The sequence below is a fragment of the Helicoverpa zea genome, chromosome 9 (genome assembly GCF_022581195.2).
Source record: "Helicoverpa zea isolate HzStark_Cry1AcR chromosome 9, ilHelZeax1.1, whole genome shotgun sequence".
NCBI classification, from domain to species: Eukaryota; Metazoa; Arthropoda; class Insecta; order Lepidoptera; family Noctuidae; genus Helicoverpa; species Helicoverpa zea.
Genome location: NC_061460.1, coordinates 4,446,891 through 4,700,808, shown reverse-complemented (window position 1 = coordinate 4,700,808; position 253,918 = coordinate 4,446,891). Strand labels below are relative to the sequence as shown.

The following is a 253,918-nucleotide window of genomic DNA, read 5'->3' as shown; positions in this document are numbered from 1 at the left end:
CAATTCATTTTACTATATAACTATTAGTAAGTGCAATTGCCGAGTGATTGACATCAGTAGGTACTAAAACTTCTCTAACTATTGCCATAGGTAACGTTCATGAATAATAATCGAAATATTTTTCAGTTTTTAAAGGCATCATAAAAAAAACTGTTTACATAGAGATACTTTCACATTTACTAGGATAATCTTTAAGCACGAGGTTTCGGCAGTCATTACTCGAAACAGATTAGCTTCCCACGCGGTGAAACAAAGAACCGTAAAAATTCACGTTGCGCCTTGAACAGGATAGACTGAAAGCAAAGAATGTGTGGGCGAGAGAATAGAAGGGGTAAGTAGCTTACTGAAAAGCTCTTGTTTACATAATATGCAGTGAAAGACTGTTTAGAGTGTAAACATGTTTTTTAAGACCAAACCGCACTCCTATAATGAACATGATACCTATGGGGCCATTTCAATTATCACCAGAGACAACTTTTAAAATCTACTATTCTGTTCCGCTAAAGTAATAAAAAATACGTGGGTGAATAAAAATCTTAACCGAAATAAAGTATACAATATTCAAGATTTTCAACCTCAGATATTAAAAATAATCCCAAATACGTCAGCAGAATTCCATTGAACAAGAGCAAATAACATAGAATTACATAAACATTTGTGTACTTTTGAGAATACTACTTTTATTTTTCGTTTCAAACTTTTATTGTTTTACAAATACCAAGGGACGATTGCTTCTTTGTTTGCATCGCTATAAAGTTAATGAAATCGAAATAAAAGCAATTCTTACTACCGCAGACTCCTTGAACTTTCGATAGTCACGGAATGGGATATCTCTGTACAAATTAGTATTTAATATCCACAAAATGCGATTCAATACCTTACTTCGACATTTTGTGTTTTTGATGTCGATGTTTGTTTGTACGGTTTTTTATGCTGGCTTGATGCCAAGTTTTAGCATGCATTCATCAGCATGCTAGACTTGCTTGTTAATTAATTTGATATACCTATTGAACTTGTAGGCACGCTCTGATGTTATACTAATGGTTGACTGGTACGGTAACGGCTCTCCATATAATAATGAAAAAAAAAAGTTTACGTTTGTTTTTTAAATGGTCATGAACAACAGACTTGAGTTATCAGACCTCCTTGCATTGTTGCCTGATGTTTGCAGATCATAATAATGTCACAGTTAGTGAGCTGTCAAGTTTGGGTGTCATGTAATTTAAATAATCGTGTAATTGGTATTATAGAAATTTTTCTTACAAGTTTACATTTTCATATAAAAGTATATTAAAATGTTAATACCGACGTGTTTGATAAAACTCTGTGAGTTGGTAAGTGCTTCGCGCTCAAGTCAATTTCAGCACAAATGTGATTTTTCCATACGTATGTCCTCAATATGGACAAACTCTTGAATATAAATGTATTGAACTTGAACTACGGTTACAAAATAATTAGAAACAGAGAGTTGGAGCAGGTATTAGCATATTCAATGTGTCATCAAAGGAAAGCTTCGGCGGTCTACCTCAGGGAGTTTATAAATGCAGTCTCTCGGGCATCCATTCTAGTACTAGCATTTTAATTTTAGTCAGACTACAAATTACCCACTGTCGATTTTGTTCTCCATGTATTTTCCAAAACACATACCGTATTTTGTCGGTGGCCTACTAGATGATATTAGGAAGGAAGAAAACACATTTTTCTACAAGCTAGAATATCTATTTTTTTTCTTCGCTAAATAAGAACTGGTTTCTTGTACTAACATGTTTTTTTTGAGTTTAATCAAATAGATTTTTTATTTAATCTCATTTTCAGATGTTAACAGTGGCATGTCTAACACTGCACCACTACAGTTATGACCTGACAGACGTGCCAACACTCATGCTATGCTCAGGCACATACGTCGGCTATGTAGTCGTGCTCTCCGGGGAGATTGTCGGTGAGAATATCATTCCTTATCCGTTGTCCCGGTTGAGTGACATGTAGTGATGCGATGCTATGCGACCAATATGTAACGTGACATAACGTTTGTTCATGTACTCTGCAATGTATATCCATACAGTGGCTTCTTTATACCATCGTATCGCATCGCGTTTGTCGGTCACCTAGGACAGCGCCTTGGATAGCGCCTTACATTGTTCATGTAGCTATGCTTTGGCTTAAGATGCATTGCATATTTCGGATGATCCGTGTATGCTGTTCTAAATATTTAATAGAGATTGTCGCAAGTTTGGTGCTGAACTTATTTGGTTTTGTGCTGAAAGGGTCACAATATCATGGCTCATTTAGATGTTTTGTAGAATTTGTTCGAGTGCCGCATTTATACTGGATTAAATGTTATTTTACTTGTAATGTTACAATGCTTGATCTTTTACTATGTAAGTAACTAAAATTAAAACACTGCACTATCGCTTTTTCTCAAAGGAGGAAGCGTGGGTTACTAGAATTTCTTTGTGTATCTTTAATTAGCCATGTTTATGAAATGTTGACCAAAAAACAAGAACGCAGTTCCGTCAGCAACATCAAAAGCTTGGACGGAAGTTCAACGGCGCATTAGTTAAATTCACAAACAGTTTGCTAAAGCGACGGAGATAGCGAAAGAAGTTTAGTTTGTTTATTGACGCGTCGGTCCGCCGCTCGTGTATCCCGCGGCTAATGTATCCCAGACTCAGCAACTTGAACGTTCTAGGGGAGATGTTATTCGCGCCGCTCGACCTCGTACAAGACATGTACTTTGGCATGCTGGGGGTCGCCTTGTTCTCCGTGAGCGGAGGCCTCGTGTTATCCGCCAGAGTCAAAGGCTCCGTGTTCCCGAGGACCGGCGACTCCAACGCAGCACTGTTGGCCGCCTCCCTGGCCATCCTCAACGCGGTTTTCATGCTGTTTGACCTGAGCCTGGCGTATTTGGACTCTGAGGAGTACGATGAAGAGGCCAGCGTGTAACGAGGTGAATATCTCGTCGATTGCTTGTAGAATGTGTTCAGTATAAATGCGGCTTTTTGTGTTATCTTAAAGTAGGCGCACCATTAATTGATTAATTTCTCGTTGCAACAGTACATAATATAAAACGACATACGTTTATTTTTTTAGATCTAGATGACCTTGCTTGTTTTTAACTTATTTCCACTCTCTCTCCCACACCTCACTTCAGTAGAATCAAATTGCTTATTAGGCCACCTTTTAGTCCAGTCTTCTTTCAAAAAAGGATTATTTACGTTCGATATCCAACTTACGCCGACAAACCTACTTCTTAAAAGATTGAACTCGTTGATACCAGGAGAGGCGGTTTCAGCGGCGGCGGACGCCTACGTGGACGCGTGGTGGTCGTCAAGCGGCAGTGTGCTCTTCGCAGCCTGCGGGGGCCTCACGCTACACTCCTGGAAAGAGGTGCCAGTCCACAACCGCAAGAGCTATGCCCAAGCCGCCGCCATATGCGCCCTCGCGAACGCCTCGTTGCTTCTCATTGACGCGCTCATCGCGATCTGCTCGGCGCACAAGGAAGAAGGCAGCACGCGCACCAAATGTCCCAAGAGTGCTACTCCGTGTTAATTCGTCCATGAAGTTATGTTTAAGGGTGCTGTTTTGTCTTCATAATGTTAAGTTAGGATGTATTCGCTACCTGTTTCACAATACAGCTGCAGAATATTTAAAGAGACTTTAATTAGATTTTCACACGTCAACACTATCAAAGCTATTATTAGGTAACTTTCCTGAGATGAAACATCTATTTTTGGGGCTTGAATTGTCCTATTTTCGACAATTTGTGACTCCTGACGTGGATCACGGGGCTTTTATTGCAGTAGGTACTGGGCTACTCAATTCACGTGACTTGGATAAAGCGCTATGACGCATTTTGTACAGTATCTACCTACCTACCTATCTACCTAAACGAGATTGCTTGTCACCTGCCACTATTTAATGGGGTCTTATGGAAACGTGATTCTATTCTATCGATTTTGGACGGATTACATAATCTAATGTCGTTAGCGATATTACTAAAATCGAACATCAGAAGTTCATAGAAAACACATGAATAAGACTGAAAGACAGCACAGCTGAACTGACACAGCTTAATTTTTTAATAGCTGAAAACAAACTACGAATGGCCGACACTTCTTCAGTTACAAAAACAATAGATTATTTCATTCTTCATCAGATTTATGAATGGATATTGATTCGAACCCGCTAGTAAACATTATGTACTTCATTCATGACCCCGCAACAGGTGCTTAGTTGACATTTGACACAAGAGACATCTAGCGGATTCATGGTGAACTAATATGAACCTTGATAGGTACTGTTGCTTACTCTAGTTATTGTTCTTTGTAGTTCACATGTTAATCAATAGATGGACTTAGTAGGATAAATGATGGAAAAGTAAAGTTTTCATGGCGTAAGCTGTAACGCTGCGTTCACACAGAAAAATAATTGTTTTTCTGGGTAAGTCTTTTACACCACGGGTTCCAGAAGGAACGAAGGTTTTATTCAGTAAAATTCTGTTAAATTCCAATTAAAAACAAAGTGAAGTAAATAAAAGGTAAATAGGTACCTATGATGTGGTAGCCTAAGATGAAGCCGTAGGTAGTCATCTTACCTCATTAGCCCCAAAGTGTTAATGGGCGAGGACTTCATAAGACCAGAGATGATACTTAGGCATTGTCCCTAGAAAAAGCAAACATTTGTTAGTACAATTATACGGATACATCCCACACTAACAATATACTTAAACAACACATTACAAAGTTGCCGTCATTGCATGCCTTAGCAAGTTAGTTTTAATTAAAAGAGTACTTCGTAGGCACGAAAATAGAGATGTTAAGTCAGACATGAGTTAACTGTAGAATAAACACATATCTAACGTTCAACACAAGGATGTTTTGTTTAGAGCTTGCGTAAGATGAAGTTACTCGTAGTTTTTAATTGGTTGAATTAGAATCGTTTGAATGCATTGACTGATCAATGGCATATTTGTATGCAGGCTTCAAATCTTCTACACTTTTATTATAAAATCTAAAGCTTTTTGTGATTTGCCCTTGGTTTTGAAAATAAGTCTTAAAACACAGAATTTCGGCACAAAGCAGGTGGTTTTATGCACCTGCTCCCGGTTAAAAAAAGGGACCACAAACCTCGAGCTACATGACTGCCTTTCTAATTTCTAAAGGATTTTGGGACAACATTTTTACCCTGTGTCGTACTTTCTTTGTAATCATGATAAAATATGAGCAATTTTATGTTAACTTTTATAGATGCCAATAGATTGTCCACAGTAGATATCGTGAATGCATAGCATACTGAATGAATTAGTCAGCCAATAACAATCGGTTATGATCCCATTCTTAGTCGCTAAACTGTGTCATTGCGGTTAATGCGTAAAGGAAAATAATACAATTATTAATTGAATTAAAAAATATTTAATAAAAACAACAAAACGTCATCAAATATGATTATTTGTTTAAAGTTAAATGGAATCTATATACATATTAAAGAAAATCGTGTTAGGTACACATTTTATAACTCAAGAATGGCTTAGAGATAGCTTACAGCCGGGAGAAGGATATAGGATAGTTTTTGTCACCATCCGACTACGGGAAGCAGTTAAGTATCTCGGGACGCGGGTGAAACCGCGGGCGGAAAGCTAGTTTCAAATAAAAGCATCTTGTGTTTCATTGTAAATACAAAAAGTTTTCTTTAATCAAATATTAATTGAATATTGACTGCGAATGACAGCTGGTACTGTTCTCAGAGACATGCATCAGCCTTTAATAAGCGGAGGAAGGCGACCATCAAATATGACATTGAAAGTTTAATCGACTACTCGTACATTTGTAAGATCGATTGATCGCATATACTTATATATAAAGTAAGTAAATAGATATTTCTTTTAAATGTAAGACTAGTGCCCGGTTGTACCATTTAAATATGAATGGTTATCGTAAAGTTAAATGGTGCAACTCGCCGTAAATACAACTATGTATCAAAATCAGTACTTTCTTATTTTGCCACAACTATAAAACTATAGTAATCATCGGCAACAATGAATGATCTTTGATATTTGAAGAAATCGAACTTTATTATTGTCACAATTTTTAAGTCTTTACACATATCTGAACCTAATATTATGGACTCTTTTATCTTGGATGTGCATACCGCGACACCGACACGCAACGTTTACAGTTTGAAAGAAACCTTATTATTTACAGTTTTCAAGAGGAAACTATAAAGATTAACGAGCATAGTATTAATCATTCTTATTTTAAGAATTTACGTGTTTGTATCGTAAATGATAAAAATAACAACGATTAACACGGAACCTCTGGTCTATTTTTTATGTGTAGGCATAAACATTTTCGTGGAATAATATTACGAAGTTGTGATGTCATATATGTTAATGACCGTCTAATCTAAGCTATAATAGTTTATGCGATCATTTAGGTACATACAAAGTGCCTAAAAGTAGGTGCTGACTGAACGTAGTACGCAATATTTATTAAACTGTTTTTATCGAATTTTCAAGTTAGCAAAAATATGTAAGTAGTATAGTAGTGTTTTATTTTGTAATACGCAGCAGGATGAGATGAGATAGGAGATAATAGGAGAAGTGGCTTCCTACTTATTACATGGTATTATTATAAAATAAGTGCCAAATTAGAAGAGGCGTGGAGGAATAACATTCATCGAATGTTAAGCGACATATGTAGTAACTGATATGAAGTTCAAATCATTTGATTTTCAAAACAACACTGTGTACCCTGGTAAAGCACATGTTGGCAGAGATGTGCCTACAATGTCGACAGACGAAAGATTTTGGTTCCTACTCTTTTTTTCCCCGGACTAAAGTTATAAAGATTTTCTGTCATTTTAACTTAATCATTTGAAAATAAGGACTCAAATAAGTTGTCGTTATTATCTTTTTTAAATATTTACTAAATAGGAGACTTAAATAGAAGCTTATCATGTTTAAAAGCAACATCGTAATTGATTTGAGAAGTGTTTATTAACTGCATTATTTACTCAATACATAAGCACGTTGGTAGTCACACAGTAAGTGACAATCTTATTTACGTCTTTTTTTTATTTAATTACTAGCTTCTGCCGAATCCGTGTTTAAATAGAAATGCTTTATTTATTAAACTTTCTGATATTATAGATACATTGACGAATCCGAACTCTGATTCAAGAATTCATATATAAATTAAAAAGGGCTCGTATAATTCCCGGAGCCGAGAAGTCGCTACTCCCAACACTAGTAGGTAGATGATGTCATTCATGGGGGACGTCGAGTAAGGCCGCATGTACACTGACGACGTCGTGCAAGATTGCGAGAAAGGGATTCTCAGGGAAGAATATAATAAAAAAAGGTATGATGTTCCGGTACAAGTTCTCAAATTATTGCCAAGACAATAAGTATTTATGTGATTTTCCAAACAAAGTTTCCAAAAATATAAAGATGAAGCTTTATACAAGTTACATAGAAAATAATTTAAAAACATGTGTCAAGGTATTTGAAAAAGGTCTATTCATAATTACAATTGAACTAAACAATCCTTCGCAAAATTTAACATCATAAAAATATCCTTCACACAAAATCGGAGTACCCCAAGGTTCGATATTTGGTCACGTATTATGTTTGTACCTTTTTTATAATCGCACGACCAGTATGAAGTCATCGCTACAATCCACGACTCAGTTGCGCAGTCTCAGTGGCAACTTTACGCAGCTCACTCGTGTACCAGTAGATATTGTAAACATACAAACTTCGTAGTATTTTGAATCGTTAAGTGACTCAACATGGCCATCAGCAGATTGTCTATTGTCAAGTTTTTGGAGCTGGTAACTTTTATTTTATTTTATTTAATCTGTAGCGTCTCTTTCAAATTTCGAATCGCTTTCCCCTTGAAAGGTTAGACGGGGACATGTGTTTTTGTTTGTAAACGGGTTTTTTTTGTAGCTGACCTTGACTTCACCAGCGTGATGATAAATAAATATTTTTGGACGACAATAAAATTACCTACTTATTCTATTTCTAAAATAATGCTGTAGTTTATTTATAAAATAATGATAAAGCAGACTTTGAATTGAAATTGTTTATTGTTGTAGATTACAGTGATTGAGAGTCGAGTAGGTATTTATTTGTTTTTATTTCTATATCGAAAGTGCGTCACCTTACCATAAAACAACCAACTTACTGGCCCTGCACGTAATGTTGCTACCTATCTACTATGTAATAGCTTATTTACATACAATGTTAATTCTATTACTATGTACTTATACAAAGATACGTGTTTATAAAAAGAGAGTAGAAGTACCAAATAAAAAGTATAATCGTTTTACAAAGAAGGTTTATCGAGGTACAAAGGGCCGTTGACTCACGTTACACTTTCGTAAACATTACGAGTTGGTGAGAGGGCAGTGAGCTTACTGAGCTTTCATATAAACACAAAACTGTGCCTAATACGGCATAGCTTATTATAACTATCTTAATACAAAATAGTAAAATGGTTTTATTATTCGTTGATGTAAAGTTCCTGTTTGTGGTTGGGACATTGGTACATTTTGTGAAGTTATTTTAGCTTCTATGTATACCTATTTATCCTTAAAATTAACATGAACAATTGTTTTGGTAAATATTTATTCCCCACTCTACATACACAGGATTTTTACCATATATTTTAAACTCATTATGCTGTGGCTCATAAGAAGAATTTCCAACAACTCTTGCCAAATAACTCTTCTACTTGGAATTTGCAAATTAGTAAAAATATAAGATCAAAACATTATTGTGCATGTGCGTGCAAAAGGGCTGCCTCAGTTCGACGAAGTTTGACGACAACTATAATATAATGTTTCTTTCGAATATTTTCTTGAATTCCCCAGAGGCTTGTCTAGGAGTCGCAATATTATTTAACGAGGATTGTAAATCAGCTCATAATGCGACTCCCATATTACAATACAACTATCCACTTCTTGTCCGCTATCTCAAATACCCTTACGCCTTCTGTTTTCTGTCAAACAAATTTTCGTCAGCTAGGCGTACAATTTACTTATCAGAGGATTACATCAGTGTCCATCAGCTATTCTTAGCGGCCTGACCTAAGCGTTCGTTACACATCAACATGATTGTTATACCATTCTCCTCAATCCTTCTACAATTGAGTGACGCGACGACGGTGAATTGAATCGTTCTTGCGCTACGGATCCAAATTATTCGTCTATTTTCTATGTTTTTTTAAAGAGGAAAATAAGACTTTTTGTTGCCTTTCCTAAGTATGTCATTTACAAGTTTCTTTTTTGTAATGTAAATTTACAAATTGGTTTTCAATTCAACAGACCCCAAAACAAAGAAAGAGTGGGCTAAAAGCTCGGTCACTAATTACCAGTCACCCTATGTATCTGTCTATTAGATTTAAACAAAACTATAAAAAAAATGAAGATATCACAGTGAATGTTGTTATCATAAGTTCACCGGATAAAATAGTTACTATAGTTGAGGTCAATACAGTACAAATGCGATAATTTTTGACTCATAAATAATTTTATATTATGAAATAATTCCATAGGTTGTTTACGAATTCATGATGAGTAACACATCGGACCACTCATAGAATACCTAATTACTAAGAGTCTATTATAAATATGACAATTGTTTGTATCTTTTTTACTCATCATACAGAAACTGCTGAACAGAATCGGTGTTTGCTAATGGCTGAAAAGATAGATACATAGTTTTATTTTGATGTACGGATGAAATTCTAAAGTTAAAACGTTGTTCTTACCGTCTATCTTGGAAAATGTTTTAAGTAGGTAGCTAACTACATTAAAAACATATGAAAATTGCTAGAAGATTGTTTGTTACTTCGTCTGTTCTTACTGGTTTGGTCATAATTCAGATTGAATGTTCAGTTTATTTGGAGTAGCGTAAACAAACGACTGACGCCCACGGACCCTTCGAAACGGGTCATGGTTAGAATGAAGTTAATTAAAACTACTCGGTTCCACTTGGTTCACTATATCAAATCTAATATATCATACGCATACACTCTTCATTCGTTAATGGATGCTTGGTTATTGATATACGGTATTTATTTTGTAGAAGAAAATGTAAAACTACATATACCTATTTAGGATTAGAAAATGCTAGTCAGATGATGAGGCAACAACCACAATATACACTCGGAAAGATATTACTAGATAGTAAAACTCTGTTATGTAAACATAGAGCTCCACTCGTTTGTTTATCTGCTATGGAATTTTATATGTAGGAACAGATCTTTATAAGCTGCCAGGAAACTTATTTCATATTTGCCGGTAGTCCATTAAATACATCGCATTCATTGCTTCTAATATGACTGTGCCCCTTATTGTTTTAAAGTTACAATAAATGAATGAACACAAACTGATTTCCGACTGCAAAGATTGGATTGTAATTAAATACCTATACAATGTACTTTTTTTCCTCTTATTCTTGAAGAAATTAGATCAAGCAGAATAAACATGAGCTTTTCTTTAGAATGCCAGGGACAGAAGCAGTACTATGCCATAGAAATGTTATCCATTTTGTCACGGTCCAAACAGACGAGACGCTTCGCAGTAAAAACTTAGCAGACCGACAATATACTTCGAATATCCGCTATAGTATACAAATATATGTATACCAACTACTTAGGGAACAGGGGTGGATTGGTGACGCATTTGATGACGTCACAAATTCTTTTGATCGATCTACGCAGTGCGTTATTATAATAGGTGTTATGTTTACATATTTCTAAGATGTGTTTATATTGCGAATATTCTTCGTAATGTTCCTTCCACGTTAACACTTGCATGCTAGGTGTTTTCCAATTGTAGTTTCGTTAATGCAGTTTTAAAACCACGGTCGCATTCATTAAATCGTAGCGAGTAGGTGATAATGCAAATGAAAATGTTTGTCACGTAAAACACATCATATTTAATTTTGTCACATATCTGCCTAGCGTGTTTGATATTTATTTTTTTCTAGCTAAGTGAGTTGACACTTGTTTAATATTTTTACCTCTATCTATACCTACGAGCATTATTTTCATAAGCGAAATGCGGATCGCTTTCTACCGTACCCTGTAGGACAGGTTCGAATGACGAAAGTACGACCAGCACCCATTAGATGACCAAAGAAGGGCTTCTGTCGGCCATACTGCATTCCCATATGGCTGCCATGCTTCCTAATTTAGAAGTGTTATCGACAACACTCGTTCCTTGACTTACTAGTACTTCATACTAAAGCAACTAGTGGGTAATAACCCCTGTTCTGTTTATGCTATAAAGTCTCGTAAAATATATGAAAAATATTTTCTCCGGCCACCTGTGGCTTGGCAGTTCATTTATTTGCTTTGAACTCGTCTGTATTTACAACTGAAAGTATTTTAAACTGTGTACCTACGGATATTACAAATTCCTTTTGAAATATACCACAAGTTTATGTAGAAGTGAAAAATGTTAAGAGTTTCTTATTGATGAGTGGTTTATCTATCACAAATGTTACTGACGAATTTTTCATCGTAAGTTATTTATTAGGAGGGTTTCCAGTTAAAGTCCTATTTTCATCGAAAAGTGCCCCACCTTTCAGTAAAAACAGGCGTTATGTCACTTCAATGTTATCAGTATCTGAGCTATCTAAAATTTAATTGTTCTGTGAAATCATATCCGCTCCTATCTAAAATTTGGATGTCCTATAGAGTTATCATAAGTGAATAACAGACACTAGGTGATAAAACAGTTTTTCAGTACTATGACTGCAATTGTTTTCTGAATTAGAGCATTCGTCATTTGTCGAGTTAATCCTTAGGGTCATTCATATCACGAGTTATGAATGACGTATAGTCATATGATGCAGCGAGACAGTTTGAGGATTATCCAGATTAAGTGACATACTTACTTCCTAATTACTTATTAAGTGCCTGAAATAATGAAATAAGATAACATCATCTCATAATGTTTTTTGAATTACAATTCTAATCAATCAAATTGATATTGATGACTTTTGACTATTTCAATGTCCTCAGATAATCTTGTTGATGAGGAATTTTTTGATGATATACCCCTAATATTTTTTCAACTTATTGGTTTTATTTCATGATAAAACAACAACAAAGCATGATAGATAAGTTTATGACAGAGAGTGAGATACAAGATAGAAGCTAATGGGGTTGCTCACTTAGGGCGCGGCGAACGAAAGTGTAAGCGGGGTCGATTACTCAAGTCAGTTTTAGCTCTACGCTTATACACGCGCTTTATCGCGCTACAGACTTTCATATCGAAGCATCACACAGAAAAATAGTAGGTCATAATAGTATCGATAAATAAAAAGAAAAGGAACAATCTCCTTCCTCAAATCAATGACTTCATAACCAAGTAAACCGTGTAGTAATTATAGTACTAACAGCTTCCGTCAATAAGTGCGAAACGTACATAATAGTAGCTAATGAACTATGAATGATGACTATTATGCTAGCAATGTGCGTTATATAAAGACTGGTAGGCTATGCATTAGAGTTATTAAGGTTTTTAGCGCTTGGAGCAATATGGAGCTTGTGATCGATTCGATGCGTGATGAAGCGTATCCGAATGATGGATGTATAAATGTATCGAGTATAAGAAGCGGTTGCATATCCGCATCAAAAGATCTGGAGTGCTTAGTTTTTGGTAATAATTGACATTGTTAAGGATTACTTATGATCTTTCCCACTGGCTGACATTAAATTTCTGGCAAGCTAATTTGTTGACTGGTGCTGACAAAATTCACTAATTTGTAAAACTACATCTTATTTACCGTACCTATGTGTTTATATTAACTCAGACGGAATATGATTTCCTGTTAGAATTGTTTAACTGAAAGATATCATATCGGTCTTAATGGATAAAAAAAATAAAACCGACTCCCAAAAACACTGAAAAGCAAAAAAAAACTATTCTTAGGTGCATCGGCCTAGAAGTCGGTGTCTAATGGATGTAACTAAGTTTATAACGCCACCGACTTCTAGGCCGATGCACCTAAGAATAGTTTTTTTTGCTTTTCAGTGTTTTTGGGAGTCGGTTTTATTTTTTTTATCCATTAAGACCGATATGATATCTTTCAGTTAAACAATTCTAACAGGAAATCATATTCCGTCTGAGTGCAATGCCGAACACTATGCAATGGTGAAGGCTTGGAGCTGACCTGATGATGAAGACCAGAGAAGGTCGAGGGAACTTGAACAATGAATGTGTAAAAAACTACCTCGTGTTTGGGCTTATTTTGTTCGTATTGACGAGACCTTTGCAACAGTGAAGGTTTGAAGCTGACCTGATGATGGAGACCAGCGAAGGTCGAGGGAACTCGACAATTGAATATGTAAACTACCTCGTGCTTGGACTTATATTGTTCGTATTGATGAGAACTTTCCACTGCGGATATGACATGCGGATAGTGACAACTATGCTTATCACTGAAAAGCTAAAAATAAAAAACTTTTTACAAAAAAATAAAACCGACTCCCAAAAACACTGAAAAGCAAAAAAAAACTATTCTTAGGTGCATCGGCCTAGAAGTCGGTGGCGTTATAAACTTAGTTACATCCATTAGACACCGACTTCTAGGCCGATGTATAGGAGGTATGGGATTAAAAGAAATAATATACTAATTTGATATTGAAATATTTATTCTATACTTTAAATGGTACTTGGAAGCAATACGTCCGTCTAACAAGATCCCGTGACGCAGTGTGTGTGGAGTTAAATAAACAGTAGATTGTTCAGATAGAACAAAGAACAATGTTATCGAAAGTTAGGGGTATTAGTTTTTGCTTTATATAATCCAACACGCCCCCTCAAAAATTAATCCCTAACTTTTAGTCATTCGTTAGTTTACTATACAGTATCTAGTCTACAATTCAACATTACAAAGTGAATACCAACTTATAAATACGACGTAACATATTATACTTCCAAGTAAGGTCTGGGACAACTGTACAATAATGGTCCAACATTTGCTGCACAGGATCAGGGAAAACCCAGAAAAACCTGATCAGACCATTTCATAATGAAATTGTACTTAAATTAAAACTTATTCTATACCCAATCCTTTTCTCAGTCTTATAAAAGACACGACTGGTAAAGGTTTTGTCAACAAGTCTGCCAACTGGTTACCTGTGGAAATATAATTTAATTTTATTACATTTTTCTCAACTTGTTCTCTAGAGAAATGATATTTTATATCTATGTGTTTGGACCTTTTATGACTTGTTGGATTATTAGCTATGCTAATACATCCGTTATTATCTTCATATAAAATAATGGGCTTATTAATTTTTAAGTTTATGCTTTCTGCCAGAGACTTAAGCCATAATGCTTCTTTAACAGCTTCATATAAAGCCATATATTCGGATTCAGTAGACGAGACCGCTACTGATGTTTGTCTCTTTGTACACCATGTAATTGTATTTTGATCAAATAATTTAAACACATATCCAGTAGTGCTTTTCCTATCATTACAATCGTGGCCACCCCAATCTGAGTCGACATATCCACTTAGGATGTTATTGTAATTATTTCTTGTATATGTTAACTTCAAATCAATTGTGCCTTTGATATATCTTAAAACTCGCTTTAAGCATAACTACAATTCTTTATTGTTCTTATTTGTGTACCGACTTAAAATATTTACGCATGTACTTAAGTCCGGACGCGTACAAAGCATAATGTACATTAAACAACCGATCAGGTGACGGCATGGTGCGTCACACTTCTTATCAGCGTTAAGAGCTTCATAGTTTAATTTAAGCTCCATCGGTGTGTTTATAGGATTGCAATCACTCATATTAAATTTATTCAAAACGGTTTTAATGTAAGCACTTTGGTCTAAAGTAATTTTATCATGGTGTCTCTCTATTTTAATGCCCAAAAATAATTTGATATCGTGTAAGTCGGTCATTTCGAATTTAGTCATTAAATATGCTTTGAAATTATTCATTGTTTGCAAATCTGCACATGCTATAACCAAATCATCGACGTACAAGATTACGTAAATATTTTTAGAAATGTCTCCTTTACCTTTCATATATATACACCTATCTACTGGGGAGTTCTGAAAACCTATTTCTTTGAGACATTGTTCAAATGTTTCGTACCAACATCTAGCTGATTGTTTTAAGCCATAAAGAGCTTTGTTTAATTTGCATACGTAATTATCTTTACATTTTACACCTTCAGGAACTTTCATGTAGATTTCTTCCTTTAGTGTACCATTTAGAAATGCTGTTTTTACATCCATATGATGAATCAGTAAATTATATTGATTTGCGTAGCTAATTAAGAATCTAAAGCTTGCTATTCTAGCAACTGGTGCAAATGTTTCATTATAATCACTAAGATATTCTTGACTGAAACCTCTAGCGACAAGACGTGCCTTATATCTTGAAGGTTGACCTGAAACGTCATTTTTAATAGTGAATATCCATTTACAGTCTACAATATTTTTATTTGATGGTTTTGGTACTAATGTCCATGTATTATTTTTCTTAAGAGAATTGAGTTCTTCTCTGACTGCTTTTTCCCACTGATTCCTATCGTTCAGAGATTTAATTTCATTTAATGATTTTGGTATATTACTTGTGATGGATAACGCACTATAGACATCATAGTCATTTTCATTATATGATTTACGCGAACATGTTTTCAGTCTTTCACTTCTTCGTAAATTTAAAAATTCATCAGGTTTATCCTGATTTTTGTGTTTCAAACTACTCTCAGATTCATTTTCAGGTTCATTCGGTATTTCATGACTACCGATTTTTCGAATTTTACTTGTACTGCATTCATCAGATTGAGAGCTATCTGATTTAGGGCCAGAACTATGAGACTTATAAGACACTGATTTTGTTACGGAGTCATTATCAGTTTCGTCTTGGGAATATGTATTATTACTCCGTTCAGGTCGTAATGAAGGCCTAGATTCGATAAAATTAGTCTCATCAATTACAACGTCCCTTACAGTTTCATATTTTTCGAATTCTGTATTCCAAACTTTATAACCATTGGGTTCATAACCTACCAGTATTCCTTTCCACGACCTATTGTCAAATTTGTTTTTACTGGTTTTATTATGAACATATACAGTTGAACCGAAAACTCTGAGATTTTTAACGCTTGGTTTCCTATCATGCCACATCTCGTATGGTGTCTTTGATTGACTTAAAGCTTTCGTAGGCGTAATATTTATTAAATAAACTGCAGTTAAAACTGCATTTCCCCAAAAAACGTTTTGATGCTTTAGTGCCATTTAACATAGCACGAGCTTTTTCTGTTATTGTGCGAACCATACGTTCTGCAACACCATTTAACTGTGGGGTCCTAGGAACTGTTAAATGATAGCTTATGCCTCTTTCTCTACAGTAGTTTTTCATTTCGGTGGATAAGTATTCACCACCGTTATCACTATAAAGATTTACTACTTTGAAATTGAATTTAGCCTCACTTTTAGCGACATAGTCTTTAAAAGCTGTAAACACTTCTGATTTGTAAGTTAACATATACACCACACAATAATGTGTGTATTCATCAACAAATAAAACAAAATAATTTCTGTTATCTATTGTTGGAGGTGTTATAGGACCACAAACATCTGAATGCACAATAAACAGAGGGCGTTTAATGTAACTTTTGTCTTTAACTTTATTAAAAGGCAGGCGAGTCTGCTTCCCATTTATGCATGCTTCACACAACTTATCATTTGGAGTTACGGTATTTATTTCATCTAAGTCATCAATCATATTATGACATTTTAACTGCAGGAATTTAGTTTTACTTATATGTCCTAGGCGTTGATGCCATAATTCATATTTATTTTCATTAACATAACATGCTTGGGAAGCGGATTCCCCTTTTATTACTGGTATTTTAAACTCTAGAACTATAAGATTATTCAATGTCTTACCTTTCATGATGATTTTACCTTCCTTTGTAATTTGTGTGCCTTTGTCATCAAATATTATGGTGAATCCTGCTTGCTGCATCTTTGATACCGATATTAAATTATATGGTACTTCGGCACAGAACAATACATTTGTAAGTATTCCTTGCACTCCTGTTTGACTGATAAGATTTATGTTTCCCCTTTTAGTTGCTGAAATAAATGTATTGTTTTTAGCTACTGAAATTTTTAAAGGAGGATTTAAACATTCAAACGATGTGAAGAGATCATCTCTATTTGTGATGTGATCAGACGCTCCTGAATCTAATAGGAATTTAATTGTCGAGTGGTCTTTTTCATAATGGTATGCGCTTGTCATGAACGCAAATCCTGAAAAAGAAGAATTCGAGGTCGTTCCCTCTTGCAGGGCAATAGTTTGGACTTGTCTTGTCCTTTCTGGGGCATTGTTTTGTATATTTGTCTGTCTTTTGAAATAGAAACAATCCTGTTTCTTGTGTCCTTTGCGTCCACAGTAATGACATTTCACAAATTTTTGTTTGTTTGTTTTCTTGAATGTTGTATTCTTCAAATAGTTTTGTTTTGTGCGATTGTATCTGTTTTTATTATATTTTTCTTCAACATGGAGTATCTTTAAACTGGTATCACGACTCTCGTTTTTTAATTTTACTTCGTGATCTAATAGTCTAGTTTTTACAAAACCGAGAGTGATATTTTCTTCAGATAGTGTCTCAATTGCAGTGATAACGCCATCATATGTATTCGGGAGAGTAAGTAATAAATGAGCTACTTTGTCCGTTTCCTCTAATTTAGCTCCAGCAGCTGATAATTCTGTCAGCAGATCGTCAAATGTTGAGAAGTGTTTGATCAAGGGTATATCGGCTTTTAATTTTAATCCCAATAATTGTTTTCTCAGCGCTAATTGAGTTGCTACACTTTTCCTTTCATAGATCGCGTCAAAATGTTTAAAAACTGCTTGAGCAGTCCCATTTTCATTAATATAATTAAGATATGAGTCCGCCAAATATTCGACTATAATACTTTTGGCTGCCTTATTATTCTTTTCCCACTCAGCGGATCGCGTTCCAGGAATTTCTTCGTCAATAACACTGAGCAAGTTTAACTCTGAAAGCAGTGTACGAATTCTAAATTTCCATACACTGTACTTTTCTCCATTAAAAGGCTTAATGTTTCTTTTCACTTTTTCCATTGTCACAACTTTATTTTTATTTACAACTATGCACTTTACTGTCACTACGCACTACTGAATGTTCTCACTACTAAATGTCCTTTTTCGCACTGGGCCCATAACCTATAGGAGGTATGGGATTAAAAGAAATAATATACTAATTTGATATTGAAATATTTATTCTATACTTTAAATGGTACTTGGAAGCAATACGTCCGTCTAACAAGATCCCGTGACGCAGTGTGTGTGGAGTTAAATAAACAGTAGATTGTTCAGATAGAACAAAGAACAATGTTATCGAAAGTTAGGGGTATTAGTTTTTGCTTTATATAATCCAACACGATGCACCTAAGAATAGTTTAATTAGAAACTGTTAGAATTGTTTAACTGAAAGATATCATATCGGTCTTAATGGATAAAAGACAACGGGTGCATATCAAATTCTTACACTTTAGTAAACAACAAGTAAGTTTCCTTTCATAAATATATAAGTACCTATGCCGAGTTTAAATGGTTTAGAAGACAATAGTCGTATTATTGTTTCTTTTTCTGTAATGTGCAATAGGCATGATGACAAATTTTTAAATTCCTTTGTATGATGTAGGTATACGTCTATTTTATACGGAAAATCATTAATTTTAAAAAAATGCGAAGTTTTTTTGTCAAATAATTGCATTTTTCTCTGTCCACTTTGAATCCGGCGCGAAAACGCTTGTCAGTGTCATGCCGTCACTTGTGACGTCACGCCTTGGGTTGACAAGATGCAAGTAAACAACGCTCGTTCAATAATTAAGTTTTTTTGTATTATTAAATATGAATTCGAAGGTGTATAAGTGGTGTGGGGTCCCCCAGTGTAAGAACACATCCATAACAACTCATTTTAAGTTATTTGTGTACGTTTCTCTGGTTTCTCACATTAAAAAATACGAAAAAAGTGGCTTAAACTTGCAAGGCGAGATTCAAAACCAATATTGCCCAGTATTTTTTACCCACACCATTATTTTTGTGAAGATCACTTTGATGTAAGTTTTTACATAGTTTTCTAGATTCTAGTATAATATAGGTTTTGTACGAGGTCTAAATGGTAAAAAACCGGCCAAGTGCGACTCGGACTTACCCACGAAGGGTTCCGTACCATAAAAAAAATCACGTTTGTTGTATGGGAGCCACCCAAATTATTTATTTTATTCAAATTTTCAGTATTTGTTGTTATAACGGCAACAGAAATATATCATCTGTGAAAAATCCAAAATGGACGGACGGACGGACGGACGGATGGACGGACGGACAGAGGAGCGAAAACAATAGGGTCCCGTTTTACCTTTTGGGTACGGAACCCTAAAAAGGTGCACAACTGTCTGTTACTTTTAGTTTACACATAGACATAATACATATTTTTTGCATCCTAAAGATATCTTTATTTGATGCCAAAAACTCTCCTAGCATATATCGATTCTAGGCAAATTAGCGTTGTTTGCCTAATCAATCCTTGCTTCATGATTCGTGTTATTTTATATTCGATTTTAATAACATTTACATTCAAATAGTTCTACTCGTTATAAACAATTAATTAATGAAAACACAGACATTCGCAGAGGAAGTTTACAATACGAAATGTGACGTTTGTGCGAGTTTTTAATGCGTCGACCAAAAGGTGACGTCACGCGCTCTGATTGGTGTTCAAGATATCATGGCGGATTGCCTTATTTCGTAGTTTTATTTTATAAAAATAAATATTAATCACATTATTAAAAAAGAAAACAATGCGCGTTTTATATTCCAAGCTTCAACTTTAATTTAATAAGTATAATATTTTAATGATTTTTAATTACTGTCATCATGCCTATTGTGAATTCATCTACCTCGTGGTAAATCGTCAGTCAGTTGTTTTCACTCCCGATTAAAAGCAAGTTATTCGCAGCACGCAGTTTACGCTTACTTGTATAATGAAATCGATAGCTTTCACTATCGATACCGTAACGATTATTGTAACTAGTTTATTATGAGGAATTACCAGTACCTATATCGCCTAGGTATCAGCTCTATGCGTTGGTTCAGTAATCGGTTTTCACGCTGTTATTTTTAGTTTTGTTTGAATGGATGAATATGTGTGTGTAAATCCAGATTTTATAACATCATAAATGTAATTATAGTATTTGTCCCAGTTTCGACAGTTTTTGAGATAATAATAGCTGGATCATACGTAAATCTTGGTTGAAGTAGGTATCTACATATTAGTTCCTTAGAAGTTCGATATTTTACTATATATTTTACCTTTACCGAGTTGATTTTAAAGTATACCTAATGGCGAAAGTTGCTCCTTAATATAGTTCAATAGGTTCGCTTACCTTTAACACTTGGTACTTGCCATTAACCTCATTGTCGTAAAAGTTAACGACCGTATAAATGGTAACTTGTTCAATATACCTACTTGAGTTTACACTTATTACGATAACACAAGAATGGAGGTAAGTACCTATGCTAAACAGTTTTTGAATAATGGCGTAATGAGGGAGTGGTAAACAAACATTTTCATGGCATTTTCATAATTTCAACAAACTTAACTAGGAAGTGTTTTTAACATTACATAGCTATATTTCCTCTGTAAGGTGTGGCAACGCTAATTGAGTTTTGGTGTTAATAACGCTCCTTCATTACTACCGATATTGTCTTTACTTGTTATAGGTATGTATGTATGGTAATGAAAAAGGAATAATTTTTTTGTTTGTTGCCTAAGGCTCAGAAACTACTGAACTGATTTGAAAATGACTTTAATTGTGGGAAAGCTACACTCTTCCCGATTAACATAGGCTATATTTTCTCTCGATACGGGTAGTAGATGCTACTGAAACCGCGGGAAAACGGCTAGTTTCCTAATGTCAGCAGGATTGTTTCTAGAAGAGTCCATATATAGCTTCTCTATTAGGTACATCAAAACACCGAAAAAACAACTTTTGCACGAACACAAGTGAATTGGCGGAAAATGCTTACTGAGTCAAGGTCAAACGATGTAACCTTGTTCTCATATTAATGTGTTTCGTGTTTACAAATCGGATGTATTAAATGTTACATCTAAAGGTTATCTATCTGTCACATGGTTATCATATTATTTAGTTTTAATTTTAATTCAAATTCATGACATATATTAGCGACAAAACAGATGTTTTGACTTATGAGTAAATTGGTGAGAGTCGAATATAATCATCGGCACGAATCTTGAGCGCTGACCTTCACCTGCGCAGAAGTAATTTATTGGGTCCCTTTTATGGTATGATTTGAGGAGCGGGGACGGGCTAAAGCGGTGATTGGCCCGCTGCGCATCGCGTCTTAGCCGTCACTCGGGATTGGTTCTTTGCTAATAAATCATTTCTGCGCAGATGTAGGTCAGCGCTCAAGATTCGTGCCGATAACTACAGATGCTTAATGAAGTAGTTCTCAGGAATAACCATAGGTCAGTTACAATAACAATAACACCTTTTTCCTTATTTGTCTTACCTAATTGGTCGTTTTAATTGGTACCAGTGGTTTTGCTTACGGTACGCATAATTTGACATTGACATTGATGATTAGTACATAAGCTGGTATTATTATAGTTCTCGTTTTAGACTTTTTTACTAAATTTGGTTGTAAGTAAGATGTAAAATTAAAGTTGAATATTCTTCTTAAATGTACTTGTAAATGGCTTATATTTATGTTTATAGTCTTAAGTGCATTTTTCCATATAATTATATCATTATTTTGTCAATGTAATATAACACGGAGTGGCATTCTTATCTTTACTCTTGACATTTCATACACTTCATGAAACAGTCATGTAGGTCCAATGTTTCCATGAGTCATAAGTATTTAATTAAAATTATTTGCGATTCTTTAACACTCATAATGATGACAGTATGACTCAGAGCACATGTACAATGTACATAGAATTTCAAGAACACCGTACATACGCTATACAAATATTAAGATTACTAAATATACATGCATATTTTTTTAAACCACTGCTATTATGCGATAACTCTGACAAAAACAAACTTACATAAAAATTATAACTACTAGTACTTATTTACACAATGAAAAATAGGTAAATAAGTAATTCCTACCCAAACTCAACAAAAATAGTCTAGTAGGTACCTTTTTTAATTCGAATTTTAAAGCGAAAAGTCAAGTCACAGAATCAGTCAACCATTCACTGACTCATTATGATATATCAACAACTACAAGTGCCTAGTACCTGCTGCTAGGCTCTTTTAGCTGGACTGCCTGATTGTTCGAGAGTTATCACGGTCTTAATACACAAAAGGCCTACGACGGAACACGACGGTTTTTAGTCAGTAAGAGTCTGACACTCCCTCACCGCTGCTAACCCAGAGCTGGAGAGGTCATTTGATAATTTCCCACAAAAAGCTTTTGTAGCAAAGCACTTGTCCTGACTACTTCTGAGATATCACGAGATTTGAGTCTTAGGCTACGAGCTGGTATTCCCTGGCCATCCTCACATCGATTTTAGTGTTAAAATAAATTGATTCCGGTTATACACATATTGATCTGAGGATTCCTTGAAGCGAGAAACAATTATTGTAAAATATGCTCAACTAGGAAGATACCTTCTTTAACGTTTTAAATGAACAATGAAGTCATTTGAGAATTATATGATTCAATATAATGGTACGGGTACATACTTCCTATTGTACGGAAATTGATTGCTATAATAAAATTAATGAGCGCTGTATATAGAGGTGACACGTGCCTAAACGTTTCTTAACCGTGACGCGAATACATTGTATCATCGTGTCATAATACGTGAAGATAAAAATAGTTTTTTTCTAGGCTGTAGTAGGATGGCTAAACATAGAAAAAGACGAAAAAAATAAGGGAATTCTACACTAGGATACACTAGAAGTATATTTTTCTAAGAGGCATTTATTCTCCCCCCAACACGTTTATTAGGAGGATTATATTTTTCCGTTTGGATTAGAGGAACTACTAAGTCGTTTGCCTTCATTTTTGACTTGTTAACGGAATGAGTTCATGTTCTAAAAATTAATATTTTCAACGCGCAAAACTAAGAAATTAAGTGCGGTATGACCTTATTTAATGTTCATCCTTAAGACTTGGCCTCAAGGTGGCGAGCAGTTGGCCTCGGTATCATATAGCGTGGCCAGTATGACATCATCCCCTAACCTGTTCGTCACTAGATGAGTTCAGTTCTGACGTCATTCGTGTGTACCACGCCTTTTGAGAATCGCGTAGTGTGACGGTTTAGTCATGAATGAAATGGTCTTATAGTTGTTTGTTTCGATCGCAAAAAAGATACGTTGGTATATTCGGACTAAATGTAAGGTTCACACGGGTGCTAACCTTTTAAAATGGTTGAAAACACAACGAACGTAAATATGAACTCTATAATAAATATTACGACGGATAGAGCTACTGTCGTTGTGAATAGTATTAATAGACATATTTATAAACAGTAGGTAATCAGCATGTCCCACGGATGCGGGTTACAAACCTCAGTTACGGTTGTGGGTTAGAGTCCCGGTGTTAATATGTTTACCATTAAAAACATTTACGATACATATGTTATGGACCAAGTGATAAATTGAGCAGTATACATAATGCCCGGTCATTATGAAAAATGCCCAATATGAGAGTGCAATTTGATAATAATTATTCAAATAATCAAATTGACCGGGCACTATACATATTGCCCATGACCTTTTGGGCAAAGTAATACAAGCAACGTAATAACATATTTATATTCAATTTTTTATTGTTATTGCCATTTAATTTAAAATTAACTAAATATTAAACCACTTAAATAATCAGCCTCATGATTTGGATTAATTATGAAGGACTTCTGCCTTAAAAATCCACTAGTTTTTGCATTTAAAAGTTAAGGAAAGTCATATTTAAAGGGTGCTTATTAAACAGGCTCCTTTTTAATATAATTATTCGCCCCGAATAATGTATGTTGCCTTCTTAATTACTAAGTCAGCCACAATTAACGAGCATCTAAATAATACTATCTCAGCCACTCGTTATCTTCTAAGTAAACCACTCTAAATACAACTCCGCATGATGGTTATTTTTTAGCATCTAAATTTGTAGCATGCATTCTAACAGTAAACTTCTAAAATACTATTAAATGACATCATAAAATTTATTTATTTAGCTTCTAATTTTTTAACTCAGTACGTTTAAAATGTAAGCAAGCAACATGCAGCAAGCATGGCTTCTGTCACGGCTCCGGTGCTGCGGGGCTCCGGCGGTCCCATGCGAGCTTATCGTCGCAGATGGTTTTCACGCTCACCGCCGCAGCTTCGGCTTGCTGGCCGGCTCGGCCGGCCAGCCTCAGCCGCGTCGGCGAGCGTTAAAACTACCTGCGCCTCAGCTCGCAGGCCGCCTCGCCCCTCCACACTTACGCGGTTTTGAATTGCACTCTAGGGGTAGGACAGACAAGACTACGTGGAGTCGGTTTTGCAGCGATACGTTTTCGTCACATCATCCTCCGAGCCTTTTTCCCCAACTATGTTGGGGTCGGCTTCCAGTCTAACCGGATGTAGCTGAGTACCAGTGCTTTACAAGGAGCGACTGCCCTATCTGACCTCCTCAACCCAGTTACCCGGGCAACCGTTACGTGGGATACATTTTCGTCACTAACTTCAATTTTTTGCTTTATTATCAAATTGCCCAACTGTCATGTAGCAATATAATAATGCCCGTGCAATGTGATAAATAATGAAGTTAAGATAGTTATTAATCACTTGGCCCGATAAAGCTAGACATTATTCATAATGCTCGGGCATTATTTATAATGCCCGAATTAATCACATGGTCCATAACACATACATGAAGTATCTATTTTTAAACATTGACATGTTTAGTTCACTCTTTGAATTTTTAGTATTTTTTTTTTTGGAGCAATAAGTACGTCATCTACATAGATGATTTTCCCAATTTCAGGCGCTGACTTGCTCATGCGTGGCACTCCACTACCACAGCTACAATGCTGAAGCTGACACTGGTATGCTGGTGACCGGCACCTTCGTCGGCTACCTCATCATCTTCGCTGGAGCCGCTGCCGGTGGGTCCTTTCATTCAACTTATATTTGACGAAAACCCTCGCTTAGGTCAAGTTTTGTGACATTACGCTTTTGTCATGTATTAAGATCCGAGAGTATGATCATAGACAGTTTGAGAAAATGATCGACTTTAATGCCGATCTAGAAGTCTTTATCACCTATGACCACATCTGCCGTCCATGTATTCATTCAACAATAGTCACTTGACTGTTTTGGCTTGGCTTCACTCAAATATACTCATCAATAGACCGCTTGTTTCTTGTTTGTGGTCTACATACCTAGGCGTTTTAGTAAGTACTTTACAAAATGTCGAGGTCTAACATATTATGATGTCACTTTCCAGGCTACGTCATGCAGACACCTTCGCACAAACGAATTGACATATTCTATTCTCTGGTGGGAGTAGCCTTGTTCGTTGCCAGCGGTGCTATCATCATCGACAGGTAATTATACACTTACTATGAATAAATCTGGTATCTTATAATCTTTATGGTACCAAAGGGTACTCTGTAACTCAAAAAATAACATTAAAACATTGATTCACATCAGCCTAAACACATAAGGAAGGAAAATTGAGAAAAAACCTACCAAGAAACAAAATTTACCCAACCAGGATTCAGAAGTAGTATATATCTAGTATATCTAAGTACCTACTACATTGAGCTGAGTAACTGTATCCTGTAACAGACTTTTATAAGAACATGGGGTATAATCTTTATACTTGAAAAGGGGAAATTTTTATCATTTAGTCCCCAGGCCGGCGAACAATTTTTTTTTTGATACATATACATTTAAGACTTTGTGAGTGCCTTCCTTACGATGAGTCCGACAAACTTTTCGAATGCGCAAATTTTGGTGCCGCTGCGTTTTTTAATGCTTGACTCCTGAAATTGTCGATATTACGTCACTATGGGCCAGGCCACAACAGTGCGTTGCGGCGTCGCATCGCAAAAATCAACGACGCATATCATATTAATCGCATAGCTGTGCAATGTTGTTTTTGCGATGCGACGCCGCAACGCACTGTTGTGGCCTGGCCCTATGGCTCTTCGTACATACACGTTTCATCCTTTGAGATTCGTTTAATAAAGTTAACTAGAGAATGGTGGTCAACTTGTCCGATAAAGATCGTGCTGCGTTTGGAGTGTCCACCATCCTGAAAATGTCGATATGACGTCACTATGACTCTTCGTACATACCTGTTTCATTTTTTGAGATTTGTTTAATAAAGTTAACTAGAAAATTGTGGTAAGCTTGTCCGACAAAGATCATGCTGCATATGGAGTGTCCACCGTCCGGAAAATATAGATATATTTTAAGATTTGGTATAAAGTACTGACAATTGGTGTGAAGTATGTTAATAGTAAATGTTGCATTTAGAAAGTCGTTTCGAATGATATTTGTATCATTACTACAGGAGGGATTTATTAACTTGAAAACACCTATCGATAAAATAATCTTATATAAGCTCTAGCTTCTGAAATACTAACAATTCGCCGAAGAGTTTTAATATGAAATTGCATTTAAAAACGTCTTTTGAATGATGTATAACTCATTACTAGAGATGGGATTTATTTAATTGAAAACATCTATCAATAATTATAATTTTAAATAAGCTCTAGCTTCTAAACTACTAACAATTTGTCGGAAGTATGTTAACACGAAATGTGTCATTTGGAAAGGTTTTTCAAATAATATATAATTTGTTACTAAAGAAGTAATGGATTAGCTTGACAGAACCTACCGATAATATAATCTTAGAAAAGCTCTAGCTTTTAAAGTACAAACAATTTGTCGGAGTTATGCTAATACAACCTTGCGCTTAAAAAGATCTTTTGATTGAAATATGGCTCATAACTTCAAGTGAGATGTTATTCCTTAACACAATGTAAAGTATCAATAATATGCCTTAGGTCAGTTATGTCTTACAAAATACTAAGAATCGGTAAGTGGTATGTTAAGACGGAATATAGCGCTTAAAAAGATCTTTCGATTGACATATGGTTCATACCTAGAGGTGGGACATTATTCCCTAACATAGTAAAACTTATCGATAATACGCCTTATTTGGGCTATATCTTCTAAAATACTAAGAATTGATAAGTGGTATGTTGAGACAAAATGTTATATATATAATACATAGTCCATTAATAGATGTGGGATATTATTCCTTAACATAATATAAACTATCAACAACACGTCTTAGTCAGGCTACTTTTTCTAAAATAGTAATTAAAATTGGTAAGTAGTATGCCAATTTAATATACTTAAATAATGCACGTGAATATTTAAGTCAGAAATTGACAAAAAGAATAAACTTCTTCCAATTTTAATATTTTTTTCTCATTTTCTTGTCGAACTGACTATTTGACTCACTACATTTGTCGGACAAGTCGATATTTCCAATAAGAATAGTATTATCTATCATTGTTGTATTTGTCCAACATGTATGTATGGGGAGACACACTGACGTCATATCGACATGTTTCGGATGGTGGACACTCCAAACGCAGCATGATCTTTATCGGACAAGTTGACCACAATTTTCTAGTTAACTTTATTAAACAAACCTCAAAAAATGAAACGTGTATATACGAAGAGTCGTAGTGACGTCATACCGACATTTTCAGGATGGTGGACACTCCAAACGCAGCACGATCTTTATCGGACAAGTTGACCACCATTTTCTAGTTAACTTTATTAAATGAATCTCAAAAAATGAAACGTGTATGTACGAAGAGCCATAGTGACGTCATATCGACAATTTCAGGAGTCAAGCATTAAAAAACGCAGCGGCACCAAAATTTGCGCATTCGAAAAGTTTGTCGGACTCATCGTAAGGAAGGCACTCACAAAGTCTTAAATGTATATGTATCAAAAAAAAATTTGTTCGCCGGCCTGGGGACTAATTGTTCATGATTCTTTTGATAAATTACTGATGAGCCAAATTCTATCTTCCAGATACCAGCACAGCAGTAAGAGTGACTGGAGGGACAAGAACTTGGCTAAAGCTTCCCTGGCCATCATAAACGGAGCCGTCTTATTGGTAGACGCTGTTCTTACGCAGCGCGGAGGCTAAACGCCTTCCTTAATATTAGGTATGGCCACAGTACCAGTGCCTGGAATCTCAAGTCTGTTGTAATTTTTGAGACATTTAATACCAAAGTAATCGAACGCACAAAAGTGTACTCTCACAAAGATTATTATTTTTTCTAGTGTAGCAGAACTTGATAGTAGACCAGCAAATACATGAAAATTAAGTATTGTCTTACTTTAAGGTTGAATAGACCGTGTTAATAGGTTTTTGTTTCTTATCATCGAATACGTTTTTATTCAGCTGCATTTCTTAAACGCTAGTTCTAAATATAACCAAAGTTTTAACTGATATTCGTCCGTGGCCATGCCGATTATTGTATTTACGTTAACATAATATTGTGGTTCAATATTGAAACTGTTTTAAGTCAGTTTTTTTTTCTAGAATACGCTAGAATTCACTGTAGTTTTGAAACTGTATCTTCATGCTTCAATATTTAGCCACAGTGCTTAATTAAGTAAATTATTTTTAGGCTTTAATTTCACATAATGTGAACTTTGTTGTTGTCACGTGTTTTAGTACATATACCACAGTAAATCGATATTATAGATACATGAATATATTCATCTGCATAGTATTTTTATATGCTTGAAAAATTGGATCCTCTGCGATTCTGTGTAGTAAAAATCATTACGTACATTCTGATGGTACCAACTTTTTTGATTTTGACCATAAAACACGATTATACGCGTGAATTAGTAGTGCCTTTCAAGTTTCACGTATTGTACTCAATCATAAAATCTGAGAAGTACTATTCTGGGTAATGTTTCTATGAGATTATGAACAACTCTTGTAACTCTTTTTATAAACAAAATAATATTATTCCATTGATATTCTATATAGGTATTAATCTTAAGTATAAGTATTTGTATTAAGCTGATGATACGCTGCCTAAGTCAAAATATAATATTATACAAGAATATTAAAAATATACACATCATAACTGACTATATATTTTTCGAGCTCTTAAAACAATTGATATTTTATAACACATATAACATTTGCATTTTATATACACGTTGTACAGTTTTTGTTTCTACAATAAATCACTTGAAAACAAAATCGACTTTGAATTGAAAAAGCTGGATTCAAATCATATGCTCTTAACCTACTAAGCCAGTGTACACTCAGTACTTTTGTTCTAATACACACATCAAAAGTGTCTAGGGATCAACATATATTTTTGCAATAACTTTTCTCCTGATTGATATTAATTAAAATTTTCTTTAAGGATTCATCAAATAAAGTGTTTTCGTTTGTCACAGTAACGATAAACCAAGTCACCTTTGCACTAATAAAGAAATTTGCCATTTTCCTAATAAAGGGATTTTTGACATTTGAAACACTAACACAAAAGTTCGAAAAAAAAGACTGAAATAACAGTTTTCTTTAAAAGTTTATTGGGTAACTTAAACAATTAATAATCCGTGTTTCTACCGCGAACACTAACAACACAAGAACATCGGTTTGGCATACTCAAAATGAGTTCATCCAAATCACGATGTGGAATGGCCGCCCATGTTCGTTGCAACAACAAAAAAAGGTCTTCTTGCGACTGGATACCCTCCATATTCGGCAGAGCTCTTCTCTGTAGCATATCCCATGCATGCTCAATCGGGTTCAAGTCTGGCGACTGAGCAGGCCAGGGCAGGACATTGATGTTAGCTGCCGCGAGAGTCTGTCTTACAACTCTTGCGGTGTGCGGTCGTGCATTATCATGCATTAACTGAAATAAGGGACCGATTTGCACTTGTAGAGGAACGATGACGTCTGATACAATCGTCTCAGCATAAATTTGAGCGTTGAGGTTGCTTCTGATCCAAATCAACTCAGTTCTTCCGCCGATCCAAATACCCGCCCATACCATGATGGTTCCACCACTATAAGGATGGACTTCCTGGCAGGATTTTAATCGCTGTTGGCGTCCAGGGGTTCTCCAGTGTCGTATACGTCTTGTATCCGGTCTCATACCAAAACGAGACTCATCAGAAAAGCACACGAAACGCCATTGTTCTTCTGCCCAATTTCTGTGTTCAAGAGCCCATTGATATCGAATCCTACGATTGTGCATTGCTATAGGTGGTACCCGTAGCGGTCTTCGGGAATGAAGGTTCACTTCATGCAAGCGGTTTCTGACTGTTTGGTCGCTAATTAAGTTCCCTGAAGAGTGATGAAGCCTCACGGCTAACATCATGGCGGTTATTGTTGGAGCTCTTCGAGTTAAGATTTGAATGTATCGGTCTTGTCTCCGTGTGGTGCAGCGATACCGTCCTCCATGGCGCTCAGCTACGGTACCAGTGCTTCGGTAACGTGTCCAAAGTCGACTGATAACACTCTGACTTGTATTCAGAGCTAAAGCCACAGTACGTTGCCGGGAACCAGCTTCTATCATTCCCACGGCTCTGAGCATTTCTTCCCTGCTTAAATGACGTCGCCGCTCCATAATAACGTTGGTTTTAATCAGTAGTAGGGAAACAGTAGCACTAATAATGTCTTCAATGCGTTGTATGTGTTTATAGGGAAAATATTGACAGCTGATTTTCATCTTTTACTCGAATTTGATTCACAGTTCCTGATTCAAATTATGAAATGCACCAAAAAGGATCCATATAAATTTATAAAATCATAAATTTATTACAAAGCCACATCTCAATCTCAAGAAATCCGCATAAAAATGCTTGATCCCTAGACACTTTTGATGTGTGTATATAAGGCGTCAATAAATAATGTTCATTTTTGAGTGTCGTCACCATTAGACTGTTTGCTCCATCCACCATCACACCAAGGTTGAAAGTAATGGCTTCTTTGTATTGATAACTGATATTAAAGAAAGCGTAAATAAAGCTTGAGTAACCCAAAGCAACAGAAATTTATGATACGATGACAAATCAAATTACACCCATCTCCTTCATAATTATATATGAGTAATGTAAGATACATATATAAGTAGGCCAAGATCAATCAAACCTTAGTAGCTTTCTTGCAGCAAGTTAGTGCTGTACAAAATTTTGTGTTACCTATAATGACATGGGTTTTAAGGATTTTAGTCATTCTACAGTTAACGCTAAGAAGTTGTTCTGCATCATCAAACCTGATAGAAACAGCTGTAAATATTTCAACTACGACCTTCAACCCCCATTTCACAACCACAGTCATTTGGAAGCAAAATGAATCTGAATGTGTTACTGGCTACCTACAAAGCTACCCTGGCTCTGTCGTCCTCAGTCCCTGGGCTACCTACAATGACAGTAAGGTTCGCGACATCAATGAAACAATTGGATTCAAACAAACGATATACTTTGCAACTAACTTGCTTGAATATGAAATTATAATGGAGCTCATAAATGAAGTCATAAGATTCCCTATTCGTTTCATACTTGTGTTAGAAAATCCTGTGAAGTCAATTTCTGAGTTATCAGCTTTTATCGAAGTGACTGCAAGGAATGATCAAGCAGATCTGATCCTGATAAGTGAAAACGATGCAGGTGAAGTATCTCTATCAACTTTCTTTCCATACAGTGAGGGACTGTGTGGAAATTACACACCTGTATTTTTAAAATATGGCGATGACCTGTGGCCTAAAAAATTCAGCAACTTCTACCAATGTCCTATCAGAACAGCTTTATTAGAATATTTTCCCTACGTCACAGTGCACTTTGAAAAAGGAAAAATAACTTCTGTTGGTGGTTATGATGGTAAAATACTTATGATTATTCTGAAGAAATTAAACGCATCTCTAGAGGTAACATCTGCTTACAACAATGTATTTGGAACATACGTGAATGGTACAGCAACAGGCTCTATCGGGGACCTAGCGACTGAGAAAGCTGATATACTTATTCCAGCTGATATTCTTACAGAGAAAAGATATACCGTGACTTTACCGTCTCATACTTACCACACTGTGGATATCCGCTGGGTTGGTCCTAAGCAGCGGGAAGTTTATGATTGGCTTAAATTCATAATTCCAGATAAAACCAACTTTACTTATCTTCACTTGTTAGTATACATTTTATTTGTCATTGTAGCCATGTTGGTGAGAAAGTGTAAGCCGCATTTAACTAGTGCTACCAACCGTATCCTGTACCAATCATTTATCATACTTCTGGGGCAGTCAGCAAGATTTGTAACTAAGTCTTGGCTCCTCAATTCTCTGTTCGTTCTCTGGATTTGGTTTTGCTTCTTTTTTCGTATTGACTACCAAGCAGATCTCGTGGATGCCTTACAGACTCTGGATCTAGAACCACCATTTGAATCGATTGAAGAAGCAGTCACAAAAGTAGACGGTTACGGCGGCGTTGAAGTGGTGGTTGATTATTATAAAGATACACCTTTAGAACGTAACTACAAAGTGATACCAATGAATGAACTGAAAAATTACATTCGACGTATCGTTGAAGGTGAGAATTTTATTCTAGCTACAGACATAGCGCTGGTTAAACTTTTGGAGCCTTATGTTCAGATTTTGAAGAAACGTATAAGTGCGACTGGAGCTTGTTTTTACATGCGTCCTGGTTGGCCGGCAGCTAAAGATGTTGATGACGTAATTTTTAGCCTGGTTGAAGCTGGATTCATCGAGAACCTCCTTAGCGATAATAACAATCATAGATGGATTGTAAATAGGATCAATGCTGATGATGTATTGCAACCAAAAAGTTTAAGTGTGGAGAAATTGAGTACTTGCTTCTATGGGTTAGGGATTATGTGGCTCATTTGTTTTATTATATTATTAATTGAAATTGTGCACCACAACAAACACCATAATAAGTAAATCAAAATATACTGATGAAATTAAAATAAGTGATAGGTATATGACTGTATGTAATGTACCTCAAACAATCGTGGTGTTCATTGCACGAGTTTTATTGTTCACTAAATTATTGACATGCATAAAGGAATTTTAACTTAATAAAACTATTATGAATGTTTTATTTATTAGCGTTGCACATAATAATCGGATGTTAATGATGACACTCGATTGGGTACAGAAATAACACCTATTGAGGGACATGGACAATTAGTGCGATGCCTGCTAGCGGTGTGATCCGATTGCACCTGGTTAATTATTCCTCATTACAGAAAATAGAGGGATCGAACTATCACATGCCATTTTGAACTTGAGGTATATTCTATAATTTACTGCCATATTCCCTGAAAAAGTCATAAGAAATAAAAGGAAGACAAGCTGTTGTTAACCCCATAAAATATTTGAATTAGTGCAATGGATGACTTTTGCCATTAAATCGACGAGTTTTCTTTGTTAGAGGATTTAATTTATTGAAACATAATGGTTTGTACTCCATTACCGTCATGACATATATGTATAATTAGGTATTAGATAAGCGTGATTGAAATAAAGATTAACTTAATTAAGTAGCACATCATAGCGACGTTCTTAATTTGATGTTATCCTAGCCTTACCTCGTAGCTAGTGCAGGAAGTGGCATACTTCGATCAAACTCTGTATAGGGCCATCAGGTCATAATTGTTTTCATAAAAAGAGTTGTCTTATTTATCAATAGTCCATACAAACCATTCATTTGTGTAATGATACTAAACATCATAGATTCGTATCATACGTATTGTTTGTATGGCACTGTTTTCACCCATTCTCAAATATTCAGCACCGGCCACAGACGGCTAGCGAGCCTTCACTAAATGAACCTAATTCTATTCCGGCAGTATTCTGACAGCTATAATAATTTATTGGATTTTATTCGACTTCTGCTTTGAAGGGAGGACAAGTTTTCTTGGATTACTTTACGTGATTGGAATCGTGTAAGTATCCTCATTCTCCCAATCTTAAGATTCTATATAAATTCATCCATATTAATTAGACCCGCTTATAGGCCTTAGTTAGGCACACTTGTATGTATGTATTTTCCCACCAGTTACCTTTATCTTTCTTCGGGCCAACAGATTAAAGCTCCGACTAAAAACAAACTCAATCCTTCTGTACAAATACTGCATCCAGAAACCATTACATTTCAGCATAAGGACGAGAATCTATACCCTAAAATAATTATCGATATTATATCAGAAGCTGAGGTGGAAATGGCAAACAGTGCGGCCAAGTACCAATTCCATTTGCCAATGAAATGCAAACATAGGTAGCCCACATTTGATCAAACCAATCCGAACTTGCCCTCAGCACCGTGCATAATTTAATTGCGTCATGAATATCTTCGGTGAGAACTAGTGCCTTCTGCAATGTACTTGCTACTTGTGAATTTGGATTCAATATACCTTTGGTGGGGAGACGGAATATTATTTTTGAGAATTGATTTGCTCGTTGAATTGTAGTGGGGATGGTATTGATATGGATGGTAAAATATAGTGTGGTAGAAGATTTATACTCAGAAAGGAAATTGTTTGAAACTTTGAAAGGCCCTTTTTATTGGTTTGGAATACCTTTGAAGGTAAAAAGAAGCTCTGAAGCTGTAAATAATAATAATAATAAGCCCCGCAGGGCATCTGAGGCGGATGACGGGGAGTAGCGACCCCGCGGGGCTATATATCCGAGTGCTCCAGGGAGAGTATACTGTCCCCCATCTCCGGCCTGCCGGAGTGAAGCATGACGGGGGATAGGTCTCCCGCCTCTTGGCTTGCCTTCATCGGCCGGTCAGAGTGGAGTCGCTAGAGCAAGGTTAGTCCTGCTCGGAGGGTAGGTGCCTCGTGGTAAGTGGCGAGTGGGCCGGTGATGCTGGACCCACAGGGAGCGCGTGATCTGCGTTTAAAGTCCGCCGAGGTATCCTCACCCTTCTCAGCCGCTCATGTCCCTGTTGCCCTCTTGTTGCTTTTCAGTGACTGATTCCCGGGGGCCCAGTAAGTGAGTTGGCGAGTCTCCACCTGCCATTTTAACATGTATTTATTACATTGTCATCGGCAGGTGCCATAGTTCCCGTAGTTTTCCCATTCCTAGTCCATTAGCATCCCATCACAATAGCCCAAGTAGTTTTCATCCATAGTTAGCAATAGTTTAGCACAGAACCGGGGATTGTCCTTGGGTACATTTCTATAGTGTATACAGGGATAATCGTCGGTTTTGTGTCACCATTTCATTAAAGTTGTCTCAAAAGGGCTTCAGCGTGTTGGCTTCGGCCCCACGTTCGCCTCCCAAAAATCCGGGACTCTATAGTCCCGAGGTCTGGTAGAGACATACAATATACATAATAATAATAATAATAAGCCCCGCAGGGCATCTGAGGCGGATGACGGGGAGTAGCGACCCCGCGGGGCTATATATCCGAGTGCTCCAGGGAGAGTATACTGTCCCCCACCTCCGGCTTGCCGGAGTGAAGCATGACGGGGGATAGGTCTCCCGCCTCTTGGCTTGCCTTCATCGGCCGGTCAGAGTGGAGTCGCTAGAGCAAGGTTAGTCCTGCTCGGAGGGTAGGTGCCTCGTGGTAAGTGGCGAGTGGGCCGGTGATGCTGGACCCACAGGGAGCGCGTGATCTGCGTTTAAAGTCCGCCGAGGTATCCTCACCCTTCTCAGCCGCTCATGTCCCTGTTGCCCTCTTGTTGCTTTTCAGTGACTGATTCCCGGGGGCCCAGTAAGTGAGTTGGCGAGTCTCCACCTGCCATTTTAACATGTATTTAATACATTGTCATCGGCAGGTGCCATAGTTCCCGTAGTTTCCCCATTCCTAGTCCACTAGCATCCCATCACAATAGCCCAAGTAGTTTTCATCCATAGTTAGCAATAGTTTAGCACAGAACCGGGGATTGTCCTTGGGTACATTTCTATAGTGTATACAGGGATAATCGTCGGTTTTGTGTCACCATTTCATTAAAGTTGTCTCAAAAGGGCTTCAGCGTGTTGGCTTCGGCCCCACGTTCGCCTCCCAAAAATCCGGGACTCTATAGTCCCGAGGTCTGGTAGAGACATACAAGATAATAATAATAATAATATAATAATAAGCCCCGCAGGGCATCTGAGGCGGATGACGGGGAGTAGCGACCCCGCGGGGCTATATATCCGAGTGCCCCAGGGAGAGTATACTGTCCCCCATCTCCGGCCTGCCGTAGTGAAGCATGACGGGGGATAGGTCTCCCGCCTCTTGGCTTGCCTTCATCGGCCGGTCAGAGTGGAGTCGCTAGAGCAGGGTTAACAGCCCACTCGGAGGGTAGGTGCCTCGTGGTAAGTGGCGAGTGGGCCGGTGATGCTGGACCCACAGGGAGCGCGTGATCTGCGTTTAAAGTCCGCCGAGGTATCCTCACCCTTCAGCCGCTCATGTACCTGTTGCCCCCTTGTTGCGATTTAGCGACTGATTCCCGGGGGCCCAGTAAGTGAGTTGGCGAGTCTCCACCTGCCATTTTTACGTGTATTTATTACATTGTTATCGGCAGGTGCCATAGTTCCCGTAGTTTCCCCATTCCTAGTCCACTAGCATCCCATCACAATAGCCCAAGTAGTTTTCATCCATAGTTAGCAATAGTTTAGCACAGAACCGGGGATTGTCCTTGGGTACATTTCTATAGTGTATACAGGGATAATCGTCGGGTTTTGTGTCACCATTTCATTAAAGTTGTCTCAAAAGGGCTTCAGCGTGTTGGCTTCGGCCCCACGTTCGCCTCCCAAAAATCCGGGACTCTATAGTCCCGAGGTCTGGTAGAGACATACAAGATAATAATAATACGCCCCGCAGGGCATCTGAGGCGGATGACGGGGAGTAGCGACCCCGCGGGGCTATATATCCGAGTGCTCCAGGGAGAGTATACTGTCCCCCATCTCCGGCTTGCCGGAGTGAAGCATGACGGGGGATAGGTCTCCCGCCTCTTGGCTTGCCTTCATCGGCCGGTCAGAGTGGAGTCGCTAGAGCAAGGTTAGTCCTGCTCGGAGGGTAGGTGCCTCGTGGTAAGTGGCGACTGGGCCGGTGATGCGGGACCCACAGGGAGCGCGTGATCTGCGTTTAAAGTCCGCCGAGGTATCCTCACCCTTCTCAGCCGCTCATGCCCCTGTTGCCCTCTTGTTGCTTTTCAGTGACTGATTCCCGGGGGCCCAGTAAGTGAGTTGGCGAGTCTCCACCTGCCATTTTAACATGTATTTAATACATTGTCATCGGCAGGTGCCATAGTTCCCGTAGTTTCCCCATTCCTAGTCCATTAGCATCCCATCACAATAGCCCAAGTAGTTTTCATCCATAGTTAGCAATAGTTTAGCACAGAACCGGGGATTGTCCTTGGGTACATTTCTATAGTGTATACAGAGATAATCGTCGGTTTTGTGTCACCATTTCATTAAAGTTGTCTCAAAAGGGCTTCAACGTGTTGGCTTCGGCCCCACGTTCGCCTCCCAAAAATCCGGGACTCTATAGTCCCGAGGTCTGGAAGAGACATACAGATAATAATAATACTTTTATTTCGGATAAAAAATAATCCATAGAGTGTTAGTAAAACATACCTATAACAGAAAACTTATTAGAAAACTTATTATCTAGTGTTAGTACCCATCACCCTTTGCACAAACTGTCTCATGATTGGAGAGCTATAGCTCTCACCTACTGTTCTCAGGATGCTATTGCAACTGTCTCTCACTCTCCTCAGAAGCGATGCCGTTTTTTTGCGCAAGATAGCGTGGAAGCCATCAGTGCGAGCTCGCACAAACATCTCTGAGGCACTACAGTACCGAGGCAGTCTCAAGAGCATCCTGAAAGCATTATTATACTGGATGCGCAGCACATCCAGCGATCTTTTAGTGTAACTGACCCATAGATTGCCCGTGTACATACTCTGGCAATACGCCTTGAAAAGTGTGATTTTCACTAAGTCAGTACACCGAGCAAATCTACGGGCCAGCATATTACTTCGGACCGCTAGAGCCCTCCGCTCCCTCTCAATATCTGCATCGTCTTTAAGGTCGTCAGCAAGAAAATGACCAAGGTATTTAAAAGTTGATACCCTTTTTATTTTTGATCCGTTAATATATAGATCAGGTCCATCCTCACGGCTCCTGCCACCGACCTTAAAGACCATGCATTCACATTTTTTAACATTATAAATTAAACCATGTGCAGCAGCGTAGGTTTCACACACGTTAAGTAACTCTCTGATTGCCCCTGCTGACGGACCCAGCAGCACCATATCATCTGCATAGCTAATGTTGTTAATTCTAACTCCACCAACGCTGCATCCGACACGCATGCTGCTGAGTTCCGCTATGAGGTCATCTACATATAGGTTGAAGAGCAGGGGGGATGTCAGACCTCCCTGTCTCACCCCACACTCCAACCCATACGGCTCAGAGAGTGTACCGTCCCATTTCACCTGATTGGTTTGGTTACCATACCAATACTGGAAAATTCGACATATATCTACCGGTATACCTCTGTCTCTCATCTTCCCCCAGAGCACATCATACGAGACAAGATCGAATGCCCTGGAGAGATCAAGGAAACAAGCGTATACCGGCGTCTTGCGATCTACGTAATATTGAACCGTATGCTTGAGACTTAAGATTGCACTTTCGGTTGATAGTCCGGGTCGAAACCCGAACTGTGCGTCTTGAAGATGTATATAATCACTTAAATAAGAATCAAGCACACCGTCCAACACCTTTGCTATTATTGTAGCGAGAGAAATAGGACGGTAGTTACATTTGTCCGAGATGTCACCTGTTTTGTTCTTCACAATGGGAACCACAATGGTCTTCATTAGATCAGCAGGCAAGTATGCATGACTAATACACATTGTGAAGAACATAGACAGAACTCTCGGCAGATGGATACCTGCGTGCTTCAGGTGTTCGATGCTGAGCCCGTCATGTCCTGGAGATTTCCCTCGGCTCATACTATTGATAACTTTGCTAACTTGTTTAGCTGAGAAAATTATCGGAGATCTCCCTTCATGACTGCCGGGCCCAGAATCGCTCACCAGGGATGAGGGACCGAGTGGGGATTGAACTTTAAAATGTTCTTTAAACATATTTGCTATATCTCCGGGTTCAGACACCCCTCCCACAGTCACAGGGAGACCCGTCTTCGCATCCAACTTTTTAGTGGACTTCCAAAATTTACCAAAGTTTTTCGTAACTCGCTGTTCAGCTAACCTATCCATAATAAGCTGTTCCTCGTTATTCTGACAATATTTCAGTCTTACTTTAAAAGATTTTCGCTTCTCACACATTTCATCATAGATAGGACCTGAAGAGGGACGATTGTTTTGTGTCCAGGTTTGAAAGCTAAACCTAGCCTCTCTGTGAGCGTCTTTAACATATTTGTTCCACCCACAAACGCGCCTACCCCGCCTCGGTGCCCCCTCCCGTGCCGGTTTGGACTGCCTAGCCGCCGCACATAGTATTCCAACAATTTGATCATACAATCTGTCCAGAACAACTTTATGCTCGGCCAAGCCGCATGAGCCCCTACCGCAACTCTCAAACTCATGGGGAAAATTAACGTCTCGCAGCTTACTATTACAAAAGTTATGGTAATCTTGCGATTCTGACTTTGTTCTTTCTCCCCATAATACAGAGTTCCGACAGTAACCTCGACTCTGAAACTTTGGCCTAACTACTTCTAAATTACATTCAACACAAATGGGTAGATGATCCGAAACATAAAATAATGTGAATGAAAATGATGCTTTCATTATTTGAGGAGACCTGTATTGGTAATTTTGAGAGCTTGACAAAAATCATGTTGAATTCGAAAGCTTGGTAGTTAAGAAACAAATAGGAGGTACTATGAAGAGAGCAAATTATTTTTGATTGACATAAAACGAATTAGGAAGTTAACTTCTGGCTACCAATAAAATACTCGTACTTCAGGGTTTTCCTGAGAATTTTAATGTTGAAAAACAAATAGCATTTTCCAGTAAATCAATGTGGAAGTCAAAATTATCTTGCAAATTCACGTTTTGGCATCAACCTGTAGAATAGCGCCCCTGTCTGCGGAACTAATTGGACTGAAATATATATTAAATGCTTCCCCAACCTCTTAGCTTCACCTTCAGGTCTTACCATGTAACATTTAATGATACGAAATATTTCATTATTAAAGCGAATTTCAAGTCGTATTGGGTAAAGAACCAACCTCTCGAGTATGAGTGTGGGTTCGATTCCAGTTCAGGCAAGTACCAATGCAACTTCTCTAAGTTTGTATGTACTTTCTAAGTATATTTTGGATACCAATGGCTGATTAAAAAAAATGGACCGTACTGTCTGAAATCACCAACCCGCATGGAGCAAGCGTGGTGATTAATGCTCAATCCTTCTCCGTTTGAGAGGAGGCCGTGCCCAGCAGTGGGACGATAAAAAGGCTGTAACAGTATAACAGTAACAGTAAAGCGAATTTTATCAACCATCATCGAAGTACAATTTTTTCCCCTTTTCATTATCAAGTAGAAACAAACATAAAACAAAAATAAGTAATTATAACAAATTTCAATTTGTCAATGCTGAATATAAAAATCTTCATCGCTTTTGTTTTGCAGTTTCTTTGCTGTTTCCATTTATATTACTATTCTTATTTTAGTTTGACTGCAAAGCAGAAAATATCAAGTTTACATTTTGACCAAGAAAATCTATGTAAATGTTTATCCATATTGTTAGCGATTTATATGCGACGGCATATATTATCTCCATCTCGAGAATTCTGTATCTATGTATTTATTTGGTTATAGATATGATATTATACATATATGCATGATTTGGTCATATATTAGATATTTTTATTCAAACGTGTCAACTTTTGAAGAGAAAAATATCAGCAACCTTTAAAAATATTTTATGCATAAAAGTTAAGTTGAAGTAGTCTAGAAAAGTCGTAGGCGTGCTTTGTTGCTTATAGCCTAAGTATTATAAGCTTATCAAATTGAAGGCATTAAGTTATTAAAAGTTAATCACATTAAAAACAATAATACCTATATTTCATACTTATTGTCGAGATTAAAAGCCCTATACAAATTGATAATTTCCAATACGAATCTGATGACAACTAAAATAAGTCATACAAATTACGGACTAATATTCTTTCTGTTCAAAATTTAAAATAGATTCGCAATTTACAGTTCGATATGGAGCATACCTAATTACCTTCATCCGAGGCCATTACTCATAAATGTTTTAATCGTAAAACGCTAGTTTGACAAATACGTAGTCTAATTTGGAATATGCTCAAAGAATAATGCATGCGCCCGTTTGGTCCGACACTCATCCGTTTCCCGGCTATCTGCAACGGGCCCGATAACCGTAAATTGCCGGCCGGCGCTACCGGACCGGGGGAACTTTTGTCTCCGAACGATTTTTGTGCCCAATGAATATACATCATTATCTTTATAGCTCATAATTTTTATGAATAATGGTTTCGAATAAATCGAATTTTTGAATAACGAATGATTTTTATATTTTTAATTTTCTTATTGGTCCAAGTGTAGTTGTGTTTTGTAGGAAAAGGTTTTAATAGATTCGATTAAGGACTGTTGTGACAGGTGTAATTTCAAATCTGAAAAGGTAAGAAGTATATGCATTGAAAGTACTCAGTAATAATGAATGTCAGGAGATTTTACAACTAAAATTCTTCAAAGTCCCAATACATAGCTACAAACATAACTATACAATTTGAGGTTCGCAATTACAATACCCATAATTTCGATGAGGGGTTCACATTTCCATGTAAATGAATTTTGAAACCGTGCGTGTTATCACTGGTACATATCTTTAATAACCATAAATCAACAAATCGAAGCGGCCAATTATTATTTATGGCATAGAAAAAATCCATAGCGTTTCAGTTCCAATTGCGAGTCTAGGCAGACTGAAATGGACTGATAGGTGCTGTACGAAAATACCTCTGTTGTATTTTGCGCTTTTAGGACTTTTATAAAACCTCGAGGTGAAATAAGAATGGGTGTGTGCATTTTGTCGTAGTTATAGTATGTATTAAGAATTTGTATAGGGGAAAGTGAACTGTTCGTGGAAGTGGTATCCAGTCAACAACATATTTAGACATTTTTCGTTTTTCGAAGTTTATATGATGAAGTCAATGTTTCATTCTCGTTTGCACGTTTGATTGATACCAATTAGTTCACGATTCTAACATTCAATTTGCACTTAAATAAAAGATTAAATTCAAACGACAATAAACAGTAAAGTTTTACTTGTATTTTCTATTCAATGCAACGAGAATGCAATAAAATGCTTTAGTCGTTTATAAATAAGGAAGTTAGGTCTCAATGAGTCCTGTTTCTATTTCCTAGTGCGGAATTGGAAGTATGCCTGAGAAATGCTTTCAATATTAGGTACTGTTGCTTTGAACATGTATGTACGTCAAGTATAATTGTTGCTGGGAAGTTTGTTCTTCACCACTTCTTTTTCCCAGCCATAACACTAGGAAGTGGTGAAAGGGGGGCGTTTTGGGGGTGCTGTCCTTTTGTAAATTTGTCGTGAAAAAGTGCTAAAAACTAGCCTTTGAAAAAATCTTTTACTTATCATATTTATTTGGGTTATGTAGTAGCGTCTTAAAATAATGTAACTTTAATTTATTGTTTTAATAGACGGTAAAATAAGGCTGATCAATAATGATTTAAACTACCAGAAATCTCTACCATCCTTATACTCTAATATCTCGGCAGGTATCTGCCGTATCATATTGGTACTTAATGGTGCTCTTTGCAAGCTAATATTTAGTTAGCAACGCAATAGAAATGGGAACTTAATTGATTATGATTTGGGAAAAGAGATAATGAGATTTATTTACACGAGTATGTTGATAATGTTTAGCTGAATACATATTATATTTTGTACGACAGTTTATGTTTTATTCCTTATGCCCTTTACTTGACAAGCGTAACTAAAGTAAGAAGGTATGTCTGTGTCTAGGGTGGCGCCTGAGGGCCCTGGCATTATCGTGCTCTGTTTAAAGGTTACCACTTAAACCGTTAACAAAATATCGAGCAACATACACACTACAGATTTTGTTCCTAATGTTAGAGTCAGAATTATCTTAAAATTAAGTAACACTAGAAGAATTTTACGTAGTTGAAATATAAATGAAAAATTGCCTCGATTGTGTTCAAAATATAACCCTTGTCTCTTTAGTTCTTTGTCACTCCTCTCATTCATATTAGCCTTAACAGTGTTATTAAAACAATACCAAGGATCAAACCAAAATGACAGGCTTCATTAAAAATAACCAATGACGAACAGGCATACATGTCATTCGCAGCTCTGGCTCATTTGTAATAGCTAACAACACGAAGCCAACAATAGGTGGTGGACGTCAATGCACGTTGTTGTCCATGAATTGTTGTCCCGGAGCCTGGAGTGCGGGCACTCGCGATAAATCCCGGAGAAACAATAGCGCAGTAGGTGCAGCGCCTAGTGCCGTCGAACCATCGGACACGCATAAATCAGTCGATTTAGTAACGTAGACCATGTTGTATGGACAAGCCAGCAGCTGTAATAAAAGCGATGTCGCTGCGTGTGATAATACCTATCTGTTGTTGCATAAATCTGGCTGTCGGCTTGCTTGTTTTGTGTAGAGGGAATCATTATATTTTTTTGTTCAAAGATCAGTCTTGTACAACTATAATCCTGAATTTAATCAAACTTTCTAAGAAAAGGATATAAAATAAGCTGTACTTTTAAATGTGCAATTAACACAAACCGCTTAATTCATCACAGTTCAAATAAAGCTTAAAAAGTTGGCCCACAATTTTTTCTTTTCTCATTATAATTAAGGATACACCTACCATTCAGAAATCTATCACATACCGAGAGCAAAACCAATAGCTAATTGATAGGTACTTACTAGGTAACAAGCGTGTGATATGTTCCAACAAGAGCAGACGCAAGCTTTCCTCCAGTTAAACAGTTCGACAGGTTACAGACTAGTAAAACACAGTAACTAGCAGTAGTCTAGTGTCTAGCACCGCCCTGGTGCATGTTACAGATAGCCCGGAGCTCGCCAAACAATCAAACTTTGTGTTCGTTGTTCCATGTTATTGTGAATTAAATGTTCAATGTTCATCGAACTAGTGAGACGCTATTGTAAGACCGGACCGTAGTCCCTATTAATGTCAACACTTCTACCAATTAGTTATATTGATGACGCCGTATCATAAACTTATAGTATAAAGTTTGTTAATAATATGTAGAAATAAAGCTACTTACTGGTTTTATTTATTGAGTTCCTAATTGAGTTATTTAGGCAATTGAAAACGCCTATCTGAAAGCGAATGGTTGTTTCAATTGAAGCAGGATTTTACAGTACAAACATATTTTCCTCAAGTCAAGACACAAAACGTTATTCAATTATTTGCAGCTGCGTCTACGCTTATTTTAATTAAGAAAAAACAAACGCAAACACTTCTAGCCATTAACTTCTTAACAGAGATGTCGGGATTCAAAGAAACGGAACAATTCAAAATTAATTTATATGAAATGTTCACAATGCTTCCAACGCTATTTTAATTCAATGTTCTCAAGTAATTTGAAAGCTCATTATGTAAATGAATATTAATTGTTAAAAATATCGCGGTCCCGGGTGGCTGGTGAGGTCTAATACTTCTGGAAGTCGAGCTAAAATTCTAATTGTAGGTAAAGTGTCGACAACTGTCGTCCAATTTCACGATAATTCCCTTCGACCGTTGATGGCGCCTTTCAATTATGAAAATATTCCTTTAATATACATAGCTGTTTCGCTTAAAGAAATTTCGCGAGACGATAATGTTTGTTCTTAATTAGAAAATCAGATTTATTTCGCACAGAAAGGGTTTATTAGAGTGAGCCGACAAAGAAAAGCCGTAATTAAAATTTCCTTCTACTTACTGAGAAATAGCTGTTTGTTGAGTGTCTAGATAATATAATTATGCGTGTACCGGGAGAAATAATGTCATTACAGATATACCATGTTCATTGATTGAAAACTATTTGTTGTAAAATGTAGCTGCACTATTTGCTATTCAAAGAATAAGGTGTTCATAGCTGTAGCGGGAACGCAAACTTGATGTGAGAATACAATTTCGCAGATTGGTTCGCGAGGCTCACGAATAGTAATAGTCACCAAAGAAGTAAAATCACCCAACTTTTAGTGTACGTATTTATTTTTCTTCCCTATTTATTGGTAAATTCTGGACGTGTTATCTATTATTAAATTCTCTGAAATTAGTAAAACCTCCTTCAACGGTTTTACAATTTATGCGATTTTAATTATTTCATTTCTATGAACAACTTTTTACGTATATGCCACATGTAACTTTATATGTTTGATCTGAATTATTAAAATTTTCCACTCTAAAAAATATTTCATACACTGCGGTTTTTCATAACGGGTCATACATAGCTTTTCATATATCACTTTTTTATTTATTTACGCTGTCAATATTTCAAATCGGATAAACGTAGATTTTTAGATAACTGCGAATACTGTCGGATTTTCGTTCATTCCATAAAAAAATGTGACTTCAAAAATATGCGTATCTGTAACTATAATTTCCAAAAATACAATATCGTTTTAAAATAACCCAAAGGCATATTTATCATATGTATAGTTTTCACAGTAGTCACACAGATTGCGATAAGATTTCGTGAATATTTTCTTAAAACGTGTGAGAGAGCACGAAACATACCTCTATGATATGACGTGATGTATTTAATTATTATTTTTTTATATTTCCGTCAATTAAAGTTCTTCCAAAAACAAAAGACAATCAGAGCTCATCACACATTAAGCTACAATGATGAAGAGCTCCACATTTAAAGACAGTAGACACAGATATTTAATAAACAACAAACTGCCATAAAGTCGTAAACCGTTGTATCAAATATCCGTACTATTCATATTCCAGTTTTTATGGGGGACGGACGTACGTATCTACGTTTCGAGTTTTATGCGATCTTTATGATACGACGACGGGCACGCTGACCCGAGATTTTCTTTTATATTTTACATGTTTATAATTTGGTTTCGTCGGTTCGAGGTTAGGGAGCACGTTTGTTTCGTGACAAAGTAGGCTACTATTGTTTAGCTTGTTGATTTTTTTGTTAACTTCTTCAATGGAAAATGTACCATTCACACATTTTATGTCTAGGCAAGAACAAATATATTAAATCAAACACAGAATTTCGAATCATGTAACCTTTTAATTTATAAACAATCAACAGAAACATTCAAGCATCACAATTTGCTATACAACACGTTTTTACATAAATTTTTAGGTACGTCTTTGGCAAGTCGACTCCTTGTAACCCCCGTATGTAACAGTCACACCCCATATTATATACTAAATTACGCTAAAACCACTATTAAAATAAATATAGGTCTCATCTTAACTGCCAGTATTATCGTAACTATCGGGTTCAAATTAACTAATACACTATCTAAGCAAAGTAAAAGCAACTCGCCAGTAAAAGCTACGTAGGATTTCATATTTTCGCCACTGAAATAGTACGTAGAGTTTATAATTAAACGAAATGATGACCATTCAGTGAAATTATGAAACATGAGATCAGCTACGAGAAATATGTTAGTAGGAAACTTATTAGTACAAAGTAGAAAAGCATGTACGTTTGCATTGATATATAGCCTCAAATAAAAAACTTAACAAATACAATCAGACGACGTCTGTGCTTATCACACGGAGCTTATTTATGATATGTCTCTTCTTGAGCCTTCAGCTATGGTAACGGAGTTCACAACAAAAGTAGTAAAGTAGCAGATGATATTACAACTAAACTTATAAAATATAAACTGCATTTCACTAATATTATGTACAGTAACATTGCACACCCTTTTACATATATCTCGTCTGAGCTCAGAAACACTCATTATAATATTATCCAAAATATACAGAAAGAACAAATAAAATATATTACCTACGTACACTAATTATTCAATACTGTTAAATTTTAAACAACGAAACCGTTCACCGCCGATATAATGGTAAGCAAAATGAATTTAAAATTCTTTTATATATTTGGCATACAATGGCTTATCAAAATCCAGTGGAATGGTTCTAAAATATATTCTGCATATCTCAAAAATTCATTTGGACAATCTTTGGCACTAAAATCTTACGTCTAATAAAAGTCTTGTAGACAACCAAAGACCAGGATGATAACGATACGTTTGCATTGATTACAACTGTTCTTACATCTAAGTTTGTCTTAAGTCACGGATTATGAGAGAGTTCGACTAGCAAGTCATTTTCACAGATTGCACCATCCCTTTTGTAGTCCGTACAATCATATATCACATTGACACTTCAACTCATGAGACCGTTTCTATGAGTCCCGTAGCATTTAATAGGTAGCGTGACCGGTCATACGAAATCGTTCACCTCATTCTGTAGGGGCGTGTCGATTTTGTCGATGCACTTCCTAATCGCATCGAGTATGATGACGATGCGCCGGTCGAGAGCGGCGAGGTGCGGCTCCCAAAGTATGGGGTTCACCGGATCCTTCTTCAAGGATTCACGGAGAACTTTTGATAAAGGAACTCCGTTGTGGTATCTGTAAAATTTCAAAAGGGTTTTAATTTCTATTGAATGAATGATCCTTAAGCACAGCAATAATTTGCAATAGACTGCATATTTTTATGTTCTTTGAACTGACAAATATACTCACTTTAGTAACGAAGCGAGGGTAGTATGCCTCACGAGGCAGCACTGCAGCAGCGGTGCCAAAATGCTCAGTTCGTCGTGGAACGCCTTGCCGAACGCACGCCCTTGATCTAGATGCAGCGTGAACGTCTCGTTCCCGAACATTCTGCATTAATGAGATTCGTTAAACCACAAGATCAATTTGGTTATGTCCTTACAAAACTTGGAAATCTGCATTACAATGACAAGGCATATTTTAACTATAAATAGTTGGTTACTTCCAGTTTCAACGGAAAGTTATTGGGCGACAATAATTTAAGGAAACGACCTTTACGCTCGATGTTCCGGTCCTGCCGTAATAATGCAGATTTATATGCAATGTAAGTGCGGCTGATCACAAGAATGCTATTTGTACCTCTCAGTTACAATTGCCGGTGCAAACTATTGACATTGAAATTTGAACTTTACACGTTTCTTTCAAAATCGGTTTAGCATGAAATTCTTATGGCAAAATTATTTCATTACAATAATTGGCATGGCATTTTTTTGCACTAGATTTCTTTTGACAGTAAGATAGGCAGGAAAGAAAGGTAAAGGTCATCAAAAAAATGAATAATTAAAAACACTGATGATTTCAGAACAAGAGGCGACTGGAGATACGTACTTGAATGTTTCATAATGATGCCTGTCCATATTCCCGGAGAGGAAATCGAAGATCGACATGTCCATGAGGTCGAGCATTCGACGCCCGGAGTCATAGGGAGGGGTTGTGCGAACCTAGAACAAAATTCAGCTATGAATCTCAAATCAGTTCCAAAATGCTAAATGCAGGCTTCCCCTAAGCAAAAAAATGTCTTATACCTATCATAAAAAATTACATGCCAAGTAACAAAAAAAAACAACAGTGTGCAATTGTGCATATTAAATTACCCCACTAAAATAACAAGGAAATGCAAGGGGAATGACTATTCAAACTAAATATTATGATTATCGTAGTGGCACTGTGAGACTTGATAAAGTTATGTCATGTTTATAAATCACTTGTTATGTAGCGTTTTGTTATGAATGCTATATAAATAAATAACACATTTTCTTTGCGTACTTCCCCTAAGTATGACCTCCCTAATATCCTCCACTTATGTACTCCTCTTTAGGTACATTCCCTTACTCACTTTTCCATATGCACCCTTAATATACACGCCCTTATGTACAAATTTAATTTAATTTAATGAATATGAATGTAGGTATGTGCATTTTCAGCCATGTTTATCGGATGTCACTGACCTTACTTGCTGTTAGGATTCATTTTACAACACACAACTTCAGAACATCAATTCGACAACTTTAATATTTTATTATAATAACGGTTACGGATATAAAGTGCAAACTTACCGTATCACAATAATCAGATTGGAGTTCCCACTGCGCTTTTCTTCGCTTATGGTAGGATCTTCTCCAAGGATGCCGCCAAACCTGCAGACGTCACAAAATATTTGAAAAAGGAATTGATCGCCATAGATAAACTACTTGACTGGCCTAATCAAGTAGTTTATCTATGGCACAAGAATGCAGTATGATCATCAAAGTTCTCACATGAGGAAATAATATTTCGAAATGACACAAAATTACAACGCGTGTTCCCAAGATCTCAATATAGAAGCCAGCATTTAGACCTCACAAGTTGAAATAACTTAAGCCTAATGAAGTGATGTTAAATATCAAGGTTACGTCATTAATGTCCGTTACCTGATACGTGTCACCGTTCTCTGCATACAACATTACATATACATTCAACATTGACTATTAAATTCCTTTTAGATAGTACTAAGAATATACGAGCAGAGATTAGACCGAAATGGAACAGAAACTACAATTTTAATTTATAATTATTTGGCAATAAACCCTTCCTTTAGGCGCAAAGTGCGAAACTCTGTACCGTATCGTCGTCCTAAAATGTAAAGTTTACACGAGATTACCTTGTGCCCAAAATAGTAAAAGAAACATATTGTAGGTTCTTTTCCTTTTTTAGAAGTACAGGATATTCATGGATAAGCTAATATAATATTCCATGTTGCGTTGCTGTTATGGTTTTGGAGATTTTTGCGTTAGAAGTAAGTATACTTCTAGTTGGAACGAAAACAGATTTTTATGTAAAAGCGTTTTTTCTGATGTTGCGGCCAAATAGAATTTCCAAGTCTAACGAATCCAATTCAGTGAAAAGACTGTTAATGAGAAACCGTACACGTCAATCGTTTACGTTGAATTATGTACACAGTGCGGTAGGTGTAAACAGTGATTCGATCGCCCGTATGAAGTGCACGCGGTTACAGCAAGGAACGGTGAATTATGTGTGAGGAATTACGTCGCGCCGACGCAACTACATGATAATTTGCTACCAACAACCACGCTGCATTTGATAATCACAGCATTCATAATCACAAATACCTCATGTGTTGCAAGAAATTAATTGATAATGGGGTACATTATAGGTTCTTGTTCAAAATGTTTTCAATTAAAATACCAACCTTTCGTTCAGCGATGTCAGAGGATGGTAAGAACGCGGCGAAACTCCCTTCGAGCATGTCAGGGTTGCCACAAATAGCGTGTCCGGTGTCACAATAGTACGAACACTTTCCGTGGAAGCAGAAGTTATTCGCAGGGGAGACGAAGAACGTCTTGAGGATGTCACCTTCAGTCACATCGTAGATCTCTGTAGTCATATTGAGGACTCGGCCCACGACCGGCATCGCGCGACGGAAACCGAGTATCCTGGATAACACATAATTTAGATTAGCGTCACATCTATTCGTGTACATTGTGCCGAGCAAATAGGGATGTAAGATCCAGATTGTTGATTGCGGTCAAATCTTTGTTTCAATAGGTCGAGATACAATATACAAAATAAACTTTGCCTCCACATAAGGAAGATTTTAACACAGAAGTACATAAAAAAACAATGTTATGTAACAATTGCCAATTACGTAAAGGATTGTTTTAATGATGTCTAACCCCACGCATAAGTTAAATTCCTTACGAATGAGTCTTGCGGATGAGTCAATCAAAAGGCACTAAGTTCATCATACATAAATCATAGGCAAGGACTTCTCCCACATACCTGTCTAGATGAAAAGCGGCAATTTCAGCATTGTGCCTCTCATAGTCGGAAAAATAAAAATGATTTGGTAAAGTCTGCACATCACGTGCAAATCTGTGAACAAAAACATACGTTACATTCAAATTCACTCGTAAAAATTCAATGGAGGATTTGTATTACAAAACAGCCGATTTATCTTTAATGTTATGCTCGTGTCAAGATATTATAGGCGATGATTTAAGAAGATTTGAATAGATAAAGCACGAAGCTGGCGCGACTCCTACTTTACTGGCAATTGACGGCTATCTGCATTCATCAGTTTGCTGCATAAGCTTGATATGAAAACCCAGACTTAGGCATGGAAGAATTTCTTGAAATTGACATTAACCGTGTAAATGTTTATCAGTCACTTTAAGGTTAATATTACTTGTCTTTTCAATGAAATATAACTTTCCATTAATTTAAATTCCACGGACAAAAAAGCATAGAACACCAAGGTAAAATTTTATCATAATATCACCAAAAATTCTTGGCAGGTACTTATTCATGACGTAAATTGAAACCGAGCAATATAAATCCATTAAAGAGAAATATCAAATATCGACTCCCGGAGATAAGAGGACCCTGTCCTTTAAAATAAATTTATAACGTCGAAAAATGTTAAATTACGTACTAAAATGGAAAAATTACTCATTCGAAGTAACAAATGGAGGTATAATTTCTTTTGGTGTCTAATGAGTCGAATGTAGGTGCTTAATCAATTTCTCGGAAACAAAACGATTAAAGTGGCTCTTAAATCGTGAATCTGGTTAGATAGGAGCAATCCCGGGAATATACTGCACCGAGTGTCTTCCAATTTATTGTCCTCAGTGCGACTCGTAAGTGAGATAGTACAATTTAAAAAGTCTACTAACAAATGGTTTAGATTCTGTGTCCTCTTTACCTTTTCGACATTAAATACATGCTACTTATTTAGAATGTTTTTTTACGAATCTAGATTAGGATGTCGATACTATATCACGTATACAAAAGTGGCAGTCAAGGTGATAAAACTAATAGCTACTCGTACAGGGAAGGGTTACCACCGACTGTCGCGTAATTTATCGCGCCCTTGTGAATCGTGAAAGATCCACGAGGGCCTCTTGATATGTCGTCGGGGTAACCCCTCGAGTCTATAATTTTCTTGGAAAAGTTATCCAGTCCTCTAGAAAAGTTAGTTGGCTGCCTATGTTCAAGTGTTTCAAGGCAAGAATAATTTATATTGTTTTGTTTTTTTAACGCCTCCGAAATTTCAAGAACGATTTAGTAAGAGATGTAAAACTATGTGCATACATAACTCGCTTATGAAACGCCTTGCTTTGACGCCTTCAATATTATTATGATCTTTTATTTTATATGGCATCCATATTTTAAAAATAAAAGCGAAGTGCTAAGATGCCTGATACTCGATATACAGGCCTGCCGGGAGGTTCGTGAAATTCCCGCGAGTACATTTTTGGGAATGCTCTTTGTATTCTTTGTCACGTCAAAATTGTATCAGCTATCTGCTTACAGAATATTGAATATGCAATGCGGTGCGTATGTAGGTGGCTTTACGTATATGGAACAGAAATACATTCAAAGAGGTTGTAAAGTCGACTTTCCATAAGTTCACTGCAACAGTTAGGTCTAAAAGCTTTCGTAAATATATAAGCAATGTGCGCGGTATTCAATAGAAAACACAATCAACTTTAACAATGGTACGCAAGTAACAGGACTTGGCAAACTCTGTGCTTCAATAGCACTTGTAGTTGGGAAGAGTGTGGGCAAGCCGCTAAGCCGATCGCACGAAAGAACAAACTCAGAGTTTTGTGAATAGAACGAACACACCCAACAAGGTGACAGGAAAGTTGCGCCAACTCCTTCAGGAGCGTGCACGGACACTTCAAACTAGTCTCAACACAACTTGCCTTCCAAACAAAATAAAACTTACATATCTGTGAAAGACATGACAGCTGATAGACAGACACTCAAGCCAAAACTATAAATTATGGACCCTCGGCGTCGCACTCACCTCATCGGCTTGAAGAGAGCTTGGACGCCATTAGGATAGTCGATGATAAGTTTCAACTGCGTCCCGCCCTCCTTTTGCTCTGTACAGAAATAAATTATTGTTAGATAAAATAGTACCTACTAAGTAACCACTGTAACCAGCCGAATTTAAATTCAGCCTTCAAGCTAGCAATTTAGATGATTTTAGAATGTCTGTATCTGTACCGCAGCTATCGAGTGGGGGTGACACCAAAAATAAATGTAGGATATACTATAAAGTCGGATCAACAATGAAATCCATTTAAGTGGTTTAAATATTTAAGTCCAATTCGAAGTAAAGGGCGAGATTGTTGTAGCACTATTGTCCGACGGACCGCTAACCCCGCACTGATTGCAGACCCGCCCTCATTTAATATACATACCTGCCTGCCTTAGCTTGTATATATTCAAATCTTACTTATTTTTCATTCAGACATAAGATTTAGTTTTGTCTCTGTACACTAGTTTATAGAGCAAGGACATTCTTTTTCGTTTATTTTTGCCATAACAATCGGAGTCAACGTATGAATATAGTAGCAATTTTATCTAAGTGTAATAAAATGTTGATAGGAAAACTGGATTGTATTCGGAAATAGACCTAAGGCAATCGATAGTGATACATTTAACTGTAGGCATCGAATGTCCAGTCCTAGAGCGAGGGTGGCGTAAAGGTTGTCTGTCTAAACGTAATTGCTTTTCTAAGTCCGATCAACGGTGCACTGAATATTTTATGGCGATACATACTTAAATTGAGATCAGGGCCCACTCAATAGTTAAATTGATTTTAGTTATGTCGAATGTTGAATAATGTAAATAAGGCGAATAATAACAACTTCAATTTTAAACACAAAATTGCCTGTGCCCTCAAAATTAGTAAGCTACAATCTTGCACAACCAATTTGCATATCTAAATTTTGTTTAAATGGTTTTAATCTATGATGTTTATAGAATTTAAGTGGTAGGTAAACTTACCTACATGTAGGATGGGTGAAGTGGCCATGTCTTTGAGCAGCTCGTCAATTAGCGGCTCCCCATCCTCATACAATTCGTGTTGAGCTATCTTCAGTTGGAACCTTTCCAAATTAGAAGCGTTTATGCTGCAATAGAAATTGATTGGTATTATTATACGACATTAATTTCCATTGATTATCTATTATGCGGTATTCTGCCTTTTGTTTGGGTTTTGTATTGTGGAACAAACCACTAAACTGAACTATATGATAGGTAAATGGCGCGGATATAAGCCTAACAATAACGTAGGTATATCTATCAGATTTACCAGCCCAAAATACATAAATATTTTTCGAAGATAAACATAGAGACAATAGGGATGCGTAGTACGTCATCGATGAAGTTACTTTAAATTTTTCGCACACGCCCGTAAACCTAGTCGTTAACGTCAAGATTTACATGGAAGATTTTCCGTTGGTGGCGCGGCGCGCGGCAGCGTGTTGGTTTTGGCTGCGTGGAACACATAAGTGGACGTGATTTGCCTACTAGCGGGAGGTGTGAGACTCCAGGCGACACGACGCAGCACGGAACTGAATACTAAGGAGCGTACGTGTAACGTTTTCGATTTGTGGCATGCTCCGATAACCTGCATTTAGAAATCAAGCCGGCAGCTATTCTAAAATTTATTGACTCTCTTTCGGTGTCAATTGTGCCGCCAGCGACTGGGAATTCAAAAAACTGGATTGTTCCGGCCGGCGACATGTGGACGTTCATGATTCTAAACGAACACCTACCCAATTTACTTCCACGTTCTATTTGAGTTTATTACAAAGGCCGAAAAATATAAAAATCATAACAAAAGCAAACGTTCACGTTAAACAATGAATTTTCATCTCCTTTCATATTTACGTAGATGATCCCAATGTTAAAGAAAATTATGCCAATTTTTCCATGTATCAACGCAACCCTTTTTACATGATACATGAATTTGGTCATAACAGGTCCCGTCATATCACGAGCAGCGTTTTAAGGAAGCCATCATGCATTCATTCCATTTAGTTTTATTGTCAAAGACCCGCGCCTATCTCGACGGGACCCCGTAACTGGATTTTAAATAAGATTCCTTGTAGGTTTTGTGAAATTTGCCTCACAAGATAAAGAAAGGTCGCTTGTCTGTTTCATATTATAGAATCATTCCACGCTGGAAGTATGATATGATCCTTTTTTATAGTCTTGTATCAAACGAAATACTGTTGATAGTGTACCTAAAAGCGAAAGAAATGTTATATTCTTTTCATTTCTTTCACGTTGCCCTATGAGATTTGGCCTAATATTTGCTTTGGTGAAATTACCTGAAGCAGCGGAGGCCGGCCGCGACCTACCTGTTTGATTTTGATGCATACTTCAGTGGTCTGCGGGGGCAGTCGTGTTGGATGAAAGGCGATCGCCTTTACAACGTACTACATAGAAGGTTACAATGTGGCGCAGAGGCACATTCAGAGCCAGAACCACTCGGAAATATGTAAACAGTTGGTCCCGCAATGTTCGTGTTATCAAAGTTTAATTGCGGTAATAACGAAGAAACTAACAATTTAATTTGGCGACTCGCGGCGTGCTACATAAATCGTACTTGTGGATGTCAGCTGTCGGCAACTTTAGAGAATTTTCCTTGTAATGTCCTTTTCGCGTCGTTTTTCGCAGAACGTTTTAATTAATATTTCTTAACCAACTAAATATTTCTTTTATTTTGGTATTTATATTGTGCGCAATTTTCTAAACGATTAAAATGTTAAGTTGATTACTCTTTTCTGAGAATACTGTAGGACAGTTGACAACAGACGTGATTAGAATAATCAATTTGTCTGATAGGGTTGTTTGTTGAGAGTTTTCATGGCAATTACATTATTACTCAAAAAAGCCGCTCAAAAAAGCTCAAAAAAGCAGTATTTTTACTTCATAGGCTACCATTTTGACTTATTATAAAAGAAGAAAGATCTTCTACATACGATTAAGGTTACGTTTGGGTACGATACTTTGTAATTCTAGATTTTTTATATTGATAGAGTTATGTATTGAGAGAGATTTACCTAGTCCTTCTATAATTTCACCAATTATGTTTTAGACTAAAGACTACATAATTTATGCTTTAGACATGTACGTTGAATTTCGTGGCTACTGATAACTATATTTTTTTAGGACCGACAGATTTGAACCAGCACAAAAAAAAATACGCTTAATTTGTACTAAAAGATCAAAGACGACCAACATATTTTAGCAAACAGTCATTAAGCAAAAATGTGAAAATATTTTTGTTAGTATTACCATTACGTAGAAGACAAAACAAAACATCGAATTATCTTGACCCCAATGACATGCCTTGGCTTTATCGATATATACCCACCGACAAATTATTGTGACACCCTAACCTATGTATAAGGTCTTGCCAGGTATTTATAAATAGTAACAACCAAATTAATTTAGGTACTTATTTGCATTCCGTATGTTAAATTAGGTGTTATAAAGGTATCAAGCCAGATACAGTGGATAAAAGAAAAAAAAAAAAGATCTTGGCGAATTGAGAACCAAAAATACTCTTGAGATGCAACCATTTCGAAAAGTACTTAACTTTTTGTTACTGGGAGAAATATATTCTATGCCTATGAGTAAGCGAGAGCGTAGCTTGGCTCATACGTCTATAATAATGACTAACGTTGACATCTCATTCATCCTAATGGTCGATGACATGTATATGCAGCTGAGGGAAACTGAATACTCCCAAATACATGCACGAGCCCATTTTCAGTCAGTCAAAATCATTAAAGAAAGTTTAATCCCGCTTGGAAAACCCCATCATCAACTTCGGAGCTTCAGTGGTTAAATGGAAAAGATCATCTGATATTATTTAGCTATATTATATTTTTATAATATTTTACATATTGTTTTAGAATTAGCTAAATTTCGAAAATTGTATTGCTGTATTTTTTTCAAAGAATCCTATTTGATATGTTTTACAAACTTAGAGCAAAAGTAAGATAGTTGATGACGCATTAACTCTTTCACAGTTAACAGAAGTGTTGTAGCAAGAAATGATTTTCTGATACTTCCAGAACTCATTATTAGTAATGTAGCAAAACTTTTTCAATAATTACCCGAGATGGACTACATCTTCACTATCCAACTCTCTGTAAAAGATTATTCAAGAGTTAATGTGATGAAATTAAAATGACTTCTTGTAGAAAAGGAATCATAAAGAAACAAATCTGATTCAGAAGAAGAAAATAAATTGGTGAAAGAATATAACAGAGTTTCGGAATCATTGAAGGCTTTTGATTTAATCCATTCAAGAAGTTACGAAGCATCAAAAAATCACAACTAGCTTAAGTAGGCAGAAATCACATGGAAACGCGAAAATATTGGAATGCCACAGGGCAGAATTTTAGGTCCTATTTTGTTATTATTATTTTGTAACGAGTTCGAAAATTCCGTTCGGAAACACTTATAAGTACCTAATGGTTGTAACTTTATTCAATACACTAGCGCACATTCTACATACCCTATGAATAAAACCAGAACATGTTACTTACATGCTGCTAAAATAATAATTTTGAATCGTCAATTTACTATGTATGTGGAATTGATATAAAGAATTAAACAGTAGAATCCTCTAGACATGTCGTAGATAACAATAAAAGGTCTGCAGGTAATCTTTTCGTTTTAGTAATCTTTTTAGCTTATGGAGCCCATAAGGCGTCTTTTTTCGAGTATTGCTAGTATGCTTCGTAAGGTAAAGTAAGTCTAGAGTAAGTCTGTGGTCCTTAAACATAACTGGCGAAATATGGATATGCCTAATCATTCTTATAGGTTATTTGTTTAATGATTGATAGGCCTTTAGGTCCTTTAATAAGTACGTTGTTAAAAGAAACATGAATGGATGTAGAGCTTACGGGGCCTTTATTCGGGGTCACAATATATTTGGCTAAAACAACAGAACAGAAACTCAAAAATATATAGTAGGTACCTTGGTTCTAAGTCTTCCATCTCCCCAATAGTCGGGTTCTCTGGCCTCAGGATGTTGAGATCCCGATGTGGGGGTATAATGACCGTATGGTCCTCAGCCTTGCCCTGGATCTGCGCGAATATAATCCTCTGCAGGTCCTCATATCTGTCGGATGGAGGTGCGGGGGTGCGGGGTTCAGCGTCTGTCCCTCCTCCGCTCGTCTCACTCGGAGCCGACTGCTCGTATTCTCGAGACCCGTTGCTGCCATTGCTGTTGAAGAAAGAGACGATTGAGTATTGACCTTTTAATGAATATAGGTAAAGACGATGTTACGTGAAAACGCAACTAAATAGTTTCACATATAAAAGAGCTAAACTAAGTTTAGACTAGCTAGTTTAAACAAAGTAGCAAACATATTTAAAACAGACATACAAAGCTTAAAGGAACTAATATTGGACTGCTAAAATCACTCGCTCGAGCTAAGCATTCACAAGTTGAATGGGTAGAATTCAAGGAATGTGTCGGACATTCCTTTCACATGAACGCGCAAAGCTTCATCTGAACAATCTCTTCGAGCTAACTTTAACTTCCACAGTGTGGGAATTACTTGCAGGAAAAAGTGATTTTGCAACTGCTGTAACCACAAATGCGAGGTAACTGTCCTGCAATTTACTGCAAGGTGCATAATACGTACCGCTTAGTGTGAGAGCTTTTGGTCACAACATCATTTAACTAACGCGGACTCTTCGTCAAGCTGATTTATTTATATTGCCAATTATGTATGTGGGGACAAAATATACAGAAAAAGAGTGATAAAAACCTGACAGACTAATAAGTTAGTCAGTTAAGTTAAGTATTTAATTTTGTTTGTACCAAGACGTATAAATAAGACAAAGTAAGTAGAAGGAATCAAACGACCAAAATATATTTAAACGAAGACTGCCTAAAATATGAACAATATACTTTTTCAAGTGATTTCAGCTTTATCATTAAGTACTGCTATGATATTATTTGGACTTAAATAAATGCTTTTAATGAAACACAATTTAATTGAAACTTTACAAAAACAAGTGCTCTTCGAAAATAATTATTTGTATTCTGGTATCGGCTTATTGTTAGACTTATCAATTACGTTTGAAAATGTTATTAATTGAAAGGTATTAAGAAATTAAGCTTGTCTATTATACAATATTATGACTGTTACCATTACTGTTTATTGATTATTTAAATTCTGAGAATCCATCAACTTCGTATTATTAATTTCTAAGTAGATTTATGTCATTGTGAAAAGGCTTAAAAATAAGTACAATTCTACTTGTGGGCCAATATAATTCTTGAGTGGTGCAAATGTAACAAGGTTTGGTGACATTTAGAGATAAGATAAATCAACTAATTGGAGCTGCGCCTAGGTACATGAACTTTTTCGAAAGGATTATACTAATATGAAGCTTTTGAACCGAATATTAACGAATTAATTAGTTACATACGCCAGATTTTTTAAGAACTTTTTGTTCACAGATTCTTTATAGAATGTTTTGCTTCGACTGTCATTTGTTGAATATATATTTTTCCATTGGCTGATTTCAGCCGTAAGCCAGTTTTCCTCAACTACCTAACGATTAACAGAACATAGTAAAGACTAGCTTACATACTCGTTTGTGGGTAGTAGGCAATCCGTCACGTTTTGACTGACCCACTGGCATGGCGGCACATCGGACGCCATATATTCCTCACTGTTTGGCATACCCAGCAGGCGTTGACGGCTTGACAATCACGCATGATTATATTTTTTAAATCAACTCTTTTAAGTAATCCTGCCTATGACTACTACTTACTAGGTACTATGTAGTAATTTGGCAGTGTCATTAAACGTTTGAGATAAGATAAGTCTAAAAGTGACATTTGTTTAATCATGCTGCTCACCCTAAGTGTCGTTCATTCAAATATATAAGGAATATCTATGCTCATGTTGTATATGTACTTTCCTTTTCGATATTTGGCATGTACTCAGTTTTTTTTTTTTTTTTTTTTATTTGTTTCTTTCACATAATACTACACATTTACCTTAAACTAGGCATGCAATTAGACCTCTAAGGTCTGTCTTAGCATGCCATGGCCAGTGATTGGATCAACGCGCTCATTACAATTATGTATTGATAAGGTCAATTAAATAATCTTTTAGTTTACGTTTAATACTTTTATTGTTCAGTGAGTCTCTAAAGTCAACTGGAATCTGGTTGAGTATAGTAGGTATCATGAACGAAGCGGTGCGTCTACCATAAAAATTATTTTTACGTGGCACTTGTAGCAATTTTAATTTGGCTTGACGTGTGTTTACGTTGTATTTCACTGGATTTTGTATGTCCTTGTTGTCAAAGTGATCCATGAGGAATAGATACTCAGCTCGCACCTGTACAGGTAATACCCTGCAGTACTTAAACAACCCTGCATAATTGTCTCGGTATTTATTTTTTATACTGCTTGGTACCACAAGTTTCAACAGTCGTATTTGCAAATTATATATTTTATCAAGATATGTTTTAAATGTGCGTCCATAACTTGTGAGGCCATATGATATTATTGATTCTGCGAGAGCTGTGTACATTTGTAGTAGGATTCTGTACGGTATTTTGCGCTTTATAATTGAAAACTTTGCGAGTATTGCACGTAGCCTGTTACAGACAGAATCCACATGGTAACCCCAGTTAAATCGGTTATCAATAATTAAACCCAGATAGGTATGATAAGGGACTTGATCTATCGAAGAGCATTGGCATTCCGGTAAGTTATTATGCAGACAATCGTGACTATGTGCTATTATTCGAAAAGGACGACAGTTGCTTATATGGCTCGAGTGTACATGTATAACTTTGGTTTTTTGAGGATTCAGAACAAGTCCCATATCATGGGCCCACATCGCCATGATGGTAAAGTCTTTTTGCAAGTTATCTACGGCCAAATTAAGGTTTTTGCTAGCGGAAAGTAAGCAGGTGTCATCAGCATATTGATAAAGAGAACAGTGTGTTATTACATTTTCAAGGTCATTGACATATGCCAAGTAGTGAAGCGGTCCAGACACCGATCCCTGAGCTGTTCCTTTTGTCACGTTTACATGTCTACTAAGGTTATGACCAACTTTCACGCAATAACTTCGATTGCGCAGATATTCTTTGCACCAATCTAGCAATGTACCTCTTATACCTGAATTTTCGAGTGTTTTTAGTAAGATATTGTGTCTGAGAGTATCAAAGGCCTTGCTGAAATCAATGAACACAAGTATCACATGCTGTTTGTCGTTTAAGTACTTGTTTACTTCATCAGTAAAATTAGAAAGTAGCTGAGCCGTAGATTTTTTACTTTGGAAACCATACTGTGCCTTGGAAATTATGTCGTTCTCTCGATAGTAGGTGTGTATTTGGTCGCATATGTATTTCTCTATTATTTTGTTTATTACAGGCAATATCGTTATGGGTCTATAATTTGACAAGTCATTGATTTTACCTTTTTTATGAATGGGCCTTACTATTCCTGTTTTTAGATCTGATGGATATTTTCCTTGTTGAACACTCGCATTAATTAACTTTACTATTGCATTTACAATTTTATCTCCTATTCTTTTGATATCCAGTACTCTTATGGAGTCATAACCAGCTGATTTGTTAATATTTAGGTTTTTGATGATTTTAATGATTCTATTAGGTGTAGCTTTTTTAAATAACATTGATCTATCTTGAGATTTCATAAATTCAAAATTATTCAACAAGGGTCTGTCACACCCTTGCACAATACCAGATACACTATTTTCAAATTCCGTTGCAAAGTCATTAGCGACACTCAATTCATTATTGGATCCATTTAAAAAGGCGTTCGTAATCACCTCGTCTACAGACTTTACTATTTTGCCCGTAAGTTTATTTAATATTTCCCATAATTTTTTGAGGTTATTTTTGTTATTAGTTATTTCTTTTCTGTAATAATTATTTCTTGTGTTGAATATAGTTTTATTAACCTTGTTTCTAATTTTATTGTATTCTAACCTAAGTGTTTTATTACCGGGGTCACTTTTCCATTTAATAAACGTTTTGTCTCTTTTAGCGCAACTTATCCTTATTTTATTATTAACCCATTTTTCACAATCTCTTTTGCTCGAATTATTTATCTTTTTATAGTATTTGCATTCATCGTAGCATTTTATAAAATTATTTTTTATGTAATTATATATGTCATTTGCACAGTTTATCTCACCTGTCATTTCCCAATCAGTACACTCTAATAGTGATGTTAATTTCTTGTTGTTAATAGACTCAATGAACTTTGGATCTTTAACTTTAGGTATAGATGCAATAGTGACAATCGTCATACGATGATCTGCTAAGACAGTCCCCAGAGCAGCCGAATAAAGGTCATGAATGCATGATCTCACGAAAATGTGGTCAATACAAGTTTTTGTGACAATATTGCCTTTTGTTTCAATTCGTGTAAAATCTGAGATCGCACATTCAAGTCCACTCTCAGCTAGTTTACTTAGATAGTGGTTGCTTATGTTATTTATAGTTTTTATATCTATATTAATGTCTCCTAACAATATAAGATCAGTTTTCTTTACATCATCAGTATTAATTGCACTGTAAAGTTCGTCAATAAACAGGTGTTTGCTTTCTTTTGGTGGTCTATACACTGCACAGATGTGAATATTATGATTTTGCTGCGTTGTTAATTTACCTAATATACATTCACTGTGCCTAGATTTATTCTTTATCAGCTGAAATTTATGCTTATTATTAACATATAAAATAATCCCACCACCTTTCCTACTTTTACGTAAAATGCTATATAATGCAAATCCTGCTAATTGATACATTGATACAATTTGTTCAGATATCCCCACCTCCGTGAGAACTAACATGTCAATTTGTGAATTTACTGAGATTATGCAATCTACTAGAGTATCAAATTTTTTTATTAATGATCGTATGTTAGTATGTACTACATTTATATTTGTTGTGTTTTTCGGTAGTTTGCTAATATATGTAGGTAAATCAATGCAATCAAAGATTTCCCTGATATTACTAAAGGCAGCCATTATAATAATTTAAATACAAGAAAAATATTTTTATGCTTGTTTATCTTATGAGCTAATCGTCTTCTTGTTGTGAAGATTTCGTATGTCTTCTTCACATCTAATCACAAAGATTTTGTCTTTTCCAGTACTGTCGACTTCGCCTTTCTTCACTAATACTTTCCCATTTTGGAACCAAATGTATTTATATTCCTGTCGTAGCTGTTGTTTAGCCATCCACATAAGTTTTCTATTTACTTGTGATAACGCGAACCGTACGTATAATTTTGTAGGCGCTTCATTATAGGAATCAGACAATATATCAGCTGATGTCAAGTTAATTTGCTTGGCGGCGCGTGTCCAACATTCCACGTCCCTGTGGTGTCCTAGTTCAACCTGTAGAATGCCTATGTTCTGGTTCGTATTAGTCCGTTTCACGCTTTTTATCTTTTGTTTGTCAATTCCCATTTTTTCAGCAATAATACTTGTGATTTGCAGCGGTTCTTCATTTTTTACGTACGGTATTCCGGTAATTTCAATACAGTTGTTCAATTTGTCCTGGTCTATCTCATTCAAACGTTGTTCTAAAGATGTGATTTTAGTTTCGTAGTGTGTGATTTTGTTGCAAAGATAGTTATTTTTATTTTCCATTTCTTTTAGCTTCTGTTTCATCATTTTAATTGCTTCCACAAAATCATCAATTTTTCCCGTGAAAAATTCAATAGAAGCTTGTAATGGCTCCAGTTCTTTTTGAACAATTTTTTGAACCTCGTTTGAGATATTAGACAATAATGTGTTCATATTTATCGGAAAGTTAGTTGAGGTGGACGGCTTTGAAGTTAGTATATCCTCATCGTCGTCTTCCTCTGGGACGATAAATGATTTCCTAGCAGGAGAATGACGGTGACATTCGCTGCACTTCCATTCCAAACTTTCAGAGTTACGAATAGCTATTAATTGCTTTTGCGTGAGACCGCTGCATGTTATATTTGCATGCACAATTTTGCCACATTTGCTGCATTCTAATCCCGGGCTTTTAGTTGTTATTGTTTTGTTGCAAATATCGCACTTCGGCATTATATTATTGTATGTAACACTATGTAGGTATTTGGGTAAATGGTAATTGTATTACGTACCCACACCACCGCCAATAATTATTCGTCTCCGTAGTAAACGTCGCGGCCAAAAGGTCTTAAGCGCCGTGCATTAGCCGTCACTTACGCGTTTCAACACCCAATCGTTCTATGTTCTCACAATTCACAAAAGTTTTGTATTGTTTATTTGTAATTTGTATTAATTACCACAGTGCTGAGGTTTATTAACTGGTTTATAGTTTATGTTGTTGCTTTTATTGTACACTATCGATTTAACACCAAACTAATCACGAATACTCATAAAATATACTATATTTCAATTTTAAAAGCGCGTTGACCTCAGTGCGTATGCGCTCGTAAAGAACTCGTACGAATATTGAAAACTCGTACGAATATTGAGATTTGTTGAGATTGCCTAGCATGAACGGCAAATCTTTCCTAGTACTAGAACTAAGGTATTTTATTGACAGCGTAAACATTCATCATTAATCCTCATCTATCCAACTATCTTTATCATTTACTAGGCACTTGCAACTAGCGGTCTACGACAACGGCCCTCTTCGTAGACCGCTACGAATTTTCATTTATCCATAGATACTACCTACCAAAAAGTATGAAATACCTTTCTATTGTCTATTTAATGAAATTTATTTCCAGAACATTGTTTTGCGACTACAATTACTTAATTTTATCTTTTCATTATGACTCAGGTACTGAACTAAATTCTATTCAACAACTATTAAGTGTCTACAAATTGCTTTTGCGGTCAAAGTAAATACTTGACTTTTCCAAATCACACTTCAACATTTAGGTTATTGTAGAGTGTATTGTTTTGGTGTATCGATAGCACTAAGCCCGCGCACACTAGAAAACTTTAAATCGTCCGATAGTTGATTTGGGCTCATAAATCAGTATGAAGATGAATCCTACACTTAAGTACACACTCTACACCCCAGAGGGGCCCACCAGGGCCAAGGCTAGCTGGGGCTGCTGAATTTTTCGAAAGAGTTACAGCGGCCCTGGTACATAAAAGGCCTACGAAGGAACGTGATGGGTTTCAGTCAGTAAGAGTCTGACACGATGTCTAATGATTTTTTAATGAAAAAAAGTACACAGTTAACAACGATCAGGTATTTGTTCGGTATCAGATCGACTAAAAACTTTGATTGAATTCAAAATTTTCTAAAAAAACAAAGTTTTTAGTCTGCAGGTTTGACTCCAGTCTAAATCACTCAGTAACGTTGACTCAAGTGTTTGCGATAGCGTTGCCAATTGTTTACAGATCTAATCATTACGAACTTGCTGTTACGAACACAGGTGAAATTGTAATCAATAATGTAGTAGTCACTCTGTGGAGTTTTGTTACTTTTTCTTAGAGAAGAGGTTAAATTAATAACCTGTTGAGAAGGAATCTCTTTGATGGTTTTTTTTTAAATATTAATGTTTGGTTTCATATTTTATTACCTAAAATAATATGACTAATCTCTTTGTAAGAGGACAGCCGCCGTGGCCGATAATTGTAATCGGCTAGGCCGACATCACCTGAAATTGCAGTAGTGGCAATCTGAGTTAGTTGATGATAATTCCTACAGCAAATGTGTTTCTTATGAAAACTATTACAGTAAAACTACCTATATCAGACCAAACAAACATGAGTCAGAAAAATGGAAATTATTCAAGTGACGTAGGTGTATGCATTGGAATGTGACCACAAAGGTCTCTAAATAACGGGAGGCTATAATTAGTTTGTCAATGATTATTATGAAATTCCGATTGATTAAAAAATAAGTAGCATTAAACGAGTATAAAATGATTTATGCAATAATCATAAACGACTTCATTGCTCTAATTAAGAACGTGTAGCGGTCATGTTCAGGTAAATGTACTTACGTCTAGCAATTTTTACATAGATTTTTGTACAAAAAAATAAAAAAAAAACACATTGATAACAATACTACTTTAAGGTCAAGTGGCTATAATGAAATTGAATATGTAAGGTATATTTAATATTATTTTATTAGATCTGCTAATACATTATTTATCTGTGGAATTTAAGTTATTCCCCCGTCTTTCAAGCTTCGAAGTGACCTGGCAGTCAAAGTTCACAACGAAATAGACAGCGCATTAAAAACAATACCTCTTTATTATACCGTCACTCATCACAATAATGTTATTACCCGAAAATATTAGAGATAATATCATAACCATCTGTTTATAAGTGCTCTGATAATAATGAGATCGATCATTTATTTTGGGTCGCTGCCAGCAAATGTTCTTGCGAATAGTTTCAGGTCTCGTAATAATTGTTTACGTAATTTTAATATAATTTCTTGTAATTATTCTTATAAAAGAAGTAGAGTGTGTAAATGTCAAAAAGGCAATTTTAACTCAATTATGCCCTTTCTTAAAAATAATTAAGGGTTGAAATGAAGGTGTGGTCATTAAGATCATGAAGAGGTTAAGTTGTTGAAATTGACTGTCTGAGAATCCATTTATTCTGCAAACAAATCTTTTCGAAACAATAATTAAATAAAAAATACATTCACAACAATAAAACTACATCTGCGCAAAAGTAATTTATTAGCAAAGAACCATCCCGAGTGACGGCTATGACGCGATGCACCGCGGGCCAATCACCGCTTTAGCCCGCCCCCACTCCTCACTTCATACACAAAAGGGACCGAATAAATTACTTCTGCGCAGGTGAAGGTCAGAGCTCAAGATTCGTGCTGATAACTATACCAACGCTAGGACGATCGGCTGAAATATCTAAAATTATAACTCTAACTTAGCTATTTTTAAACCCAAGTATTTTAAGCGAAGATAATCACGCAACTAAAATTACCAAATTGCTCAGTTTTTGTATGTACGTATTCGCTTTAATAAGACAATATAATCGTGATATATCCTATTGTAAGAGGTTTTTACAAGCCGCAAGCGCGCACATTGTCTCAAAAGGTATGTTTACGAAACAGCGTAACTTGGCAGCACACTTTATACTTTCATTGGTTTGTGGTTTAAGGAAAAGGTACATTTTTATCGTTGTGATGTCAATTTTTAATGACAGATGCTTATATTTTCTTCATCATTGCTCATCATTCATGCCCGGGTTGGTAGGGTTGAGGAGGTCAGATAGGCAGTCGCTTCATATTAAACACTGGTTTGCAGCTGCATCCGATTAGACTGGAAGCCGATCCCAACATTGATAGGAAAAGACTCAGGATATGATGATCTCAACAGTATTGTAGTTAGTCAGTATATAATAGTTTTTGGATAAAATTTACATACCATATGTTTAAAACAAATGAGTTCTATATGTATAGAAATGAAGCAATGTTTTTCTTTTACATCTGAAGTGCTAAAGGTACTAATGAAATAAACCATCTTCATGTACCTACTATTTATTTTTCACACTTGTCCCGATATTGTGACATTCGGTCAACTCGTCTTGAAGGTTGCCATAAACAAGAAAAAATGTTTACCTTTTGATTTTTGTAATATCACCCATTTATTTATTTATTTTTATACACACACTTAATAAAGAAAGAAAACAGAAAAAAAATAATTTACAAAGGTAATGCTATTTCTAAAGAAATCTCTTCCAGCATAACTGCGAAAGGAGAATGAGCCAACCATTTATTTGTGTTCGATTATATTTTTTAATGATTTAACAATGCAATGGCTTGACTTAGTTTTATGAATTTTATGACACTGTAGAAAAACTTTAATTTCTGCGTAACAAGTCCTATTAATGGAAAAAAATAACGAAGTATTCTATTGTAAACTTTACGTAGCAGTTATAACTTATAATTTAATAAATGTCTGTTACCTTCTAATATAAACATAGAAATTGAGAAATAAGTAATGTATTGTGTATTAATTTGGCCTTAGTTCTACCAAATCTAGCTAGTGTAAATTGTCACTGTTGTAATATTTTTCGCAACATTCTAAATATAAGAGGACAGATACGAAGGACACCCTAAGCTCACGCGTTTTGTTTTAGAAACCACAACAGTTTTGTGGTTACCCTAGTCATATCCTCACCTTTTATGAAGAAACAAACATATGTATATTAAATCCTAAAGATTTACATATGATAAAAACAACGTGTTTTATACACTATGAGACATAGCTCAAATCCCTGACTTTAATATAACACCATAAGTACTATTGTGATTATATATATCTTTAATTGAGTAGCTAACCACTTCTAAAGAAAACTTGAACCAAAAAAACATAAAAAATGAAAACTGGAAAATATACTGATGCCTGGAGCAGTGGTGACTAACCTATCCTACATCAGTTTTCTTGATATGATATGACGCAATTAAAATGAACGCATAGACTGAAACTGCGATGCATTGCCCATACGTAACAATAAAAATACTAGAGAGCCACAACTCAAAAGGAATCCATATTTTGAAAATCCTAACATACAGGTCCAAGAACACTTTTTTCTATTTACTTTTACTTACTTTAAATAAAGTTCTAGGGTAGGTTTGCATGTAAGGTAGTCATATCTCTAGGTAATTAGTAATCAACACCGTAGGTAACAGTACACAGTAGGTAATTAGTAGTATAATGAATGCTTGGCTTATAATATTCATTACCTAATAATGTAATTAGTAATTACTATTGAAAGTAGCAGGGGATCAATTTAGATGATACAGAATTGCAAATAGGTTTGCACGTACCGGACATTATGTACCTACGTATTACCTAGGTTCACCGTTGCGGTTCTTAAATATGTGTATAGCGTTAGGTGAAGAAAATTTTATTTCACCAAAGAGGTTTTCGCATATTATGGTTACTTAACTTTTTTTGCCTCCCGTATTTACGCCCTTAAGCGCAATTCTCACTGCATCCCAGCATCCGCAGTTTCATAGACGATTGGCTAAGCTACATTATATGCAACGCAGACCTCCACGTAGGTTCACTAGCCTTTGCAATATTTTATTCCCTCCAATAGATTAATTTTATTTTGAGTGTTGGTTCTGCTCAGAACAACTACGCAGTTGCACATGCCAACTCAATATGCATCAGAGTGCATCATTTTGAATAAATACCTGCTAGTTGTCATCCTTGTTATACTTAAATACAATATAGTAGGTAAATACATAAAAATAACAATAACTTTTGTTTCTCTTTATCGGTTCGCATGTATCTTTTAATACTTGAATGCATTTGAAATAGCATCACGGTCATAGTACGATTGAAATGTTAAAAATAGATGGGGAAAAACTGATAAAAATATGGCTAAAAATACCTACATCATAATTTAGTCAGTAAAAATCAGATTTATTCATCAAGATTTATAAATAGGTATAGTTATAGTAGTGGGCAGAGCTTTAATTAGCAATCAGCGGCAAAATAAATGTTAAGATTAAAATAAACAAAAATAGTCCACCAAAATAAAAATTATTGTGCATGTTTTTAATTTATTTTACCTACAATTTAAATCCTTATGCATTGAAAGAATTTGGCATAGTAACATATAGGCAGAAGAATAATAACGGAATAGTGAAATTATTAACCATTTGATAACCAATAAAGGTTCTTAAAACTAACTTATCTTCGTCTTTTACAAATCAAGCTTTCGTATTTCTCTGACGCATGTTAATCTATTTATTATGCCCACGATATAAGTTCATGTTACTTGACTACTAGTTTGCTGAGTATATATTTACATTTTTACGTATCTGTATTGTTTTTCACTGTACAAACAAAACCTAGAGTGCCAGAATCATATTTCATTTGTTTAAATCCTTATTTGCGCAGCCGAAGTGACAAATTAATTAGTGCATTGTTTTCTATAACAAAAGCTGTCAACTTTTAATAATAGACCCTCCTTCGTGGATACGCAGAACAAAAAAAAAATGCATTGATACTACGGTGAATATGCGTAATTATGATTTCTATAGACTTCCAGAAGGTAGATGTAGAAAAACAACTTTGATATTGGAAAAATGTAAGGGAAAATGGGTTCGTTTTAATTGATTGTATATAGATTAAGTACTTATAAAGCATGTAAGTACCGTAGTAGTACAAGATGTTTTAATCATAGATGATTCTTAAAAAGAGGTATAATATTTACACTTTTACAGGCAATCAAATCCGAGACGGTTCAAAACAGTTTTCATAAAAGGTATCCTTCAGTTATTTAGTTCAGAATATGAGCTAAGAAGAAAACGTACCTACTCAAAATTCATTTTCATTCAAAAATACAAAGTACTTAAGTAGGATAGGTAGGTGCTTCAACATACCTACTCCTTGTATCTGTTCTATCTATGTTCAAGACTCTTAGATTTGACCGATATTCTTATCTAGAACCACAAGATAAGGTCTTAATAAGTAGCACTTTAGTGTTACATTAGAACAAGATTATTATATCAATCCTGCTTGAAGTTTTGACGATAAAATTACTAGCAAAAATATATTTGGTCTTGATATTTTTAAGGCCAATGACTTTAGACGCATTTATATGTAAATACGCTAAAAGATACAATATTTTTTGTTGTAACATTCCACATATTGTTACAAGATAAGCCTTTTTAATGACCCACTACCAGGCAATGGCCTCTTAAATAGGAAAAGAAATAAAAAGTTTTCGTAATCACTAAGCATTTGGACTTAAAAACGCAAACCTAAGTATAGAGGTATTTTTCTATCACTTGAAATCGCCATCTTTGAAGATGCTTTACAGTACAAGCTATATATAAAGCTTTTCTTTTAAATACCTCTACAACGTAAGGCAAAAATATAAGTTTTCCATAGCGTCAGGACAAATTTTAATGTGTTTATCGTCAGCAACCCCAGCGGGGCCTAGTAGGACCAAGGCCTGCCGGGGCTGCGGGATTGTTCGAAAGAGTTACCGCGGCCCTGGTACGTAAAAGGCCTATGACGGAACACGACGGTTTTTAGTCAGTAAGAGTCTGACACTCCCTCACTGCTGCTAACCCACAGCGGGACCTCGGACATTTGATGATTTTTGACGTCGTTAAAAAAAAGGGCTCGGTACTTAACAATCAACCCTATTTTCCTTAACTCTCAGTTTTAGGACATCTTCAGACCGGTCTTGTGACTAAAGTATTAACTCATCGCCTTTATTAATTCCACTTTGTAACTATTTAGTAAGCCAAGCCTCATGTTGACGTGTCCTTCGATACGCTGCGAACAGAATTGATTATAAGCTGACAAGCACGTTCACTAACAAGAGATGCTGGGACAGATTGTACAATTGAAGACATAATTTTTTTCTAAGCAGCAATTTCTGTTATCAAAAAATAATATATTATTAGGCATACGTAGGGTATTTTGGGCTTTGGCCCCCAAAGCTCAAAGAAAATTGATTTGATACTGTTAAATTTAATATTTAATTTAATATCAAAACAAATTGAATGATATAGTAATTATGGCAGTAAGGGCACTGGAAAAAGGTTTCTAGGACCTATTAAAATATACATAGTTTTATATTGCAGATGACCTATAAAAAGCAGTAAAATGCGTGTTAGGCTAGCGAACTATAGCAAAGGCTAATAACAATGATGGCTTCCACTAGGCAACTCAACGACCTAGGAAAGGTCGCGAGCGCCGTTGGATGCAAATGACCGGGAACCTTTCGTTGTAGATAAACTTTATATGGACTGTTTTTCAGAGGAAATTATAACAAAGATGGAATTGTTACTAATATTATAAATCTATGGATAAGAAAGTAACTCTTTCTGTTCGTGTTTACGCCAAAATTCTAAACTAAAACGAAATTACAATTTAGTTAGTACACGGATAATTGACTGGCAGAGAAAGGATACATAGGCTTGTTTTTACGCGATAGAGGGACATTTTACCCTCGGAATGCTATTGGAACCACGGGGTGCAGTCAGTAAAGTTAGAGGTACTAAAGTTTGAAGGAAACAAATGACAGCTGAGATGTAGGCTGCTACACTACAATTTTGCAGGTTTAATGACCCCAGATATTTGAACAAATATTTGCATCACCTACGCATTGATGTTTTGGGACAAAATGTTTATGTTTTTACAATGTCAACTAATGTATTTGTAAGCCACACCTACGATGGCAGTTTTTTTTTTCTATGCGTCGCAATTTCTTACAATAGAGGATTCGTTATTCTCTCAATATTCGTGTAAATAATTAAAACAAACTGCAAAAAAAAAGTTTCGCGGCGAAAAATCAAGTTGGTTTTTATTTTATTTAAACTTTTGTATTATGATGACTTGCTCAAAAACTCACAACTATTATAATTTAACAGGAAATTCCGTCTATGGCATTTAGGAAAGAATATAAGTAAATAAGCATATTAGGTTTACGAAGAATTTTTTGATAAGTGTATCGATTAGAGAGATAAGTTGATAATGTCCGAATTACTAATGTTATCTTTTCATCTAGAATGCGCTGATAAGCTATGTTATGTACACAAGCGATAGACTTGTTCGCACTTAGATAATTGTGCAAAATTATGTTATTGAACTCGTACAACATAATATTGCGACAGGTTTCATAATTTATATTAGGTACCGTGGTTCGATTGTTGCAAACCTAATATATTTATGTTCTTATGTTCAAACCCCTGAAGGGATTATATGTCTGTTTAGTAATACAGATATGGTATGACCGTTTCTTGGTGCAGTTGAGAGCTCTGTCAGACAGTATAATTTTTTTATTCTTCCTTGGAAATTGACATCTGTAAACGGCACAAAACATTCGGTACCTCTATAATATTTTTATTTGTTCCTATCAAGAACTTCAAAATAAAATTTGATCAAAACAAACGATGTAAGCAGAATTCCTTAATTAACATAATTAGTGTCTATTACCAGACATTTAAATAAGTAGTCACATCGGCCTATTGTAAAGGTATATGACCCATTACTATACCTATGACTTATTGTCTAAATATTGCCTGTTCTAATCTGCATTGACGGGACAAATGGGTTCAATTGCTTTTAAATTATTTTCACCTCATTTAAGAGAGTTTGACATATTGAGACAAATAGCAGCTTTGTGAATTATTTAAGTGCAATTCATACCTATGTATGTTATTTCGAGGAAGCAGTTGGTGAAAAGTAATTGAGAGAAATAGAAGTGATGGATTGCCAAAGCTAGAAGTTATTATAATTTGTCTTAGTAAAAAAGTTAGTAGGAACATTAGCAGATTGGCAATTAAAGTAAATGATGTTATATCGAGTTTGATAACAATTATTTTGTTCTAGGATTTGAAAACTTAAGATTAATTAGGTCATTACTTTACTAATGTCTAATTTTTAGTTTAGGGTTTAGTCTAAATTATATCGATTTATTTATTTACAAACTTAGCATATACAGGTTCGTAAAATATTACTTATCAATACTCGTTTTTCATGGAATCGTCTATGAATGCTAGAAGTATGCAAAGCAGAAGTATCTTCACAGCCATAATATCAATAAGAATTTATCGATTCCAGGAAAACAATCACAGTAAATAATGGCGATGTTTTCAATTGCATTGTTTTGTGGTCAAAGCCAATGATGCTGTGGTATTTAGCGGGATCGAGTTTCTGAATAAATCGAAACGGGAACATCATATAGGTAAGTATTAGGCCGATCGGCTGATCTGATTTGCCTAGCCTTTTCCTGTACCTTTAGAATCAAACTTGTAGACATAAAGAACAGCTTTATACTTTCAGTGTTTAGTGAATTATAATATTTATATTTTATAATGTTTTTTTTGTAACCAATGTCTCTGGTCAAAATTTAAGACATTGATGGTCATCATGATTAAGGGAAATGCGTAGATAACTGATAAAAACTTTATCATAATTAGATATGCATTTCAGACTTTTTCGGATAACACCTATTTTTATTTCATAGCGCGAGAATAAAATATTGAAAATAAAATTGAATATTCTCAGAAAGGTTTACCTACAAAATATCAAAGTTCTGTAGTATATTATTATGTAAACTAATATCTTTTAACAATGAGTTGATGCTGTCGATAAACTATTATGTCCGCAATAAATTAACACAAAATATTTTTAGATTTTATTTATAGCATAATCTCCAATTATCTCTGTCGATTACCTATTGCTTACGCAAAGGATTAAAATCCTCACTAAATCGATCATACCTTAATCACTCAAATTGGTATCTATAATTATGTCTTAATCGTCCTTACAAAAATACAATGTCGACTGGTTTTTATTACGCTATTTAATCTAGTTTACGGATTATAAATATTTTATTTTAAATATCTGGCATACTGTCCCGTGTGACACAGACCGTGTTATCTGTAAAGACGCTGTCAAACCAGTAAACATGATGATAACATACGATAACAATGCGCATAAATAACTCATAGAATGCTCTCAAGCTAAACACAAAACATAAATAAGATCACAACTTTAAATTAACCACTCGTCATTATAAACAACAACCTAGGCCGTGAAGGCTGCAGATTCTAGCCTCAATATTAGTTTGTGTCAAAGTTATAATAATTCAGGTTCCGAAATAAATTCATATTTATAATGTTATAAAGTAATTGTCTACAAAGAAATGATATTGATGCGGAGTGCGCTCTAGTCATCTGCCGACGCAATCAAAGGGTCACCGTTGTATTTGATAAGATAAATTTTGATTGAGAAGTCTGTGTGGAAATTACCTAACTGTGACTATAAATGTATCTAAAGAATAAGATATGAATGTGTATTTAAAGCTTAAAAAATAACTAACACGATGTTTTCATTCACAAAATATGTAAACGCAAAATAGTTACAAACCAAACACTGTACGTACCAACTCGTAGATTTCACGGCAACAAAAAAACGTTCCGTTCAGATGTTGTCACATAACACACAGAAAGCAAAACAATTCTCTGAAATGCCACTAAATCACAACACCAACCTTTTCTGTAGGAACCGCTTCCGAAACTCTATGTACGCTGACCGGCCTTTATCTTCTGCGTCTCCTAGACGCACGCGCGCGTGGAGGGGTACTCTGTGGCCGGAGATGCCATAGTCCATTTGTAGGTCTACGACGAGCATTAGCGTGAAGAGTACGAGGAAGGCGCTGATGGCGAGCGCCAAGCGCTCCTTGAGCTTCATGTTGAGCATAATGCGCGCGGTCTGGCTGCGCGGCGCGATGGGACTGCGCGCATGATCCTCGGGCGTCGGCGACCGCTTACACTCGCGCGCGCTCGCGCCGCGCCGCCGCCGCCGCCACCGTGCGCGCGCCCACCCGCTTACGCTGCAAACAATAACAACGGTTAGGGGTTCACGTGGCTAAGGAAAATTGAGGGAAATCGCTGAAAGAAAATTAAAAATAAGTGGTTGGTTTTTCTTGTTGATTTTGGTGATTTTTAATGTAACGTTGACAATAAGAATGTTACTTGGTGCTTATGCACGCATTCCGAGGAAGAACTTAAAAACATTTTCAATTAAACAGAAAGTTGATTGTTGTACAAATAATTATTATACTTCGGCCGTTCAGAGAATGCGTTCCTGACACCTATCAGTTAGTCACGACTAGTGATGGGCACAACATAACACTGAGTTCGTTACCGTTCCTTCAAAATGAACCGCCGCATTATTTTAAGATTATTTTCGTTTTAAATTGGCGGAATCATTTGTTTTATATTTTAGTTATTTAAGTGGAAACCAAAAAAAGGTAATATTCATATAATAAAATTGTTTTATTTATTCTTTGTTACAAGTACATTGAATTGAATGTGCGAACAGAATATTAATCAGACTCCGATTTGCTTGAGAAGGTGGTGTCTTCATCATCATCTTCGCCTACATGTATAATTATATTATTATCAATAACAGAATCAATCCTGATATCTCGGTCTAACAAAAGCCGGGTAATCAAATAAAAACAGATCGAAAACACTTGAAAAACGTGGTCTATGCGCACGAAACGACAACGGACGACTGTTTTAGCGTCACAAAATGGCGGCCCATAACGCCATTTGGGGTTACCATTTTTAATCTAAGTATAAAAAATGCGGTTTGGTCATAGTTTTATTTTTATATTTCATAAACGTTATAATTAAGTCTTATAGTCCATTATTTTCCAATTCTTAAAAAGAAAATCAAAACGTATTATTTTATATTATAACTGTATAAGAACAGATTACGATACTTGCCTGTTATTTTTAGCACAGCACTACAAAATATAAACCGCTGACATAACCTTGTAATAGCGCAGTATAGATTTAGAAAAATATTGTTTACCAAGTTATTTGACACTCAGTTTGGCACAAAATTATAACATTCATTGATTATTGATATAATAATGTTGTTTTAATGCTCCTCAATTGTTAAAACGGTAAACAACCAGCAAAAATATTTTTATCGTAACTGCAACGCCATTGCAAAGTTACGTCGTCAGTTCAATCGCGACGTGTCAGGAACGCATTCTCTGAATGGCCGAACTATAATAGAAACATTCTTACATTTCTATCACTATCAGAAAATCGCCCTAAACTCGTAAGCATGGCCCATCCTTCCATGTATCGACTCATCAAGATAGATGCACAACAAAAAGTCAACATCGTGATGTTGTGTCTCATTCAACATTTTTCTCAATCACTGCCTTTATTTCATATTCAGACTAGATGTTGACCTCGACTAGGCACGCATACAAAATGCCACCCTGCATCCTACTTTAGCCTGTAAACCCTAGAATAATATTCTTACATTTTAGGCTTTCTATCCTGAGTGATCTAGGCTCAAGGTTCTGTAATATAGTCGTGACCCTGATCTATATGTAGTCTCCAGTAAAGGATTGGAAGCCAAACAAGTGCGCACTTTACTTATTACGATTTGTTTGTTCAAACAACTGCAAGAAAGGTGAAGGAAAACATCTCCGGTTAACTGTACCATAGCACAAAATCAGAACAGGGTTTTTGACATTACGCAAATATGAATTTAATCTGCCAAGGTTTTTTATGATTCATCTTTTACGCAAATATCGGTTACCTACATAATAGTGCTACGTTGGTATCTTTTAAAATAACATTACGTGTAAAAGAAAAGCCTTTTAGTAAGATATGTCTAATAATATACCTAATAGCGGATTGCTTAATACATTGTCGGCAGATAGGCTATGATTGCAAAACTTGCTAGTTTGCGGTGTCATGTGGAACGCATGCAAAATAGAACATTTTAGAAACATGACGCCTCTACGTCGAGAACAAAGTTCAATGCTTGCGTATTTTGTAGTTTCCTCGACTTATGTTTTAGGTTAGCACTTATCTATGTTTGTGCTGCAAAAGATATTTAATTGTAAAGTAAACACGTGGCTAAAGAAATGTAAGAAAATGATTAAATATTTTTTTACACAATACAAAATGGTTTTTTATATGTGTCATGTAGGTACATTTCTACCGTAGCTCTTATAAAATTACATTTAACGCAGTTTGATACGAAGTAAGAAAAAACTACATATTGGGGTAATTCATCAGTAATTTTCAATAATATAATTAGAAAATGCACCTACTTTTTAGCTAATTTAACTTCACTCTTAATTTTCATAGAGATCAAGTATAGTTTCTAAGTAATAAAGTCATTAATCAGAAGAAAGTAATATTGATATAATGAGTTTCTTTACGCGCTAGTCATTGAACTAAGTACGAGAAAGTCACTGCCAATGTGGCTAGGAGCTAGGAGTAAAATCATGGAAAAGCTACTTATTACCATACTTGAACGTGAAAGTTGTCATAATTGTTAACGGAATTAGAAAAAAGGGGATGTACTCAATTCGGTTGTCTGTATATTTTTGTGGAATTCTTTTGAAGATAGTACTTGCAGAATATAAATATTTTCATCATGTCAACTACTCAGTAGGCCACATAAATATGTTGTGTTCTTTGAATACGTAAATAAGACCCGTTCTAAATTGTCTCCATCTTATCTTTTAATAGAAGTTGACAAAAAACGAGCCGATAATAATAACTCACTAAATAGTTTTTGTCTATCCATTTAGTGTCTTCTCTTGCTATGATTTAAATAAGGGAAAATGTAAAGGGTAAGGAATTGAGACTTAATTCAATGAGTATATTTTCTCACAGCGCGTAACTTATAAACAGCTTGGGTCAGAATCATGAAGTAAGTATATATAATTATCTTTGGTTAGAATGAAGGCATTCAAAGCCAAGGATTGAGTTAACATCGTATAATAAATAATTCAAAACAAAACACACTCATGTCATGTTTATCGGAAATTATACAGTGAGAAATAATAATGAACATATTGTAACATTGTTACTTTTTATGTGAAACAAAACACAGATGTGACATAGAAAAAAAAACTGTCGATTGAAAGAAAAAGAAAAGTCATTGCAAAGTCTGAGTCAATAGTGAGAGTACTTAGTAAGTAAATCAGACGGATATACATACAAACAATTGTAACCTTTTAACATAAACTGTAGGTACTGTAGTCTGGGAAAGTTAGTCGGTATTCCTCGAAAGTGCTGCACGTCTGACTAACATATTCAATCTGTGAGAGTTTAGGTTCATGGAGGTTGGCTATCAGTTGTTTGGGTAGAATACTGGCTGGAAATTACTGCCCAAGTATCATAGGCCTCTAAACTTCAAATAAAAATCATTTAAACAATTTCCAATAAATAAAAATCATCAAATATTTTATGGTAGGATTAGCTGCATAGTATTTTTAAATCTGGGATAGGAGACAGCGCCTGACTGTAATTTTACACTCAAAGATTGATATGGTTGACCATCGTCAATCGCTTAATTATAATAAATATTTTTATATTCAAGGAGAAATAAAGTCGATAGGCAAAATTTTTTAGAAATAACTAGGTATGTCTTATCAATGTTGCTCTTTACGTCATCATAATCTCCTGTGTGAATCTAAAATCAAATACTAATATTTAAATAGTTATTTCTACGAAATAAGCCTAAAGCCGTTAAAATTACCGCTACCCTGATATCAGGCACGCAGCTCTGATAAGGAAACATCAACTTCTTGTTTAGGACAGCAGGTATCAGCTAGCAAAATTTGATAATGATAATCATGTTAAATCACATTTTATATTTCCATATCCCGTTGTAAAAATTATGAATTAATTTAACATCAATGATATGGAAATTATTTCTAAAATAAATTGTGTAGTAGATCTTAAATATTTACTTCTTTATAATTTAGGTAAGTATACTTTTTCCAGTAACATGGCTATATGAAAAACATACATGATTGATAGACAAAAACAATTGAACAGCAACTCAATCTTAACCACTGCGCCTAAGGCAATAAAAAGCATAAAGGTTCATTTTGGAAGCGAGCTGCCGACTGCAACTGCCGACCGCACATTCGGCAGCTGAAGTTTGTACCTATGTATTTACATGAAATCATCTTAATTCGAATCGAATTCAGATATTTCATACAGTCGGATGCTCGCTTCCAAAACATACCTTAGGCCACCAACGTCATTAGAACATAACCCTTTTTTACCGTCACTAGCTGAATGAAGACATGCGACTTCATTGAATGTGTGATTATTATGATTATACAGCTTGACCACCATTCTTTTGTTTGTACAAACGCCGAAGGACAAAGAATGAATTGAGATAAGTTACTGACCCAAAGGAGCATAGATACACACACGGGCGTACATTGATAATATTTTTGTCAGTTTCATTGATAGATATTGAGAAAACAATTATCCTTGTAGCAGATGTTTCATTTCATTCATGACCTTGCTCTGGCTTTCCTGTGGGCCAAGCACGAATATCTAACGTATTCGAATCGACAATGTATCGAGGCCTCGATTCGAAAACGGAGTTTGTCGATAGTAGGCAGCACGAACCACATTCGAAGCACTATCGAACACTCGATTCGAATTCCAAGGTGACGTCATGCAAATGTAAATAGGGACGCGCCACAGTGAGCAAAATGAACGATTGTTGAATGAATGGTGCGTTCGAAAACTAACTCTAGTTGTTAATATTTTTTTTACCTTTGATTAAACGTTTTATTATTATTAAATTATAATAAAAACTGAATGTAATATAAAAAAGAGACCCAAAGTTAATTATTAGACATTATAAAATGGCATTATCTCTAGCAATATAACATAGTTACGGAGATTTTATTTTTTTAAAATGACGGGTACCGAACGCACCCACTTGACATCCGACGCGCGTAAGGGCGCCAAATTTGTTTATGTTTTGCTACACGTCCACAACAAAAGTATTTCTGTTTTTTTTTTGCTACAAATAATTAAGTGCTTTCAATATAATAAATATTATGAGAACCAGTCAGACGCAATATGAAATGATGGTTGAATTCATGGAAGCGTGAGTAAACAGTTTTAATAAGTTTGAGTGGCATAAACTTTAGTGTGAAGTATTTTAAGTGCAATGCTATTTCTATATTTTTAAATTCGGTTTCATTTATGTCCAGTGGGTAAATTCTATTCCTAAGTTTTGCTCTGCGCGTAATTTCTCTACAATGATTAAAAATAAACATATAAATAACATTTTTTTTTTCAAACACATTAATTCTATAGGTTCGCAAATAAATAAAATATGATTTAATTACTTACCTTGTTTCTCGTGATTGATATCCATAATATTCTAGTAAAGCCGCTAAAAAATAATATGCGGTACTACGTTCATACAGTGGCGGTCTTTGCATTTTAAATTATATTGAAGCTATTACTAATTGTTCCAATAACTTAACAATAATTTTATTCACAAAACTAACTCTAAACAAACATAAACACGGTTAAAACTTTATTTTTACACTTCTCGAAACCTTTCTCACCGACTTTTTTCAAGTGAATAATGTTTCGACATACTCGATATAATATGAATCGACTTTTCGCAAATATTCGTGCTTGGGCTACAGTAGCCCAAGCACGAATATTTGCGAAAAGTTATTCGTATCGAAATCGAGTAACATTTGTATGAGAATTGTACAGCGCCCCTATCGGGCGTAAAAGGAAACAAAACATGGCAGCACGAACATTGTTTTGACGTACGGTAACGTAAACTCTCGAAGGCTGGCTATCGAGTATGGTCGAAACATTATTCACTTGAAAATAGTCGGTGAGAAAGGTTTCGAGAAGTGTAAAAATAAAGTTTTAACCGTGTTTATGTTTTGTTTAGAGTTAGTTTTGTGAATAAAAGTGTTTTAAAATTATTGTTAAGTTATTGGAACAATTAGTAATAGCTTCAATATAAGTAATTTAAAATGCAAAGACCGCCACTGTATGAACGTAGTTCATAGTCTTTGCCATATTATGTCATATTATCTTTTAGCGGCAAATTTACTAGAATATTATAGATATCAATCACGAGAAACAAGGTAGATAATAAATCATATTTTATTTATTTGCGTACCTATAGAATTAGTGTTTGAAAAAAAATTGTTATTTATATGTTTATTTTTAATCATTGTAGAGCAAAACTTAGGAATAGAATTAACCCACTGGACACAAATGAAACCGAATTTAAAAATATAGAATATAGAAATAGCATTGCACTTAAAATACTTCACACTAAAGTTTATGCCACTCAAACTTATTAAAACTGTTTACTCACGCTTCCATGAATTCAACCATCATTTCACATTGCGTGCGTCTGACTGGTTCTCATAATTATTTATTATATTGAAAGCACTTAATCATTTGTAGCAAAAAAAAACAGAAATACTTTTGTTGTGGACGTGTAGCAAAACATAAACAAATTTGGCGCCCTTACGCGCGTCGGATGTCAAGTGGGTGCGTTCGGTACCCGTCATTTTTAAAAAATAAAATCTCCGTAACTATGTTATATTGCTAAAGATAATGCCATTTGTTAATATTTTTTTTATGCCATAAAAAAAATATTAACAACTAGAGTTAGTTTTCGAACGCACCATTCATTCAACAATCGTTCATTTTGCTCACTATGGCGCGTCCCTATTTACATTTGCATGACGTCACATTAGAATTCGAATCGAGTGTTCGATAGTGCTTCGAATGTGCTTCGTGCTGCCTACTATCGACAGACTCCGTTTTCGAATCGAGGCCTCGATACATTGTCGATTCGAATACGTTAGATATTCGTGCTTGGCCTACTGATCTTGAGTTAACTTTTAGGTACTGTAAGTATGCTATTGTACGTTCATATTTTTATGTTTAAGTATACTTAAGTATATGCCTAAAGGTGACAATATCACGATAGATCAACCACGACATTACTGGACCAATCGCTTTTGCGAACTTTAATTACCTATGTTTTTAGTGTAACCACTTTACACTGTAACACACCTGAAACTGTAAATTTCAAAAATTGTATGCAGATTAACCACATGATAATGAATGACGGATTCCTTCCACAATTCATCATTATTTTCATCTTAAAGTAAAGCAGGTGCTCATTTAGTGACCTTATGGGCAGAAACTCTAAACAGCCAGACCAATACTAAAATTGTTTTCAGATCAATTTCAAATAAGTAGACGAACCTAATATGTGTTTATGTTATACATTGTATTAGTAAGAGTCAATGCAATGATGACCTGTAATGACCTTGTTACACGTGTTCTGATGACGCTCATGTACCTACTAAGACTGCTTAATAGGAAAATTTTAGACACCTATTTAAAACCTATTTGTTTGATCACTTTTTTATCGATATTTGTTATAAACAGTTAGAATTTGATTAATTAGTAGGTGTCTGTTAGTAACTTTCGTTTTCCTGTAATGTTTGTAGGTGTGCTTGAATAACTTGGACATTGATACAGTTTATTAAGTAGAATAAAGACAAGGCTATTTCGAAATAAAATATAAACTTCTTCATGCGTATAGGTAGGTGTAGTTATCGGCACGAATCTTGAGCTCTGACGTTTACCTGCACAGAAGTAATTTATTGGGTTCCTTTTGTGGTATGAAGTGAGGTGCGGGGGCGGGCTGAAGCGGCGATTGGCCCGCAGCGCATCGCGTCATAGCCGTCACTCGGGATTGGTTGTTTGCTAATAAATCACTTCTGCACAGATGTAGGTCAGAGCTCAAAATTCGTGCCGATAACTATATTAATATGTAGAAAGTACACATAAGTACTTACTATAGTGTAGATAGCAGCATTTCTAAATCCGGTTAATGTTTATCACCACATAGTACGAAAAACAGTATTTAAAACTCTTGTCCTTGAGCAAGTTAACATTACTTGATCTGATTAAATACTCCATTGTTATCAAGAAAAGTAATAATTACCATTAATCATTAATCAATACCGAATATTACTTGGTACGGTACGATTAGATTTACAATTAACATACGGCAATAAAAAGCCAGTAGTTGATTAATTAATAAATGCTTGGCTATCTTTTTAAAATGATCGCCGAAAAATAGGTAGGTATTATCTTAACCATCTCGCACGAGGAAACAAAAAGAGTTTTAATGAATTGCATTTTTTTTTAACGAGCATTCATTTTACAAAGCGTGTAAACTCTTTATTAGAACATAGACATAACGTTCAATGGATATGAATACACTAAGCTAACTGCTTACGCTCTCCTTAGCACTTCTTGCAATGTAACTGTGATCTTCTCTGAATAGTAGTATAAAAAAAGACAATCACACAAGCTATCGTGTTCTACAATTAATGTGTTCATAAAAAATATCTGATAATATACAAACTATAAAATGCTAACTCATCGCCCCTACTAATTTCATACAGAATATATAAAATGTTATAGCATCAATTTCAAGGAGTTTCTACTCAATATTCTTTTTACGCTATTTAAAAAATATAAAAATAAAATCACAATTTCTACACTACTTGAAAGCATTTCTATTGGCAACAGATGCGAATATATTTCGGAAATACTTGTGTATTTTTAACAAAACACTATAAAGTTGTTCAAGTAACGAGTACCGAATGTATGAAACAATCAGTTTTGGTACAGCCACCTGCTACCTGCGAAGTTAATTCTAAAAATAACAACGTTCATTCAAACAAATGTTTAAGAAAATCGTTACAAGAAATCTGAAAAACTAAAAGTTTTACAACTGACCTAGCAGATCGTAAAACTATTGCGCTTTAGCCAAGATCAATGAAATTTAGTCATTCATAAAAATGTTAGTATCAAAGATAATTTTAAATGCCGTTCTACCGTAGTAAAGACTTTTTTTGTCTCGATATTTGACGCGAGTATTCTGTAAAATAAATATCCCTCGCGATATCTAACGTCCGGTTCTTATATATAAAAGATTCAATTTGCTTAACAGTTTGTAAATCTGTAAGCAAACGTATCGTTTACTTTTATAGGAACTATCAAATGGGTTATCAGAATAGGACTGCTATTCGCTGAAGTTCAAGCGTGAAATAATTATATATAGCTGAAACATTTACCTTTGGAAACTGAACTAAACGTAAATATAAATATTAATACGAGGTAGATACAGTAATGCAAATGAAAACTCATTTATGAATGTAAACGGACAAGTTCATCCATCCGCTACTAGGATTTGCGTTTGAGGGAATTAGAATCGCGAGTCAAAGAAATGTGATGCTTTGACCTAATGGAAATATTGCTAGATGTAATAAGTAACTGTTTTACACAAGATTAACATACATTTACCTAACGTTGAAAAAACATAGAAGGAACGTAACAAAACCTAATTAATATTTTTTTTTTTTTTTTTTTTTTACATATTAACATTTTTTTTTTATTGTTGGGTTCAGTTTATGTACATATTTACATGACGTAAAAAAAAGCCTTATTAATATTTTCATTTAGCGTAATCATAGACTACCTACATGCTTACATGCAATCAATACATTGGCATACCCAAGACATATTACACAGCAACATGTTGATTTTGATCTTGATTTCACCTTGAAAATTAACTATGGAAACAATAATTTTCATATTATTCTCACATTGAACATACCCAAGGTTTATTTTTACTGTGAAAAATAGGCCCTTAGCCTTAAAGCAAATAATCACGGTAAATTTATTTTCGCTTGACATGTAACACATTGCATTCGTTTTGCTGCGCGAGCGCACGATTAGCGCACTTTAATCATCGTTAATCAGATGTTAAAATCTGCGGCCAATTTCATTTTCAAACAATTTGTATTGATTTATAATTAAAAATAAGTACTACGTCATAACAATTAACAGCCTTACTTATAAACGTGAATTAAATAATAAATAATACTTAAGGGCTGTTTAAGAAAATTCTTACTTATAAACGTTGCTTAAGCATGTCTTAACTAACATTTAATCAGTACTTAAGGCTTTAAGTAGTGATTAGTTAAAATGTTGCTTAGAAGGTGATTAGCGATTTTTATAAGTAAGGGGGTAAGTATCTATCTAGAGCTCAGATTTTAATGGGATCATTTCCAATGATATATTGGGATGTGTGCTTTGAAATCCGTTTTCCAATAAAATTGACAATTACATTATATTATTTAAAAGGGATTTATGGTGTAATCACAGGTATTGGAGATTACTATCTACTCTCAGTTCTTTGTATAAAATATTTCATTGTCTTCATTATATCTATAGATTTAATTTATCTCGTCTTACAAGCAGAAAGGGTCACGCGATCACATCACCTTTTCTTTAAGATGTTTTTATCTACTCCGATCCTTAAATGTGTTTTTGTGAAAACCGTCAAAACATATTTTTCTCTCCTTATTCTTAAAGATGGAGCTTCATTGAGGTGAATGCTGGTGCTATATACTTATTTAAAGGAAAGTTAGTATTTTCGTCTTCACTATAGGTACTGCAAAGGCGAACTTCCATGCCTCCTGGTTGCGTCTTCAGCAAGCCTCTCGAGTTTGAAAACAAAACATTAAGTACAACTTCAGTAGATGACTAATCCAATAACCTTTAATTTTCAAACTGCCTTACTTCCAAGCAGTGAACTGTGCTCCAATCACGCAATGAAGGCATTCCGTCCTGCTTCCATGCACATGGCAAACTGATTACATAAACAAACAACAATTACGAACATTTCTTCCTCACTACACAGACTTAATAATGGTGACTAAACTGAATCTAGTGCGTAGCTAATTAAAAAACAGGTTGGATTGTACGTCAAGGGTTGAGCCCCTCACTCGAGACTTGCAGCGAACAAAAAGGCTCCAATTATCCAAGTTGTGTATAGAGGTGCGCTGGCTTCATTTATATAAGTTTACAACTTCAACCTTAATTAACGTATTGACATAAAGTGAACATTACACTCTCATACGTACCTAAATAATCTGTGAAGTGGATGCACAAATTGTTATTGTCTTAAAGTAAAATTGCTTAGGTATAATAAATTCTCGAGCTGCAAAAAGATACAAATCTTTTGATAAACATAAATACTAAACAGCAGGAAAAAAACTTAATCTGAAGCTAATCATTAGCCGTCATAAAACACGTAAAACAAATTACTATTTTATACCTCGTTGGACAGATATAAAATCTTTGCAGTGTTTAACTTGCAACTCACTATGAGCTTGAGAGAGTTAGGATTTACCTACATTTGTTTGTATTTTCTTTATAAACAAGTGAAGATAATATTGTATTACATTATTTTACAGTACACATTATCATTGTATTACATTGATTCATATTATGAAAACTAGCTCGCGCCAGCGGTTTACTCGCGGCCCGTGGGAACTTCCCCGCGTACAAAGGTAAATGTTATCCTTTCTCGATAAATGGACTCTATCAAAGTATTTAACACTGAGGGATTTTTACAAATCAATCAATAAATCGTTCTTGAGGTAAGCACTTTCTAGCAAACCATAATAACCTTCAGCTTTACAATATTAAGTACAGGTATTAAAAAATCTTTCTCCCGTTTAGTTCGATTATAACTCGCATCAAATCACAATTCTATCAAAAAGCCATTGAAGATAACGCGTTAATTGAACGATTTATCAAAGTTTTCCTCAGTCGTGAAATGTGCGATAAGAAGGCTACTGTTAACTGACAAATCTTTCACTCATTCAGATATACTCCCGACAAGCATATAAAAATCCTAATGTATTAAAAACCCGACGATTTTGTCTAATCATTACTTAATGTAGTCTATAGTACTTTTTGGCCAACATTTTGTATTATTTTTAGATTCTGGCAAGCTTATCTCCTGTATTATGGTATCCCAATAGGCTCCTAATCTCCTTTTAAGTCCCCGTATCGCAAAACTGGGCTTTGCTGTGAATAGAGCTCTACCGAACAGAATGGACTGACACTGTTGTCCATCAAAATGGCTAATGTATCAGAGAGGTTTACTGACAGAAACACGCGGACGGACGGATTCCTGATATCTAACTTGCAGCTACTGACAATTGTATCAGATAACTATAGAAATATTGCATCAAAGTCAATAAACTTGTTCGTATTTTATTTTGTGTGTAATGGTGGGAAAACGATGTAGCAATAAACAAGATAACAAAATTACACAAACGCATTATTTTAGTACAAAAAAATCTCATAATCTTAGTTCGCGCACATCCTTAGGTAACGCTAAGTCTATGGGAAGCGATTTGCACAACTGCGAGCGATTATTACGACGCACGGGGTAGGTACCGCGTCACTATTACGCGGATGGGTGGCCATACACCTGCGTATTATGGGCAACCATTGTCCCCGATAACTCGGTTACAACAGACGGGTAAATTAGTTGCAAATTATGGGAGATTATGTTATATTTGAGGAACACAATGAGAGGTGATTACACTTTTTCTGAGCTGGATATTTTTAGATTGGGTGTTGTTGGAAAACCTCCTTTTGTGAGCCGTGTAAACGATGTGTTTTTCCTATTTAAATAGCCTTTAAATTTACCGAATAAATAAATCATGCAAAATCAGAATCATGCCTCGTGAACATAGTAACCAGATAAATGACTCACACACGAGATACAGAAAGTATTAAAAAAAGAAACGTTACAACACTAAAAAGAACACCTATTCATAATTAAAACAAAACACAAAGAACTCGTACATTTTATCAAACAAGATATCAAATATTTACAAGGATATGTCTATACATATAATAAATCTGTAAAAAAACTGTGTCTGTACATTGAATATATTTAAAAAATAATAATTGGGTGGGGTTTAGAAACAGTAATGGAGCACAAATCCAAAAAAAAAATTCTGTCTGTTTGTCTGTATGTCTGTATGTCTGTATGTCTGTATGTCTGTTTGTTTGTACACGCTAATCTTCGGAACTACTGAACGGATTTCAATGATTTTTTCTTTGTTGTATCAGTATTAAGCCTGGTCAACATATAGGCTATAATATATCTTCGAAACTTGAAGACCTGATGCAGAACTCCAACAGACCAACAAAACTATAAGAGATATAAAAATGGTGCCATGGCAAAAATTGTTTCATGTGATGAGCATTTTTAGTTGAGATAATAAATTTGAAGATCTGGAACACCTGATGTGGAACCCCAAGAGCCCAGCTTCTCTGTACCATATACAGGTATGGCGTTTTAGCAAAAGTTGTTCAATTTGATAAGCACTTTCTATTGACTTACACAAATTGAAGATCTAAAACACCTGATGTGGAACTCCAGGTGCCCAGCTAGACTATAGCATATAGAGGTATGACGTTTTAGCAAAAGTTGTTCAATCTGATAAGCACTCTCTGTTGACTTATACAAATTGAAGGTGTAAAACACCTGATGTGGAACTCCAGGAGTCCAGCTAGACTATAGCATATGAAGATATGACGTTTTAGCAAAAGTGGTTCAATCTGATAAGCACTCTCTATTGATGTATAAACATCGAAGATCTGGAACACCTGATATGAAACTTCAAGAGCAATACTACACTTGAAATGTATAGAAATGAATGTTATGAAATAGGTATGGTGAATCCTATCCTAAAATAATGGACACGTATTTTTCTTTTCTCTCTCTCTCACAAACAAATAATAACGAAGATACAACAACGCTTCGTTAAGTCACTGCTTAGTACAAATTTTACATACTTAGACGTGGCGTCACGAGCCCTCACTCTCCGACTTTGTTGCGTTATATCTCATTATTATTTTGTATGTCTCTTCCAGACCTCGGGACTACAGAGTTCCGAATTTTTGGGAGGCAAACGTGGGGCCGAAGCCAACACGCTGAAGCCCTTTTGAGACAACTTTAATGAAATGGTGACACAATACCGTCGATTATCCCTTTATACACTATAGAAATGAACCCAAGGACATTCACCGGTGGACGTCGTTAAAAAAAAGACAATCCCCGGTTCTGTGCTAAACTATTGCTAACTATTGAGGGAAACTACTTGGGCTATTTGTGATGGGATGTTAGTGGATGTCAATGGTACATGTAAAAATGGCAGGTGGAGACTCGCCACCTCACTTACTGGGCCCCCGGGAACCTGAAGCGTGAGGATACCTCGGCGGACTTTAAACACAGATTACGCGCTCCCTGTGCTTACCATGAGGCACCTACCCTCCGAGCAGGGCTACTAATCCTGCTCTAGCGACTCCACTCTGGACGGCCAAGCCAAGCCAGAGGCGTGAGACCTACCCCCGTCATGGTTCACTCCGACCGGCCGGAGATGGGGGATACTCTCCCTGGAGAACTCAGCATATAGTATAGCCCCGCGGGGTTGCTACTCCCCGTCATCAGCCTCAGATGTCCTGCGGTGCCTATATCTCATTATTATTGTCGTTATTATCTCAAGAGCCTTTGTCCCAATTATGTTATGGTCGACTTCCAGTCACGATGCAACTGAGTACCAGTGTTTTACAAGGAGCGACTGCCTATCTGACCTCCACAACCTGGTTACCCGCTCAACCCAACATACCTTGGTAAGACTTACTGGCTTCTGACTACCCATAACGACTGCCAAGAATGTTCAATGACAGCCGGAACCTACAGTTTAACATCCCCTCCAAATAACGGTTATTGGTATCCAAAATATACGTAGAAAGTACATACGAACTTAGAAAAGTTGCATTGGCAGGCACTTGCCAGACCTGGAATCAAAGACGCACGCTCATACTTGAGAGATTGGTTCTCTACCCACTAAACCACCACGACTTCCACTAAGTCACCACGACTTTGTCATCTATTTAATGTTTTTTTACGTAATAATACGTGTAACATTTTTGCCACATAACTTAAATGCAGACTTATTAGAATCACTACTTTTATCCCTATGATCACGCCTATTGCGGTTCAGTTCTCAGCGTTTTGTTTAGTCCAATTTAATTAAATATATGGAACGTTTCTAATGTTTATCCGTATTCCGTTGTTTTCAAGTCAACGGGCCCTTAAAATTCAATATCAGACGGTTCAGATCTTTGATTTTGCTGACCCCGTAGTCGCTGGCATAAGGGACAGGATCCGCGTACGAAGTCGCGGGCAGAAGCTAGTTGATAATAAGAGTAGGTAATATAAAAGAGTAACAGAAATTCTCGTGTTTCGAACAATGTGAGGCTGGATTCGAGCATATAAGCATTTGGAACACGCAACGACCACCTTAGGCATTCGGATAAACAATAGCAAACTACCGCCGCTGATAACATCGTGATCGTGGTTTTCATTAGTCAACGGTTGCGTTTTAGAGATCTCTGCTTTTTATGGCCGGCATTTTGTGGGCATTTTCTTTACAAAAACATGCGAGTTTTGTTGTTTTCCTGTGACTGTGTACTCGTGTTCCGCTAATAAGTAATTTGTGAATTTTGCAATATATCTCGCAATCATACTTGCCATTTCTAAGACATTTATTCACATAGGAACTAAATAGTCTCGCAACTGACAAGATCTTACTCGATACCAGGTATCTAATTTCCCATTCTAATTTCATGTAACAAAAGGAACTTTTTACCATACTAACCCCTTTATGTCAATATTTAAGCAACATTGTCACTTAAGTATAGCCATTACTGTTAAAGCAATTTACAGCCAAAGACTGGTAGCGTGCAAAGTCCGTGATTCCGCGCAAATGATGGGATGTTACCATTGCAGACCGGTACATACTGTCATTTTGATAATGACGACTATTACCATTTTCCTGTTATGATCATTACTTTGTATCGTTCTGATAACAGAACAAGTTCGAAACGTGTGATTGTGGTTTGTAGTAATTAGAACACCTATCTATACATTGTAGTACCAAATATTAGGTAAATAAAACTTTACACAAAACTGTAAATAAGGTAACAGTTTTATAAATAGATTTTCTAAAAATAATACTCGGAGTAAATTGCTTTACGAATAAGAGATTACTTTGCGGCGATCCAACGCATAATTGTGGAGTCATTCATTATAAATTACTTACTTTAAGACTGGAAGTAGCACAACATTTGTAACCTGCGTAAAATGTACTAGAACAAAAACTACAATTCATATCATAAATGACATTTACGAGGGTCATTTGTTGATGTAATAAACGATCTTCAATGTAATTCAATATAAATTGATGTTCCTAATCGTATGTCAATTATTCAATTGCGGTTTGATTGCTTTACGAGCAAACATTTGAATAAACGATATGGTAACGAGCGATTTTTCACTGATATGACTCGATTCCTGTAATCGTGATATCGATTATATTGAAGGACAAGTTTATTTTGATGACTGATTTATAATAAATAACAATCTGAAAACTTTTATTGTGTTTATTCAGACTTTTATGTTTGATTTTATGATTAAGGTCGTAACTCACGATTCAACGGCTGAATTCATTTAATTATTTATCTGATTTACAGTGTTGAATATTGCATGCGAATTCTAGATATGCCAATTAAGCAGCAGGCTCCAAAATAATACCGTACAAAACACGTTATTAGATAGAACGACAAATTGATTTACAAACGCTGAACTGCTTACCCACAGTCATCTTTGTTCATGATTGCCACATCAAGGGCCAGGTTTGGACCTTTCTACTGTCGGTAAAGGGCCTAAGCGTACTATCTGCTGAGCGATATGTCTAGATTATTTAACAGTTCTGAGCAAGCATAAATAATAGCATACATTTTTTTTTCAAAATAGAACTGCTAACTCTCTTAACTCAATAAAAAACCATTTCGAAAAGAAAGGTAAAATGACCAGTTACGCCAAGTGAACATTTACAATACACATTTCTTTTACCATTAGCAGTACAATCACATAGTATTATGTACACCACATGTAAGTACTTATCAAGAATAAACAATAACGAGGAAAATCTCCGGTGTGAAATGGGACACTTTTTCATGGCGTGCATGTCACAATTATACTTACGGATATGGTGGAAAACGATACGGATTATGTGCTAAGTTTCGGAACATAAGAAGGAAAGAAAAACTATTTAGCCTTGATGATTTTCTAATGACATTCTTATCGAATTAACGAGATTATGAGAACACATAAGTAAAATTGGCGCGGTAGGACCGTGGATGGGTCACGAGTTAAGCACGATAGATAAATTGTAGATCCCAGCTGTCATTTGAACTTTGGCAGTCGTTACGGGTATTCGGAAGCCAGAAAATCTGACAACCAGTCTTACCTAGGTTGCCCGGGTAACTGGGTTGAGGAGGTATCAGATAGGCAGTCTCTCCTTGTAATACACTTACTCACCTGCATCCGGTTAGATGGAAGCCAACCCCAATATAGTTGGGAAAAGGCTCGGTTAACGTTTATTTAATTTATTTAATTATCGTGAGTACCGAAACATACCATATGATTATGGAATGTTCCAGAATCATATGGAAAAAGCATATTGATTAATGTGTCTAACGTATAAAATCTGGCGTCTAGTTTACACAAGCCCTTTTCTTTTTATTATATTGTAATGAAACGTGATACTAATGATTGTCACTTTACACCTTTTTCTTTACATTCCCACGTCAGTTAATAATAATTTACAAAAAAACTAACTTTGCGTGTAATGGAGTAATAAAGTTTTTGTTACACAAACAATACTATTTATAATTTAAGTACGTAGATATCAATTGGATTACGTAATGAGATCATGCGATTATACTTATCGGAGTTCCCATTAAACAGGATTTACTTTCCTACAAATTCATTTGACGTGACAAAGTATTTTATAACAGAAATAAAAATCTTTTGCTATTTATTAATGATTAATAAACACAGTGAATCCTGTGTCTTAAGCTTTAAAAATCAATTAACATAAATTAAGACGATCATAAGCATCACTAGGTACGTCTTTTTTGCGCGACGTGTAAGAACGACACCATATTATTATCAGTTAAATATATTTTTTTATAGTAACGAACTTAATTAAATCATTAATATGTACGACAGGTCGACTATTCATTGAATTAATGAACAATGCGCTCTATAATCGACACTTACAGTCTGAAAATACAAACCAGCGGAGCACTCTTCAGTTTGAAAATAATCGCATATTGGGAATACAGCATTACTTGCTACTGAATAAAGTAACCTAGTTTCTGAACGCCTATAATTACCCAGGATATGAATAAATAAATGCGCTCTCTCTACGATCCCTAAATAATACGTATACTTATTGATTGTGATTACTGCACCACCACATGCTTAACTGTGTCAATAATTAATGGGTCTTGTCTGCATGTGTGATATCTAACTGTATTAATCCTTTTTACACGTGGAAAAGTCGCTAAGCCGTCGTCGTCAACGTAGTGTCAGCCGAAAGACCTCCACTGCTGGATAAAGACCTCCCCAAGGTTCGCCAATTTGCTCGATCTTCGGCAACCCGCATCCACTGCTTCCCGGAGACCTCGGCCAGATTCTCCGTCCATCTACACTCAAAACTCACTAAACCTAAGCCTTAAGTAAGTTAGAATGATAAATTAAAAATATTTTTCCCATAGAACCTGAAACGATCTCGTTAAAAAGTACTGGCTGCACAATAGCTGCCAGTGGTCCAACCTTAAAAAGAGGTTCATTATAATTCAATTACCATCGTACATCAACATATCTGACAGTTGCATCCAGGTAAATTGATTAACAATATGCAGCTAATAAAGCAATTTGCTGCAAACCTGTGTAACGGCCGACAGCTGACGGTAGTTAGCATTCCTGCGCTTGCGACCACCAACAGCGTGTAGGAAACTGCAGAAATATTACTATGACAATAATATACTAGTATGAATTTAAAAGATCAACGTTTTTTTTGTACTATAATAGCTATACCTAGTTATCTTTTCTGATTTAAAATAGGACATAAAGCCTTGATTCTCATTGAGTGCATATTTTCAGAGACGTTGCGTGAATCGAAGCTTTTGGATACCTCACAATTCTCTGTGATTCGGTCCTTGAGAAGACTTTTCAGTTTTGTGTGTTAAATTAACACTGATTTAGCTCCTTTAATTTGTTAAATTAAAATTGACCTAATTTATTTTAAGTCGGTTAAAGAATATATATGAAATTGTTCTTCTGTATTCATTGACATAGTAATACCGCTAAGTAAATGACAAATTGTTTCCTGTGCGAGAACAACGGTCGGTGGTTTTTAGTTCCCTCACCGTTCATTGTGATTGGTCGCATGATTGTTGATCAACAGTGAACAGTTTCTACTGAATAGCTTGTAAGTGGTAATTCATTCATTAATTTTTTATATGATCATCCTAGCTGTCTATGTGTTTGCTTATCTAGTAGATAACTACAACTGTAACTGTAACTGTGACACTAATGTAAAAAAGAGGATACATTTTTGATTTGTTTGTTTGTATTACAAAGGCTCTGAAACTACTGGTTCGATTTGAAAATACTCTCACTGTGGAAAGCTCGACTATTTAGAGTAACGTACTTCAACTTCACACGGGACGCGGGAAAAACCGCAGAAAAATGGCTAGTCTTATCTTATTATATTTTGGGAACCTCTGTGGCATAGGTCCGACATTAATTATATGTAATAAAAGATAATAAAAACTAGGACTCCAGTTCAGGATTCTACGAAATAAACTTATAGATTATTCTCAGAAATATCCTGAACAAAGATTACTTTCCAAGAATTTAGTTTAAAATATCTTGTGAGGTAAAACAAAGTATTTTGTGGATATTCGACGTGAATATTTTATAGCCCAGTACCAATTTATAACATTTTAAAGCAATATTAAGCAACCATAAATACGACATAACTAGAACTTAATTGCAAATAAGCTTCAGTAATTCCTAACATAAGTAATAATTAACCAAAACGAATACCAGAGAAGTTAAGTGCGTAGCAGAATCTGTGAATAAAATAACTTCGTAGCACGTGGCGTAGCAACGCATGCGCGGTTACCGTAGCTGCCTATGCGCACTTGATTACTTCTTATTAATATTGGTATAACCTATACATGTAGGTAAGTAAGTGTTTATAATTTTAATAAATGTATGAATTAAAAATTTAAACGATTACAAAAGAAAAAGCAACTGATATGAGAAAGGAAATGAATAATGATAGCTGAAAATTATCAAAGTAATCAGTTAGATTAAGAGATAATTGCTATCTTTCTTAGATAGAAAATACCCAGTAGCATATTTTCTGTGTAGGTATAAGACAATTTATCTTCAGTTACGTTTTAAACATACATTTTTATATTTATAAAAACAGCCAAATCTGCGATAACGTCCAAATCACCGTTTTATTTCAAAAATGAAGCTGTTATTTATTAGTTGTAAAAATAATGATTATTGCAGCAACATTGCATTTTATTGACCACGGATTAGTTCAATGGTCGCCTACACCACTGTATATATTTCACGATGGCTTAGTGTTTTAGTTAATATTTAAAAGTACTTACTCTCTTGCAGGTCATCTTTGAGTTTTATTATTCTAATGCATCTAAACTTTCCCAGAAACAGAAAGGGCTATTTCATTGACAACTCTGTATGTATTTTGTAAACAATGTAATATTTATAATCTAGTGTAACAATGATTCATGGAGTTCTTTCATCCGTAACAATTATGAGCACGATTTCATTCAACAATCGGCCAGCATTTCCTATGGTATAAAAAGTAATAGAATCACTGTAATATGCACGTAACTCTATTTGCAATTACCTAGGTAAGTCTGAGTAATTGTTCTTTGTAATCAATCAATGTTTATGAAGAATTGAAGAAATATAATAGAATCTTCGTAATTATAACAATCATTTTTATCTGCTTAGTCTTTTTCCAACAATGTTAGTGTAGGCATTTTTCTTAACCCAGTTACCTAGGTAATATAATGTCCTTTTGACGTGACGTAACGACTGCGAAAGATGAACAAACGACAGTGGGGATTTTTGGCATTACATGATTTCTGATACATGGGGGAACTCGCTATGGAATCGATTATCAGTGTCAACTACGAAGCATAGTTTCATCTTTAACAGCTGCTGATAATTTCAAATTGAAAAACAATAAGCAATAAATGTACTGTCTACGTAGGTACTATTTTATTCACTCAAACTATACGTCATCAGATGTAATTAAAAACTTTGACAAACTAATCCTTTGACGATTTAATTGTTCTCAAATTGATCAATTATTATGTTCTTAGAATTGAAGTGTTAATGACCAAATTGGTATTGTTTAATGAGTTCGAATATGGAATGTTGGATTGTTAGGAAAGGAGTTTAAATTATTAATAAGATGGGCAAGGACTTTCAGTGTCATTAAAATGTAACTACCGAAATTAGTAGTAATTTATTTGCGACCAGCACAATATTACTTGATGGAAATAATTTGTAAATTATCCTAATGTTTATTAGTTTGTTTTTTTTTTTTTAATGTAAGTATGGAACTTCTTTATTTCGAAATAAAATGTACACTCCTAATATTAAAGTAATTTGTAAATGCATTAATATAAAGATTCCAATATAACATGTAAACATCCATTCACTGACTAAAAAATCATAATTCTTTTAGCTATCTAAAGTTAGTATAACTCTGTGTTTGCATATTATCTAGATTATACAGCAATTTAATAACCCCAGAATTATCAATACCTACCAGTTTCTGTAATCAAACTTGTTTTATAATTAACAATTGTAATGTTGGTGAATGTAATATTATCACCGGCCTTGATATTAGACATTACCGCTTTTTGTGCATCAAGGCAAGCCAGATGCACGGAAACCAGACAAATGGATTACTATGAATATATTAATAGTAGAAGAATTACTATTAAATGCAACCACCCATTATAATGATTAATTCAAAGTAAAGCCCAGAGAATCGACCAACACCTCATGAAGCTTTCGTTAGACGGCTGGATCAAGGGACTGATTCAGAAGGCAGTACATCTTGATACGGTGTGTATTGTGAGGTTTCTATCTCTGGGGCCTAACCACCGGTACCTTGGACTCTGTGCCCGATATTGGAGGCCACCTATTTTTTAATTCGGCCACCTATTTTTTAATCTTTTTTTATATTTAATATTTTAAAAATGTAAAAAGTGTGTTATAAAGTAAATAAATGGAATAATTGAATAATATACAAACCTGTATTATTACAACGTAGATTACATCATAAAGACATATTTGGGTAGACAATACAAATATTTCATTTGTCACATCTCACTATCAAGATAATTATGTAAATATCTGACATTTTCAGGAATTCCGATGTTTAATATAAGTACGATTTATGTTAATGCTTGTTTCAAATAGATTGTTATTATACGGATTAAATTATTAAGTATTATAAAATATCAATAATTTTATCTAAAAACAGAATAAGAATTTTAAATCATTATAGGGTATAGAATAGACAGACACTCAATATCAAGCGAACTGTATTTTTTTAGTTACACTTCAACTCTACAGTTGGAACAAATCGAAGCGAAATAATTCAGGTACAAAAAAGTACCTACATACTACACAATACAATCAATTTGTAAGAACAACTCACATTACTAAAATAAAGCATTAAGTGCAATCATGTGCACAAATGTTTGCGCAATACGCTTGCTCACCTAATACGCAACGCACTAGCACGATTAATTGCTATCACTAATCAAAGTGTTAACTAGCCTTCTCATGTAAAACTTTGCACAACATGGCCGATTGTTAGCAGCTTGACTTAATTAAATCGAACACTCGAACGAATCTTGTGGGTAATGGAAATCATAGACTCTACAGGTGGTTCAGATGTGAAGGGCTCATATTACGTAATGTAGTACTATCTAATGTAAACTAACTAAGTAAAAGTAATAAATGGTTATATCCTTACGGCACCGAAACTAATGAACCTATTTGAAAAATTCTGTCACTTGGGAACGCAAGAGTCTAATAAATATTATCGCAAATACGGAAACAGTTTCAACACCCTAACCAACCAAACCTCAAATTGAGGATAAACTCATAAACCCAAAGTCTATGACTGGACAAGTCACCAAGAAACCAAGCCATTTACCACTAATAAAATTGAGCAAACTCTAAAATCCAGCATCACACTGGTCCGCAATGAAACCGCAAGCAGGTTGGCATCTGAATGGGCAAGCGGAGAGCGTTTCCTTGTCTCACCTCGCATGAGATAGCGACGTGCGAAATTAAAACCACTCACCGTTTAGTCTAAGAAAAACGTATTTAAATGAAATGTATTGAGAAACTCGCTGGCGGAAATGAGGTTCTTTCAGCGTCACCTCATTCCCACTTTTGAGCGACTGTTTTAAAAGTCCGAGCGAACTTTTTAAGATTTTCTTTATCTAAGTGTTTTTCTTTTTACCGTCTTGCGCTTGACTTTTAATTTGACTACCAAACAGCCAATATTGTGAATGGATTGCGAATCGCTCAATTTGTTGAATGCAAACAAATATGATAAATGTAAATCATTTGCTTTTTAAAATGCAATTTAGATAGAATTCTAGTTTTAGAACTGGGGCCCGATTCTCCTAAGTTAATATTGTCAAAATCGAATAGAAATCGAATCGAATATGATCGCAATAGCAGTTTTAACCATATCGGACATTCTGCTATTCATAAAAGACCAATCGTATTCGATTGACATTTGATTGGTGTGCGATTGGTCTGCTATTTTGGTGATTTTGGTCTATACGGTAGTTTGCTGTACAATCATTTTGCAATCGTAAATCATTTGCAGACAAAATGATTCATTATTGAATGACAGAAAAGGATAAAAATGTTTATTTCAAAGAAAAAATAGCGGAATGCCACATACGCTTCAATCGTAATCGAGTCGGGATTGGATCTCAGTCGAATCGAGTCGAACGTGAATCGTATGACGCTTAAGTAAAATTAGGAGAATCGGGGCCCTGTTATTTCACCAGCAATGAATAACTTAATTAACCGACTTACTTAAGCATTTGTTCCGGGACTAAAGTTATAACCATAATACTTATCATATGTAGAGCAATCAATATTTACAATAGTAGATATATATTGCAATTATTCAATTAAATAATTAAATTTAAGCGAACATTTTGCAATAAAAGTTTTAGAATTAATAAATTAAACAGTAGCAATCCACAATTTTGTCGTGGTGTTGGCTTCAAAAAATCGTAAATATAAACTTGTACTACTGACCAACATCTCAAAACAAACATTAACATAATCGATTTATAATACATGAATCCGTCACGTACGTATTTGTGTCGATTTGTGCGTAACTAAACTAGAACAAGATCAAAAGGGGCAGAATGAATGGCTGGCATTGGCCGGACATTTACACAATACAATACACCGAACTCCAGTACATATCGTCACAAAAGTAATTGTTAAATCAAAGCCGAATTTGTTAGCGGAGCACAAACCTTCGTATTATTTTGACATCTCACTCATTGACAATGTCAAGTTTCTTAATAACGGACAATGTGTATGCAAATCATTGGTCACGGTTTAAGAAGAGTGTTAATGTAAAGAATCTTTTGTTTTTATGTTAGCCTGGTACTTTTTTGTCATGTTACTTGTTATTCAATGACATCCCTTTTCAATTTGTTTTACACTTGTACCTTAAAAATATCGTAGGTACTTTGTTTAGTCCTTGTAAGTACACCAGAATTGGCACAGTTCCCACTGCCAACTTGCCCACTGTAATGACTAGAGTTAGGACTATCCCCTATTGAACGGGACTGAAGCCTTGTTGTTTGCGATTAGTGATGACACGATACAGGTACCTACTTACTCAATTATGTAGGCGCAATGGAAAACTTATAATAACTACATATGTAGGTACTTAACTCATAACGTTATGCAATAACAATAGTCTACTTTAGGCTGACAATATTTCTTATTTATTCATGAAAAAAAAATTACGAACACACTAATTGGACTTCTCAAACTATCATGTTTAAATTAATACGTTCCTGCTAGACCCACCCATTTGTTAATTACTGATACAAAAACAAACAATATAACATATGAGCAACAATATACAAGGCCTATTTCTCTTTTACTAGGCATTTAAGATTTTCATTTCATGAAACTCACGTGGGCTCATAACAATAGCACGTGTTAGCAGATTTTAATTTGTCTAACTAACCGTAGATAAGGGGCTGTTCCACCAGTTAATTAAACCTCTTAGCGATGATTAGCTACTAATGAATTTAGTCATGAATGCTCAAAATAACTTTGGCGATGTCAATTGTTTCTTACGGGTTTTTATTATGTGTTTGTATGTAAAGTCCTGTCTTCTATTATTTTTTTTTAAGTGGACGCTCCATATTGGTAATCTATGTAGGTATCACCGCTTTTGTTTTATAAAATAAAGAAAGGAATAGATAGAGAATATAAATTACATGTAAAGTGTAATGATGTTTACAAAACTGATCTGAATCATACAAGATTTAAACGGGACAGTACCTATTATCGCAAATTGAAAGAGTCATAGGGTCACCGTTGTATATCTAATTTTAGCACTATACCTTTCAAGTAGTAGGTATGTCACTACTTTATTTAGGCATTACATTTGTATACAAAGATCAAAGATACAACCAATAGACTTTGTACTATACTTGTAAACAGTTTCATCTAGATGATCAGTTTATCAAATTAAGTGTTTGCAAATCCCGTTTTTAATGTGCTTTAAGTTAGAATCAACCTATATTTTTTTTATAAAACAGGCTTGAATTTGGTCGCGAAGAATTCGCGCTCCATTAATTACTCCAAATTACGACCAACTTCTAGTGTATTACAATGATAGACTAGCATCATACCGTGATTTGCATCGCAATTACGTTCAGATGTTTGTAGCCCACAAGTATGTCAGACGGTTAATAAGCCGGGTAGCCACTGCCGGCGTGCCACGCATTCTAATGTGCACTAGTGTCACGGATGCGCACATGTGAAACGATCTTTATCAATGTCACGATGTGTGTTCTTAAATTTTGGTTAAATGGCCTCTATTGTGACCAGGAAATACTCATATGAAGAGCAATAAATACAGGTCGGATTTAGAAGTAATTAATGCTAGGTGAACATAGTAAAAACTGCTTTAAATCATTGATGACTTTTGAATAATTATCTTCTCTCTTGATAAATCAACTCATTCATAGTGAAGATTGTTGACTGACTGACCCATATTCAATACTGCTGATTTGATGTGTATTTCTATTCATGTACATATATCTATAGTGTGAAACAAATACCACAGCGGCTTAAAGCGGAAAAAATACGTACTTACTTATCAGTAAGCAATCATGCTTCACGAATTATTATTGGTAGTAAAACACAATTCGACATACTAATTCGAGCGCTCCTTCTATAGACTAATTAAATTCAGAGTTTATGGTAACACGGATGGTATTCCGGAGTATTAATAAAAACTTTTTTAAGAAGGAAGAACCCATTTAACGTCTATGACATCACTAATAGGGAATGACAAGGTCTGCCTGTACTTGGAAGTCCGTTACTCGGTTTACAACGATCTAAAGAGGTTGGCTGGCTTTTAAGAACTGGAAGTGTTTACAATAATTGTTTGAAGATTAGAAGACAAAACCTTATGTTACGCTTAGATATTCTGACGATAGGTATAATATATGGAAGTCGCTCGTTTAAGAACGCTCTATTTCTATGCCTGTTATTTGGATGCCACCGAGGAGCTTTTAAATAAACTTGAGCGCTTGCAAAATCTTTGTATTCGTTTTGTCTTTAATCTTAAAAAGTATGATCATGTTTCACAATTTCGCAAGGAACTCAAGTGGCTCCCAATTCGTCTTCGCAGGAACACTCGCATTCTGTGTCTTTTATTTAATATCCTCTTCAATCCTAAATCTCCTTCGTACCTGCGGGATCGTTTCTCCTTTCTCCGCTCACCTGATGCGTCCTGCAGGACTGATCTCAAATCCTTACTTAAAATCCCTTCCCACTCCACTGATTTCTACTCCTACTCCTTCACCGTGCACGCTGTACGACTATGGAACAATTTGCCGCCTGAGCTGAGGAGCTGCCAAACTGTTGCTTTATTTAAACGGAAGTTGAAGGAACATTATCTGTCCTTATCATCATAGACGCATATAGTATTTAGTGTATTTATATATATATATATATATATATATATGTATATATGTATATATATATATATTACATATGTATTTAGGTTAATGTTAGTAATTATTTTTAGTTATTGCTTCTTTCTTTTTTACACACTATCTGCATCTCTTCTTATTCTAACTCTCCCATAACGGGCCTGCTGGAAGAAATTTCTCTTGAAATAAGCTGTGCCTATGTACTATGTGTTCTATCTTTCTTCTTTTCTATATTCTGTGTGTGTATCTGTGTACATGAACTATTAAATAAATAAATAAATATTTCAAGACTAACCCATAGGCACTAAAAACATCAAAGAGTTTGAAAGGCAAAATTAATTGTATAAACAAAAAAACAATGTACGATCTAAGGAGGAATTCCTGTACGTAAATTGTAGTATACATAGTATACATGCTATATTTTCACTATAACTTTCAAGAACATCGAAAGTATCAGCCATTAGGTCATACGTGTTCCGGCCCTTGTCCGTTGTTCACCTTTCTTGTCGGAAAACTTAGAACATTCAGAACTAAGAATCGCCATTAGTAGAATCAGGTTAATTGGGTTACTTGACCAAATGATCAGAACAACCACTTATAAATATTCAAAAGAAGACAGTTAGTTATTAGTTTTAAGTTGTATATATAAGTTTATTTTTAATTTTTAAAATTAATGTAAATATTATGTAAATACTTCAAATAACAATAAAGATTAAAATCTTCAAAAGAAGACAGGATTACAAATAATAAAATTGATCATTTACCTAATGTGTAGTTTAAATATTTTTCTATTTATAGATATGTATATTTAAGTATATTTAAACGTCCGAATTTCTTAAAACTTACTTTGAAAATTGCACGTGTAAATTCGTAGAAGACGGTTGTTGTAAGAACTGACGTTTATGTTATCAATGAACTTGGGCGTTAGCGTTAGTAAATGGTGTTAGTATGTATTTTAAGACGAAAAAATATATTCGAATGTTCCGCCAATAGACCAATGATAAAGAAGTCGTGCCCGGACAATCGGAGGCGGTATTATCCACGCTTGTACTAACAACTGCATTCATTACTTTATTACTTTTGTACGTGTAACATCCACAGACTGTACCAAATGACCATTCTCTTATCTATACAATCCTTTTATTAAGAAACATGTCCGAAACTAATGTTTTGAAGTTTTTGGCGACAAAAGATTTTTTTCTAGCAAACGGCGAATTTTTCGCGGTACCTAATACAATCACCTTTTATGTTGGATACGTGTAAACGAATATTTTAGATAGATAATGTGAAGAGGGAACTTGTTGCTAAATTGAACATAAGACTTTTCGTTTTTAGGCTTGAAACTTAATAAAATATTCATATTTACCAAATGGGGCGGGAATAGTATTTTTAGTGATACTTTCTAAGCTCGCAAAGCTTCTGACGTACCTAGTCTTTCGCGGAGCCCGAGCCTGTCGGTGCTGCGGGATTGTTCGAACCTGGTACACAAAAGGGTTTCAGAAGGAACATGGTGGCTTTTAGTCAATAAGAGTTTGAAGCTCATTCACGCTGCACTCACAACGCGAGGTGAATTTCGCACCAATCAAAATATATGGCGTATCATAATATCCATTAATGCAAATAAACACATTAACGAGTAAAACCGCAAAGTACTTCTATGTCAAGATAATTAGTGTAGAAAAATATTAGTTCATCATAAAATAGTGATAAATAAATGGTCGTAAGAGCCACAATAAATGGAACATTAAACTTATGGCAGCTCCATTTCGCGGTGACTAATAAAAATTTATATGACAAGGTTGCATTTACTTTGAAATAGGTCACAGTGACCAACCCAGCTTTAAGTGACCCAAATATATGTTTCTAAGATAACTGCACTTTTCTCAAAAAAAATCTCTAAAAGATTTGTAAGTAAAGTGTCTATACGTTTCTTTACTACATACAGGTAGTATAAAACAAAGTCGCTTATTCTGTCCCTGTGTCTCTTTGTACGCTTAAATCTTCAAAACTACGCAACGGATTTTGATGCGGTTTGTTTGAATATATAGAGTGATTGAAGAGAACAGTTTATATGTATAATAACATCCATTAAATAGTGGGATAATATCTACTATAATCCCGTACAAAGTCGGGGCGGGTCGCTAATAAGTAATATTTGACAAAATGTTAATTTATTTGAAAAAATTTATTTTAAAACAATTAGAGAGATTATTCCCAATAATTCCCCGACACAACGATCATTATATATCAACCATTCAATTAATGTCATAACACGCAAGTATACATACCTTTACAAATATGGACAGGCGCAACTAGAAACGTCATAAGATTCTAAGTAAGTATATATAAATAAGTATACGAGATGGCTTTTCATGATAATTTATAATAGCCTTACCTACATTCAACATAGACGGGGACGTGCGTGTGCATTCAATTTTTAGATGGTAATGCTAGAGCCAGTTTACATTAGGTCAGAAACACCTATTTGAATTTGTAATTACTAGACTGTCTGTGGACTGTTAACGTTGACTTTTAGAAAAATCTTTGCACTACATTGTAACGAGTGATATGGAAGGATAAAGGGAAGAAAAATATCCTTAAGTACAGATAAATACGAAATTACAAAAATAAATAACACAGAAATTTTGACGGAATCAATAAAATTTCAATTTAATACACCAAATGCAGCTATATTATAAACGTAGGTAATCAACCGCCTGTAACGTAATGATGATGACTGCGCTTGACTATCGCATAGTCAAATCAAAAGATAATAATACCTAACTTTTATTTCAAGTGCCATTAATAATTTTGGTCAAGTCATTCAAAACTAAATATATATCTCTATGTAATGAGTTTACACCATACCTCTACAATACTTTAACGTTCCTGGAATGTAGATACCAGACTATTAAGTAATCTGTGATACCACTATAATCTGCCTACATTGATTTAAAAATGTTTTTCTGCATCGTGTGTGTGTGTATTTGTGTTTAAAGATGTGTCAACGACATTTATATTTTTGTTAACAAAAGGGTATGATTCCACCTGACGCAGGTGAATAAGTACGCGGAAAAATCTAGATTCCTCATTTTCTAATTTTCTTCTTCGCCTATATTTTATTTATCTTCGTAGAAATCGGAATATAGGAACTCCTCCGTCACGACCTTGTGGTTTCCAAAGATTGTTTGCGGTTGAGGGTTGGCCTATATCACCAATGTTGGTTATTTGTATTGGTGATACATGAACGCAGGTATAAGTAGAATGCGCTAGTGTCAATCACTATTACTATTGCTTTAGTGCAAATGAAATTCGGGCTGCTTAAGCTACTTTTGCTTAAAGGATCAATGAGTCCTATTCTGAAAGAATATTATTAAAATTGCAATCGTACAGCTTTTTGTTTCTTACACATTAAATGTATTGTAGATTCGTACAACTTCTATGAATAGCTCGTAGTTATGAAATTGCAACTAGGTCCCCAATTCTAAGTCTAGATAAAACTGGTTTAACTCTTTGTCAAAGTCGAAGCGTTTATTTCATTAGGCCATTTACAGGCGCGGTTGAATTCAGGGAGTGGGCGGTTTGTGAAGCAAAAATGTGATTTGCTAGTTTGCTTTACAATTGTGTAATAATTGCATTGTAATCTGGGAGCTACTATTATGTACTATGCCTATTTGAAATAGATTAGTTTGACTTCGCTGAATAAAATAGTCACAAGAGTCACTATTTAAAAAAATCATTTGAAATTCCTCTTATGTTGACTTCTAAGTCATTAAAAAAATCGTAAGTTGGTTGATAAAGTAATTTCCACTTTTGGAAATAGAAAAAACTTTTTTCACGCTAATTACGAGACGAAGAAAATATTTGCGAGAAAACATTGGGCCAATGTTTGCGCTAGCCGACTAATAAACAAATGAAGGGTTCGATGTCACAATTCTAACCACTCGTACCACGACCGGTACTTGTAAGTACCAGACATTTGACCCCTTCCTTACTTTACGGTTAATAAACTTGTCACCGTCTATTAGTTTATAATTAGTATCATATAAGTAGTCCTATATATCTGCGGAGATGAGATTGGCAAATATTATAATTTTATTGCAATGTAATCGGTTATGTTGTAATCTAACCATGTTTACATTGAAATATGGTAGCTTTTTGGAGCCTTGAAGCAGACTTGCGATATTCAAAAAAATATTTCACTTAAAAAAAGTACTCACTTAGAATTGTATTTTAAAACAATTTGGGTGTGAAATGAAACGTTTAACAAATTTTTATGCCCACGTATATGGAGGTCGTGTGCATTCTTCAAACTTTTCAAAATCTAGAGACTATAAAATACATAATTTCAGCACAGCATGTAATCCAATTCCTTCGCTCAGCCCACTGGGAGTCATGTCAGACGGCTGCAGCTTCCGTGGGGCCCACAACTGCAATAATGTTATGCATAACCTAACCCGGTACGCGTAACACCGCTACCAAAGTCAACACGTTCAAATCTCTTGTATTACAAAATAACTTTGAATGACGCCTGTTAATGAGGTTCAAAACTAGAAAATATACCATCTCTTTCACACTATCAATATCACGTAAAGAAGAAAGAGATAGTTATATAAATGTAACGTCGCGGTATGGCGTAAAGCCAAATCTTGTTATCGTGAAGCTCTTGACCTAGAGTTACATTTATAAACAGTAAAAGTATTCGCGTGTTGACGGAATAGTTGAACTACAATAACAAACGTGAAGAATTGACAAAACAGATGTTTTTGACGTGAATAGAACACGCCTCCTCATTCAGTCGGGAACGGATGTTTTCTTTTTCCCAAATCATTATGCCATACCTATTGATTGGGTATGAAAACACACCTATGAAAAACATCTTTTATTTCAAATATAATAAAAATGACAAATAGTTCAATTGCGTAACGAAATTCTAGAAATGTGCTGAAAAAAAAAAGAATATTTATTTACGCATTATTGTAATACGTAATTTGCTTAATAATTAATTAATTTACGCTTCACGGTCAGCATTTGTGCAAAAAACCCGTCACCAATCTGTAACGTCTTCAGTCTTTTCATAAAACCAAACTATGAAAATTACGTGCTCTATTGTATTATTTTTGGCTTTGCTAAGCTGAATCTAAAGTTGTCTAGAAATAATACAGGCTTAGAATTGTGTGTCGAATTGCTAATTGTTATAATTTCTTGTTTTGAAATAAAGAAGGCTTGAAAAACGGTTGGTATTAATATTTTTAGAATGGTAACTTAAATACAATGAATATTATTTGTAGGTTAGTCTCAAATAAAATTATTGCTTAATGTAGGTAATATTTGTCACAACAACAACAAGCTTTATTAAAATTGGCATTATTATTCGGAGCTTTGACATAATATAGATACACTAATCGTATCAATACCCAAAATGACAGACTCGATATTTATTCTGATCATGATGAGATGACATCTCTACAGATTGCAACCTTATTTCTAAGAAAATAAGGTCTATATCGAATAATATTTATGACAAATTACTATATACGCCTATCAAAACAAGAGAAGCGACAATAGAACTGTCTGAACAAATTACTGACTCGATAGACGGTGAGATCTTAACTGACAATGCTCGGTACCTATAAACGCGTGGTATTGGCACGCAACGCCACAGGTGTCACTTGTAGGGCCATTCCCGAAGACATTAGTGGATAAATATGATATAATTTCATATCATATTTGTAGTGTATGCAGGTACATGTGCATCATTGTATAGGTTATGTCATTATTATGACGCCTCGTGCGCATACGTCACTCGGTTATAAATACCGGATCGAGCGGTGGGGAGTCAGTCGTTGTCAGACTGTCGACCTGTGTGGTGGTGCGTTGGCGAGTCGATTAACATAATAAAATGAGCGTACAATACATTGGCGACGAGGATAAAACCGTGAGTGTTTGGACCAACAGTTACCTATTATCTAATTTTTATAATTTTGAACTACCTATTAGTTCTGTGATCCAGAAAAATATTTGATATACAAGGTTATACTAAATAATTTGTCCTATTCATGCCTATACCAAATTAATGTATGCTAAATAAGCTTTGACAACAAGTAACCTCTGACCGATGTTAATATTCAATCATATTAAAAAGAGCAAAAGGAAAGAAGGAAGGAAAGAGAGTAGAATGACAAAGTATACATAACTTTTATGTTCATGTATGTATCACCCGAATTGCAAACAAATTTTAACCTTTTTACGTAATTCTTTGTTTAAGTTTACCTTGTTACAATTCTAATGGAAGTAGCAATATTTATTGCAGGTGTTAATATTTATCAAATGAGTAATTTATAATACAAAATCATTACTTGGTGATCAGTTTACTCATTCTTAAACCTGCATCAAAGTTTATTCAATAATAGGCATTTATTGGAAGCAATATAAAGTTGCTGGTTGTTGAATTGTCGTCAAGACGACTTTAGCAGTGGTGGGATTTCCTAGAGGATATAATACAATAACCTATTTGCCTTATAATCAATTGTGTTTAATAATTGTTGTGCTTGCATGCCAACAAGGCGGAATGTACACGGATCTTATTATGTTGTTTACAATCCTATTTTGTAAGTGCCTGCATTCTAAGCAAATAAAGACCTATTCTATTCCAAAAATCTGCTGGTCATTAAATTGACAGCTTGACGGTTAGCAGTAGTGTATATCTACTGGTCATTAGATTGACAGCTTGGCAGTTGGCAGTAGCGTGTATCTACTGGTCATTAGATTGACAGCTTGGCAGTTGGCAGTAGTGTGTATCTACTGGTCATTAAATTGACAGCCTGATTGTTGGCAGTAGTCTATATCTACTGGTCATTGAATTGACAGCTTGATGGTTGGCAGTAGTGTGTATCTACTGGTCATTAAATTGACAGCCTGATTGTTGGCAGTAGTCTATATCTACTGGGCATTGAATTGACAGCTTGATGGTTGGCAGTAGTGTATATCTACTGGTCATTAAATTGACAGCTTGGCAGTTGGCAGTAGTCTATATCTACTGGTCATTAAATTGACAGCTTGACAGTTGGCAGTAGTGTGTATCTACTGGTCATTAAATTGACAGCCTGATTGTTGGCAGTAGTCTATATCTACTGGTCATTGAATTGACAGCTTGATGGTTGGCAGTAGTGTGTATCTACTGGTCATTAAATTGACAGCCTGATTGTTGGCAGTAGTCTATATCTACTGGGCATTGAATTGACAGCTTGATGGTTGGCAGTAGTGTATATCTACTGGTCATTAAATTGACAGCTTGGCAGTTGGCAGTAGTCTATATCTACTGGTCATTAAATTGACAGCTTGACAGTTGGCAGTAGTCTATATCTACTGGTCATTAAATTGACAGCTTGACAGTTAACGGTAGTGAACGTCTACTGGTCATTCAATTGACTGTACACGCATAAATTATCTGGCGATAGTTGTCAACTACTGCAACAACTAAATAGTAAATCTTGATAATTTTTATATTTTCTGTGCCCGGTGATTTGGATCATAAAAAGCTTCCAAACTTAACTTCTCAGAGTCTAGTCAACAACTTATACCTGCTATATTGTTCTGGTACTTAACTAACTTAATTCAAGTGCTTGCAATATAGAGGATATTACAAGAACAAACTGGTGGGTTATATACTCAACGGTTCTACAAATGACAAACATGTGCTAGGTATCTAGTTAAACAAACAGCACATTGAGGGACCGTAGTAGGTTGGCCATGTATGTTGAAGAACTCGCCCAGGTATACTGGTATGTATTCACCTATGCACAACATCCAAGTCCATCAACACCTCTAGTGGGTTGCCTACCCATAATAGTGTTAATTATAACAGTTGCTCAGTCACCCTAGGTATAATTTCAATACTTTTACTTTATTTTGCTGTATTAAAGAGGTTGTTATACAACAGAGATATTCCAGAAGATACAGAACAGTAGAACAGCATACAAGCAGCAATACTAGCTGGAAAATGTGGATCAAAATTTTGGTATTCAATAGATAGAATCTTTGGTAAACATGCTAGCTCACAATTGTAATTTCAGTACTTTAGGTTGATATAAAACTCTTAGATCAAAAGAATATGGAACTAAGCATTGGAGCAATCTGTGATTTATTTGACAATGCTACTTTATCTACCCAACTGCCTCGTTGGTCTAGCTGTCGCAAGCGCGGCTGCTGAGCACGAGGTCTCGGGTTCGATTCCCGGGTCGGGCCTGGAAGTTGGTGATTGATACACCCGTGCATCGGAAAGCACGTAAATGTCGGTACTGCGCCTGATCTCTTTCCGGTCGTGTCGGATTGCCGTCCCATCGGGTTATGAGAGTGAAGGAACAGTGAGTGCACCTGTGTCTGCGCAAATGCTTGTGCACTATAATATGTCCTGCGCAGTTGGCTAATCCCCTTACGTGAGTACAGCCGCCGTAGCCGATAATCGGCTAGGAGGACATCATCATCATTTACCCAACTGGGCCTTCTCATCTGTGACAAAAAATCTTTTAAGGATGATACCTGGAAGGAGTTCCAATGTAGATACTTACTCTGGGAACTGTCTAATGATGATTAGCTCATGGATGATTGTTGCAATCAAGTTCTCAAAAGTTGATGATTGCGTGTGCTTTTAAAACCTTCAAGACTCAGGCTTGAATGAATTTTAATTGGTATCTTAGCCTCTTTTTTATTGATTTACATTGGTGTTTACAAATAGTTTAACAAAGTGGCCCTCATTATAATATTGTTATTTGCAAATTATGTTTTACAGTATTGCAGTACCAATAAGCAGTATAAGTACATTGAGAGTTGTGGAAGAATATGCTTCCATAGGAGCGAATAACGTAACCATATATGAACATATATGAAATAGAATCCATTTATTGATCTCAAGTTAATAAATCATCACATTAATATATTCTTGAAGTGCACACCTACTTGTAATATAAAGTTGTGTAATTTCCTCAACCCATCCCATAAGATAAGATCCATATGGGTGGTGGGATGGATATCTATTAACAAAATAATGTCTTGTGTCCATAGCGTTAGGGTTAATAATAATTGATCTTAGAACACCAATCTTAGGTTACCGTAAGACAATTGGACTCGCATGAGAGGTAAAGAACTTTATCACTATTTACATTTATCGACATTTATTACTCTTTTGTGCTAATTAAACTACACAGTTGCGTCGACATTTGGTTAATAATAACTAAAATATTATTAAGTTCCTAAGTCCTACTGCAAAATATAATCTGAGTAAGTGTTCCTTAAAGTATAGGAAGTAAAATTGCCCTTAGTCACCAAATCGTTTAAAAATTTACTGGGGTGCTGTCCCTATAAAAGATAATAATATTTTTATATTCTGGTTGTCTAACTAAAACAACGTAGATAAATTCAGCTGCAATAAAGGGTAAGCGCTTTTGAACGAAACTATAAACATACTTATGCAGCCAACTATACTTACATAAAAAAAATATATATATTACGTTACCTATACGCGGTCATGAAATTGGAAAAGCGTAAAATATTAAAAATGGAAGCAGCACAAAGCTGATCATCAAATTGATGAGGTCAAGTATGACATGAGAGCAGCATAGCTGCTCATGAAATTGAGATATAGAATTAGAATCCCACATTTATCTATGTGTAGACAAATGTTTTAGAAAGTTTAGCGGTTGTTTTGCAAAAGGAAAATTGCATCGACTAGAAAACTGTTTGTGAGCTGCTGTCACCTTGTTGAAAGGAAGAAGAGCATGAGTTGAGGGTCAGGGACTCTTCTATTTTATGGTGATGCAGAATGTCACAGCTTCAAAATATATAGTGCAAAGTTAGTGACACCTGTTAAAGTGCGTTCGTTACATAATATGGTTCTAATTAGTTAAAATCTGATTCGTAATGTTACTTTACACCTTCGTTATAATCAATATGTAACCATGACACTAAAAAGCTTACCATCAAAGCATAATAATTCTTTGACTACTTTAATTTTTGAAAACCACATTAATAAAAGCAAACAAACATTACAGAACGCAATGTCCGGTGATAATAGTGTTCTTGGATGCCTAACCGAAATATAAGTATTCCTATCGCACTATTATATCATCATCATCATCATCTCAGCCATAGGACGTCCACTGCTGAACATAGGCCTCCCCCTTTGATCTCCACAGATACCTTATAAAGACGACCTTATAAAGGTCACCGGAAGACGCTGGATGCAGGTCGCTTCCAACTATTATATGCAGTAAGGTATTCATATGTTGGGTGTTGAATGCTAAGAAGCTTACAGTTTCTTGACTAGATATTGGACATACATTGATGTAGGGTATTTAAAGCCTATATCAGAATTTCAGCGAGTGTACTAGCAGAAACGTGCAAAGTACTAGCGCTGATCAATAGGGTTGAAGACCAGATTGTTTGTTACATTGCTGAGATAATGATAGGCTTTGATATTCCACTCTCAAATTAAAAACTACATATTACCAAAATTAGTTGAGTTAGCATTCTCTTGCTTACAAGGCACACAAAGTACTTAACTCGTACATAGAACTACAATTTAAACCATTAAATTGGTGACAAAATATGTGGTCGCCATTAAATTGGAGACAAAGTATGTGGTCACCATTAAATGGGTGACAAAGTATGGAGTCACCATTAAATTGGAGACAAAGTATGTGGTCACCATTAAATGGGTGACAAAGTATAGAGTCACCATTAAATTGGAGACAAAGTATGTGGTCGCCATTAAATGGGTGACAAAGTATATGGTCATCATCAAATTGGAAACAGTCCATCTAGGTCACCATTCAATTGGGACGATCTTATGTGATTACTTTCCTCGTACGGCTCGTACGGTTTTGAATGAGTGAAAAGCATTGATGAGGTACCCTAATGCCGATCTTTTACCTTGGAACAATGCATTCTGTATCAGTTTTAAGTGAAGTCGAACCAAGCAAGATGAGTGCTCATTATCTGAAGGCACAGCAATATTTCAGACTTGCTTGATTTCACATGGACTGATTGGCGGGATGTCTGCCAAATGGACGGATCATCTCTAGTGTAGATATAATACAGGGCCGGAACAGCGGCTACAAAACCTGAAGTTAAACTTGCCGGCCTGATATCACTGCTACGAATTTGTCTTGTTGAGCCTGAAGCAGATGCTGGTATGTTACCGTCTGCAAAGGGACGGATTTTTATTTATGTTTATTTCACAAGGGAAGGGATGTAGTGTCCTGCAGTATCACCGATATCTGTCGTCTCCTTAAATGGAAAGGGAAATGAAATGGAAACGGAACAAAGTAAATCAGTTTGATGGCAGTGTGATCGGTGGACTGATCTGATAGCGTGGTTTTGTTGTGCTGCAGGTGTTTGATAGATCTTTAAGAAATTACCAAAATATTTATGAGTTTGATTGTTGGACTTTTTGAAACAAGGTTAAAATCAAAACAACAAGGGAGAGATGTAGTGTATGCAGGTACATGTGCATCATTGTATAGGTTATGTCATTATTATGACGCCTCGTGCGCATACGTCACTCGGTTATAAATACCGGATCGAGCGGTGGGGAGTCAGTCGTTGTCAGACTGTCGACCTGTGTGGTGGTGCGTTGGCGAGTCGATTAACATAATAAAATGAGCGTACAATACAATATTATTGTTTGCTATTTCAGTTTATGAATTGTTGTTATTGCTCTGTTGGTCTTGGATTAGGTTATAAGATATGAGACGTGAACTGTTTGTGTGGTTGGCTGTTCATTAAAAGTTCGCATTCGATTATTAGACTTTTTAGTATTGTCTAGTAACTTTTTAGTTCTGAAGCTTTAGAATTGTATCGTTAGAGAAATATATGAGCATACTTCTGTACCTTGTTGATATAAATTTATAGTTCATAAGTGGCATAAAAACGTAGGTTTCTATGTCAATAAAATATCAATAACTACGGCTGCTCGTGCGTAATATTTTTCATTCACCAGTCGCCCCTTCTATTCACGTGTAGAAGGTCAAACACTATGTAATAATAGGGACATGGTTGGCGTATTTTTACTTCTATATGTTGAGAATTTAGCGAAAAGGTTACTATACTCTAGTGGTCTGTAAAATGCCTACCAAAGGTTTGTCTGGATGTAGGTTAGGTCCTGATAACTTTCTTTTGCTTTTACAGATTTTTTACATCATCAAAAATGTTTAAATTTAGCTGTTTGGAGATTAGGTAATGTTGCGTTCCTTTTCTTCATATTCTGTTTTTAATTTAACAATTTACAAAATGTTAACTACATTTTCATGGCATTATCATATTATTTAAAGCTTCCTGTATTTTCAAAGTTGTTCCTTATTGTACTAAGATTTCCTAGATTAGTGAGGTGTTCAAGGCTCTCAGCGTTGAGCCATTGGCCGTAACGACTACCGGCACAATGACTGCTGAGTTCGCTTTCCACAAGTCGACAACCTTTTGTGCCAAGTCTGTGTACTCCAGGAGTTAATTTATATTAAAATCGTCTGGCTAATCTGAATTTAAAAAGATGTTAAAGTTAGCAGTACATATATATAGCACAGTAAAGGTTTCATAGGTGGTGAGCATGAATGAGGATATTTATATTAGAAGAAAAGAACGACCAGAAAAATTCTGGATCAATTGTGTAGAAAACAATACAAAGGTATACCTATTACTACACAAAGAATGTCACTTATGAGTAAATGTCAAATAGGAAAGAAGAAGATGCATGTCTTATTATTACATAATTCCAACCCATCTATATAGGTACCTTTCTAAGTGTGCCGACTCCAAATAATAAATTGGGATAAGGGCAGGGAAATGATGATAATGGCGATATAGATTAAATTAAGTTTTATGACTTCTCCATTTCAATGCCACATAATGTAATTGCCACATATTGTAATTTGGTGTTTTTGTCTTCGAAATGTGGTCAGGTGTTTATCCACTCTATTTATAGTCCAGATTTATTTACACGCTTGTTTCTCAACGACAAATAAAAAAATCATTGTTTCGCTTCTAGAGCCAAGAATAATATGATATCGATTTATTGTTTGGATACAAATAACGCGGTCGGTGTTGCGAATAAACTCAACTAAATATAAACACGAGATCGCACTTATTTATCATCTTGTTCGTGATTAAGCGCTAGATAAAGGCGCGGCCACACTGAAAGATGTTATAAGAGATATCTACGTGGGTATCTACAATGGATTTCACTAGTTTGTTAAAAGAGGTTGGATTTTACATAATTGGTAGTAGGAACTCCGTAGAGTACCATCAGTTGCGTGTTAGTTTGCTTTAAAATTGGTGTTATTATATAGTTAACAATATAAATAGGTAGCCATAGTTTCTGGATCCTTTTTAAAATAGGAATTCTATACATTTAATGGATGGAAAATCATTAAATAAATATTTTTTGATAGCTTCAGAACATTTGATGACCACCTTACACATATCTTTATAATTTTTTTTACTTGACTTATGACTTTTTTTAACACTGAAATGTCTAATATAAATAGGTGTCCACGAATAGCTTTTGACATTTTATACAGACCTTGAAATAGTCGCAAAAATACTCTAGTACCTTGAAGTGCCATAATGTCAGCTTTAGTTGCGCTCGCGCTGAAATAGCATAACGGTGTGACAAAGCTTTTAATATCTTCGAATTTCATTGTCCCACGGATTAAGGAAAGATGAGCGGAGATACCACAATGCAGGTAGGTCAGGCGCCTTCTTCTAGGTCAAATACCTAGGTACGATGAGCATGACCAAAACGATCAGTTAAGAGTAAGAGTGGTCTAACGAGGCGTTCGGGTTCATTGAGGCATCTGTCAACGATTTTCGGTTTTACAAAAGGTAGTCTAGTCCAAGACAGTAACGTTCCTCGTCACCCGGTATACACCCACTTTTCGCTTCAATTAGGCGCGCTACTTTATTAGCTAGATTTTCCTTAGATATTCCGTTGTGGCACCTCCTCTAATCATTTTGTTCTCTATGGAATGTCCCTTCTGAATGTCATACATTATGTTAATATACAATTTGGCAGAACATACCATGACCGTTCTGACGACAGGTTATAATCGCTAAAATGTGAATCACGCTTTCTATTTATTTTAACAAGTCTGAGTCTTATTTAAATAAATCAAATTACAAAATGTTGATCCAACTCCTATTCCTCCAATCTGAGATAGTTAAAACCACAAATTATTGTAATATTTTCAAAACTATCCCCGTCATTTCTTCGAATTTCTGTTTCTAGTTTCAAGGGATTTCCGGTGTAAATCTATTTATTTCCAAGTACCTACCTATATTGGTTTTGATTTCGTCCGCAGCTAAAAACAGTATTTTGTGAAGAGCATTTGACTTGACATGCACGGCTGATTCATATGGACACTTCTGCCTATTTAATTGGATTTTCTATCTATCCGTATGGACTGTATCTGTGGACTAGAACCGACACAATGTCCTGTCGTGTTAGTTTTGAATAATATTTGTTATTTGATTTTAGAATGTAATGTACATAAGCGTTGCACTGAAAGAAGTTGCGGTATTATTAATATGGTTCCTAACAACTCACACTAGCGGATTTTTCGCGAACAGAAAAAGTGTATACGGTTTTTAGCGCCATTTTTGACCTGGTATAGTTGTCAATTGTTTGACACGAACCGAGCTCCGTTGATCGAAAAAACCGAGCGGAAACTCCGCCAGTGTGAAAACTCTGTAATATTTGCAATAGGTATTTTTAAACAAAATGTATTTTTAAAACAAAATATTAAATTTTCAGTATCATGTGAAGCAGAAAGTAATAACACAATATTTTACGAGCCACACTGATATCAGTTCATACGGTCCACGAGAAAGAAATAATACGGTCATATAATTTTGATTAGTTCCGATAAAATACTAGTCCATATATTTACGAGAAGAGTCAGTTACTGTACAGATTTTATAACTTTGTATAAACGAACTAACTCTTTACTCTCTTCTGCTCTTTAAATAACGTGGTTATCATTGACCCTTTAAAATACCCTGGAACGATGTAAGACATAAATAATTTTGGCGAGTTTAATTTGACCAACAGATAAGTTCAGTATTGTTTGTTATGAAAACGTACTGCCTAACCTGCTAACCTAAAGAATCTTCACACCTATCAAAAACGTACGAACGTAAAAATCGTATTTCGATTCGCAAAACCAATAAATAAAAAATGTAATAATTCACGCACACAACCGAAGAAAATTCGAGACAAATTAAAGTCTGATAAAAGTGTATTTCGAACATTTGAATGATTTAAACATGGAATAACTTGTAATAACGTTCACACGTGCGCTACTCTTGCGCATCTAAGGAAGCGGAACGAGCGCATGCGCGTTACATCCTCGTTTTGTACGTTCATTGTTACGTCAGTCGGTATATGCTTCATTGAATTAACTTAGGTAATATCGAACGTTGTGCATTCGATGTTGCTTAGCTCTAGGTGTATAAAGTTTCGCTCGAATAGGTCCAATCATTTTTTTATGTAGTATTTATGATCTGTGGTAATGTATGGGGGTGTTGCAAGTTGCACAAGTCCTGTGCCATGCCATCCAATCATGCTACCTTTTAGAAGTGTGTTTCTCCGCCATTCAAAAATGTACGGAATTTGCAGAGTAGAAAATTAAAATGATCCTTTAAAAATATAACAAAATATCTGCCCTAATAGAAGCTATTTTCAAAAAACCGTTACGTACAATCAAATAATTGAATTCTGTTGCAACAATAACCGAAACTATTGAAACAGTAGCCATGTATTGAATAAAAGTAATAACATGTAAACAATGTTAAGGTGAATAGCATAGAGGTCAGTTTCTATCTAATTAAATACTTTTGGGAGCCATTCACCTGAACTTGAAATATAATTAGCCAAGCTTATCATAATTGAAGGCTACTTACTGTCCATAAATTACGTGACTTTAAAAATAATTCACATACACAATATTTTTTTCACGCATCATCATCATCATCATCAGCCTATCGCAGTCCACTGCTGGACATAGGCCTCTCCAAGTGCACGCCACTGAGATCGATTTTCGGCTACTCGCATCCAGCTCCTGCCAGATTTGGAAAATCCTCCTTTTTTCACGCATAGTTTGTCATAATGTCTTTTTTAATTATTTATTTAATGAGGCTTCGAATACGGCCAAGTCAGGCTTGTAAGGTCTAACAAATACCAAAAAATATAAATACAAGAATTAATAAATGATAACAAAAAAAGACTAAATTCAATTAATAATTTCATCAAGCAATTAAAGTTGATTTCTTATTGACATACTTTTTGAACAGCAATTAAATGAGTAGCGCCAAATTAAAATAATATTGCAAAGAAAACTGTCAATTCATCATGTTATTACTTACGCACCTATTTACCTATATTCTTCGCTAACAAGACAAAAAGTGAATACAAAAGAATGATGATAGTAAAATATACTCGTTACAAACTATAAAGGCAAATAAAAGTGTTTTATGATAATATGAAAAATATTATTTTACGCGTTATGAAACAGGCGATAACACTTTTTAGTTTCAAAAGCTAAGCAAATATTGCATAAGCGGGTTCCTATATTTTCAAAGATCAAATACATATTTTAGGTCTATCACCTCTTAGGCAAAAGTACCGTAATATATCCAAAGATGAGAAAACAATTAAATTAGCATGAAATCAATGTTAAATCATGACATTATGCAGATTTATATCTGTGTTTGTTTATCGCGTATAGTTTATATATGACATAGTGCATCTTGTTTAGAATGCAATATCATAAATACTGAGTATTCATATGAAGTTATCACAGAGACGTTATAGTGAATAATGCTTTAATCATTTTATTAAGCAATGTTGACACTAACGCCATTAAAACTTATAGAATTTATTATATTTTCATGCTTTCGCAATGTCTTTGATGGTTAATTTAGTGATTTAAGTAAAGTTGATAAAACAAGTTAGTCAGGCACCAGAGAGATCGGACTAGGACCAATTTTATCTTTGAGAGTCCTTATGTTTGTATGAACATTAAAGTCATCATAGTATTTGTAAAACTCTTAATAGAACTTAGTTTTCCATAGCGTTTAGCGTTGAATCCATTATTTGCTTTCAAAGCATCAAAGATGGCTGCTGCATTGTGACAGCACTCAAAACCCGTTCATTTGAATACAGCCATGGAAAGTCGTAGTTTCATAGCGCACTCATACGTGTAATTGTTGACTTTCCATAATATGTGGGCAATTTGTGGCTGCTTTATGTAGTCATGTCGATGGCCAGAGATGTATTACCGGGATTTCACAATAACATCCTATCTGCTGTTATTAAATTGCGCTACATGTGAATGATTCTGTGTATTGCCATTTGTTCTGCTTTATTGTCATTTGTTCTTGTATTACTATTCATTTTACCTACTCACCTACAATAGCGTTGTGAGTCTTTGTTGTTCGTAGTTTCATATTGCAGAACCTGACTAAAGCTGGGACACAGCTTACAACAAGTTTGATCCATTTAAATCTACATTATGATAGATTCCTTTTTCAATAATGTTTCGGGGTGTCTTTTCTGATTAGAATAACAATCACTGATCACGTGAACGTGAGTTTGAAGATTTAAATGTCAGTGATATCTCATATGATATTTTTTCATAATGCCATATCATGTATGTTGATTCATAATAACTAGTTAGGGGACCTTAATGTATTAGAAATATTTTTAAGTATGTGACCTATTCCTGAAACCTAAAACCGTGGGCGAATGTAAGCGAACTCCTACCTTCTCCCACGTTCATTCCTGGCTGACGCAAACCGATGATCCATTTTCCAATTGGCCTCAAGACATTTTCAGCTGTCATTCTTGTACCTCTAGGAATAACTTGAAACTGTAAGTAGGTGATGCATCTGGGTAATGAAATGTCATAGGGCTACGCTAGGGCCAAGGGTTAAAGAACCTCTTTCTAAAGCACGATTCGAAATCTGGTGCCATAATGACTTTCTGAGGATTACTTTCGAGGTTTATCATGGGCTCTACTAATGAAGGAAAACGCTTATGGGAATCTAACCTGGTGCCTGGTACCAGTGTCAGAAGCTTTGTGAGTATATGAAAATGGTTAACAACATTAGTGACATTATAAATGAAAGTGGAAATCATAGTAGTCGGGACATCTCAGGATTTTGACGACTCGGTTCTGATATCTGCTAGGTACAATCATGATGGCAACCTGTAACACTTCGAGGCTGTTTTCTAATCTCTACTTCCTACCTACCTACGCAATCTGCTGACTAAAAACTACAAACATCCTTCGACGTATAATTCACACGTCTAAATGTACGCTGTATGTTTGTGCCACTAAAACTATTTTTGCATAATTTATTGCCATCACGTGGCTTCGGTTTGGGAAAGACGTAAGCTGTTTAACGGCTAAAACAACAGCGATAATGAGCTTATTGATGTCTAAAATGAGATGCGAACCTATAGACAAAATTTTAGACGCACATATAATCTACATATTTATTCACGTTTGTCATAAATTAATTCATTTAAATGTGGCATTTCATCACTAGAGTAACGTCCCTAAGACTAACGATCCGTTCTTAACAAGATCGCTGTAAAGCACAAAAAAATCTTTATTAGTCTTTACTGCAATTTCTAAACCGAATAAGCATGATCAGTTTTCCGAAACACGGTGTCTTTTGACGGCATATTAATTTTCAAGAATACTCTATTAAGTGAAAATTGTTTGTTCAAGTTGAAATACCTACTTGCTTGAGAATGCTGATTGATTAATTTCTCCGCAACCAAACAAAATCTTTTTTAAGTATTTCTATTAACTGCATAGATATTCACTATATCTGCAATCTAGACCTTATCGATGAGTGAGATGCTCATGTGAATGTGACAGTAATGAGGCCGATACGTCTCCCTGGTGGAACAATCAGCCAGTCTCACGGCACGACCCTAACTGTATCACTTACGATCAATTTATTGCTATCGAACTTACTTTCCTAGGCACACTATGGAATAGACTAGACAGATTATAGAGTATTTTAAGAACTTTCTCATGTGTGTTTTTAAAGTTCGTAGTAGGATTTACTCCTGTCATTGGTATCGGTTGTCCCGTGCTGAAATGGGACCCGCGACAAAGAAAGTTCAAACCGAATCAATATTGATTTTGGTAAACTTTATTACTTTACAGCCTTTACTCACCTACAGAAAAAATGTAGAGCTGACCCCAAATTTCTGAAAAAAAAAGAAAACGCCATATAAATAAGGTGCATTTTATTTTGGGATAAGAGTATAAGAGCTTTTTGCAATCATGGAAGGAATATTTAATAGGATAATCTAAAATTGACATCAAGAATTTATTCAAAATTTTTCTTTCCTAGGTCCTTGATTTAAAAAATGAAATCACTTCAATCAATATTTCAGAAATAAAGTTGTAATGTCATTTGTACGCTATTAGCCAGTCTCATTCATTACAAGAAATCTATTTAAAATGAATCTTAAAACGTTTACACCTGTTGTCGTATAACGTGCCATAAATTAAAGAATGCTTATTGGTCACAATTCTAATTTTATTGGGAAGCAACAGGTAAGACTATAAGCTCTACCGGAATCTACCATCTTTTATTCGATTTTTTTAAGAGCGTCATCTCACAGTGACCTCTTTTATCAGATATTGTCATAGACAACGCCATCTCAGTGCACTATTCAGAGATTGAGTCACATTCTTTATTCGAAAATGACACCTTAATAAACCTCTAACATCCAAGCTAACTATGACGCAACAGCATTTTTAAAATGGAACGTCTAATAGCTTTAGCAAATATTGGGTGCCAGTACTAAAACTCAGTATACATTTTAGTGAAATGTCAATAAGTCGGGCCATCAACCGCCATTAAAGAGAGGCTCGGGAACTGAATCGGTCATTAGAGGGAAAAACATTTCAAAATCAAACACCAAGTTGTTCCACTGACAGTGCTGGAAAGTTCCTCCTAATTGCTACACTCCTTTGAGTTACTTAAGTGCTTCGCAAAATAAAATATGCAAGGAAATGTAAACACTGTGGTAAATATACAGCCATCTCGATTTAAATGGATTGTTAATTAGTCGAAATATACCAGAGAAAAATTTAATACTGGACACCATTTTGTTTTTTACTATCAAGTAATACGATCTCTTAATACGCTGTGTAGCATAATTTAATTAATGTGTAATTTAATTGCACTAATTACGCTGCAGTTGAACGGTGTAATTTATTCATAATTAACATCAAGGTATACCTACGCATACCAATAATATTATTTGTTAGGTATTTATTAGTTATCATCTAACATTTTGGAATTTTTAATATTTTTAAAAGACCTTGCTCTGAATAGCTGGTAAAATTTTATGAAAGTTAAATGAATTGATCACATTCCTACGCACACTGACCTTAGAGATCAAGGTTACAAATGCATTAGTATGTTGATTATTTATTGTAATCTAATTCCCTTCAAAAAGGGAAAGTCATTGAATTGTGATTAGCTAAAGGTGTTACCTATTATTTTAACTAACTAGTGTAACAATTTTATGAAAAACAGACACCATTCAAGATGACGTTGGTCTTAAGACCAAAAGAGGACACGCATATTTTGCTGTCCAATAACTTAGTTGTATTGGTTTGAAAGTAAATTGTATTAAAGACGAATTCAAACTAACTACACAACCTCAAAAAATTAGAATATGCTATTACTAAAAAAAGCTCATTTTAGCCCCTAGGAAGACAAGTGCATTTCTTACTGCAATCAATTTCGCCACTGCCCTAAAAACTTTTTAATTAAACTGGCGTAAAGAAACCAAGCATGACATCCTGAATCATGAAATACGAAGAACTATGTCTTTTTGCACTCTATTAAATTATATGCAATTAAAGAGCAATTTACATTATTAATAGCTTCAATGAGCACTTTCACTCTCTTCCCATTGGAACCACTCTGAGCACCCGGATAAAATGTCAAGACCTTTCTTGATAAATAGGCTATCTGACACTGAAGGATTTTTCAAATCGATCTAGTAGTTCTAACAAATTCTTTAGCTCATTATGCATAGATATATATATATTAATATATTAAGGAAAAAAAATCTGGGTCTGTTTGTTCTAAAAATTCTTTCACTCTTGGGAAGTTAGATTATCCCTGACTAACAAAGGTTATCTGAGTATGGAGAGTAGTTCCCACTGGATGCGGGTGAAACCGCAGGGAGACAGCTAGGTAAATGTAGATAGAGATATGTATTACTTGTTATTTGAAGAAAACTGCAAACTAGAACAAATATCAAATAGCCGTAGTGTTAAGTAATGTAATAATACCGGTCCGGTGCCGGCTCGCTTGCAAGGTCGGTAACGGGTTTGTAATGCACGTCACAACAACTTCGTAATTTATTGAAATTTAATGTTATATGCATAAATTACTGTGATCACTAGAATAGAATAATATAGACCAGTTTAAAATATTAATGTTAAATATAGAATTTAGTAAGTCGTGTACAACAAACAGATGTTTAGATAAAGAAAAATATGTTATACTTTTCCGGTGTTTCCATATTTACAAATTAAATAAGAACTTAAGTAGGTGCATACTCCTTCGACACACAACCTACTTGATGCCATCTCAAAAGAGTAGTAACTGATAAAAAACGCAAATATTAGTGTAACAGATAGCTTCTGTGTCCCACTGACTACATAACGTTTGTCACGCTTGTTGTTATTTGATCGCCCGACGTTTTGACATAACAATATGTCAGATGAAAAACATTGCAACTATACGTAAACAAATAAACATCGCATAAACACTTTCTAATATCGTATTTACTGAGTCAACTTATAGCGTAACTAAATGTTAAGTAGATACACAGTTATAAATATTTCAGACTGACCTAAAGAGTATCACTAAACAAAATTGGAAGAACTTCATCACTGCACTTAACACTTCACAGAATCACGTAAACACATACACATAGTGAGAAAAAAACAAAAAAGGGCGGTGAAAACCGATCCGCGGGCGCGCATTCGTAGAGTGTTTTGAGCAAACCGCGTGAGCAGAGAAAGATCGCGCGCCCACGCACGGCGCGAGTCTATAACGAGATGCCGATTGTCGCCGGCCCTGGGGCAAGGTTGCCTGGAACGCCTGTCAAATCTAATGTTCCTAGTAAATCCAAAACTATCACTTTCGATCTGACCTACTTACTTCCGTGATTTGTTGAAATTTGAAAGAGTTTGTGCTGAAATGTGTCTAAGAATTGATCATTTGTTAGCTTTGAGAATTATTTTGCCCATTAAAAATTAGATTTAATACCTTTTGGACCTGAAAATAATATGACTTTCGTTGTAAAACTATATATCTCTTAAGTACATGATAATTTTCATGAAAATCCAATTAGGTACCCATAAACCATAACTACAGTATGTAGTATAAGGCAACGACGAACTGTGTAAGTCCGTTTCAAAAACACAAAGAGGACTTTATGCAGTTTTCACCAGTAGAGGAATATTTGTTGACTGTAGAAAAATTATTTTGTTTATTGATTTTTCACTTCAGTATTGTAAAAAACAAAATGATAACTCAGACAACCAAAGAGCTAATTTAATAAAACAATGTAAGCGAAAGGAAGACAATCATTATATTTAAATGTAAAGCAATCTGTTAATGTTATTAAATATTATAATACCACAACATGTAATTACTTATGATAATCACTTATGTATTTATGAACACATTTCTGTTAACACGATAACGTACCTTTACCCATGTTTGAGTTAAACCCAGCTGTACAAACAACTTCATTAAATACTTAAGTTCTTAGAAAAATATCAATTTTAAATGGTTCTGTATTCAATAAAAATCCCACACAAGTATTACTGAATTTACGTCATGGAGATCGTCTTTTGTAAGAAAGACTTTCAAGCTTCAAGCTTTCTGATGTATCTCATATGAAAGAGTAGGCTAAAAAAATCCTTTTCTTAGAAAGACTCTAAATATACACCACGTACATTAAAACACCGATCAACGACAATAGTAAACATAGTTTAACCTTGATCGATCGACCCATGCGGTCGTTGCTGTCTATATTTTTTTATGCCATAAAATAAATACCTAAAATGATCTTTGAAAATCCGGGGTCAGTTCAATACCACCGTTCAGTACGAGCAGTATTGAAGTAAAAAACTAGCAGTGTATCGAGTACCCATATATTAAATATAAATCGTTTCAAAAGCGTTGAGCTCGCACATAAAATTATAAAACTTTATCGCAGAACGGCAATAGAAATTTTGCAAGTGAACATCATAAAGTTGGATCGTAAACGAACTATTTCTGATTAGGTTGTACGCTATTCACTAGGTTCATAAAACTAAAAAATGTTAATGTAATGCATTCCCTCAAGGTTCCTTTGAAGGTTCGCATTCAATCCGCATTTTAACAACAAAAAATAGACTGTTTATTCGGATGCTTTTTAACCTCACCTTCTAATCAAGATAGTGGTTGTTCAAGGAAAATCTCCGTGTTTCTATTAAATGGGAAACAATTTTGTAATAATTCCCACGATTAATTGATATGGGTGTATAATTTCGAGTGGAAGTATCCACTTCACGGCGGCTTACGATTAAATATAGAAAAAAAAAACTTTAAAATTATCAACAAGGTTTCATCAATAATTTAAAAAAAGAACTGGATAGAGTACTATGTCAAAGGGCTACATATGTACACTATAGTCATTTCTTTACAGTAAAAATTCCAATGAAACGTGCAAAAAGTTCGCTTACACTCTGTCTTCCATATTCGATAACTCATTCAGTATGTTTATTTAGACACAATAAATATTATGCAACTTGGTATGATTAAATACGATGTTCGGTGTAACTGTGCACGTGTATTTTATAGCCATGTGGATATATACGATTTACTTTATCGCCTTCTGCCAAAACCATAAAGTTTTAAACAAATCAGTTGGATTCGCGTTTTATTTCAGACATCTACAAAGTACGGATGTATTAAACTAACGTTAACAAAAATGTACGTTTCTATTTCTTCGTATTAGGTACTTTCTTATTTTAACGAAAGTTAAATTAACAGTTTTTCTGAAAGTAAAGATGATGTAAAGAATAAACGTAGCTCAAGTAACACAGACTTCAAAATAGTGGTACAGCCACATTCTTCAGTGGGAAACTCTTTACTTAATTTTTCTAGTCTACAAAAGCTCCAAAAAAGTAACCTGAAAACCTTCTAGGAGAGGCCTAAAAATTAGCCAGGTATAATTTAAATATCGAATAAACAGTCCAGTATCATCCAAGATAGAAGAAACAAAAAACTTAGTCATTTAAAATTCGAATAGAAAATAAAAGAACAACATTGAAACCGGATCGCTTAACGATACTCATTACAAAAACAGGCAAACTTTTCTTTTTTTTTTTGCTTATAAAACTAAAAGAGTTCATACGATATTGTTTGTGAACTAATATTAATACACAGGCAGATGTGAATGACGTAAGAGTTCACGAATCCACTCCACGACATTACTGGGACGAGCCGACGACTCGCGAAAGTTGTTCGCCCGGTTCGCGACGGTGAATACCATTGCTTAAGGATGTCACTTTACGTGCTTTTCTGTTAACTTTCAATTTTTAAAGTCTGAGTAATTTTCAATTTCAATTTCAATTTTTAAATTCATTGACAATAACATCTACCTAAATCGTTGTAAATACAACTACCAGTCTTTTTATAATAAACAGTTTTGTTATTTTCCTTTCAGAGAAAGGACGACACTTCGAGCAGGACGGGTTCTTATAACCAACATTTACTTAATATGGGATGGATTGAATACGTCTTTAAAGTACATAAAAAAATGCAAGTACATAGAATAAGGAGGTTCCACTGACCCCAGGTGGAGAACATTTCACGAGGATTCTCAACTTGAAAAAAAATTATAAGAAAAAAAAATGATTTTCAGCCAGAGTCACCCCTAACGCATGACGCACCTGAGACGATCGACTCGACTGGCCACTGTGTCATCAGAGCAAGGCGAAGCAACCGCGCGTAATCGATAATTACTTACTATTACGTTAACCAACTAATTCCGATTCACAATTGTATAATTTTCTTCTGTTTTTGTTCATAATCTTATTAAAAAGTCGTCCTTATCTTTACTTGATTCTTAATCCAGTTTCAAAATAGGAAGTATGTGCAATCATTGTATATGCACCAAATGTATTCACCATTTAGGACTATTGTAAGAGCGTCAAGATTGCGCCTCTCCAAAGTGGACAAACGAAGCGGCCTAGTTTCACTAATTTATGCACTAAAAACAATCAAATATGGACCCGGTAGAATTATTAGACAAGCTATTCATAAAACGCTGCAGTTGCATGCTTGCACGACATTTGCATTGCATGACTTTAACACCGCCGTGGGAACATTGTTATTTACCTACGCCTCTGATTATATTCATCAGATTAGCATAAATCGACCTACAAAAGTTTTTATTGTAAACATATAGTCACACCAGAACCCGGAAGACTGCACATTATGACATCGTAGGAAAACTGGTTGCATAATTTAACTGTAGCGTTATAGGGTCAAATGCACATTCATTGATCAAGTCTATCATTAATGCTTGTCCGACGCACTATACATACTACATGTACCATTACTGCGTAATGAATTAACATTTTTCATTATCACAAAGCCGCTGACTTTAAGGTATTTGACACTGGGTTTGGTATCGTTACGTGCAAATCTGACGACTATCGTGCGTGATCCCTATCGTCACAACAGTTCGACTTAATAACTGTAAAGTAAACAATCTTAGTAAGTGCATTCACATATTTCTCGGAACGATGACCGCTGCTAACAATGAAAGGTTCCTTAACCGTCAATTACCAAGAGGTAATTGACGTAATCAGTTAACTTGGCGACAGATTGGTGGTCTGTCTCTTGATAGTAAATGACCCCTCCGCTCCTGGGTTCTTAAACTGACGTCCATTACTACTTGTATCTGATATCTTCTGACAATTCTATCCGTTTGCTTGAATGCCTCGATACAGGCCTAGTATAAAATGACGTCATGATCATATGAATTTCACAGTTTTATTTCGTAAAAAAAAAAACGGAAAATACCTTATATATCTGACCTGTCGTAGATCTTACAATAAAACAAATCTCTCAACTCTACGGCCATATGTTTACCTAGTATCTAATCCTTTTAAAATTATTGAGTACTCCTTTTGCTCGACCTGCAAGCTTAAGCAATGTAACCGCGGGCAGTCTGTGGGAATAGACGGACATTATTAACATAACCAGACATTTTATTGCCTCAAAGACGCATGGCACTTAAACTGGTGGAAGCCAGAAAACTGAAGACTAAAAAGTAAACAAAAAACATTACAGGTTCAAGAAGAAATAAGCGCGAAAAATAACAAGCCAGTCATAGAAATTAAAAAAGTATTCTAATACCTATGGAGTGAGTAAATAAACAAAACAACATCAAGTTATTCGGAAACTGTTTCTATTTCCATTGATGTCGAATCTATACATATAATAAATCTGTAGAAAAGTAATTTTTGTACATTGAAGAAATTGGCAAAAAAAATAGCCAGCATTTTAAAGGATAACTAACAGAACCCATTTCCATCATTTTTGTCATTTTTGTCTGTTTGTCTGTTTATCTGTTTGTTTGTTCGGGATTCACGTAAAATCTACGAATTAAATGCAGACAATGCTTATATACAAAAACTCTACGTAACTTGGGGTATTACTTAGTTTTTGTTTCATCGAAATCGATTCACTCTATCAAAAGATATGATTAATTTTGTGAATTCAAGATGTAAAATATTACGACACGCAATCTTTTTGTCAAAACTGTACATTTGAATGTTGTACTTATATTAGTTGATCGGCCTATTATTAATCTTTACACAGAAAATCACACCTTAATAAGTAACTTCGGAAGAAAAAAAAATATGAAAATTTTGTTTAGCCAAGGTTAAAGTAGCTCCATCTGTGGTAAATAAAATACATCATCAATTTGTCAAAGGAGCGAGGTGGTAAATGACAATATTACCATACATTCTTTATAGAGGATTATTATTTCAACAGATGGAGTTGTGTATTTTCCGTAATTCACCATATTTTAAGACGAAGTGTAATTTTTCGATAGGCATTTCAATAGTGTTTGTCAGTTTGCCGTGCCACATCAAAATCCAACCATAATTATTACCTTGATGAAAGGAAAATTAATAGTTCTCGGCCAAATTTAAAACGGTGCCATCTAAATTATTTTTTGAACATTATGTCAAAAATGATGACTTTAGTGGAACAATTAATTATCATTTAAAGTTGCAGATGGAGTTCATATCAGGATTTTTTCATAAACATAGTTTAGCTTATCTTCCACTAATGTGGTGGCCTTAAAACAAATTACTTTGAGTGAGTAGTATTAAGTAGACCTTAATTATTTTTTTCTGATGCAAAATATGTAAACTTAATCCTAGAAGAAATGAGGATCTATCTCTCGCAAGCGCTGCTAAGCGTGAGGTAGGTAATGTAGGATTCTGTAGCTTTAAAAACAAGCCCAGATACAAAGTGCAGATAAGAAATGGGAGCTTTCTCGATTTAATACCATACACACGTAAAATGCTTTATGCGTCTGAAAACGTACAAATTACGCGCCGCATATCAGAGACATGTTTACTTTCAACTTCTGATCGCAAATACACTGTTCACGATTACGAACAGTCTCAGTAAGACCCGAGCCAAGTCTAAAAAAACACCTTTTATATAAAACTACGTTTGATGTCACTTAATCACAAAGACAGAATTGTTCTCTGTTGCAAATCCTATCCACCTATATCCTATCCTAATCCAGAATGCATTGCAGGTGTGCATTGCACAAAAACCAATGGTATCCTATTCGAGAAGTCAAAAGACTTGACCTGCTAACGTCAGCTTCTGCGCTAAGCAAGTGTTCTTAATAGTAATGAGGTGAATTAATTTTCAGAAACCACAATAACAGTAGGAGCCAAAGCGTATGATCGCTTCATAGAGCTCTGATTGGCCCCAGGTGACCAAGTCAGCTCTGATTTGTTCGTTCATCAGATCTTTGAAAGTGTTTCGATGGATACTTACTGTCGTCCTGTTTACGTGTGACACAAAATATGGTACATAAACGTCCTCCGCAAGAGCGAAATTTTCCCGGTGTGCGGTAGTGACGCACAGTATACAACACTTATGTTTCTTTTGATTTGCTGGCTCCACCAAGAAATGGCAAATTGCGAGCGTACATTTTGAAAATCTTGGCAAAACTGCAGGTTTCAAGTACGAACACATGAAGTGGACTCGCACAGATACGTACATTTTGCCTATTCGTGAACTAATGCAAACATTTCGGTGGAGTCCCGGCTTAGGCCACCACATTAGGCGTGCGTGATCCTCGGGCGTGTGAGTAGTAATGTGGGGTCAGCCTTACCATAGTGAGTAAGTGCACAGAAAATCCCCGTCATACAAGTGTTTCTCCCCAGTAGTGAAACTATCCTACCCTATGCGCCTGCTGATGATGATGACTCATTTTATCATCCATCCAGCTATTCCCCAACTATGTTGGTGTTGGCTTCCAGTCACCGAATCTGTTTGAGTACCAATATTTTGCTTGGAGCGACTACCTATCTACCTATCTTCAATCCAGTCAACTACACAAGACGATATCCATGGTAAGACTGACAGACTTTCTGGCTTCTGATTAGTCGCAGCAGCTGTAGAAAATGTACAAATGACAGCTTTGTCAGACTCAAAGCATATAGACATAGATTTTAGCTGTTTCCTGTAAAAATTACTGACACACCATACGTAATAATTTTCCAAATTGGCTGCCTAGATCCAGAGATATTCACAACGTCACAAACTTTACTTCTTTTGTTTAGATAAATGGTCACATCCACAACACAACCTTGATCAATGAATCTATGCGACTGCTAAGTGCTAATCCTAATTATACTGTCACGTGAAAGAATGCACCTACGGGATAAGTAGTATTTTGACTATTCTATATTGCCCACGCAGACGAAGTTGCGGGCAACAGCTAGTTACACAATAAGCCTAACCGCAATGCTCTCCGTTCACGAACTGATTATTTTCTTAATAATTTACATTTCGTGTTTGTTTTATTTGGAACAAACTGTCATGGTTTTTATTATTCTTTACTAGGTAGTCACGATCATAGACATAATATTAGTAAACAGGACTGCGCATATAAACCCAAAAAACGAGCCGAGTGAAACAGTTAGTACGGAGGCTGTCTGTCCCTTTCTAATAGGGTGACTATGAGATTAAGCTATGTGAGACAAATCCGAATTTTGCTAAGATTATTAAACGCAGATTGGTATTGAAGTTTTAACTTACGCAGTTTGTGACCTTAAGATACTTATAAAGGCTTTTAATAATTAGCGGGAATTAGCAGTATAAAAGCAGGAAGATTCGAAGTGAAGACTGTTTTTTTGTATTTCTACTTCATATATAGACTGCTGAGCCATTTATGTCGCCTTTCTTCATTTTTTGGGAAGCTATAACAATAGTACAACAGTTTTAAAATCCATCACCCATATTTTCACTCATTACAAGAATTCATGGGCACCCTAGTTGTTTGGTTTACGAAAATGTTATTATTAGCTAACCTGTGGAACGATATATTGCAACCACCATAGGATTCACTTTTACAAGTATAAACACAACAGTTTTTCACCATTTAAATAGTTTAAATTGATTTAATACAAAAAATATAAGCAAAATTTTAAATGCTGATTACGCGCCAAGAATGTTCAGGGTTACCGCTAGAAAAAAAAAAAAAATTATGTTGTTTATGTTTTAAGAATAATAATTTATATAAATAATTTATTCGTATAATAAATTAATGCGATTTTTATTAATTTGTTGACTTACAATTGTTAAAATAAGATAAAAATATATGTGATTCAATTGTTTTTTTGGGAAGACAAAACTGTTGACCACAACATTTTTTTATGCTGGCAAGGTGTTAGAAAGAGACAAACAGCCTCCGTTCTAACTATCCCTCTCGGCTCGGATTTGCCTCTGTGTATTATGCAACAAATTTAGTACCTTATTGCGTTGGAATAGAGTTCATTTTCGTAAATATGTATTTTGAGCGTGCGCAATCTTGTTTATTATATTACATCTATGGTCACGATTGACAATAAGTAGCTTTACCACTGGATGAACTAGTTTTCTAAGCTATATTGGGGACAAAACTGGTACTCCATTTATTGTAAGTAAAGCAACTTGATTCTTAAGAACGACAAATAGACTGGTTTTAATTGGGTTATAAATAAATTCAGGATATCTCCCTAACTTTCAAACATTGTATTATCGAAGTGTTCAAAAAAGTCGACATTAGATTTTAGTAGTAGTAGATAGCCCAACTGAAACAAAGATTCACAAAACTACTATCTGAAAGTTCAATAAACTACTAAGAAACATAAAATTAATATTTCACACCAATCCACGGCTCAGCCAGTTTATTATTACGTAGCATGACTAATCAATAGTTACAATTTAATATTACACCATTAACTGGTAACCTTTTCTCTAGCTAGCTTGTTGCACCTTTCAGTGAATCGTGAGGTTAAGGCGTGCACCTTTTTGGACTTTAGAAACGTACGTACTTACTTACTGTTTACAATAGACTTTATAAAACAAACCTACAGTACAGTTAGGTCTAGTTTAAATAATATAAGAAAGTAAAAACAGAGCGAGGATCCCCATACATTTGCCCCCCTTCTGTTGCTCGTGGTTATGTGCTACATCCGACCTTGCAAACTGACCCATGTCTTTTCCCACATTTGTATCTATCCTATATTATTATATATTCCATATGTCTTATAAATCAATCCAACCTTTACCGTGACCGTACTCATTTCAAATAAGGACGTGTTTAAAAAAGGGTTTCTACTATTTGCGTAAATTACATAGTGGCCTGTTTTGGCTGAAAATAACTTTGCTTTTTTTTTGTTTTTACCTGTTCTTGACATCATTAGTCGACCTGCCAGTGACAGTATCACCTGCTTCTCATATGAGTTTCTGTGATAAACGTAGTACAACTTAATGAAGCACTAATTATGACTGACTGCTCGCTCGCAAGCTGCTGAGGGCAAAGAGTTATTAGGCTTTTCCATGGAAAATTGCACCTTATATTTTATTAAAATAATTGGTCCTCAGTGGTCCTCAATAATGTGTTGGCTTCAGGCACGTTTGCCTTCCAAAAATCAGGGACTTTATAGTCCCGTGGTCTGATAGAGACATACAAATAAAAATAGGTGGGTACCTAATAATGTTTGTAAGTAGCTGCACGTAAGCTTATTTTTCCCGAGAAAAAGTGCGCTATTAGGTATTAATTAAAACGTTTTCTTTCACACTTAATCATACTAATTACTGCGTAGTATTTCAATAACGTACTAATCAAGAGCGTGATTATATGCATGTAAAATCAGTTATTTCCAATTACGCAAGTTAACCAAACATATGACCTTGAGACGGCGAACGTACTTCCTACATACAAAAATAATAACAGCGATTCCACAAATATTCGGCAGAAAAATTAAGTGACACACGTAGAATAAGAAAAACGTGTGATAAACAATTCAACAACTGATGCTAATTGCTCAGGTTAAAAGCGTATATTTTTAGCCTATGTCAGTTATGTGGCAGTACATTGAAATGTACGAAGTTTACCTCACAAACTTTAAACAGCGTACAATACTAACTTCTCCGTGACATTTTTAAAAGTGAGACTATGTTAATTGAAAATGTATCTAATTGTACAATGAATAAGACTTTAAATGCAACTATCATATAGTCCACTTAAAGTTCGAGAGGTCGTAGACGATGTGAGGAAAGACCGCTTATATAACTGCTAAAATATTTTTGATGTGTTGTGAAATATAAGAGAGGACAATAATTGTAGGCTCGCATAAATAAATAAATATTCGACACTTTTGATTTCTAAACATGAGGTCAATCTATTGTCCTAATCACTGCATGAGCAAAAACATTCCATTTTCAAAAGAATCCCAAAAACACAAGCCATAGACAAAACATCTCTTCAAATCGACCTACATAGAGCAGAGAGGCCAAATAAATACTCCCGCCAATATTAACACATTAACACGACCCTTCAATGGCTACTCAAACAAGATCTCGCATTCATTGGCCATCCAGTCATTAGCTCCACATCAATCATAGCAATCGAGACTGAGTGACCCAATAAACAGCGCTAACTTGCACTCCAGTTAAAATCTCATTAACGTAGTAAGGTAACGTACGGTTTCATTTAAGGTCAGCATCGTTTGACCCTGAACTGTGGAATTGTAATGTTGTTTTTTTTATATTGTGTTTACTTTTTCTGCTAGTCTGACTGTCATTTGTCTTGTAAATTGTATTAGAATGGATGGCTAGGTAAGGGAAAGAAGATTACATACGTGAATCGCATGTCTATGGTAGGTGTCTGGTTTTGCACGTGTAGTGTCCAAAAAGACGTTTTAATAATGAATGTTGTGGGGGTTCCCAATACGACTGTGTTTTAAACGAAGGAATGGAGAAAGGAGTTTAGTTTACGAACTTTTAAACCAGCAAGATCTGCAAATCTGTACCCAATAATATAAGATGTCCATAAAACAAATGGGTGAAGACTTAAATATCATTAAGCTTTAGAAAGTAAAGTTCTAGACAGACTATGACTAAGCTCAGCATAATGGACTCCGTGCAGTGCATGTCGAATACATATTCTTTTATTCATATTACAAGTGATTTGTATTACAATATCTGCGTCAGCCAACAAACAGGATATCACAATACTTGTTCTTGTTTGTTAAGCAACATTATTTGAAACATTTAACATTTTCAACCTAATGCAAGTACCTGTTTGAATGTACTAACTTACTTGATTAATTTAGTGACCAGCTACAAAACTAGATTGTCTAATCTAGACTCGATTCTGTATCAGATAAATCGATTTATTTGTATTCGCTACGTCATCGAGTTAAAAAACGATTCGATTGCAGTTTTGAGATTAAGATGTTGAGTTGTCAAGATTCATTAATCAATTACTTTTTTTCGATTTCAATCTGTTTACGACATAATTGAGTTACTTCTCTTTTCAAGGATAGGTACTGATTAAGCCGGATGTTGATACTTAGATATCGCCATCCGTAGAAGAAAATTAGAAGCAAAAACTAGGCTATCAATGTCTATTGTTTATGAAGCTTTTTCTTAGTATCATAAATCGTCATTATAAACACATTATGAAGCGTGATCTCGTTACAGTTTACTATAGTTCGGCCATTCAGAGAATGCGTTCCTGACACGTCGCGATTGAACTGACGACGTAACTTTGCAATGGCGTTGCAGTTACGATAAAAATATTTTTGCTGGTTGTTTACCGTTTTAACAATTGAGGAGCATTAAAACAACATTATTATATCAATAATCAATGAATGTAGTTACGTCGTCAGTTCAATCGCGACGTGTCAAGTACGCATTCTCTGAATGGCCGAACTATAACACTATAATTTGATAATGGCTTGTAAGAACTGGAGAGAAGTGCGCCAATTCTACTGACATGAGACATCAAATTGTGTATAAGCAATGCCACGTTTGTGTAATCATCTACTGACTGCCAGTTACTAGATGTCAGAGAATCATTCAGTCATCTAGCGTCACTGTAAACCTACACAAGTGCATAATCACCTGTTTTTTCCGCTATTGGAAATGTAAAACAAACATTTTCCAATTAATTTCATTCGATCCGCACGTGATAGTTGATAAGCAAAAGAAACGATTAATGTTTTTATTAATGCAAGATTTTCATTTACTCTAATTTGTATTAGGAGTATAAGATTGTGGTTTTATGATGTTATGTCCAATGCCAGACTAGAAAATACATAGGTATATGCCGTTAGGATGTTTCCTTCTCAAGCTGGATCATTGACAGAGTAGCTTTTAAAATTAAAGTTTGGAACAATTTTTGTTTATGAAGTTTAATATAAACTTCTTCAGGTCAAGGATAAGAATACCTGGCTATTTCAAATGTTGAGCAAAGTACACGTTATGGGTAATTGAACAATAGCATGCGTTACCAAATGACGTTGCTTACTTCACTTGAATATATTAACTTAAAACAAACACCGAGAAAGATCATTGCTCTCTAACGTATCAATAGAGATATTAAAATAGCTAAAATGATTTTCTGGCTAATGACTGTCAATAATGTTTACCGCGTATATTTTACCATTATCAAATAAAGTTTGCGGTTAGATATCTTACTATCAAACATTGATTTAGGCATATTGACACTTTTCTTGTGTAGAATTTGGCATGCCAAAGCGAATATTTTACGATGTCTTTGTACATAATAATATCAAAATTATAAATCAGTAGTAGAATATACGGTTTCTATTTTTAAACCTTTGACCAAAACAGTTGGGGTTTTCCCGTAAAGAAAGAACCTTCTTAATCTTCCATAGCCAAAACAGGTATGGAGTTTTTCCTTATCTATTTTGTCTATGTCACTCCGGAACAGGTTATCGCAAAAATAGTTCAAGTTCCACACCACATCTAATCTTGAAAACCACAGAGCTATTTTCGTACTTTTATGTTGACGTAAAGGCAATATGGATGACGACATCAGTAAGTAAACACTAGCATTAATGGTTCGTGCGTTCAAAATATACATGTAATGAACCTCCAAAAAAAATGGTCGATTAGTATTTCAACTGGTATTATTACGACGAAAACATTAACCCGCTTACTACCTAGTACTATTTTAGCAAAGTAAAACTTTTCACCAATCATCATCTTTAACATTACATTTCTAGATTAAAACCTATTATTAGCCATTTAAGCATTAAATTATAAGTCATAGTCCACTATAATTTTACTGCCAGCATGGTCTTGACCGGTTTTAACGTAAAAACACACTGTGTTACTGAACATCGCCTCATTATGCAGAGCGACGCGTGCGCAACTAGCAATATGCAAATAAAACGAGTAAGTTACGAGGCCCTATTCATTTGCAAATTACTATATTCATATGAGCATTCAATTTCCTTTGGGGCGTAATAAAAGAACTTAAGCGCAGAGAATAGACCCAATCCTGGCTCTGTTTTTGTTATCACATGTTTAAATTCTTCTAGGGGTTTATATATTTTTTTAATAAATAAATTATAATATACAGATTCGGAAAATGTCTTAGAAATGTCGAAACAACTTGTAATGGACGCAACCAACTTACTGTAAAGTAAAAGCTTACTCACCACGTGAAAAAATCTGAAATCAGTTAACATAGTAAACAAAAACGTAAAAGTTCCGGCAAGTTTTTAAAAGAAGAATTTTTGTTGGCGAATCAGGGAATCTTGTTATATAGACTATGAAAAATCTAGAATACTAAGCTTCATTTCTGATATTTTACGAGTACCCAAGCTATTATATTGTATTCCTAGAAGTAGTTTTACGTTAGTAAGTAATTTTGTTTCAATAGAAGAGTGGTATTTCCTCTTATTTTAATAAATAACTGCCGGTCTTGAGTTCTTATAAGCATAGTTTCTAAGAAGGTTTGTACTTTTACCTGGACTATTTGTTGTTGGAAAATAATTTCCAATACTATTTTCCCTAAACGGTTATCGTAATACTTCTACTAATAAATTGGCCTATTGAGCATCTTGTCTACATTATGTAAAGTCCACGTAAATACAGTTCTATAGTTTGGTATGTACAGTTTCTTTTATCATAAATATTGGTAGAGTATATTACAAGAATAATTTGTAAAAAATAAAAAAGGTATATTTTTTACCTTGTTGCGAGTCCAAAAGAGGTCATTACATCAAATTTTTGGAAATTAAAAGTTTGATGAGAATTTTAACTCCCCACAGTAGGTGTCACTGCCTACTCCTTAAAAACTCACCACAACAAAAAACAATAAATCACACAAACCGGAAACACACACATAGACAACCAAACACAACACAAAAACAGTATACCTAGTTAGTATTCCGCAAAAATGATAGGTGAACAATCGAGAGGACATTAACTATGTCTCGATGAATCAATTGTATCGAAATGACCCCGTTCTTGGACTCACAAATAGTTGTACTCATTGCAGGGAGACACCACAGACACTGGCAGTAGTGCCGGTAAAGAGTTTTGTAAGCTACGCGCTTATTACGACAGTTTTAAGTGCGATTGCGTTTGCAAAGATTGTTAAGCTAATATCGATAGTTTAAATGCTGTGTTGCAGTTTGTCTTAGTGGGTTGCGACTGTTGGTGAGGCTGTGAGATTTGACGCGTCTGTTGAATCAGTTGTCATGTTTGCAGGTTTGCATGTTTTAGCTGCGAAACTTTCAATTGCGGAAAAAGCAAACACTTTAGACTTTAGATGCTTTAATTGCTCTATTTTTAGGACTATCTCAAACTCCCAATTTTGACCCAATTTAGCCAAAACAAATACAGATTAATTTATATCCTGTAGGTATGTCTTTCACACATACCTCATTCAAGTTTCTAGTGTCCCACAAAAATCCCAATCGCTGCATAAATTGAGACAGCTAGTTGAAGAATTTTAATACCTACCATTGTTTACACGAGTGGAAATACTATCTCCTCCTTGCATACTGGCGTCAGTAATTTGTAGCTTCCCAGAACTACTTAGAAATGCTTTCCGCTGTGATTTAGCAGTGAGAATTCAACTTCTATCCAATAAACGATCACTTTGATTTCGCTAAACCACGTGAAGTATGTGCATACAGAGTGGGAGTTTTCTTTAACAAAGCTTAGATTGCTAGATAGGTTCTATTTTTGCTGTGTAGTAAAGACTTAATTGTTCAATCACAGGGTTACCATTATACCTGTAGATATGTTATCCTCAACCACATTATCTATTTGTAAATCTATTTCCAAGAAATAGTTAATCGAGAAATTTGGCTAGTGTTGATTCATCCTTTCTCCGAAATTGGGTGACTATTTAGCACTTTCTATTATTATTGTGTCTACGTATCTTAACTCCGAATGTCAACGTCATACATGAACGTCAAAAGTTAACAGACTACTAGTTAATAAACACTATTCACGGTAAACCACGACAAATAGGTAACTATCGTAGATATTTCCCCTACTATCGTTATGCAATTCACGGCTAAATCTTTTTACATTGTTCTCGAACCGAGACTGAGACAAAAACGTGGCCAATAAAAAGTTTCGCATCTTATTTCGCGATCGCTATCGTGTTTCGACATGGTCGTGAGAAATTAATCTTAGTTAACCTACGCACTTATGTATGCCGTACTTTATTGTTGATGCTTGGAACAAGACTTTACGGGGAACTTGAAGGGCCGTGACTACGTCCAAACAAATTGCTCTTTCACTTGTGAGAATTTCGTCTGTGTACGCGCAATAAAATTACATGTATCACCGTTTATTGCAACTTATTTGTCTACTATCATTTTATTTCTTTGGATTAGCATACTCTGTTGTGAAAACATACACCACCAACAACTAACTACTAGGCCATCGTTGGTAGAAGAATTACCAGCTAATTCTTTATTTGCTTAAGTACGAAATATAGCTACAAAGATGTTTGGCTTTCGCATAAGCGTTCGATTAGTTACATCAGACATCAAAGTCAATATTATTTTTATAAGTTAAAGAGTGTTTGTGATCAAACTTTAGATTTCATCATGGTAAAGATGAATCGACTACCGGATTATAACACCAATCTATTTAAACTTGACACTTCTATGACGTGCCTGGTGCAGTGATTGAGTTGAAAATTAATGATTTATTAATCATCAGTTGTCCACAAAGTAGCAGATGATTAAATACATTAAAAATGATTGACGTCGCATTTATAACAACCAAATAAACACGCACTTCCAATAAAAATAAATATACCTATTGTAAGACAATTGAGTCAATATACATTATTACCCGGAATAAAAAAATGAATTTTTATTCATGTTCATGGATTCAGAAAGAGGTAATGGCCGTAGCAGTCGAACTATTTTAAATGATTCTATTATGACGGCAAACGGAAGAGTATGGAACAAGAAAGCATGCTGCGCCGACCCCAAATAAAAAATTGGTATAAGGGCAGAAGGATGATGATAATAATCAATGACTTAGCGATATAAAATCAACAGTATTTGTATTGTAACACAAGTTCACAACACATGATACAAAAATAGATATCCATTGTTATTTTTTACCCTACCATGGATTATGTTTTTTTTCTAGATTGTGTGTAGTTTAATTAAAAACTTAATTCCTTGTAACACGGAGGAATCTTCCTGTATTTGCAGTTGGAAAACTATTCGTTGTTTGTTTGTTTTTGCTTCGTATTACCAGTCATTGTTATTACCTATCGAGAAAGAATTTATTTCATTGGAATCCTATGTTCTGAAGACGTAACTGTTTACGTTATTGAATGTCACACATTTCTTGTATCATTCAGTGTTTACTTATCTGTAACACATTTCTTTGTACTGAAATCTGTTGGTATTTTTACCAGTCATAAACAATGTTTAATTAAACTTTTTATAAACTGCCAAGATACTGAAAAAATAATCTGATAAAAGATTTGCAGGAACTTACAAAAAAGCATTGTTTTTCCTATGTAGAAGCATTGTTTAGATACATATTTAGAACAACATACATCTTGCAAAAAGCCATTGCAAATGCTGAATAGAATGTGAACTCCAACTATTGTGAACTTAGAGCATACAACCAATCGGAACCACCATAAGCACAAATCTTTAACTGGGTACTGAAAAATTTCATTTACACGAAAAGATTATCAAATTACGTAGGTACCTATTATGGGCACCAAGGCAATGCAACAAGTAGTGTGCGTCAGTTACTAGAACTAACGAAATAGACGAAAGAGTTCGGGTTCCTTATCAATAACCAATCTGTCAAAGATTGTCCTTGTTTGATAGTGTTTTTTTTAAAGCATTGTGCGGGTTCCATAGAAGGCGTATAAGGGCGGAGCTAGTGACGTTCCTCGTGCCCCCGTACACCCGCATTTTGGCGTGCTACTTTCTTAGGAGATTTTCTTCTTTTTGACATCTCCTCTAGTCATTTTGTTCTTTATGGTAAGTACATAGACGTATGAACGGAGGTCTAGAAGCTTTTGTTTGCTCGAAAGAAGGAACATGATGGGTTTTAGTCAGTAAGAGTCACTCTCCCTCACGCTGCTAATCGGAAGGGTCTTTTGACGATTTCCCATCAAGAATAAAAAAGGTCTGGTAACTTTTGCAGCCAGCAAGGAAATGGAAGTGGCGACTTCTGTTGTTCAAATGCTCCAAGATTGTGACGGATGAATCCCAGTCAACAATGTCATTGTCGTTGACTTTGACCATTGTCATGGGGTGTGATTCGGAACAAAGGGTATGTACAAGTGTACTCATAACAGGTAAGTTAAGATATCTTGGTAGCTTAAGTATAAGACATTTCTTTTAAATAGAGCATATTTTGCTCAAGCATATTTTGCAAGTAGGAATTCTCTAAGTTCTACTACTAAGTATTTCCGTGTTTTACTACTTTTCATGTTGACTATATCAACAGTAATTTATTCAGTTCCGTTTTTTAAACTAAACTGTCAGTGTATTACTGATACTAATTACCTACCTATACTAACATTTGAATTCTCATGCATATTAAAACTGTAGGTAAGTATTTGTTTATTGTGTGGAGCACTTAAAATCATCAACAATAGGTACTAGAATAGGAAAAATACTAGTAAATAAAAGTGGTAAAAAATAAATTAAAATCTCCAAGAGTTACCCAATATTCCTCGATTTATTAGAAATTTAGCAGTTTATTTAATATTCAATTTAGAAATGTCGTGTTTCTTCGTGTTGTGGCTTATTCATTACTATTTCTATTTCGGAGAAGCAGCGCCACTCACTCGAAAATGCAGATTACTGAGAAGCCTGTAAATTTTGCGTTTGCTGGATACTACATAAATTGCTTAATCCAGTTTTTATCCAAGTTCTAATTTAGTGTTTCCCACACGCTGTGAGCAGACAATCCATTTGAAACAACCGTAAAGTCTAGCAGAATATTGAAGCCTTTAAAAAGAGACTGTGGCCGATTCATTAACTGCCTCTTTGCTTATTACGTGATTTGTTACGGACATCGTAATGGGATTTTTGTTTCTAAGACGTTTTTGTTTAGGGAAAAACAACCGTGTAACTAGACTTTATAGAACCAGTTTGAGAAGACAAGAACACAATTTTACTAATTCACGCAAATTTGCTTCGGTTATAGAGTTTGCGAATAAAAGTCAATTCTGACTTCCTGTTGAGGTATTGTGGTATTCTGGTCATAACATTGAAGGAAAAAAATTATGATCACTCTAACAGGATAAATACGATAATTTTATGAAAGTTTAATCTGAAGTGATAACATTGATCTTTTTTAAAATATCAAGGAAGCATTTCTTATCTACACAACGCGTACCTACATCAATACACCATATTAGTCTCTGAACCCCACAACAATTAAAATCGTTCATTCGCACCACTCGTGCGCTCGCATAATTAACGCATAAAAAACGCAACCAAGCTCTTTGACTTACGTGCTATTTCGTATCAAGTTAACTTTGAGTGCAAATGCTCCGCATATCTCACACTACAGTACCTAACTAAAAATACGGACACAAATGAACTAAAATAATGTCACGTACGTAAACAGGTTTAAAACAGCCTAAACACGTAACGTATAGCGATTAACTTAATGGAGGTCACACTTTATGATGTGTTCTGACATAGAGTAAGATTTTTGAGATTCGTCTTGTTTTGCAAATGTTTTGGGCTTTTTCTTAGAGCTCTGCCTCATTGAGACGCCATGGTGACGACGCCAGTAGCGTTGGCCTGGCTACTTCTGGCATCCATAGGGCGCCAAGTCGAGTGGCCTTGGCGTCTCGACAGTCAATTGTTTACATCGTCGCCATTGGGTTTTTGTATATCAATGATCGTCGCTGAAGTAATCGTACGCTGACTGGCGACCACACTGGCGACTGAGTGAGCGAGGTGCACTGTACCGTGTACATTATAGTGGCAACCATGGCATCGTCGCCAAGCTGCCAGAGTATCCAGTAGCCACGTAGAGAACTGTAGCTCGTGGTCATGCTTCTAATTTGGTGACGTTGCCAAACCGTCGCCAAGTGGGTACCATACATTTCAATATTAACTGCTTGGCTACGTAGCCAGAAACGTCGCCTTTGGCGTCCTAATGAGACAGAGCTCTTTTTTGTTGTGGAAACATCTCGGTATGTGACACTCATTGATAGTTTACTTAGCAATATGATTGACGTCTGCCATACAAATGCAACAGTACAACAATGAAGCAGGTGATGTCAATTACCAGGCATCCAGAATTGACGGAAGTTCATTATGATACTTTCTACCTACCTACTGATATTTTTAAATTGCGTCATCCTTTGCAAATCCCAGTTTTAAAGTTCCGTTTGTAATATACCTACTCCACTGATAAAGAAAACCATTATACATTAGGATTATATATTAGGAATACCTTAAAGTGTCGCACAACAGAAGCCTATAGTTTATATATAAAGCGTGTAGAAAATAATATTAAATGCAACCCTCTAGAGTTTTGGCAACATGTTAAGAGCTTAAGATCTAAGGGAGGCTTTGAACCAAGTGTTTCCTTTAATGGCGACAGTTTTTCGGGAGCGGCAGCTGCTGAGGCCTTTGCCAACTTTTTTGCCAGTGTGTTTCTGCCTGACATACCACAGTTAAATGCGGCATGTGTAAATAGTCTCGACAATAGCTCCAACAGTAATTACATTAATGTTTTCAAATTTACTCTTGATGATGTTCGATATGGTATTAACAAACTAAAACCTAGAAGTTCAATAGGACCTGACAGTATTCCGGCTTTTATATTGAAACATTTCAAAGAAAATTTTTCTGCTCCTTTATGCCACATCTTTAATTTGTGTCTAAATACGGGAATATATCCACATCACTGGAAAATCTCGCGGGTCACGCCCATACCTAAAACTAGTAATAAATCAGCAGTCGAAGGTTATCGACCTATAGCTATATTATCATCTCCTGCAAAGATATTTGAAAATGTTCTACACAAGTTAATATACTCGCAAGTTGAAAAGCATTTACGTAACAATCAACACGGTTTTAGATGCAAGAGGTCTGTCAATACCAACCTCCAGACAATTACTGAGTACATATCAAAACATCTTGATAAAAAACGCCAGGTAGACGTGCTTTATTTCGATTTTCGTAAAGCCTTCGACAGAGTCAATAATGACATCTTGCTTTTAAAACTTAGTGCCATTGGCTTCTGTCCTAATCTACTCCGACTTCTAGCCGACTATCTCCGGGACCGTCAGCAATTTGTAAGGCTTGGTGTCTACGATTCTCACCCCTACCATACGCGTTCCGGTGTAAGTCAAGGGTCAATACTTGGGCCTCTTCTTTTCCTACTCATGGTCAATGACTTACCATCTGTCCCTAAATTCGCAGAAAGTCTCCTTTACGCGGACGATCTTAAGCTTTACGGTGCGGTTGACTCTCTTTCGGATTGTGAAGCCATGCAAAGAGATATAAATGCCATACACGAGTGGGCGGTCCAGAATAAAATGGAATTCAATTTGTCCAAATGTTGTGTAGTGACTTTTGGTCGAATGCGACATCCAATTTATTTTGAATATACATTAAATGGTACTAAGATAGTAAGATCAAATAACATGAAAGACTTGGGTGTCACATTTGACCAGAAGCTTACTTTTCACGACCATATTTCAACGGTTGCCAAGGAATCCTTTAAAAGGTTAGGGTTTGTACTCCGCATTGCTCGTGAATTCAACAATAAACACGTGATAAAGCTTCTGTACAGTGCACTAGTACGAACTAAATTAGAAGCCAGTTCTTCTGTATGGAATCCGCATGAAGCCAAATATGCTCTTCTTTTAGAAAAAGTGCAAAAAGCATTTTTGCGGTTTCTCTACAGAAGAACTTTCGGATACTATCCTTACCTTTACCCTACCAAGTTCCTTTTGGGATGTTTGGGGTATAACATGTTGGAGGTAAGGCGGGAGTGTGACCAGATAGGAACTATGCTCAAAATTTGTAAAGGTTTGACAGATGCACCTGATATCCTTAATGAGCTGATTCGACTATACACGCCGAATAATTATCTCCGCAGCAGAAGGCATCGTCTGTTAGACGTGCCTCCGTGTCGAACCGCAGCCCGCGCTACGGCTCCCATACCGCGCGTGTTGAATACGATCAACAAACTCGTTGAAGCCAACCCGGACTGCGATATATTCGAAGACGATTTTGTTCGTATAATGGGCGTATGCCTAAAATTTTGTGAAAACAATTCCTAATTTTATTACTTGTTTATTTTTATATGTGTTTTTTTTTTATATTATTTTATACTTTTGTTGTATTTAACAGTATTTTTAAGCTTTTATTTTAAATTTAATTTTAAGTTTACGATTTATGTAATTGGCTGTTAAAGCCGTGTAAGTCGAATAAATAAATAAATAAATAAATAAAAAATAAATTATGTAAATACTGCAATTTTCGATATTGACATCTTATCCGATTGCGTTGTCAATTTTGGTAGGTTTCTTTAAGAAAATAGCTATAGAAGATATTTTACAGTTACGCGCATCACAAATATTACAACATTCCAGCTAACTAGAGATACTTTCGTTGCGTGTTGCTGACATATCAATACTACAGCCTGATGAAGGCTCAAAAATATTAGCCAACACCTATGGACCCTCGATTACAAAACGATCAAAAACCCGTCATAAAACACCGTTCTTATAATCATTACATCTGATATAAGAGCCGATTAGTCCTAAAATTGAAGCATCGTGTTATACTGCGGAAGAGCCCGCAATCCACGAGGCGTTAACGTAATCGTCGCACGCGATGTTCAGCGTAAAAACGTCAGTTCAATGAATTGACATAAAGACGAACGTTGACGTATATAAACATTATTGTAATCGTTACTACCTATTACAGCTGGTTAAAGTACTGCTGATAACTTCGTAGATCATAGTTAAGTAATATAAAATGTGTCACATTTATTTCCCAGAATCTGTTGCAGTAACAAAATAATCTGTGCAAGCAACCAATCGTGACGACTATTGTAAGGGCTAAAACGATTAAGCAATACAATGAGAACGAAATGAAAGAAAAAGATACTATAGACAAGTAATTTCAATGATGACTGAAAGTTTAAATAAATCGAATGATTGCCTAACAGATCATAGTAAATCTTTTCATAAACATTTGCTCATTAAAGTAACTTATTATTAGCCGGCAAAGCCGCGGGCAATACTAGTCTATCACCAACCAGTTGACCGTGACCACAAAATTCGTACCGAATCTGACCCAATGAAACTTTCTTTTTGTCAATTTACGCTACTATTGTATAATAGAGAAATACCTACCTAAGTTATTGCCTTTTTTGTTAAATAATAGTTACTTTATTTTAGCTAGGCTGTATCAAATCTTTTTTTATGGCTATGATTACAACTGCGAATCTTTTTATCGGTTTTAAGCTACTCTATGGAAGCATTGCACACCCATGAATCTGGGAACGTATATTTATGATTGAAGATTTATAAGTCGATGATATCGAAGCTAACAGCTATCGTATGATTAAAATCTTAAGAATTCTTAAGTAATTTGACATTAAAATATTAAACATAAACAATTTTAGATAAGGAAATAGCCCTTAACCAGTTGGTTGGTAATTTTATAATGGTTGAGCAATCATCGTGCAATTTGCAGCTACCTACGATGTCTTGCCACTTGGCAGTCGACGTCTGACTACTTTTCGCTATTTACTACTTACACAATAACACAATTTTGTTGTTGATATGCGTGACTTCTAACTTTAGAGTAACTGGCATAATCCTGCCAGTTGCTCAGAGCTACATAAGTAGGTAGCTATTCAAAGAAATTACGATTAGATTATTAGGCGATTAGTCTCGACGCGGAAACAAAAGAATTAACGTTCTACCGTCACGTGTCAAGTAAAAGACGAACCAATCATAAAAACAAAAGACGAAAATCGCTACAATAATCACATTTATTAAACTTCACAATGTCCGGTATTGCTAAGTTTTTAGCAAACATACACGCGCTCTTAGAAACCGCGTAACAAACGGGTGTGACAAAACCCTAGCAGTTCGCACATTGTCGCTCATTGTTAAGTCAAACACCTGCCAGCTAATTGTGTAAGTACTATCGTAATTCGTAATCGCTTTCGTCTGACTTTTAACGTGTAGCTCGACAACTTGCCTAGAATACGAGTTTTGGTCTGTGTTTCCTAAGCCTTGATAGATACAAATAGAAGACATTTGTCATATTCTGCCAAAAATATTGCAACATCCTTATTATTCGTGTTGGTTTAATAAAGTTAATGTAAAAGAACATTTTTGGGGAATTCATGTCAAACAGTGTCTTGGAAAACTACTTATAAAGATAAAACTACCTGAAAGAAAATCCAGAAAATCGAGTAGCCTTCAAAAATTAAATCGAAATGTCATCCTCCGAGCCTTTTTCCCAAACTATGTTGGGGTCGGCTTCCAGTCTAACCGGATGTAGCTGAGTACTAGTGCTTTACAAGGAGCGACTGCCCTGCCTGACCTCCTCAACCCAGTTACCCGGGCAACCCAATACCCCTTGGTTAGACTGGTGTCAGAGTTTCTGGCTTCTGACTACCCGTAACGACTGCCAAGGATGTTCTATGACAGCCGGGACCTACAGTTTAACGTGCCATCCATCAAAATTAAATCGAAATGTATACTTATAAAAAAGCAACCGAATATAAAGAATATAAATCCGTATTCAAATAAGTGCAGCGCCTGCCAGATGGAGCGTTAATTAAAATCAATCATGCATCAACAAAAACAAGAATTAATATTTTACGTCATGAAAACGTATACTTTAATGTTAATTTATTATTTAATAAAAGCTGCTTATATAGCAACCTCCAGTGAGATGAAATTATAGTCATCTTGCAGACTGTGTGTCAATCAGACGGAAAAATCTTTAAAGCACTTACAACTACATAGTTGGAAAACCATCGTTAATCTTTACAGATGATCAGAAGTAACATTTTCCTGAGATGAAGTAATCTTAAATTAGGCAAAGAAAGAAATAAGTTCCAACTAAAATAGTTAGCAACAGACGAAAGAGTATTTATTGGTATACCCTGCTCATGGCATCATACTTGAAACGAGATACCATTAAACATTGATGACTGTTATGCCGTTCGCAATCAATGAGTAACATGAGCTGTTGACTCGAACACGATCTTTTGAAGCCAAGAGTTCATTAACAACAAGTTATTGTTAATTTTCATTGAAGTTTATGCAAAGAGGCTGTCATTTGGACCTTGGAAAAGACACTCACAAGTTATGCTATTTGTTTCCATGGAAACCAGAAGTGTGGACTCTGAAGTAATTTGTGATATCAAAATGACGTACAAGCCGGTATTTACTGAGCAAATCAGCGGCATACACTGTTCATCAGCTGTGACAGAACAAATAATGAACAGCAGGTTTATAACAACATGTCGAAAACTACATACTGGAAAAAAAACCCAAGCCTTGTTTAACATTGAGCGAAATTAAACGTTACCTCAAATACACCCACATCCGGTAGCCGAGCGCCAACGATCAAGTGTAATTATGCCCTAACATGGCCTTACCCGCGAATAGTGTCAAGCTTGCCTCGTTTCTAATAATAAACTGTACAAAACAAAATAACACCTTTTAACATGTTCCAATTCAGAAACCAGGAATAATCGGACTTACTAGATAATTAAAACCTCTTTTCTCCTCCTCAATGTAGCTTGTCATCCGATACCATAGATATAATATTACTAAACAAGATTGCGCACGCTCAAAATATATATTTACGAAAATGAACTCTATAGTAACGCAATAAGGTACTAAATTGGTTGCATAATACACAGAGGCAAATCCGAGCCGAGAGGGATAGTTCGAACGGAGGCTGTTTGTCTCTTTCTAACACCTTGCCAGCATAAAAAAATGTTGTGATCAAAAGTTTTGTCTTCCCAAAAACAATTGAATTACTTATATTTTTATCTTATTTTAACAATTGTAAGTCAACAAATTAATAACAATCGCATTAATTTATTCGTATTTATTATTAAAACATAAACAACATAAATTTTTATTTTGCTTTTTTTTATTTTCTAGCGGTAACCCTGAACATTCTTGGCGCGTAATCAGCATTTAAAATTTTGTTTATATTTTTTTGTATTAAATCAATTTAAACTATTAAAATGGTGAAAAAGTGTTGCGTTTCTACTTGCAAAAGTGAATCCTATGGTGGTTGCAATATATCGTTCCACAGGTTAGCTAATAATAACATTTTCGTAAACCAAACAACTAGGGTGCCCATGAATTCTTGTAATGAGTCAAAATATGGGTGATGGATTTTAAAACTGTTGTACTATTGTTATACCTTCCCAAAAAATGAAGAAAGGCGACATAAATGGCTCAGCAGTCTATATATGAAGTAGAAATACGAAAAAAACAGTCTTCACTTCGAATCTTCCTGCTTTTATACTGCTAATTTCCGCTAATTATTAAAAGCCTTTATTAGTATCTTAAGGTCACAAACTGCGTAAGTTAAAACTTCAATACTAATCTGTGTTTAATAATCTTAGCAAATTCGGATTTGTCTCACATAGCTTAATCTCATAGTCACCCTATTAGAAAGGGACAGACAGCCTCCGTACTAACTGTTTCACTCGGCTCGTTTTTTGGGTTTATATGCGCAGTCCTGTTTACTAATATTATGTCTATGTCCGATACTAAGTGGAAAGCTACCACGGAGGTCTAATTGTACCATAGACACCACAATTTTCTCAACGGAAATAGAACATGAAAAAAATAGTCAGTTTTCTTCGCAACCCCATTATTACCGCTTTGTCATTATGCACAGTTAATGATACATACAGAGTGATTAGGGATTCATTTGTTTTGTCACGTTTGACGAGCTTGTGTGTTTCTATGGCAAAAAAATTACATTCTTATCAAGATATTTCAAATAGGAATTCTAAAATTATTATTTTTTTATAGTTAAGGAGTTGCACTACTTGGAAGCCGACCCCAACATAGTTGGGAAAAAAGGGTCGCTCTTTTTTTAAAACAATGCTCTCCCACTCATAGAATTTCTCTTGAATCGTGGGTGCCTTCACAAACACTATACACAGTACATAGTAATATGTCCTGATTCAACATAATAATATTTGAACCCAAACGTCAATATAGGGAGATGAAACACTAATTAAGAGCATAATGAAAGAAAATCCCAATAATTAGAACAATCAAAATGTATCGAACGATCGTGAAATTGCTAGTAATGCAACAATTTGTAAACAACAAGCTATCGTGTTTATAAGTGCGCCAGAGTGCCATTGTAACCAGCTATATGCTTTTCATTACGCAATGGCATTACTGAAACAAACGAAGCTAGCTTATAAACTAAAACCAATTATTCTTACGGTATTATACGTCGGAATAGTCGGCCGATGAAATTGCAATGCATTAATGAATTTTTCATTCGTTTCAATCGAAAAACCATTTAGTTCGTTTGATAATTTCTTACATGTAGATATATGTATACTTACAGTAAGTTATATATTCATGCATAGTCCGATTCATATGCCGCAAACTGTCGATAAAGTTATCAAAATTCAATTATATGTTTATTGTTGAATGCGATTTATTATTATTATTAAATTGAATTTGTTAAGTTACAAATTCTAATATCACACTCCATTATACGCAACATGATATTGTTTTGTGTGACGAAACTCCATATTTCTATTGTATTATGGGCATTTACGGGTAATACTGCAAAGATATTATGAATATTAGGTACATAAGTCTATAATACTGTATGTATACCTATCCTTATATAAAAAAAAAGTCGTGGTGGCCTAGTGGGTAAAGGACCAATCTCTCAAGTATGAGGGCGCGGGTTCGATCCCAGGTCAGGCAAGTACCAATGCAACTTTTCTAAGTCTGTATGTACTTTCTAAGTATATCTTAGACACCATTGGCTGCGTTTCGGATGGCACGTTAAACTGTAGGTCCCGGCTGTCATTGAACATCCTTGGCAGTCGTTACGGGTAGTCAGAAGCCAGTAAGTCTGACACCAGTCTAACCAAGGGGTATCGGGTTGCCCGGGTAACTGGGTTGAGGAGGTCAGATAGGCAGTCGCTTCTTGTAAAGCACTGGTACTCAGCTGAATCCGGTTAGACTAGAAGCCGACCCCAACATGATTGGGAAAAAAGGCTCGGAGCATGATATACCTATCCTTATATGTAGTTGTTTCCTTAATATATGATTACCTATTGCAAGTCTATGACTAAACTAACTTCATCCTTATATGATATTTTTCTAAAATCTGTAGTTATTATACGAGTATAAGATGACCATCAAACCTGATAAAAACATAGCACAACATTGTCTCAGCCTAACTTTACTCAACCACCGATTTCAGTATTTACATGTCTGACTATTCGACCTACACAACCTGGGTATCCTAATACTTCTTATAAGTTCGGGGTTATTTTTCTGGGTTCTGACTACCCGTACCACAACTGAGAGTACTGTTCAAGGCACCAAGGAGGAGCTCGCTATAGATGCCACTACACATCCTGCTGTTGCTTAGCCAGACAATAAGCACTTTAGGAACCTTTTACTTTATAAATATCTACGTACCTACTTAAGAATTTAAATGTAGCATCAATATAAGTACAGCAACAAAAAATTAACTTAAAATTAACTTTCAGGGAAAATCTTTGTAGGTACTTACGGCACGCGATGAGTTTATGTAATATAGGTAAGTTACTTCAATAGCTTAAGAAAATACCATGAGAAAAATAAATCTATGAAGATGATAAGTCAGTAAAGACAATGTATTTTCCCATCGTTCAAAATGCACCTTGTAACCTATTGAATTGGTTATTGACACACTTTACTGTAAACATAATAGGTATGGAGGTTTTCTATGTAAACGGTGGGTCTTATAATTATTTCTGAAGCTATGACTGGACACAAATATTTTCAGCAAAGGGAGGCATTTGTGGCCCTGTATGTCTTTGCTTTCCCACGTAACTACTTCACTCACCCGGACAATAATTAGCCTTTATCCTTACTATATGTATAAATGGTATACCTAACCCAAAATACTTCTTCATATCGGTAGCTCCTGAGAGTAACGCGAACTAGCAAACAAAGAAATTCTTCAGCTTTATAATATAGGTATACAGTTTTTACTATGTAGGTTTTTACAGTATGAGGAAGACTGTTGTACTTCAGATACACATATATACACATATACAGATCCAATAATATGCCTTTATTTTGCTGCAACGACTTTTAACTATGAACACAATGTATTTCTTTAATTTTGTGAAAATGCTCTAGCACATGCACTAGTATACCAAAGTGCTTCAGGGGTGCTAGATATACATACCCTAACTCAAAACAAAATAAGATCAGCTTATGAAATCGGCATCCTTCTGTTAAAATGAAGGATTATAAAATGTCTTATTATGAACGGGATTTAAAAACAACCCTTCTTGTTAGTCGGGTAAAAAGTGCAAGATTAGACATATAAAATTATTTCTTTTGCGATCCGCTAACTCTACATTATTTATGGTAGTAATTTTAGATCTCCTGTGGTGATCAGGATAAAATATAGACGTTGAAATAGCTGGATATTGAGAAGGCCAGTGCAGAAGCTAATTATTACTATCCTATGTTCAGAGAAAGTTTAGAAAATGTTGTGGAAAATGGACAAACTCAAAGATATAAGAAATCAATCATAATATTTTCTACTATTGAAAAAAATATATAAATCTGTATGTTGTTATGAGTCCCCGAGAAGATAACACAGATAAAAAAATTAAAAAAAAATCCTGTCACTTTCCAGGAAACAAACATATGGATATTGTTCTCTCGAATGCTTTTTTCACAGGTTGATCCTGGATAGTTTAATCGTCAAAGGTTTGTAAAACTTTATCTATCTCCGTCGATAGTCAGTTTTTTCAACGGAAAATACCTGACCGGACTTTTCTAACAAGTAGGTATCTTATAAATTATTGCAACCATTCCTGATATTCTTATAACAGCTTAGTAAGTTACCTTCGTAAATACCAGGTACTTATAGTTCTAAGTTTTATTATTCTTGTTGATATGCAAATAAATGAATAAATATTATTAGTTCCTACGTACCTGACTTGACTAAAGTACATTGCATTTGGATATAAAACCAGTGTCTACATGGGTATTAAATTCGAACAGGTTATTTGTGTTACATTATTTTGCAATTTGATTCGCTCAATGTTATTAGATTGTCCACACGCAAGTTCTGCGAAAAGTAGTTCGGTTTTCCCATAGAATTAAAAAAAACCTGACACTATTTATGCTACAAAAAAGTTTTGATACCTCTTTTTTAAGTTTAGAAACACACAAGTACTGACTTTGTTTTAAGCAAAATGGTAGTAAAATATTCACACGATTCATGAGATTGATCTTTGCAGACAATTTTGTAATCAACACAGCTTTTTTAGTAAATCTTAGTGCAACATACCTTCTTAAGTCGAAAGATGCGAGTAAGGAATGTAGACCACTAAACTGGCAAGTTGCGAAATCTTAAAAGATTAGAACGATCTGTCAGGTCAGTACTCTTGCAAATGTTAGTTTATTTCTTAATGGACTGCTGTCGTTATTAATTTCATTTTATTATAGGTAGAAATAAGTATAATATATTTTCGAGCATTTAGTATATTCCATTTTTTTGTTGCTTTCGTGGGTTTTGTCAACTTATTACTAACTTTCTGTCAGTGTTACTAATCAAAGGTTTGCTACCTTTGTTAGGTAATCGATTGACGATTTAAACTGCATATTAGGTTTTTTATTACCCTGATAATGCATGATTTCTTTAAGGCTACTACTACTAATAGTCACTACAAAACTTAGGCCACAATTTAAGAGGGACAACAAATAACATCTAAGTACGAATATTTTGTAAAAGATTCCAAACAATTAACATTTGTGTAAAATAATTTATTAAGTTCTTCGTTTCAATAAAACTAAATGACGTAATTATACGTCTTTTAAAAGTTGTTTCAGGTTCAAGTTAGATGTAACGAAAATATATATTTGTGGCCGCGTTATTTACTCTTATTAATAAATTTAAAAACAGCTGATAAAATACGAGTGGATACTATCAAAAGTAAACATAAACTGAGTGATTTATTAGTATTTTTTAAATGCCACATAACTGGCTGGTTTTAATAGTACATAACCTTCCTTACTTACCTACACATAGAGAATAGAATATTATGAAACTTTTGCGCGGGAACTTGTTTCTATAGGTGCTGTTGATAAAAAAATATCAGGAGGAAAACAGGTTTAATAAATTATTCTAATTGTCAATGGTGTGCTATTTTTATAAAACACCATATACCTACCTAATTACGTTTGTGCAGGAATTTATCGTTAATTATTCATTCGATTATTTTAATTCCTTAGGTATAGGTTAAAAACTTCATTTGAATGACTGGTTACTCAAACAAAAGTCCGTTAATATCGTTTTGTCGATAAATAGCAGATAATACCTGACCTGCAACGATCCTACAATTAATTATTGACTGTAATTTGTGTGAATGCTGTCCGGACAATGACCTAGTCAAAGTTTAAACACACGAGCGAAGTTTTCACAGAACTTACAATTTATCAGTCTTAGTTATGCCGCATTAATGGGCCTTATTCGTTAAGAAATGCAGTTGCAAAAAAAATCGTAAAATAGGTTCTGTACAATTCGGCAATTATTTTTTTTCTATACCTAGATATAGTTTAGTATAGTTTGCCATGTGCTGAATAATGTTGTAGTTATTATCAATACAATAGAATAAAATATCTCGTGCATGGGTACGTATCTAAGTTTATTTAACAAATAAATAAATAGTTACATATTTATTGTAGAATGCTCTATGCTATTTATTGTTGCTAAAGCCGATTTAAGTATAAAATGCTTTTACTGTTTGAAATGCCGTAAAATTGTTTTATAATGTTTTCAATTTATTTTAACTTAGGCGCTACACCGGTAATAATACCAAAGCAAACTCAGAAAAACGTGTAAAAATATACAACAATGGTTACATAAATAACTTTTAAGAGCCACAATAATTTCTGGAGTTTTCATCTGAGTACTTTTCAAAGGATTTTCCATTGAAATCAAGTTATAACTAAGTTATTTCTTCGATTATGAGTTGACAACATTTTCCGTATTTCAGTATTATTGTACCTGGCACTTTTTCTGAACAATACATATTTTAACAGTTTGCACATACCTGATATGGATGACCGGCCGGCAACGCACGTTGGCGTTTCCTAATCAAAACAAATGACAGCTGAGTGAATTATCGAATTAAGCTGAGAGATAACAGCTGTGTATACGTAGAGTTCCTTTATATATTTTAATACAACACTTCCACGGTACAGTCTGCGATAATAAACTGGTTACGATTTTTTAAAAGTTTTTCTAAGTTAACGTAAACGTTTACGCGGCACGCGAGAGGAAAGGCGCGCGGTCCGTGTAGCTTCACTGTTATTACTGAGTAAAAACGTATTTTGCTTCGTTCCGACGTATACCACTACGTTGAGCGGAGACGTATTCACACAGCACTATCGAGGGGCTATCGTATTATCCTTGCTTCAGGATTTCCTACGTAATGCACTAGTAGTCAAGGTCTAAAATGTTTCATCCAGCATAAGCGCCTACGGAAGTCCTAAATCGGTTCCTATTGGTGACAAAATAGTAAATAAAAGGTACATAAGTGATCTGTGAACTTAATTGAGAAATGACCCTTATGATCTTTGATTTGGTTTTATTTGATTGCGGACAAATTAAAGTGTTTGGATAATTATATTGTAGCCGTTAGTAATTAAGTTGTATAACTCGTTTTTACTGAACCATCCCTGTAAAAAATTGTGTAGGTATCTAATTAATTATTTTCAAATAAAAAGTAGTTCCACTTCAGCTCTATTTTTCCCGCATGCTATGTAGTTGTTTGTATGTGTGTATGAATATGTTAATGACTAAATAACAATGTATTTAAAAAAAATAGGTGTGCTTTGTTAGTTTAGTGATCAGCTGTTAGATTATCAAGTCATCAAGTAAGTTTAGCTGTGGGGTCGACTAGTATTTTCAATGTAGATTTTTTATTTTGTAACGATTAGATAAATAAGAACTTTGATACCAAGAGAAAAAGATTATTGTTTATTTTATTATAAGGTACTGTCAAATTTAATTTAGTAGTTTTTTATTAGCTACCTTTTTATCGGTAATCTGGAAAATCTACAGACTCGATGAATTTGTTTGTTTGAGCACACTAATCTGATCAGACTTGAAAAATGAAAAGTTATTACCTACAATTCCTTCCTAATTTTTATTTGGGCACATTAAGTTCTTAAGTACCAAGTGAAACCACTTCTAAAAATATTTGTAAAATCCTCAATATCTGAAATGTTCCTCTCTTCTCAATGCTCTTCACAGTTTGATTCCTGGATCAGACTGTTTTGGTAGGTAAGTAGGTACCTATTTTCTATGTGAGGTTTCTCAGTAGCCATGTTTCTGTAACTATTAGAACCTGCCCAAGATGGAAAGTAAAGCTAGATGATGATTTCTTATGACTAAAAATTTGTCTCATATAAATCTTGCATATTGTGATCTTGGTTCTAATGGTTCGATGTTTTCTTATTAATATAGGAAAGTTAGTAGGTACATATGTAGGTACTTAGTTAGGTAGATACCTAGAGTATCTACGTTCTATAGGGATGGTGGATGAATCTTGAGGCAGGTAGGCAGGAGTACATACGTAAATAACCTACAAGGAGATGTCAGGTAGAGAATTTAATAACCAAAAGACCTATTTAGGAATGTCTGCACACCCACAATAAATGTGTTAAATACATATTACATCGGATAAAACATTATAGTCTGATGATTTTCCCGCCTACTTCTTGTCATAGTAATTACAGAAAGAGGTTTAATGCTCTATGCTTTCCGTCATAGAGCACACCTCCACTTTCCGCAGGTGACGCACGAGGGGATTTTTTGGAGCAAATGTCCCCTTTATTTGATTTGCTACCAAACACCCCCAGTTATTGATCTTAATCTTCAACTTTGGGGGATGACTAATACATTAGGGATGCGATGACTAACCAAAACTTTATGTAAGTAGTAAAAAAAAACAATTTAGACCTTTTCAAAAGTAACGCGTTACATTCGGGGACCTTATAAACTATTCTTTTTCATTACAAAATAAATAAGTACTACGTGAATGCGTGCTTAGCTAAAAGTATGGGTTAGTATCAAAGGTAGGTACCCAAACCACGAGGTACCCGTGAACTATTTTGAACGGGTTCCTCTAAAACGGGTACCTCGAAGATCGAGTAGCTCCAGCACAAACCCAAAATTATTGTAGACATTGTTTAATTTGAGACAATGTCTAAAGTGTGTTTAACTCTAACCATTGCCTAAAATAGGTATAATTTGCAACACTGAAGTCTGAAAACAAGAAAGTAAACAACATTAATTTCCAATGCATGAATAATAAGTAGGTAAGTACCTAATTATGAATGTACTTACAATTAGGAATTACATACTCAATCATTTTTGCTTCCGGAAAATCGAAAATAGCTTTTCACGCCGCTTGAGCCGCACGCGCATGTACCTACCTAGATATTTCTCTATGCACCTAACTACTATGAATATCTTGAACTTTCACACAAGTACTAAGTTGTTGGTTACCCACTAACAAATTATAGGAAGGAAAAAATATAAACAGGCGTTAGTTACGCGACCTACTTTCCAAACACGCAAAATTTTCTTCTTTGCGGTTTCCGGAATCTCTATCCAGAAATATCTGCATTATAAACTACTATAGGTAAGATTAAATTAGGGCGAATAATATTATTTCTTTTGAATCTCACCCTTCGCACAATCACATTTATTTAAAGTATGTTTGTAACGTGTTAGAAGTTAGATACTTAAGAGGACGCATTGGAAATTTTGGCGCCAATGATCTCAATTTTTCTCAGTAAATACAAAACGGATCAAAATACAACTTGGTTACCTGAAAGTTCAGTTCATGATAAAAACCTTATTTTGTTAGACTTCAAAACATGATTAGGTAACTTTTATAACAGAGAAAAATATATCAAACATACCTCTTTTTAAAAAGAGATTCCCATATTATGGGCAAACGGGACCGATTTAAGCCTCTTAACTTTTTTCGTAGTTGAGTATATACATACTCTTTAAAATTGTAGAAGGAATTTTTATCAAATTATCATTTCTAAATAATAAAATTACAAAACATTTTGTCGCTTACGACTTTTAGTTATAAGCTAGCGCGCGTATTGTTATCCCCCCGCTCAGACGCTCCGTCCCCTCTTGGCCCCTTAGGTGCGCGTGCCGGTTATGGAATTATTGTTTACCAATTCGTCGCCTTAACTCTTTTTCTTATATTCTTTACAAAACCTTACACACTTGCCCACGTCGAATGATCCGATTCAGAAGATCCTCAGAAATTCTAAAAGCACTGGGTATGGGTACATAAAGGGTGTAAAGGAAATGATGATAAGGTAAATATCGCATTTTGTCTTATATTAATGGCATTATAAGTATCTATGTATTATTATTTTATTACAGCTCTCCTAATACCACGCCGAAGAACTATCTTAAAATCGTGAGAGAAATCTAGAGCATCGTGAGACGATCAACATGCTTGTAACAAAAACATGTTTACTTAATGTATTTACCATATTATTATTTCTATCTAAACAATACATTTCAGTTCAACCATGTAAAACAAAAATATGTGATAGGCGATTAAAACAATTTTAGCATAGAAATAAAACTACAACGTTATTATCCGACTGCCATGAAGGGTTATTAAATACCTTATTATATTACTAATAATGAACGTAGATTTTCTGAACGCATTGTTCATTGTTACAATCTGATTATGTTGCCAGAACTGCGAGACTCATATTTGGTGATAACGCCATCTATCGAAAAGTATTTGCTAGTAGAAATAATACTGAATTAAATATTATATTTTCATAAATTTAATCGCATTTCTGCAGTTTTTGAGTAATCCTAATGCTGAGATAGTACTGGTATCGATGAAGTGGGCGAAACTATTAAGATATGCCGCATTTCTTTGTTTCAAAATAATTTCCCGCATTCGTTAATTACTTTATGCTTACGTTGGCACCACTGTGACCGTGACAAAACTTTCGTTCGTTCGTTGATGTGCAAGATGGAAATGTGTGTTTCGTCGCAAACTTTTATTTTAAATTGATCAAAAGTATATTTAATTGATTTCACTGGTGATTGACAATTTGTTTTTTCCTATTCTATAACGAGATAAATGTTTTAAACAAACAAATCTAGCATAAGAGACCGTCGAACAAAATGTTTTTGTGTGCTAAGTTTCATAATGGCGGCCCGTCGCGTCCCCCGCGCCTCCATTTCGATGACAGTCAAATTATGACAATGCCGATACGTAAAGTTTAGAAAATGTTGTGTATTTGTAAATAATTTAGTGAAAGTTTAATAATTACGGTTAGAAAAGGACTAAATATGAATCAAGAACACCACAATATGAACACGGGTGGTGGCCAGCCTCCGGGAAGTTCTGAGGTGCGAGTGGTTTGATAGTTTTTATCGTTGTTTTTTTTTCTAGTTGGGATACTAATTGTGCTTAATTGCAGTCACAGGCACAAAGAGTTCAGGCGTCACAGCAGCAACAGCAAAATAACTTGCCTGCCACGACATCCGCCACTGATTTACGAGTGAACTCAGCTGCAGTGAACGTCGCTTTGTCTAGTGTCGCGAAATATTGGGTGTTTACAAATTTATTCCCCGGACCTATCCCGCAAGTGTCTGTGTATGGATTACCAGCCGGTGCCAGGATTGAAAATGGGAAACCTGTCCAAGTAAGAATTGTGTTATATATTAAAAATAATGTGAACATCTAAACTGAACAAAAAATGCTGCTGGTTAGGTGACTGCTAAAGGTCATAGTGTCGTCATGGGATCATTGCATGAGAATATAGTACAAAAAATGCCAGTACCTTATTGAAAGGCTGAGCATATCTGTCTGGCAAAGCTAATTTATGCAAATTGTCTTGTTGACTTAGTTGAATCACTATTTATTTTGGCCTCCTACAAGTTCTGTATGGCTTGGAATAATGGTTATAGTTGCTGTGACTACCTATGTATAGCACCATTAATATTTTTTAAATATATAATACATATATTTATGTAAAATAATAATGAAAACTGTTACCTACACATTAAGGCTAGATTGTTGTGTCCATATAAACAGCTCCAGTTTTTTTTAATGTTAGTGAGAAAAGATTATCAGTAGATTGCAAATTAGTATCAGTGTTTAATTTGTTTATAAAATCTTGCATTGTTACTTTATCTTGAAATCAGTCAGGTATAAACTTACTTCATTATTCTGCCTCAAAGTATAACATGTAATTACAAACAAATTATTGACTTCTATTGTTTTTTAATCAAACTACTTGGTTCCATATACATGTTGAAAATTCATTGAGAAAAATTACTGTTACTAGAAAGATATATCATTAAAAGTAAAGAACATAATAAATATATTTCCTTAAAGATACTTATTGCATGGGAAATGCTGAATAACTAATCTACTGTAAACACTTACTAAATCTAAGGTATTTTCAGGATCTTGGTCAAGCTCATGCAAGTATATTGAATGGAGATCCAAATATTATTCTGGGCCACCATGCCGGCCAGTCACAAGTCACAGTATCTGCCCCCGGTGGCCAGCAGATACCTGTGTCACAAATCATTGCCACACAATCTGGACAGACCCATGGTAAGTAATATCTAACTACTTAAATATCACCCATTAAATATTTCGCTCTCAAATGAACAACAATGTAGCATGAAAATTCAACTCATTCATGTAGGAAGTTAACTCCCATCTCTGTTTGTAATATGACCTTCATTTGGAAATGTGACATTACAATTGATAAGTTTTTGCTGTTATCTAAACAGATAAAGCTGAATAATAACAAAGGATGACTATGGTTTGCAATTAAAAATGCTTTTAATTAACTTTATCTTTATATCATCCTCAGTTCTTATTATCTTTGAATTCACAGCTGATTTGACCTAATTGATGATTATATTTTATCTTTTAAATTGCATACAATTTCACATGTGTACATAATTTCTGTATTCTAGGTATAATTTGTTACCAGAACTAGTAATCACAGTACATATTTTCCTGTACAATATCAGTACTTGACATAAAACACAAATTGTTGATTTACATTGGTACATTTACCAAAAATATGAATTGTTCACAGAAGCACTTGTGGCCCATAGTCAGCAAGCCGAGCTTGCAGCGGCCCAGGGCTCCGGCAACAACGCTCAAGTGTCAGTTAGTGCTGGCCAGGCCACTCATCAGCAGGTACCCAATAACCGGGTCGAGTTTGTACAACACCATAACATTGATATGGTAAATCACGTGGTAACACTCCGTTTATTAGCGGGAATGCAAACCGTACATTGCTGTTGTGTAGTACATAGTTTTATAGTGTAGTTTGATTAGGATAAGGCTGTCATGACTCAAATATTAATTGTAAGTCCAATAGATGTACAAATCCAGCATGCTTTGGAGACAGATATTCATAGGTACTGTTTTGTCAAGGCTCAATTTGCATGATAAAGTACAAGGGTCAAATGATGTCATAATGGATATAAAAACAATGAAGCCTTCTTAAAACTTCTGGTATGTTGAGTCATCCAATTTTGTTATCTTTTCTTTCTAACTCCATAGTGTAGAAGAGTAGATCATTGTAATAAATGATAATCACTGTATTCTTCACTTGATTTAGATGCATGTTGTTTCTCAAGGGAATTCATTGTTGTGGCATGATAAACGAAATAATATAACAACAGTTTTGTTCATTTGATTCTTGAAAAGAGGTTTTTAGGAATAATTTTGGTAATGGCATATAATTAGAGTATAATAGTGGTATTATTTCTTTCCTTAATTGGTGTACTGCATTCTTTATATTCGAATAACAAGTGCAAGTGTTGGACAAGTCATATGGTATTCTAACTGAACTTAATTTTCTACAGGGCCACCATTCACAACAACACATAATGCAGCAGCAACTGATGGCTACGGCCAGGCCTGAACACAGCAACCAACAGGTTTGTTCACCCACATACTAAATATACTATATCTGGCTAACCCAAACTCGCTTCCTTGTATAATACGCACATAATACTAAATATTCCTGTACTTCACGCTGCTTAAATTATCATCATCAGCAAGTCAGTGAGGTAAGTTTTATCAAGATTTTGTTCACACACATGCACATTGCTATAGCTAGAATATACCATAATTATGTTGCAGAATTTGTACATTTTAAGCTTTTTTTTTGTTATAATTCCTGTTCGGTTAGGTATGCTGATTATATTTATCTATTTCTATTGTATTATAATTTTGTTCCATGACAACACTAAAAACAAAACAATGTTCATTATATTTACTTTAATTAGCATTCTTTGGAATAGTGTTACTTTGTATCAAAACAAGTTATAAAAATAGATCAAAACTCACATCAATTGTGTAAAGAAACTATGTAATGTACGTATTTACTTCAATCGTAATAGATTTAAATTCCGAAATACAAAAATTGATTAAAAATGTATTTATATATTATCAATGATTATAAGATCAATGGAAAGCAAAAATTAAATTGATCAAAGTTTCTTTTAGACCAATTGAATTTTTGCTACAACAAAAAAACTTTGGGGTGATTACACAAAATTGCCATATCTTTACAAAATGATCTCTATTCCACTATGAATATAGTGCATTTTGTATGAGGCAAACAACACTTACTTTAACAAAATTTAATTCAAATACAGCCTTTAAAACCACAATACTTTCTCTAACAGATTCAACTAACGGTTAGCGAAGACGGCATAGTGACGGTGGTCGAACCAGCAGGAACCAAGATGGTGGACAAGGAAGAATTGCATGAAGCCATCAAGATGCCAAACGATCATACACTGACAGTGCACCAGCTTCAACAAATAGTGGGACAACAGGTATACTTGCTGTAATGTTGATTCTCATTGATGTTATGGTACGTTCACACGCGCGCGTTCAAATCGACATTCAACGGGCACAGTCACGTTCACGAGCGTGTAAACGGTACGCCCGAGCCCGTGAACGCGCCCGTGCCCGTGAATGCCGCGAACCGGGCGAGTGTCGGTTTTTTGGCAAAGTTCAAAGGATGAATGTGCGGGCGCCCGGCGACTGTTTACACGCGCGCGGGCAGTCAGTCTCTCCTGCGCTTTCGTGACGATTAAACGTTCTAAGAAAGTCGCTACGATCGGAGATTACAACATGGCGGAATTGTTAACGTCGTTCATCATTTTGATTCTTTTTCCAACAAAAATAAGTTAAGCCAAAGGCTTATGACAGCAACAACACCGAGATCCTCGCTGCTCGCCATTCTTGCACTGACTGACACGACGGCGCGCGTGTGAACAGCTTGAATGTCCGCCTGCCCGCGACGGGCTGCACGCCGCGCTGCCCGCCAGGCAGCCCGCCGGGCTGCGCGGCGCGCGTCTGAACGTAGCATTACATTTTGTAATAGATATGTAAATTTTCTGTCTCAGCATATGTTATGTTCATTATGTTCATTCCGACTACCATACCACATCAAATTATCTTAAGTAGGTACCTACAGTTGTCGCAAAACTCGACGCTAGTCCGCAAGTAAATTCCGAGCACAAGAACATGCATGTGGCCCATACTCTTTCGCCAACCGCTTCTGCGCAGTGTTCCGTGACGAGAAAGAGTTCTATACAAACAACTAAAACAATAAAAACTCATTTCTCTCTCACCTCCTTTGTTCACCAGGTAATAGACAGCGTAGTTCGCATAGAACAAGCGACGGGTGAGCCGGCGAATATTCTAGTGACCCACAACCCTGACGGCACTACGTCTATAGAAGCTAGTGCAGCCGACCCTCTCATTGTGAAGGATGAGAATAAAGCAAACAAGATTGAAACCGCACAGTTCGCGATACCTGCTGAAATAAAGGATATTAAGGGGATAGATTTAAAGGTAAACAGATTTATTGTGTTTTTTTTTTACATTTATTTCTAGCACTTGTATCCAATATGAAATTGATGATTATTCTTACTCTCATAGTCCATTGGTACAGCAATCCGAATCTAACATAATTACATTGGCAGTCGATAGATATTGCATATAAAGGACGCCGGAAGACGCTGGATGCAGATTGCTTCCAACCAGTATTTGTGGATATCTAAGGGGGAGGCCTATATTCAGCAGTGGACGTCCTATGGCTGAGATGATGATGATGAAATATTGCATATTAATCCTTGGAAAGAGATTATGGCACTAGATATAATTCCTCCTAAAGTTAAATGGGATTACCTTAATTCCAATAATTACATAGTTTCTTTATTTCTAACACAACAGAGTGTAGGCGCCATGGGAATGGAAGGTGCAGTAGTGAAGATATCAGCCGGGGCTTCCGAACACGATCTCCATGCGATGTACAAAGTTAACGTAGAGGATCTCTCACAGTTGCTAGCCTACCATGAAGTCTTTGGGAAACTTAATTCGGAAGGCCAGCAACAACAAGCAAAGGTATATTTTTACGTTACATTATTGAACTAATATAGTAAACACACCTTAATTATTCAAAAACGTCGATGTTTTTGTGTAGACCTTATTTTTAAAGTTTGCTACCTGTTTCCCTGATTTGTTATTGAATCAATGTTGTCTGTGATGTTCCGCTCGGTTTTTCCGCGTGTAACAAAACCAAGCGTAAACACGCGGTTTTTATTTTACCGAGAGTTGTCAATTGTTTGTTTTCACCATCGTTCCTCGTACGAACTGCGCGTGTAGTTAGTAGAAAAACCGAGCAGAAAATCCGCTAGTGTGAAAGGGCTGTTAAAGTAATACAAAACTATACTTTAAACTTAAAGTATACATTTTACTACACATGAAAAAAATGCGTTTCTAGGTTATTAACGAAGTGGAAGTCGAAGTCGAAGCCGGCACCAGCGCAGCTATGTCAGAAGCGGAGTCCTCGCCCGGCCACCACTCGTGCGATATCTGCGGGAAAATATTCCAGTTCCGATACCAACTTATCGTTCATAGGTATTGTGTAACATAAGCAATAGGCATGACGGGCTTAGATAGACTAATTAGTCCGTATTTTAGATTAATGGTCACGTTAAAGCGCATTTAATTTAAGTACCGTGAAAAGATCTTACCTATAAAAAACTTTTTTACAAAAAAATTAAACCGACTTCCCAAAACACTAAAAAGCAAAAAAAAACTATTTTTAGGTGCATCGGCCTAGAAGTCGGTGTCTAATGGATGTTACTAAGTTAATTTTGCCACCGACTTCTAGGCCGATGCACCTAAAAATAGTTTTTTTTTTGCTTTTTAGTGTTTTGGGAAGTCGGTTTAATTTTTTTGTAAAAAAGTTTTTTATTTAAAGCTTTTCAGTGATACGAATAGTTGTCACTATCCATACAAGTGAGAAGTTCTCATCAATACAAAGAATATAAGTCCAAATACGAGGTATTTTACATATTCAGTTGTCGAGTTCCCTCGACTTACTTTCTCTGGTCTCCATCATCAGGTCAGCTCCAAACCTTCACTGTTGCAAAGGTCTTGTCAATACAAATAATTTAAGCCCAAACACGAGGTAGTTTACATATTCAGTTGTCGAGTTCCCTCGACCTCCTCTGGTCTCCATCATCAGGTCAGCTCCAAACCTTCACTGTTGAATAGTGCTATCAGGCATACACCTGACTGTCAAGTTTTTACCCTATTATGCCTACAACTTTCGAAAGTTGCCCTCGATTTCTCAGGGTTCCCATCATCAGATCCTGACCTGATGTCTATGGGACCACCTCGGGAGTATATCCTATCAAACAAAAAAAGAATCATCAAAATCGATTAATAACTGGCGGAGTAATCGCGTAACAAACATACAAAAAAAAAAAAAAAAAAAAAAAAAATACGGTCGAATTGAGAACCTCCTTTTTTGAAGTCGGTTAAAAAGTGATGATTTACAACATTTTTACGTTTATTTGTTGTTATTATATTGTGAGAAAAATGGAAAAATCTAGTTACTTTTTTCGTCGTCATGCCTATTTATACACGAGTAATTTCCTATGTTTACATATTTTAACATTGTAATTTCACGCAGGCGTTACCACGGTGAAAGTAAACCATTCACGTGTCAAGTTTGCGGTTCCGCATTTGCTAATCCTGTCGAATTATCGAGGCATGGGAAATGTCATCTTGGTAAGAAAACAACCTGATTTTTCTAAAGTCCGAATTTTCAATCGCTAATATGTTTGACAGCTTTTGTGTAGAAAATATATAATTATGATGATTGAAAAATTGGCCCTAAATAAAGTTGATTTATACGATGGTTCTCCTAGATATAATAATTGTTTTTTTATTTGATAGCTGGAGACCCGAACGAAAGACACGCGAAGAGGATGGCTACAGATAAGCCTTATGCCTGCACAACTTGCCACAAAACATTCTCCCGTAAAGAACATTTGGACAATCATGTTCGAAGTCACACTGGAGAAACTCCTTACAGGTAAATAAATAATGCAGAAATAGATTATTTATTTCTCAGGATCTCTTGCTTCATGTTGAAAAAATATTTTCGGTGTGGCTTGTTTAACCGGGGAGCAGGCTAGGTACGTTGGGACGCGGAAAACAGCTTGTAATAATTCATTTGAGTCAACGAAGCCACTTTATACTACAAATTCGACACTAGTTTAGCAGATGCAGCTAAACACGATAATAATGTTAACTGTTGTGATAATTTTCGCATGAGTGTGCCTGACAACTCACTGTACGTCATATTCGTGACTCACTGCCGTTCCCTATATGTATCTGTTGTTTTACTTCCTCAAATTCTCATTATAGTAAGGAAATCAACAGATAGGTGGATTGAGTATTAGGAATGGCAGTAAACTAAGCATGAAATTAACTTGGAATAAAGCTCTTTTAAAAGCGAAAAAAACAAATATAGGCATTCTTTACATTTAAGATTCATCCAAAATATATTAAACCTTATTGTAACGTACACAGGTGCGAATTTTGCGCGAAGACTTTCACCCGCAAAGAGCATATGGTGAACCATGTGAGGAAACATACGGGTGAAACTCCGCACAGATGTGATATATGCAAGAAAAGCTTTACAAGGAAAGAACACTTTATGAACCATGTTATGTGGCACACAGGTACGTTTAATTATCAAAATCTTGATAAATATTTTCCTAAAATATTGATTTTTCAAACTGATATGATTTTTGTTCTGACCTTCTAAATACTTTTATCAGTTGGCATGAATTTCTTAAGTCGAAATTGGTCGTCTTTGCGCCGTTTGAGAGCGATTTCAGACTGGCGTATTTTGCCGCGCATTTAGAGCTCGTTTAAAAGTCCTGAGCGGTTATAACCAGTTAGCTAGAAGTAGCTTTTAATTCATTTATGTGTAAAACTGAACTAAACCATTCAACTGGTATATAGTACGCAGTTATATGTTCTGTCAGTCTTTACAGAAAATAATTTCGTTTGTGGCTATTTTAATAATTTTCTATCTTTCTTTATGGCAAGATATAATATATGGCATGGCATCAGACCTTTTTAAAGTGTGGCTCCATTAACTTTCTAGCTAAAACTTCCATCTAAAATAAATACCTAAATACTGAAAAGGGTTAAAGATATTTTATCTAGACACACGGCAGTGTGTCCGCCAAGTTCGAGTTAAAATAATTACATAACTTTATTATTGTTCTGTTATGTGCCCTGTATGGCTTTATATCGAACACAGAGCGAGCCCAGATTCTACGATTCTTAATCACGTTGTAAAACAATACATATTTGAAACAAGGAATTTCGTCTTTCTTTGTTTTGAGTATGTATGTCGATGATAATATTCTGGAATGATAATATAATGTAATGTCTTCGGAATTTTTAGTTTGTAACATTTCTTTTCTTTGTACGGAATACCCAAGCCTGCACCAGTACCATGGGCGATCCTGGGGTGCAGAAAGTAGAATAATGATTGAATGATTCAACTATCTATCCAATACTTTTGTGTAACTTTGTAACTAATTGAAATTAACAAAACAATCTCCCTCGAATTCCACCAGTAATCTAAGCTTGTTACTAACATTAATATGGGGAGATTACAATTCATTTCAAAGTAAAGAGACAAACTAAATGTTTCGAGCAATATAGTTGCATCATTGAATGTTAACGTTTTATTTTCTGCTCCACCCAAATAGGTGAAACGCCGCACCATTGTACAATTTGCGGCAAGAAGTATACTAGGAAGGAGCATTTAGTGAACCATATGCGATCTCACACAAACGATACGCCCTTCCGATGTGAACTGTGCGGCAAGTCTTTTACAAGAAAGGAGCACTTCACCAATCACATACTGTGGCATACGGGTTAGTATCGTTTTCCCATCAGATACAGTAAAACAGGTATCTACTGCTCACACGAAACTGATACGTCACCTATGTTGCTGACTGTACGGCCCTGTGGAACGGTTCTGGTGTTAGGCTTGGTATTACCTGATGTGCATTTATCTTAACTTTCATACATATTTGTGTGACTAATACGATTTTTTTTAATTCCGTATATGTCGGAAACTCAGCGTGTTTTTGTGTGTCATCTACTAAAACATATTTTTTCAATAATGACATTACAATAGTCAACATATTTAACTCACAGCTCGTTCACATATTCGATTCCTAAACCATAAGTTGAAGATATGCAAGCATGACTTGATTCTTTCCTTCTTAATAACACCCTTTAATTAAAATACTTTTAAATTCCAGGAGAAACTCCACACCGCTGCGACTTTTGTTCGAAGACGTTTACTCGTAAAGAGCACCTGTTGAACCACGTTCGTCAGCATACGGGCGAATCCCCTCACCGTTGTAACTTCTGCAGCAAATCCTTCACGCGCCGAGAGCATCTCGTCAATCACGTGCGACAACATACAGGAGAAACGCCCTTCCAGTGCGGATACTGTCCTAAAGCGTTTACAAGGAAGGACCACCTCGGTAATAGGTTTTGTTTGTTTCGACTAACATGGTGGTGGTGGTAATATGACTAAACCCTTTGAATGCCTGAATTCTGGACTGAAATATACCTTGTAGACTAAATGTTAGCTTCAACATACACAGATGTTATATAGAAGAATGATTAGATTGTTTGCCATAAATAAAGCTCCGAAACTACCTGAAAAATTCTCATTAGTAGGGAAGCTACATTATTCCCGAGTAACATAGGCTATATTTCATCCGGGTACAGGCAGTAGTCCCCACGGGACGCGATTGAAACCGCCGCTAGTAATTTATTTAAAAGTAAAACCTTAAAGATGGGTACTCACAATTTGGCAATAAAATTGCTTGAAAATTATGTCTATACTTCTAAGCTAGGCTTCCCTACAACATTGTACTTATATTTCAGTGAACCACGTACGTCAACACACTGGCGAATCTCCGCATAAGTGCTCGTTTTGCACAAAATCGTTCACCCGCAAGGAACACTTGACGAACCATGTGCGACAACACACGGGCGAGTCGCCGCACCGCTGTACTTACTGCGCCAAGTCTTTCACTAGGAAAGAACATCTTACCAACCATATCAGGTACGATTTATGTTCTTGTGCTCATGTCGATGTTGTACTTTGTGTCAAGAGTCACGTCATTTAACTATACGCTTTGGGTTATGGTCGAATGTACGTCAAACAGACTCTTATGTAGTTAGAATAAAATTGTTGTGAGGACATCTGCTTTTATTGTTATTGTTTTTAAGTTATACGTGTACTCTCGGCGCAAAGTACTATAAATGTTATTATTATACTATTTTCATATTATATATGCCAATTTCTGTGGATTTTGTTTTATCTAAATATTATTTCGTAGTTAACATACAATGCTGTGCTACAGTCTACTGGCCATGTTGCCACAGTAAGCAGTACTATAGACCGTCTGTTGTAGATTAATTACCCCCACCCGCCGTAGACGCATGTCTCTTTAATTTAGTCGCATGAATCTTCTTTCTTTTTTTATTACCTACTCTTTAAAAGGTAAGGAGATTAATATTTGATACATAAAATCTGTGGAACGAACCTTACGAGTCACTATTTGGCGACTAAACAATCTCAGACGGCAATTGTGTGAGGTTTCCCTCGCAGAATGTAGCACAGCATTGTGCATTCCGATTGGGTTGTACAGGATAATGTTGTCGTATCCGATCCCTCCCTCTTGCGACGGTAGCACTGATTGGCATGTTGTTAATGTTGGAATCGGAATGTACTTTGTTGCGCAGACAGCACACGGGAGAAACGCCACACAAGTGCACGTTCTGTCCGCGAGCCTTCGCGCGCAAGGAGCATCTCAACAACCACATCCGCCAGCACACCGGCGTCACGCCGCATGCCTGCTCCTACTGCAGCAAGAGCTTCACCAGGAAAGAGCATCTCGTCAACCACACACGGTACGTATTGCCGGCCCTTCCAACCAGGGAACCGAGTAATCTGCGAGAAGAGCATCCTCACTTCACCTCTTCAGTGCTTCCATCGTGACGTTTCATCGCAAACCCGTCGTTAAAAAGTGCCGTAAGGCGACGTACTGTAACTGTAAATCCTAGAACGCTTGAACGAAGTCTGTCTGCAGTAATCCCGATTGGATTACATTATCGTACTTTTATTCAAGGCTAACAATAACAATGTTTCATATTATGATCATAGCCACACAAGAAAATATTTTAACATCATTATGTACTTGTAACAATAAGCCATCAATCACTCACATACATTGGTTCGGGGCGCTAATACTGTCGTTGTTTGCAGGCAACACACGGGCGAGACTCCGTTCAAGTGTACGTACTGTTCAAAGTCGTTCTCTCGTAAGGAGCATCTAACGAACCATGTACACCTGCACACCGGCGAGACGCCGCACAAGTGTCCCTTCTGTACCAAGACCTTCTCTAGGAAAGAGCATCTCACCAACCATGTCAGGTACGGCCTTTTTTTAACTGTCTTTGAGAATGATTGTCGACTGTTAAAAAAAAATATTTAAAGTTGTCTGTATAATGCACAGTAGAATCCCTTAGTAGCTTTCGTCAACGCACAGCATTGAATGTCGAATATATTTTTGTTTATTTTTATAATAATTTAAATTAGAAATGTCAACGTATTGCACTAAAATGTATGCTATATTGTTAACGATTAGAATTCACACGGGCGAGTCCCCACACCGCTGCGACTTCTGCCAGAAGACGTTCACGCGTAAGGAACACTTGACGAACCACTTGAAGCAGCACACGGGAGACACGGCGCATGTCTGCAAGGTCTGCTCCAAGCACTTCACCAGGAAAGAACATCTTGTTACGCATATGAGGTAAGATAATAAGTCTTCCTTATTTCAACTGTTAATATTCAAGTAAGATATTAAGCCGATCTTATTTATACCTATAAGTTTTGCTCAAGTAAATAGCTTACCTCACATAATTAACTTTACAAATGTGAAACCCCTTCGTAAGCCGCTTAAAGTAATTTGAACTTCTAACAAGTTACGGAAGTTACTTAATTTTTAAACAACTTACAAGTGTAATGTTGGGGGATTACTTTAGCAAATTGAGCAAAAAATCTTATAAAAACATAACCTTTTAGTACATTTCCACTAAAACTAAGTTGTGGTTTACCACATCCACCCACATAAATCAGTTTATTTAAAAAAAAGTCTAACATAGGTATAAAACCTTTACCAGGTCACACAGTTGTGGTGAGCGTCCATACAGTTGCGGCGAGTGCGGCAAGTCTTTCCCGTTGAAGGGCAACCTCTTATTCCACGAACGATCACACAACAAGAACAATGCAAATGCAAACAAGCCTTATCGATGTGAAATTTGCTCTAAGGAGTTCCTCTGTAAAGGTATGTTAAATCTGACTTGGTTTTGTGACTTATATCTTTGCCTCATATTCATATCACCTATATCCTTTTCCAAACTATGTTGGGATCGGATTTTTGTCTGAACCGATACCAACTGCCTATCTGACCTCCTCTAGTTAACACCAAGGGCGGATCCAGCTTCGGCGCCAGGGGGGGGTCACACAGTCGTGGTCAAGTCACAAAAAATATTATATTGTAGCGTATACTTCTTTTAATATTAAACGTAGTAGTATAAATACAATAAGCGCGATAGTAGCGAGTTCGAAATTTTTCGAATGTTGAGAAAAGTGTTTTCATGTAGAAAATGGCCCGAGCACAGTGAGCGCAATTTCTCGTATATATACTAAACACATGTGCCAAACAAAAAAGCGCGAGCGAAGCGAGCGCGAAAATTTTTGTTCAGGTCGAGGACTAAGGTTAAAAAAGTGTTTTTATGTAGAAAATGGTCCGAGCTGAGCGAACGCGATTTCTTGGACATAATCAGAGACGCGAAATTGAAAAAAGCGCGAGCGACGCGCCCGCGAAAATTTTTTTTCAGTTCGAGAACTAAAAGTAGATGAAAACGCTTTCTTGCTGTATAACAAATATACAGCACAAATACAAGAAAGCGCGAGAATTTTTTCAGGACTAAACGTTTGAAAAGTATTGTGTACGCAGAAAAGGCCGCGTACGTTTTTTATTGCAGCAACAGTAAAACATTTTCTGTGAAAACTTCAATTGTCTTACTATTGGTAAGGGTTCATGAGATCAGGGCTGTCTCTAGCTCATGTAGCGCCTGGGTGCAATCATCACCCAAGCGCCACCTATGTATCTATTGAAAGATTTTGAGTAGTACATACTGATCGAAGTACTTTACAAGGAATATAAATAAGTAGGTAAAGGACTTAAAAAAATGTTTCCAAATCATTGTAGGCTCAAACTGTTGGCCAGATTTAAGTTATGAAAGTCGAGACTGGACAACGTAATTGTAAAAATTAGCGCGAGCGAAGCGAGCGCGCAAATTTTTTAATTTTGGGACACAAAAAGTTAAAGTAACAAGCAGTCGGAAGCGCAAACTGTTTTGTTTTTGAGGACTCCGTTAATATTTTTTTTTTTTGCTATATTTGACTTATGAAGTTATCGAGGCGAAGCATATATAATATTGCGCGAGCGAAGCGAGCGCGAAATTTTTTGAGCCTACGACACAAAAGTACCTGATTAAGCACACTGTAAAGCAACAATAGTCGCGAGCGCAGCGAGCGCGACTTTTTTAAATTATTTGTTTGAAGACTCACAAATCAGACTGGGAATTACGTACAAATAAAAAGGAACCGTGATTAGAGCGAGTGCCATTTGTGTTCGTTGATTCGGTGCGTCAATAAAAATAATAAACAATCAGAAATACAGTACAGACATAGTCATTTACTCGCGAGCGTAGCGAGCTAGAATTTTTTCGAAAGCGAAGGCGACTTTTTTGTCAGTATCATGATACAATGTGGAACTTCCTTATCGAACGGGTGTAATTTCTTCGAAATTTCCTGGTTGTGGGGCGTCCCGCGGCGCCCCTGAGATCGAGGCGCCCGGGTTATTCGCACACCCTGCACCATAGGTTAAGACGGCCCTGCATGAGATACAGCATGTTATGTAGACAACCCGGACAGCAGATTCTTAGTAACACGGTCCTGTTTCCTCCTTTTGGGTAGGTACGGATAAAGAGTAAATAAAGAATAGAGAGTGAGCGTTGCGAGCACGAATTCTTCAGCAAAACTACTCTACCTGTAACTATGTAGGTATCTACCTATTCACTCGGAATAAAAATTATCTTATACTTATAACAAAAACATAAAACATCGTGTTTAACCATTTCAATTATTGGTCCTCTTAGGTCCTGAACCTGGCCCAGGGGGGGGGTCATGACCTTGTGACCTACCCCCTGGATCCGCCGTTGGTTAACACTATGTCCCTTGGTACAAATGGCGCTCAGACTTGCTGGCTTCTGATTACCCGTAACTACTGGCTAATATGGACAAAATGATAGCCGGGACCCACAATTTTACGCCAAAATATATCGTTTTTCTATATGAAACGTTTAAACGCAGGTCATTTGGTATCACATCGGCGGACACATGCTGATTGGACGGACAACGCTCCGGCTAGTGAAACTCCGGCTGACACAGAAGAGTGCTCCGACGCCACTAAGTGTATCAAAGTTGAACCTGATAGGACAGAAAGGAAACATGAAGTTAGGTGTGTATGAATTCACTTATAAAAAAAAGCTAAAAAGTCGCATTTTGATTATCAAGAGTTAGGTTCAATTTTCATTACAGTGTTGATAGAATGATTCGTGTTGTTCCACAGGACTAGTGTAGAAACGAGACCGGCTGAGAACAATGTCGCACAAACGCAACAAAACACTGCTACTGTGATGATAACCAATAATCAAGTGAGTTTTACGCATATTCCTGTATTACCAAAGTGATTTTATTAATTCTAAAATAAAGGAGTCTTATCACTTGTAACACTTAATGTTACTTATTTGATGAAATACTCTTTATTGCAAGGGACGAACATCGTAACTACAGTACTCATGGGCCATAGAGTATTTTTATAGCTCGAGGATTCAGCTGACTAATCTCTCAGAAGCATAAAAGAGGTTAGTATAGAACTTTTTCTAAATGTGTCTATGTCGTTTGCAGCAAGTCCGCGCGGCCAGCGTGGGCACGGTGGGCGCGGGCGGCGCCTTCAGCCTGCCCGCGCAGCACCACGCCGCCGCCGGCCTCGCGCACCACCCCGTCACCGTCAACTACTAGCACGCCGCCCTCGCACTGCCCGCGCTCGACGCGCCGCACTGCCTCGCACACGTAGCGCGGCCGGCGCCCGTCCCCAGCCACAGCTCACGTTAAACTGTACCAACAAAACACTACGCCGCATGCCAAACCCAGCAGGCCGATTTCAAAAGGGTAAAATAAAAGCCGAGCATATGCGTATGAATCTGTCCGCTGAATCTGCTTGACAACTTACCAGTCGCCTGCCTGGCACGTTTTTCATTCCGCCTGCATGAGTATGATTAGGTAATGGTATTTGACGTGTACTGTACAAAGGACAGTGAGAGCCCCAACTTCGAGTGTCAAATGAACTTGTTGACGACTTCCAAATTGACATTACGTGATATTGAGTTTGGTTGATTTTTAACCGCAACTGTGTAGTTATTTTGGTGCATAATCATTAGCCATTATAACGTCTATAGTGATAAGAGAGACTTTCAAATACAAAAGAGTTTAGACTTGAGTATTATATTTATGTCCAACGCAAAAACATATATATAGAAAATATATATTTTGTATATTATAGAACTAGAGCCATGTAAAAATAATGTTATGTTATATTCATACTTCACAGTTACTAATTATATATACAGCCATGTTTAAATAGATTTTGAAGTATTTTTGAATCCCACTTGTTATTTAAATCAATGTAGTGCAACATAGTATACTTATTTTAATGTTTTATTAAATTTTCATACTTAATCTTAGGCAAATACATTTTTCAGTCAATAATTTTAATATCACAACTGGTACGCATCTTAATTAATTTTAATTTGTTAGATTTTAGTGGTTACCAGATCCATATTTGATTTAATGGAAAGGCACATAATAGATACTAGCTTCCTTTGAATAATTATGCCTATTACGTCATGAGTTTTCAAAATCGTAATTAACTTACAAGTTATGAAAATAGTTACATTCCTATTTGATTGATCATACCAAAAGCTATGGAATATTATGTGCAGGAAACATACTTAACATACTCGTGATGTTCTATTCAGTTCATTACCTAAAGTAGCAGCTCTTAGTTACTTCCCCAGGTGGGGTTTTTATGCATCATGTGTAATAATGTTTATAAATAATTATTAAAGTTGGTTACTCGAATTACGAATCAGGGACCAGAGATCGAGGCGAGAGTATAAATTACAGTAAATGCTAACCCTCTTGCAGCTTCCCAAGTTTTTATATGCACTTTTGTTTATATGAACTGACTAATCATGATAACTTATTATTTTGCAGGCAATGATTTGCAATGGATATGGCCAATATGAAAATATTAAATGTGTCCAGCTTAGGTAATAATTATTCTTTGCCATGTTGTACAGTACAAGTGTGATAAATCTGTTATAACGTTTTTTTATAAGAATGTGTATAGAAGTAATATGGTGATTGTATCGCTTAGCTTAGTGCAACTACGGGCACGCGAAGTGGTGTTATAATCACTTCCGTGGTTATTGTAAACACGCCGCTTGTAATAAATATTATAATATAGCCTGTATTTACCTGTAAATAGTTAGCTCTAATTACATAGATGTATTTGGTAGCAAAGTTAAGACTAATAAATATCATTTATGTTAATATTTGGCTGGATTGATAACTGTTATCTTATGGAAAGCTGGGAATATACGATTCAGAATCGTATGTTGTAGAAAGAGTTTCATTATAAGGTGCGATGAATCATTGAGATAATTTATATCAACGCCAAAGAGTAACTTATCTTCAATGGTGCCACGCTAATTTATATTTTATAGGAAATTTAAATCCTTAGACACATTAGTATGTACTAAAATCTAAATTATGTTCAGTAATTTGATATGAATGAGATTAAAAAATGAAACTAATTTTGTCTTTTTTTGACGATTTCAATCTCTTGCCCACTTACGTTTCAGCCAAATCTGCTCTATGGTTTCAGCCCATGCATGAAGACGCAAAATAACATCGCCAAGTAGCATCGCCGAGAAAACATGCGCAACGACTTCGCGATTAGAATCGTCAGCCCTACTTTTTAATGTACTGAAATTATACATCTGCCTGCAGCAGCGTGGTGTTTGCATTGCACACCTGCGATGCTAACGCTACATATTTATACATTATATTCCTTGAATGCTTACGCAGGACCAATGCTTATTTATAGGAGGGTACTCTGTAATCCGCCATCGACTGTTATAGTAGGGGAGCCCACGAGGCTAAATGGGGATTTACTCGAGCGTCGTAGAGACCTATTGGGATGCAAAGCTTAGATGATAAGAAGAAAAAAATGTTATATGATATATACCTTTACATCGGTGGGGGAAGCGGCTATAGATTTTTAAATATGTAAAATGAAACTGTTGCATAGACAAATAATCAAGGACAAACAATTATAGTTCGGCCATTCAGAGAATGCGTTCCTGACACGTCGCGATTGAACTGACGACGTAATAACATTCATTGATTATTGATATAATAATGTTGTTTTAATGCTCCTCAATTGTTAAAACGGTAAACAACCAGCAAAAATATTTTTATCGTAACTGCAACGCCATTGCAAAGTTACGTCGTCAGTTCAATCGCGACGTGTCAGGAACGCATTCTCTGAATGGCCGAACTATAATGTAATGTATGAACGAATGCCGACCGTCGTCGGTGGTGTCCGTGAGCGCAAGACTGGTCTATGCCCCTCTCGCCCGGCGCCCCCCTCGATGCACCGCTCGCCGCTGCGCCGCTCGCCACGATGACTCAGAAGCGAGTAGGCGGCCGCTATAACCTTTGCCGAAGGTATGTTGGGTTTGATTCCCAACAAACGCGGAGAAGGAAATGTAGGCATCACGGACACGCAGCTGCACGCATTTAACTTTATCGACGAATTTTTGTTATTTCGGCTTGCGGAAATCGTCAGATTATATATTTTTCATTATTCTTGAATTATTTCCTTAAATATAAAAAAAAATTTAGCTACGCTCGAGAATGTCGAGATGACGTTTTTTTTTACAACTTTGTTGCCCTCCCCTTTTTTTACGTCACCCTCAAATTGTCAGATTAGTGGAATATACACTTTTTAGGATGTAATTAACTTACCCTACCTTAATCTGACGCGCTCGAGAATTTCTGATGGTCAATTTTTTTTTACTAATCTGATCCTGTATCCTTAACGGGCGGCCTTATATATGGGCCTCATGTTTTGTGGAGGTATTTAACCGGGTACAAGGTATCCCCCTGTATATTAATCTGCCGCGCTTTAGTAAATCCCGAAATCCCCGCTTGGGCTCCCCTACTATTAAGTTTTTTCTCAGAGTAGTATCATGCAACCGTTAGCTGGACAAAATATAAGTGGTACCGCGCGCACGACGTTCTCTATACTCTATATCAAAACATCAATCTATACCCAACTTAATCAGTTCAGCCATTTTTAGAGTGAAAGTGTGATAAACTGACTTTCACATTATTTTATGACCTCTGGGATACCTATATCTGCTCAATTTTGATAGTACATATGTACCCATATAAACATGAAGCCACATTATTGAGAATAGGCTATATTTACTAGGGTTGGAAAATTGTCCCTGGTATGTAGGCAAAACAGAACCTGTTAGTAAATAAAACAAGCTTAATTTAATATTCAATTATTATAATATGCACATTTTGTAAAATAACCAGTTTCCACATTGTGGGAATGAATGTCGAGTGGAATGGAACGTGACAGAATATGAGGGAGGCGTGAGCGAGTGAGCGAAGGAGTGAGAGAGAGGGACTGAATGAACGGTGAGAGGCAACCACGCGGTACTGAGTGTAACGAACGAGCCAAAGTTGTTGAAATAAAAGTTGTAATAAGTGTTTAAAACGGGATTTTATTTCAAAGTCATCGATCCCCGGCACGAAGAGAGCTACAGATTTTGGGGGCTCGTCCGGGATCGATCAACGACGAATTTCCACGAAGTTTTCTACGACGCACCGGCCGGCGCGACGCGGCGGCCATTAAATTTGAATTACGCGGTGTCCTGCGTGAGCGACGAACGCGACGCGACGCGACGCTGCGAACGCGACGAACGCGATCAACTCAACGGCATGCCATACATGCGGCCTATGTGACAGTCTGCGGCGAGTCGCGACGTAACGCGAACTTGTTTTAAGGGCGACCAGATGCGACACCATAAACTATTCAGAAGCGTTGATCGCTGCAGTGCGTGAATAAAGATTGTTGTGGGACAAAAAAATAAACATTATAGAAATCGTTTATTAGTACAAAGAACGTTGCTGTCTGTACTTTAAATATGAACTTTCAAGCAAAATTGTACTGTACTTCTCCATGATTTGAGAAGTAATTACCAAAATCACGTAGGACATTTGTCGCGTATTGCATCGCGTCGCATTACGTCGCGTCGTGTTGCGTCGCGTCGCGTCGCGTTCGTCGCTCACGCAGGACACCGCGTTACGAAGTTACGGAGCACGATGGAATCGAAATCAACGACGATTACGACTGCAGCGGCGCCGGTGGCGTTCGGGCTCACAGAGGGGCTCATCGAGAAGTTCAGCGGAGACGACAAATCTTACTCGTCGAGTAAGTGGGCTCAAGACATCGAGGATAACGCTGAGATATTTCAGTGGACGCCGCAACAAACTTTGATCGTAGCTCGCCGGTCACTCACCGGGACGGCTGAGCTATGGTTAAAATCCGAGAAGGCATTCAAAACCTACGGCGATCTCAAGGCTGCGCTTGTGAAGGAATTTCCAGACACCGCGAACGTCAAGGAAATGCACGAGCTAATGGCGGCACGCAAGAAATTAAAAGGCGAGACGTATTATCAGTACATGTTGCATATGAAAGAGCTAGCGCGGCGTGCGAAATTTCCCGACTACATCGCGATACAGTACATCGTGGATGGCATCGACGATTACGAGAGCAATAAGGTGATTCTGTACGGCGTGACCACGTTTCCAGCATTGAAGGAAAAGCTGGCTTTCTATGAGAAAATGAAGTCCAAAACCAGGGAGCGAGAAAAGAGAACCGAGAGGTTAAAAGGTCATGCGAGGTCGGCGGAGGCGTCCTCGGCAGCATCGGGATCGGCGAGGCGGTGCTATAGCTGTGGTGACATGGGACATGAAGCGGGTGTGTGTAAAAACGGATTGAAGTGTTTTGGGTGTAATCAGTTCGGTCACATTCGTAACCAGTGTCCCGTAAATCCGATGAGATCTACGGCTACAGCATCGGCATCGGGTCATTCAGGCGCCAAGATGGCGGGCGCAGGCGGCAGCGGCGCTCACGGCGGCCGAGGAGGCGGGGCTTCCGGTTCCGGGGAGGCCGGAAAGTTGGGACCCAAGCGACCCGCGGCTATGTTCGGAACGGTGAACGAAGTAAGCGGAAACGAGGCTGTCCGCGCGGTCATAGACAATGAAACGTCACTGACATTGACAGATGTCAACACTGTAAATGTGACAGCTACGAGTTACGAAGATCGAAACGTTAACATCACGCATGTAAACAAATGTGTTCGGAAGCCGGTAAAAGACATTAAAATTAATAATACAGTTTTAAATGCTCTCGTAGATTCAGGTAGTGATGTGAACCTATTATCTTTGTTGTATTTACCTATGTTGAACGCCGAAGTGGCGAGTGAACAGTACTCATGGGCCATAGAGTATTTTTATAGCTCGAGGATTCAGCTGACTAATCTCTCAGAAGCATAAAAGAGGTTAGTATAGAACTTTTTCTAAATGTGTCTATGTCGTTTGCAGCAAGTCCGCGCGGCCAGCGTGGGCACGGTGGGCGCGGGCGGCGCCTTCAGCCTGCCCGCGCAGCACCACGCCGCCGCCGGCCTCGCGCACCACCCCGTCACCGTCAACTACTAGCACGCCGCCCTCGCACTGCCCGCGCTCGACGCGCCGCACTGCCTCTGACACGTAGCGCGGCCGGCGCCCGTCCCCAGCCACAGCTCACGTTAAACTGTACCAACAAAACACTACGCCGCATGCCAAACCCAGCAGGCCGATTTCAAAAGGGTAAAATAAAAGCCGAGCATATGCGTATGAATCTGTCCGCTGAATCTGCTTGACAACTTACCAGTCGCCTGCCTGGCACGTTTTTCATTCCGCCTGCATGAGTATGATTAGGTAATGGTATTTGACGTGTACTGTACAAAGGACAGTGAGAGCCCCAACTTCGAGTGTCAAATGAACTTGTTGACGACTTCCAAATTGACATTACGTGATATTGAGTTTGGTTGATTTTTAACCGCAACTGTGTAGTTATTTTGGTGCATAATCATTAGCCATTATAACGTCTATAGTGATAAGAGAGACTTTCAAATACAAAAGAGTTTAGACTTGAGTATTATATTTATGTCCAACGCAAAAACATATATATAGAAAATATATATTTTGTATATTATAGAACTAGAGCCATGTAAAAATAATGTTATGTTATATTCATACTTCACAGTTACTAATTATATATACAGCCATGTTTAAATAGATTTTGAAGTATTTTTGAATCCCACTTGTTATTTAAATCAATGTAGTGCAACATAGTATACTTATTTTAATGTTTTATTAAATTTTCATACTTAATCTTAGGCAAATACATTTTTCAGTCAATAATTTTAATATCACAACTGGTACGCATCTTAATTAATTTTAATTTGTTAGATTTTAGTGGTTACCAGATCCATATTTGATTTAATGGAAAGGCACATAATAGATACTAGCTTCCTTTGAATAATTATGCCTATTACGTCATGAGTTTTCAAAATCGTAATTAACTTACAAGTTATGAAAATAGTTACATTCCTATTTGATTGATCATACCAAAAGCTATGGAATATTATGTGCAGGAAACATACTTAACATACTCGTGATGTTCTATTCAGTTCATTACCTAAAGTAGCAGCTCTTAGTTACTTCCCCAGGTGGGGTTTTTATGCATCATGTGTAATAATGTTTATAAATAATTATTAAAGTTGGTTACTCGAATTACGAATCAGGGACCAGAGATCGAGGCGAGAGTATAAATTACAGTAAATGCTAACCCTCTTGCAGCTTCCCAAGTTTTTATATGCACTTTTGTTTATATGAACTGACTAATCATGATAACTTATTATTTTGCAGGCAATGATTTGCAATGGATATGGCCAATATGAAAATATTAAATGTGTCCAGCTTAGGTAATAATTATTCTTTGCCATGTTGTACAGTACAAGTGTGATAAATCTGTTATAACGTTTTTTTATAAGAATGTGTATAGAAGTAATATGGTGATTGTATCGCTTAGCTTAGTGCAACTACGGGCACGCGAAGTGGTGTTATAATCACTTCCGTGGTTATTGTAAACACGCCGCTTGTAATAAATATTATAATATAGCCTGTATTTACCTGTAAATAGTTAGCTCTAATTACATAGATGTATTTGGTAGCAAAGTTAAGACTAATAAATATCATTTATGTTAATATTTGGCTGGATTGATAACTGTTATCTTATGGAAAGCTGGGAATATACGATTCAGAATCGTATGTTGTAGAAAGAGTTTCATTATAAGGTGCGATGAATCATTGAGATAATTTATATCAACGCCAAAGAGTAACTTATCTTCAATGGTGCCACGCTAATTTATATTTTATAGGAAATTTAAATCCTTAGACACATTAGTATGTACTAAAATCTAAATTATGTTCAGTAATTTGATATGAATGAGATTAAAAAATGAAACTAATTTTGTCTTTTTTTGACGATTTCAATCTCTTGCCCACTTACGTTTCAGCCAAATCTGCTCTATGGTTTCAGCCCATGCATGAAGACGCAAAATAACATCGCCAAGTAGCATCGCCGAGAAAACATGCGCAACGACTTCGCGATTAGAATCGTCAGCCCTACTTTTTAATGTACTGAAATTATACATCTGCCTGCAGCAGCGTGGTGTTTGCATTGCACACCTGCGATGCTAACGCTACATATTTATACATTATATTCCTTGAATGCTTACGCAGGACCAATGCTTATTTATAGGAGGGTACTCTGTAATCCGCCATCGACTGTTATAGTAGGGGAGCCCACGAGGCTAAATGGGGATTTACTCGAGCGTCGTAGAGACCTATTGGGATGCAAAGCTTAGATGATAAGAAGAAAAAAATGTTATATGATATATACCTTTACATCGGTGGGGGAAGCGGCTATAGATTTTTAAATATGTAAAATGAAACTGTTGCATAGACAAATAATCAAGGACAAACAATTATAGTTCGGCCATTCAGAGAATGCGTTCCTGACACGTCGCGATTGAACTGACGACGTAATAACATTCATTGATTATTGATATAATAATGTTGTTTTAATGCTCCTCAATTGTTAAAACGGTAAACAACCAGCAAAAATATTTTTATCGTAACTGCAACGCCATTGCAAAGTTACGTCGTCAGTTCAATCGCGACGTGTCAGGAACGCATTCTCTGAATGGCCGAACTATAATGTAATGTATGAACGAATGCCGACCGTCGTCGGTGGTGTCCGTGAGCGCAAGACTGGTCTATGCCCCTCTCGCCCGGCGCCCCCCTCGATGCACCGCTCGCCGCTGCGCCGCTCGCCACGATGACTCAGAAGCGAGTAGGCGGCCGCTATAACCTTTGCCGAAGGTATGTTGGGTTTGATTCCCAACAAACGCGGAGAAGGAAATGTAGGCATCACGGACACGCAGCTGCACGCATTTAACTTTATCGACGAATTTTTGTTATTTCGGCTTGCGGAAATCGTCAGATTATATATTTTTCATTATTCTTGAATTATTTCCTTAAATATAAAAAAAAATTTAGCTACGCTCGAGAATGTCGAGATGACGTTTTTTTTTACAACTTTGTTGCCCTCCCCTTTTTTTACGTCACCCTCAAATTGTCAGATTAGTGGAATATACACTTTTTAGGATGTAATTAACTTACCCTACCTTAATCTGACGCGCTCGAGAATTTCTGATGGTCAATTTTTTTTTACTAATCTGATCCTGTATCCTTAACGGGCGGCCTTATATATGGGCCTCATGTTTTGTGGAGGTATTTAACCGGGTACAAGGTATCCCCCTGTATATTAATCTGCCGCGCTTTAGTAAATCCCGAAATCCCCGCTTGGGCTCCCCTACTATTAAGTTTTTTCTCAGAGTAGTATCATGCAACCGTTAGCTGGACAAAATATAAGTGGTACCGCGCGCACGACGTTCTCTATACTCTATATCAAAACATCAATCTATACCCAACTTAATCAGTTCAGCCATTTTTAGAGTGAAAGTGTGATAAACTGACTTTCACATTATTTTATGACCTCTGGGATACCTATATCTGCTCAATTTTGATAGTACATATGTACCCATATAAACATGAAGCCACATTATTGAGAATAGGCTATATTTACTAGGGTTGGAAAATTGTCCCTGGTATGTAGGCAAAACAGAACCTGTTAGTAAATAAAACAAGCTTAATTTAATATTCAATTATTATAATATGCACATTTTGTAAAATAACCAGTTTCCTTACATTATTAAATTAAAATATTTTGTATTTACAGTAACTTTAAATGAAAAATCTATTAAAAGTGGACTGATTCAAAAATATATTATATATTAAAGCTTATGTACATAATGCACAGGTTGACTTAGGCCTCCGCAGCTATTTTCACTGGAGTCTTCTTGACTCTCTGAGGTTTTTCTGGTTCTCTTTCTTTTGCAACTTCAGGCAAGTCCTCTGTGGGCACATCTGGGAGCTGGTCTCCCACATCCAGTATGGCCTCCAGTTCAGCTTCAACTGCATCATCATCCTCTTCAGTCAGTTGTCCAGAAATAAGTTCATCTATCTCCTTCTGCTTCTCTATGCCTTCCCTAGTTTCATCCAAAATCTTTTCAATTTCATCAATATTTAGGATTTCGTTCACCTTTTTCAGTGCTTCATTTCCAACTCTCAAGCCATCCAGAACCTAAAAAGAATATCAATATTAAAAATGGATGTGAAATAAGTCTTTGTTCTAATCTTCCGCCTCATAAAATAATCTTTATCATTATAGAACTGAGTGTCATTTTAATATGGCATTGTTTTTGGCAGTGCATAGAACTTATAATTAAATAAATTACTGCTTTTGAATTTATAATAAATTAACTATTCTAACAAGTCATGTTTGAGAGGAAACTACTCCATACCACATAGATGGTATGGATTATTTACTTAATGTTTTTGTTAAATATGGATTTCTATGTCATACACAATACATACCTGGACTTCAACTTGTGCGAATTCCAAATCATGAGTAAGCTGTTCTAATTTTTCCAATTGATTATCAGTATTTTGTAACAGTTTCTCTTGATATTTCTTCTTTCTCAAAAGCAATTTTGCTCTATCACGTTTTCCTTCATCTAAAAGTTTCTTAGCTAATTGCCTATCTCTCTCGAGATTGAGTTCTATTTTCTTCTGATATTGTTTTAACTTATCTCTCTGTTGCTTTAACTGAAGAACAGCCTTATCTTGTTCAGTCACTCTGCTTGCAGGTTTTTTATGCTTACCGAATAAAGAACCCATTGTTCCGATGCTTAAATGCTAGGCATATATAAAACCTAATTTGTTGTCTACCTAAAACTAGGAACTCGACTTTTTTAATTATAATTTTATTTTATCTCTTGCTAAACAAACACCTTCAATTAAATTCGTATCAATATGACAGTGACGGATGACAGAACTGACTTTGACAGTACGTAAGTACCTGTGTGGTACGGACTAAAAAAAATTTGGAGAAAAAAACTGAATGCAACTTTAGTACTCAACAGGGGGTGGTCCAATTTACTATTTTGGACCATCATTGAACTTAGGCGCCACCTAGAATTTAGATAAAGCATAGTATTAGGCACTTGCAAGGAGCTTAGGCGTGGATACTTAATATTTTGTTCGTATTGTTGAAGACAAAATATAGTAGTAGTTAGCAGGACACGCGGATGAAGCCGTGGAAAATCGGCTAGTAATTTAATAAGATAGAACGAAGAGATAACTGTTATACCTACACAACAAACATGTAAACTGACAGCAAGCAATTTTCGATAACTGCTATATAATCTCTGGTAATTTCAATGTTTTCTTTTCTGTGGAATACAAAAAAAAATTAGTGATTTCAGATTTCAACTATCGTTCAGTCGTTCATTCATTCATTTCATTCGGTCATTTTGCGTTGCATGCGCTGTTGAAGGGCAAGATTGTTTTGTCATTTCGTTGTAAAAATCTTAAAATTTAAATAATTTTATCAAGTGTACAATTGTATGCATTATCAATAAAGTGTGTTGTTAGATTTACTGTTAATTTAGTCTTCTAGTTATTTAGGTTGCCACAATGGCGGTGCTGGCGGCAGCTCAGCTGCTTGATGAATTGATGGGCAGACATCGGAATACAAATCCGAATGAAAAAATCAAAAAGCCGAATTGGGAGGATCCCGAGGTACGTTTTTATTTAACTTTCCAAGTTATCTCACACATTGATTTTAAAATGTTAGGTACGCGGTACGCCGCTCGATAACGTTTTGACAAGTCGATAAAAAATGTATAAGAGTATGAACACGATACGGTAGATTTGGTTGGTTGGTTGGTTTCGTATTATTTCGCTTTATTTATTAAGGGAAAAGTTAAGTGAATGTTTTAGAAGTTTGTGTTATACTTCAACACATATTTCCTTTGAAGACTAATTAATTTGTTGCTGTAGGTCATTCTCATAGTTTTATACCCTTTCGGCATTATTACATGAGATATTTCATAACAAACCTATCGAAAATGGGTCACCTTATTGGGTTATCTATAATTTTAGAGAGCATGGTAAATGTTCTTTTCACTTGTTTATAGCATTATTAAATCCATATAAATTGTAATTGGCTACAGTAAATGCAACAATGCTAGTAGTAGATTGTACTCATAAGCTCCTAAAAAAATGAATAATGAAAACTCTCCTTTTCCAGTACTGCAAATATTACATGGTGAAGTTCTGTCCACATGATTTGTTTGTAAACACCAGAGCAGATCTTGGTGCCTGTCCGAAAGTTCATGACGATGAAGTCAAAGAGCTGTTTGAGAAGGCAGAGTCCTCGTACAAGAAGGCACAATACGTGGAAGAGTTCTTACGTTTCTGCCGTCACATGATCAACGATGTTGAACGTAAGTACTTTTAACAACCACACTTCTTTCAATAACAAACCAATCACTCACAATTGATTTCTCAAATCTGCCTTATGGCCTCTCACTTTGGATTTCATTGTATAACAGTGATAATTTTTTTTCTTTTCAGGAAAAATCCAAAAGGGTAAACAAAGGTTAGAGTTAATGAACTCGAAACCTGATGGTCCACCCATGACTCAAGCACAGACTGAGAAAAACCAGGAACAGGTAGGAACCTTTCTATCCTTACATTCGGTTTTCAATTCTTCATGGAATTATTTTTTTTTGCTTCTTTTTCGTGTTTACATCATCAGGTTCAATTGCTATCAGAGAAGATAACATCATTAGTACAAGAAGCAGAGGAAGCCGGAACGCGTGGTGATGTCGAACAAGCACAAGGCCTTATGAAACTCTGTGATAGATTGAAAGAAGAAAAAGAACAACTATTGAAACAACAAGAGAACAGGTATACTTCTGTTCCTACTTCAATTCAATCAATTTATTTCTTTAATATTTTTACAGACCTATTTTTGCACAATATAATGGCAAACTAAAATGGAGATGGAGAATAAGTACACAACTTAACTTCTAAATTTTTTACTCTTGTTATTTTCCAGTCACTGGTCGATGACGGCTGAGTTAGCAGCAGCACAGGAGAAGCAGATGGAAGTGTGTCCAGTGTGCGGCGCGTTCTTGATCGTCGGTGACGCACAACAGCGCATCGACGACCATCTGTCTGGGAAACAACATGTCGGGTGAGATGGATAAATAAGTGGAAAAACAACTTTTGGTTAAGAGATGTTGTATATTTATACACTTTATAAATTTTAAATAACTTTTTATCTCAAGGAGATAGCTACATTATGACTGTTTTTCTTACTTTTTTACCCATTCGTGTTACAGCTACTTCAAACTGCGGCAAGCCTACGAAGAAATGAACGAGGCACGCGAGAAGGAACAACAAGAGAAAGAGCGAAAACGTCGAGAAGAGAGAGAAAAGGAGCGCAGTGCTCGTAGCGGCGGCCTCGGCTCCGACCGACGCGACCGGGAGCGTATGGAACGCGACCGGGAGCGCGATAGGGACAGGAGTGAGAGAGGAAGCGACCGCGGGGACCGCAGCGAGCGATCCGATCGCGACCGGGAAAGGGACAATGATAAGAAAGAACGCGAAAAGGAGCCCAAGGATAAGGAGAGGGAACGGGATAGGGATAAGGAGCGTGAGAAAGATAGGGAACAACGGGATCGTCATAGGTATGTTTTGAATGCACAGGAGAAATAATTTTGTAATTTTATGACCACTTGTATCGGGAACTAATGATGGGTTAAACAGGACGAGTCGTGAGAAGACCAACCGCCACGAGGACCGGGAGCGGGAGCGCGAGCGAGATCGTGATAAGGAGCGAGACAGGGAACGTGACCGCAAACACCGCAAGGACCGAAGTTAGTATTGTTTTGCACTAAAAATGTTTGACCAGTATCTGCATACACAGAAATAGCAATACACCAAAATGAGTCCCCTACCTACACAGAAATCTTAGTTATTTTATTGTTGTAGGATCACCTCACGAGCGCTCGCGGCGACGTTCCCGCGACCGCCACTAGCAAAATGTCTGAGGTATCACAAATGCGCCTGAAATCGGTAAGTATACAGCGACTCGCTACACTCCCTACCCTACCAAAGCGAAACGTCCAGGTACCCGCTACAATGTACACTACCCCATTCTCATTCACTACTACTTGACGACAGTTAACCATCATTCTGATCTCAATGTTAACCCACACTGACACTACTCAACCCTCTCCCCGAAAGATGAGAAAATTAAAAGTAATAAAGTGAACACTGTTGTTTTACAGCTTATATGTAGCATACCAAAATATTACTTCGGTATATGGCAAACATAATGGGGAGTAATGACACCCATTGCACTCTCGATTCGATAGTTGTCGTCACACCGACGGACTTGGCAGGTATTTGATTGGAATTTTGAATAGTTGCCGAGAGCCAACAAGGGAGAAGACTTATTTGTTGATCGCTGTACATTTGTCTATCACAACGAATGCATCAGTTGTGTGTTAAGAGTACGATAGCGATCTTCCAATATGATCCCTTCAGACGAGCAGTACGCCTCGACGTCGTTTTGAGGTATTTCACCATGTTATGTTTCGCCGTCGTCATTTGTCGCCAGTCGACTCGTGCCGATCGCACTTGCCAGGTATTTGTTAGGCTATGCGTTCTTCTGATAAAGGCTTTTGATGGGGAGATGTAAATGTCATTAGTAATGAAATGTTTTTATTTTGATATCGTGTCTGTGATATTAGGTCATGTAAAAGCAATTGATTAAATGTAAAGTTTTAAATTATTTCTTATTGTCGTTGCATTGCAAACACATTCAATGCCATGTTACGAAGACTTTACGGAGCTTACACATTGGTGCTCTTTGTATCACATGGATGCTGTTATCACATCATCTACTGTGTATTTCCAGGTACCCGAATAATGTTACGCGAGACATCAAGTTTTATTTTGTCTAAATTCTTACATTTTCCTTGACATTGGTTTAATCTTTCCAAGTGCACTTAATTACATTGAAAAACTTTATGTCATGCAATCAATTAACCTGAACCCCGACATCCACAAGGAAATGAATTGTCAATGACTGTCTAGCATTTATTAAATTATTATTAAGACCAACTGTGATTTTACTATAAAAAAATATTATTGACAAGTCAGTTCCGCATTATCCTGCTGCTAAGTACCCGTTACTAGCTTGCTCCATGGACTTTTCAGTTGGAAAGCCATAGACGAAGAACTCCGGATCGCGCTGCAACCACCATCACTGTCAAAGAGGTACTTTTGAAATTAAGCACCCGTACAGAAGAGGCGAGGCGCGACGCTGTTCCGGAAAATTCTACATTCGGCCATCGGTTTCGAGGTGACATAGAATAGTCACACGTAATATTAAGAATTTCAATGTTAGCACCAAAAGTATTGGTTTATAAAATGCATGTAGCCCAAAGTCCCGCGTTACAACGGACTTGATATAATTTACGAATAGATATTAAATGTTTGTAACAGTGTAGACACCACTGATATTCGATCTTTAGGAAGGTCACTGTTCTTTTCTGTAAACCAGTTTCCTCTGAGGAGTCATTCAGGTATTTATCAAATTATTTTTTATCTTTATCGTAAAAATGTTAACATTTAATTGTGTATGTTTGGGATTGAGCTGATAGCGTATGTCTTGAAGGAATAAACCATGAATTTAAAAACTTTAGTTTTATTTTGAAGAATACCTCTATCCCCAACAATATTCTACGAGCAGTAGAAAAAGGTCCTGTACTGACATAAAAATGAATTGGCGACAGTTTGCGAAAAGTAAGAAGACTTCTTGTGAGATGAAAGAAACAAATGTTCAGTCATCTGAAGACTCGATTTAACACTTTCGATGCACACATTCGAGTCGAACCATAGTTTATTCCTTATGCCCGCAACCCGAATACCGAGTCGTCGCTATGTGTAGCTATAGATGCATGTGCTCATGCCCAGGACCCGAATAGCGAGTCCATAGCTAAGTAAGCTGTAAGGGTTGTCAAAAGTAAATAAATGAAATCAATTGAAAAAACATCGCTTTAGTTTATAACGGATTAGAAAACGTAAATCACTTCATCAATGTTATATGCCATCATTTCAGTTCACAGTAAGACACTTAACGCACAACCGATTTGCAGGCTTAAATCAAATCCAGTAAACAGTGCCTAGGTTTCAAACGTAAGGCAATCGAAGTCCAGTAGGAAAGCCAATAGTCAAACACAAAAGTAATAACACAGAAGTCCGGTAGAAAAGCCAATAGTCGATCACAAACAAACGTAACACGGGAGAGAGTATTCGATATAGGTTTAGCCGGAAGTGCAAACAGATACCGAATGAGCTTAAATTATTTTGTAAATACGTACCTACTTTTAGCAGCAAAGAAGGGTTAAGTTTTTACCTGAGTAAGACCTTTATGCTACGGCCGCACTCATCGCGATAACCCGAATATTCACGTTATCGCGATATGTGTAGCCAAGTATTCGCGAACCCTTCGGCACTTCGGGCGAAGCTTCGGGCTTATCGCTTCGCTGTCGGTAAACTCTCGCAGATCAAAGGGTTTTATTGCGATGAACTTCGCGGTGCGCGGCCACACTTCAGTCGGCCCGTACGCATCGGCCAAGCGGACGTGTTTTCAACGCTAGTATTTTCTCTATAGTTTTCACTACAGTGCTGAACGAACATGGATTGGAGCAACGAAAAAATTTTAGAATTCATTGCGAATTATGAGACTGAGCCGATATTGTGGAACCCATTAGAAACTGGCCATAAAAGAAAAGATCTCTGCTATGACGCTTGGTTGAGGATTGTTGTTTTTGCGTTTGTACATCGCGATAACATTTGAGCGATAAACTTCGTCTATTATATGTGGCCACCAAGATTCGCCGTAGCCCGAAGACGAAGTTTATCGCCCGAATGTTATCGCGATGAGTGCGGCCCTAGCATTAATCGTTTGCCGAAAACTTTTTTTAAAGTTAAAACAAAAGTGCATCTATCGCCTTTTGTGCAATAACGAGATTTATGGTTCTTTATCTCTGGCCCGTAAAATGACAAACAAAGCGCGTCGGCATGTTTTTTGAGATTACGAGTATTTAAACTAAAAACTAGATACTTATTTTCTTTGTTATCCTATGCAGGTGTTAAAACAAAGCACGTCGGCGTTGTATTGATTTAAAAAAAAGCTTACAGAAACATGTAGATAAATCATATTAAGTAAATCTGTTCTAACATAATGTACGTTAAAATTAAAAAAAATAGTCTCTTTAACAACATAATAAATTAAATAACAAGACGGGATTTATTTTCTTTATTCTGATCAAAAATGCACAATAATTATATTCTAGTAAATTATTTTGGGTAGCCCTACGCTCGGTGGGCGGGGCTTAAGTGAACCCGGACGCCGGGTTTTCGGGCATAAGGATCCCGTTCCGATACAATTGCGCTGTTGGACTCGAATACCGGGTTGTTATGTAATTATGCAAAATATTTTTGGGCATGTGGATAGGAATTGCATAGGTGAGCTGGGCAGCGAAAGTGTTAAGAGTGTACCTAGCCTACATGGGGACATTTAGGAAGTAGGGACACATACTTATAAGGAGGTATACATACAAAAACTCTGAAAGAATATAAGGAAGGAGAGAACATACGTTAGAAGCTTGTTATATAAAGTAAATGAGGGAAGTATAAGCAGCAGTACAGAGTGAAAGTAAAAAGAACGGAGTGTAAGGAAATAAGTACATAGTAGGAGGAGTAGGTACACATTGGAGAGGTTAGGTACCTACTCCAAAAAATGACGTCATAAGTAATTTAGGGATGAATGATGTGGCCTTTATATCCTCCGTCCATGGTACTGAGGAATTGACCAGGAAAATTCTTCCTATCACACTGGCCAATTCCGAGGTACCATGTCTGACTGAGGCTGTAGAGGCTTGGAAAATCACTTGCCCGAATACCCGTCAACCCGTCCTCCCAGAGACAGTGGGATGAGCCGCTCTGCAGAGTTATACGGAATAATCTGATAAATACGTCAATTTCTTCTGCAGAGCGAGCGCGCCTTCTGGCTGTGGGCGAATGGGAGTCGGGTCTATGGCTTCTGGCACTTCCGTCGTCAAACATAGGCACATTGTTTGACGACACCACTTTCCGGCTTGCTGTTTGCTTGCGTTTGGGTGCTCCGTGCTGCTCTCCTCACCGCTGTCACTGTGGTGAAGCTGTCAACAGCCTTGGACACCACGGCAGTCGTGCAGCCGCAGCGCGGGACGATTTGCACGGCATGCGAATATCAATGACATAATCCGTCGCGCTCTTGTTGCCATAGGCGTTCCAGCCATATTAGAACCCAGTGGTCTGGCACGCGACGATGGCAAGAGACCAGACGGTATGTCGTTATTCCCGTGGAAGATGGGTAGGTCTTTATTATGGGACGCGACCTGTGTCGATACTCTTGCACCATCCCACCTTCCTAGCTCGGCGCGATGTGCTGGTTCCGCTGCTGCGGCTACAGAGAACCTCAAACGGCGCAAATATAGCAGCCTGGTTGGTAACTATATCTTTGAGCCGTTTGGGGTTGAAACCCTCGGGCCGTGGGGTCCAAGTGCTCATCTGCTTTTTAAAGATCTGGCAAAGTGACTTGCTGACACTTCAAGTACCCAAAGGCTTTTATTTTGGTCAAAAATTAAGCATTGCACCATCCAACGTGGCAATGCTGCCAGCCTCTTGGGTACACTCCCGGTGGGCAGCCATGAGGAGTTTTTGATGCCATTTTATAATTGTTTTTAGTTGTATATATGTATATGTATATAGCCGTGTAGCGACGGCTTAAGAATACACATGTCGCTACCCCCTTCTTCCAGTGGGTGTCGTAGAAGTCGACTAATGGAGAAAATTGCACCGAACACCAGTGCGAGAGAAGGAAAACTCGGAAAAAAACCCTCTATCAACCCGTCTGGCCAGCGTGATAGCAGTAGGCTATATTCCTCTAATGTGCAGAACAAAAAAGCCACGGCCCCTAGTTCCCGGCAGTCCCGCTATTCCCGGTCACGGTGGCGACCGTGGTTACGGTGGGACAGGGGGTGCGAAGAATCTCCGGGTTACGGGAGGCCACCAAACACAACTGACTCTTGCGACGTACAACGGCCGCACGCTACGGCTTGACTCGCATCTGGCGCAACTCGAGGTGGAACTTGGGAAGATTAGGTGGCACATATTAGGGTTATGTGAAGTTCGAAGAGAGGGGGAGGACACCATAACCCTCGAATCAGGTCACCTAATGTACTTCCGAGAGGGAGACCAACAATCCCAAGGTGGCGTTGGGTTTCTGGTTAATAAGTCCCTAGCTGATAACGTTGTGGAGGTGTCTAGTGTGTCGAACAGGGTAGCGTACCTTATCATAAAGCTCACCGACAGGTATAGCCTCAAGGTAGTGCAAGTGTACGCACCGACCTCGACACATTCAGACGATGAAGTGGAGGATATGTTTGATGATATATCAAGGGCCCTCCACTTCACTACAAAGACCCATTACACCGTTGTCATGGGGGACTTTAACGCTAAAGTGGGAGTACAGATTTGCGGCGAATCGGCAGTAGGATCCCATGGATTTGGAAGCAGGAATCATAGGGGGCAAATGCTCGTCAACTTCCTTGAACGCGAGGGGCTCTTTTTGATGAACTCCTTTTTCAAAAAGCAGCCCCAAAGGAAGTGGACGTGGCAAAGCCCCGACACTATGACTAAAATTGAGATTGACTTCATCATGACGAACAAGAAGCACATATTCAGAGACGTCTCCGTGATCAATAGGTTTAATACCGGTAGCGATCACCGACTTGTCCGAGGCTCTCTGAATATCAACTTCAAGGCCGAACGTTTCCGTCTGATGAAGGCCAGGCTCCGACCAACACTGCTCCAAACCATGACAGGATCCGAAACGTTCCAGTCAAATCTGGAGAACCGATTTGCCGCCGTGGAAACCACAACAGACGTTAACCAGAACCACGAATATGTGGTTCGGATCCTCAGGGAGGAAGGTTCGAGATTCTGTAACATGCAGCGTAAGGGCAAGAAATCGAAGCTTTCGGAAGAGACATTAGGGCTTATGAAGAAACGACGTGAAAACCCGCCTGTCACTTCGTCAGCTAAGCGGGCTCTAAACCAAGAGATCAACAAGCACGTACGACGCGACCTCCGGTGCTCCAATACTCTTGACATTGAAAGAGCAATTGAGCTGAATCGGGGGTCAAAGGTGTTCGTACAATCTCTTGGAAGAAGCCACTTGACGAAGCTGACCGCAACAAGTGGAGAAGTCGTTTCTTCGGTGCCGGCAGTCCTTTCGGAAGTGGAAAATTTCTATGGCCGGTTATACGCATCGCATGCATCTCGACCTGATCCCGGAAATGAGGATTCTAGAGCCACATTAACACGCCATTTCACCGAAGACCTGCCAGAAGTCAGCAGTGGCGAAATCGAGATCGCTCTGAGACAGCTCAAAAATGGAAAAGCCCCTGGCGAGGATGGCATTACAACAGAGCTTTTAAAAGCAGGAGGTAAGCCCGTACTGGGGGAGCTCCAGAAGCTTTTTAATGCCGTCCTGTTTGAAGGGAGAACTCCAGAGGCGTGGAGTAGGAGTGTTGTCGTCCTGTTCTTCAAAAAGGGAGACAAAACCCAGTTGAAGAACTATCGACCCATTTCCCTCCTAAGCCACGTATACAAGGTGTTGATTTGCATTTGTGCCATAGTTCAGGAGGAGAACATACAATACGTAAATAATCGATTGGAATTACAGTAGATGGGAAATAACTAATATGCACTGCGTTTTTTGTCATTGTAATGTCGTGGTATTTCCGAAGTAATCCAATTTTATGAATGAAATTTATGAGTGATCGTTGCGTATGCTTTGTGTTTGCGTTTGTGTGAGGGTGCAGCACGTTTTTAACGCCAGTAACGTTCGCGCCAAGTTTAAATAAGGCTAGATGACATTTACGGAATTCCGAAAAAAAATTAATGAAAAAAAAATACGTACCAATTTTTTTATTGATTTGGGTCGAGAATCATTAGCATAATTACCTCCTTGAATATGGCACGGATGCAAATCAACAGCTTGTATAAGCTGTTCTCAAGAGTGATCACGAACCGACTTGCGCGAAGACTCGACGAATTCCAACCACCGGAGCAGGCTGGGTTTCGGAGCGGATACGGCACTATAGACCACATCCACACAGTGCGGCAGATTATACAGAAGACCGAAGAGTATAATCAGCCCCTGTGTCTAGCATTTGTGGACTATGAGAAGGCCTTTGACTCGGTTGAAATCTGGTCTGTTCTGGAGTCCCTGCAGCGTTGTCAAGTAGATTGGCGATACATCCAAGTGATGAGATGTCTCTACGAAGCCGCTACAATGTCCGTCCAAGTACAGAATCAGCAAACAAGGCCCATACCGTTGCATCGAGGAGTGAGACAAGGGGATGTTATTTCCCCGAAACTGTTCACTAATGCAATGGAGGATATGTTCAAAACGCTGAACTGGAAAGGACGCGGCATCAACATCAATGGCGAACACATCTCTCACTTGCGATTTGCTGACGATATCGTCATCATGGCGGAAACGCTGCAGGACCTACAACAGATGCTGAACGACCTGGCTGAATCTTCTCTACGCATCGGCCTACGGATGAACTTGGACAAAACCAAGGTCATGTTCAATGAACATGTTCTACCGGAACCGATTGCGATACACGGCGCCGTTCTCGAAGTTGTTCGGAAATATGTATACCTCGGGCAGACATTGCAGTTAGGTAGAAACAACTTTGAGGACGAGGTGAATAGGAGAATTCAGTTGGGTTGGGCTGCATTTGGGAAGCTACGTCGAGTCCTAACATCGTCGATCCCACAGTGCCTAAAGACAAAAGTCTTTAATCAGTGCGTCCTACCTGTCATGACTTACGGAGCCGAAACGTGGACACTGACGGTACGGCTGGTCCACAAGTTTAAAGTCGCTCAGCGGGCTATGGAAAGGGCTATGCTCGGCGTTTCTCTGAGGGATCGCATCAGAAATGAGGTAATCCGTCAGAGAACCAAGGTCATCGACATAGCCTATCGAATCAGCAAGCTGAAGTGGCAGTGGGCTGGCCATATTAGCCGAAGAACCGATAACCGTTGGGGTAAACGAGTTCTAGAGTGGAGACCGCGCCTCGGCAAACGTAGTGTAGGACGTCCTCAGGCACGGTGGAGTGATGACTTGCGCAAGACGGCTGGCAGGAGCTGGATGCGAGAAGCCGAAAATCGATCTCAGTGGCGTGCACTTGGAGAGGCCTATGTCCAGCAGTGGACTGCGATAGGCTGATGATGATGTATATATGTATAAATAAGTTTATTTTTACGTCATGTAAATATGTACATAAAAGGAATACAAAATTACATGGTTGAAATTATATTTAGGGATGTGGGTGCGCATCAATGTTCGCTACGGTAGTTTCGTCTTTGGTCCTGAACGGGATCTGAGTTTCGAAAGACGGGAAGGGGAGGTCTATGTCGAAAGACAAGCTGTTTGTGAACAGAGCGCACATGAAAGAAATTATACACACAGTAAGAAAATACAATATAAATAAAAATGTTTTCCTTATATTTATTTTATAGTAGCAACCTTTTGTATATTCTATGGCAATACAATACGATGAACTGTCAATGTCAATAATGTCAAATTGCAATGTTTTGTAAACACAGTCAAAACTTTCTTAGAAATTAAGAATTTCAAAAGTATTCTTTTTAAAACTTCACCATGATTGATGCCGCTGAAGGGGGAGAGATTGACTTGAAAGAACAGCAGGAAGCCGCAGCGACTCTTCGGGAACTTTTTCTGAAAGCTCTCGGTGAACTAAACGGTACATAACCTTTGTTATTTGTATTGCATAGTATATTAGTTTATACGCTGGTCTTATCACAAAGTAAATGGTTTGTCCCGTAGTTGCATTGTGAAAGACACAAGAAAATATCTTAACACCAATCAAAGATTAGATGCTGTTTTATTAATTTTGAATTCATAGATGTATTAAAACAAAAACAAACTCCAATCACATTTTTCACGTTTATCAAGAATAACAAATAGGCTCTCTCCTTTTATCTTAGGTTATATTAGGTTTACACTTCTTTATGAGTGAAACATATTTTAACATTTAGGTACAGTAAGAGCCAAACGCCAATCTAATACTGCTTTAAACCTTTGTAGGTAAACCATGCAGTATTGTGACATATGAAAAGTCATCACTAAATGCAGTATTTGTGGCGTGGCATCCTGATGGCTCTGAAATCATAGTGCGGGATCTAGAAACTCCCGCTTCCTTTAAAATGACCACAGCACTGCTAAGAACACCAGATTTACTAGCCATTAAATTTGATCAATCTGTGGAGCTGCCATAGATAGCGTACTATTTAAATCAGTAGAGCATTTTTTTATTTATAATAAGGCAGAATAAAACTGTAACAACTGTTTCCATTTACAATTCATGGCAATTACAATCTAAGTATAATGTATTGCCATAGAGTTATATAATGTTATAATACTTTCTAAAATATGTAATAAATAAGATTTTTTAAATAAGCAAGGTCTTTTTATTCACATTACATAGTATAGCTGATAACAACTAATCTCAGAAACAATCTTATCTAATAGCATTGTCAAAATATAAACTATGAATCAAATAATTAATCAGTTATATCTACTAATTTGTTTGGTAATGCATCAGTAGCTACATAAAAATTGGGAATACACATTTAAAATCTGATTCATGGTTTTTCATGATGGTTAGGGTTATTTATTTAAGTAAACACTGAATTGTTTATGCATATTGTGATTAATATTTTTAATAGTAGTTATGGCTAAAAACGCAATAAGTCAGTCTTTTACAGACAGTTTTTTTCGTTTTAGGTTCTAAAAAACATCGTCAATTTTGTCTACTAATTATAGGCGTGACGTCACACTATACAGTGAACTATATAGTGACACTTCTTTATTTTATTGTATTGAAACGAAATTATGTGTATTTGTGGTACCTGAAGGTACTTCATTGTGCATGTAACTTGTGTAGGTATGTTTTAGATTTTGCCAATCACTGCACAAGTCATTAAGCGGATTCAGGAACCTCGCAAATATAGCCTCAATATATCGGGTTGTCGATAAATGAATGTGCGCGAATAGATGGCGACCAGGGATGATCATTAGTTTCAACCGTAAGTGCTGTTGAGTGCACGATGTAGTTACCCGAATCAATATACCTAGGTACCTTACTTAGGTATATTGATCTATTAAGTATAGATATTCAGCCACAAAAGAAAGTGCTTGCGGGACTAACAACCGCATAGACAAGCACTGCCACAATCATCTGACCAAGATGCTCTGTGGCCAATGATGATGATGATGAAGTATAGATATACTTACCTACCTACTTAATACATTGGTATCCACTCGCAAGATTGAACAATCTGAAAAAGTATTTAAGTATTTAAGTCTTGCATGTAAATTTAATACGATTCTTATACATATGTAGATAATAGTTCCTAGATAGAGCGATTTTTCGGCACCCTTCATCTAGAAAATCTTTGTGGAGTAGCCCCTTCGAGGAAACCAATCACCCCATATTACCATCGTCAAAAAGCGTTGAAGAAGTTTCCATTCTGTTGGTATGTGTGCTTTCAGTCTCTAGGAAAATTTCACAATATATTCTAAGGTTTTCCGTTTTCCGATGCTAAAAATGTCGACGCTAAGCTTCAGATGGCTTCAGCAATACAGCGTAGTTAGGATGAAGCTAGCTTTAAAATAACAAGCTCTTTGCACGTGTCTACATCGAGTCTAGAAGCTGCTTTCAGTATAGGATAAAGTTAAACAATTTATATTTCCCTATTTAACGCTAAAAGGTGAACTGAAGCAGAATTCAATTTACAATGCACAATTCAACGAGTTTGCGAATGATTTACAAAGGCAGCGTCGAAAAGCCGCTGCATACGCTAGGTATACGTATATACAAGGTTTGTGAAAGCCCGGTACAGACCTGTTGCTCAATCGATTCGCTGAGGTCGCTTTGTGGCGCACACTCAAGCGAAGGCTTTTTATGTGCCCCGGCCTTTATTTTGACGGCCTGTACTCAATATTAGCGATTATGGATTATTTTGTAAAAAAGTTTAAATACAGCGTCCTCCATTTGGCGTGATTTACTCATCAGCAATGGGCGATGATTTCACGGTTCATGGGATGACGAAATAGGTTACTGAATTTTCTGTTCGTAATTTTTTATTCATTTCCAATGACAGTGTCGGTAGGTCTTATTACGCTGTTTGTTACCTTTTTCTGCAGCATGCTTTAGGGATTGCTTACTATTTAAGGCAGGAGATTTGATTTGATTAAGAGTACCTACGGAAAAACAAACGAGGGATTCATGAAATCAGCATAGTATTTTTTTTAATACAGACTAAAAACTGGAGTTTCATATTGCAACAGACCTCTATTTCTAGATTCAATATAAAAAAGAGCACTTCAGCTAGCACGTTAACGTAATAACATTTCTAGTCGATCGGTTTTAGTCGAGGCACGCAGCGAATTCAACGTAATTCTATTAAAAAGGCTTGAAGCAGGAAAGATCGATATAGCTCGGATTATGGTAATGCATGCAGCCCAGTCAAGCTTAGCCGATCACGTTTGCCTTCTCGTTTATGCTTCATAGCGTTTCGTCCAAGTATCTATTTTTAGTCATTTATTTTACGGCTTACATTCTTTTTTTTATCATGGGCTGAGTTGATGTTACCCCAGATAAACCCAATTGTCTAATATCTAAAAACTACAGTTACTGTACTGTAGTTTTTAGACCATCTTAGACCACGTATTATACATATGTAGTCGAATATCGAGCATAGCGCAGTGAAAGTTGGATCTTCCTCTTTGATCACTCTTCTAATCCACGCATTACCAATATTCCTCTGGAAATCTAAAACAATATATATTTTTTATGTGAAATATGTATCTTTTTCAATTTTACGGAAAGATTTTAAACACTCGGAGCGGGCGCCTTGGATGCTCATCTCGCTTAATTTAACCGTCATTTAACGCAAGTTAACCTTAATAAATCACCAAAAAAACGTTAAGATCGCTAATTGATGATTAGATCAGATTTCCTGTCCAAAAAATCGAGTTTTTTTATTCTATCCTGATAACGTGGCCCTCAATATGGGGCTACGTTTAATTAATTTGCCAAAACGTATTTTTCCTCCTCAAATTATTTCGGTCTTTCTTTGACTGTTGTTTCTTGATAAGTAGTAATAAAATTAAGACGTAATTTAACGTAAAGTTGAGAATTTTGCGAGACATATTTTTCTAAATCGAAAATGACGATGGTAAAATGAGTTTACATTTTCTTAATTAAAAGGTGGATTGAGATAAATTAGAGCGAAGATTGCTCAGATTGAATGCTAGGCGCTTTAAGTATAAACATTGATTAATATTAAATAGGGTTAAGCTTTGCTGTTTGGGAATAGTAAATGATGTTTTGCTAAATTTATTGAGATTTCAGGTCTATTTTGGAATATCCTATTAATCCTACGTGGAAGCATTTTTTGTATTTTTAGTTGAGTTTCACTAACACATTCCCCACCCATGTAAAAGAAAATAATACCTAATTGTGGTTACCTTATCTCTATGTTTTGTTCCTTCAGAACTTTTCTTGGCTAATCTGAAATACCCTTTCAATGCTGCTAGCAATCTAATCCAGTCCTAGTCCAGTTTGTCTAAAGCCATTCAATCTACAATTAGGTTACCTACAGGTAGGCCGGTAATAGAGTTATATTAGCCCTGGTCCCTTTCAACCCCAAATAAAATAGGCCGATAAGCAGGACAATGTGGCACGTAGAAACACTAACTGGACCGAATGCATTCATTCCGAGACGACAAGAGTAATTACTTACGAAAGTTCTGAACTAGATTAACAAGTTTACTTTGAGGACCCGTATTTGGGACGCTTCAGGCGTGTTTCGGACCTGCTTGTGGGGGTAAAGCTATGGTTTTGTATCAGTGGAGCGGAGCAGGGTGGAGTTCCATTGAAAAATGCGTTCAAATTGCATTCTCCGAGGACTAGCATCATGTACTTAGTTGCTACAATTTTTCATCTAAGCATAAACATTTTTGTGAGCCTCTACAAAAGAGCTAGGCTTGTGTTGGTTCCCAGCTACATATAACAAGTCCAATAACAGATTCATAAATTTCGATTTACATTTGCTTACGTCGCTGAAGTGCAATGTAATAGACGCCCGTTACGTTATAGAAAACAGCGGCTTATTTATTCAGCATTACCTATACAAATATTCCATCCATTAAGCTTGCGTTTTGAATGTATCTTTCGATCCTTGCTCGCTGCTCGCTTCGCTCTGTAAACGCAGCCTAACGAGGCTAGGAGCAAGCCACGTAACGCGATATTGCTCTAAGCGCTCCACAGCTGCCCAGTAATGCTCCGATGTTATGTAAATTCTGTGATTGTGCCCTAATTAAGAACCGCATTGTTTTCAAGTATTCCTACTTATTCTATAATATTCATCTACCTGATATCTACGGTTAGTATAAGTTAGTCGATTGCAGAAAACTCATATGTGGGGACTGTCTTGAGCCGTTTTATATATTTTGTTTTACGAAACCTTGTACTTATGTTAAACACCTACCTATTCTTTCCTTATTATTTATAGAGACCATTTTTGGGTCGGTTTCCTTAAGCACTTTATGAAATTAAATTCCCTAAAGGAAATGAGCCCTACAGAGCTTAACGTGACCACAAAGTCCATAATTCCGTCGAAATACGAACAGGTATCCTTTGTAACCCGGTCTTGGCATATACAGGTTTCTAAACAGCGTAGAATAGGAACAGGCAATAGATCACTAAAGCAATATAACATTTCACGTTGAATTCGATCGCAAATATTCGCAAATGTGGTGTTGAATTCGCTTTGGATTCGGCGAACGTGCTACACCCCGAACGTTTCGGGTTTAACGACAAATTCTCGGCTTAATTCCGCTCCATGATCGCGATAGGCCACTCGCAACTATCAAATATCCATTATCAACGATAGAAATACGGACTGCGAACATTTTGAACATGTGAAGCGAATTTAAAGGTAGGTAAAGCTGCTGGTTTGTTGAAAAGAGTTGACCTGCCTTGTAGTGCTGAAGGCTATGCTTCGGGAAATAGCGCGCAGTGGGTAGAAAGACTGAAAAGCTTGCTATAAATACTCAAAAACGCAGTACACAGATGCAGTACGAAGGTACATTACAATGTAATGTTGGAATATAACGTAACATGAACATGAAAATTTTTTCATTGACTTACACACTATAAAGTGAATTATGATCTCAACTTCTAAAGAAACAGTATGGACGTGAAAAGCCAGGTTATCACAACGCTCATCTTAATGATGAAGCAGCCATTGCACGCAAATTATAATTTTATTCATAGTCTTGGCGCGCACTCGTTAAACGCCAAGACTACGAATAAAGATCAAAACACGTAGATAAATAAACCAGGTCCCTTGGTCCATATTCCTGAGTTCTGGACCCAAGTATTTACATAAGTAAGCATAAACATGCCTATTTGGGAACTTAAGTACCTAAGTAATTCTGCTTGAATGTAGGTGAGTCTAACTACAAATGTACTTAGTAGGTAAGGTTTAACGGTCTGTGTACAGAAAATAGGCTAGAAATGGGGGCGTTGGTTTAAACTAACACATTTTCCTGTACTTTACAGTTTTCTAAGTACCTATACACCGTGACTTTTTAGTCGTCTTACAACGGCAGCCCACTTCATGTATCCAATGACTAGTAAACATTCATATAAAAAAATATATATATTTATGAGATTTGAATAATTTAAAAATAAACATGAATTCATTATTATGATGCATGACGTAGATTATAAGAACACCCTGTTGTGAGCGCTGCCCGAATCTTGTATCAATGGAGCGCGGCGCGTTGGGAAGGTAGGTACCTACTTTCTACCGTTTGATACGTAAACATTTTTTTTTCAGTATTTTTCTTTGCACCTATTATCTTAATTAAGTAAGGCTATAAAATTAATAATCGTGTCTAGTGGTATTTTATTTCGGATAGATTGAGTGGACCACCTTTGTAAGACGACTAAAAAGTCACGGTGTATGAAGGGTTTTATTGAGCTCTTTGCTTTTTGAATTTCGTTTCGTTAAAATAGGTAAAAGATCTACCTATCTGTCTTGATAAACGTCTAGGTATTTTTTACAATAATTGTCTTAGACCGTTTTCTAAAAACTTCGTAAATTCTTCTTCGACGAGAGGAAAAGTAGGTACGCCTATGTATCTAAGTACATAAGGGCCGGTATAAAGCAATAAGATCAAGCACGTCATTTCTAGTGGAATTGAGCCTACAATAAGTGTCAGTAATCGTTACCGTTCATAGATGTAGTTAACAGCAACGGCTAACGTAATCACTACCCAGTCCTTATTCGTAACTATCCTCAACTAACATTTAAAGACACACACAATACACATTAAATAGTCGGCCGACAGTTGTTTAAGTAGTTTTTGTTAAGAAAAGCGTAAATGAAACCAAAGATTTTAGTCCGTTTTCATCATCTCCCGAGCCTTTTCTCAACTATCTTGGAAATTTTTAGTCCGTCTTCATCATCTCCCGAACCTTTTCTCAACTATGAACGGAGTTTTCCCCAACTTTGGTGGGAGATTTAAGTCCGTTTTATACCGGCCAAATACCTGATCATTGTAAACGGAGGCCTCCTATACCTATATATCTCCATACTTATCAAGCACCCGATCAATCTTTCGGCCGACTAAAAAGTCTACGGTCTGCCCGTAATAGAGGTAGAATTCTACGTAATACGATAAACTTTCATTGGAAATATCCGTCTGAATGTTGTTATGAAGTTGTTTTAAGAAGAAACTTGTAATTCCTGTATAAAGAGAACTCGGTCTTATTGAATGAAGGAACAAGTTACTGGCGTTGCATTTAGTTAATGCTCGCGATTAAACGCTTAGTGGAAGTTACGTTTCTTTGCCTTGCTTGTTAGTCGCTCCAGGACTTATTTGCTCTTTCAACCACAGATTACAGACAACATACAGACATAATAGTTACTATTTCAACTTCTTTCGAAAGATATGCTATTTCATTTTCTGAGTTCGAATGAAATGTTAATTATGAATACTTACCTAGTATTTTTCTATCATTAGTGTTGAATTTATCTTAAGAATTTAAAAAAGGAAAGGAAAAAATCGTGATAGTATGGAGACTGACTGTCAATTAGAACTTTAATTACTTATTTAGCTAATACAATACTTAGATAGATGTAGACATTCTAGCATAACGCGCTTGGAGCCAATAGGCAAACGTCTCATTTTGATTTGACATAGACACACAGTTTTATGTAAGTTTTTCCAATTTACTTAGTAATAGGAAAGTATGTACCACAGTGCTTCGTCGTCTGTTCCCCAAGTCAATTTCGTTTCATCATCAACAAAGTAATATAATATTTTAACCGTAAAATGGTGACATTTTCCACAGCAAAGCTGCGAAGATTTTACGGCTTTATTTTAGTGCAGCCTTAGGACAGACGATAAATTTTTCCGTCAGCACCGCCTTCAAGTTGGATACACATTTTGATTCTAATTTAATGGCACCTTTGAAATAAAACATAGTACGATGGCTTGTAGAATTTAATTTTCTGTGTAATTTTTCATTAGATGTGACCTTGCCTGGAGTAGCGGCTGCTCCATCAGATCCCATGGGCGTTTTTAAACGAAACAATGGGGAAATCAGAAGGAGCTACGTATCAGGTAATTTCAGACATGGTTGACCTACTTATCAAGGGTAGATAAAATAACCAACTATATAACACTACGATACATTACGTAGGTAGGTACATGTGGTAAACTTGAAGGCCATATATCAAACTTCCAATCGCCTAGATTGTTCGACAAGTTAGCGAATACTAAGATTTCACCTATCTTTAGTTCAATACGATATTCACGGTCATTAAACAAAATTTCTAGGTAGTAAAACTAAAGCCTAGCCATCTCCAGGCTGTTTTTAGGTCAGCGCGTGTAGTTTGCAGTGGACGGTTATGCAATTCCGTTTATTGTAGTCATTTCAGCGCTCCGGCTCTGTTCCCATTGAGCGAGTCATTTCTCGGCGCACTCATTACGTGGAATGGTCAGCTGTGTATTTGTATAACTCCTTTGTACCTATGTACGCCTGGTACCTGTTACATTCACCCGCTAAAGGGAAGGCTTCGAACTCCATAAGTCGTTCTCTACGTGACCCAACTAAAGCTTTTTAGTACTAAGCCATGTTTTATATATTCTGTAAAACGTTTTTAGTTAAAGTGGAGTAGTGTGGAAAGCTTTTAGCTCAGTTTCGCTTACTTAGCTTGCTTTGTGGGGTTGTGACGATTTTGGAGAAGGAGATATAGGCTGCTATCATTAATGTTTCTTTTAGGTTTATTGCTTTTGGAGATATGATAATTGAAGTTGATTTATAATATAACGTCTAACTAGGTACAACGTTGTGAGGCCTCCCCAAACGAGTAGTATATTAAAAAAAAATATAGGTTTATTATCATTATTATAGGTACTTACTTAATTCCATTAATGTACTCGTACCTATATCGGGTGTGTCGTTCATAATCACATTAAATGAAATGCGTTAATATACTGGTTAATATATGTCGATTAACACAAGGATAAAAGAAAAATACGTAAAAATAAGAAAATGATTTTTTCAAATAAAGTAAATGGAATAAAAATGTGCAAAAATTAGAACACCATATAAAAGTCAGTCATTACAAACAACTGAAATTCTCCCTTGAAAACTGACTGCTGTCAACTGATCAAAACATTCGATACTCCTCACTTTATCTCTGCTTTACACATGATGTTGTAAATTATAAAAACGAAAAATGACTCCTGTGGTTAAACCACTGAATGGATTAGGTTATTTTTTTTACAATTCGCCATAGAATATCATAAAGTATATGCGATATGATTTAATGTGATTGTGAACGACACACCCGATATATAGGTACGTTTGAAACTTTAGTAAACATATCAACTAAATTACTAAGAACAACACACTAAGAACTGAGTCTACGTGACCACTTCTCGAAGTCTAGCTACGAAGTTAAGCTGTCTACTCGTGCCGTCCAATGTTGTCCAACAGTTGAATGCAAGTATTTAGACTTATGCACAACAAAAGTTGATACTTAAACCGCAGTAATCTGTGCTAAAACTTTTAGTTACAAGATTAAAACGTTGACAATTTAATGTTTGAATATAAAGTCACTATTTTAAGCATATTTTTTGTTCTATGTAGGTATAAGCCAAAGCCTGAAAATCACATCACAATTAGGTAATTGGTTAAAAACGACTAAAAATTATTCAGAAACCTAATATTGGACCTACGTCGAAGTCATTAGCAAAAAACGCTGAGCAAAATCAAACAACGCAATTTATTTATTTAATTTCAAATGTTGCGATATAACAACTTTTACTGCGGCCCGCTGTAATTAGAGGCATATTAAACGAGTTGCCATGGCTTCGGCCATAATCTCGCCTTACTTATCTTTATAATGGCAGTCGTTACAGACGCTCCCAATTTCACTGCTTTGCTTTTTATTTTTTCCGTTTTGCTGTACCTACGCAAGCTTCTAAAGGGGGATACTTATCTATAATACTCCATGAAAGTAACTATTAACGCATATGTGAAATGCAGATCATTAAACAGGGTCAACATTAGGTCTAACATATTGTCCAGAGATCGTGTGTAAGTAAGTACCTACCCATTTTCGAAAACAAATTATTTTTATTTCCTTCTCTTTAGGACAAAGGGATGGAATGTTAATTTTCGAAGCAAAATCTGCTCTTTTTGCCCCTTTTTTGTTACAAACGATCGTCTCTGATGTAAATAGGAATGGCAACTTTTTGTACTGCTGTGTCAGAATCAAAAGAAAAACTTTGATACACAAAGGAACAAGAATTCCGAATGTTGATAGAAATTCGCAAAGTTTTTTTGTTTTCTTGTAAATTGTTTTATTCAATTTTTCTTTGTCAACATCAGCATTCGTAATTAGATTCTGATTACGTTTTTAATTTAATCTCAATTATGGTGACGGGTAAGGAAAATGTGAATTGGAAAGACATAGATAATAACTGTAAAACATCTTCGAGAACAATAAACCGACCCCAACATAGTTTGGGAAAAAGGCTCGGAGGATGATCTTCGAGAACAATGGAACTTTGAAAGTATTATTATTGAACTTCAGTACTGCTAAAATAAATACTTTAAAAATAGTACAGGTAGACTACTGATCATTATAAGACCACTTCATTGTTTGCTCTTAGTAATTTTGGTATGTTACCTATTACCTACCTAGATTTTATAGCGCCAGTAAGAGCCCAGAAAGTTCCAATGTTTCATAACTGTTATAATCTAGAAAATATACTTATTCCCGTTTACAATACTTATTTTCTGACAGCCACGCCAACAGCCAAAAATAAAACGAAACAACGTCTGTCTGTGCGTCAAATATGTATTTAATACCCTTGAGTCGCGCCTTCTCCATCAAAATTGAATAAAACGGTAACAAAAAGTTCAATATTGGGTGCGGGACCTCTGTCCTCGTCAGGTGCTCGAAATTGCCTAACTTGTTCTATCGACGTCGCTGTCAATGCTTTTATTTAATTTCCTGCCCCAAAATTGGGAAAAACTCCCAGAGTTATTGGATTGATAGATGTCTGTATTTTTTGTGTTATTAGATTTCTTGATTGATAACATTAAATTGGTATAAAAATTAAATGATCTAATCTTGTTCTTTTGTGGTTCAATTAATTTTATTGGATAGAAAATACTATTTGAAGTCGTGTTATTTACGTCATAGTTAGACCCTAAGGTTTTACAAACGACTTATGCTATTCCTGAAATTGAAGCGGAGCAGGCTACGTGACACGACGTCTTTAGTAATGGCGAGCTTCTTGTAACTCCCTGAAACGACAACAACTGAACCTCTTGGTTGGGTTTACAGCTGTGAGCTGTGGACATGTAGAAAAAAATATTGTTAGTTTTCATTTAAAATCTGATTAATGCAGGTAAATGTCCAGAATTGTAATTAGGATAGTATTAACAACAGAATGAAATGGAAGGGATTATGAATAAGAAATAGAACTTGATTCAGTTACAAAACAGATTTCAACAAACTTTCGTCGTTGGTTGTACGTAATTTTACCATTAGAACAAAAGGAGAAAGTTATGATTAGACGCCTCCAGAACTCCTGGAAACTTCATGAAGGTAGGATAATTAGCTATTGTAATTTATTTTGATAAAAGTAGCAATCCTTTCTCTAAGAAACTGTATTCATTAAAACTAAATGTTAATTCCCATTTAGGAAAAGGGAGTGAAAACGTTAGTTAATGTTACTATAGGTTGAGCTATTTAACGGGCTCGTTAACGACTCGTCAGTTCGAGGGTAGTTGTAAATTACTACGCGTTTGTTGTACGTAACTTACCTATATGTGGTTGAGTTTTAATTGGCGGTTCATACAAATGATTTTAATTGCTAATTTTGTACAGAAGAATTTGATTACAAAAGCAAGCGTTTTACTTAACTTACCCTAACCATAAAGAAACATTATAAAACTGAAAATTCAATATCACTTCCATATGAAATTCTAACCAATAATATTCCACAGAGACAAATTAAAATATATGGCAAAGGATTACAATATCGCTGAAAACTTCAAAACATGTATCCGAACATTGCGGCTTTTTCCTATTTCAATTTAATTTTGTTATTTTAGAAATAAATTGATTCAGGGTAAGCACACATTGGCAGGAAACATTTGAATGTTGAAGGTATGTTACATAATCTGTGGTCGGGAGTTGCGGCGACCGGCGAGACGGAAACTTTAAATGAACATTGAAAACGTCGCTTTTATATATTTTCGTGTGCAGTGTGTTATTAAAGTACTGTAATTAGTATTTGTGGTGTTTAGTGCAGAATTGTGATGAAGTAGAATGTGAATTTTGAATGAATGAATGAATCTGAAGGTTAGGTACCTAAGTAGGTACCTAGTGGAAGTCTACTGAAAGGAATTGTGTGTGTGTGTGGTTACCGTGATACTGTAACTACCTAAGAGGACCCACTGATCTGTGTTTTTAATGATATGTTTAAAATTATAATTAATAACATTGCCCTGATGATAGTAGGCGACCAAGAGGAAGACCAAGAAAACGCTGGAGAGAGGACCTAGACAACTTCCATAAGGACTGGTCACAGATGGCGACCGATAGGGACAGATGGAAGGCTATGGGGGCAGCCTTTGCAGTGGGACAACGCAGGCTAATAAAAAATAAAAATAAATATTGCCCTATAACTACCTACCTGCCTATTATAAGCAATTGCATTACCTGTGTATTTCATATTATAGCATGAAACTGAATTATATTCACTGAAAACAATAATATAGTTTCCCCTACCAAAACTGAATGCAAAACAGTCTAAATTCGATGTTTACATCACCCCTGTAATGTGAGTTAGTTCCTGTGACCAACCGCTGTTGTCGCCACATTGACCCGAACAATTTTCCACTGAAGCTATTTAAATACACGTTGGCAAAACTTCACTTTTAAAAGTTAGGCTAGCAACACTGCAGTTTGAATATAGAATCGTTTGAAAACAGAATAACGTCTATCAATCATTGTACAATGGTGTACAATGACGTCATCGTTTAATGAAAAACCTCATTCGTCATTCCACTGATTGGCTATCGATGTACAACGTCATATTTCGACAATGTTATTGGTTTTGTGGGTAACCGCTGTTGGCGATTTTTCAGGGTTCCACACGACGGATAATTAACCAAATATATTCTAACCAACCTATTTTCAGTAAAAGTATTAGGTAATTCATTTTTCTATAGGCTCTGTCTGACTACGATCTTCATAAAATGTTCAGTTCTATCATTGTGTAGTTCGTATTATTGATTACCGTTATATTGCCACATTCTAACAAGACTTACTTCAAAGTTTTGGAACCAATTTAACTTTTAACTTCACTCAGTTTTTTTAATACTCAAAAATTGTCGTATCGCTTACGCTGATATTCAAACAAATGTTGGCATTCGAACAAGGAAAAATGTCGTGATTCGCATAGAATTCGGTCGAATATCATACACAAAAGCCGTATGTCAGATGTATCGCTCGTTAGTGCCTTGCCCGCTCAAAATGATTTATAGCCGAGGAAAGAGAACGAGAGATCAACAGAGGATAACAAGAACTTCATATTTAACTTGTAGGTATAATGTGAACTAAATAGCGAACAAATCGCGGCTGTTAATGTAAGAGGGTCGTTGCTGATAGTTTTGTTAGAAATAGATAAGGGATCTGATAGCAGGTTTTCTAAATATTTCATTTATATTTTTTGCGGGACGGTTGTTAATAGTTTTAGAGCCTATTAATATTACGCTTAACATAAGACTAAGACCGTGCTTAGTCTTATGTTAAGCGTCCGCACACAGGTAGCTCAGCCATTACTCAGCTTTAGGTAGGTACTAGGCACTGCCTATTAAAACAGTTTCACAAAAATAATTAAAAAAAGAAACTACCTAAATGAATGTATTTTTTTTCGTGCCATTTTAAAAAGCAACCTGTAGCTAGCGATTGACGCCTCTTCTAGGTTCTATTTCTGGCCGTCTCGTTAATATAAGTTCGAGTAAGAATTTACAGTCTGAATATAACTACAAAATAGAATTTGAAACTTACATACAAACTTATATGGAACTTCAGGATACGTTAAGTTTATTAGCAAACAGGCCCAGAGGGCCTATTACGAAACTTCATTTGAGTTCTCTTTAGTTTCTACATTTGCTCCTAAATCGTACTTACTTGTGAAATTACAGTTATTGTACAAATTAGCGCTGAAACTTTATTAGGTTTTGTATAGCATTTTTTTTAACGACGTCAAAAATCATCAAATGACCCCTCCCGCTGTGGGTCAGCAGCGGTGAGGGAGTGTCAGACTCTTACTGACCAAAAACCGTCGTGTTCCGTCACAGGCCCTTTATGTACCAGGGCCGCGGTATCTCTTTCGAACAACCCGCAGCCCAGGTTTTGTATAGCTTGAGTAAGAAAATATAAGTACTTAATAGCTATTATTACTTGTCGTGGTCATACCCATAACGGCTTATGATTAATTAGGCCGTGACTTGAAAAACAGTAGAACGTATAGAGATAAAGTAATGTAGTTGAGAAAAAGCAATTGAAAGTAAGCTAAAACTTGGCTGGTGAACCTACAAATACAATAATGAAGTCGGCCGAAATAGATCGTGTTAAAGAGTTAGTTAAAAGCTAGTCACTTTATTATATATATGTCGCAGGGATATGATAAAAACGGGGATATGATCAATTCCCTAAGGGATTTGATCAAATCACGGAGGATGTTAAAATAGCAACACGATTTTATCTTTTCTCCAAACAAATCTAGTGAATTGAACAAATCCCTAAATTGGTTCAGTGAAATGACAAAAAAAATGTCAGTTCTTGTTTGGGTCGCGCTTGCAAACACTAGGCAAGCCGTAGGTGTCATAGATGTGCCTGTAAGAAAAATAATGTTTTATGTTATTCACGATGCCACAAATCAGCTGCACGTTTTAATAAGTGATCATTACAAATAGGCATATCATACGCAACTAAAATATTTTTTAAAGAAATTTTTGTTGATTCTTTCAAGAATTAAAATATTGTTCTGAGTAATCGTGATTTTTATATCAATATTTCCTTGTATTGCATACACCTGATTATCATAATTATGTAGATATATCTTACCAAATAAACCTTTAAAATATCAAAGCAAAATTATTTTTGTCATTTCACTGAACCAATCTAGTGATTTGTTCAATTCACTAGATTTGTTTAGGGAAAAGATAAAATCGTGTTGTTATTTTAACATCCTCCGTGACTTGATCAAGTCCCTTAGGGAATTGATCATATCCCCGTTTTTATCATATCCCTGCGACATTATATATCATTAAGTGTATAGTTTCCAAATGTGTATATAACTTTATTGGTAAAGTTGGTTTTAAATTAAAGGTTTTCATATTTATAGCTTTGCGTTATGCATTTTAAACCGCAATAGGTTTTAATTATTCCAATTTAATTTGAAATTCTTGCAAAACAATCATTTATGCAGTAATAAAATACATTTATTTAATAACTTAGGTACAACTATTCGCTACAAAATAACAACCAGACTTTAAGTGAAAAACTTTTATTCTATCATTTACTTTAAACGTGCGTTTATTAAAACTCTTTTGAAATTGTTTTTCAAAAAGTTTCTTTGAAGAAAGTTTAATTGAATTAAAAAGTAAACTGTCAGTGTCAGTTTATCTCGGCAAGGCGAAAGCCTGGAGATATTATTTGTCTCAAGCCACATAAAATTAGAAAGTGCTTAGTAAAATGGAAATTGTACGTTCGGCAAGACACACGAAGACTTTAATCGATCATTTATATAACAACTTATGATATATAAGTAATTTATCATTTGATGGATCGTTTGTACAAAAACATGAAAAATAATGTTGATAAGAAGAGATTTTTTAATGTAAACAGCCTTGTTATTCGAGGACAAGTATCATTGATGTGATTGTGGGCAGATTTGGACCTCCAAATACTTAAAGTTTTTTGATGCCATTTTTCTACGAAACCAGTTTATATCTAATGACTGTAAAACAATCCTACTGCGATACAAATAATTAATTAGTAGCTTATGTTACACGAGTTGTGAAATACAGTAATTTCCGAATGCGGTATTGAAATCGCACGGATTTAACGGCAGCCGGGTAACGAGCCACTTCGAGCTACTTATTAAGCTGGAGCTGGCATTAAATCGGTACATATTAGTTAATATACACGTTTATTGTTCGAATATGTGTTTCATTTGAAATAGTGTTAGTCAGTTTGAGTGTTTTTATTTCTTAGGAAATGGTTTAACAATGCTGTTACCGTTTATGGATTCTATGGGTTTCTTAAAATTATATGTCGAAGAAGTACCTAATAATTTGTCTTCACGATAATGGTCTACAAAATGAGATTGACCAAACTGTTCTACATTTGAATCTGTCTCTGCTTGTGGGTGAGTACCTATCTAACCAAGGGAAGTACTTGTCCAAATCAAAATTAAACTAATTCAATTTAATGTAGATACCGAAATAGTCAATGAACTGAAGGCCAAGGTCACTCTATATAATTTATGGTGACAATTTATAAGACCTTAAGCATTTTAAGACTAGTAATTAACCACAACAAAGTTGGGGACGACGCCTAAGATGCAGGGGCATAAAGTTTATGATTTATTTGATGATAACCCAAAGTTCTTGGGTTAATTCTGTCTAGCTAGCTACGTAGGCAGTCTATGCAAATATAATATTATGCGTTATGTTTTTATAGTCAGATGTTTTTTTTTATCGATGTTCAATACGTCTCTTCAACGTTAATTACTTCTGTTCTAGGCACTGCTGAATCTCAAAGTCTGAAATCGCTATTCTAAGAGTATAGTTATTAATGTAGGAATTGTTAGGTACCTTCTCCTGTAAACGGAGGATTTGCGTTAGGATAAAGCTGGGTGCTAATGTTAATACATATTTAAATGTGGACTCGATAAAATATAAATTAAATGTAAATCGTAGGTGGAAAATGCGTGCGTGCAATCGTGTACTGATCCAACAAACATGAATTGTCAGTACATTCACGTACAATGTTAAACTTGTTTCATTCATTCATTCACTCGTTCAATCCCTGTTGGAGCGCAACAGTGTTTCAATTAAGCCTGTCCATTTGTAGGTTCACTGCGAAATAATATAAACGATTATTTCGCACGAATAAAGGGCTTTTCCATATATCGAGCGACAATTTGTTCAAAACAGCCTATTTGAATTATACCGACGTGACGGGAGCGAGATATTTTTAAATTATTTTTTTCAGCCTAAGGCTTGTTTAATATTCGGCCGCAGTTCGTCCAATTTCATGTTTGCAATGGAATTTTGGTATATTTGAACGTGGAGTGATAGTTGGAATAACAAGTGACGCTGCATAGTGAACGAATGCTGCAATTTGATGATTGAAGGTTCAATGCTATCTTTTAAAACAGAAGTTAACTAAAAATACTAAAAACACCACGATTAATTCGTAAGCAAAGGTATTATTTAACATTTTGTTCCTCTCCACCTCTCAAAGTACAAGATAATGTCACTTAGCACCTATAAAACACAAGCCTACCTTCTGAAATCAGATGCTAAAAGTGACACCCTATGAAAGAGGCATCAGTTAAGCGCCATAACAGTATAGTAGCGCATTGTATCACCAACGCCATTTAACCCTAGAGGGTAGCAACCCTCGTGACATAAAAACACCAGTAAAACAACCCCATGGGGCTTATAGCCGTGCCTAACTATGTGTGAGGAAATAATTTTTGTTTAAAACCAGCTATTCCCGCTGGGTATAGGAAAATTATTAGATCTTTTTGTAAGGAACTCCGTCTATTTTTATTTAATTTTTAGCAACATTTAAAAAAGTTTTGAAAATGTAGCGATAATCTTCTGCAGCTATTATTACTCTAAATACCTATTTGAATAATATTGACCGCAAACTTGATGTAATTTTTTCCGTATAAGTAGATATAAGTTTTATTTAGGTACTGAAACCCAATTTATGAAAAGTATGTCAATTTTGACCAGAATTTCGCACTGATCGAAACCTCCAAAAATACCCTAGTCAAATATATTTCCAAAGTTTACCTAAAAACAAACTATAGTAGGTAAAGTACGCAATCTATACGCGGTCTCACGTCTGCACGCGGTTATATAAGACTCGCGTCAGTTGGCGTCGCATTGCTATGCGGCCCATATACTACCCCATGCTATCCCAAGCCATATTGAGAACATCGGCAACTCGATAGCTTTCGTACGAATTTTATTATTTCAGTTTGCAGTTTTGAAAGTTTTAATAGGTATTTTTTTACATATATGGGGTCACGGGATAAAGGTCATCTTGATTTCAAAGGCCTTTCGTAGATCCACTGGGCTACGATAATATGGTAGCCATATTATGGCCAGGCATCGATACCTGATGGTCAAGGATCTTCTACATGGACCTGAAAAAAAAAAAAGGATTGTGTGACTTTAATTAACAAATTAGCCGTAATATTGAGATATTTTATTTTTGCTTAAATCTATTAGTGACTGACTAATCTTCATAGATTCTTTAGTCCGTAGATCCATGAGAAGAAAATTCTTAGAATCAGCTCCTATTTGAATAAAGCTGGTATGCATACTTGAAGATACAAAGTTAGCGAACTAACTGAACATTTTCAATGGACAGAAGTACAAAATACGAACTAACTTGTTAATAAAATGAAGTAAGAACTCGCTGGATAAGTTTTAATTTTCATTAAGACGCTGGTCTTGCAATATTTTAGCACGGACATTTCTTGTTCACTCAAGGAATTCCTGTTTGAATATGAAAAATATTTTATTTATGACGCTGTTCTACATAAATACTAATTTGCAATATTTTTAATGAAACAAATAAAAAGCAAATAAGTTACTCATTGCTTCTGAAAACGAGATGTAATTAAAAATGTTTTACCAATACTCAAACACGCAAACGGGTTTTATGCTTTTCTTTTGAACATGCACGTGTAAATAGCCTTTTTACGAATCCATTTCAATTAATTAAGTATTCCTTTCTTTGCTCGTAGTGCAAAGTAAAGATTGAGCGATCTATTATACGAGTACAGGCTAAGGTTAAAGTAGTGCAGCTCTCGCCCTCTAACCGACAGCGGCACGTTTAATGGAGTGTCAATTAACGTGGCAAATGCATGACACCCGATATATTCACCGCGCGCTCCTTAATCGACGCTTAACCCTCAGCCAGCAATTAACCTAAGTTTTATTACCATTTGCGTCCGACGAATGTTTTATACTCACACCTACCGTGATATATTGTTTAAAAGCTACATGTGTGCTGATCTCCGAACCCTCAGCACTGTTTGCAAGGGTCCCGCAAGTTAAAGGCCGCGAATCAATATTTGTTTGAGCCTCTTCCCTTTCTAAATCCGACCTCTCACAAAAGTTTTGTTGCCCTTCAATAGATTACTAATTTACGATAATGCCAACGTCTTTTGTTTGAACATTTAATATTTTTCAACTGAGCCTGTGTTTAACAACTTCTCTTTGACATTTTCATTATTCATGTAATAGGATTATATATTAACGCTTTGCTAATGGTTCGTCGAAATATTATAATTTTGTTGAACGGCGTGTTGTGTAAATAAGGGTATAATCCCTCTAAATTGAATGTCCTCCTTTTTGTAAATAAAGTACCGATTTTGTTGAATCGATAATATGAAAGCGTACAGTGTAAATATTCAGGATAGGTATCGATAAAAGGAAACAAGAGGGAACTTTTTGTTTACCTGTTGAACGGCCGGGTACTGTGGACAAAGCTAGTGTTGTGTTCCATACGAGGTTGGAGCGAAATTGCAGCCTTTGTATCGATGGCTCGGATAATAAACGCTTAAAGCGGAGTTTCCAAGCGGTCTGTTAATTAATGAAACGTTGATATTTTCATTAAAATGCTTTGTCATAAAGATTAAATAGCTCTTTAACGAACTGTGTTGGACATGTGAAAATAAATTGGTCATTTATCTTTTGGATTGCGGTCGTAGTGAAAGCTTTTTGTCTGATAGTCGGGAAAAGGACTTTGTGATTAGAATATGAGTAACAATTACCCGTGGGTACGATCGCACATTTATGTTTCAAAGATATCGAAAAATGGGTTACTTTTAGCGAGAAATGGGATTCAAAACGTTATTATATTTTTGTCACCTACTCAGTTTTTATGTGTCAACAAAATTGCCCCTGTAAAAGTGCTCATATACTGCGACTGTCCACATACACTGCGAGTTGATGTCGTCATATCGTTTAATATGTAGATGCACACTTGGCCGTGTAATCTCGCAAATCGTCGCCATATTTGTTTATGGCGTGCAGGCTGTTGCGGTTCGCCGGCCCACCGTTACTCCGCCGGTGCTATCTATAACATCTGACACCCGTGACCTTATTTTAATAAATAATGTTGCCTGTTATTACATCAAATAGGTGCTCAGGAGCAGCGGTGCCACATGATTTATAGTCTCGCCGGCTTCGCTCAGTACAATAAACTCACTTTTTGTTTACCCCCAAAATATTCTCAAGTTTTATCGCGCGGAGGAAAGTTTTTCTTGAGTTCGGTATTTTACTTCGGAGCCTCTTTCAGGGTTACGCCTTGTCTCGCTCGCAGTAAAAAAGTATTCAAAGCTTTTAAATGTTATTGATGTTGTCTGTGTTTGAATTTATTTTAGTATTTCAGCAGCTGGTGTACCCCTTTTGTTTCTTATATTGCGGGGATTGAAATGTGTGAATTCTTTTATTTCAGCGTCGGTATGAATAAACGGCTGTGTGCTCTGAAAAGTCTATTCATTTGAGAAAGGTTCAGCTACCTGCATGGCGCTAACAATAGAGAGAACTGTTTGCCACAGATTCAAAGCCGGGGAGCTTAAAATTGAAGGAGGATTATAATTTATCGACGCGACTGGTAACGCGGTCGATTATCCGGCCTGCGAGCCACTGCTGCCATTAAATACCGCCTCGGGAATCGGCTTTTGAAGCCAATTGACGTGAGGATCCGCGTCGTGCTGAATCCTCAATTTACACTGAAGCTAACACCAGGATTTAAAAATAGGGCCGCTGAAAGTAGGGATCGTGGAAGACAGACAATGATAGTACATTTCTGGGTGCCATTAAACTTAACTGAGTATTTGGCCACAATCTTATCGTGTAATTCAAATTGCTCATTTAGTTTAATGTCTATCTTATAAGTCTGTATTAATTTTAAGTAGCCCGTCTTTCTTATGTACAACTATATCCAGTTTGACTTTTTCTTAATATAACTTTTAACTTTGGCAGTACTTTGTGCATGTCCTAGCGAAAGGTGTTTATCGCTTTCTTTAATAAATTAGTGAGGTAATTAATTGAATGCTGTCCCGATAACGAAAGGTTTGCATGAAATAAGTTGTTGAGTACATGTTAACTGGTGTGTTTCGTGTGTTTCAGACATTCGTCACTTTGTACAGCAATAAAGATTTTCTAGTGTTCATTACTTTTACTGAAATTACCTCTATTTGTCCTCAAAGGCTTGTTTTATACGCAATACTGTCGGTTAGTTTTGTATAAGGCCTAAACCATATAGATTATATTTTTTCTTCACGGTTAGACTAGCTTTAATTCGTCTTTGAATTGGCGAGCCCTATAAAACTCAACACTAAAACATTTTTATGTCCAGTCAGGCTCAAAGGCTTAGTTTTTCATTTTACGTTATCCCCAGCTTTACTTTTAAGTAACACTTTCGCTAGTTTTCTTTTAGGTTCCAGAACTTATTTTGCCGGGATTTTCCTTGTGACATATTTTATTATTTCAATTTGTTTTTCTCAGAAAGTTGACAAACACTCGTATTTCAATTTTGTGAGTAGCTACGGCTCCGTATATCATGCCAGACATAAACTTCCTTCGTTGGTTTGATTAAGATTTTACTTAAGTAAATTATCGAAGACTCTCGGCGCCCAAAACTTTATCATTAGTATTCTTTGTGTTAGCTCATCTTTCACTTTGTTAATGACTGCAGACATCTTGATGTTCTGAAGATTAAAAGATTTGCCTTCGTCTTAGTCTTGTATCTAGAGGTGCTCAGAGTTTCTCACAATCCACTCTGAGAATATTTCAGTAAAACTTATGTACTTACTTCTGTTTTCAGATAACTTATAATTACGTTTTAGTGTAGGTATATAACGCTGTAGTTGATTTATTTAGAAATATCTAGATCTTTTAAGCCTAACAACAGACATACATACATACCAGAGTAATACCTTCTTACGAGTTGTACACCGAAATCATTGTTCCACATTCTCTAGCAATAAACACAATAGCAACATTGCGTGAACTACGAGTAAATAGTTTCGGCGCCGGTTACCCGCTCCGCTGAGCCACTCATCCTCGGCTAAATAACGTCTTATTATCATTACGAGTTAACTGATTAGATCGCTCAAGCGCACTCAAACATCTTCGTAGTAATAGATCGAGAGCCAGCGACCGCCAGATCTGCGTTACTGCGTAGTATAAAACAAAGTAGCTTTGTACACTTAAATCTTCAAAACTACGCAATCGATTTTTATGCGGTTTTTTTAAAATAGATAGAGAATCACTCTGAAGAGGAAGGTTTACATGTATAATATGTATAGCGTATATTAAATAGTGGGGAAATACTGTTAACCCGAGCGAAGCCGCAGCGGGTCGCTAGTTATTTTATAGAGGGTGAATCATTGTGTGTGCATCTACCTTACAGTGGGTATGAACGATAGACTATTACGAAGTTTGACTGGCGTTCGCTGGCTCTTAGACTTTAATGTTACTACAGATTCTAAGCAAGCGGTCGGAAAGTGGTGATAATCTAATCTTGAATTTGTATTGGAATTGGAGAAATAAAATAGATACCTGTCTCTTTTACCTAAATTGAATGATATTTTAGAGGTTTTCCGGGTTTTCAGGATGTCCTTCTTTATACAATTTCCGTAATCTAACCTGAGGATTTTTCTTTCATGATTTGCGAAATCTTTTCCGCGTATTTTTTTTTTAATGAGCCATAGGTCTTTAGAATATTATTGTGAATTTATTTGGCAGTGAAGACGTTGTTCTTGTATTTAAACGCTCAGAAATAAGGCATTATATCCCACTATTTCACTACTCAGGGTATCTTTACCAAAATCCACCTAGATTCTAAAACTACACTCAACGAACCACAATCTAACGCTAAAACAAGTCAAATAAAATATATTATTAAAGCAAAATCCTGACGCTTTGACCGCCAAAAAACTGCGCTACCATATTTTACATTTAAATTTTTGATGTTGAGCCCGAACTCGCATCGGAACACGAATTAAGGATTCAAAAGATGGGCGTTCTCGTCTCGATCTCGTTTGTGTCCGGTGACCTTTATCTCGCAAATTACCTCGCTCGTTAATCACCGTGGTCTTTGTGTACAAACACTTATGTATGTGTATATGTATGTGTATCTACATTAACGGGGCTACGATTGTCGGTTTTTCTAAGACCCTCTAATAGGCATGATGACAGTAATAAAAAATCATTAAAATAATATATTTATTAAATTAAACTTGAAGCTTGGAATATAAAACGCGCATTGTTTTCTTTATTAATAATGTGATTAATATGTATTTTTATAAAATAAGATTACGAAATAAGGCAATCCGCCATGATATCTTGAACACCAATCAGAGCTCGTGACGTCATCTCTGAAAACAACTCGCGCGAAAGCGCGCGAACGTCACATTTCGTTATTGTGAACTTCCACTGCGATCTTTGTTTCTAATTAATTAATTGTTTATAACACGAGTTATGGAGCCCGGATTTATCAAGGCAAACAGCGCTAATTTGCCTAGAATTGATATCATAATGCTGGGAAAGTTTTTGGCATCAAATAAAGATTTTTGTTCAGCTGAATTTAGAAATGTTAAAACTTCCATGTAAGTATACTAGTTTAATTAAAAAACAATGAGAGATGAAACCTAACCTCGAAATAGTTATTTACATTATAAACTATGCTAGAATCTAGAGAACTATGTAATAACTTACATCAAAGTGATCTTCACAAAAATAAAGTTGTACCCTGGGCAATATTGCTTTTGAATCTCGCCTTGCAAGTTTAAGCCACTTGTTTCGTATTTTTTTATTGTGAGGAACGTACACAAATAACTTATCAGGAGTTGTTTTGGATGTGTTCTTACATTGGGGGACCCCACAACACCTATGCACTTTCGAATTCATTTTTAATAACACAAAAAACTTAATTATTGCACGAGCGTTGTTTACTTGCGTCTTGTAATTTCAGTCGTGACGTCACAAGTGACGACATGACACTGACAAGCGTTTTCGCGCCGGATTCAAAGTGGACAGAGAAAAATGCAATTATTTGATAAAAAAACTTCGCATTTTCTTAAAATTAATAATTTTTCATATAAAATAGACGTATACCTACATCATACAAAGGAATTTAAAAATTTGTCATCATGCCTATTGCTTAATGTATGTAGATGTTCTTTTGTTTATTGCATGTTCAGAGGGTTGTATTGGTTTGTTTTTATTGCTTATTTGTTCAATGAAGTGTTAGCATTTTCAGCTGACGGTTTAGATTAATTTGTACTTTATAAACATGCTGTAGGCTTAAATGTAGGTTGGGAATATCGTACATGTTAATTCAGTTACAATATAAGGTGCTTTAATATTACCTGCCAGGACTTGAATGGAGGGTAGTATTGCGTTTATAGATTACAATAGTAAAGATAAATAATTGATTATTTATCATATTTGTTTTCATACAAAAAAAATACGTATAAAATTGACTTAATTTATTAGTTTAAAACCATCCAGTAGAGTTGCGCGTTGCCACTCTTGCAGAACAGATAGAAAGAGATAGCAGTTGTTTTCATTGACGAAGCAACACTACGCGCGTAATTAGTGAACCACGTTATGCAGAGTAGAGCCAATGTTAATTTAACTTGTTTACTGTCTCAAATTGAATTGACTGTTCCGGGAAACGAAATTTCTTTACTATTGTAATCTATAAACGCAATACTACCCTCCATTCAAGTCCTGGCAGGTAATATTAAAGCACTTTATATAGTCTTACACGAAAGTTAGTCTGTGGGTAGCAACTAGTAATAAATAATATTCTTACTTATTTTTCCGCTATAGGCACGGAGTATTGGTACACTATCTTCGGAGCTTTATTACATTACCGTAATGCCCAGATCCCTTTCAGGGTAAATAAGCTTTAAAAGGGTATCTTAAGTTGATCTCAGTTATCTTACAAAGAATCTTTTTGTATATTGGAACAGTAGGCATTATTTCATATCTTTTGAATTCAATAATTGGATTAAGAAAAGTAAATATTATATCTGAGTAAAGACTGGCTGTCGAGACATAAAATGGTCCATTTATTTATTTAGTTACGGCGATATTTCTTATTTCTGCATCAAAATATAGCACTCTATTTGCACTAAAATTTTATGTCTATCATAAGTTTAAACCTGTATATAAATGTTGCGGATCGTTAAAACTAAATCGAGTATATATCTGGTCAGTTCTACGCTAGAATTCAACATTTGGACCTGAGCCGTGTGTCGGTGGTAGCCACACGTACTGATTTCATCATACACGTCCTAAAACTCAAGGGTTGTAAATAAATAAACACGTCATCTTGCTAAGCCGATATTTGGACCATAAACCCGCTGCATATAAAAGAAGGGAGATTTGAAATGGTTGATACGTATCGATTCATCCCTTTATTGTACCGATGAAATTGAATTTGCATTGAAAGTGGTGTTTTGTGGTAGTGACATATATTGTCTGGTTTTTGACTCTCGCTAGGGATTGTTGTGTTATGTTTGGTTAAAAAAAATGTACGCGATTGTCTATAGGGACGCAGATACATAGACATTCGAAATAAATAATTGGCTATGCAAATATTTGTCTCCGTGCGGAAATGAAGCTCGCTGGCCGCGACCCTCGAACAAATGGTGGTAGACAATTATGTGCAAATATTAAATCATGAGTATGTCCCGCGCTTTTATAAATCCTGCCACATTCATACTTCATATTGTTGTTTATTTGTTTGTTTCGAACACAGTATGTTTATCTATATTTATGGTAGACGCAATGTTTCTGATACAGTTATTTATACCTCTAAGTTTGACAGAATAATTTAACATAGCGTCGAACTGTGATATTTCATAGTTATATACTAATATGTAGGTATACCCTAAAATTTGATATTCAAAGCTCATATTGAGAGGCCAATTTCGGGTTCTGAAGTTCGTATCAACATATTATATGTATGTTCTGTGATTATAAAGCCTACCGGCTAAAGTAATACACCTAGACCATTTGTGGACTGAAATTATAATTAAAGCCAATTAAACTATCGTACTTATACAACGTTATTTTTTGTTTATGCGAAACCTGATACACCTATCTAGTATTTTTATGTAAAGAATCTATGTACGAAATTTCAAAACCGTATCATGAAAAATCACAAAGTTATAAGCTTGTTAAGTTACGGGACTGTCCGTAAAAATACATAATCACCACAAAACGCACACATGCCGCGCAACGCGATAGCACTGTGCGCTCGCGCCCGCTATGAACTCGCCGTGACCTTTGTTGTGCGAGAATAAACACCTATTTGTGGTGTCCAACATTCAAAGTTTTTTAGATAATTTTGGGAAAAAATATAACATGGTGTAAAAACTATTGGAATCGATTCAGTTACTGATTCTGAACAAACTATATTCAGGTTTCGCACAAACAAAAAATAACGTTGTATACCCCTTCCTCTGCAGAGAATAGCCTTACTTATTCAATGTTATAATTATTGTTTAAGGCATGCAAACTTCGTCTGAAATAGTCAGTATAAATAGAGAAGGAAAATATAATACAAATAAATAACAAATCAATGGCACCAGCCATTGCTCCATTACTATCGATAACATTGCTTATTAATAATGATTGTTAATTTCCTCACTTTCACTAGCATTAAAAAAAGACGTTCACGTACGCTTTGTTAAAAATTAAGCCATGGATGTCTTTCTAAAGGGTACAATCAGTACCTAACAGTGACCAACATTATATAGTGACAACAATATTAGCCTAAGATTTCTTTGCAGTGTGCTCGCCGTAATCTCATTGTAATAGTGACCTCCACTTATATTAGCACAATGTGTTCATTTCACTTAATAGCTAAATGTAGGCTAATTTCTGGATTTTCAGTGCCAGATAGTAAGAGCGGTCATGTGAAGTGTTGTTATTAAAGTAAATTGTACGATTGTGTAGCGTCGTATTATTCTTTTGGTTGGTCAATCACTAATTTAATTTTCCAAAACACTTCTTCATAATATAATCTTCACGTAACGATGTAGATTATTATGCTTTATACGTCTATCAGTAGTTCTGATTATGTAGGTACGTAGTGTCAATAATTGCAGTGTTCTATCTAGCTATACATCCATCTATTGTGTGCAGTTCTGGACCAGCAGATAACATAATAATGACATAACGGAGCTTAACATGCGCTGTGAGCGACAGATCTCAGATTGATACTATTAGTGAGACGTGAACGCTGGCCGGTGTGTCGACGTAATCGCTTTATCGCTCCTTGCAACGCAGACCATAGGGATACAGACCCAATCAATACGATAAACATCAGATCAAGCGAGTTTCTCGTCAAAGGATTAGTACGAACACTGAAAACTTTCAATCCTAAAAAGAAAACTCCATTTTAGTCCACAAAGCTCTAAACGAATAATGAAAACGTAAGTAGGTCCCAAAAAATATTTCGACTGTCTCCTAAAACGAGTTTTCGTAACAGAAAATACCACTTCTGACAAATGATATCGATAAAATGTTGACATACTCGTTATAACGCATGAAGAAAATTGTATTTCGATAAAAGAAATAAACTCGATAAAAGAAATGATGAAAAACTCGCACGTAACTTTGAAAGAACGTATTATGTCTTAAAAACTTGAATATTTCCATCTCAAAGTGGAGAACAAAGTTGTGTAGGTGCAAAACAATTTTCGGATGTTCGTGTTTTGCCCATCAGTCTGAGAAACTCAAGTTTTATCCGTCGCTAGCCTACCCCCCCTAGGGGAAATTCACTTACTTTATTATTCGTCCTGTGTTGACCTCATTTTTGTTGGTTGAAGGTAATATTTTATTCATTAGTTAGGTATTTACACTTGGACATGGCATTATGTTTGGCTTTTCGTTGAATACTGATTCGTTTGTCATGTTCAATGAATTTACCTAAAGTTCGCTTGAATTGTAACCGAGTCGAATGTTGTATCAAATATCGGTTACCTGCGAGCTTGACATTTGCCACGCGGACTTCAAGTGTCAATGGCTCTCCATAATGTAAAATTGGGCTCATAATGAGGAAAAATGAGAAGATTGCAAATTTTCAATTGATACTAAAAGAAATACTTCAGGAACGTGTAATCACTTAACCTTGCTGCCGAGTGCGGCTTGAACCACATTTTTAAAAAGAATTTTGTAATTCAATTTCTTCGGTAAAAATCTATTCACATCAAACTCAAGAGCACTTTCTATAAAGTTTTTATAATGACCAAATAAAAGCTTCGAAGAAACATTTTCAGGGAAAATATTGTGAATAAAAAAGTCGTTTACAGGTGCCATTAGACGGACTGGAAATAGATTAAGGGTCCGGGGCTTGGGCGACCGCAGACGGACCAAAAATCCGCCCTTCGCTGTGATAGAATTATTTTACCTTTTCTTTGAACCCGACCAGATAATTCCCCGATATTTCTCTCCGTGTGTATTTGGAAATATTTTGTTTGGCTCTAGTTTTGTCAATGGTCTTCCGTGAGATTATTAAAGATTTAGCGAATGCGACCAATGTGTTGTGGACTGTAAATAAAGATCAGCACGGATTTCTATATTTATAACATTCTTATCCTTTATAAATATTTACCTTTAGTTTGTTCAATTTACTCCGCTCGATGTTTATACACACATAATGAGATAGTTTCACGTTAGTTAACGTCGTGCACGTGGATATTACATTTTCTGCTATAAAAATAAACAAAAGCTTAACATTTTATTTATAAAAAAGTGTCATAAGGGATAAACAAAAATTGTAATGACCTTCGCCGTATGTTTTATAATGAGAACGAACGTAACATGAGAATACAACAAAGATTGCACCATTCAAATTTACATTTTTCTTCCATGTCTTTACGTTTAATATGTACATGGTATCAAATGACAAGGCACCTTCATGCGTGTATATTTCCCTGGTACATTTCCACACAAGAATATGTCTGTAATCTTCCGTATCTGGCTGCTAGTGGCTTTCGTTTTAATGAGACCACGGAGCCCTCTCGACTCTGAATAATTCCTCATTAGGTTGGCTGGCTTTGCTCCTTTTTATATAGGAATTCCGTGCTACATCTACCCGTACTGTGATACGCCTAATTATATTTTATAGGCTAAAGAAATAGGCGTCGCAATGTTGCACAACTTGGTCTGCAATGCCTTGGAATTTATTTGCTGTCGTTTTGAAAGACATATTTCAACATATTTTGTTATTTATTACACGATAAATTGTAACATTCTGAAATCTAATTAAGCCTAGAACTATTTTTATACTGTAGGTTATCAAATACAGGCACTTAATATAAGCTGTCTCAACAATCTCTTGCTTTGATCTAAGTAGAATTTAATTAACTGCCTTCAAGGTCGATGTACAGGCAAGAGGAATGAACTAGACGAGGAAACTAGACTGCCTTACAAAATGTGCCTACGAATGTGAGACTAGGAAGGTATTTGTATTTTTTATGAGCACAACAGGAGGGCACTACAGGTGAATAGAAAGGTTTTATGTAAATTTTTAATAAACCCTCTTCCGTTCCGAAATGAGTTGAATAAATAAAGGGTGAACTGCAAACAGAGATTTCTCGCTTTGGAACACTATTTTACAAGAGTTTTTAAATTCATATTTGTGTAATTCATATTCTAGAACTAGAAAAGTAAATAATGTTGGATGGTCTATAAATTAAGAACAGAGTACACACAGCGAACATACATATTTCATACAGGTTTTAAAATGTTACTTTGCCGCTGAGTAATAATATTTTAGTTACTATGATTTTATAGTGGCGTGAAGCGTCCTAGCGTACCTAGGTAATATGGTGAAGCTATAATAACATAAAGGTTAAACTGTGTGGATGGCGGGCCTAGAGCGAGTCCTAGAATAATATGCACCTACATACCTGTCGGAAAGGACATTGTTCCGGCTCCATACATGTTCTGCCTAAGAACCGTTCGAATGGAAAGTGACTTCTATAAACTCTTAAAATTATATGGAATCCTATGAAATAAGTTTTCACGAACGGACACTTCAGGAAACTAAAATAATTACGAAAAAAGTTAATATTTTGAGGTTATAAATAAAAAATAACCAAGCTTGCGTGAAATATCAGAGTAGTATTATCAAACTACACTATACAAAAAATCAACAATACTATGTACAGCTCTATATGTTCTCTTCTAGATCTAGGAAAAGACTACTCTACTAGATACTAGGAAAAGAGATAGTAAATAGTCAAGTTTAAGATAATTCTTTGACAATGATCATTTTATAAAGTTGCATTTTCTGTCTGTCCCTTTGAATGCTTTAGATCTTTAAAACTACGCAATGGATTTGGGTGCGATTTTTTTTAATAGATAGAGTAGGTCAAGAGGAAGGTTTACACCAAGGTTTTACATTGCCACCGTGCGAAGACGGGGTGTGTGACTAGTTTTCATAAATGCTTAGAATTTTTATGAAAAACAACTACCTAAACTGCTTTCAACGTTACGTTTCTTAATATATAGTGAATCCACTTTGGATTTGTGATAAAACGCATAAGTTTCCAAAATGGAAGAGTTCCATTCACCACAATTCATAAAATATCGATATTATTACGATAGAGAATTATTTATTTAAATGATTGTTACTACTTTTATATTAGACAGTTACCTAGCTATCTACATGCTATAAGGCGGGAATCGAACCCGCGGTCTATTACCAAGAAGGCACAGACCATACTAAAAATGTCATTACCACACAAAATAATTTAACAGTTAAAGTAAGGTTTACCAATAACAATGAAAGAGGTTTTCGAGGATGTTCAATAAAAACAATATTTATATTCAATTAAAGGTTTTTAATCATCAATATTTCTCAATAATATATCTAAGAACTGAGCTTTGGTATCTCGCCCAGCTTAAATACCAGATAATAGTCATTATGTGGGCACAACAGCCCACTGTTCTACGCCCAACGATACAATTGCAACAGTATGCCTGATGGTAGGAGCTTCTTACAAAGTACACAATTGCGTCCAACAGTGCATTGCATCTTATTATGCTCGACTGCTTCAGACCAACACGTCGTACATATAAGGTCATGAGCTTCAACCTGTAATAATAAATACAAAAAATCATTAGTAAATATCAAGTAACTTGCAATTGTGGCAATTGATTTGAAAACCGAGAAATTGTGTGCTTATGAAAACATAAGTAGGTAGTAACATTCTTATCAAAATTAGAAAAACACTTTCGTAGACCACTTACCATACGGGGAACAGTCCATTGTTGTATGCAACGAAGTATATCTTCGTTTTCTAATACCAAAGAACCTCCAGCAGATCCACAATTTATACAATATACTATATTCTGCATCCATTGTTGTAATTATAATACAACTAAATTCGATCACAGACACAGCAATATCCGAAAATGCCAGGAAAATCCAGTCCTTTACACACAGCCGAGTCTACCAAGTACGCAATTTAATCGGAGTCCGTAATCAAGCCAAAGTTGTTAGAATAAAACCATGAAACGCATAGAAAATCACAAAAGAAACGATAGTCGCAAAGCAATCAAACCAATCAAACTGACTTCTAGCAAACTGACTGAAGTACACCAGTGTTGCCAATTACGAAAACTATAATCCTACTCGAATGCCAAGCTAGAAATTCGCGATTCGCTCAAAACCATCTTAAAACATTATACAGAATACTAGCTTTTTTCTAGCTAGTCAGTTTAGGTATTTAAATGAATAAAGTGTTACCAACTAATTTTAATAACCGACTTCGGAAAGTAGGTTCTCAATTCGATCCGTATTTACCGAAATCCCGAAAACTTCCGAAACTGGCAGCACTGGCTGACGGAAACATTTTATAAGGCATCAATAATTGTGACCCTACTTTTTATTTGGAATTTATTTATTTGAAGTGTCCGTGGAATACTAAAATATGTTTCAAACAATATAAAAATAAATAAAAATTATAGTATAATTTATATTCACATCGGTTCTTAGGCCAAAATTGAACAATGTCCTTTTGTGTTGAAAAAGAACAAATGTCTGAATGCTACAGTGACCTCAATATATGTAGGTAAGGACGGTTTTAGCTGATGGTAGAATAGAATTCTGATATTTAGCAATACTAATCAGATTTTTAGACCGACATGTAATTAACAAAATTACGATTTGTATCTAATATAAATTTATGGATGCCTCTAAAGTGACGAAAAGTAAATTACATACTGCACCTATATTAAAAAGACGACAGCTAATCATGAGCAGACGTACTTACATTTTAGTTCAGCATCTTTTGATACAAAATATACAGCAGTTGTCCGTTGATGAAATTCTATAGTCATGTTATGATGGTAGAGCATACAGTAAATTGAGGGTTATAAAAGATAAACATGGGTCTACAGCTATGAAAACTTCACATACGTATTTATAGTATGAGGCTCCGGGGTATTCTCTCTAAAGGAATTCAAACGGAAGGAATGGACAAGGGGCGTGTATGCGAATTTGTTTTACTGATTTTGATGGCTATTCGTGTTTGAGTTCATTTTTGCTTCGGGATATTATTGAAGATGTTTTGTAAATATTTTGTATAGGTCAATGGTAACTGTGTCTGTCTGTTGCACTTTCACATTAACTACTGAACCTATTAAAATGTTTGGTACACAGAAATGTTTGGATGCTTGAGAAAGGCTACTTTTTATCCGTATACGTGAAGCACTCTAGTGACGCAGGAACAATCGATGGGAACAACTAGTTGTGAATAAAGAAATACCTACTTACGAGATAATGTAGCCCAATTATTTCTAAGTGTCCATTACCAAACCCACTTCATCAAAAAGTGTTCCATATCTCAGGTGTATGTTCGCCCAATATCATCAAAAATATTATACGAAATCAATTTTGATATTTCACACATGAGATTCCGAGTCAAGAATGATTACCAGCTCGAGTGGAGGGAACGTCATTATTAAGATTAAGGTATTGACGCGCGGGTGACAACATAGTGGGGGTTTCAACCGCGGAAGCGTTTTGTATCGCGGAGGAAACATTAGTGAGCCTTAGTGGCTTTGGAAGTAGGACAGGTAGTGTGTACCGTCACTAAGGGAGCTACTTGATAATGATAAAGCTTTTTAGTGAGCTCTTTTTTGTGAAGACTTTACTCAGTATATTTGAGGTGTAAAAAGACGGCGTTTTGTCGACGTCAAGTGCCTCTTTCCAACACACAGGGTATAGAAAAGTCGTTACACATTACACATTTTTTCATACTAGCAACATGCAAAACATGAAATAATTAAATTAGTTAATACCAAAACTCGCTGTCGCACACAGAACTGTTTAACAAACTTCATGATACCTCCACTCGGCAGTTAGCTTCGATCGAGTTACCAGTTATAATTTCCGGATGGGGGCGCGCAATCGGCGAGCCCGTAATAGATTCCGCTCCAACATCTGATACCTACGGATTCGACGAATTTTCGCTCAGTTCTCCGGATTTGCCGAGTACCGTGAGTTCCACGATTTCCTACCTAAGTGCCCTAATGAGGTTCACTCGATGATTTTCGTGTTTTGTCGTGGGTTTTACGTGGGAGCACGTTGGAGGTAGGTTGTGATGTTATCCGCGATTTTAATTGAATGGTTTCGTTCTGATCTTTAAATATATTTAAGGTGTAAGAAGGTGCGTGTAAATATTTGTATTGCTATTGATATCTTACATACCATTATTTATTATATAGCTCAAATGACTATGGATGATCATGGGTGCATTGTGCATTCCCAAAAAACGCCGACTGTAGTTAAACCTCCCTTCTGGCCATCTTTTTTACGAACAACTAAAATGGTACTATTTTTAAATTTTTTCATCAATTCGCCATAACTTTCTAACCTGCAAAAAAGTATGTATTTGCTCCGCACTCGATACGCCTCGACAATTTTATCTCACAGTTCCTTCCTCTTGTCTGGTACATGTCGTAATTTCCCGTCGACTCGCCGTAATGGTAATCGACGTTACCGCTGTGTCTGCTGACCTTACCTCCTGTGTGTTTAGGCTTGAGAACATTTGATTAAATTCACAGCTTCTAATAATATTTGTTCCTGGAGTCGAGTATTTAATGGTTTGATATCGCACTTCTGGTTTTGAAGTGGTTTGTTCTGTTCGTTCTTTGTTGCTGTGCGAACATCTATGTGGATGGTATTATTTTTAGTTATTTTATTGTGGTTTCGGGTGTGGATTAAAGTTACACAAAAGTGTTAGTTAATGACGATATCCCGTTTATATTTCCCACTAGACAACACACTCGGGTATATAATAAGTCTTTTTTGAACAGCATTTTCTATGTAGTTGAAAAGTGAATAAATAATTTACATCTCCCTTCAGTTTTCAGCGAACTATGCCAATATGACTATGCTTCCATGAATTTGTTAAATGGAAAGAACATATATTTTATATTAAATTGCCAGAACACTGCCGTGTTGTCAGGCGTATATGTTGAAATGTAATTCATTTTAACGATAAGTTTAATCACGATGACGCCATTATTTAACAAAATAATTACTAAAATTAAACATAAACAGTACATTTCAGACGCAGCTACAATTAACCGTTCTAACTTCAAAAAGTTTCGTAAAAAAAGTTCTGAAATTATTTAATAACTCGGCAAACACTTGACAAACGGCTAATTAATGCTATTAATTATGAACTCCGCCACATTTTAATGAGCGATAGATTTTATTAATTATTATAACTTATTGCCGACATTAATTTGGTGAGGGTCGATTTCTCAATGGCTCTATTCTCGGAATAACCCTTTGATAGGTTTCTGTTTTATTTGTGTGATTTGGGATTTATTGTTGGGCAAACGTTTTTTGTGTAATGAATGATTTTGCGTGTAGTAATCGGAATATGTTACTAAAACGATTATTTAATCCTTTTATCTCATTAATGTCGAATCGATAATATTATTCTCGCACTATAGTATATCTTGCACAAAAAGATTAAAATTGTTTCAATTATTAATGAGTAAGACAAACCTTCAACTCTCGGAATACTTTGTTCGTATATTTATATACGTTAATTGCTATAATCTGACACATAAGTCGGATTCTCGTTGCAGAGGGAGCTAGCTAAGTTTATTAGTGTGAAGAGGCGCGTCAAGAATTATCCGCTAAGCATGTAGACGGTAAACTAACGTAACAAAGTAATTAGTTATATTAACTAATTTCTCTGTTAATTTGTGTAGGTATGTAATTGTCGTCTAAGTGGAAATAGGTACGTATTAGAGCGGGTAAATTAGCTCAATACCTATTATTATAGTAGGTTCTGGATTAAAGGAACGTTGAAACATATTTTGATTGCCAAAATGTCATGATACCCTTTAGAACGAAAAAGAAAAGTATTTGGGGCATTTATTCTGATACAATATATGAAAAAAAAAGCAGCTGACCCACACACTATTTATTATACGTAACGCTATTAAACGGGTTACTTCGATACCTAACTCACTTTTCAACTTCAACAGAGGACGGCAATAAAATAGAGAGAAAATAACAGACTGGGACTTTTATAAACTACGTTCAAGCCACGAAGCCCCACCATATTTCACTTAAACGAAGAATTAAAAGGACTTTCACGTCTTCATTGTTTATTCTCTGCAGTCGAGTAAATAGAATAGCACGTATTAGTGAGAAACAAACAGAAATAACGTAATAACAAGTTAGTCAAGTATTATTGTCGCAGAAACAAGATCACGTATTAGAAGGCCATCAGTGACAGTGGTCGGAAATTGTCTGAACCTTTCTTATTATGTAATTATTTAGTTTTTGTACGTGTATGTTTTTTGTTCATCTTGTGATATGGATTTTTCTAAATAGATATGTAGAAGATAACGAGTCTATGTTCTTTATATATTTTTTAAATTAAAACTTGTTTAATTTGATAATTAGTGATGGTTAACTACATAGTTAATACTTAACAAGCTTGAGTAGATAGTAATTAGTAAATCCTTCGAACAGTGGTTTTAATTATTGTTTGATAGAAAATATTATCAATACCTAACAAGGCATGCCTAAGTATCTACACCATAGCTATGAATTGCATTACTACGTAGCTTCGTGTTTCACTTGCAATTTAAAGACATTTTTACAACCCGCTCCTACAATGTAATGTACTCACAACCATAATTGGAACATGTTTCTTGCACTGTAGAATTTTCTTTACAAGTTGAGTGGTTCATGTTATATGCTTGTCATTAATGTTTCACATTATTTCATGTCATTTTTCTGTTACATAGTTTTAATGCAGTTTAGTCATTAATATTTTTTTTATTTACCATTTTCGTAATTTCATCATCATCTTTCTAGCCTTTTTGCCAAATATGTTGGGGTCGGCTTCCAGTCTAATCGGATGTAGCTGAGTACCAGTGTTTTACAAGGAGCGACTGCTTTATCTGACCTCAAACCAGTTACCCGGGCAACCCCTTGATTAGACTGGTGTCAGACTTACTGGCGTCACCACTGCCGAAGATGTTCACTGACAGCCAGGACCTACAGTTTAACGTGCTATCCGAAATACAGTCATTGGGGTCCAAGATATAGGTACTTAGAAAGTACATACAAACTTAGAAAAGATGCATTACCATTTTCGTAATTTACACAGCAGAAATAGCTCAAGCTGTAATGCAACGGTGCATACCGTGCTCCGGCCTCGGAACAATTAACCCACTTAAGTGGCTGTTTGAGGTGTGCAACCGCTGTTGTTATAACCGCCCACTGTAATTACCGTAAGGGGTTATTTGCACCAAGTGTATCGACAATGTTGCGTTTAGTTTCTTGAGTCATGTAAGGTTCCTCTGGGGGTAAAGAATTTTGGTTATCTTAAGTTGAGCTTTACAGATTATGTAACTCTTCTAAAAAGGTGTTGTGAGTGTGACCTAAACTAATCTGTTAGTGTGGACATTGTTTTCAATTTCATTATGCGAGTTATCACACTATGTTATCTTTTATAACGGTTCTTCTGAGTACGACCCAGTTTTTGTAACCATGCAATCAACTTGGCGTTAATTGTAAAGGACAATGCCGGATTTTGTATGGACCCTGTCCCCACCCACCAACAGACTTGAAACTAGTGTCATCGGAAGCGCATCTTTCTATAGATCATGATTATCAAAACGATTTACTCCAAATGAATGGGGTTTTGGAAATACACGACATTTTAATATCCTTAATAATCAATAAACGTCAAGTTTGTTAACCAATTACTCGGAGTTGCGTGGACCGATTTTGATTATTTTTGTTTTAATGCAAAGAAGGTGTCTCAACGTTAGTCCGATATAATTTTCATCGGGATCTTTTTAGCAACTTTTGAGTTATCACCGGTTAGAATGATAATTGGTTTAATGATTTTGTATGGACCTTTACTGACTCCAACAGAGTTGAACCTAATGTCATCAGAAGCGCCTTATCCGATAGTTATTTTTTTACTGTGACGACATACTCTAAATGTTTGGAGTTTAATGAATTATTTTTTATTTTTAAATTATTCAAATCTCATAATTGTTTTTTTTTTTTTATATGAACGTTTACTAGTCATTGGATACATGAAGTGCCGTTGTAAGACGACTAAGAAGTCACGGTGTATACCTACTAACCTAACCTAACGTTACGTTAATTGTGGATACTAAAATGTTGAATATTTCCAAAACCCCATACATGTGGCGTAAATCGTTATAATAGTCATGATCTATCAAAGGAGGCGCTTCCGATGACACTAGTTTCAAGTCTGTTGGTGGTGGTGAAGGTGTCCTCACGACATCCTACATTGCCTCTTCAAACCGATTATTTTAACCGATGATAACTAAAAAACTGCTTAAAAGATCTTGATAAAAATTACATTGGACTAACTTTGAGATAGATTCTTTAAAATAAAAATAAAAACATCAAAATCGGTCCACCCAACTCCGAGTAATTGGTTAACAAACTTGAAGTTAATTGATTATTAAGGATACTAAATTGTCTTACAGTTCCTAAACCCCATACTTTTGGAATGTGTCTCCATAATAAGAAATGATCTACTAAATGAGGCGCATCCAATGACACTACTTTCAAGTCTGTTGGTGGGTGGGGACGTTTTTAGGCATTGTCCTTTAAAGGCCTATTTGCAGTATGCCGTACATTGAACCCAAACAAACAAACCTCCTCAGTTCATAGTTCATTATAGCTACCTTCGTAAACATTAAGATTTATGTTCGAAACACAAGATTCGAAGTCATTACTTATTAAAGCGCAAAGGTTTTCTTGCCAAGGGCTCTGCCCTCGTCTTAATAGTAAATTGAAGTTCCAGTAAATTAGGCGGTCACGTGAATAGATTAGGAATAAGTTACGCCGAAGGTTCTAGAACTTTGGTTATTGTTAGTTAAGTACGATATCGATCAGCGGGCTCTCTCATGTGGGTAGTTTAATTGAGAGTTAGTGGCCATTTGATATCTGTAAAAGATTATGTAGGGTTTTTATATATTTAGTTGGGGATGCTGAAAAGTATAATCGAGAATACAAAAAGTCCGAAACAAAGTATCTCTTATTAACGACATATGTATGGCTTGTAGGTGTTTGTTTCATAGAGTGTAAAAAGGTATATTTAAGTAAGTCCGTAATAAAAAACATACTTCAACATTTACGATGAAGCAGTTTACATCTTTTGACACCCGCATGGGACAGATAACGGGTTTTAGATTTATTTAGGTCCAAAAGTACACAACAACAACACTTATTTGCATAATTCAAAAACTTTTACGTCTGACAAATCATAGTTAAGCTCAGAACACTGGAGCTTTATTTTCTATTTTAGGGTAGGTACATTATTTGAATGCTGTAAAGAAACTTGAAACGCGACATTAAATTTTCAAATCACAGACAAAACGGTCGTGTACAGTGAACCTTGGGATCAGTCCCGGAGCTGAATGTTTTATAAATGATGTGAAGTTGGAACTCAAACGTCTGCACAATACACGTGTGACAATGGAATAAGATGGCGACATAAGCTTCAGTGATGTACCTACTTCTTTGTATGGAGTAGGTACCTACAAGCTGCTCCCCGCGGTTTCACCCGAGCTCCATAGGAACTTCTCTCCGCGTACGGTTAAAAAGGTCAAATCAAATTAAATTCTTTATTTATGATTCAGAGGTGTTATAGGTCTAAAAATAAAATATGTTCATGCTGTGATCCGCCACGCAGGGCATACAGAACGGGAAAAAATAAATACAAATACTGCTAGCCAATAGGCTTAATAAAGTACCTACGAACACAACTAATATTGCACAACTTATTGTAATAAAACAAAAGAGACAAGAATCGAGCAGTAATATGTAATAATCATTATTTAGTTTAATAGAAAATTATTTTGTTAAAAAAAAGGTGAGTGCGTATATACTTTCTCATGTTCTGAACTATCTCTTCATCACAATCGGATCAACAGTTTTGATGATGCGTGCTTAGTAGTTCAATTACTTCTTCTAACTTAGGTAGTATTTTTGATAACTTAATATGTGAACATAATTTTGTAAACATATTGGTCGTTTTGCTGCTTACATAGAGGGTAATGATAATATTCATATTTTCTTTTGAATACGAGTAAGTGAATACCTTTTTCTTTTACAAGACCCTGTACTTACGTTCTTGTATTTACTTAACTTCTTGCCAGACGTGACAAGACACCCAAATCAGACATCTTTAACCGCAGCTTCTCAATATAAACACAATTTATATAATATTGTAACGGTCTAACCGAATTCATCTCGGTCCAAACCCTCAGAGATTAAATAAAATAATGAAATTTCAAGAGCACAATGTCTTTGGTCCGTGCTTTCTTTTTAATTTCATTGACTTTATTTTTTCGAGTTCATTGTTCATTGTTCTCCCGCGCGCGCTCGCAGTTAGACGTGCATAAGCTACTCCAGCAAAATTATACACTAATAATCGTCCTATTCTAAGTTTTAAGAAGAAAATTTTGTTAGTTCTTGGAAGGAAACAGTACTAAATCCAACAAGTACAGTGATCAAATTACCAAACTTTTTAAATTAAAAATAAATATACGGCAGTGATAGTGCTCGTAAAACAAGTAAGAAGTAAACAAGTGAGTCACAGGCAACAGCTCTAATCCTATTCGTCGATAAGCGGTGAGTCAGACATCGCACCACGACTCAAACGCTACCATATAAGGTTACAAACTTAACACTTCTGTTCCTGTTTTGTATACGAGACAGATATGATTAGATATTTCGGAACCACCGAGCAGTAGTAACGTAGCAGAGGTAGAACACCGGAGGATTGACGATACCGGAACCGTGCGTTCAATCCCGACTTCAAGCATTTCTTTTTGTATGTTTAAAAAGCACAACACTGCTATACATCGTATTTATAATACTATTGATCGATTTTTTGAACATATTTGGAAGTTTATTTATTATTATAATTATTCATTGAATAATCTGGATCTCTGCTATCTTACACGTCATAATAACTTAAATCATGCCACTGAAAAGGACTCCACCTAAACCAACCACCGAGACTAAAGCTAGCAATAGTCCTCACACTATTCCAAAAGCTGGATCCACTCCGAACCTGTCTATACCTGATGCCGACAATAATACAAACCGAAAGCGCAAGCGTTCTGATGACAGTTTAGAGGAGCTCCGTGAGTTGATAAAGTCTCATACGGCTCAAACAGATATTAAGTTTAAGGCGTTACAGGAATCGTTGTCCGAAATTATCGCACAAAATGTTGAAATAAAAGAGAACATTAACTTCATATCGAAACAATACGACGACATGGTTATAAGAACTGAAAAGTTGGAAGCGGAGCGAAAATCCGACCGCTCATACATTAATCAACTTGAGGATAAATTAGAGAATATGGAGAGAATGTTAAACCTGTCGAAAATGGAAATCCGAAATATTCCAAAAACTAAAGATGAATCAAAAGAAGACCTATGTAAGATCGTAACAGAGACGGCCTCTGCTCTTGATGTTCCATTACAACGGCAGGATATCAAAGATATATTTCGAGTTAATAAAAAAGAAGGCGTATCTACAATCATAGTCGATTTTGTCAACACAGCAACTAAAGAGAATATCGTACAAAAGGTGCGCAAATTTAACAAAAATAACGCCGGTAATAAGCTAAACTCGTCACATATTAAGATAGAGGGCCCACCTAAACCAATTTATCTTTCGGAATGCCTTACACAAAAAGCTCAGCACTTATATTACATGGCTAGAAACTTTGCTAGGGACTATTCATATAAATTTTGTTGGACATCATTTGGTAAAGTATTTGTACGAAGGATTGAAGGTGAAAAACAAATACTTATCAAACACGAAGCAGATCTTATTAATCTTCGTCAAAATAAATGACTAGCTTTTAGTATTTTAAGTAACTGTATGTTTAAAAATAAGTTAATGTTATATTTGTTTTCCATGATATTGTCTGATATACACAACCAGCTTATGGAAATGAAAACCTGTTTTACACAACACATACTCCACTATACCATCTATTATAAAATTATTCTACACAAAACTTACAATAACATTCTACGCATAAATACACTTCACACACAAGCAAACTATTCGTTCACACAACCCTTTAACGCAATCCTGTTATATAGATGTCAGCTTTTTGTTAGCGATACACCAACTAGTGCCATAATAAATAAATTGATATATATCTATGGCTAATAGAAACAATATATTAAACGAAGTAGACAGAATTTCTGTGGCTACAAACTATTACTGTGACACGGAGTTCTGTAATACAGAGATAAACAAATCAACAACGTCCTTAAAAATTATAACGCAGAATATTCGCAGCATCCAAAAGAATATGGACAATTTTCAAGCACAGCTAGCCAGATTTTCATTTGAATTCGATGTCATTATACTTACTGAGTGCTGGCTCAGTAATGACAAACTTATCCCATTGATTGATGGTTACTCAGCTCATTATTCAAAAATATTGCAAAATCAAAATGACGGAATTGTAATATATGTGAAACATGAACTCAAATGTGAAATTAAAGAACCTGAACCCGCAGGCGCTAGCTTTATTTTATTAAATATTTATCCGGACACCTGCATTTTAGCTGTCTACAGGTCTCCATCTATATACTGTACTGATAATTTCTTAAACTCATTAGATCGTATCATACGCCCTATCAAAGCAAAAAACATTGTCCTAACTGGGGATATCAACATTGATATTAAGGCGAATAATACTGACAGAAACAGTGAATCGTACCTGAACACTACTGCAGAACTGGGCCTACTGCCAGGTCACAAATATCCAACCAGATTACAGAATTGTCTTGATCACATGTTGCTAAGTACGTCAAATCCAGCCACAGTCTTTGTAATCGATTCCACAGTCACCGACCATGCCTCAGTAGTATTAAACATTTGCCAATATAGACAGAGATGTGAAAAAGTTAATATTGTGTCAAAAACCAATTATGATGATGTGGTTAAACATCTGGAGACAGTTGACTTCTCATTTATAAACGATGGAGCCGAATCAAACAACGCTGCCACTCTCTTAATTGAAAATATAACCACAGCTATTCAGTTGAATACTACAAAATTTAATAGACCAAGTCGCAAAAGATTACTTAAACCTTGGTTGACCCCAGGTTTACTTCGTTGCATACGTCATAGAGACAAGCTACACAAAAAGTCTTCATCTAATCCAGACAACCTCGTACTTGAAACTTCCTATAAAAGGTATCGCAATTTTTGCAATACACTGCTAAGAAAATTGAAAATAAACTATGAACGATCTCTTTTACAAAATTCAAATAACAATAAAGACAAATGGGACGCAGTCAAAACCATAACAAATCAGAAAAAACAAAATATAACGGCTGATAACCTGATAAAAAGCACAAAACACACTAATTCATTAGAAGAAATAAACGAATATTTTTCTAACGTCGGTAAGAAATTAGCAGACAATATATCAACCTTATCTTCTACTGATTTATTGCGCTTTAAACACAACATACCCATGAATCCCAAGTCAATCGTATTGCTACCCCCGGATGAGGCCGAAATTGAAGCTATAATTCTTAACCTCAGCAATGATTGTGCTGTTGGATGGGATTCGATACCTGCTAAACTTCTTAAAATGGCTAGACATATCTTAGTTCCCCATCTAACAAAACTCATAGAGCTCTGTTTTGTACAAGGTGTTTTTCCTCGAGTTCTTAAAAAATCACTAATAACCCCTGTCTACAAAAGTGGACTGAAGGACGATGTCGAAAACTACCGGCCAATCTCAGTTCTATCGACAATATCGAAAATACTGGAAAAGGTGCTAAACACTAGGCTAATAAGCTTCTTAGAACATAACAAGATATTGTCGGATTCTCAATTTGGCTTTAGACAAGGAAGGAGCACTGAAGATGCAGTGGGGCAGCTTGTAGATCATCTATCGTCTTGTATAGATACGAAACAAAAATGCGTTGGAATTTTCCTTGACTTGGCCAAGGCCTTCGACACCGTCTCGATTCCTCTTCTTGTGGACAAACTAGAACGTATTGGAATTCGAGGAAACGCTTTAGGGATCTTTAGCGATTTCCTTCAAGACCGTACGCAGACAGTAAAAATTTGTGGGCATGTTAGCTCGGATGCCCGGGTTGTATATGGGGTGCCACAGGGAAGTATACTAGGCCCGAGTCTCTTCTTGGTTTACATAAATGACCTATGCCAACAAACACTAACGAAAGGAAAAATTTTTACATATGCTGACGATACAGCACTTGTATTCCATGGGGAGACTTGGGATGAGGTCAAACAAAACGCTGAGATAGGACTGTACAGGGTAAGCCAGTGGCTCAGAGCTAACCTGCTTACCCTTAACGTTACGAAATCTACTCTAGTTCAGTTCAGTTTCTCTAAAGTCAAACCTCAACAAATAGACGTAAAATATCATGAGTGTAACTCACCCAGCGGTAATGTGCCTTGTTCGTGTGTGATTATGGGTAAATCAAGAACAGTGAAGTATCTGGGAGTTATCTTAGATGATAAATTAAACTGGAAACAACACATAGAACTCACCACCACACGTATTAGGAAATTAATATGGATTTTTAAAAGTTAAGAAATGTGGCAGATCTAGAATTACTACGCATGGTATATTATGCGCTGGCGCAATCAGTGATAGGATACTGTATTGGGATATGGGGTGGTGCGTTTAAATCGCATATGATTACCCTAGAAAGGGCACAAAGATCTGTCCTTAAAGTAATGACATTCAGGCCATTCAGATTTCCCACTACAACTTTATACAACATGTGCAAAGTGCTAACAGTGCGGCAGATGTATATCTATCAATTGGTCATCAAGCAGCACATTATAACTCCATGCAACAAAGTTATTCTAAGGAAACGCACTCTACGAAATATATGTCCAGTGATTGTATGTCAAACTACATCTGCAAGGAGGCAACGTATACATTTGTCTAATTACCTATATAATAAAACAAACAGAGAACTTAGGATAAATCCACTTTCACTCCAAGAAGTTAAAACTAAGGTAAAATCATGGCTACTGACGCTTGACTATACACAAACAGAGTCCTTACTACAATAGACTTACATTATAAAGTATATAGACATATCAAATTACACACACATACCACACAAATACACATATCTACAAAACAACACATACCTACACTACACACACTACACCAGCACTAACCACTTAAACATACATATACGTACCTACAGGTTTCACGACAATGTCAGACTTAATCATTATATTTTTATTGCACTGTATTTTACTTTTGTTCTTACTATTGATGTTACTGTATTTTTTGTTTTTACTTTGTTTCCCTGATTGTAAATGGATTCTTATTGCATAAAATTTATGTCATGTAATTGGGAGAAGACACTGGCTCTTGTAATACAGGTAATACACCTAGCACAGGAGTCAGGGCTTCACTATTCTTGTAAACGCCTTTTTATGTCAATAAAGATTATTTATTATTATTATTTGTATGTCTCTAACCGACCACGGGACTACAGAGTCCCGGATTTTTGGAAGGCGAACGTGGGGCCGAAGCCAACACGCTGAAGCCCTTTTGAGACAACTTTAATGAAATGGTAACACAAAACCGACGATTATCCCTGTATACACTATAGAAATGTACCCAAGGACAATCCCCGGTTCTGTGCTAAACTATTGCTAACTATGGATGAAAACTACTTAGGCTATTGTGATGGGATGCTAATGGACTAGGAATGGGGAAACTACGGGAACTATGGCACCTGCCGATGACAATGTATTAAATACATGTTAAAATGGCAGGTGGAGACTCGCCAACTCACTTACTGGGCCCCCGGGAATCAGTCACTGAAAAGCAACAAGAGGGCAACAGGGACATGAGCGGCTGAGAAGGGTGAGGATACCTCGGCGGACTTTAAACGCAGATCACGCGCTCCCTGTGGGTCCAGCATCACCGGCCCACTCGCCACTTACCACGAGGCACCTACCCTCCGAGCAGGACTAACCTTGCTCTAGCGACTCCACTCTGACCGGCCGATGAAGGCAAGCCAAGAGGCGGGAGACCTATCCCCCGTCATGCTTCACTCCGGCAAGCCGGAGGTGGGGGACAGTATACTCTCCCTGGAGCACTCGGATATATAGCCCCGCGGGGTCGCTACTCCCCGTCATCCGCCTCAGATGCCCTGCGGGGCTTATTATTATTATTTTGGTTTTAAACGATCGTTTTCTCAGGTTTTAATTTAAACCTGGTCTTTTTAGGATCTTACGGGCAAAGCCAGAGTGAGATCCTAATACTAATACTATTGGGTTTGGGAAGTTTGCTGGTTGTTCTGTACTGCATTAAAGTTATTATCTAAATCTAGTTGCAAAAATTTTCTGACAATACGGCATGTGTTGAGGATAGCTGCTTTCTGTAGAGTGAGGTAAGTATATTTGGAGAGATCAAGTGCGGCAAAACTATTAAAAATTTGTTTAGGGACTACACCTGTGGTAGATATTATTATCGGGACTATTGTTACTCTGTTCATTTTCCAAACTCTAGTTATTTCTTCTTGCAATTCTGTATATTTCCTTATTTTTTCTGTGATTGTTTTTTGAATGTTGTTAGTGTTTGGGACGGCTATGTCAATGATGAATGTGTGTTTCTTGGTTTTATCTACCAGTGTGATATCAGGTCTATTGTTATAAATGGTGTGGTCTGTAATTATAGTGCGGTCGTAATACATTTTAAAATATTGATTTTCTAAGACAGCTCTTGGTGTGTATTTGTAATATGGTGTGTAAGGATCTTGTGCGAGTTTGTGTTTTATGGCGAGTTTTTGGTGTATTATGTTTACTAATTGGTTGTGTCTGTGTGTGTAATCGTTTTGTGTTAGTGTGCTGCATGCTCCTGTGATGTGTTGTATGGTTTCGGGCTTACTATGACATTTTCTGCATAAATCACTCCTAACTGTACTATCCCTAATTATATACTTTCTGTAGTTCTTTGTGTTAATGACTTGGTCCTGTATGGCTAGCATAAACCCTTCTGTTTCTGGAAAAAGTCCGCTAAGTTCTAGCCATTTGTTGGAAGCTTCCCTATCTATGCATATTTGTTGTAAATCATTTGGGTGTCGACCGTGCAATTCTTTCTGTTTCCATCTTCTGTGTATTTCTTCTATGTGTTTCGTTCTGTCTATTGTGTCTGTGTTTTCGTGTTCGCTAAGGTTTAGTGGTGTGTAGTGTTTATCTATTTCTATTATGGTTTTATGTAATTGACTGCTGTTTCCTTTGTGTATGAAGAATTGTTTGAGATTTACTATTTGTCTTTTATGAAGGTGTGATATCTCTATTAGTCCGCGTCCACCTTCCTTGCGTGATATTATTACTCTTTCTATTGCCGATTTGGGATGATGATATCTATGCTGCGTTAGGATAGTTCTTGTTTTAACTTCAAGTGAGTTTAACTCTGATTTAGACCATTTAATAACTCCAAGAGAATAAGTAAGTATAGGGATCGCATATGTATTTATGGATTTAAATAAGTTTTTACTGGCTAAGTGCATTTTGCATAAGGAATGAATTCTATTGAAGTATTCTTTTTTGAGTTTATCTTTAATGGATTTGTGTTCTAGTAATCTTGACTGATTGTAACCTAAGTATTTATATAGTTCTGCTTCTTCCATTGCTTCAATCACCTCTTCTGTATTTGTTACGTAATTACCTTCTACAATCTTACCTTTCTCTATGTTTAGTTTTCGGCATTTGTCTAGCCCAAAATCCATTCTTATATCATTCGAAAAAGTAGTTGTTATATCTAATAAGTTATTTAATTCTGTACTTTTGTTTGCGTATAGCTTTAAATCATCCATGTATAATAAATGTGTAAGTTGGTGTAGTATTGTTCTATTGTTCTTAACCCTAGAAAGATAATCATATTTTGTACTACGGAAAAGATAATCATGCGTAAAATTGACGCATGTAATTCAATTAGCTATAGCTCTAGGTTTATTAGTTTAATTCAATAAATTATATTTTATTTTATATACACATATATTCTAATAATTAAAACTGCAGATATTTTTTTAAAATTATTTATTTATATTAAAAAAAGCAACAAAAATCTAAACGTCTTCTATAAATCAATGAAATTATATAACACTTACTCTTTCTGGTGATAACTAATTTATTATTATAATAATCAATCTGTTTTTTAGGAAAATATCAACAATTAGCTTATCTTATAATATAGGAACATAAATTTATATAAAAGTAAGTTACAAATGGCTTTGGCACATATCAACGTTATGGTCACGACATATCACTTTCCTATACATTTTTTGCAGGACGCATTTGCTTTTCGCCTTTTTTTAGAAGGGCAATAGGAACAATAAATTGGTTTTTTCGCTGCTGGTCCACAATCATTGTCTTCGGGTGTTTCAGGCACTTCATTTGGTAATATATTAGAGATATTATCTCGCAAATATCTCTGCAAAGTAGGGGCGTCTAAATCACGATAAAGATAATCATGCGTAATTTTGACTCACGCGGTCGTTATATTTCAAAATTGGTGGCACTTACCTTATTGACACGTACGCCATACGATTACTCCCAGCGACGAATGAAATGTCATAAACGCACAGCTATGAATTCGCGCTAGTTAGAAAGAAATAGCAATTAAAAAAAAATGCATGCGTAAATTTTACGCAGATTATCTTTCTAGGGTTAATATCAAAACCTGATTTTGATTCAATGAGTGCTCGCGAGAGTGGATTCAGGGCTAAGCAAAACCATAGGGGGCTTAGGGAATCTCCCTGGAATATACCCTTTCTGATAGCTACTTCATCTGTAGATAAGGTTGCTGTTTGTGTGTGTATATTAAGTGTGGTTCTCCATGACGCCATAGTATTCTTGAGGAAATTTACAATAATGGGATTGATTTTATATATATTTAATATTTCGATCAGCCAAGAGTGCGGGACGCTATCGAACGCTTTCTTATAGTCGATATATGCTACATATAAGTTTTTTCTAGATGTTTGAACCTGTTTTAAAATGGTGGAATCTATAATAAGTTGCTCTTTGCAGCCCATGTGTCCGCGCCTGCACCCTTTCTGTTCTTCCGTTAGAATATTATATTTTTCAGTGTGTTTAATGATTTTGTGCGTTATACATGAGGTGATTATTTTATACAAGGTAGGGAGGCATGTAATTGGTCTATATTGTGATGGGTCTTGGGTTCTATTTGATTTTGGAATCATGTACGTAATTCCTTTAGTTAAGAAATCTGGAATATTTTGGTTTCCTTTTACGATATCGTTAATTTGCTTAGCAAGTGTACTGTGTAGAGAGTGTAGTCGCTTTATCCAGAAATTGTGTAAACCGTCTATTCCTGCTGCTTTCCAGTTATGTGTTTTGTTTATAATCGTATTAAGTTCAAGTGCGCTTATTTCTTCAAAAGGCATTTCTTCGATGGTTTCTGATCTAGATATTTCCTCTTTAATCCAAGTTGCTTCACTATTATGTTGTATATTGTTTGACCAGATCCCTTGCCAAAACTCTTTAAGAGAGTCTAAGGATGGAGGGTTTATGATTTTAGTATTGTTGCCTTTAAGTTTCCTATAAAATTGTTTTTCGCTTGTTGCAAATAATCTATTGTTTTCCTTTCGCTCTTTAGCCTTTTTGTATCTTGCTATTCTATGACTTTTTACTAGTAGTTTCTGTTTTAGTGTGTCTAAGTGATCTTCTATTCTTTTGTTGAAGTTATCGTATGTGCTGTGTTGTTTGGTTTTTTCTATGATACCTTTAACTTTCTCAGCTAATTTCCTAGACGTATTGCCGTTTTTGTATTGGGTGAGTCTGCCTATATCCTTTCTTATTTTTTCTATATCTGTTTCTAATCTTGTTTGCCACGGTGGTTTATTTTTTACTTTATTATTGTAGCTAATCCTATCTATATTTATTTTTAATTTAAAGTGAGTAGCGATCGTGAGTGCTGCGCAATAAATTAAGGAATGGGAGTCTTGTAAAGTTTCTAAATGTGCTAGCTTATTAGGGATAATTTCTTTGTTAAATATGTTAATAATATTAGTTAATTGATGCGATGGTCTCATTTTAGGCAGTAGTGGCCTGCATGCAGGGTCCATCCCATTATATTTTGCCATGTTAGATTCTAAATCGCTATTTAACTTTTCGAATAACAAAAGGTCAGACTGATTTTGTGTTTGTGAGAGGTCAGACTCGGATGGTGTTTGTGTTATAGCATGTTCGTTGCTGTGTTGTGTAGGTGCTATCTCTAGGTAGTCGTTTGTTAAATTGGTATCTTGTGTTATGGTAAGATTGTATGGGGTAAGTGTTTGAGTTAATTGTTGTGTGTTTGTTTGTTGGATAATACTATTCCTTTCCTCCTCTTCTTTTTTAAGTTGTTCGCCTATTTCAAACCTAATTATATTTAGTGCATCGTCTGAAAGTAGTTTATTTCTAATAATGACCCTTCTTTGGTCTGCTATCCTCTGTTCTGTTACATTAAGATCTGGATATTGTAATCTAAATTTTTCGTGTAATTGTGTGCAGTACATAGTTCTGTCCTCTTCTAATTTTGTGATATAATAATATGTGCGCATGATGAATATGTTCATATCTTCCGTCCATTTCATGCGCACTCTGGGTTTTCCCGCTTTGGTGGTCGCAGGCTGAGTAGCTGACGCCCCCTGCGAAGCATCCTCAGCGGGACTAACTGTACTCGCCCTATCGTCTAGTCTGTATGTCGGTTCGGCTGTAGTATTTTTATCGGGGAGAACCCGCCTGCTCAGTCCCCCACCGCCGATGGGTCGCATGCTGTGACACCCAGCATCGGCCCCAGGTGTGCCCCGACGATTGCCCTCGGGTAGCGGTCCTATACGTACTTTCTTCGATCTAGTCTCCATGTTAAAAATGGGTTTCCAGAGCCACGTTAGCCACGACAGTAATTTCTCATTCGTGTGTCCGCCCCCCACGTGATTAGATGGTCAATCAGGACGTGTGGTTGTTTAGGGGGCTTATTATTATTATTATTATTCTCAATATAAACACAATTTATATAATATTGTAACGGTCTAACCGAATTCATCTCGGTCCAAACCCTCAGAGATTAAATAAAATAATGAAATTTCAAGAGCACAATGTCTTTGGTCCGTGCTTTCTTTTTAATTTCATTGACTTTATTTTTTCGAGCTTCCAGCTTAATTTGTCCCTTTGAGAATAAAGCGGTATTTACTTTTTGTGCTAGAGAAATTACGCATTCAATAAATACAAGAACGCGTAGGCTGAACAGAATATGAAATCTGGGAAATACTCTGACAAATGTTGGATGTAATAATTGGGTACTTACAGTGCCTTAAATAATCCAATGGCTTACTTACCGAACGTTAAATTCCGTCACGATTCTGAACAGTACATTTTCATTTAGTTTTTTGTAGCATTGTTTGTTGTAAAGACAATACCGTGAGCGTCTTTCGGTACGCAGGTCGTTAAAACCGCCATTAGACGTAGTCCGTAGCGTAGGCGCCCTCGTAGCGACCGTCTACGAACCGCTATGAATGGCTACGAGTGTCTACGGACGCTGTTATGCTTAATTTAGTAATGTTTATCTTCTTCAGGTAACAATCACAGTAAGTATATAAGCAGTACGTATGTAATTGTTACGAAAGATTATATGGCATATTTTAAATAAGTTATTAAAATGGCACAAACGGTTTTAAAACGTCTGTTAGCACGTGTATAGAAACTAGAGAACTAATTATGCAACTCAAAGCTCTGAAAATTATTACGATTCCCCAGTCTACCATGATAAGTTCATTAAAAAGTTAGTGAAAGCTTGACATGTATGTGTTTCAGTTAATATATGAGCGTTGGGTTAATTCCTGTAGTTTATTTAAAATGCAGAGGTACGTATAACTACTGTTTTGCTATTTATACACCGTAAAATCTACTCTTTGTTTCCAAGCCACGGTCCGCTTGGTCTTGAAAATTTTATGAAGCTCAGTGGCATACTTCAACTACAATAGCCTAGACTTCTATTCATGCAGACTGAAATGTTTTTATGCACAACAAAACTACTAAAATTAGAATTGTAATACATTCTCGTTTAAGTGAGACTGTCGCTGTCGGCGTCGGGTAGAGCTTTTGAACTGGGTTGTTCAATGAAGTGCACACTTTACTACCGATTGAATATTTTTGTCGACAAAATCTGTCAGATGAATTCTTTCTACAATTTCAAAGATTCCTAGAAAAATTGTGACAAAATATCAGCATACCTTGTCGTAAAATACTAAAACGGAGCAATACTGTGGCAAAAGTGTTTCATACAATGTGATACAATTTCACCAGAAAAGGAAAATTTCGTCCAATATTGCAACGTCAGATGAAAAATCCAGCCAGCGACAAACAAAGACATTTTTGTACAAATTCTATCAAGTATTATTTCCAGATGCAATCGTGATCTGAAACCAAAAATTGCTTTTGTACATTCTTTTTAAAGTGGTCGACAGTGGTCCCTTTGTAATGTTTCCTTTGAAATATGATTGGGCAGTGTTTCATTTCAAGCGGTTTCCAATAATGAGTGGAAAGCAGGCGTGTGGGGATTAATTTGAAGTATGGACCTTGATTGAATTTCTCTCTCAATTAATTTAATAAAAGCCCACTCGGCGTGATCAAGTGTCGGATTTTCGGTTATTATAATATTGACTCTGCAGGTTAACACTCAGGTTTAGTATAAAACTATAATGAGTCATAATGGGGTTCTTTATGACATTTAAATATAGATTGCTTGTTGTATTTATATAACTATGTTAAAATTGTTTAGTATAGAGATTTGTGCTAACCAAAGTGACATAGCAACTTTTGATTGACCAAGCGTCACACATACATACATCAGTCATTGCGTAGTTCAACCGTGTTTTAGGAGCCCAAAGCCTATCGTAAAACTACGTTAATAAATATAATGTTACAATGTCCTATATCAAATACAAGGATGACAGTGAAACAGTGAATTAAAATAATGAAGAAAGTTTTGAATGATGTATGTATTACGTCGACAACAGCCTGTGGTAAGAGCGACACGTCTTGTTAATTAAGATTAATTGGCAACACTTTACGAATGAAATGTTTTGAACATAAAATTAATATGAGGAGAAAGTATATCAGATGTAATTATCTTAACGCTTCTGTGGTTAGGAGAAATAATTAAAAGGAGGAATATTTTCAGCTTCAATATCCTAATTGTAACGAATACTTACGTAAATATAGCTACAAATTTTCCCTCGTTGAAGCACCTCAATAGGCGTGTTAACTATATAGATATAAGTATCCCCAGTTACAGTAGGTATTCATACAGATTCAATACCTTAGTAGATAACTAATAGAACCCTCGTTATGGCAAATACATTGATTGTATTGAGAATGTTCAGAAGAGATTTATTCGTTTTCTGTGTTTTCGGCTGCGTATACCGTACCATTCTGATAATTACATAAATATTTGCAAGAAGTTTCACTTACAACCACTTATAAATCGTCGTCGATTAGCAGATTGCACTTTCCTACTAAAATTATTTCTAATGAGATTGACTGTCCTGATCTCCTGCATAAACTATGCTTTAATGTTCCCCAGAGATCGGTTAGATTGAATCCGCCTATCTCCATTCCTTATTCCTCTTCTAACTATAGGCAAAACTCATACATGGTGCGAGCGAGTAAAGACTTTAATGTTCTTTGTAAGGACTTCTCATTTGACCCATTTACCACTAAAACTTATACTGCGCGCACTCAGCTGAATGCGGACTTTTTCAAGAGTGCGGATTGTGCCAAGTGATATTTTGTTATAATCTTATTATTATTATTTTTTTTACCGTGCTTGTTAGTGATCCTAAGTTGTCTGTTACTTTTTCAGTTTCTACCCGTGAGAATCTATAATTGGCTTACTACATCATATAGAATTGTTATCCCTTTGTTACAGCTGTTGATTCTCCTTCTAGTAAATAAATAAATAAATAAATAATATAACATAAGTTCTACCCATGTTGCGTTGATTCTGGCAGTCTTCATCTCTTTCATATGATGATTTCCCAAGATAAATAAAAACAATTACCTACGTTAATATTGTCATAAAACTTGCTCAATGTAAATAGTACAACTATAGTACGTAATATTGATAGTCTTACCTATTACTATTACTATAATACCTTACTGGCACATAACATTGGTTATCGAGTGCTAGCCCAACATTTATCTTGGTCAGAACTAATTTGGCTGTGTTTGTCAAACAATATTCTAAGTAAACCGATTAGAGACCGCACTGAGTAACCGATTACAGTTCGATAGACGGCGAGGACCCTCCGATAGTTAAGAGCCAGATAATTGACTTTCACTGTAATTTATACCTACCTTTGGCAAATTGTTACGTTGCTATAAATATGATTTAATAAGGAATATTGCTCGTCTATTTGGTTTGTAAGTATAATTGAGATTCTTAGTATTAATTACCGTTTTAATAGGTGGACTTAATCTATATTTGAATATTTCAAAGTCTGGAATCAGTGTAGCGCTCAACGTTCATTCCTTCTCCGTACGAGAAGTGGCGTATCCCTTATATACACTTGGATTAGTCTGTGGCCTGCAAGACTTTTCCGTATTTACCTCAAAGTACCTACCTATACCTTTATGTATTTACCTCTATAACATTTTTTTACATAACTTCTTGCTCTGTGTCATAGCCTACGATGTGGCTAAGAGTAAAGTTTCAATTATTATAGGTAAAATAATTTTCCAAGAAAAAACAATCTCAGAACAACTTCACAGTTTCTTCACGCTAGTGGTTTTTTCACATCACATTATTTTCGTAAATTTGGAACTATATAACACTTTAAAAGTAACTTTTTCTTCGAGCTTAGCAGTCGAACTTGATGTGGGAACAACTTCAGAACTTTGATCTACACGAAAATCGTTTCAGACTAGATTTGGAAAAATAGTAAGTTAATAAGTACCTCTATAAGTTTTATGACTGAACAATCAAGTTCGAGCTTAGGTTTTTGAAATCAATTTTTGCCCGTTTAGAATGAATGGTGTAGAATATCGGCGGTCAAAACTGAGCGTTTTTCACCAGTGCCTCAACCGTATCGCGCTAACATTTTGGTTTGTTTGCGCAGGCTGCGGGCAGTTGTGCGTTTTTTTGCAATGAAAATACTCAGTTTTTCGAACAAATAGTCTACTCTTTGTATGCGCTTGCCTACCCATATGTGAGCGAGGAAAATACAAAAAACCTTTTGTAGAACGACTGTTATCGAAAATGTGGTAATAATTTCATGCTAACGGGGAAATAAATACTTTGCGGACAACACAATTATTCTGTTTGTTTGCGTCGTAATAAGTATATTGTGAAGAAGAGCTTTGAACTAAGCTAATGTTGACGTTATTAGATATTTATTACTTGTTTATCGACAAAGTAACGGAAAACATCTATAAAAAGCAGTTTATTGAGGCATTCTTTACAACTTCGGGGGAAGTAGGTTGTGGCGAATAAAATCGTAGATGACATTAGAAACGTTTTATTTCGTATTTGGCCTTCTTTGTAAAGAAAGGGGCAAGTCCTTGTAAATAATGTGGGTATAGTAGGTACTCAACTTTCAAAACAATCAAAACGAGCAGACTATGTAAGTTTTTCTTGGGTCGACTGATTTGTTATGGACGGGGCGCACAATCTAGGTAGGAACCAAGAGTTACGAATTATTATTGTTCAAAAAGCTTATAGGTTGAAGCAAACAAAGTCATCGGTTTTATAAGTAGTAGGTATAGATCTGGATTGAAGATTTGTTTGGCTGTGTTTAAAGCAAAATGAAATATGCCTACCATATGCTTGACTCAAAACTTACCAACCCGAGAACGATTTATATGCTTTATGTTGCCTCTTTGTTGCTACATGGTAGTTTCTACGTCAAATATTTAAC

At 36.0% G+C, this 253,918-nt stretch overlaps 8 protein-coding genes across 15 annotated transcripts; 6 read left to right on the top strand and 2 right to left on the bottom strand.

The window, feature by feature from the left end:
• The first annotated feature begins 1,295 nt into the window (after nt 1-1,295).
• On the top strand, nt 1,296-3,552 carry LOC124633544. The gene is made up of 3 exons (XM_047168804.1): nt 1,296-1,334; nt 1,816-1,939; nt 3,278-3,552. Exons 1-3 carry the CDS (start codon nt 1,296-1,298, stop codon nt 3,547-3,549), a joined length of 435 nt encoding a protein of 144 aa, XP_047024760.1. The 3' UTR covers nt 3,550-3,552.
• A 4,123-nt stretch (nt 3,553-7,675) lies between these two features.
• LOC124633041 lies at nt 7,676-29,363 on the top strand. Its single transcript, XM_047168132.1, has 4 exons — nt 7,676-7,830; nt 25,089-25,209; nt 25,551-25,650; nt 28,169-29,363. The coding sequence occupies exons 1-4, from the start codon at nt 7,789-7,791 to the stop codon at nt 28,284-28,286; spliced, it is 381 nt and encodes a 126-aa protein (XP_047024088.1). The 5' UTR covers nt 7,676-7,788; the 3' UTR covers nt 28,287-29,363.
• A 1,960-nt stretch (nt 29,364-31,323) lies between these two features.
• Nucleotides 31,324-33,219, top strand: LOC124633333. The gene has a single exon (XM_047168522.1). It carries the CDS (start codon nt 31,324-31,326, stop codon nt 33,070-33,072), a length of 1,749 nt encoding a protein of 582 aa, XP_047024478.1. The 3' UTR covers nt 33,073-33,219.
• A 13,144-nt stretch (nt 33,220-46,363) lies between these two features.
• Nucleotides 46,364-156,266, bottom strand: LOC124633127 (extracellular serine/threonine protein CG31145). 2 transcript variants are annotated; one of them, XM_047168226.1, is made up of 12 exons: nt 156,010-156,266; nt 121,715-121,747; nt 75,000-75,341; nt 57,974-58,222; nt 53,977-54,101; nt 52,988-53,066; nt 50,956-51,048; nt 50,366-50,609; nt 49,233-49,313; nt 48,505-48,617; nt 47,866-48,006; nt 46,364-47,751 (listed from the first exon to the last, which is right to left on the bottom strand). In XM_047168226.1, exons 3-12 carry the CDS (start codon nt 75,206-75,208, stop codon nt 47,562-47,564), a joined length of 1,524 nt encoding a protein of 507 aa, XP_047024182.1. In that variant the 5' UTR covers nt 75,209-75,341; nt 121,715-121,747; nt 156,010-156,266; the 3' UTR covers nt 46,364-47,561. The 2 variants fall into 2 exon arrangements, with proteins under 2 accessions (XP_047024182.1, XP_047024183.1); XM_047168227.1 differs by lacking the exon at nt 121,715-121,747.
• A 3,694-nt stretch (nt 156,267-159,960) lies between these two features.
• On the top strand, nt 159,961-177,435 carry LOC124633132 (zinc finger protein 271-like). 6 transcript variants are annotated; one of them, XM_047168235.1, is made up of 22 exons: nt 159,961-160,370; nt 160,448-160,666; nt 161,433-161,586; nt 162,083-162,234; nt 162,861-162,935; nt 163,689-163,841; nt 164,662-164,868; nt 165,250-165,420; nt 165,800-165,936; nt 167,000-167,097; nt 167,266-167,404; nt 167,905-168,056; nt 169,104-169,271; nt 169,665-169,892; nt 170,302-170,482; nt 171,166-171,333; nt 171,689-171,856; nt 172,071-172,238; nt 172,609-172,772; nt 174,869-175,016; nt 175,128-175,212; nt 175,466-177,435. In XM_047168235.1, exons 1-22 carry the CDS (start codon nt 160,311-160,313, stop codon nt 175,577-175,579), a joined length of 3,309 nt encoding a protein of 1,102 aa, XP_047024191.1. In that variant the 5' UTR covers nt 159,961-160,310; the 3' UTR covers nt 175,580-177,435. The 6 variants fall into 6 exon arrangements, with proteins under 6 accessions (XP_047024191.1, XP_047024192.1, XP_047024190.1 ...); XM_047168236.1 differs by having other exon boundaries at nt 160,442-160,666; nt 162,083-162,186; XM_047168234.1 differs by having other exon boundaries at nt 160,442-160,666.
• Nucleotides 177,436-185,132: 7,697 nt separating this feature from the next.
• On the bottom strand, nt 185,133-186,280 carry LOC124633053 (charged multivesicular body protein 6-A). Its single transcript, XM_047168147.1, has 2 exons — nt 185,810-186,280; nt 185,133-185,516 (listed from the first exon to the last, which is right to left on the bottom strand). Exons 1-2 carry the CDS (start codon nt 186,110-186,112, stop codon nt 185,199-185,201), a joined length of 621 nt encoding a protein of 206 aa, XP_047024103.1. The 5' UTR covers nt 186,113-186,280; the 3' UTR covers nt 185,133-185,198.
• Nucleotides 186,281-186,721: 441 nt separating this feature from the next.
• Nucleotides 186,722-190,992, top strand: LOC124633249 (luc7-like protein 3). 2 transcript variants are annotated; one of them, XM_047168422.1, is made up of 9 exons: nt 186,722-187,015; nt 187,527-187,722; nt 187,853-187,950; nt 188,037-188,188; nt 188,340-188,477; nt 188,626-188,973; nt 189,053-189,162; nt 189,278-189,361; nt 190,511-190,992. In XM_047168422.1, exons 1-8 carry the CDS (start codon nt 186,911-186,913, stop codon nt 189,322-189,324), a joined length of 1,194 nt encoding a protein of 397 aa, XP_047024378.1. In that variant the 5' UTR covers nt 186,722-186,910; the 3' UTR covers nt 189,325-189,361; nt 190,511-190,992. The 2 variants fall into 2 exon arrangements, with proteins under 2 accessions (XP_047024378.1, XP_047024377.1); XM_047168421.1 differs by having other exon boundaries at nt 189,278-190,992.
• Nucleotides 190,993-197,982: 6,990 nt separating this feature from the next.
• Nucleotides 197,983-198,902, top strand: LOC124633226. Its single transcript, XM_047168399.1, has 2 exons — nt 197,983-198,186; nt 198,531-198,902. Exons 1-2 carry the CDS (start codon nt 198,084-198,086, stop codon nt 198,719-198,721), a joined length of 294 nt encoding a protein of 97 aa, XP_047024355.1. The 5' UTR covers nt 197,983-198,083; the 3' UTR covers nt 198,722-198,902.
• Nucleotides 198,903-253,918: the final 55,016 nt, after the last annotated feature.

Excerpts from the sequence above, each read along its gene's own strand:
- LOC124633544 (XM_047168804.1), top strand. The coding sequence starts at position 1,296 with ATGTTAATACCGACGTGTTTGATAAAACTCTGTGAGTTG. Across the intron at positions 1,335-1,815 it reads TGATAAAACTCTGTGAGTTG|ATGTTAACAGTGGCATGTCT; the intron begins GTAAGTGCTTCG and ends TCTCATTTTCAG. Across the intron at positions 1,940-3,277 it reads GCTCTCCGGGGAGATTGTCG|GAGAGGCGGTTTCAGCGGCG; the intron begins GTGAGAATATCA and ends CGTTGATACCAG.
- LOC124633041 (XM_047168132.1), top strand. The coding sequence starts at position 7,789 with ATGGCCATCAGCAGATTGTCTATTGTCAAGTTTTTGGAGCTG. Across the intron at positions 7,831-25,088 it reads TTGTCAAGTTTTTGGAGCTG|GCGCTGACTTGCTCATGCGT; the intron begins GTAACTTTTATT and ends TCCCAATTTCAG. Across the intron at positions 25,651-28,168 it reads GGTGCTATCATCATCGACAG|ATACCAGCACAGCAGTAAGA; the intron begins GTAATTATACAC and ends TCTATCTTCCAG.
- LOC124633333 (XM_047168522.1), top strand. The coding sequence starts at position 31,324 with ATGACATGGGTTTTAAGGATTTTAGTCATTCTACAGTTAACGCTAAGA.
- LOC124633127 (XM_047168226.1), bottom strand. The coding sequence starts at position 75,208 with ATGCTCAACATGAAGCTCAAGGAGCGCTTGGCGCTCGCCATCAGCGCC. Across the intron at positions 58,223-74,999 it reads AAGCGGTTCCTACAGAAAAG|CAATGGCAGCAACGGGTCTC; the intron begins GTTGGTGTTGTG and ends TTTCTTCAACAG. Across the intron at positions 50,610-50,955 it reads GCCGCTTTTCATCTAGACAG|GATACTCGGTTTCCGTCGCG; the intron begins GTATGTGGGAGA and ends TGTGTTATCCAG.
- LOC124633132 (XM_047168234.1), top strand. The coding sequence starts at position 160,311 with ATGAATCAAGAACACCACAATATGAACACGGGTGGTGGCCAGCCTCCG. Across the intron at positions 161,587-162,082 it reads ACAATCTGGACAGACCCATG|AAGCACTTGTGGCCCATAGT; the intron begins GTAAGTAATATC and ends AATTGTTCACAG. Across the intron at positions 165,421-165,799 it reads GCCAGCAACAACAAGCAAAG|GTTATTAACGAAGTGGAAGT; the intron begins GTATATTTTTAC and ends ATGCGTTTCTAG.
- LOC124633053 (XM_047168147.1), bottom strand. The coding sequence starts at position 186,112 with ATGGGTTCTTTATTCGGTAAGCATAAAAAACCTGCAAGCAGAGTGACT. Across the intron at positions 185,517-185,809 it reads TCGCACAAGTTGAAGTCCAG|GTTCTGGATGGCTTGAGAGT; the intron begins GTATGTATTGTG and ends TATTCTTTTTAG.
- LOC124633249 (XM_047168422.1), top strand. The coding sequence starts at position 186,911 with ATGGCGGTGCTGGCGGCAGCTCAGCTGCTTGATGAATTGATGGGCAGA. Across the intron at positions 187,951-188,036 it reads CTGAGAAAAACCAGGAACAG|GTTCAATTGCTATCAGAGAA; the intron begins GTAGGAACCTTT and ends TTACATCATCAG. Across the intron at positions 188,478-188,625 it reads TCTGGGAAACAACATGTCGG|CTACTTCAAACTGCGGCAAG; the intron begins GTGAGATGGATA and ends TTCGTGTTACAG.
- LOC124633226 (XM_047168399.1), top strand. The coding sequence starts at position 198,084 with ATGATTGATGCCGCTGAAGGGGGAGAGATTGACTTGAAAGAACAGCAG. Across the intron at positions 198,187-198,530 it reads AGCTCTCGGTGAACTAAACG|GTAAACCATGCAGTATTGTG; the intron begins GTACATAACCTT and ends AAACCTTTGTAG.